Source organism: Carcharhinus amblyrhynchos, chromosome 6 (genome assembly GCF_965287045.1).
Source record: "Carcharhinus amblyrhynchos chromosome 6, sCarAmb.v2.hapA, whole genome shotgun sequence".
In the NCBI taxonomy this organism is placed as follows: Eukaryota; Metazoa; Chordata; class Chondrichthyes; order Carcharhiniformes; family Carcharhinidae; genus Carcharhinus; species Carcharhinus amblyrhynchos.
This window is the reverse complement of record NC_137329.1, coordinates 49046405-49288551: the sequence shown is the minus strand read 5'-3', so window position 1 is coordinate 49288551 and position 242147 is coordinate 49046405. Positions and strand designations below refer to the sequence as shown.

Below are 242147 nucleotides of genomic sequence, written 5' to 3'. Positions count from 1 at the left end.
GCAAGATGGCAGGGGCTAAGCCGAAGCGTGGGCAGGCAGGCCCAATGCCATTTCATGCTCTGAGTGTTGACTGGCAGAAGGCAGGGCTTTCACCCATCACCAAGTGAAAGTCTGCCTTGGATCTCTCTTGTCATTCCAGGAATAGTGCTGTAGTGGCCAGAAGAGACACTGCAGTTAGTTGCTGGAACAAAGTGCTGGGCACCAGAGAACAGGTAAGTGCCAGAGGTTGGGGTTGGGGGATATCGGGGAAGTCGTGAGGGGGGAGGTTGAGATCTCGGGTGATGGTTCAGATAGAGATCCAGGCCCTCCTGCTCTCGACAAAATCGCAACCAGCTCGGGGTGGGTGGGATCCTGGAGGAAGTCCCATCCAAACTCTCCTTACTCTTCCTCACTCTCCAACAGTCACAGTTTTAACTAGAAAATGTAATATTTTAAAATAAACACTGTGCATTTAGGTGTCCTTCGTAAAGCACCTCAGAACCACTGACTGCTTCTGAAGTGTTGTTATATGGCAAGATATATATTATACGTCCATCTGGATGCTCGAACTCCCTGATCTTTATCAAATTGCACCATAAGTTCTTCTTCATCACCTGAACAGGCAAATGGGGCCTCACTTTACCACTTCCCCTAATAAGCAGAACCTCAGAAAATGCAGCACTTCTTCTGGACAGCATTGAAATATGAGCTGCATATGTCCTTGAGTCCTTTTTAACAAAACTGTCAATGGATTGTGAATATTGCGAGTGAACAATTACTGCCCCGTTGTAACGTAGAGATTAACACTGTGTTTGATTGGGAGTTTCACAAATTCAATCTAATAACAGTGAAGAACAGCAATGCAGTTCCAGGTTAGGACGGTTTGTAACTTGGAGGGGAACTTTCATTTTCCATGCTCCTGCTACCTTTGCTCTTCTAGGTAGTAGAGGTCATAGATTTGGAAGGTGCTGTTTAAGAAGTCTTGGCGAGTTGGTGCTGTGCATCTTGTAGATGATACACATTTATTACCTCTGTGCACCAGTACTGGAGAGAGTGAGTACTTAAGGATCTTGATTGGGTTCCAATGTGTGTTATCGGAGATGCACTCATTTGGGCAAGTAGCGAATATTCCATCACACCCGACTTCCAAATGATGGACAGACTTTGAAGAGTCAGGATGTAAGTTACTCATTGCAGAATTTCCATCCTCTGACCTTTACTTGCAGCCATTGTATTTAAATGGCTGTGTCAGTTATACTTCTGGTCAATGGTGGGAGATTCAATGATGCTAATCCTATTAATTATCAAAGGGAGATGGTTTGATTCTTTCCAGTTGAAGATTTTCATTGCCTGGCACTTGTGTGATACAAATGTTACTTGCCACTTATCGGCCCAAGCCTGAACGTCATCAAGGGCAATACGGGCGTGGACTGATTCATTAACTGAGGAATTACAACAGAAGTCTGTAATCATCAGCGAACATCCCACTTCTGATGTTGTGATGGAGAAGGACATTGATGAAGCAACAGGAAATGGTAAAGCCATGCACACTGTCATTTGGAATTCCTGCAGCTGACATGATTGGCTTCTAACAAGTACAACTATCTTATTTTGTGCTAGCTATGACTCCAGTCAATGGAGAGGTTTCCCCAGTTTTCATTGACTTTGGTTTTACTATGTGATGCTATGCTCAATTGATAGCTGCCCTGGGTTCAAGGGCAGTTACTTGTATCTTACTGATGGAACTCAGCTCTTTTTGAACTAAGGCTATCATGAGATCTGGGGCTAAAGGATTCTGATAGAACCCAAACTGAGCCTCCCTGAACAGGATATTGGTGACGCCCTTTGATACCATTTTTTTTCAAATTCCTTCATTTTGGGGATGATTGCCGGTAGATTAATAGTGCAGTTTTCTCAATCATTCGACAGTTAGAATTTTTCTGAGAGAACTCTGCCTGACGTCTCACACACACGTCACTCACCCACACAAAAACTAGATATAGCTAAAGGTAAAACAATAATTATAAAAATTGAATTTAACTTGAGCTCAACTTCAGTGTTGTGTTGTAGTTGAGTTGTTGCTTTGGTTAAAGCAAAGATCTTGAAAATGCAGTGAGTTCTCAGTAGTTGCAATGGTTCCTAGAATTAAACTGTGCAAGGGCTGTGTTCACAGATAGACTTGAAGATGGAACAGATTAGAGGAGAGAGATTCGGTTCCTCTTTCAAGGTATTTGTTGCTTAACTGGATAGTGATGACTTTGCCTGTTAAACTCCTAACCGACCAACCCCACCACTCCCCTCCCCTCCGGCTCTTTCCAATGAAAGTCAAAGGGTCATTTGGACTCAAAACATCAGCTCTTCTCTCTCCTTACAGATGTTGTCAGACCTGCTGAGATATTCCAGCATTTTTCCTTTTGGTTTCAGATTCCAGTATCCGCAGTAATTTGCTTTTATCAAACAAAGTATCTTTGTCCTCTTCAGAAATAAGATTGTTTAATACACAAAATTGTCAGGTAATACTGAGGAGTTATCTTAAGTTCTAGTTTTATTTATTCTGTAGTGTTCAAAAAACATGCATTTATGCAGGTACTGTGTCATGATGCAATAAAGATCCTCTCAGATTTGCAATTAGTCTGTGTTGAGCCATCTGGTTTAACAGCAGCACACTAATAAATCTAGCATGTGGTCACTAACAATTCCACGTTAATGGAGTATTTCACTGAGCTGCACATTTTATCTAAAATTATAAAAATTCAAATTCACACAGAAATTCTAATCAACTTGAACTTTTTGATCTACCAGAAAAGTTGGACTGGATTTTTCCAAGTGATGCAAAGTTCTGACACTGGGGTCATCAGTGGGTTGTGCAGCCAAACAACAGATGTTGGATCACCCATCGTGATCTTCTACTATCAGATAATTAGCATATGAACAGCAGGGTAGCTGGCCAATAAATGATGGCGAACTGTAGATAGTGTCCACAGGTAGGTTAACAATGGGGAGGGGGGGTGCTGCGCTGATCGAATGATCGAGCAGCACAATAGGATGGGAGATGTCAGTAGAGGCCGTTTAACTGGTGCCCCACTGGTCACCAAGTCACCGCGCATCTCCAGGCCTGCATTTCCAGCATCATCAGCTCCTTGCTGGAAATTGACACGGAGCAATTTGAATAGTAAAATCTTTATTTCATTTACGGGCTCGGGACTGAAGTCTCCGGGCCTGCAAGCTTCTTCCTCCTGTGCCAGGAGTAGTTCATTCTAGCGGTTTTACAACAGTTCCCCACTAACAGGGAATTGGCTGCCCGACCCTGCTGGGGTGAAGGAAGGCTGTAGAGGCCCCCCAGGAGGTCAGAGTAAGGGGGAAGATGACACCTGGGCATTGCCAGCCTGACACCCTGGCACTGCCCAAGGGGCTCCTCAGCAGTGCCCACCAAGCATCAGGCAGTGCCAAGGGGGCATAGTCAAAAGGGGTGGGGCAAATGGGGGGCAGGTTGGGGGGTTCCGCTGCCATGCCGCAGTCGGAGTCAGTGACAGAGGGAGAGAAGGGGATGATCATGGGAGGGTGGTGGTGTTCAGGGCTTCGGGCAGGTGGGGGGTGGAGATCAGGACTTCCGGAAGATGGGTGGGGTTCAATACTGGCCTCGAGACGGCCAGCGATCGAGGGTATGGGGGATCAGAGAAGCAGACATGTGGGGTTGCTATGTTGGCCAGCAATCGAGCTGGCCAACGATCGGGAAGTCGGCAGTGTGGGGCCACTGTGCATGTACCGAGCCCCCTCTGACAGATGCTTCCAGCCTCTTCAGCAAGAATAGACCCCACCCACAGATTTTCAGCATGAACCTCCCTGCAGTACTCTACAGTGCACAGAATGTGGGAGATTCATTTTGAAAATCCTGCTAAAAAATCAGCGAGGTTTCTCCCATTTCTACACGAATTTGGCACTTACAATTTTTTTGGGAGAATCCTGGCTAACATTTCTAAAGACTGGAATGCGGTCTTCATGCTGGCTGTACACAAAAAGGCAGGGAAGTGTTGCAACATAAGCAAACCCTGCAGGTGACGAGGGAACAAAAAATTGACCTCCTGAGGTCCAGCAAGGTGAGTGGCTCGCAATGATTATAAGCGGCAGTGTTGCATGTCTTATATAGCATCTACAGGCAATGGGTGCCTAGAATATCTCAGTACCCTGAATTCCTCCTCTTCATAGCTCAGGAATCACCAATCCCATATCTAGGCATTAGCTAAACATAACTTGATACAAGTTGTTGGTATGGTATCAATATTGTGATTTTTGGAACAGCATATTCTATTTTTATCCCTTTCTCTCACTTCTCCCATCGTTTTTTGCACCTTATTTAAGTTTTTGCTTTCTGTACAGGTGCATGGGACCTTTACCTTCAGCTCCAAGTTCCATTGGTCATGTGCATGGCCCTAATCAACGTAAAAAATCTAAACTGTGCTTGTGCAGCTCTAACCTGGCCATCATATGCACAGAAGGCCTGAGGTTTGTCGGGTTTTGGAGATGCCGACCAAGGAGCTGAAAACAAAAGTTGGTTTTAATTTAATCACATGAATTTTTAATCATTTTGCAATTTTTTGTCACTTCACAGTGGGAGGCATGGTGATACAGTGGTAAACACTGCTGCCTCACAGCACGAGGGGCACAGGTTTAATTCCAGCCTTGTGTGACTGTCTGTGGAGTTTGCACATTCTCCCCATTTCTGCATCAGTTTCCTTCCACTGTCCAAAGATGTGCAACTCAGGCAGATTGGCTATGCTAAATTGCCCATTATTGATGTGTAGGTTAGATGGATTAGCCATGGTAAATGTGTGGGGTTACAGGGATAGGGTGGGGGAATGGGCCAGGATAAGATGCTTTTTCAGACAATCGGTGCAGACTTGATGGGATAAATGGCCTCCTTCTGAATTGCAGGTATTCTACAGATCTTCATGGCTCAATGGTTGGGAACCAATGCCAGAGACTATTAAGTTGCTGATGCTCCTCTACCACCCTCTCCATGTTGTTCAATCTTTTCAACACTTCTAGTCATGAAGAGACTACGCAGGGCACCCATCTACATGAAGCTTTCAGAGCATAATGGCTCTCCCAACACCACCACCCCTTACATTGCCTGAACTCCCAATGAATAACACTGGCTACTTAAAAAGTTCAATTTCAGTGCTTGCCATCAGCGTGTGTAGTCCAGATCTGGTTCCCTGACTGTCCATATGAAATTTGGCCAGCAGCAGGAAAGCTAATGGATCCATGCTGTATTTGCCCTCCATTTTCTTGCCCACCAATTCCATCGCTGCAGGACTAGTGAAGTGCCAAGCCCAAGATGGGCCTTAGCTCGTCAGCTTGGGTCTTGTTTATCTCTCTTGTGGGCACCGTGAATTAGATTAAATTGGAATTTGAATTTGGTTTTTGGAGAAAGCAAGGAATGGGTTGGCCCAATCCATTTTGAGAACTGACTTTGTAACTTGAAGAACAGAGTGAAAATATTTTTTCAAAACTAGTAAAATTCCAGCCATTCGCTGTTTTCTTTTTCTAAATAAGCAGCGCACCTGAGAATTTTCAGCACTTTTCCGTTTTTGTTTCGCTTTAAGTCCATGGTAAAGCCAGTAACTAAAATTTGTCCAAGTCAGTGTTCTCAACTGAAGACTTTCATTCCAGAACAGCGATTGCTGACCTTCTCGCTAAACCACTGCACGGCTCTAATTTGACCCCGAGCCAGCGGCATCTTTTCCCAACCATTTCCAGCCCCGGGCGCCGCACTTTTATAGCACAGGAAGCTACCGTGTTTTTTCAGTTAAACCCCAATAATTACCCGCCCGCCCCCGGCTCTTACGTGCATCTTTCAACCCAAAACGTGAAACCAAGAGCAAGCGACTCAACGGTGCGGACGATCGGCGAGTTTCTGCTATTTCTCCGGGCGAACAGATAACACAAAGTGGGAAGCGAAAAGGGCTGGGCGATGCGAGGCGAGGGGAGGGAGAGACAGGCGGTGGGCACCCGGTCCGCGGACGAGACCATCCAGTTGTGGGTGGGGCTAATCGAAGCGAGTCGGGGTGTGGGCGGAGTCTCTGCCTGGAAGGCCGAGCCGGTTGACGATGGAATTTCAGAACCAGTTTGAAAATATCCCGAGCGCGAGGAGGGGCCCAGCGAGCATTTGGTGCACGTGGGCTTTCAGCTTGAGCGGAGGTGACAATCTCCCAGAAAGAAAAAGTCACAAATTGTACTGCATTTATAGATTTACCGTGATGTGAGAAATAATTGTTCGATAGTTTTTGTAGCCTAAGCTGGAAAGCATTCTCAATATTCCTGTCCTTGTGTTCGAGGGCAATGATATAAATATTTGGTAAATTTTCAAGGAAATTTGTTGAGGGCACAAAATGGCTTGTATATTTTGGGGGGGGGGCGTTTGAAAAGGCACAATCCGCTCGTTTTTTTAGAATTTGAATTAAAATTATGCTTTTGATAATTTAAAATACTTTATGCAGCATTAATGGTTTGGCTTTGGATTTTAAGAACATAGAAATTGTATCAGGAGTTAAATATTCGACTCCTGAATGTGCTCTGCCAGTTACTACAATCATCACTAATCCAGCTCAATTCCACATTCCTGCCTGCATCCCGATGCTTTTGATTTGAAGAGCGATCAAAAATCTCAGTGGCACAGTAGTTAGCACCAGGGACAAAGGTTCAATTCCAGCTTTGGGTATCTGTGTGCAGTTTGCATGTTCTCCTCATGTGCCAGTGGGTTTCCTTCTGGTGCCCTGGTTTCATCCCACAATCAAAAAATGTGCAGTTTAGATGGATTGACCATGCTAAATTATGCCTTAGGGTCCAAAAGATGTATGGATGAGGTGGATTATCCGTGGGTGGCACGGTAACACAGTGGTTAGCACCGCTGCTTTACAGCTCCAGGGTCCTGGATTCAATTCTCAGTTCGGGTCACTGTCTGTGTGGAGTTTGCACATTCTCCTCATGTCTGTGTGGGTTTCCTCTGGGTGCTCTGGTTTCCTTTCTCAGTCCAAAGATGTGCGCGTTAGGTTAACTGGCCATGCTAAGAAATTGCCCCTTAGTGTCCAGGGTAGCTGGGATTAGTGGGTATAATATGTAGGGATATGGGGGTAGGGCCTGGGTGGGATTGTGTTCGGTGCAAACACGATGGGCCGAAGGGCCTTTTTCTGCACTGTAGAGTTCTATGATTCTACCCATGATGAATGTCTGGGGATGGAGTAAAACACTCTTGTGAGAGACTGCGTGATTTCTGCACTGTAGGGATTCTATGTCTATCATAGTCTTGAATGTATTCAACAATTGGACATCCATAACTTTATAGGGTATACAATTCAAAAGATTCACAACCCTTTAAGTGAAGAAATTCCTCCTAATCTCAGTCCTAAATGTTAGCCCCTTATCCTGAGTTTAAAGACCACGTTCTAGATTCTCCAGCCAAGGGAAACAACCTCTCAGTTTCTGAAAACAATTATATATTCCCAGGCATTTTAAAGAAATTACACATTTTCCTTTCAGTTTAACATCTCTATAGTCCCAGATAACCATAGGCTAACCTTAAAGGAGAGAGCTGACTGGTGATGGTTTACCTGAAGATCACCACACCTCAATCAAGGGGCAAGGTTGAAAAGACAGGCCATCATGAATAACGTCAGCTGCTAGAGGATTTGAACGTGTGTTGTTGGTATTGCTCTGTGTCACAAAACCGACCAGCTAACCAACTGATTGCAGAAATTGACATGGATTGGTAAAGGGCAAGTCATGCCTAAGAAATGCACCTGAATATCTGAGGAAGTAGCCGAAATAGTAAACAGGGAAAATGTATGTATGTGTTTTATATGATTTTCCAGAAGACATCCAATGAGGTTCCCCATCAGATACTTTAGTTTAATTAAAGCTCAAGGAACTGAAGGCAACTTATTAAGCTGTTTGTAGTTTGATTAGATAGTAGGAAGCAAAGCACTGGAATAATACTGATGTACAAAGCTTTAAAGAAAATGACTTGCAATATCACTTATGTTAAAAGCAATTTGATTTGAAAGCAATTGACATAGGCTGAAACAGCATGTGGAATTCAGTGATAACTTCCTTTGAGAATTTTTGTTAGGGAAGGCAGGTTTCTTTAGCTGGGTCCAGACAGATAATCTTGGCCCTTTTTGAAAATCTGAGTGTAAGGACATGTTCAAAAGGAGTATTAAAAGTATATATGTATTTGTGTGGCAGTCAACATTTGATCATTCTAGAACCAGCAAATACAGGGTGCCTACAGAATGGCCAGCAGATGTATTACTGATATAATAGATCTCCTCTCTGATTGTTAGAACTGGTACAGCTTTAAGTACTTGACAAGAAGGAGTCAAAGAAGATTAATGTATTCCTTGTACAACAATACCAAAACTACATTAGCACATTTGGCCATACTTGTCCAGCTGAAACACTTTTCAACACTCCCCCCCCCACCTCCCCCACATTATAATGAAGGGTTCTCATTTAAGGTTTACACACCTAAATGGATTCATTCATGTGTTGGAAATAGGTCATTGTCTGCTGATGCTTCATCCTGAACTATTATTTAGGCAGTTTTTAATCAGTGGATGTTTGCACTTGCTTTCCACTCTCAAGGGCATGGTGAGGAAACAGGTGCCAAGTCTCCCTTAGACAGAAAGGGAATTAAACCTGCACTACTGATGTTCCTGAATCACAATATTTGCCAACAGAGGTAACCAGTCCTCACTTACATGGATTGAATCATAGAATTCCATCCTTAGAATGATGCAAAATAAAACAAAACATCATTTTTTTGCTTTATTTGGTTATTTTAGCCCTGATTGTACATTATATACCATGTAGCATAACTGTTGCTGCTATAAATCTGCAAGTCCTCCAACACACCATGAAGGACATCACAAGTGACTTATGAGGGATTGATGAGAAAGAGCCCCTTTACTCTGTTAGTGTCTTGTTACTTTCTTCTACCCATCCTTTGTTATAAAACTGACCTTTTCTTCAAATCACCCGAAGATCCTGTCCGATTAGTACCAGACCAGAATGCAGTTCCAATGCAACAACATGTTTTATATGGCCTCTTTAATATAGTAAAATCATTTCAAGGTGCTTCAAAGGAGTTAAAATGTGACAGCGAGCCACATAAAGATAAAAAGGCCATAGAGAGAATTTAAAATAAGGATGAGAATTTTAAAGTCGAAGTTTGTTAGACAGGAAACTAATGTAAGTCAGCAATCACACTGTAGCCATATGAAAGGGACTTGAGTGAAAGTTAGTAAACAGGTAGCAGAGTTTTGGATGAAATACAATACAGAAATATGGAATGAAAAGGAGGTATAAGTAGATACACAGATATTAGAGATAGAACATTGTACTCAAACAAGGCGCAGGAGAGAGCAGTTTTCTTCTACTGAAATAGTCTTGTCTGTTTATTATAGCTACAAAGTCGACCATTTGGGGAACTTCTGAGTCACCAATGAAACAAAATGTTGGAAACTGGGTAGGTCAATGAATTCTTTATTTTTATTAAAATTCTTAAACACCTCCAACACTTTTTGTTAAAAAGTTACATTAAACCATTTGACACTGCATCATATTGAACAAAGTTCTTGGAAAGGTCAACATCCTCTTGGTCTTTTGTAAACTAAGCTTGTAAAAGTGAGACTGAGACTTTATTTCTATTAAACATTTAACATGCCATATACTAAATGCACCCCTTGGTCAAATAATTTCATGTTTTTCAGTCCAGTATAAAACATGAGATTTCAATTTGTGTAAATTTTCTGATGAATATGTCCTAGGGCATACAGGGTAGACAATGGCAGGGGCATATCAGGCACCCCATGCCACCCACCCATCCCCTGTTTATTTTTACATTTTACAGACTTTTAAGCAGTGCTGTCTTTGAATTCATAACCTTGTTTCAGGCTGTGACAGATTCCTTAAAGGAAGGTAAATCTACACTGCTGTGCAACATAATTTGGCTGCGAAGGAGCAGAAGCCCTCATTGGAAGGGCAAATGTATCCTGAAACTGTGGAACTTCTGTTAGAGAACTGCAAGCCACAAAAATATAGTTAAAGGCCCTGTAGAGGATGAGAGAGAAATTCCCATCACTGGGCCCTTTTACTCTAAAAAGAGACATCACTGGACCTTCTGCTATTGACTCAGGGATTACCAACACTTTGCAGGCGATGGGGTCAGCAGGATCAATGACATATGCCAAGAAAGCCATTTCAGTTGAATGGCTCCATCTCCCTATTATAATTTTCAAATAGTAGGGTAGTGAATGGGCAGTTGTAACTTTCCCTGCTGGAGTGGGGAGGAGAAAATTTGGGTCAGGGCACAGATGTGATGGTGTTCGGGAGAAAATCCAGTCTGGAGAATCTTGGTCTATTGCAAGTACATTGTCACCAGTATTTCTGCAAAAAGTAAATTGATATTTCCATGAAGGGGAATTATGAACTAATCATAGAATCCCTACAGTGCAGAAGGATGCCATTTCGCCCATACAGCCAGCACCGACAACAATCACACCTAGGTCCTATCTCTGCAAATCCACATATTTACTCTCCTAATTGCCCTACCTAAGGGATTGATCAAGCGCACTCTCTTCATGAACCATTCACAGCTCTAACCAAATCATGTAAAAATTATTTATTGATACAGTATTGACTACTTTATCTGAGAGTTTCTTCTATGTATCCGTTAGTCTGGAGTAAAAAACATTTTCCAAATCTCTTGCCTCATTCCAGGCTTGTTCGTGTTATACTGAGTCATCAAGTTCTGTGCTCAATGTCTAAATAATGACTTACTAAATAATTGCCTAACTGCTGGTCAGGCATCTGCTGTTTTTATCTGATGAACATACGCACTGCAGCCCCTTTCACAAGTGTTTCATGTTTTTCCAAGAACAAAGAAGACCCATAGCGGGCTGCAGATCTGCCTCCCCTGTAGGACAAGTGACTGAAAAACTGGAAATTAACCTGGTCAGACTAAATTTTCTGCTCACGAATAATCACAAACAGACCATACAAACGACAAGCAGAACACAGTAAATACAAGAATAAATATGTGACCAGAGTTCAGTAGTAACAATGCAGCTGAATAAACTATGGCAGAGTACAAAAATAATTTGCTACAATGTAAAATAGTTTCTCAAGTCTTTTTGTGAAAATTGAAATATGCAGTTTCAACAGCCTTAGAGTAAGAGTTCAAAAAGATTCAAACTCCTGAAGTGAAAATTTCAGCAAGTGAGTTCATACACAAACTGAACATCATAACAAATAGCAGGGAGGCTTAGTGATATCTAGGACTGTACAAATAAGGTTGGTCTGCTGCTACCTACTGGTAATCAGAATCTGGCTTCCCCTTCAACCCTTTCAGCAAAGGAAAAATTGGCTTGACACCAGCAACTATTCTTGTGCAAGCAAAATCGTGCATTTACCTAGTATTTTGTCACCTCCATAGGGTGTCTGAATGTACGACACAACCAATTAATATTGATCTTTAAAGTGGACTGTTTTTAAGAAAGGGCGAACACAACTGAAATTCTGTGCACAGAGAGATGCCACACAGCAAACTTGATAAATGCTTAGTTAATCTGCTTTTGTCTGAAAGAAAAATATTGGCCAGAACTTCAAGACAACTCACTACTTCTCTTTATATGGGATCTTTTTATCCATCTGAACATGAAGAGTGGCCTCAGTTTCAATTCTTCTCTAAATGACAATGGATGAAAGCCCCACCTGCTGACAAGGCTTTGCAATCCCACCAAAGTCAATGGAGTTTTGAATGTCTTGCTGTATTTTCCAGCTACACCCTAATGACATTCACACTGGTGCCTCTGCATTGCAGAGTGTGGGAGATTCTAGTCTGAACTCCCACAGAAAACACCAGCATGAATTACTCCAATTTTCCCACAAATTCGACTTAGAATTTTTTTGGGAGAACGGTCCCCTTCATCTGCAGTGTGATGACTCACGTGCAGATCAGAAAATTGTGGGTGCACAGTTTTCCAATTTATTGTTCAGGTTACTGATTTTCTGTCCACTGTTCAGTGATTTGGCTGCAGAGAACAGCTCTGCACAGCCCCAAATAGGTATCTATCCTGCTGGAGAAAAGCTGGAAATGGAGAGACTGAGCCACAGTGCAGCACAGGATTGCCTTTCTATCTCTCGGTCTGTCTTGGCTTGGGCCCTTTTGAAGCTCTGGAAATTGACTTAAATTTTTGGCCTAAATTCCAAATTCCTGCACAATCCCTCCATCCCTGTAACATCAAGGGTAGGATCTTCCGGTCGCACTCGTCCCAAAACCAGAAAATCCAGCCCAAGATCAACAGACCTTTGCATAGTTCCACCCCTCTACCCCTCCACCCCATTTCCCATGGCAGGCAGGACGGAAAAATTTCCCTGTATAATTGTGTCCTCTCTTTTCAATTCCTTCCATCCTGCTTTAAAAAAAAGTCTCAAGTGTTTTTCTTCCACTGTGTCGTTCAATTCCAAATGTACTCTTATTCTTAAGCTTTCACCTCCTGCTAGTGCGTATTGTTTTGCACTCTTCAGTATGAAGAACTTTTGAGGTTTGTGGCTCCACAAAGAGGACTTTAGGTTGCAATTGGTTGCCAGTCAATAAAACAGCGGCATAACTGTACTGTTCACCATCTATTGTTTTGCATGGCTATTATCTGTCATGTTAAACTATTTATATGTAATGCAAATTAAGTTAATGATTAAAACTAATCATTGGCATTGATGTTTGGTATATGTATATTTTATGTGTGGGGAAAGGTCATATATTGATTTGCAATTGTGGGGGACAAGCTGGATGGACCATCATGTCTTTACCTGTCGGTTATTCATATTTTTATATTGACTTAACTTCCACTATCATATTTTAAATAACTTGGATTTGGGGGTGGTTATTGCTACTCCACTATAGCTAAGTTAATTCTCCACTATAGCTAAGTTAATTCTTAATTTATTTGTGTATTAAGCTGGAACACGCAAAATAGGTTCCAACCTATCAGGAGGCAGCCAATCATGATTACAGTGTGTGTTATTTCTTTTATAATATGAGAAGTAGGATTTTTATGAAGATTTTTATATTGCATTTTCAGATGCTGTAATTTTAGCCCAGATTTTGCAGGGTTTTCAATAGGAAAATGTCAGTACTTAGTTCACAGAGTCATAGAATTGTTACAGCACAGAAGGAAGCCATTCAGCTTGTTGTTTCTGCAGCTTTTTGTAGGAGCAATTTACCTAGTGTCACTTCCCACCTTCTCCCCATAAACTGTACATTCTTTCTTTTCAGATGACAATCCAACTCCCTCCTGTGTGCGTTGATTGAATTTGCCTCCACCATACTTTCAGGCAGTGCATTCCCGATTCTAACCACTGACTGCATCCTCCTCACAGTTCACAATCCTTCTAAGCTTTGTATCATCTGCAAATTTTGAAGTTGTACCCTGTCCACCAAGATTGAGGACATTAACAAACATCAGAAAGATCAGAAGTCCCAATACCGACCTTTGGGGAGCTCCACTACAAATCTTCTTTCAGTTCAAAAAACATCCATTACCCATTACTCTCTGTTTCTCTTGCTCAGCAGATTTTCTATCTGTATTGCTGCTGTCCATTTTATTCCAGAAGCTATTACTTTGTCCACAAGTCTGTTTTGTGACACTTGATCAAATGTCTTCTGGAAGATTGTCATTGACTTCAGGAATCATAAAGAGAACATGCCGCTGCCTACATCACTGGAAAGAAGGAGAAAAGAAAGCTTCAAGTTTTTAGGAGTCCAGATCACCAATAATCTGTTGTCGTCTGCCCATGTTGATACTATAGTTAAGAAAGCCCACCAATGCCTCTACTTTCTCAGAAGACTAAGGAAAGTGGGCATGTCAGCTACGACTCTCACCAACGTTTACAGGTGCACCATAGAAAGCATTCTTTCTGGTTGTATCACAGATTGGTATGGCTCCTGCTCTGCCTAAGACTGCAAGACACTGCAAAAAGTCATGAATGTAGCCCAATCCATAACACAAACTAGCTCCAATCCATTGATTGTCTACACTTCCTGCTGCCTCGACAAAGCAGCCAGCATAATTAAGGACCCCATGCACCCTGGAAGTTCTCTCTTCCACCTTCTTCCTTCAGGAAAAAGGTACAAAAGCCTGAGGTCACATACCAACCGCCTCAAGAACAGCTTCTTCCCTGTTGCTGTCAGACTTTTGAATGAACTTACTTTGTATTAAGTTAATCTTTCTCTACGCCCTAGCTATGACTGTAACACTGCATTCTGCACTCTCTCGTTTCCTTCTCTATGAACTGTATGTTTGTCTCTATAGCGTGCAAGAAATAATACTTTTCATTGTATATTAATATATGTGACAATAATAAATCAAACCAAATCAAACATTTACACCACATCAACAACATTAGCCTCATCAGCCTTCTCTGTTAGCTCATCAAAGATCTCCAGAAAATTAGTTAAACATAATTTGCCTTTGACAAATCCATGATGGCTTTCCTTAATTACTCTGCATTTACTGGTGACTATTAATTTTGTCCCAAATTATTGTTTCTAACAACCTTCTCACCACTGTAACTGACTGGTGTACAGTTGCTAGACTTGTCTTTGAATGCTTTTTTGAACAAGAATGTAACAGGTAGAATTTTCCACCCTCTGGCCCCACCCTGAAGAGCGATTGGAAAATTATGTCCAGTGCTTCCTCAGTTTCCATTTTCACTTCCCTCAGCATCCTTAGATGCATCACATCTGACCCTGGTGCCGTCTCAACCCCAGTTATGGACAGTCTATCCAACGCCATCTCCTAATCAATTTTAAACCTTTCAAGTCTCTGCATTATCTTTCTACCTTTTTATGTTGCGTCATGACTCATACAGCATCTTCTTCTTTGGTAAAAAAAAAAGCAAGTATTTTTCTACCATACCGCTTGTCTTCATGTGTAAATCCCCTTTGTGTTCCTGAGTCAGCCCTTCTCCTCCTTTCATCACTCATCTACCATTTGCTTGTTGATCTAATGGAGACTTGATTGCATGTAAGAGCAATCCATGACCCTCTTGGACCTAAGACTGAAGCAAAGATGACAAGAATTTGTCAGGCCCCATCAGTGTCAAACTGAATAATACTTTCAGGGCTCAGCACACAAGTATTGGCGCAGAAGTCATCAGCAGATCCCTGCCAGGAATTGACATAAAAAGAATGAGGACTGTGATCGCCTAGACGGCTACAGTGTATTGAGAATTGCATTGTGCACTTTTCAATCAGATAGGAGATCTTACACTTGCATCTCTATTTGTATGGAAGCAAGTTTGGTAACAGACCACGACTAAGTTTGTTTAACAATCCATATAGCAGACCACCTACTCGAATAGACTGTTGGAAACTCCAACTACAAGAGTACAAATTCTACGTTGAGAATCAGCCAGGCAAGCTCAACCGAGCAGACAATCTTTCATGACATCTGTGGCCAACAGTCAATCTAATCATGAAGAAACAGTTGCTGAACAACATCTTAATTCAGTGTAAATGTGTTGCTGAAGTCGTTGAAACTAGCTGACATCAAAATGGCATCAAAACAAGAAGTGATATTGTAACTATTTGTGACAGCTATGGACGCACAAAACTGGAAAGATGCAATTGGAAGAGTTTCTACAAATGAAATCACTTACACACTACAAAGTCTTTATAATGTTCAAAATGAGCTCACACATTGCAACCACATTTGCGTCAGAATTCTCTGGTCTTGCATGTTCTGCTACTGCTACCAGCGGGAACAGAAATTCGGCACTCAACCAAATCTCCATTCACAGCAACGTGACTGGAGAATCCCAGCTGTGGGTGAGGTTGGAGAATTCCGACCCTGATCTTTTATTACGCAGCAACTATTGTAATTCACAAACAGTGAAAGAAAATACTGTGGATAAAGCATGTGAAAGTCATCAGGGAATTGTCAAAACCAAACAATTCCTTTGGAAAAGGTATGGTTCCCAAGATTTGACCACAAAATTGGTAGAGCACAAAATCAATTACTTTTGACTATGTCAAACAGCAATAATATCAAATCTTTGTGATCTGCCCAAGATGTCTGAACCACCTGCAGTACCACAGATTAAAGCAAATAATCCCTTTATAACGTCCAGTCATTATAGATCAATGATCACTGCTAAGTATGGTTCACAAATATTCACACAGCATGTATCATTCTTCAAAACACTGAAAACACTATTCATAAACATCAAATCCAATTCAAATATCAACATCTCAGATGAAGAGTGTTTTAGTTGAGTTATATCAGATGAAACCCGAAAACAGAAAAGGCCCATCATACAAAAGTGATAATTTTAGAAAATTGACTATTTTCAGCTGGGGAACAGATCTTTCATCTTATTATATGTGATAGAGTGCAGTCGATACAGAAGTCAGAATAGTAATAATGTTACTGGTGAAGTTCAGTGTTCAAGTGGTGTGAAGTTTATTGTTTATATTTTTGAAAACAAATTATTGAAATATGCGACGCCTCTCATTTACTCGGAAGTGAAGGGTACGTAGCATGTTGATAACAGCATTGTGCTCTTTGTCTACTTAAGGCTACCATTCATTTGTATAGGAGAGGGAGTCTGGAAAGAGAATTTTTAAAAATCCATTGTTTTAACTATCTGTGCAGTTCTACTCCTGAATGAATGTTACTGTTCCATCCCAAGAACTTTACTATAACCATGGCCAGTGTGGTCACCGACTTCTGGAAGGAGTCTGCTTTCAAAAAGCTGAAATTGTCTGCAACTGCCTGCTGAGAGCCTGTGCTTTCTGAGGACCTGCTGCTTGTAGAAGGCACAGAAGCTGATCCAAAGCCGATTGACCCTGTACTGGGGCTATCATATCCATACAAGTGCAGCTCAATCCTCATCCACTCTGATCTGTGAAGTTGCATGTGGCCATGGAGAAGGCGGCAGCCACCGCTCTTGTCACTATGACTGGAGCTAAGTTGCAGCTCTTCTTCAGAGGTCCAAGCAAGTGCAGAATGGTTTGCTCTCAGGTTGCAGGTAGTTTCCAGAGCCAGGGAGTTGAGTTTGAATTTGGTGGAATACAAAGCACTGAACAAAAACCTTTGATTCAAAACAAAATCAGTGAATTCAGGCTGAAAGATGCATTTCTGTTGTGCTAGCCTTTCACCATGGCTGACCAGACATTTTCTGATTTCAGTCTTTATACTGTTGCTATCAGGCTAGCTTCAACAATAACTTCCTGCTATGCCCCTCACAACCTGGTGAACTGCAGAAGTATTATGACTCCAGTACTCTGGCTGGAAAGTCAGAATGCAGATCTAAAAGGGTTCCTGAAAGACAGTGGAATGATGTTGGGATTCCAATACAACATCATTTTCAGGGAATGTAACTTCCTGCATTCATGCAAAGTTGTCTCTTCCTGACTAAGAACATTCTCCCATAATTTTTATACCAACTGTGTTGATTTTTAAAAGTTTGTCACATGATTTATGAAACACTGGAATTATTAATACTACTAAGAACAATTATATCACCATCAATATCATGATAGTTGAGATTACCAAACTCATTAAAGTCCAGGAACTGAAATAGGAACCTCAAGATCAATGTTAACAAATTACATTGAAGTCCAAACTGGTCTAGTGGCATTTCTCTCTGGCACATTTGAGGCATTTCTCATCCAGACTCATTAAGTATAATATCAGTAAACCTAAGCTTCTGTGACAATGACAGCCTAAACTTGAAAGAATGGTTGAGGCAAGATGGGATTGGATTTTGAGAAGCAGTTAGACAAAATGGGCACTGGAATAGAGGAAGTTGAGAAGTGATGTGCTTGCTGTTTTCTGAAAGGATTGTTTAATGTAGACCATGACAAGCAGTTACATTTTGTCTAGAACAGTGGAACAAGATGACATTTCAACACTAAAGACGGTCAGATAAAAATTAATCTGTGGAAATATTTACAATAGCAAGTTGTAAATCGATGGAAGGGCTTTCCAGGGATATATTTAACTTACACATTACCTACAAATAAAGAATGGTAGCAAAACTTATTAAACATAGACGTACTTTTGAAAAAAACAGGTGGAAGCGGAAAATCGTGACTTATTTAAAAACAATTTAAATTTAGTTTAGAAAATAATATTTAGAGATATAGCACATGAGTCATGTGTGACCTGACATTTGGTCAGTTCAGCCTGCTTGGGAGAAAGAGATAACATATGGTTCCCAAAGTTTTCTATTCCTTGTTTCATGCCTGGGCCTATTGTAGACTTATTACTGCATTGAGTGATTGAGATAAATAGCATATATACACTTAAGGGAAGCTAAATAAATATGAAGGAGAAAGGAAGAGAAGAATACGCAAATATGGTGAGATGAAAATTGGTGGGAGAAGGCTCAAGTGGAGTATAAATGTAGACAGAGACCTTTTGAACCAAATAGCCTGTCTGGGTTTTAAATTCAATATACTTGGTAATTATTGATTGGCATTATTAATGAACAATTTCTTTATTGTTGTATCATGCAATTGCCATAATAGTAGAAGGTGAAATAGGTGGGGCAGAATATTCCAAAAAATACAGTGGCTCAGGCAAGAAAACTGGTCTCAAGCTCGCAGGCTTCACAGCTGGCTTTTCTCACTTGATTGAACAACACACTGTGCATTTAAAAGTGGAAGCAAGATTTGCACCATCAACTGGTAAGACCACAAATCCTGAGATCGGGGTGTAATCTTTAAAGGATGCCCTGACCTCTGATTTAAATAAAAGGCCAGGTTTCCAGTGCCAGGGTACCATGTCCCTCAACACCTGAGGGCTGTTCGACCCTCTATGCCCTGGTCATCACAGTCAAAATTTGCATGAAGTACTGACACAGTGTGAGATTAGTTGTATCTTGTATATATATTAATCCTGAAGCACTGAAACATTTTCACACTAAACACTGGAAAACCATTGTAAAACATGGAGGATGGAGCAATCTGTGTATCTGTAGAACTCTGCATTTCTGTAGAAAATGGAATTGTCTATTTATGATCATGAATGAGACTGTTGCAATCTTGTTGTTGACATGGCCCTCCCCATGGCTAGCCCCAAAACTCTCACTTCCATGGTCAGCCCAGATACCCCCCAGTGGCTAGATGTTCCTTCCCTCACCCCATGTCCGGCCCTAATCGCACCCCCCCCCAACTAATGCAGAATGCGAAGCGAGACTCTCCACGCCAACCCCTCTACCACCACTATCAATCGGCCAGCTCAGTAGGCGCTGCCCTCTCAGGCTCCACCCCTTTAGTGCCCCATGGGCAGTGCTAGGGTGCCAGGCTGAAGGTGCAAAGCTGACACTGCCCCAGGGGCACCCCCTTGCCCCAACATCCTGGGAGGGCTCCTCAATGGCCTCTGTCCCCACCAGCAGGGTGATCAAGCCTGGTCCACATTTATGGGGTAAACAGAGTCCCACAACACCAGGTTAAAGTCCAACAGGTTTATTTGTAGCAAACATCACTAGCTTTTGGAACTGGCTATTCCTTCCTCAGGTGGGTGGCAGTTCTGATCATGAACAGGGCATATAAAGACACAAATTCAATTTACATGAATAATGATTGGAATGTGAGTCTTTGCAGCTAATCAAGCCTTAAAGGTACAGACAATGTGAGTGCAGAGAGCACTAAGCACAGGTTAAAAAGATGTGTATTGTTTCCCGACCGGAAAGTTAGTGAGATTTTGTAAGACCAGGCAAGTTGTGTGGGTTACAAATAGTGTGACATGAACCCAAGATCCCGGTTGAGGCCATCCTCATGTGTGTGGAACTTGGCTATCAGTCGCTCCTCGGGACAGCCGAGGCATGGTACATTGGGGAGACCATGCAGGTGCTACGACAACGGATGAATGAACACCATTTGACAATCACCAGGCAAAGCTGTTCTCTTCCTGTTGGGGAACACTTCAGTGGCCACGGGCATTCGGCCTCTGATCTTCGGGTAAGCATTCTCCAAGGCGGCCTTCGCGACACACGACAGCGCAGAGTTGCTGAGCAGAGACTGATAGCCAAATTCTGCACACATGAGGACGGCCTCAACCAGGGTCTTGGGTTCATGTCACATTATTGAAGATTGGAATACTATTGAACTCGTACCAAAGGACAACATCTATTAGCATGTGTAAAAACAGCCTAAAACTCCTGGGCGGAATTTTATGAAAAAAGATTCTAAGTGCCGAATGAGTGAGAAAACGGGAGGTTCAGACTCAGGAAAGTTGGCTGCTGAACTCTCGGGGCCCCATTGTACAAGCACCCTGATGTCCCAGTGTACATGAGATATGCTTCCTCAACATGGTGTCCCAGGAGAGTTTTTTAATAAAAACACATCAAACCTGGCTTGTGCCTTTGGAGTGAACCAACCTACAAATGACCTGCAACATTGCACCACCACCACCACCGCCCCCCCCCCCCCCCCCCCCGCCCCCCAACATCATCACCACCCTTCCCCCAGTTGATGAAACCCTAGTTCTCTCCTCACTCCTGGAATTCTCCTCCCTCCCAGCCCAGCAGAATTCCCCCCCTTCCTCCCTCCCTCCCTCTCACCCCAATTACCATCCCTCTGGAGCTCCTTTCTCCCCCATCTACCTCTCCCCCCCACTCAGGCCCCAACCGTCTTGGCACTGCCCTTGACTGTGCCAGGGTGCCAAGTGGGCAGTGCCAGGTGGACACCATGGGCACTGCCTAGTCCTGACCCCGACCACCTGGGAGTCTTCAACAACGTCTGATCTCTCAGGCAAAGCCATCACATCTGGTTTCTGTTGGTGGGGACCATACGTGATTCTTTTTCGGGAGAACCTTGACTGGTGAGGTGATAAAGATAACTGAGCCCAGATGATAGTGTCTGGGATTCATTAATGACATTTGAAAGAAGTCATTAATACGTAAATTGGTTTTGCGCCCAAGATTTTGCCAGCAAAATAGGTAGGGACATGTTCGGCACAACTTTGTGGACTGAAGGGCCTGTATTGTGCTGTAGCTTTTCTATGTTTCTATGTAAAATAGGGTTAGTAGAATCTGGGGGAGGCAAAAAAACAGGCACATTTCTGATTTTTTGCCTCCCGCATGATCTTACCATCTCACCTAGCCGAAAGTTGGATGGAATGAGGGTGTAAGTTCACATCTCCTGTATACTTGGTCAATGATGCATCCTAATCCCAACTTGATAAGAATGCCACCTACTGCACTAGTACAATTTTTTTTCATTTCCCTAATAAACATCCTAGAGGTGTCACCAAGTGACGTTCGTAATTTGTGCTGTGAGCATTTGCTTCTTTGCACATTTTGACTTGTTTCCTGTAAGAGCCTTGTACTTAAAAAGATTCCATCTTTTTCTTCTTTTGGCCTTGATTTGAACCTAAATCATACACGTGAAATAACAATGGGTAATACCTTTGAAATTCTATTGTAACAACTGGCTACATTATATTTCAGAATTATTACCCAAACTAATGCAGATTGCTCCAGTCATGCACCAAATCATTTGTAATATATACCAGCGTGTAACATTGTGTTTTTAAAAAATTGTTTCATTGGATGTGGGTGTCACAGGCTAGGCGAGCATTTATTGCCAATCCCCAATTGAGAAGGAGGTGGTGAGTTGCCTTGAACCGCTGGAGCCCATGCGTTGCAGGTACACCCACCCATGCTGTTAGAGAGGGAGTTCCAGGATTTTGACTAAGTGACACTTAGGAACCACGAGATATTTAATAGTCAGGATGGAGGGTGGTGTTCCAATGATAGTAGCGGTCGTGGGGTTGAAAGTTTCTGTCCAGTAGCCTTATTGAATTCCTGCAGTGCATCTTGTAGATGGTACATACTGCTGCCACTATGCATTGGTGGTGGAAGGAGTGAATGTTTGTGGGTGTGGGGCAAATCATGTAAATTGCTTTGTCCTGGATGGGTCAAGCTTTTTGAATGTTGTTGAAGTTGCATTCGTCCAGGCAAATAAAGAGTATTCCATCACACTCCTGGCTTCCCCTTTGAAGATAATGGACTGGCTTTTGGGAGATAGGAGTTAAATTACAAAGCATTGGATTCCAAGCGTCCAGTGTACCATTGTGGCCACAGTATCTGGTCAATGGTAACCCTCAGGATGTTGATATTGGTGGTTCAGCGATGGTAATGCCATTGAATATCAAGGGGTAATGGTTACATTCTCTCTTGTTGGAGATTGTCATTGCCCATCACTTATGTAGCTCACATGTTCCTTGCCACTCGTTAGCCCAAGCCTGGATATTGTCCAGGTCTTGCTGCATTTGGACATGGACTGCTTCAGTATCTGAGGCGTCACGAATACTGCTGAACATTCTGTAATCATCAGCGAACACTCCTACTTCTGACCTTATGATAGGTGGAAACAGCTTAAGGTGGGTGGACCTAGGACACTAACCTGAGGAACCTGAATGATGTTCCTGAACTGAGATGATTGACCTCCAATCACAACCATCTTTGTACTAGGTATAACTCCAAACAGCAGCGAGTTTTCCCCCGATTCCCATTGACTCCAAATGCCTTGTTCAATCAAATGCTGCCTTGATATCTGATTATTTAACTCCTTAAAACTCAGTGATGATATCACTGTTGTTAATTTCAATGTGACCCTTCATCTCTTGACACAAAGTATACTGAATCTTTAATTTGTTTTAAGAGTTTCAAGTAAGCACAAAAAGAAGGACCAGGCAGAATATCCCTTAGTCAAAATTAATTTAAGCTTCTAGCCACATACATTTATTAAATCATAGACACTCCTCCTGTTTCCAAGGTTTTAGCAAACAGAAATAGCTCAAGTTTTGTTGTCATGGATTATTATAGCCCAGCCTCCAAGAAGCAGGGACACAGTCCTATTCCCTATCAAACTGAAATATTATACGTTCCTGGTAATGGACTATAAAGACTCCCAATAACTCTGACACAGAATTACTTCTGAGGAACAAGTCTGTTTATCCCCAGGAATGATTTAGTCCTTCTTCTCCACCATAATAACACTTACCCAACATTAAAAATCAACATATCAATATCTTTGCGATATATTTTATTATTTCAATTATATTTAGCTTTTAACTTTCTAATCTTTGTCCTGTTGGAATCCTGAAACACCTGGAATAACTAGAAGCAAACACCGTTAATGACACATTTAAGAAACTTGCAGATAGGGTTTGTTCCAGCAAGTGTGTCAAGAAAACAAATCAGTTCTCTTCAGAGTTAAAATGTAGCGTGGGGGATTACAACTAGATCAGATTGACTCGGACTTGTTTTCAAATGTTGATTCTGATCTGTGTGATTCTTCCTCCACTCCAAGCTAACACATTAGGTATGAAAGTCTGGGGACGTGTGCATGGGATCAAAGCTATAATTCACCCTGTAATAATTTTTAATGCCTATCAGTTTGGTATAAAGTCATAATATCTGTGCCTGTAGAAGACGTTCATTCCACCTTCCACAAACGTTCACGTTTCCACTTGATAAATGACAGGAGAGTTATTGCAAGTTGGAATGCCATCCGAGAGCAGGTAGTTCTCAAATAACATTTGCAAAAAGCCTGGATATGTGTTCCCCAACCACTCTCTTAGCCAAAGTTATTTTGAACTCAGAGAGAAACAAAACATAACTATGTGTAACATAAATATTTAGAACATAAATGTATGTAACATGCCATTTCATCTATCTTCTGGCACACAATATATAACAAAGTGAACTAAATTAAAATAATTTTAATAATTATACTTTCAGAAAACTAAAATTATTTCCTATGCTTTGAGATTTCGGGTTCTGTTTTACCATCATAAGTGGAGCTACAATAAAGCAGGAAGGAATTTACACTTACATAGTGTCTCATCGTGATTTTGTGCCAAACGGACACAGCAATTTCCCAGAAAGAGCTATGAGTTGAAAATGCAGTTAATTGTTTTTAGTGGTGGGGGAAACATGAAATGAGAGAATTCCCTGATCTTCAGACAGTGTAATGGGAATTCAATATCCAGTTGAACATCTCACATGAAGGCAGAACATCACTGATCTTGGCAATGCCAAGTATTGGTTTAGAAGTTTGAGTGAATTACCTGCAGCTCCTGTGAAAAGTGACAGACTTATATTCAGGCATAAACACAGGTGTGCACACTTAACAATATAAATGATTGTTCAACGTTTAACTTCTCCACAATTGCATCATTTGAAAAGATCTTTAAAAATGTAAAGGCTTGGATACTAACATTCATGGTTGCATGTCCACTTCAGTGACAATGAAACATTCTGGTTGTAAACCACATACACGCATACATGAAAAATATTGGTAAAGGGTCAAGAATTTTTTTGTGTCACTTTGGTCCATGGCTGGTTCATTGGCAGGCTGTCACTCATTCCTCTGCTTGGTGGGATAGCTGTCTCTCACACAGACTCAGGGCATGATGCACAAACTGGTACTGCTCACATGTCTGGATCATTCCACCCCTAAGAAACAATACAACATACACATCACATTAGCCTCCTGTCAATGTCCACAATCCTTCCAATTTATTTGGAAAATCAAAGGAACTCAGTAACCTTGGCGAGAACTTTTCATGGAGGAGGTGGCCGTGCCCTGCCAACTAAAAGATTGGGGCGGACCAGGTTCCATAGGGCTAGGAAGCCATGACCTGATTTTATTGCCGTCAGGCTGTCAAAAGTCATGGTTCCCTCCAACGTGGTCCCCTCCACCCAACTATTTGCCAGCTAATCAGATATCTGGAGCTGTCCATTCTTAGCAGCGTGACTGGAGGCCACTGCTGCAGCAGTTCGCCACAGGACCAATACAGACTCTGGATTTAAAGGTGAGCCAGAGAGGCTTTGCTGGGACCAACTAAGTGGGCTGTAGCAAGAGGAATTGGTGGGTACAGTGAGGAGACAGCAGTTGTAGAGCCAGGAGTGGGGGAACCAGCAGGTATGATGATCACCACCAGGCCACCTTGTCTGCCAGCTAAATTCAGGGAGGTTACAAAATGTAGCATGTTGAAATTATAATCACAGGTGCAATTGATAACTCACTTCAGTTGACAAAGCAATACTTTGGGAATTCATAGACATTCTCAAAGTCGCAACTGTCTAGCATTTCCCTTTGCATTCACCGTGAGCCATCTGCAGCTATTGAATTTTCCAACCACTCCCTGATCTCAATCTTTGATACCCCTGTCCTGCAAATACCTTTACTGCAGAGTTGGGGAAATTTCTGATTTGGCAAAAACAACTTGGGAGAAAGTGACCAGGATCTTTGCATTTGTATTCCAGAGGAGACGGGTATTAACAAGAGTCAGGCTCACTGTCCTTGGAAAGATTTTGGATCCAACCGCAGGTCTACCAGATAAAAGTCTTGCCTTGGTGCTCTGGGACTTCATCCCAGCTGTAAAAAAAAAACGAAAACAGCCCTCATCACTCACATCTCAACCTCACTCATTTCCCATGCCCTATCCATGCCAGCTTATTTCATCCCGCTAACTCCTGATGGCCTCTTATACCCTCCATGTCAAACTTAGTCCCTCAACCATCCCCATGATCCTTTACAGTGCCTATGCCTACTCATGCCAAGCCATGAAACCCACTCATTCCCTTGGATCTTTAATGTCTCCATGCCAAATTAGTACAGACTCATGCCAATCCATGCCCCAACCACCCTGTTTCCTTACACCCTCTACCCCAGCTTACTCAGCATTCAGGATGAGAAGACATCAAGAACCAATCTGAGATGAAGTAAAATAAAATCCTAAGTGCCTATCACTGAATTACTTTCAATTTAAACAAATATTTTAATTGATGAAAACGCATTCTGTATATTTAAATTTCTTCAACTATCCATTCGCCTACAAAAACTCACATTTGTATCATAACCCCACGTGGAAGACATGGAGCCATCAAACTAAATTTAAGTTTATTTATTAGTGTCACAAGTAGGCTTACATTAACACTGCAATGAAGTTACTGTGAAAATCCCCTGATCACCACACTCCAGCGCCTGCTCGAATACACTGAGGGAGAATTTAGCATGACCAATGCACCTAACCAGCATGTCTTTCAGATGTGGGAGGAAACCCACACAGACAGAGAGAACATGCAGACTCCACACAGACAGTGACCCAAGCTAGGAATGGAACCCGAGTCCCTAGCGCTGTGCCACCATGCTGCCCTGTGTGAACCTACAAGCCTCCAGTGTGATAAGATCAGTCATGCAGCATTAATCTTATATTAATAACCTTTAAGCTTATGTCAACAGATAGCAAATGAAATTGCAAGCAATTTTTTTTTCAACTGCAGGGTTTTTTTTTCAAAACATTAAAGGGCTTGGGGATTTAAATACCTTGGTGCTTGATCGTTCCACTGAGTCAATTTTGTTTGCACACATTCATATCTATTGTTAACAGCGCAAAAGAGTTTCTATTCCCTTGCAAAATACACCTTATCTCCCTCTCTGGGGAACTTGACCTCTCCCAAAGCGGTGTGTGGATCTCTCCAAAAGGGTAGCTAAATAACATAGACAGTTTCAGACATTCTGCTAAAATATCTGAAGCACACAAGTAATGTTTTGGACATTACATTCATGGAAAATAAATCTGTTTGAACCCAACTTCATTTTTACATGTCCAGTGCCTCCATAAACATGGATGTGCAACCATAGGGACAGAACTTCCAGAATTGGGGTTCCAGAGTCATTTTAGCTAAGGCACAGGGCTCTTCAAACCCCATAAATATTCAGGCCTTACTCTCTCCCAATACAACAAAAAAAAGAAACATTTGTCTAGTATTAATAGCGTCACCACTGGGTAACACTGGCAATGTGTCAATATGACAAGTTTCTAGACGTTCAACTCACCAACAGTCTGTCCATGCCCATGCTATAGTTAAGAAAGCCCACTAATGCCTCTACTTCCTCAGAAAGCTGTGGATATTTGGCATGTCCACTATGACCCTCACCAATTTTTACAGATGCACCATAGAAATCATCCTATCTGGATGTATCACAGCTTGGTAGGGCTCCTGCTCTGACCAAGACTGCAATAAACTACAAAGAATTGTCAATGTAGCCCAGTCCATCACTCAAAACCAACCTCCCATCCATTGACTTTGTCTGTACTTCCCACTGCTTCGGGAAGGCAGTTAAAATAATCAAGGATCCCACGTATCCTAGACATACTCTCATCCGCCTTCTTCCATTGGGAAAGTCTAAAAACACACTCCAACAGACACAAGAACAGCATCTTCTCTGCTGTCATCAGACCTTTGAACGGTTCTAGCATATATTAAGCTGATGTTTCTCTTCACCCACTTGTAACTTCAAAACTCTATCCTCTCCTTCTCCCCAAAGTACTCTATGAACAATACGTTTGTCTGTCTCGTGCACAAGAAATAATACTTTTCACTGTATCCCAATACAATAATAAATCAAAAATAGTGAATCCATTTTGAAAGGGGTCTGAAAAGGAGTTTGTTTCAGCTGAGAAACTCCTTTTAATATGAAAATCGGGGTCCCATGACTTAAATAAGATTCCAATCACCTGTTTAGTTTGGAAGTCTTCAGGACGTGTAGGAACCAAAGTGGTCCACCCAAAGTAGATGTTGAATTATTTTAGTGGACCCCCAGGAAACTGGAAGCCAATCATGAGAATTTCAGAACTAGGTTGAGTTGGGGGAAAGAGAGATGATCAAGAGAGGAAGAAAATAATAAGGCTAAGGGCTTAACATGGGAACAGGAGGGGCTAGTGATCGAGGGAGTGATGAGGAAAATCTGTTGCGAGAGGGACAAGTAGCTATTGGATATAATGTGGAGCAATGTTTTTACAAAATGTACCTTTTTGATTGCACCCTACATTGAACCCTTCAAAGACCTTGATTGGGCTGCAGGCAGACCTAGTTTTCTGGACCATCTGCATCCAAGTCAGCTGAATTTAACAAAAGGAGCCTCAAACAACTGGTCAGCTCCCTATTTGTATATACCAAAAATCTTAAATTTGTTTCAGATGTCGTCCTTGTACACATCTTTGGTGCCAATGACAAGTGGTGCATTTCTGACTCAGAGCAGATGCAAGCATGCCCATTTTACACTTGCAAAATGAGTGCAGCATCATCCAATTTCTCAGTCAAAGTTTTGTGAAACTTAAATAATTAGTGTTTTTCATATCTACTGATGTATCTTTTTTAAGCAGTTAATGTTTTTGAAGTTTTATTATCAAGGGCGAACTCAGGAGATCTAACAGTGGACAGAATTCTCTAATCATGTTGCCCTGATCCTACTGTCAGCGGGAACTGTCAGCCAAAACTTCATTCACTACAGGGCTCTGGAGAATCCCAGCCGTGGGTGAAGTCGGAGGTTTCTGGCACATTTGTTTCTTTCTGTAACCTCTATTTGAAATAAAATACAAACAGATGATAACAGTTATCATGTGAAGCTCAATAAAAATTATTCATCTGTTTCTTTGTCAGCTACTATGGGAGTCTTTAAACTGGATTCTCTTACAAATTAAGAGGATTTGTTAATAAAGAAAAACTTTCAAGGTTAATTCTCCAGATGATTTTTAAATTATTTGGAAATATAAAGTAACAAGAAATTCTGTCACACCATGAGGAAAGGCACAGTTCTCTTAATACTGGGAAATGCTGCATGCTGAAGGACAGTTATCAACTCTGCTTGTGCCTCCAATTCCCAAATGCCGCAGTTTTAGCAGATACAGAATATGATTCTTGAAGTACAAATGTAAATAGCATGAGGCATTTATTTCAATTAAAATTGCTGTGGAGCAGAGCTTTCATGTTTGCTAAAGATGTCTGATTTACTACTGTTTAATTCCTACAAACTATTTTCCAGGCTTCAATATTTTTTCAGTGTTTTCAGTTTTCATTAAGTTATTGGCTGGAATTTTGTTGGACTAACAGGCATCATGCCCAATAGTTGGAGAACTGGTGGTGACATCCTTCACCCTTCAGTTCTATGGAGGAGGCCCAATGGAATCAAATGCCCTTTGAGCACATAACTGTCCACCAGTAGCCTTTCCCATGATTGAGGCCCCTTATAGCAGAAAAGTGACCTACCAGAGGCTGCCGGCCAATCAGATGCCAGTCGCTCCCCATGTTGCCAGTGGAAACAGTGACTGCTGACATAACTTCACCACCAGAGGCCCAGGATGATCATACAACCCCAGAAATTTAGTGAGGATAGGATGGTGGCTGCAGAGTGAGAGTCATGAGATGGAGGGTTAGAGGTAAGGGAAAGAGGCCACCTCCTCCTCACAACTGGATCCTTCATTGGGTAGAGTGTTTGACTATGAGGGACTCCCCTGGAAAACTGCTGACAAAACCCAGAGGATGCAGGAAAGTCATGTGGCTCCAGTTTAATCTCTGGATAACCGCTAAATTATGTTGGACTCAGGAATACTGAGTGTTGCTTGGTTCATTATGAGGCTAATTGAAACCCTCCATTTATTTCATTTCCCACTTAATTGGGCTGCCATCAGGAACTGATGCTGGACCTTTCCTACAATTAAATGGGGCTATCCACCACAATGGGTTGCATTGTACTCACCCCACTGGTATTAGAAGCCATTATGTCACCTTCTTCTGATCACACTGACCTGTCTATCCTTAGCTGACAGGTTGTCCTCAGTATGTCAACTACACCAGCATACTTCAGTTCTCTGTAACAGATGCTGGTGGCAATGAAGCAGCCTGTTCTTCCAATGCCAGCACTGCAATACAATAGCAAGAAAACAATGTAAACAGTTGTATGCACAGAAACTGGAAGACGGCAGACTTTGAATAATTTAAGGGACAAACAGGTGAAATTAAAACAAGAATTTGGATGAGAATCTTCTCTATTAGAGGCACCGAACTGAGTGAACCTTGAGATCTTTTGTTAGCTTGAAACAAACAAGGTGAAGGCCAAACCATAAAACATCTCCAGCAAAAACAGGAGATGAGACAAATCAGGAAGTAGTGATTAATTCACTTCACATTTCACTACTAAACGCAATGGATTTCAGAAGCAGGAGTTTCATAACTTTAAAATTAGAATATGGAATGAGTTAAAAGTTTCTAACACATCATTAAGCTGAGTTGAGAAGGGGCAGTACCTCCCTACACTTTTTCTCTCAGCCAGAACTACATAGCAGTCACACTCACTGCATATCCCAAAAGGCATCACACTGAAACAAGAACAGGAAACGGGGAGGGTATAAAAAGAGGGGGTGTTGTCCTGGCGAAGTGCCTACCGAGGCTGGTGGAGTTCCTGCTGAAGCCTGAGTCTCTGCAGAGGAATATGATTTGAGTTTATCTGAATGCCTGCCAGGGTAAATGATGTGGTGGAGTGGGCCTGGTGAGCAACCTGAGAGAAAATGGGTGGGATTTTTACAGGCTCAGTCATCCCGAAACTGTAAAATCCGACCCTAGGTCAGTGGAACTTCCCAATGTCCACCCCTTGTCCGCTCTGATTCCCGTGGCAGGCAGGGCAATAAAATTCTGGCCAATGTGTTTTGACTACCTGGTGAGCAACTTGAGAGAAAATGGGCAGAATTTTCCCGTTTCAACCGCTACAGGAATCATAGTGGGCGAAACGTATACCATGCAAAGGCCTGTTGAGCTGTGGTGGGATTTTACAGCCTTGGCGTGAGCGCAGCCAGAAAATCCCACCCAATGTGTTTGCTTACCTTGTGAGCAATTGTATTTGATTACCTGGCTTTGAACTTTGGTATGTGACTTCAAATTAGAATAGGAACTGGGACTGGTTGCGAATCCAACCTTGGTAGGACCTTAACTTTGAGAACACTAACCAAGAGACTTTTTGTCTGTTTTGGTTTGATCGCACCAGTAAATTGCTTAGTTGTCCAGTCAAATATGTAGAGAAGATAATCAATGTGAAGATAGCACTTGTTATGACGCAGAGGTTAATCCTCTTTACCTCATATAATCTGATAGAAATGTTTGGAAGGTGTTAACAGTTCTACATTAACGTTTAGAGGTTCATTAATATAGACCTGGACACCCGCTTTAAGTGAATAATTAACAAGTTATTTTATTTAACCAACCAGAACTTTAACTAAAAATGTAACATGTTATTTAAAGGAGGGTTTGACTGAAATGCTGCTCAGAGAAATACAAGGACTCTTCAGTATCAAAACAGTAAAGCAGAATTTTAGTCACTCTCAAAAAATATATATACAACCAGGTCTGATGGCTTTTGGAAGTCCTGGAGATTTTTCTGATGATTTATCTGTCTGACTTGATATTCTGTTGTTAGATAGATGGAAAATTCTCTTCAGAGATAGTTCTTTGGCTGGCACGGTGGAGAACCGCTCTGGAGATGGCCTTTTGTTCTGGCTGGCTCTCAGTTAAACTCAGCTGAACTCCATTCAGGCAACTGAGTTCCTGTTTATACTCCGGATGACCAGTCTATTCCCTATTTGTTACCAAGGCAGCCCTGATGTTTTGGTCTCTGCAACAAATGTTGCAATCTTCATACCCTGTATGCCTCTGCATTTTAAACACCTCAGCATTGAGCACCAAGTCAGCTTTTAAAGGGATCACAAACTCTTTTCCACTCTAGCAGAGTGGTTTTTACAATTCTTTTACATCCTTACAAACATTCTTTACATCTTTACAAACTCAATTTCACAACACACACAACAAAGAGCTAGGTTTTTTTGTTTGTTTTATTTATGTATGATTTTGAAGTGGCTCACTTACATGGAACATATGTTGCGATAATAAACGCAGTCATTTTGATGTTTTCCTGAACACGTGTTAAAGGGTGCTTTAATTCCCTGTCTACAAAGATCCTAATGCTGTGCAACACCCTTGATAGTGTTACAAATTGTAAACTGTATAATGAGTTTTGAGTCCTGAAATTGTTATACAAAATTGTCTTTGTTGTACCTGCAGTGGACTATCACTGGTCCACTGTTATCCTTCTTAGCTTGCTGTCTGGCATCTTCCACCTCCTGGACCAACTGTAAAAGTGGGCGAGCATTATCTGGTGTCTTTTGATCAGGCCATGATGTGTACCAGTAGTGCTTTAAATGTCGTTCCTCAGAGCCATCCTAAAACCAGAAACATATGGATTGAAACTTGATGTGCAGTTGGGTTAATGAACCCACACAGCTTAGGACATGAATGTATAAGCGATCTTCCTCCTGCAAATTCCCCTTATTCCTACCTGACGGTAGTTCTTGTGTGGCCCTCAGATTGTTGCTGAGCATGTGGCAGAGACCTGAGTTTCAAGGCCTCTTGCAATACCTGCTTTATTCACTTGTGTCAGTTCCTATATGGTGCTCTGGTGTTATGCTTCCATTGTGTTGACAACTTCTTTCTTGTTCCCAGCTGAGACTACCAATGCCTGCATTGTGCCATGCTCTACCAAGCAATACTAACATTCACAAAGCTGTCAGAGGCTTGGTAAGATCCTACAGTACTGTCCGGAGCCAGCACTGATCTTCTACTCATGACCTCACTCACCTACCTAGCATGTTGGTGAGGTCTGTGTTTTCCATGCAATTTTTGAAAAATCAGAATATATTTAATTATCTTCCTGCCATGTTAAATTTCATCTGCACTGTGTCCTTCTATTTCTGTTTTCTAGAAGTCCATATTTATCCTCTTCACAGATCACAATATTAGTAAGTTTTGTTTCAACTGTAAATTGTGAAGTTGTGCCTTATACTCAATCTATATTTATGATCCATAGGTCTTCATACCGAATCTGGGGAACCCCGCTATATACTGTGCTGAATCCATAAACAACTATTCACTACTACTCTGTTTCCTGTCACTAAGGCAACTTCGTATTAATAATGCCACTGTCCCTTCTATTCCATGGACTTTAACTTTGCTGACAAACCTGTCTTGTGGCATTTTATCAAATACCCTTTGGAATATATGTACATTTGTTTGTTAATCTTTCTTCATTACTTAACTTCTTAGATAATTGATATCCATAATCATCGTTATTGCATGATATGATGGTAGGTACCAAACAATGAATAGATATAGATAGGAAACAGTTGTTATTTCAGCAACCAAGGAGATTTGGTAGCAGCTAAAAATTTTTTTTTACCAAAACTGGTGGTCCAATAATGAAACCAGAGATTAATATGTTTCACCTTCAGGGTAATGTTTCTCAAACTGTAGTCATCTGCATGTAGAACATTGTTTACAATCACTTCGATTCCTTGGTAATTGGCTTTATCCTCAGGCCAATATACTGTACATTTCTGAAACAAGGAAATGGGAATGAGTTCTAAAAAGAGCAGTTGAGCCAGGAGGCTGTGAAAAGTTGAGAACAATGATTTGAACATATTTGTCATATATATGTTTTTCCCACAATAGGATATTTCTAATCCAGGTTGAGTGATTGGGAGGATCTATGTAAGTCACCTCTTGCATGGCTTAATTTGCAATTACAGTCATAGAGGTTTACAGCAGGGAAACAGGCCATTCAGCCAACTTGTTCATGCCGCCTTTTTTTTAAACCCCTCAGCTAATTCCAATTGCCCGCATTTGGCCTATATCCCTCTATACCCATCGTACCCATGTAACTATCTAAATGCTTTTTAAAAGACAAAATTGTGTCGCCTCTACTACTACCTCTGGCAGCTTGTTCCAGACACTCATCACCATCTGTGTGAAAAAATTGCCCCTCTGAACACTTTTGTATCTCTCCCCTGTCACCTTAAACCTGTGCCCTTTAGTTTTAGACTCCCCTATCTTTGGGAAAAGATATTGACTATCTAGCTGATCTGTATCCCTCATTGTTTTATAGACCTCTATAAGGTCATTCCTCAACCTCCTATGCTCCAGAGAAAAAAGTCCCAGTCAATTCAGCCTCTCCTTATAACTCAATCCTGGTAGCATCCTAGTAAATCTTTTCTGCACTCTTTCTAATTTAATAATATCCTTTCTATAATAGGGGACCAGAATTGCACACAGTATTTCAGTGTGGCCTTACCAATGTCTTGTACAACTTCAACAAGATGTTCCAACTCCTGTATTCAGTGTTCTGACCAATGAAACCAAGCATGCTGAATGCCTTCTCCACCACTCTGTCCACCTGCGGCACCACTTTCAAGGAGCTATGAACATGTACCCCTAAATCTTTTTATTCTGTAACTCTCTCCAGTGCCCTATCATTAACTGAGTAGTTCCTGCCCTAGTTCAATCTACCAAAATGCATCCCCACGCATTCGTATAAATTAAACTCCATCTGCTATTTGTCTGCCCACTGGCCCAGTTGATCAAGGTCCCGTTGCAATCAAAGATAACTTTCTTCACTGTTCCCTATGCCACCAATATTGGTGTCATCTGCACAACTTATAACCATGTCCCCTATATTCTCATCCAAATCATTAATATAAATAACAAATAACAGTGGGCCCAGCACTGATCTCTGAGGCACACCGCTGGTCACAGGCCTCCAATTTGGAAAACAACTCTCTACAACCACCCTTTGGCTTCTGTCAAGAAGCCAATTTTGTATCTATTTAGATACCTCACCCTGGATCCCGTGAGATTTAACTTCATGCAACAACCTACCATGTGGTACCTTGTCAAAGGCCTTGCTAAAGTTCATGTAGACAACATCAACTGTACTGCCCTCATCTACCTTCTTGGTTATCCCTTCACAAAACTCAGTTAAATTTGTGAGACTTGATTTTCCACTCACAGAGCCATGCTGATTGTCCCTAATCCGTCCTTGCATCTCTAAATGCCTGTAGACCCTGTCTCTCAAAATATCATCCAACAATTTACCCACCTTAGATGTGAGGCTCACTGGCCTGTAGTTCCCAGGCTTTTTCCTGCAGCCCTTTTTAAACAAAGGCACAACATTTGCCACTGTCCAATCTTCAGGCACCTCACCCATGGCTAACGGTGATTCAAATATCTCGATTAGGGGACCTGCAATTTCCTCCTTAGCCTCCCATAAAATCCTGGGATATACTTCATCAGGTCCCGGAGATTTATGTACCTTAATGCACGTTGAGACTTCCAGCACCTCCTTCTCTCTGATATGTAATCTCCTCAAGTCATCACTATTTATTTCCCCAAGTTCTCCATCATTCATGCTTTCCTCAACAGTAAATACCGATGAGAAATATTCATTTAGGAACCTCCCCCTCTCTTGTGGATCCCACCCATCTGCACATTGATGACCTTGTTGATCCTTAAGAGGCCCTACTCTCTCCCTTGTTAATCTTTTGTCTTTTATGTATTTGTTGAAGCTCTTTGAATTCTCCTTTGCCTTTTCTGCCAAAACAATTTTGTGTTCCCTTTTTGCCATCCTAATTTCTCTCTTAACTCTACTCCTACAACGTCTATACTCTTCAAGAGATTCACTTGATCCCAGCTGCCTATGCATGTCATGTGCCTCTTTCTTCTTCTTGACCAGGGCTTCCCTGAGTCATCCAGGGTTCCTGACTTCTACCACCCTTGCCCTTCACTCTAAGAGGAATGTGTTTACCCTGAACCCTGGTATTAGGAGACATTTAGGATTGTATCAATTCTCAGTAAGAGATTGAGGTAGCAGAGAATGTTGAATGGTGTGAAAACCAACCAGGCTTTCTACCCTGCTAATTGTTAACTGGTGACTCTTGCAAGAAAAGATACTTGTTTGGACATTAGGTAAATACAGGTTTGAACTCAGCTATGATCCCATCTCCATGGAATTTTGCTGCAATATTCACTGTTTAAGCTCACACTTGAAAAATGCCCACTCATATTGTTCTGTCATATGATAGCATAAATATAGCACTATTTCTGCTATAATCAGTGTTTCCAGAGAGTGAGGAGAAAATTGGGGAATTTTCTTTCATTACATCTGCGTGTAAACAGGTAATTCCAGCAGGCCACTGAATCATCAACAAAATACCACAGATAAGCCTATCCTCTTTTTGTTCTGTTGTATGTTCAGTAGATTTCAGACAGAGATTCTGAGCTTATATGACTGAATATTTAATGGGCGATTTTCCCATCCTGTTGCGCTAAAACATTCGAGCTGTGGACCAGGAGATTTCAGTGGGACTGAATTAACGCGATCCACAATGGGCATCCAGGTCCGAGTGCCTCTCCCAGCGCTGGATTTCCAGTGCCATCAGCTCTGCACCAGAAATAAGCATGGAACTGCATTAGAAATGCAGAAGGACAGAAGTCTCCGGGCCCACTAGCCTCTCCCACCCCACCAGGAGTATTTCACTTCAGTGGGTATGGGGCAGTGCCAAGGGGTGGGGTATATGGAGGCAGGACTTGATGGGAGCGGAGTGATCTATTGGGGTGGGGGGACCTGCTGCCAGTCTGTATCGGGATTGAGGAGGGGGGAGGCAGAGGCCAAAGATCGGGGCCAGCTATCGGAGTGGAGGGGGGGGGGCAACCTGCTAGGGGGTTCAGGGTGGGTGGGATGGGGAGGTGGGTTGGTACTGCAGTGGTGGGGGGGGAGGGGGGAGTTGGCACTGTGGGCAGGGGCGGGTGGAACCTTTTGGGGAATGGGGGGCTGGTCATGGCTGGGGGCCAGCAATCGGGCCATGAGGGGGGAAGGGGGGTTGGTGTAACACAGGTGTTGCGGGGATCATGAGGCTGGCCAGTGATTGAACTGGCCGGATGTCAAGAGGCCGGCAGACAGGGGCCACTGTGCATGCACCAATCTTGGCACTGGAGATGGGCACATGCGCATTGGTCCGCTTAGCGCTTTGCTACCAGCCTCTTTGGTGGGAATAGGTCCTGCGCCCAGCTTTTTAACATGAATCGTACTAATGCACTCTGCAGTGCACAGTCTAGGAGATTCATTTTGAAATTCCCACTCAAAAAAAAGTATGATTTACTCGTTTTCACACGAATTTGACATTTAGAAATTTTTTGGGGGAATCACCCCTTTAGTGTTTATTGATAACACATAGCACTATCCATATACACAGTGTATAGCCTAAGCTGTGAGCTAACTTGGTGCTTATTTCTACACAAATCTGTCCAGTCTACAACTGATTCTAGTTTCTTGTCATGTGTCTCTTTACAACACATTGTAGGTGGTATTGTTCCACATTAACCCTTGATGTGGCAGATACCTTTATACTACACTCCTCCTCCAAGACGACCTAACGTATTTAAATTTATGTCCTACTGTTTCTGCATGCACTCACCACCCCTACTTCAAGTCTCTAAATTTATAAATTCAGATAGTTTGGAGGTATGGCAATTCTTCCAGATCTTGTTCTGGTCACATTCTGATGAATGATAGACTCTGATGATTTGAGTGACCTTTGTTGATTCAGACTTTGAATTGTAGTCTGTGTTTCTTGCACTTAGTTACTATCTTCTTTTAAACCATGCAAATATATAGCAGGAGGTTCACTTCAAGGCATGCAGAGGAGGTTCCTCCTATTCATATGCCCTCTGTATGTTTCAATGCCCAGGTGGCCTTGGTGAGTTTTTTGAAGAATCTCCAGCCAAAGGGAGATTGGAATGACCAACTGCTCATTGTATACTAGCCGATCATCTACCACAGAAAAGTGCATCTGCTGTTGTGCATCTGCTCTTCAAAGTAAATTTTCATGACCACTGCTACCTGACCTATGGCCACTTCTGCTAATATTAACCGCATAATGGACGCACTCCTCATCTCACATTTGCTCCAGGCGGATTTGCTGAAGTTTCCCAGTTATGAGAATTGTCTCCTCACTGAGTGAGAGTATGATTACAGCTCCTCAATCAGGTTGACGTGATCAGAAGGTCCACTGTAACCCAGGATAGTATGTCTGCTGTTGTTTGGAACAGCGGAACATTTGACCCATTAAGGCTACTCTGACATTCAATTTGATCCTGGCAGATCATCTATTTCACTGCCATTTTCCCACATTACTTCCATTTCCGTTGATTTGGATTTGATTTGATTTATTATTGTCACACATATTAGCATACAGTGAAAAGTATTGTTTCTTGCATGCTATACAGACAAAGCATACTGTTCATAGAGAGGGAAAGGAGAGAGTGCAGAATATACTGTCACAGTCATAGCTAGGGTGTAGAGAAAAATCAATTAGTGTGAGGTTGGTCCATTCAGAAGTCTGATGGCAGCAGGGAAGAAGCTGTTCTTGAGTCGGTTGGTATGTGACCTCAGGCTTTTGTATGTTTTTCCCAAAGGAAGAAGGTGGAATAATGTATGTCTAGTGTGCATGGAGTCCTTGATTATGCTGGCCACTTTTCCGAGACAGCGGGAAGTTTAGACAGAGTCAATGAATGGAAGGCACCTTTGCATGATAGATTAGACTACATTCACGACCTTTTGTAGTGTCTTGCAGTCTTGGACAGATCAGGAACCATACCAAACTGTGATACAACCAGAAAGAATGCTTTCTATGATGCATCTGCAAAAGTTGGTGAGAATCAGAGCTGACATGCCAAATTTCCTCAGACTTCTGAGAAAATAGAGGCATTCGTGGGTTTTCTTAACTATAACTTTGACATGGATGGACTAGGACAGGTTGTTGGAGATTTGGACATCTAAAAACTTGAAGCTCTCGACCATTTCTACTTCGTCCCCCTTAATGTAGACAGGGGGATATACTCCACTACACTTCCTGAAATCGATGACAATATCCTTCATTTTGTTGACTTTGAGGGAGAGTTTATTGTCGTTGCACCAGTTCACCAGATTCTCTATTTCATTTGTGTACTCCGTCTTGTCATTGTTTGAGATCCAACCCATTATGGTGGTATCATCAACAAACTTGAAAATCGAGTTGGAGCAGAATTTGGCCACACACTTATAGTGTATAAGGAGTATAGTAGGGGGCTGAGGACACAGCGTTATGGGACACTGATGTTGAGGATAATTTGTGGAGGAGGTGTTGTTGCTTATCCTTACTGATTGTGGTCTGTGGGTTAGGAAGTTCAGGATCCAGTTGCAGAGGGAGGAGTCGATGCCCTGGCCACTGAGTTTGGAGATGAGTTTCATAGGTGTAATGGTGTTGAAGGCTGAGCTGTAGTCAATAAATAGGAGTCTGACATAGGTACCTTTGTTATTTAGGTGTTCCAAGGTTGAGTGCAGGCGAGGGAGATGGCGTCTGCAGTGGACGTGCTGCGCCAGTAGGCGAACTGTAGTGGATCCAGGCAACCTGGGAGATTGGAATTGTTTTGTGCCACGACTAACCTTTCAAAGCATTTTATTTGATGGATGTTAGAGCCACCGGACGATAGACATTAAGGCACGCTGCTTGGTTTTTCTTAGGTACCGGGATGATGATCGTCTTCTTGAAGCAGATAGGGACATCAGATTGTTGTAAAGAGAGGTTGAAGATGTCTGCGAGTAGCCCCACTAGCTGATCTGTGCAGGACCTGAGTGTCATTGGTCTCCAGAAATCTATCAATTTCTGTCTTAAGCATCCTCAATAAATATGATCTGATGGTGATTACAGAGACATGCCCGCAGGATGACAGAGATTGGAACTTGAATATTGAATGATATGTGACGTTAGGAAGGAAAGGAAGTTAGGAAACGGTGGAGAGGTGGCTCTGTTAATTAATAATTGTTTAGCACGTTAGAGATGGTAACTTAAAACTAAGCAAACAAGGCTGTAGAAGCAATTTGTGCTGCAATGAAAAATTGCGTAAAGAATGTTAGAGATGAATATAAAATGTGGTAAACATAAAATTATGGCTGAAGAAATAGAACTAGGATCTTGTAACTATACAACAGCAAACAGACATAGTTTAAACAACAGAGGATGGGGCAAGGATGTGGGGGAATGAATGTTATCTCATGAGAACAAACGAAGCAGGACAGAAACCTACGATTCGGCATATTGCCAACCCACATTATGGGAACAACTGTGGTTTTAATCACTAATACAGGGTATGAAAGTTGCTGAGGCTAGACAGAACTATAGTCAAAGACAGTGAAGAAACTGCCTATTGTGTAGGGATAACACCAGATGTGCAGTGTGAAGTAAGACATGTACGTCACATCTTGTAGGAATGTAAAATGTCCAGATTGTGAAACAAATGGTAAGCAAGATGTGTTGTTTCTGCAACTGAGTATATTTTCTAACTACAGGGGGATAGAGGACACTGAGATAGTAGGGACATCAGCGATTAAGTTAGCCGAAGACTGGATACAGTCGGTCTGAACTGGACTTGTTAACAGTTCTCCAGGGAACATTGATAAGACAGATGAATCTCATGAGAACTAATCAAGTAAGGATATTGAAACAACCCTACAATATGCAGTCTTGCAATAACAGGAAAATATGGTTAGAGGAGAGCAGAGGGGCTTGGGACATGAACCAACATACAGCACAACCTGTGGCTAGGGGCACCTTGAGCCAATAGGGGAATGACAACTCATAAATGGGATAGGGACCACCAATTAGGGGAGAACAATGTATTGTGTAATTGATTAACATGCCTGTAGAAATAGTATAAAAAGCCTGCTTAAACTCGATGTAAGGTGTGCCTATCTTTTGGACACCCGGTCTTGCAAGAACGTTAAGTAAAATATCTTGCTCCTTCGGAACTTGACTTGACTAAATTGTTTGACTGTGAGCTGCGTTTCTCACAAGAAGAACATGCTCCTGTTTACATCAATGGGGATGATGTAGAAAGTTTCGAGAGCTTCAAGTTTTTAGGTGTCCAGATCACCACCAACCTGTCCTGGTCCCCCATGTTGACACTATAGTTAAGAAAGCCCAACAACACCTCTACTTTCTCAGAAGATGAAGGAGATTTGGCATGTCAGCTACAACTTTCACCAACTTTTACAGATGCACCTTAGAAAGCATTCTTTCTGGTTGTATCACAGCTTGGTATGGCTCCTGCTGTGCCCAAGACTGCAAGGAACTACAAAGGTCATGAATGTAGCCCAATCCATCACGTAAACCAGTCTCCCATCCATTGACTCTGGCTACACTTCCTGATGCCTATGCAAAGCAGCCAGCATAATTAAGGATCCCAGACATTCACTCTTCCACCTTCCTCCTTCAGGAAAAAGATACAAAAGTCTGAGGACACGTATCAACCAATTCAAGAACAGCTTCTTCCCTGCTGCTGTCAGACTATTGAATGGACTTAACTTGCATTAAGTTTATCTTTCTCTATACCCTAGCTATGACTGTAATATTAAATTCTGCACTCTCTCATTTCCTTCTCTATGAATGGTATGTTTTGTCTGTATAGCGCACAAGAAACAATACTTTTCACTGTATGTTAATATATGTGACAATAATAAATCAAATTAAATCAAAATGATAGAGGCAAGATGTCACTTGTGGGAGTGGTGTACAGGTCCCCTAATTGCTACTGCATGGCAGGACAGAATATAAAGGAAGAGATCAAGAAAAGTATTCAGAAAGGTACAATGGTAATCATGTAAAGAGAGGTTGAAGATGTCTGCAAATAGCCCCACTAGCTGATCCGTGCAGGATCTGAGTGCCATTGGTCTCCAGAAATCTATCAATTTCTGTCTTAAGCATCCTCAATAAAAGTAAGGTCTGATGGTGATGAAAGTTTTAATTTTAATCTGAAAGAATCAGATGGGCAAAGGTAGTTTAGATGAGGAAATCATAGAATATTTTCGGGATAATTTCTTACAACACAATGTTCTGGAGCCAACTAGAGACCTAGCAATGACAAAGGATTAATTGACAACTTCCTAGTTAATGCACTTCTAAGTAGCAGCAATCATAATGTATTTGAATTTTACACTTAGTTTGAATAAGAACATAAGGAGTAGGAGCAGGAGTAGGCCATCTAGCCCTTCAAGCCTGCCCCGCCATTCAGAAAGATCATGGCTGATCTGAAGTGGATCAGTTCCACTTTCCCGCTTTCTCCCCATAACCCTTAATTCTCTTGTCTATCAGAAATCTATCTACCCGTGACTTAAATATATTCAACGAGGTAGCCTCCACCACTTCAATGGGTAGAGAATTCCAGAGATTCACCACCCTTTGAGTGAAGAAGTTCCTCCTCAACTCTGTTCTAAACTACCCTCCCCTTATTTTGAGACTGTGCCAGAAAGACTGGGTCTAAGACTAGTATTTTAAACTTAAATATTGGCAATTATAAGGGTATGAATGGTAAATGGTAAGAAATTAGAAAGTGTATCTATACAAAGTGACTTAGGTGTTCTTGGCTGCAAGTCACTGAAGGCTAACATGCAGGTTTAACAAACTATTAGGAAGGCTAATGGAATGTTAGCCTTTATCGCAAAAGGATTTGAGTATAAGAGGAATGACGTCTTGCTTCAATTGTATAGGAGCTTGGTTAAACTGTGCCTGAAGTACTGTGTGCAGTTTTGGTCTCCTTACCTCAGTAAGGATATTACTGCCATAGGGGGAGTGTAGTGAAGATTCATCAGACTTATTCCAGGGATGACGACACTGTCTTACGAAGAAAAATTAGGCAAACTGGCCCTGGATTCTCTAGAGTTTCCAAGAATAGGAGGTGATTGCACCTGCAAAATACTTAAAGGATTAGAAAGGATTGATGCAAATAAGATGTTTCTTGGTTAGGGAGCCTGGAACCAGGGGCACAATTTCAAAATAAGGGAGAATGCCACTTCAGACCAAGATGAAAAATAAAATTCCAAGGGGGTGAACCCACCATCCACGATTAACTATAAATTAAAAATAGTATCAAACTTTAAGAAAAAACATATAATTGCACAAAGTAGGTCAGAAGATTGGACAGAAAATTACTAAAAGATTAATAAGCAGTGAAAATATATAGTATGAGAGAAAGGTAGCTAGAAATATAAAGACAGATGGTAAGAGTTTCTTCAGATATTTAAATAAGAGTTAAATGAGTGTTGATCCTATAGCAAATGCATCTGAGGAACTAATAATGGAAATTAGGGAGATGGCAGGTGAATTGAACAGGTATTTTGCATTGGTCTTCACTGTAAAAGATACAAGTAACATCCCAAAAATAGCAATATATCAGGAAATGGAAGGGAGGCAGGGACTTAGAAAAATTATCATCACCAAGGAAGTAGTCATGAGCAAATTCTTGGGGCGATGGGCTAACAGATCCATGGGCCTAGATGGGCCTCATCCTAGGGCCTTAAGAGAAGAAATAGTTGATGTATTGATTTTAATTTTCCAAAATACCTTAGATTTTTGGAATGATCCATTAGATTGGAAAATGGCAAATGTAACACTTTTATTCAAAAAGGGAGGGAAACAGAAAGTGGGAAACTATAGACCAGTTAGCCTAACATCTGCAATAGAGAAAATGTTAACTTTTTAAAATTCTTTTATGGGATGTCGGCATCACTGGCTTGGCCAGCATTTATTGCCTATCCCTTGTTGCCTATGAGAGATGGTGGTGAGTTACCTTCAGGAATCTCTAAGGTGTAGATACACCCACTGTGCTGTTCGGGAGGGAGTTCCAGGATATTAACCCAGCAACAGTGAAGGAACAGCAATATATTTTCAAGTCAGGATGATGAGTCACTTGGAGGAGATCTTCCAAGTAGGGGTGTTCCCAGGTGTCTGCTGCCCTTGTCTTTCTAGATGGTGCTGGTGGTGGGTTTGGAAGACATTGCCTAAGGAGCCTTGGTAAGTTCTTACAGTGCATCTTGTAGATGGTACACATTACTGCCACTGTTCGTCTGTCATGGAGGGAGTGAATATTTGTGTAAGAGCTACCAATCAAGTGGACTGCTTTGTGCAAGTAGTTGGAGTAGCTCCAACTACTTCTTCAGTGTAGTTGGAGCTGCACTCATCCAGGCAAGTGGGGACGTTTCCATCATATTCCTGGCTTCTGCCTTTGAGGTTTGCAGGTTTTGGGGACCCAGGACGTGAGTGTAGGTTTCCTAACCTCTGACCTGCTCTTGGCTAGCCCAATTCAATTTCTGGTCACTGGTAACTCCAAGGCTGTTGATTGTGAGGCATTCAGCAATTGTAATGCCATTGAATGTCAAAGGGCAATGGTTAGATTCTCTCTTGTTGGAGACAGTCATTGCCTGACACCTGTGTGTTGCAAATATTAGACCAGTATGCAGGCACTTAGGTACCAGCAAGTAGTTAGGAAAGATGTTTATAGAATGCTATTGTTTATTGTGAGGCAAATAAACATTTATAAAAGTAGGGAGGTTATGCATCAGTTGTACAAGGTATTGGTGAGACCACATTTGAAGTACTGTGTATAATATTGATCTCCTCACTTAAGGAAAGATGTAAATACATTAGAATCAGAGAAGGTTTACTGGACTAATACTTGGAATAGGCGGGTTATTTAGGAGAAAAGATTGGACAAGGTAGGCTTGCATTCACTGAAGTTTAGAAGATTAAGAGACAATTTGATTGAAACCTTTGAGACCCTGAGTGATCTTGACAGGATGGATGTGGACGAGATATTTTCTCTTTTAGAACTGGGATCACTATTTAAAAATAAGGGATCGCTCATTTAAGCTGGAGACGACAAAAATGTTTTCTTTAAAGAGGTTGTAAATCTTTGGAAATATCTTCTTCAAAAGGAGGTGGAAGCAGCATCTGTGAATGTTTGAATGCAGAACTAGATAGTGTCTTAATTAATAAGGGAGTGAAAACTTTACTAGGGTAAGAGGAATGAGGTGTTGAGGTTATAATCAGATCAGTCATGATTTTACTGTTTAGGATGAGCAGACTGTAGAACTAAGCAGTCTACTCCTGCTCCTAATTCATATTTTCAATGATTGAGCTTCCACAGCCCTTTGGGATAGATGAATTCCAAAAATTCACCAGCTTCTGAGTGAAGAAATTTCTTCTCGCAAGTGCGAGGTGGTCCACTTTGGTAGGAATAATGGTAGGAAGGATTATTACTTACGTGGCGAAAAACTGCAGCAGGCAACGGTGCAGAGGGACCTCGGGGTCCTTGTGCATGAGTCACAAAAACCCAGCTTGCAGGTGCAGCAGGTGGTCAGGAAGGCGAATGGGATGCTGGCCTTCATAGCGAGGGGGATTGAATATAAAAGTAGGGAGGTCTTGCTGCAGCTGTATAGGGCATTGGTGAGGCCGCAGCTGGAGTACTGTGTGCAGTTTTGGGCGCCGTACTTACTCAAGGATATTTTGGCCTTGGAGGGAGTGCAGAGGAGGTTTACTAGGCTGATGCCGGAGTTGAGGGGGTTGAACTATGAGGAGAGGCTGAATAAACTAGGCTTGTACTCGTTAGAGTTTAGAAGAATGAGGGGAGATCTCATTGAGACATATATGATGACGAATGGGATGGATAGGATAGAGGTGGAGAGACTCTTCCCACGTAGAAAGGACAGTAGGACTAGGGGGCACAGCCTCAAGATAAAGGGGGCGCGGTTTAGAACGGAGTTGAGGAATAACTTCTTCACTCAAAGGGTGGTGAATCTCTGGAATTCTCTGCCCGTTGAAGTGGTGGAGGCTACCTCGCTAAATATTTTTAAGACGCGGGTTGATGGGTTTTTGATAAGAGAGGGGATTAAGGGTTATGGGGAGAGGGCGGGAATGTGGAACTGAGCCACAACATATCAGCCATGATCTTATTGAATGGCGGGGCAGGCTCAAAGGGCTAGATGGCCTACTCCTGCGCCTATTTCTTATGTTCTTATGTTCTCAGCTCAGTCCTAAATGGTCTAGTCCTCATCCTGAGATTACATCCCCTGCTTTTAGACTCTCCAGCCGGGAGAGTCATCTTATCTACATCCACCCTGTTATGCCATGCAAGAATTTTGGAACTTTTAATGAGATCATTCCTCATTCTTAGAAATTGGAATATAAATCCAGACTTCTCTATCCTGATAAGACAATCCTGCTATCCCAGGAATTAATCTGGTGAACTTCTGTTGCAATTTTTATGTGACATGTATATAAGAAGACCAAAACTGCACAATATTCCAAGTGAGGTCTCACGAAGGCTATATATAACTGTGGCAAGATGTCCTGTCCTGTACTCACTTGAGGTGAAGGCCATCATGCCATTTGCCTTCCTAATTGCTGGTTGCACCTGCATGCTAGCTGATAGCAACTCCTGAACAAGGACACCCAGGTCACTTTGAACACCCATGTACTTCCCAACCTCTCACCATTTAAGAAATACTCTGCCTTATTGTTTATCTACCAAAGTGAATAACTTCACAGTTGTCCACATCATATTTTATCCACCATGGTCTATCTAGCCCAGGCTTGTCCAGCGTTCAGTCCATGGGCCATATGCTCGTCCCCCCAATGTGGCTCCTAGAGGTAGTTTTCAAAATGCTGGTAAGTAGAATGGAAGATTCTTACAGAAACTGTCCCTTGAATCGCAAGCTGTTCCTCTCCTGTATTTGCTGCTGACAGAGTCACTCATGACTTTATCAGTAGAACATGTGGGAGAGAAACATTATCTGATTGGAGGAACAGCAACACTGACAGAAAACAGAGATATCGGGGAGAGAAAGAGACTGCATGTGGGGAGGGAGAGATCCATGGCTGATTGGGTTAGGGAAGGAGAGACTCATTACTGGCTTGGAAGGTGAAACTTGTGGGGAGGTTGGTAGGTGAGTGGAAGGAGAGACTTGTTCTAGGCCAGATTAGGTGCGGGAAGGAGACACTCACTCCAGGCTGGGCCAGGTGTGGGAAGGAGAGATTCGCTCTGTCGGGCTTGGGTGGGGGGGGGGGGGCTTCGAGGCTGGTCCGGACATTCTGGGGGGCCAGCGATCAGAGTGATGGGGAGGAGGGATCAGTAGGGCAGCAGTAAGAGGTTGCTGTGCTGGCCAGCAATTGGGAGGCTGGCAGTGCAGGACTACTGTACATGCACCGATCTTCGCTATGACAGGTCAGTGCATGCACAGTGGCCTGCTCAGTGCTATGCTGCCAGCCTCTCCAGTGGGAATGGGCCCTGCCCACATATTTTTAATGAGATTCACGCTAATGCACAGAGTGTGGGAGATTCATTTTGAAAATCCCACTCCAATTTTTACACAAAATCGACACTTAGAATTTTTTGGGAGAATCCCACTCTTTGTGTTTGACCTCACCCTTGGATTGGTCCAAACTGGTCTGGCAATGTTGATTTGTTGCCCACAAGTGCTGTTAAGTTCAGAGGAGTACAGCTTTACAACTGTCTAGGTTTCAAAGATGGTGCTAATGTTTACTACTTTTTAAAAGAGTCTTCCCACACCTGTCATGTTTTGGCAGGCCCCCATGATGATGCTGGTCCCGATTACTTTTTCTTTAGTTTTATATAGTGATTTAGTCAATCAACTATTCTGAGCTGTCCCTGTGATCTCAGAAGATGTTTGGCTTTTTTTCCAGCGGATTCCAGGCTTTGGCTGAGGTTTACGACCTTCCAATTTGTTTTTGCAACTTTTTCTTACGACTTGGTGGCAAAGTGGTATGGTGCTGATTCTGAACCCGAGAGTGGTGCTTTCAGAAATGACTCACCTTAGTCTTTTTTTATAACACTGAAGCTTTTAGAGTCCTAGAGGTTTGCAGTATGGAAACAGGACCTTTGGACCAACTTGTCCATGCTGCCCTTTTTTACCATTAAGCTAGTTCCAATTGCCTGGTTTTGGCCCATATCCCTCTATACCTATTTTATCATGAAACTGTTTGAATGCTTTTTAAGAGACAAAATTGTACCTGCCTCCACCACTACCTCTGGCAGCTCATTCCAGACACTCACCACCCGCTGTGTGAAAAAATTGCCCCTCTGGACCATTTTGTATCTCTTCCCTCTCACCTTAAACCTATGCCTTTTAGTTTTAGACTCCAGCCTCTCCTTATAACTCAAACCATCAAGTCCTGGTAGCATCCTAGTAAATCTTTTGTTCACTTTTTCTAGTTTAATAAAATCCTTTCTATAATAGGGTGACCAGAACTGTACGCAGTATTCCAGGTGTGGCCATAGCAATGTCTTCTATGACTTCAACATGATGTCCCAACTCCTGTATTTGATATTCTGATCAATGAGACTAAGCATGCCAAATGCCTTCTTCACCACATTGTCCATCTGTGACTGTACTTTCAAGGAGCTATGAACCTGTATCTGGCTGCACAGACTGGGACTTTTTTCCCTAGAGCACAGGAGGCTTCAGGGTGATTTTATAGAGGTCTATAAAATAATGAGGGGTATAGATAAGGTAGATGGTCAACATTTTTTCCAAAAGGTGGGGGATTCTAAAATTAGAAGGCATTGGTTTATGCAACAAACTACCATACAGTACCTTGTCAAAGGCCTTGCTAAAGTTCATGTAGACAAAGTCGATTGCGCTATCCCCATCTACCTTCTTGGTTACCCCTTCAAAAAATTAAAGACATGGCTTTCTGACCTGAATGAAAACATCTGAAGTGAAGACATACAAACAGATTACCTGAAGGAAGGTCCATTTCAGAATTGGAAATAGAAAGCCAGAGAAAAAAGAATACCCATATTCTAATCCCACGCATCCCTTATTCTCCTCCTCTTAAGCAGATTAAGTCATTTTGAAGTTTCCATGACTAAACACTTTGTGATCAAATGGGTGAAAATTTGTTCTAAGATTAAATGTTGTAGTTTTTCCCATGGGACTTATTCCTCTGCATTCACTTAATCTCCTGAGCTGGAGGAAGGAAGAACTCTTCAGATGGGGACAATTGGCAGGGGGGAGGGGAGAACTCTGCAGATGGGAGCTGTCAACATTGCGGGGGGGTTGGTGGCTGGCAATATCCATGAGTGGGCTAGACCAGCACAGAAGGCAGTCGGCATGGGGGGGAAGGGGTGTTTTTATTTCAATTGGGTTGCCTTGTTTTAATTGATTCTAATAAAACGCTTCTTCATTACTCAATCTTCTCACAAACAGGCCAGTAGTGAAATTTTGCTCAAGGTTTCTCATTTAATAAAAAGCCTTCATCTGTAGAAATCCTGGACTCAGCTACGTGCCAGGATCTTATTTTGATTATTAATAGCTTTAAAATGTGTTTTTACCACTGTTGCTATTTTGCACATTTGAGGCTTGTTTCCTCTGATGCCATCCTGTATCAACAGCATTCCATGGAGTGCCACTGGCAGTGGCTGAAGCAGCCTCAACCCCTGCCAACAGCTACACTTCAAAACCGATTCTCACCACAAATTGGAATTGTGCCTTGTACACTAAATACAGAAGATACTCCTTCATGAGCAAATGCACCAAGGCATAACAATGAGAAAGCATCAATCTGCAGTTAGTTTGGAGTTACTAATCCTGGGGAAGAGCTGAAAATATGTATCTGGGGGTTTGTTGAGGATAAGTTCAGATGTTGCAATTTTCAGATGTTGCATTTGAAATCCTTTCTGATACTCACTGTTGAAACACACAATGCATAAAACTTATAGGTAAAGTGCAGAATGATAGCCCTGTAAGAGTCAGCAGCTCCAAAATAGAATGATTGAAAATAGAAGGAAAAAATGAATTTTGGCTAGAATATGTTCAGATTCATGCTGATTGTCTCAACTAATCCCATCTCTATTCAAAAATAAATGCTTTAAGAGTCCATAGTGTTGACAGCTGTAGCAGTACCTCATTCTTCTCCTCTAGGTTTGTGATCATGACAACGATGGTTGACCGTTCTTGCCAAATCATTGTCCAAAAATCCGACACTGTGTTCACAGTTGGTCCCTGAGTAGCAATGTACACTTTTTCCTCCCCTCCATAGCCCTGTAAATACACAATATTATCAATTCAATCCTGTTGCTAAAGGAGCAGAAGCATCACAACACAGCCTGCATTAGGCTTCCTTTCGTGATACAGAGTGGAGCACAGTTGATAATCCCATTGTCACAAGGAGGGATGTGATAAAACATAGCTGCCTGAGCAGCACTCAACTATCTTTGAGTTGAAGGAAGCAGAGATTGAGGCATGGTATCCATTGCACAATTAATAAAAGATGAGTTCAGTTCTTGTATAAAAACTGTACACACCATGTAAAGGCAAACAATTTATTTGAATGGACTGTTTATGTCTCACTGTCAACTCTTGTACATGCTCCTGCTGCATGTATCAGAATTCGATAAGGTTGATATCTGGGCCCCTGCACAGAGCTGCATTATTTGATATGATCTTTCTTAATAATGAGTGGCAGCTCATCTACACAATTAACTCATGCCATAAACACATCACTCAAAATGCACAAGGAGTATCAGTGCTGGGTTTTCAACATTAACAGCCATTGGAGGTTCTCACCAAGTGATTTTTTGAGTATTTTGGCAGGGATAGGGGTGGGGCTGGGTGTGGTGACAGGGACTAGGCTGGAATAGTAACAGAGTTGGAGAGAGACACCTGGCTGAGGGACTAGGCTCTTTTAATTGATGGATCCCTTTTCAGTACCCATTCCTCATGAAAACTGGTGTGGCCTAATCTTTGAAGTTCCAATAAACCTTGCTTCTAGTCATCTTGGTGCTAGATGCCTGCCATGGGGCATGCTAGGCTTATTAGACTCTTTGTAGGCCACACAAGGCACCCAGCATCAGATTATTAGCACCTATAAATTAAACAGTATCTAACAGTCTGCTGCATAAATAGCAATTCTGAAAATTACACAGAGGAACATACTTATTCTTCATAATTTACACAGCAAATAGCCCTTTCCCAGTTTAATGGCCAATAACTCCATAACTTACGCAGGAAATAACCTGCTGAATAAATCAGAATTCCACATAGTTACATGTTAATTGGTGAAATTGTATTTTAATTGTTAAGATGTTTATTTTTAAGATCGACCTAGCTGTCCCCTTGAAGTTGAAGCTCAAAATTTGCACTTACCCTAATGTAGTTAGCATTAATGTATGAACTAAGTGGATCCTCTGGTTTGTTAATGGTAAGGCACACTCTGCTGTGAGGATCTGAAAATAAAATTGCAAAATATAAAAGATCTAAAGATATTTACATCATCTGGCATTATCACTCCAATTTACAAACAAGTGACTTTCTCAGCACTGTGGGCTGCTTCTTAATCAAGTTATGTTTTTATGAACAATTCCTGCTTATAACATTTCCTAACATGGTCAGAATCTATTACTGATATTACATAAGAACATAAGAAATAGGAGCAGGAGTAGGCCATCGAGCCTGCCCCGCCATTCAACAAGATCTTGGCTGATCTGAAATGGATCAGTTGCACTTTCCCGCTTTCTCCCCATAACCCTTAATTTCCTTGTCTATCAGAAACCTATCTACCCGTGACTTAAATATATTCAGCGAGGTAGCCTCCACCACTTCAATGGGCAGAGAATCACCACCCTTTGAGTGAAGAAGTTCCTCCTCAACTCTGTTCTAAACTGCACCCCCCCCCCCTTATTTTGAGGTTGTGCCCTCTAGTTCTGCTATTCTTTCTAAGCGGGAAGAATCTCTCTACCTCTATCCTATCTAGCCCCTTCATTATCTTATATGTGGCTATAAGATCCCCCCTCATCCTTCTAAACTCCAACGAGTACAGACCCAGTCTATTCAATCTCTCCTCATAGGCTAGCCCCCTCATCTTCGGTATCAGCCTGGTGAACCTTCTCTGCACTCTCTCCAAGGCTAATATATCTTTTCGCAAATGCGGTGACCAAAACTGCACATAGTACTCCAGTTGCGGCCTCACCAGTGCCCTGTACAGTTGCAGCAAGACCTCCTTTTATATTCTATCGCCCTCGCTATGAAGGCCAATATTCCAATCACCTTCTTGATCACCTGCTGCAGACAGGGTTTTTGCGATTCGTGCACAAGGACCCCCAGGTCCCTCTGCACCATAGCATGTTGCAGCTTTTCGCCCTTTAAATAATAATCCCTCCTACTATTATTTCTACCAAAGTGGATAACCTCACATTTGCTAACGTTATACTCCACCTGCCAGGTCCACGTCCACTCACTCAGCCTATCCAGATCTCTCTGCAGACTTTCTGCGCCTTCCAGCAATTTGCTTTTTCACTCATCTTCGTGTCATCAGCAAATTTCATTACCTACACTCAGCCCCCTCCTCCAGATCGCCTATGTAAATGGTAAACAGTTGCAGCCCCAGCACCGATCCCTGCGGCACTCCACTAGTCACCAACTGCCAACCAGAATAGCACCCATTGATTCCAACTCTCTGCTTCCTATTAGACAACCAATCCTCTATCCACGCTAACACCTTACCCCCAACTCTGTGCACCCTAAACTTTTGCAGCAACCTTTTGTGAGGCACCTTATCAAACGCCTTCTGGAAATCTAAAAACACCACATCCCCTCTGTCTACCACACTAGTCACATCCTTATAGAAATCCAATAAATTCGTCAAACACGACTTCCCTTTCACAAATCCGTGCTGCGTCTGCTTATCAAACCGTTCTTTTCTAGGTGCCTCGCTATTTCTTCTTTGATCACGGATTCTAGCATTTTTCCAATACAGACATTAAACTAACTGGCCTATAATTCTCTGCCTTTTGTCTGCTACCGTTTTTAAACAGCGGCGTAACATTAGCCGTTTTCCAGTCTTCCGGCACTTCCCCAGAGTCCAGCGAATTTTGATAAATAATTACTAAAGCATCCGCTATCACCTCTGCCATTTCTTTCAGAACCCTGGGATGCATTTCATCCGGTCCCAGGGACTTGTCTACCTTCGGTCCCGTTAGTCTATCAAGCACTACCTCTCAGTGACAGTAATCGCATTAAGGACCTCATCTCCTACCATCCTACTATCTTTAATATTCGGCAAGCTATTTGTGTCCTCCTTCGTGAAGACCGACACAAAAAACTTATTTAAAGCCTCAGCCATTTCCTCATCACCCACTGCTAAATTCCCCCTCTCGTCCTCCAAGGGTCCAACATTCACTCTAGCCAGTCTCTTCTTCTTTATATATTTGTAAAAACTTTTACTGTCATTCTTTATATTTAGAGCTAGTTTAGCTTCATACTCTTATCTTTCCTTTCTTTATCGCTTTCTTAGTCATTCTTTGTTGTTTTTTTAAATCTTTCCCAATCTTCTAATCACCCACTATTTTTAGCTGCTCTGAACACATCCGCTTTTAATTTAATACTCACCTTTATTTCCTTTGATAGCCACAGCTGATTATCTCTTCTCTTACAGTCCTTCGTTACCATTGGAATATATTTCTGCTGAGTACTGTAAAAGATCTCCTTAAAAATCCTCCACTGTTCCACAGCTGTCCTACCAACCAATCTGCGTCCCCAATCTATATTCGCCAATTCCGCCCTCATCTTATCATACTCCCCTCTGTTCAAACAGAGGACACAGGTTCGGGACCCTACTTTCTCATACTCCATCTGCATCAGAAATTCAACCATACTATGATCACTCGTCCCAAGAGGATCCCTCACAAGAAGATCCCTAATTCTACCTGCCTCGTTACACAGTACCAGATCTAAGATAGCTTGCTCCCTCGTAGGTTCACACATTACTACACAGCCTATGGAAAAATGAATTGACCAGTTAGCTTCTGTAGCGCAGTGGGCCAGGAGGCTTGAACAGAGGCCGTCTTGCGGGATTCCCACTGGGCACCATGGATTTCCGACGCTGTCTGTACCAGAAATCAGCGCAGAGCTGAATAATTTATGCAATTCTAATTTCAATACAATTTAAATTCCAATAGCAAGGATGATTCTCCAGGCCCACAAGAGTTCTTACCCCCACCCCCCCACCCCAGCCCCTCTGCCCCCTGCCCTGGCCAGGAGTGGCTCACTCCAGCAGGGTTTAGTATAGCTCCCCACTTGCAGGGTGCTGGTGGCCTGGCTGGAGTGAAAAGGGCCATTGAGGCCTATCGGAGGGTTGGGCGCCAGTGTGGGAGGTGCCCCCTGGGCAGTGCCACCTTAGCAATGCCAGCCTTGGCCCCAGCACTGCCCAATAGGCAAAGTGCCAATGCCCACAGGACACCTTGGTACTGCCCACTGGGCATTGGACAATGCCTAATGGGTCTCCGGCATGGGTGGGGGGTTCTATTGCCATTCTGCATTTGGACTGCATGACAGAGGGAGGGAGGGAGGCCAGCAACCGGGGCTGGCCATTGGGGTTGTGGGGGAGAGGTGCACAGCCTGCTGGGAGAGTCGTGGCTGCCAGGGGTTGGTGGGGTGGGGACAGTGGGGAAGGTTGGCGGGGGGTGGGGGGGGTGGTTGGTGTCAAGGCTGGCCCTGACATGTTCAGGGGACCTGCAGTCGGGCCTTGGAGGGGGGTTAGCGGGCTAGCAATGGGGGGGGTTCGTGGCCCTGGCCAGCGATCGGGAGGCTAGTAGTGCTGTGCATGCACCGATCTCCGCTATGACAGATCGGTACATGTGCAGTGCTATGCCAGCAGCCTTTCCAGCTGGAATAGATCCTGCCCCATGATTTTCAACAGGATTCATGTTAGTACACTCTGCAGTACACAGAATGTGAGGGATTCACTTATGCAAATTCAGAATGTTTTTGGGAGAATTGCTGCCAGCATGTCTAACGTCTAAAACTTGATTAACAGAAATTTCCTTCATTTTATTAGGAAGAGCAAAATCCTTCAGATTCTGAATGATCATATGATCAAATATGCAAAATCATACTGAAGGTACTATATTAGATACAAGCAGTTGTCAAAGGGGCTGGGGCTCTTAGTGCCAGAAAGCAGTGAGTCAAATTAGCATGTTCTATTGAGAAGAAATTAGTTCAAGCGACAGTTGAGGCTGCAAGTAAAATCATGACAATGACAATGCTGCTGTTCTGACAATGAACTCAATGCTACTGCTTTGCAATTTACTTACTTGGGAGGATTGTCTTATAACGATTCTTCAGTCCAAAGCCTGGAATATCAAATTCCTTTGGATCAACAAAATTCATTGGTATTTCCTGCCATAACAAGGATGGAAGTATGAAGGACAAGGTTATATTAACAACATATTAAACATTATAATGCCAACATACTAAAAATTTCTGTTTTTATGGCCAATTTCTCAGCCCAGTAAAGGGGTTTGTTTTGCATCAGAAAGATGAATCAGGTAGTTTCCTGCTTATTTAGTTTTTTTAATTTCTCAAGTATATTTATTCCCAGCTCTGTATAAACTGGATGTAGATGCATAAATGTAGTACATTTCTACCATTTTCAGTAAAAATGTAACTATTATGTATAATTATTGTATTAAAAATATAAAAGGGATACAGACTTCATCAATCGTTTTTCTAAAAGACGTACAAGTACAAGTAGTTTCAAAAATATGAGGAAATGACTCATTAATCATACATTTTGCACTTAACATCAGAGATTTTGCAGCAATGAAAACTACATTGGAAAAGTTAAAAGCAGATGCTATACAAGAATTGGCGAGATAGTTAATCAAAAACATGTTTTTACTTAGTATTATTTATTTCCTGTTGAAGAACGATATAACACAGTAGGATTAATTCGATTAATTGTGGAGTGCCAGCCAGCTCTTTCAAAGAGCCTATCTATTTAACCCCATCATCTTGTTATTCCTCCAAAGCTTGGCAAATTATTCCCCTTGATGTTATCTAATTCCAATTTGAAAGTTATTATTTAATCTGCTGCCACCATACTTCCAGACAGTGCATTCTAGATCACGGCACCTAATCTTGGAAATATTACGCCTTGGTTATTTTGCCTATCACCTTAAATCTATGTCCTTCAGTTACTAACTGTTTGGCTGCTGGAAACAGTTTCTCATTATTTGTCAAAATTCTTCATGATTTTGAACTCTGCTACTAAATTTCCTTTAACTTAATCTAAATTGAGCTTTTTTTTTCCACACAGAGAAACAGTTAAAAATTAAATCAATGGGAAAATACTGTGCTGATGCATTGACGATAACTTAAGTACTGAGTAGGTGACTGGGTATTGATTGTAGGCCAGGTGCCAAAACTAGCTGGCCAATGAGTGCTGAACAAGAATAGATTGACTAAATTCACTTCCAGGGAGAATGGCTATACGCATCAAAGGTTCCTTTGCATTTTACTCCTGATTGCACATTTCTTTGTATTACTTACAAGGAACTCTCTCTGGAGTGAGAAGGAATCCATGGCCCGTTCATGCAGTATCTGTGAAGTGAGTAGGTTAGATGCTGTTTGCAAGTATTCCCATGCTGACTGCTCCCTGGGCGACAGCACTTGCCCATCAGCTTCTTCACTTCCTGGCGTACACATATCCAAGGTCAGGGATACATTAGAGCCTCTCCTTTAAGGTAAAGAGAGATCAGATTTCACAAAAGCCATTTGACCACTGTTGCATAAATACATTTTACTGTGAAATGTATATTTGTCAAGTGTGTCCTGCTCTCTGGGATCGTTTGGAGCACTTACTCCTATGTAGCTGATTGTGAATACATATAGTGCTAACTCACTGCACCACATCACAGTTTTTCTCTGCCTGTCCATGCCAAGCTCTATTGACTCCAGACTCCAGAGGCAGCCAGTGTGGGTACAGTAAGCAAGAACAGACTTCTCTCCTTGTGTAGCTAGTGATCTCAGCAACATTGGCCTGTGTCCAAAATGTCTGTTGTGGTATATGTTCCAAGTATATCATGTGAACTGTGGCTTCATTTTATTGATAATGTTGTAGTGCAAATTTCTTAGGCATTTACTAGCACAGGTATCTAATTTATTTCAGTAAATAAAACCATCGCAACTTTCATATATTTACCTCTCCTGAAGTCCTACTGGTTTAACTGCAAGTGTTGACTGATCCACTAATTCTGATGCTGAATCTGTGCAGCTCTCTAGGACCGGAATTTGATTCTCTACCTGTTCCTGGCCCTCAGACTGCAAAAAGACTTGGCCATCAATATCCTCTTGGTCAAGATCTTTAGGCATTGATTCAGTGGTTTCATCTATTTTTTCTTCAGGCCATTCCAAGTAGGTGAAGGAGGGCTGTCGACTCATTGACTGACGTCTTGCCTCTGATGAAAATTGGCGGACGACTGTTTTCAGACAGTAGAGGATCTGAGAAAGAAAAACAATTTCTTAATGAATTTATAACTCGTTTGTTTTAAAAGCAAAGGTATGGCCTTCAGTTTATTTTCTTGGTGTTCATGTAAACTAAAATGAGGAAATATCATGCTATTAGTTATCTATTAAAGCATATGTCATAGCATGGTGGCACAGTAATTATTACTGCTGCCTCACAGCGCCAGGGACCCAGATTCAATTCCCGGCTTGAGTCACTGTCCGTGTGGAGTCTGCATGTTGTCCCAGTGTCTGTGTGGGTTTCCTCTGGGTGTTCCGGTTTCCTCCCACAGTCTAAAGATGTGCGGGTTAGGTGGATTGACCATACTGAATTGCCCCTTAAGTGACAGGCAGACTAACAGGGTAAATACGTGGGGTTAAAGGGATAGGGCCTGTGTGGAATTGTGATAGGTTCTGACTTGATGGGCCTCTTTCGGCCCTGTAGGGATTCTATGACATTGCTGAAGCACCATACAACGACAAAGACTTTCTGGTTTCATCCTTGCTTTGTGGAGTTCTGAATAAAACTACCTACTTGTGTTAATGTTGATTTTGCTAAACTCATGTCTATCAGAAACTGAAATTCTACAGAGTGCCTTGTTAGTGAGAAATACTCATTTCTGTCTGGGCAGAATTTAAACCACATTCCAGAGGCGAACAGCTAGTGTATCCAATTTATGCCGACATGACCTGAAAGTGCTTAATACCAACATCATGCTGGATTAGCAATAATTTTAATTTTCACATTTACAAGTGAATACACAGTATCCATCTACATCCATTTGCCATCAGGGGTCTGAATTAAAAAATGTTCACCTTGACAAGCGCAATATCAATATTATTCTCATTTTGTGCTATAGTAAAGTATAAGAAGTTCCCTGTTTCTACCATTCAACTTCAAGGTTTGTTTGACTGTGCATTTAAAATTAGTTTGAATGGCTGTCAATAAATAACAGCTTTCACAGGGTTCTCCTGACCCCCAAGTGTAACTTTAGTTGAAGAATGAACAAATCTTCGAGAAGTATTATAATTGATTGTTTTTAGCTGTTTATTTGGGGGTTCCATAGATCTTCTACCAAAATTATGGCAGCAAATCAAGTGATGCCCTGAGTGAATTTCAGCTGGAGCCTTTCAAACTTGAATGTCTTTCCTCCAATGTTATTGACAGGACTGAACAACTAGAAAAACAGTGCAACCAGAGATAGAATAATACTTGAGAAAACACCTACAAAAACCTTCAATATTTCCTCTAATATAGAAAAATATCACAAAGTGCTTCATTCAGGTCTAGTCAGAAGTAAATGGGTGCTATTGCATCTCACCCTGTTACTTACTGTTAACCCAGGTCTTATGTCTGTGATTAGCAGCAGGAGGTAGAATCATGGGATAATTTTCTGCTTTGCAGCTGGGCATCAAGCCCAAATCTCCGACACTGTCAGTGTCGGAAACATCCTCAGAGTGGCCAGACATCATACTTTAGTCAATCGGAAGTTTAAACTTCCCAGATAAGTACCATGCATTTGCATGGATTGGGACTTTCTCAGCATCCTGATACACAACAACAAAAACAAATGACTCAATATTCGCCACTGTTGCCGTTGGGAGACCTGGGCAAATGTTTTTATGTCTTTAGCTGGTCTGTTCTCATATTGTCTTTTCTCCTTCTTAGCCAACCTTTGCTGAGTTTTGGGTCGACCCAACCCTTGTGTTTACTATTCTTTTTGGCAACATTATAAGCCTCTTCCTTTGATTTAATGCTTTCTTTAATCCTCTTGTTACAGCCACAGTTGGACTATTTTCTTCTATGGGGTTTTCATGCTTTAAAAGGATATATGTATTTGTTACAAATTATGTATTAATTCTTTAAATGCAAGCAATGCTCATCTACCATTATATCTTCTCACATGGTTTCCCAATTTACCTTAGTCACCTTGCCCTCGTACGTACTGTTGTAACATCCCACCTCTGAGACCATGTTGTATGTTGGTTATGACTGGTTATATGTTTGAACAGTAACTAGATTATTAGATTAGTGTAATCCTGCATGCATTTTTCAGTCACCCCAGTCTTGTGAAGAGTTTTGGGAACTCACATTTGTACTTGGAGCCAGGACCTTGCAGGTTAAGTTTAATACAGGCTTTATGGCTTAATGAACAGTGCCAATTGTGGATCACAAGGTGAGCCTCATGGATTGTTTCATTCTTCTGTCTTAGTGTCATGGCACGTGCCTTTCATCGGGAGCTTTAAGCCTCCTGTGTAGGGGTGTTATGGGTAGCATCAGTCATCTGGTCACGAGCCATGGCTCTTTGTTTGGCAGGACTATTCTGCTGGCCCTGTGTCTAATTTAAAATTTGTTAAATAACCATTGACTAAAAACGTCTGCATTCTAAAATGGGAAACCAAGATCTTTGACCTCGCCCAAGAGGCATGGTTGTTCCAGGCTTGTAGTCTTGACCACTTTGACAATCTTTGGGCCTTATGTATGTTTCAGAGCTTCTTCCCTGCACATTTTTTTGTACAGTTGCAATGGAAGCACTGGGCCTAAAAATGCAGGACATTGATCTCGCTTGTGAGGATGAAGCACCCTCGTATGGCCGTTCTGCTGAACTTATCAGGTATTGTTTTCCCTGAGTTACAGTGTCTTTGTGGCTTAACTAGCTGGACTGCAGGTTGGCATCTGCACCATGTTTTATTTTTTTCTCTTAAAATGGCCTGTGCTGCTCATGGAGTTCTGAATTTCTAACTGACTGGATGGCCTCTACCATTCAAAGTCCAATTGCCAACCAATCAACACAGTCTTCTCTTCCAGAATAAAGTTGCTTCCCCTAACATTGGTATTCTTGTGATTGCCCTGATGAGTGCAAGATGAAAAGTTTTGACAAAATGTCTTTTTTCAGCAATACCCAAGTTATGTACCACCAAATAACTATTCATTTTAATCGAAGAAGCAATAAAATACACAAGCTAAATCCAACAAGAGAATCCAACAGCTGGAAAATCCTTTTCCAGAGTTAGATCTTTCTTTGTTTGCAGGAGGTCAGAGAGCGCATCATCTGCTTTTCCTGCCCTGCCAGATGATTTCAGATTTTAAATCTCCATATTAACAACCTTTTACACACTGTACAGAACAATGATGAATGAATTGACTAGGTCCCCCACCCTGTGGAGCCCTGTAAGAATTTTGCAAGTTTGAATGAGATCACCTCTCATTCTTCTAAATGCCACAGAATCAAGGCCCAATCTGTTTTGTCTTTTCTCATAGGACAATCGTAAGAACAGGAGTAGGCCTGTTGTGCCATTCAGTGGCATCACGGCTGATCTGTGGCCAAACTCCACATACCTGCCATTGGCCCATATCGTTTAATATCTTTGCTTAACAAAAAATTACCTATTTCGGATTTAAAATGAGCAACTCATCTAGCATCACCTGCTTTTTGCGGAAGAGCAATCCAGTCCTCTACCACCCTTTGTATGTAGAAGTGTTTCCTAACATCGCTCCTGAATGGTCTGACCCTAATTATTAGACTATGCCCCTAGTTCTAGAATCTCCAAGCAGTGAAATAGTTTATCTTTTTCTACCCTGTCTTTTCCTGTTAATATCTTGAAAACTTTGATCAGACCATCTTTCAACCTTCTAAATTCTAGAGAAAGCATGTCTAATTTGTATTATCTGTCCTCATAACTTAACTCCTGCAGTCCAGGTATCATGCCTGTAAACTATGTTGTTCTACTTTTAAGTCCACCTATATCCTTCCTAAGGTGTGGTATCCAGATCTGCTCATAATACTCCAAGTGGGGTATAACCAGTGTTTTGTATCGCTGCAGGATAACTTTTGCATTGTTATACTCCAGTCCTCTAGATATAAAGGCTAGCATTCCATTAGCCTTCTTGATAATCTTATGCACCTGTTTGTGGCATTTTAAAGATCAATGCATCTGAACCCCCAAGTCTCTTTGGGTGTCCATTACATTTAACTTAATACCATCTAGAAAGCACGCTGACCTATATACTTTTCTGGTCCAAAATAGATAACCTTACACTTGTTGACATTGAAATCCATCTGCCACAGTTTTGCCCATTCACCTAGTTTATCAATATCCCTTTGTAATTTTATGCTATCATCTGCACTGTCTATAACGCCATCTAACGTGTCCTGAACAAATTTGGATATTTGACTTTCTGTGCCATTATCCATGTCATTAATAAATAATGTGAATAATTGAGGTCCTAACATAAATCCTTGTGGGACACTAGTCACATCTTGCCAATTTGAATACCTACCCATTACCAGATTATTTCTGTCATCTGCGACTCAACAATTTCAGTAATTTGCCCTCAGTTCTGTGGGCTTCCTCCTTAGGTAATAATCTCCTATGTGGGACTTTATCAGATGTCTTCTGGAAGTCCATTAAACAACATCCATAGACATTGCCATGTCTGCTACCTCAGTCATCTCTTCAAAAGCTTCAATGAGGTTTTTTAGGCATGGCCTATCTATCTTGCTGGCTCTTCAAAAACCTTCAGAGCTGCTATAGGAGGTTGATACACAACACTTATCTTCGATTATAGACTTCAATAATTTCCCACCACAGATGTTAGGCTAACTGGCCTGTAATTCCCTGGTTTTCCTCTTTCACCCTTCTTGAAGAGCGGAATGACATGAGCAATTTTCCAAACCAGAGGAACGACTCCTTAATTTGAGGAACTTTGAAAGATTATAGTTAGGGATCTACAATTGCTCCCCTACTTCCTTTAACACCCTCTGATGAAAACCATCAGGTCCTGGGGATTTGTTATTCTTTAGCTCCATTAATTTCTTCATTAGCAATGATTTACATATGGTAATTTTATTGAGAACCTGTCCCCGATCCACTATTAATTTTCTTGGGACTTCTGGCAAGCAATCGTCTTTTTCTAATGTAAGTACTGAGGTATGATAGCACAGTGGTTAGTACTGCTACTTCACAGGTTAGGCTTATTGGCTAAGCTAAATTGCCCCTTAGTGTCAGGTGACAAGTAGGTTGAATACGTGGGGTTACGGGAATAGAGCCTGGGTGGGATTGGTGTCGATGCAGACTCCTCCTGCACTGTAAGGATTTTTGTTTCAATGCTTCTATGATTCAAGATGTTTGCCATTTCTTCATAGTCATTGACAATATTCCGACTTTGGGACTTTAGTGAGCCAACATTGCTCCTGACTACCCACTTTCCCTTTATTAATCTAAATTTTTTTCTGATTGATATTGATATCACTTGCAAGTTTCCTCTCATAACCCCTTTTCATAGCTTTATAAGCTGTTCTGTGGCCCTTTGCTGGTCTTTGTATCTTTCCCATTCAACAGGATCTGTGCTGTTTTTTGCATTTTCCTAAGCCCTTTCCTTTAGCTTTATATTGTCCCTTATCTCTTTGGTTGTCCATGGTTATTTTATTTGTGAAGTAGAACTTTTCCTTCTCAGGGATATAAACTTGCTCTGTATTGCATTAAACGTTTTTTTAAACATCCTCCACTCTTCTTCAGTTGTTTTGCCCATTAGCAGGTTTACCCAATTTACTGTGGATAGCCTCTGTAACGTTTCATTAAAGTTGGCCTTACCTAAATCTAAAATTCTAGTAGCTGATTTGTGCTTTTCATTTTCAAATGGTACATGGAAATTGATCATGTTATGATCACTGATAATATATGATAAATGATCACACACAATTAGGTTACTAATTAAATCTGGCTCATTACTAATTACTAAATCCAATATTCGTTGTCCCCTCATTGCACCCAGAACATATTTCTGTAGGAAACCATCCCAGACGTACTCCAGAAATTCACTCTAGAATTTCTGATATGGTGAAAGAGGCAAGCAAACACCTATGTTAAAGTCCCCCATTAATACTATTCTGCTTTGCTACACATTTGCCTAATTCCTGCATTTATACAATCTAACCCTTCAGAGCTGCTACCAGGGGGTCGATACACAACATTTATTACAGTTTTAAATCCTTCACTGTTCCTTAGTTTCACCCATAATGTCTCCTTTGGATGCTTTCCCCTCAGTGGTCACCATTGAAGTGATTTTGTTTCTAATCACGAAGGGTACTCCACCACTTCTGCCATTTTCCTTATCCATCCTGAAAACCTTATAATCTGGTTGATTTTGTTCCCAATCCCAACCATCCTACAGCCATGTCTCAGTAATGGCAATAAATCATAATCTCCAATTTTAACTTTTATTTGCAGCTCATTTAATTTGTTCCTCACACTCTATGCAATTGTGTATAGAGTTCTTATTTGGGCCATACATTCTAACCTGTCCCTCAGCTTTATTCAGCTGTTTATTATTTCTCTCTTCTGGTTTAATCAATATACTTCCAATAATTTTGCCATTCCCTACCATATTTGATATAGGATTCCTGACTATTTCTTTACTCTCTGTCCTGTTACTTGTTTTTGAAACTGTATTGACTTCCTCTGAGGCCTCTCCTCCATTTAATAGTTTAAAGTCCTTGTGATCACCCTATTTATCCTTTCTGCTAGAACATTGGTCCCAGATTGGTTCAGGTGGAGCCCGTTCCAATGGGACAGTTCTTTCCTATCTCAATGATGATGCCAGTTCCCCACAAAAATGAAACTCCTCTCCTGAAGAGTGGAACGTGATGTTTCTGCACCTTTGTGATTTGAACCTTGCAACCTAAATGGTTTTTAATTAACTAATATTCCACTCCTTTAGCTACGCGTTTACTTCCCTAATTTTGCTTTATGTCTATTTGCACATGGTTAGGTAAAATAATCCAGAGATTATAACGCGTGATGTCCTGTTCTTTGATTTTCGTCCTAATTCCTTATATTCCCCAAACAAGATCTCTTGCCTATTTCATTGGTCCCAACATGGACCACAACAATTGGATCTTCCCCCTCTGTCTTCAATATCCTTTCAAGCTGGTTTGAGCTGTCCCTCACCTTGGCACCAGGTAGGTAACACACCTTGATCCTACTTACAAAGGATGTTGTCTATACCTCTGATTATAAAATCCCCTACCCACTACCACTTTTCTTTTTTCTCCCCCCACTTGAATGGTTTCTTGTACCACAGTGTAGTCATTTGTTTGCCCATCCTCCCCACAGTTTTTTTCCTCATCCACACAGGGAGCAAATAACTTGGAGAAGGTAAAGAACTGAGGCTCCTCCAATGCTACATTCATAATCCCGCTACCTGCATTGCTCATAGTCACACCGTCCTGTCCCTGATCACTGACCAAATTTGAAGTACTTAACCTATAGGGTGTGACTGCCTGAAACACAGCATCAAGGTAATTCTCCCCCTCCCTGATATGTCGCGGTGTCCAGAGCTTGATTCCAGCTCATCAATCTGAACCAAAGTTCCTCAGCTGCAACACTTCCTGCAGACGTGGTCGCTGTAGTTCGCAATAGGATCAACCAGGACCCAAAAACCACAGCTACAACACATTGCCTGCCCTGCCATTTCTAATTTAGCTAATTAGTTAATCCCTTCATCCCAACACTTAACATAATGAACTTTATGGCAAGTATATCATTCCTTAGGTAAAGAGACCGAACTTCACATAATACTCCAGATACAGTCTCACCAAGGCTCAACTAATCGCTGTAAGACATCTTTGCTCCGACACTCAAATCCTCTGTCATCAAAGAAAGTATATCATTTGCCTACTTAATTACTCACTGTACCTGCATGTTTGTTTCTAAGTTACTCATGAACAAGGACACTTCAGTCCTTTCGAAGTTCGACACTTCAGTCCTTTCGAAATTCAACACTTCCCACTGCCTCAGAGGGACCTGGGTTCAATTCCCGGCTTGGGTGATTGAGTGGAGTCTGCACGTACTTCTCGTGTCTGTGTGGGTTTCTCCTGGCTACTCCTGTTTCCTCCCATAGTCCAAAAGACATGTTGGTTAGGTGGATTGACCAAGCTAAATTCACTGTCAGTACCTGAACAGGCACTGGAGCACGGCACTAGAGGATTTTCACAGTAACTTCATTGCAGTGTTAATGTAAGCTTACTTGTGACACTAATAAATAAACTTAAAATTAAACTCTCACCATGTAAAAAAAATCAATAGGCAGAATTTTCCCAAAATTCACTAGAGCATCAGGTTCATTCTGAAAACTGGCATGTGTCTCTCTGGATACATAGGTGAGTTTTCACTCCAGATTTTCTGGCACTCTGTGTGCAGAGAATCTGGGGGTGTGGTTTAAGCCATCACTCTGGTGGGGTGGGGCCTGATAGAGTCAACAAGGCTAGCTCCACAGAGATTGGGGCGCTCTCTTTAAAGGGCACCCAATCTGCGCTGAGAATAAAATTCCCCCTACAAGCATCAGAGCATCCCCCCACAATACACAAGCATTGGGACACCGGCCCTCTACCATCACCACCACCATCACCACCACACAAACATCAGGGTGATGTACCTCCACAGGTATTAGGGCACTCCCCCTTCACAGGCATCACTCCATCCCACAAGATCGTGGTGTGATTCCAGGGATCAGCTTGCTCTCAGGCATCAGGGCATGCCACCCCTCACCCCACCACCAAACATAATTGGAACCCTTCTAATAGGGCTCCCAAGCAAGCCACCTGCTAGATTGGCAGTGCCAGAAGGCATTTGGCATGTCCCTCACCATCTGGGGTCTATACTTAACCACGATTACTAATTGTGATTCAGATCAGCATGACAATGATCAGCTAATGATGTTAAAATATGTTATAACAAATCAGCATGACCTTGGGTGTGAACCTGATTGCCCCATTGGAGGAAGGACTGGGAAGATCGAGTTTGGAAATCTAACCAGTGCAAATCCCATTTGTAGCCTGTCAATATTTAGAGGCCATTAAATTGCAGCTTGTGCTTCTGTTTTTCCAACCAAAATCAATAACCCCATATTTCTCCACATTATATTCCAACTGCAAATTTTTTGCCCGCTCATTTAGCCTCTCCAAATCCCTTGAAGTGTCTTTGCACTCTTCTCACAGCTCACACTTTCATCTAGTTTTATGTCATCTTCAGCTGACGAGACCAATGGAAGGTCCAACGGTCAAGAAGGCGGTCTCTGCAAGCGCCATGGAATGCGAAGAGCAGGACAAGATACAGAAGACGTCCTGGTCATCCACTGCACCTAGTCCCATCTCCAGCCATCTTGACTCTTGTCTTGCTAAGATCCAGATTGGAATTGGGAAGAGAGAGTGAGGCTGACGTGGTGCAACTCTCCCTCACTTTAATCCAAATCAAGCGCTAGTTTCGACACCATCATCATCATCATCCTATTCAACCTTTGAAGTCCTGTGGCAATGCGCGAGCAATGAAGCAGCAGGTGCAGAAACACTGGGAGCTGTAGTCACGGACCTTCATGTAGGCGGCTCAGGTCTGACGGCTGTTTTCCGCTGACTGAAGCAGCAATGAAACTTGGCGCCTACGAGGCGACTGAGCAGTCCTCTTCAGGAATGCACTGCTCACCTCTGTAGAATGAGGAAGGGGCTAGAAAAGGTGCCCTAAACATTGCCCGCTTCACTACACCCTGGCCAGTTTACCGCGGCTGGCGGGGATCCCATTTTGCGGTCTAACAAACAAAATAAAATACAAGGTGACACCGCTCACCATTGGCACTTGGAATGTGCGCATGCTTTTGGACAACCCTACAGCAGACAGACCAGAGAGAAGAACAGCCTTAGTTGCCAGAGAGCTTGCAAGATACAACATTAACATTGCAGCCCTGAGTGAAACTTGTCTTGCCAATGTAGGTCAGTTGACTGAAACTGGAGGTGGATATACTTTTCTCTGGAGCGGTCGCGGCAGTGACAAGCGTTGTGATGCTGGAGTTGCATTCACCATCAAGAGTCACCTTGTTCGGAAACTTGCTAGTCTACCCAAGGGTGTGAACGATCGGCTTATGACATTACATCTTCTGCTACAGAACAGAAGTCAAGCCACCCTGATCAGCGTCTATGCCCCCACAATGAACAACCCAGATGAGATGAAAGCCAAGTTCTACGAAGAATTCGACGCCCTACTATCAGCAATGAGCAGTACCGACAAGTGATCTTGCTTGGCGATTTCAATGCAAGAGTAGGATGTGACTCTGCAATCTGGCAGGGAGTCACTGGGAGGCATGGAGTGGGCAAGTGTAACAGTAACAGCCTACTCTTAATGAAGACCTGTGCAGCACATGATCTCACCAACATAATCTTCCGTCTGCCTATCCGTAACAAGACCTCCTGGATGCATCCCCGCTCTAAGCACTGGCACCTTATCGACTGCGTCATTGTCAGGAGAAAAGGATGTCAGAGTGACCAAGGCCATGTGTGGTGCTGACTGCTGGACAGATCACAGGCTCATTGCCTCCAAAATGAGGCTTTGCATCAGACCCAAGAGGTGACCACAAGGAAGCAAGGTCATGAGAAGAATCAATGCAGCCAAGGTAAAGAACCCCAGCATAGCTTCAGCACTGGCTGAAGACTTAGAAATCAAGCTTGCTGACCTTCACCTCGCAGGCAGCGCTGAGGACGACTGGGAACGCTTTAGGGATGCTGTCCATTCATCTGCACTGAAGATGCTCGGGCCCTCCACCCGCAAGCAGCATGACTGGTTTGATGACAATGATGAGGAGGTGCAGGCTCTACTTGTTGAAAAGCGCCATCTTCATCGGGCCTGTCAGATCGACCCATCATCAGCTGACAAGAAAAATGCTTTTGCCAGTGCTTGCAGGACAGTCCAGAATAAACTGCGTTAAATGCTGAGCGCCAAGGCAGATGAAATACAGGGATACACTGACAGAAACGACTTGAAACGGTTCTATGAAGCCCTCAGCACTCTCTAAGGACCTCAATCTCTTGGGAGCTCCCCCCTCCTGAGTACAGATGGTACAACTCTCATTACAGAGAGGGCTCAGATCCTGCAGAGATGGGCTGAACACTTTGAAGCCGTCCTCAACCGACCTTCATCTATTAATGATGAGACAATAAACAGGATTCCCCAGGTCGATATCAACAGCGCCATGGATGAGCCACCAGTAGTACCCGAAGTTGTCAGCCAGCTATCCAGTGGCAAAGCCCCAGGGGCAGATGCCATACCTGCAGAGATCTACAAAGCTGCTGGGCCTGTACTTATCGAGAAGCTCACCGAGTTGTTCCATTCCTTTTGGAAGCAAGGATCCATTCCTCAGGAACTTAAAGATGCTTCCATCATACACCTCTACAAGAGGAAGGGCAATCAGCAAGTATGCGACAACCACTGAGGAATCTCGCTGCTCTCCATCACAGGAAAAACCCTCGCAAGAGTCCTGCTAAATCGTCTGGTTACTCAACTGGAGCTGGGCCTGCTTCCAGAGTCACAGTGTGGCTTCCGCAAAGGTTGTGGGGTTATTGACATGATTTTTGCTGCGTGCCAACTTCAGGAGGAGTGTCAGGAGCAGAATCGCAAGCTCAACACAACTTTTGTTGACCTTGCAAAAGCCTTCGACACTGTCAATCAACAAGGCCTGTGGAGGATTATGTCAAAGTTTGGCTGCCCCCCCCCAGATTCATTCAGATGGTACGCCAGTTCCATGATGGCATGATGGCCAGAGTACTGGATGGCGGAGAATCCTCTGAGGCATTCCTAGTCACCAATGGCGTCAAACAGGGCTGTGTACTCACTCACATGGTTCAGCATGATGTTTATTGCCATGCTGAATGATGCCTTCCAGGACAGTGTTGCTGGAATCAGCTTCAAGTACAGAGTGGATGGGAAGCTCCAACCTGAGGAGACTTCAGTTACCAAAGTGAAAGAGACTGTTTTGAGAGATTTCCTCTTTGCCGATGACCGTGGCTTGTACACTGGCCCAGAAAAAAGTCTGACAACACCAGGTTTTAGTCCAACCGATTTATTTGATAGTAAACTCACAAGCTTTCGAGGTTTCCCTCTTCGTCAGGTGAATGGAGAGCTCTGGCCTCGGACAGAGCATATAAAGCACAGACAGTTTAGAGATTACTGATTAGAATGCGAATCTTTACACCTAACCTGCTGTTCAAGTCCTAAAGTGGCTGACAATGTGTGTGGAAGGAGCACTGATCACAGGTTAAAGAGATGTGTATTGTCTCCAGACAGCACAGTGAGTGAGGTTTTGCAAACCCAGGCAAGTCACGGGGGTTACAGATAGTGCGACATGAACCCAAGATCCCTGTTGAGACCATCCTTGTGTGTGTGGAACTTGGCTATCAGTCTCTGCTCAGCGACTCTGCGCTGTCGTGTGTCGTGAAGGCCGCCTTGGAGAACGCTTACCCGAAGGTCAGAGGCTGAATGCCCGTGACCACTGAAGTGTTCGCCAACAGGAAGGGAACAGTCTTGCCTGGTGATTGTCGAGCGATGTTCATTCATTCGTTGTCGTAGCGTCTGCATGGTCTCCCCAATGTACCATGCTTCGGGACATCCTTTCTTGCAACGTATCAGGTAGACAATGTTGGCCGAGTTGCAAGAGTATTTACCGTGTACCTGGTGGATGGTATTCTCACGTGTGATGATGGTATCTGTGATACCATCACGGATGTCGTAGCTTCTCCGGAGTCTTCAACATATCATTGATGAAGACGAACATCTCTCCAGGGCCCTCCCCACACCCCCACTTCTTGCCTTCAGACAACCACACAACCTCAAACAGACCATTGTTCGCAGCAAACTACCCAGTCTTCAGGAGAACAGGGACCACAACACCACACAACCTTGCCACAGCAACCTCTGCAAGACATGCCGGAACATTGACACGGATACCATCATCACACGTGAGAATACCATCCGCCAGGTACACGGTAAATACTCTTGCAACTCGGCCAACATTGTCTACCTGATACATTGCAAGAAAGGATGTCCCGAAGCATGGTACATTGGGGAGACCATGCAGACGCTACGACAACAGATGAATGAACATCGCTCGACAATCACCAGGCAAGACTGTTCCCTTCCTGTTGGCGAACACTTCAGTGGTCACGGGCATTCAGCCTCTGACCTTCGGGTAAGCGTTCTCCAAGGCGGCCTTCACGACACACGACAGCGCAGAGTCGCTGAGCAGAGACTGATAGCCAAGTTCCACACGCATGAGGACAGTCTGAACAGGGATCTTGGGTTCATGTCGCACTATCTGTAACCCCTGTGACTTGCCTGGGTTTGCAAAACCTCACTCACTGTGCTGTCTGGAGACAATACACATCTCTTTAACCTGTGATCAGTGCTCCTTCCACACACATTGTCAGCTACTTTAGGACTTGAACAGCAGGTTAGGTGTAAAGATTCGCATTCTAATCAGTAATCTCTAAACTGTCTGTGCTTTATATGCTCTGCCCGAGGCCAGAACTCTCCATTCACCTGACGAAGAGGGAAACCTCAAAAGCTTGTGAGTTTACTATCAAATAAATCGGTTGGACTAAAACCTGGTGTTGTCAGACTTTTTACTGTGTTTACCCCAGTACAACGCCGGCACATCCACATCACTGGCTCAGAGCCAGAGATGCAAGTCAGTATGGACAAATTTTCCACAGCTTGTGACAACTTTGGACTCACCATCAACATTAAAAAAACTGAAGTCAGTTAATGTCAAACATTAGGTGCATAAATGAATATTGCACTCACCCCAGAGCCTGTCAGCACAGTTCCCAGTATAGCTGTTGCCAATAGAGGGCAGCAGCTCTCTGTTTCCCAAAAGCCTTGCTGCAGAGGCACAAGATCCTGTGAGAGAAAGAGGACATTGAGCATAAAAACTCTTAGTGAAAAATAATGATTTTCATATAGTTTTGTTCACTTTCTTACTTGAAGCTTCTTATGAACCTTCTGATGAAAAGATCACACCTAGAAAGATTGTTGTGTAATTATTTGACTATGTTAGGGAAAGAAAATACATTAATCACAAAGCAGGCACATTCTTCATGAAAAAGAATTCAATTTCATAAGGGTCATGATGTGAGATTATTAAAAACTGTTCGTAAGTGTAACAAGGCCCAGTGCTCACTTCAGTCACTTGACATGCATAGGCAGCTGGGATCAAATGAATCCCTTGAAGAGTATAAGGGTGTAGGAGCAGAGTTAAGAGAGAAATCAGGCAGGCAAAAAGGGGACACGAGATTGTTTTGCCACATAAGGCAAAGGAGAATCCAAGGAGCTTCTACACATACATAAAGGACAACAGAGTAACAAGGGAGAAAGTAGGGCCTCTTAAGGATCAACAAAGTCATCAATGTGTGGATTCAGAAGAGATGGGCGAGATTCTAAATGAATATTTCTCATCGGTATTTACTGTTGAGGAAAGCATGGATGATAGGGAACTTGGGGAAATAAATAGTGATGTCTTGAGGAGTGTACATATTAGAGAGAAGGAGGTACTGGAAGTCTCAAAGCGCATCAACATAAGAACATAAGAAATAGGAGCAGGAGTAGGCCATCCAGCCCTTCGAGCCTGCCCCGCCATTCAGTAAGATCATGGCTGATCTGTCGTGTCTCAGTTCCACATTCCCGCCCTCTCCCCATAACCCTTAATCCCCTCGCTTATCAAAAACCCATCAACCCGCGTCTTAAAAATATTTAGCGAGGCAGCCTCCACCACCTCAACGGGCAGAGAATTCCAGAGATTCACCACCCTTTGAGTGAAGAAGTTCCTCCTCAACTCCGTTCTAAACCGCCCCCCCCCCTTTATCTTGAGGCTGTGCCCCCTAGTCCTACGGTCCTTTCTGAGCGGGAAGAGCCTGTCCACCTCTATCCTATCCATCCCATTCATCATCTTATACGTCTCAATGAGATCTCCCTTCATTCTTCTAAACTCTAACGAGTACAAGCCTAGTTTATTCAGCCTCTCCTCATAGCTCAACCCCCTCAACTCCGGTATCAGCCTAGTAAACCTCCTCTGCACTCCCTCCAAGGCCAAAATATCCCTGCGTAAGTACGGCGACCAAAACTGCACACAGTACTCCAGTTGCGGCCTCACCAATGCCCTATACAGCTGCAGCAAGACCTCCCTACTTTTATATTCAATCCCCCTCGCTATGAAGGCCAGCATCCCATTATCCCCGGGACCTGATGAAGTATACCCCAGGACTTTGTGGGAGGCTAGGGAGGAAATTGCGGGTCCCCTAGCCGAGATATTTGAATCATCGTTAGCCACAGGTGAAGTGCCTGAAGATTGGACAGTGGCAAATGTTGTGCCTTTGTTTAAAAAGATCTGCAGGGAAAAGCCTGGGAACTACAGGCCAGTGAGCCTCACATCTAAGGTGGGTAAGTTGTTGGAAGGTATTTTGAGAGACAGGATCTACAGGCATTTAGAGGTTCAAGGACAGATTAGGAACAGTCAGCATGGCTTTGTGAGTGGAAAATCATGTCTCACAAATTTGATTGAGTTTTTTGAAGGGTAATCAAGAAAGTAGATGAGGGCAGTGCAGTTGATGTTGTCTACATGGACTTTAGCAAGGCCCTTGACAAGGTACCGCATGGTAGGTTGTTGCATAAGGTTGAATCTCATAGGATCCAGAATGAGGTGGCCAAATGGATACAAAATTGGCTTCTTGACAGAAGCCAGAGGGTGGCTGCAGAGAGCTGTTTTTCAAACTGGAGGCCTGTGACCAGTGGTGTGCCTCAGGGATCAGTGCTGGGTCCATTGTTATGTGTCATTTATATTAATGATTTGGATGAGAATATGGGAGGCATGGTTAGTAAGTTTGCAAATGACACCAAGATTCGTGGCATAGTGGACAGTGAAGAAAGTTATCTTCAATTGCAACGGGATCTTGATCAATTGGGCCAGTGGGCTGATGAATAGCAGATGGAGTTTAATTTAGACAAATGTGAGGTGATGCATTTTGGTAGATTGAACCAGGTCAGGACTTACTCAGTTAATGGTAGGGCGTTGGGGTGAGTTACTGTACGAAGAGATCTAGGGGTATATGTTCATACCTCTTTGAGAGTGGAGTCACAGGTAGACAGAATGGTGAAGAAGATACTCAGCATACTTGGTTTCATTAGTCAGAACACTGAATACAGGAATTGGGACTTCTTGTTAAAGTTGTACAAGACATTGATAAGGCCACTCTTGGAATACAGTATCAGTTCTGGTCACCCTATTATAGAAAGGATATTAATAAACTGGAAAGAGTGCAGAAAAGATTTACTAGGATGCTACCATGTCATGATGGTTTGGGTTATAAGGAGAGGCTGGATAGACAAGGACTTTTCTCTCTGGAGTGTGGGAGGCTGAGGGGTAATCTTGTAGAGGTCTATAAAATAATGAGGGACATAGACAAGATAGATAGTCAATATTTTTTCCCAAGAGTAGGGGAGTCTAAAACTAGAGGGCACAGGTTTAAGGTGAGAAGGGAGAGATACAAAAGGGCCCAGAGGGGCAATTTTTTCACACAGACAGTGGTGTCTGGAACAAGGTGCCAGAGGCAGTAGTAGAGGCGGGTACAATACTGCCTTTTTAAAAGCATTTAGGTAGTTATATGGGTAAGATGGGTATAGAGGGATATGGGCCAAATGCAGGCAATTGGGATTAGCTTAGGGGTTTGAAAAAAAGGGCAGCATGGATGAATTGGGCCGAAGGGCCTGTTTCCATGCTGTAAACCTCTATGACTCTAAGAACATAAGAGATAGGCACAGGCATAGCTTAGAAACTTCAAGCCTGCTATGTCTTTCAACAAGATCAATTCTCGACTCCACCTTTCTGCAGCATCCCCATATTCCTTTATAATCAGAAATCTATCAACCACTGTCTGAATATATTCAATGATGGAGCAACCACAGCTTTCTGGGATAGAGAATTCCAAAGATACACAGCCCTTTGAGTCAAGATATTTCTCCAAATCTTTGTCCTGCATAGCCGATCCCTTATTTTGACACTGCGATCCCATGCTCTAGATTCCCCAGTCAGGAGCAACAGTTTCTTAATATTTACCCTATCAAGTTCCTTAAGATCTTTATATTAGGTCATCTCTTACTTTTCTAAATTTAAGGGAATATAGGCCTAATCAACTCAATCTCTCCTCATAGGACAGTCCCTCATCTCAAGAACCTGTGTAGTGATTTTTTTTGCACCCCCTCTCTGATTGCCAAACCTCCCTGTGGCTCTCTTCATTTTATAAACTTCTATCAGGTCTCCCCTCAGCCTCCGGTGTTCCAGAGGAAACAACCTTAGTTTGTCCAGCCTCTCCTTATACCTAATACTCTCTAATCTAGGCAACATCCTATTAAAACTCTTCTGCACCCTTTTCAAATTGTCCACATCATTCCTGTTATGTAGTGACCAGAATTAAGCGCAGTACTCTAAATTGCAGCCTAACCAAAGTTTTATAAAGCTGCAACATGGCATCCTGACTCTTGTACGCAATCCCCCAACCAATAAAGACAAGCATGCCATATGCCTCCTTTACCACCTATCTACTTGTGCAGCCATGTTGAGGGAGCTTTGGACTTAAACCCTAAGATCCCTCTGCATATTAATGCTGTTCAGAGTCCTGCCATTAACTATATACTTACCCTTAACATTTGATCTCCCAAACTGCAGCACCTCAAACTAACCCAGATTAAACTCCATCTGCCATTTCTTTGCCCATATCTGCAGCTGATCTATATCCCATTCTGTCCTTTGACAGCCTTCTACAATGTCTACAAGTCCCATCCATCTATGTTTTCATCAAAGTGTTTCATATATGTCACAAACAGCAGAGCTCATAGTACAGATCCCTGCAGAACATCACTCGATACAAACCTCCAGCCATACCAGCATCCCAGCCATCCCTTCACAACTTTGCACCTGCCACCTGGGCAGGATTTTCAAGCTTCGCAGCCACGTGTTTCTCAGCGGCACAAGGTAGTGCGCCATTCATTGGTGGCAGGACTCTCTGGTCCCACTGCTGTCATTGGCATTTCCTCTTGATGTAGCCTCACAACGCCAAGAAACCTGTGGATGGGTGTGTGCTGCTGGCAGGACCAGAGAATCATGCCAGCATGAATAGCTGGAGAACTCCAGCCATTATATACTTCTATTTTGCCCACCAAAATGGCTAACTTCACACTTTGTCACACTCTATTTCATCTGCTATGGTCTTGCCCACTCATACAAACTGCATGTATATCTCTACAGTCTCTTTGTGTCCTCCTCAATTCTTATTTTCCCACCTAATTTTTTTCATCAGCAATCATGGATATGTTATATTCAGTCCCTTATCTAACTCAAGAACGTAGCTGTGACTCAAGTACTGATCGTTGATGTACATGGCTAGTTACAGCCTATCATCCCAAAATGGCTGGTTTATTCATATTTTTTCTGTCTATTAGCCAATCCTCAATCAATGCTTATAGATTATCTCCAATCTCATGAGCCCCAAATGTATAACAATCTCTTGTGTGATACCTTATTGAATGCATTTGGAAAATCCAAATAACAACAATGTGGGTAACTTCACACATTGTCATATTGCATTTCATTTTACTGCATCAGCTGGTTTTAGTTATTGTCCTTTAAGAACTATGAAGGACGAAAGACCCCAGAGGTAAGGCACGGAAAGACACTGAAGAACCAAATGAAGGACAAGAGACAATTGTAGAATGGAATCAGGTCAACACTTTGTTGGAGATGGACCTAACCAACAATGAAGCCAAAAAGGGGTTTAGCTGAAGTTAAGACAAGTAGAAATAAAGATAAATTTGTCAAATATATATGTTCAGTAAGAACATGATAGATTCACTTTGGAAGAAACGCAGAAATTAAAGACTTCAAAAGAAATCAGGAACTATTGAATATGAAGAGAAGACAGCAAAAAGAATTAAAGCTCGAGTGGAGAGATTATAACAAGATGAAATGATTGCCAGCAAACTTTCAAAAAAAGGTGCAAAAATTGACAAAATGAGGTTAAACGGAAGGAACATTTAATAAGACAATGAAGAATAAGCTGAACTCCATGAAAAATCAACAAGGGTAAGAACAAGTCTAATGAAGAATTGAATCAGGAGGTTAGGAGCTTGAAGAAGGAAGACTGACAATGAGAAATTAACTGAAGAGGTACAACCATTGAACGTGACAGCAGAGTCAACAATTCAGACAGAGAAAGAAACTGAGATTACATGCCGGAAAAGACTGCTGAAATTGTCATACTAAAATAAAGGCACAAGAGCCAATACGATAAAATGGTTGATGAAAAAGATGCCAAATTGAAATGCTGGAAAGAGAAGAAACTTAATTACACAACCTAAATACCAGTAATAGAGTACCACGATCATTCCATCACGCATGACAGACTGAGAATGCAAAATCACTGTCAAGACATATGATTTTATTACATTGTGATGATACAAGCCTGCATGTAATGTAAGGTACTCGCAGTGCCAGGGTCAATATGCAACTGGAAAGTGGCATTGCCTACAGAGTGAAGCATGTTGCCACATGGTCAAAGAACTGCCTAGGACAGATCTCAGTAAGCAGCAAATCTGTTTGAAAGAGTTCCATGTGTGATCATATTTGGAACTGTTAACATAGTTGAAATCTATTAATAAAAGTGTTTGATGTTGTGTCATAATATGAAACTTTAGAAGTGGATCAAGTAGATCCCTGAAATTATTGTCTCTCTGACTGGACTTCTGTTTTACCTAGTAGACATTGACAGATGGATTGGTCATAAAATGTGGATCACTGGAAGGGAGATGCTCCAGCAGTCAATGTTGCCATCGAGGAATGTTTTCAAAACTATATGCACCAATGTACCCGAGTACCTGACTGATGTGCTATAGACATTACTGTTGACTGTGGAAGCAAGTTGTAATTGAACTGCCTGTGGCAGATGAAGTATCCATTATTTGCAGTTTGTGTTAATGTCAATCTAGTAGCAGCATCTCAGACTACAGATTTACACCTCTCTGCAAGAAACAGGAAAACCCCTCAAAGACTCAATTTATAATTGTCAGTTCATGTATGTAATGTTTAGTTAGAGTTTAAGGACTGAGTAACTTAGTTATTGAAGATTGTATACAGAAGTTAAAGGGGAAAGAATGTGGCAATTGGGGCGATTGTCCCTTTATGGGCAACACAGCAGAAGAGGGTCACCTGACTTAAGGGACCAATTGGGACTGAAAATGGATCATCGCCCCAGGGGATGGAGTCCTAACTTAGGCAGAAGACTTATAAAAGACATGTAGAAGACACAAAGGGACTGGGACAGCCAATGGCTGTTCTAGAACAGCCGGGGGGTTGCTAGTTTTGTACAGATTTTCTTTATTAGAAAATATCTTTTGTGTCCCTGACAAAGTTTGTAAGCATGCATCATAATACTGATCTGCCCTTATCCAGCTAACAGCCTAGCTGCAGCCTCAAAAAGCTGTAACAGATTTGGCAAAATTATGTTCCTTTCATTATTTTACATTGACTTAATTTAATCAGATTTTCTAAGTGCTGTGTTGGCATGTGTCTAATAGTAGATTCTAGGATTTTGGCTAATGCCGATGTTTTAAGCTAATTGGCCTATTCTCCATTTCCTCCCTTCCTTGTATCTTAAATAGCAGGATTATGTTGGTATTTTTCAATCCATGGGAGCTGTTCTAGAATCAATGGAATTCCAGAAGATCAAACACAATGGGCCCTATTTTACCATTTTTCATTGCAAATGTTGTGCTTGGCGGACTTGAAACGGCGAGTGTTTCAGATTCGACTTTTAGGCCTGTTCTGAGGCGCCCCCATATGGACTCTGCCTGAAAAAATATCAGCGATTCTGAATTGGGCTGCAGAAGCCTGTGGGCTGGTCTTAACGTGTCCAAAACTCTGCAGCTCCAATCAAAGTCTCCAGCAGCACATGTACAGAAAAGAATGATAGAGTGCTGCTCCCCTGCCAGACCTCTCGGGCCAGATGATGCTTCCCCCTGGCCTCCATGGGCATTGCTGCACCCCCCAACGTTATTGACCCCTTTATCTTCCCACCCCTCCCCGCCACTCAGACCAGTCGCAGTCCTCTACCCCGCTTTCCCCCACCAATCTCAAACAGAGGGGCAGTGGACTCCATCTTCCCCCTCACTGATCTCAGGCAGAGTGGCAGTGGACCCCCATTTAACCCCCCCCCACTGATCTCAGGCAATGGAACCCCCTTTAGCCCCCCCACTGATCTCAGGCAGAGTGGCAGCAGGCCCCCTTCCCCCCCCTGATCTCAGGCAGAGTGGCAGCGGATCCCCTTTCCCCCCCCACCAATCTCAGGCAGAGTGAACCCCTCTTCCCCCCACCCTGGAGTCTCCTACTCAAGGCCCCATCTCCTTCTGACACCTAAGTCTCTCTCTCTCTACCTCTGTCCCCAATCATACAGGCACTGATTCACATTCTGTCCCATCAGCACACCTGCAAATGCTCACGTGTGTTTCCCTCAGTGCAAACAAGAAAACTTGCTGGAGTGCTCTGCCCTAACAAGGGGCAGCACCATAAAAACCCGAAGGATGGACAGGCAGGCAGGCAATGCGGCAAAAGAAATAAGCAGACGACCAGCCCTTAGATTCACTAGGGAAGCAGCTGGATGTGGCAGAGGTGAGGCAGGACACCCTCTTCTCCCCAGCAGGATGTAGACCCAGGGGAGCTGATGATAGTGCAACCTGGGAGGCAGTCGCCACTTCCGTCAGTACCAGGGCACTGGCCCACAGAACGGCAAAGCAGTGCCGCAAGAAGATCAATGATCTCATCCGGGCAGCAAGGGTGAGTGCTTAACCCCATCTAGACAGTGAGACCTCTGGGTCCTCAATCCGTTCACTGGAGCTGTCATACTGTCAGCGACAGCATGATTGGGCTGGAGTCAAGATGTGAGCACCTGTCAATCTCTATTCAATTCGACGCAACTTCTGTGGGGCTTGGGTTTTGGGTGCAAGAGGCAAGGTTTAAAAGAGATGTACAAGGCATGCTTATTTGCACAGAGAGGGTGTGGGTGACTGGAACTTGCTGCCAGGGGAGCTTGCAGAGGCAGATACGAGGGGCATTTTTACAACTACATGAATGGGATGGGAATAGAGCCACATGGTCCCTGGAAGGGTGGAGAGTTACAATTCAGATGGGCAGCCTGGTTGCTGTAGGCTTGGAGGGCCAAAGGGCATATTCCTGTGATGTAATCTTCTTTGTGCTTTGTTCTATGCTCAACGGAGAGGTATGAATCAAGTTTTTTGTATCCCGGATTCCTCTCCCTCCCTTGCATCTAACCTTGTGTCTTGTGTTGCAGGAACAGATTCTCGTGGCCCCACTGTGGTTCCTGCTCATCCTGCTCCAGACAGCTCAGACGAGTCCTCGGAGGATATGGCTGAAGGGACCTCCAAGGATGGCACTGTTTTGACGTCAGCTTCCGCCTCACAGTTCATCATCCCAGATACTGACATATCGATGGGTCCAGTTAGTGGTGAGGCTTCTGGGTCACTCTCTGGTGAGCACGACACATCTGATGATGTACATCGGGTGGAGGAGTGAACGTCCGAGGCCTGTGGCGTATGGAGGCCTGCCAGAGGCGAGGACTCAGCTGGCTGCAGGCTACATCTGGGCCTCTGAGATCATTTCTCCCTCAGCTGCTGGAGATGCAACAACAGAGCCAGGGAATGCAGGAGGGGCTGAGGGCCACACTGGACTGACTGCAAGGCTGTTGGGAGGAGTCCCAAAGCTTTCAGGCAGACCAGCTGTTGCCTGTATTGTGTGGTTCCCAGGCAAACACTGCAAAGATAGCATCCACGGTGGAATGCCTGGGGTAGGGAATCCTTACCATGAGTGGCTGGTTCCAAGTGATGACCGAGTCACAGTGGGCCACAGCTGAGGGACTTAACGGGACTCTCAAGGTTCTGCGACCTATTGCTGAGAGGCTCAAGGGTTGCAGGAGACCCAGCGGGACAGCGCTGAGACACAGCGGCCTATGGATGCAGCCCTTGAGAATGTGGCCCCTTCACAAAGGGCCGCAGTAAGCGCCCAGTCTTGAGGGGACTTACTGTGGCCATTGATAGATGGCCCTTGACTCATATGGCCATTGCTGAGGGCTTGACCACCATGACAAGGATGCAGATAGTCCTTCAGGACTAGTTTGCACCAGGGCATCATCACAATGGTGCTTATTGAGTCATCATCACCCTCCTGCCTGCTAGCCTTCTTGCCAGGAGACTGGGGCTGTGGCTAAACCCTTTGACTCCCCCCTTCCTGACACCAGGGCATCTCAGGGGCAGCAGGATGAAGCGGGTGTCATGGAAACATCCCAGACACCTGGAAGCTGGCCAGGGCCTTCAAGTCCGTGGCCTCCAGAGATGCCCGCCAAGCACATCACAGGTAATAGGGCAAGGTAGCAGTTGGCCCCCTCCACCTCCGATGTACATTCTGGGAAGATACTGAGACGTAGTGGTAGACCACGTAAAGTTAGGAAGCTACAGTTGCACTAAGATGGCAAGAGTGAATAGCTGCACCAGTTAGCTCATTAAGCACCTTAACATTTTCCGTTTTATATTAGAACTTATAATTTAAGTACTTTTATTGTCATAATTAAAAGTTTTTCCAATATCCACCTATGACTGACTTACCTTGAACAGAAATCCTCTTCCATTGACAATCACCAGAGGGATGCTTCATGTTGATGGCAGTTGGGGAGGGCACTTAATGCTGTGTTACTGAGAAAATGAAGCCATTCATTCCCCAGAACCCACGAGTGATTCCCTTCCTTCCCTCACCCCACCCATTCTGGGGCTCTGTATAGGGGTTTCAGATCCCTTAACAAATATATAAACTTGGGCCCAGGTGCCAGCGTGCACGCAGAGGTAAGGTAGGAGTCAGACTAGTTTGCACCAGGGCATCAACATAATGGTGCTTAGTGAGTCGTCATCACACTTTTGTCTGCCAAAGTCAGACAGAAGTGTGATGACGACTCACTAACACAGAGTACCCAGGCCCAGCACTGTGATGTGACGATGTTGCAGGAGATAGAAGGACTTTGGGAGTGGGGGTGGGGAGGGGGGTGGGCGGCGGGGAGGGTGTGTTGGAATGAAACCCACATGCACAGACACAACCCCCTAGTGAGTGAACCGCCTGGTGATCAGGGCCTCCCTAGCTGCTCTTGCATACCTCATTCGAGGTGCCAGCCCTCCAGCGCCTGGGTGGTGTTGCTTGGCGTGCTCCTCCTCTTCTTCCTCCTCTTCTTCCTGCTGCTGCTGGTCAGCCTCCAGGTCCTCTTCCTCCTTCAATAGGTCACCTCTCTGCTGTGCCAGGATGTGCAGGGCACAGCACATCACCACAGTGTGGGAAGAGATCAATGGCCTGCATAGTAAGGCCCTGCTAGAGCAATCCGGACACCGGAATCGCATTTTGAGGAGCCCTATGCACTGTCAAGCGGGTGGCTACATGGGTCTTATTACAGCGGGTCTCCACTCCAGTCACAGGCTTCCGCATAGGCATCATCGGCCATGTCCGAAGCGAGTAACCCATATCCACAAGCCACCTCTGCAGCCTGGGCTCCTTCTGAAATGCCTCTGGTATGTCAGAGCTCCTAGAATGAAGTTGTCATGCACACTGCCAGGGTGACTCGTGCAGATGTGCATAATGTTTATAATGTGATCGCACATTAGTTGGACTTTCAGGAAGTGGAACCCCTTTCTGTTGATGGATCTTTGTGGATTCTGAGGTGGGGCCTTGAAAGCGATTGTGCAGTCAATTGCCCTCTGTACATTAGGCATCCCCACAATGGCCGTGAATCCTGCAGCCCGGGTTTCCTGATAGGCCTGGTCCAGGTCCAGGCATACAAGGCTTCCGTGACTTGCTTGACACAGGTATGCACAGTTGACTGGTAAATGCCACATTTATTTCTGCTAGGGGTCTGGAAGGAGCCAGTTGCATAAAAGTTCAGAGTGGCTGTCAATTTGATAGCCTCCAAGGGAGGTTCCCCCCTGCAACCAGGGCCATCCTGCAAGAGGTGGCAAAGGTGTTGCACTGTCTCCTTTTGGAGGCAGAGCTGTCTACGGCACACGGTGCCCGACATCTGTTCAAATGACACTCACGCACGGAACTGCCGGGGTCTCTGCTCCCTCCTTCTCCTGCCAAACGCCCCACCCACCCACCCACCCCCACCCCCACCCCCATCTCCAACATCCCACACCAGCAAATGGTGGCCACCTCTTGCCTCTGGTGGTTGCCTCCCTTTACTCCTGCAATTGGTAAGGCTTGGGCCTCTTGTTCCCGCAAATCTTCCACCTACTTTTCCTCCTCACCTCCAGCAGCAATCAAAAGAACAGCAACATCAATCAGTTGCATCGCAAAAGCCATCTTGTCACTCTGGAGGGGGTGTGGGGGTGTGGTGGTTGGAGATGGATAGGAACACATGTAGAGGGAACGCTGCTTGCCCCTAGCCCAGCAACACACACTGTCCATATTGCCCATTCCTCCACCCACATTTTCCCCAGAATCACAGCCCCTCAAAAAGTTCAGAGGCTGCAGCAGTTTGCAGGGGCTTTGTGCACATCCTGGAAGAGTGTTGAGTGCACTAGGATGTAGCAGCATCCACAATACTGAGGTCAGTGCTGAGACCTGGACATGGACATGAATCAGACATGGGACATCCTGCTGAACAACAGCCCCCTCCCCCCGACACACTTGCAGAGCCCTCCCCCAACCCCCCACCAACCCAAGAAACAAAATTGTCACAACGAAAAAACCACTGTAAGCAGCACAAAGCCGTTGGATGCTTGGCACTTACCTCCTCACTAACCTTCACTAATGCAGCGCCCAAATCTGACTTTAATGGAGCATGTCTGTTTCACGCCGATTCCAGATTGGTGAATGTGGTAAAGGGGGAAGTGCCAGTAAAGTTGGGCGTGCAGCCCGTTAAGTGGATTGAAATGCATGCAAATAAATTTAAATGGCCATCGTGGGCGTTTCGTGTTTGGTCCCGATCATAGCCATTTTCGGGCCTTGGTGTAAAGGGGAACTGACACAGAGGCAGGCACGGATCGCCCTACTCGTTTCATGCCTGACGTTACCAAGTTTTCGCATCTGAAAACGGGCACAACATGATGGTAAAGTGGGGCCCAATGTATCCATTACCTCGGCAGCAATCTTTTCAATACTTAAGGATACAGGTTATCAGGCCCAGGGGATTTGTCATAACTGACTCCTATTAATTACTGTTTCTTCCCTTATACTGATTTCTTTAAGTTCTCACTGCACACATGGTTCATCAATATTTCAGAACTTATTTTGTGTCATCTACTATGAGGATAATTACAAAGGCTGATCTTACCAAAAACGTTCGAAGTGTCAAAGGAGCATGAAAACAGGAGAGAGTTATGCACATTTTTTTGGCAAGTTCTCAGACATGATCTTATGCAGCTTAGTGCAAAGAAGAGACAGAGTGTGATTCACGTCAGTGGGAGAAGTAGATGGAAGCCTGTTCTTGCCAGGAAGCTGGCTGCTGACAGCTAAAGGGTGCCATTGCGCATCCTCTGATCTCCTCAGAGTACACAGTTAACACAGTGGGAGATATTTTACTCACTCATACCCCCCAGGTATCACTACCCCATGCCTCCAATCATGTCACCTGCCTGATTACCACCCTGATCATGTCTGTCCCCTGCAGGCGATTGCCGCCCCAATCCCCTCCCCTCCTGCCTGGCTGATTGCCGCCCTGGCTAATCCCCTGCAGAGTGTATAGCCTCCTGTCTCCCCTTAGGTCCTGCCCCTATCAGACCCTGCCCCTTCCCATCAAGCTCCATCCCTTCCCTTAATAATTGGCTTTGCCCAGTGCCAGGCTGATACTGCTCAAGGGGCCCTGCTCCGATCACCTAGAGGGCTTCGACGCCCTCTGATTCCGTCGGCGAAACTATCACATCTGATCCCCTTTGCTGGGAATATATGTGATTCTCCCCAGTGAGAATGTTCTCCAGCAAGGCCGTAAAGACAAATGGGCCCAGACGATTCCGTCCTGGACTCACCAGTAATGTCTAAATATTATTTGGATTTAAATGTTATCAGCAGTGTGTCCTTCCCATGCACGAGATTGATCACCCTGGCTTCACTGTGTCGGTCATATTGTGAGAGGTGAGAAACCGGGTATAATCCCAGTTTATGACTTCGCTTGTGATCTTACTGGCTAGCCACGCCGATTGACTAGTGAAATGAGCCAGTCTGATTACAGTATTTATTTAATGTCACCATTATTTCCTTATTCCCTATTACAATTTCAGCTGATTCTGCCTCCAATGGGTTCACGGCTACTTTCACGCATATTTTCCAATTTATAATGTCAGCTTTAGCTCACTGGCTACTCCACAGCATCTACTTAATTATAAGTTTGGGCCTGTCTCACTGTGGGCTCAACCTGATGTTTACAAGTAGTATTCCACAGCGATATGTGCTGGGACCTCTGCTGTTTGTGATATAAATAAATGATTTGGATGAAAACGTAGATGAGTGGGTTAGTAAGTTTGCAGATGACACAAAGATAGGTGGAATTGTGAATAGCATAGAAAATTGTCAAAGGATATTGTATAATATAAATGCAGTTATGGGTGGAGAAGTAGCAGACGGAGTTTAATCTGGGCAAATGTGAGGTGCTACACTTTAGGAGATCAAATGTTAAGGGTAAGTATACAGTTAATGATAGGACCCTGAACAGCATTGATGTACAGAGGGATCTTGGGGTTCAAGTCCATAGCTCCCTAAAGTGACCACACAACTGGATAAATGGTAAAGAAGGTGTATGGCACGCTTGCCTTCATTGGTCGGGACACTGACTACAAGAGTCAGGATGTCATGTTGCAGCTTTATAAAACATTGGTTAGGCCGCACTTTTAGAGTATTGCATTCAATTCTGGTTGCCACATTACAAGAGGGATGTTGACGATTTGGAGAGGGTGCAGAAGAGGTTTACCTGGATGCTGCTTGGATTAGAGGGTATGAGCTATAAGCAGAGGCTAGACAAACTGGGCTTGTTTTCTCTGGAATGCGGAGACTGAAGGAAGACCAGATAGAAGTCTATAAAATTAAGAGAGCCATAGATAGGGTTGATAGTTAGAATCTTTTTCTCAGAGTTGAAATGTCACATACCAGAGGCATGTACTTAAGCTGAGAAGTGAAAAGTTCAAAGGAGATGTGAGGGGCAAGATCTTTACATAGAGAATGGTAGGTGTCTAGAAAGCACTGCCGGGGTGGTGGTTCAAGCAGATACGATAGGAGCATTTTAAGGGGCTTTTTGATAGGCACATTAATAATTAAGGAATAGAAGGATATGGACCAAAGGCAGGCAGAGGAGATCAGTTTAATCTGACATCATGTTCGGCACAACATTGTGGGCCGAAGAGCCTGTTCCTGTGCTGTACTGTTCTATATTGTATATACTTGTAGAAACGTTTGCAATCTTTTTTTTGTCTGTTGCTAGCCTACTTTCATATTCTACTTTAACCTTCTTGGTTCTCCTTTGCTAAATTCTAAAATCCTCCCAATCCTAAGGCAAGAAGGGATGAGATATAAAAGGGCAGATGTTACATCTCCTGTGCTTACATATGAATATACATACATATGAACATACAAACTAGGAGTAGGAATAGGCCTTTTGGCCCCTCAGGCTTATTCCACCATACGGCAGTATCATGGATGATCTGACTGTGGCCTGATCTCCACTTTCCTATCTACCCCTCCCCCTCACTAACTCCTTTGTTAATCCAGGACATGTATAGCTGTACTTTAAAAATATTCAATGACCCTCCCTCCATTGTTCTCTTGAGAAGAGAATTCCACAGATTTATGACCCTCAAAGAAAACATTTCTCCTCATCTACTTCTTAAATGGGAGACCCCTTATTTTTAAACTGTACCCCTTATTGATGTCTCCAGTGAGGGGAAACATCCTGTCAAGAACCCTCAGGATCGCAGATTTCCAATAAGATTGTCTCTCCAAGCTCCAATAGATACAGGCCCAACCTTTCCTTAGAAGACAACAGCCCCATCCCAGGAATCAGTCAAATGAACCTTCTTTAATTGCTTTTAATGAAATTATGTTTTTTCTAAAACAAGGAGACTGAAACTGTACACACTACTCCAGATGTATCCTCATTAGTGGTCTGTACAAATTTAACAACACTTGCTTACTTTTAGATTCAAATCCCTTCCTAATCAGTTGTACTTGCATACTGACTTTTTGTAATCCATATACCAGGAGACCCAAATCCCTCTGTACTTCAGAATTCTGAAACCTCTTTTTGTTACAGACCTGGAAGAAGTAAATTGTATTTGTATTGTGGGTCTTAGGAATAAGGTGCAGCTTTAAGTTTAAGTTTCATTTATTTTTGCGTTAAAAGGTGAAATCTGGATCGGGTTTCATTTTAGAGTGGAGACAGCAGGTGGCATTTTACAGCCTTGCTCATCCCAAAACCAGAAAATCCCCCTGTAGGGCAATGGACCTTCCTTTTGTCTGCCCCTTGCCTGCTCTGATTCCTGTGGTGGGCGGGGCGGGGTGGTAAAATTCCGGCCAGCACGCCCATAGCTGTTTGTATGCCAGTCTTGAAGCAGTTAAGGAAGGGTTGCCCAGCAACAGAAAGCTCACAGATACAAGGAGGAACAGAAAAGTAGGGGGCAATCTTGAACACGCGTTCACCATCTATACGAATACTGGCAGGGCCTCAAGATCTTGAAGTTGCAGTTCTAGAGGAAGATTAAAGAAAGAAATCTCAAAGTAGTGTTTCACAGCTAGAGGTAGTAAGACTTCAGCTGCAAATGAACCAGCTTGATATAGAAAGAAATAAAGGCAAAGAACTGAAATAGAACAATAAGAAAAGAGAAATTAAAAACTTGAATTAGAAACAAGAAGAATCGATTGAAAGAAATAGAAATGAAAAAGCTTCAATGGGAAAAAGACGAGCAGGAAAAATATAAGAGATTGCGATAGAAGTATGAAAGCATCAATTTGAACTTCAAACAAAGAAGTAAGCTTTGAAGAAAGGAAAAATGCTAGAGTTTTCAGATAGAGAAAACAGTGAGTATGAACTGTTGGAAGTAAAATATAAAGGAAAGAAGGAGAGATAGTGATTCAGATGGTGACTTTGATTCCTTTGAGGAATTTGATTTAACTAAGAATCTTCTGTCAGTGCCTAAATTCATCTCATTTAAAAAGATAGCTGTGAAATTGACTTAGCCAGGAGAAGCTTGGGCTACAATGTTAGAATGTTCTGTCAGGTAGCCATGAATATGCATGCCAGTTTATTACAGGAGCAACTTGTAGACTATTAAGTTATTAAAAAGACAATACTAAATATTTAGCTTGTTCCTGATACTTACCAGAAGAATTTTAGTGCTGTAAGAAAGAAATCTAATCAGATATTTGTTGAGTTTGTCTGAGAAAAAAAAGGTTGCTGGGATCAATGATTTAGGGCAATGAGGTTAGATTTAAGAACATAAGAACATAAGAAATAGGAGCAGGAGTAGGCCATCTAGCCCTTCGAGCCTGCCCCGCCATTCAATAAGATCATGGCTGATCTGTCGTTGCTCAGTTCCACTTTCCTGCTTTCTCCCCATAACCCTTAATCCCCTCTCTTATCAAAAACCCATCAACCCGCGTCTTAAAAATATTTAGCGAGGCAGCCTCCACCACTTCAACGGGCAGAGAATTCCAGAGATTCACCACCCTTTGAGTGAAGAAGTTCCTCCTCAACTCCGTTCTAAACCGCCCCCCTTTTATCTTGAGGCTGTGCCCCCTAGTCCTACTGTCTTTTTTGAGCGGGAAGAGTCTCTCCACCTCTATCCTATCCATCCCATTCATCATCTTATACGTCTCAATGAGATCTCCCCTCATTCTTCTAAACTCTAACGAGTACAAGCCCAGTTTATTCAGCCTCTCCTCATAGCTCAACCCCCTCAACTCCGGTATCAGCCTAGTAAACCTCCTCTGCACTCCCTCCAAGGCCAAAATATCCCTGCGTAAGTACGGCGCCCAAAACTGCACACAGTACTCCAGCTGCGGCCTCACCAATGCCCTATACAGCTGCAGCAAGACCTCCCTACTTTTATATTCAATCCCCCTCGCTATGAAGGCCAGCATCCCATTTGCCTTCCTGACCACCTGCTGCACCTGCAAGCTGGGTTTTTGCGACTCTTTGATTTGATTTATTATTGTCACATGTATTAGTATATAGTGAAAAGTATTGTTTCTTGTTAGCTATAGAGACAAAGCATACTGTTCATAGAGAAGGTAACGAGAGTCATAACTAGGGTGTAGAGAAAGATCAACTTAATGCAAGGTAGGTCCATTTAGAAGTCTGATAGCAGCAGGGAAGAAGCTGTTCTTGAGCCAGTTGGTATATGACCTCAGATTTTTGTATCCTTTCCCAATGAAAGAAGATGGAAGAGAGTATATCTGGAATGCATTAGACAAAAACTTTGAGAATGTGACAGAAATTATGGTTATGGAAGAATTCCAAAATAGTATGCCAGTAACCATTAAAAATTACTTAGATGAGCATCAAGTACCAAAGATATGAGAAGCAGCAACTTTGGCTGATACCTAAGATATAGCACACAAACTGTTACATAGGAGGAAATGGTCATAAGATGATTGGAGGAATAGAGAATATGGTGATAGAAAAGATAATAATTCTAGACAGCAAACAGAAGAATGCCAAAATAATAAAGCACATAGGCTAGAACCTAAAAGTAATGTAAAGAAAACGGTATGCTTCTATTGTAATAAACATAAGAACATAAGAAATAGGAGCAGGAGTAGGCCATCTAGCCCTTCGAGCCTGCCCCACCATTCAATAAGATCATGGCTGATCTGATGTGGCTCAGTTCCACTTTCCTGCCTTCTCCCCATAACCCTTAATCCCCTTGCCTATCAAAAACCTATCTACCCACGTCTTAAATATATTTAGCGAGGCAGCCTCCACCACTTCAATGGGCAGAGAATTCCAGAGATTCACCGCCCTTTCAGTGAAGAAGTTCCTCCTCAACTCTGTTCTAAACTGCCCCCCCCCTTATCTTGAGGCTGTGCCCTCTAGTCCTACTGACCTTTCTGAGCGGGAAGAGCCTCTCCACCTCTATCCTATCCATCCCATTCATCATCTTGGACATATTAACATGGACATAAAACATGGACATATTAAATCTAATTTCTGGAAATGAAATGGGAGCTCATTGCAACAATAGAAACACTTAAAGAATGTTCAGGAAAGGTTGCACCAAAAAAGGAAATGGTTGTTAAAACTATAGTTGTGGTACAGGTGAAATGTGTTCTTTTAGAGTCTATGAGAGAGGAGGATATGGCCCAGGGTAGCCCATAAAACACTTTGATTACTGCCAAAGAGGTTCTGGATGTTTTGTCTCAAAGTGAAGTTTGTTCCCATACTTTGCCAACAAAATAAGTAAACAAATCAAACTTTATCAGCAAAACTGAAGCAGATGGTTGACACAATTTGTGTTCCAGATAGTTTTATGAAGGAAAAAGTATTAATAAACAATATTAATGGAATTTATGAACTTGAATTGTCATGTAAAGTCAAGTTAAGAAGTAACTTTGTAAATGGAATTGTTACAGTTGGAATTATTACCAAATCAAAAGAGGTCAATTTTGTTCTGGGTCATGATTGGGTTAGTGGAGCCAGTACTGTGAAACCAACTGTATTGTAGCAAGAGTTGAGCATGTTGAATTTAACCAACTCCTGAAAACTACTGTGGCCAAAAATGAGATGCCTATTGCTAATAGCAAGCAATTGAAGATAATCCCGATTATCATAGAAAATCAACTTTCATTTATGAATCAGGAGTTTGCTGGTGAAAAAGGTATTCGGTGAGAACAATTGAGAATCAGCCACAGAATTGAGGACTTGAACTGTCTAAATAATAAACTTCTGGAAATAAACTTAACTAAGATTGAGCTTTTTGCATAGCTGTATTTTTAATGAAGTTTAATGACACTGAGGTTGTTAGGGAAGTTAAATAAAAGTAGAAAAACTGTGCTGTTGCCTTGCAACATGAGGTCCACAAACATAGGGAGGAAGAGAAGAGCAGTTTTAGTTCAGTTGAAAGTAGCATTGCACAGAAAAGCCAGGGCATGATAGGGATGGTCTGTAAGTCCCAAACTAAAGAATAAAATTCCAAAAATGAAACAGGGACAGGAGCAAGTCAGGTCAACAAACAAGGATACAGATCATGAACAGATTCTGTTCAGTGAAGTGAAGTTAAGGTGAGGGGCAGAGGAAGGCTCCAACATTAAAGTGAGAAAGCTATAAGAAGCAGAATTAAAACAAAATAGGCCAGTGATGTTCTGTTGGTACGGCTGAATACTTCAGTATATAGAAGATGAAGCTTGAAGTTTGAATGCACATGGAAATCCAGGGAGAGGAACATAGGAAGCAGAGATCAAAACCCTGGAGATGGACCCTTGAAGAAGGTATCTGAGAGAAAGAGTTGTTTGAGAGAAGGTTCCAAATCAAATACTTTGGGCATTGAGATTGAAACCCTTGTGTAAAAGACAGAGTTCTAGTGAGACCAGTTGGCTCAAAATGTGACAAGTGTCTGGTGGGGATTGATGAGAGATCCACTACATCTGTCAGTTGCTTTCAGAGTGTGATATGTCTGACCACAGGCTGCTTATTTGTTTACTGGATTGTGTTTTTATTTGAGTATAAGATTTTGTAACTTGTGTTATCCTAATAAATCTGTATATATATCTGTAAAGGTATTGTTGAGGGTGAAGGACTAGTGTAATGTAATTAATCTTTTCTTGTTTAATATATGTGTATTCTTTTGTTAAAAGTTCATCAGCAGACTCTGTGGCCAAAATTTTCTGCCTGTTCCCGTTGGCAGGATTTTCTGTTCTGATGTCAACAACTCCCTGTTGCGGATTCCCCTATAAATGCTCTGCTATAATCTCCTTCATAATAGATTTCAACATTTTCCCTATGACAGATGTTAAGTTAACTGTTCTGTAACTTTCCTACTTATGATCTGCTTTCCTGAATGAAGAAGATTTGCCATTTTTCAAACTGATGGGATCTTTCCAAATTCTAGGGAATTTTTGGAAATTACAACCAATGTATTCATTATCTTAGCAACATTTTCTTAAAGAGCTGAGGACCTAGGGGCTTGTCAAACTTCAGTTCCAATAATTTTCTCAGTATCTTTTCCCCGATGATTGGAATTGTTTGAAATTCTTTCTTCTCCTTTCACTTCTGGATTCATAATTGATGTTATTTAGTATCCTTTACAGCGGAGACAGATGCAAAATATCTCTTCAATTAGTTATGGAGGTCATAGAGGTTGACAGCGTAGAAACAGGCCCTTTGGCCCAACTTGTCCATGCTGTCCTTTTTTTAAAATCCCTAAGCTAGTCCTAATTGCCCACATTTAGCCCATATCCCTCTATAGCCATCTTACCCATGTAACTGTCCGAATGCTTTTTAAAAGACAAAATTATAATCCCCTCTATTACAACTCTGGCAGCTTGTTCCTGACACTCACCACCCTCTGTGTGAAAAAAGTTGCCTCTCTGAACCATTTTGTATTCCTCCCCTCTCACCTTAAACCTATGCCCTCTAGTTTTAGACTCCCCTACCTTTGGGAAAAGATACAGACTATCTAGCTGCTCTATGCCCCTCATTATTTTATAGAGCTCTATAAGATCGCCCCTCAGCCCCCTACGCTCCAGAGAAAAGAGTCTCAGTCTGTCCAGCCTCTCCTTATAACAATCAAGTCCCGGTAGTATCCTAGTAAATCGTTTCTGCACTCTTTCTAGTTTAATAATATCCTTTCTATAATAGGGTGACCAGAGTGAAGAATCTGCCTTGGACATCCTTCCTATATCTCCTACCATGAACTTTATAGTTTTGCCAATATGTTAATATATGTTAATGTTCCTAAGGGTTCTGCCATTTACAATACACTTCACACCTAAATTTGATCCTCCAAAATGCATCACCTTGCATTTGTCTGGATTAAACTCTATTTCATCCAGTCTTCTAACCTGCCACTGATTTTCGTGGAATTGTATGTAAATGTGACGCCACTGTTTAAAAAAGGAGGTAGACAAAAAGCAGGTAACTACAGGCTGGTTAGCTTAACTTCTGTAGTAGGGAAAATGCTTGACTTGATCATCAAGGAAGTAATAGTGAGACATCTGGATAGAAATTGTCCCATGGGGCAGGTGCAGCATGGGTTCATGAAAGGCAGGTCATGTTTAACTAATTTACTGGAATTCTTTGAGGACATTACAAGCGCAGTGGACAACAGGGAACTGGTGGGTGTGGCATATTTGGATTTCCAGAGGGCATTTGACAAAGTGCTACACGAAAGACAGCTGCATAAGATAAAAGTACACAGCGTTCTGAGTAATGCATTAGCATGGCTAGAGAATTGGTTAACTAACAGAGAGCAAGAGTTGGGTAAAAGGGTGTTTTTCTGATTGGTGATCAGCGACCAATGGTGTGTCTCAGGAATCAGTGTTGGGACTGCAATTGTTTACAATTTACATAGATGATTTGGAGCTGGGGACCAAGTGCAGTGTGTCAATGTTCACAGATGACACGAAGATGAGTGGTAGAGCAAAGTGTGCAAAGGGCACTGAAAGTCTGCAGAGGGATATAGGTACTTGTGGATGGGCAAGGGCCTGGCAGATGTAGTTTAATGTTGGAAAATGTAAGGTCATCCATTTTGGTAGGATTAACAGCAAAATGGACTATTATTTAAATGGTAAAAAAATTGCAGCAGGCTGCAATCTCACCAGCAAGGCCACAGAAACAAGTGAGCTTGGACAATTGCAAACCAGACTCATTGTAATATTTAAGTTCTATTTTGAATAGGCGTGAGGCTGATCTCGCTGAATATCCGGTCCGGGAAGATCGAGAGAGGCGCTGAATAGGTTGTGAACCCAATTTCTTGGCTCTCACGATCTTACCAGCTTGCCCTACCCATCGGCCAGCTAGGCGAAATGATAAGGTTGCAGCCTTTGAGTTTTTCTTTCTCACTGGAAAGGATCTTTGCTGAATGCCATGAAATATCTCCTTAGATGTCTGTGACAGCTCCTCTATCCTTTAACCTAATATCCCAATTCCCTTTAACCAGCTCTGTCTTCATATCCTGGAGGTGGTCCCAATTTAAGTTTAAAATATTCATCTTAGATTCACTCTGCCTTTCCATAAATGAATGCATAATTGAAGCATGTTATGATCATTGCTTTACTATGAGGTCATTAATTAACCCAATTGCAATGCACATCACCAGATCTAGAGAGCCTGTTCTCTGGTCGGTTATACACGCTATTGTTCTGAAAATATTCTGTGTACTCGTTTTCCATGCTACGTTTGCTAATTTAATTTGTCTAATATTAATGTAGATTAAAATCACCCATGATTATTGCTCATACCTTGCTCATAAGACTCCCATTATTTCTTCCAGTATATCAAGTCTTACTGGAAAAAGCTATTACAAGGCCTACAAACTACTCCAACAAGTGACTTCCTAACTTACTCTTCCTTATCTGTAGCCAAATCGATTATACATCTTGATTTTTAGAACTGCATTCATCTTCCTCTAATGCACAAATATTCTTAATTAGCAGAAGTACTTGTCCATCTTTTCCTGTGCTTCCAAAATATTACATGTCCTTGAATATTCAGGTCCAAGTATTTGTCATCTGACAGCATTGATTCTGTGATGGCTTTCAGATCATGCATTTTTATTTCTATTTGAGTTGTCAGTTCATCTGTTGTGAATGCTACGTGCATTCAGATATAAAGCCTTTAGATTTTTTTAAAACTATTTTTGCACACTCTTGTTGGCACATTCTTAAGTTTGTATGCTCTGTCACTTCCTGATTATTGTTTCCCTTACAGCGACCCTGTTCTCTGGCCTTGTCCTCTCTCTTTAATTTGCAAAGAAAGGTGCTGTGATAGGCAAGATGGTGTGGAGAGGATGATAGAGAAGCGGACCGGAATCATGGAGGCCCCTTCAGAATGCTGTAAGGGAAGGAAAGGTGAAGATGTGCTTGGTGGTGGAATCACTCTGGAGGAAATGATGGAAGATGATCAGTTGGACAGAGCGGATGGTAGTGAGGAAGGTGAGATCAATGAAACCTGACTGAAGTTCTTGTAGGGAGAAAAATAGTGAGAGCAGAAGTTTAGGAAATAAAATGGACATGGTCAAGGGTCCTATCGACCATCATGGGAGGAATGTTCAGTTGAGAAATAAGGCAGATATATCTGAAGTACTAACATGAAGGCTACATCATCAGAACAGATGGAACAATGAAACTGGTGGAATCGAACAGAAGGCAGAATTTTCCATTTTGCTTTGGTGGGAGAGAGAAACAGCATCTTTTCCACTGGCCGCAATGCTGAGTTTTTGCACCATATGGTACATTGCCAAGCTTATTATTTATGCACAATAATAAGCTCGGAAACATATAAGAAATGTGCCACATCACCCACCATGTCTTGACTTCATCATTGCCGCTCCTTGGGTGCCATATTTAAAGCACATCCATACACACCAAGACTGCTGCACCACAAAGAGGTGGCCCCAAAACCAAGGAGAACTACTGCATCCAACTACTGCAGATCTTTCTGGACTGTCCGCTGAAAGTTGTTGAAGTGCACCGTGACGTCTTCTGCACCGGCTCTGGTTGCAACTCCACCAAACTCACCACTCCACCTTGGGAGGCGGTGTCAACTGAAATGAGTGCCAACTTACCATACAAGAGGTCTACCACCCAGTGCAGAAAGAGAATGAATACTCCATCAGTGTAAATCCATCATGTCATTACTTACTCTCACACATTGCTACCTCAGGGGACATTACCACTCATTCTTGCATACACCTTCACATCTCCATCAGTTTATATCTCTCCAGCTTAAGTCCTCATGCTGTTGATGGATCCACTCATCACACATGAATATGCCAGGCATCCTTACCATCTGCCTTAGCTGGTGTCCTGCTCAGACTCTCTACATCTGTCTTTATGCAGGAAAAGCTCTCACATAACAACAGTAAGAGGTTCCAGATGGAGGGAGCAAAGCCGACACCAAGATCCTCTTTCCCTTTGAGGAGTATATCATTATAATAGAGAAGCAGATAGAGCACACCCATGTGAGGATCCTGAACCAGCTCATCCCACAGACAACGACACTGAGTGCTTTGTCCTCTTTCAAGCCCTCTGTCATGCATTAATTTTTTTCTACTCTCATAGTGCACCTGGTAAACGCCTCAGGAAAGCTCAAGTCTGCTCCTCATCTCCAGATCTAAGAGCACCTTAGCCTTGAAGATCTGTCGCACTCTTTCACATCTGCCATCAGTGCAGATACAGCTTGGTGGGACCTAGATCTAGAGCAGGCTCATGGTCACAATCTGGAAAGCACAGTATACAGTCTGGTCTGCAGCAGGCAGAGGCAGGGACATCAGAGGTCACTGGCATTTGGAGGGCTATGGAAGCCCACAATTCTGCTGAGTCCAAATAAATGAAGAGACTCTGGACTCTGTCCAAAATTAGTTCCTGGAAAACTGTCAAGAGAATATCAGAAAGGGATGTCAGCTGCTCTTCTCAAATTGCAGCAAATGATGGAGGAGTCTGTTGGCAATCAATCCGCAGTGTAACACCAGTGTACCAATAAACCTCAGACAGAGCATATAACAGCACAGATGTTTACAGAATACTGATTAGAATGCTCTGTAAACTGCGTGTGCTGTTATATGCTCTGTCTGAAGCCAGAACTCTTCATTCACCTGACGAAGGGGCAAACCCCAAAAGCTTGTGAGTTTACTATCAAATAAATCGGTTGGACTTTAACCTGGTGTTGTGAGTCTACTTGAAAAAAGTGGCCAAAGATATTGATTGTAATCTGCCCTGGATTCTGGGAGGCCCTAGTGGATTGAAAAATCACAAATGTAACAAGAAAGAGGAAAATCATTTAGCCTAACATCTATTATCGGGAAAAGGGAATAATAGATGAATATTAAAAAATCAAAATACAGTCAGGAACAGTCAAAATGGTTTTGTATGGGGTGAATTGTGCTTGACTAACTTATTAGAATTATTTGAAGAAATAGCAAATATGATGAATAATGGTAAATGTGCTATATTTGGATTTCCAAAAGGCATTTGATAAAGTGCCAAATAAAAGGTTACTTCACAAGATCTGAGCTCATGGTGTTAGGATTAACATGTTAGTATGAATAGAGGATTGGTTAGTTAACAGGAAGCAGATAATCAAATTAAATGGGGTCATTTTGGGTTGGCAATGCCACAGGAATCAGTGTTGGAGTCACACCTATTTATAGTCTACACTAATGACTTGAATGAAGAGACCAAGTGTATGGTTGTTATATTTGCTGATGACACAAAGTAGTGAATAGGACACAAAGTAGTGAATAGTTGTGAATAGGACACAAAGACTATGCAAAGGGATATAGATAGGTTCAGTGAGTGGACAAATATTTGACAGATGGGACGGGACTTTATGGCCTCACTCATCACAAACTCGTAAGATCCTGCCCAAGGTCAAAGGACCTTCCCATTGTTCGCTCCTTGCCTCCCCGATTCCCATGGTAGGCAGGGCAATAAAATTCTGGCCATGGAGTATAATGTAGCAAAATTTGAGGTTGTCCATTTTGGCAGGAAGGATAAAAAAGCAGAATATTATCTAAGGAGAGAGATATTACAGAAATTCGAGGGACAGAGGGATTGGGATATCCCCTGGTCCATGAATTACAAACAACATCCAGGAACTGCCATTGATTAGGAAGGCAAATGGAATATTTGCCTTTATTGCAAGGGGAATGGAATATTAAAGTAGATTAGTGTTGCTACAGTGCCTTAATGAGAGTGTACCTGGATACTAAGTAGTTTTGGCCACTTTACTTGAGGTATATATTTACATTAGAAGTGGTTCAGAGAACATTCACTTAGCTATTTCCTGGGATGAAGAAGTTGCTTTGTGAGGAAAGGTTGAGCAAGTTATTCATTGGAGTTCAGAAGAATAGAGGTGGTATTAAACATTATAATATTCTGAGGGAATTTGACAGGTTAGATGCTGAAAGGATGTTTCCCCTTGTGGAGAAGTTTAGAACTAGGGGAGCAGTTTAAAATTAAGGGGTCTCCCATTAAAAAGGAAGCTGGTGAGGAATATTTTCTCTTAAATGGTCATTAGACTTTTGAATTCTCTTCCACAGAGAGTAATGGAGACTTGATTATTGAATGTATTCAAGGCTGAGGTAGACAGTTTTTGATCTAGATGGGAGTTAAGGGTTATGGGGATAGACAAGAAAATGGAGTTATGGCCCACAGTCAGATCACCAGTGATCTTATTGACTGGCAGAGCAGGCTCGAAGAGCCAAATGTCCTTTTTCTTATGATATTATGATCCTATTCTTGGTGAAATAATAGTGTAGTATAGCTTGCTAAATCTGTGTTTTTAACTTCTCTTCACACAACTGACTTTAATTCATGATGTTATGATTGGGAGCAGTTTACACTAAAGTAAATGAAGCCAGTATCCTTTGTATCAACTGACATCATGAACGCAAGTAGATAAATCATATGACCCTTCAAGTCTGCTCTGGCATGCAATGAGATCATAGCAAAATCTGTATATTAGCTTTACTTTCCTGTCAAATTTCCAAATCCCATAATTGTCCTAATTTCTAAAAATCTATCCAATTCAGTCTTGAATAAACTCAGCCACTGAGCAACCAAAGCCCTCAATTCCAAAGTTTCACAAACCTCTGTGTGAAGAAATTGCCCATTTCAGTGCTAAATGGCTGCTACTCATATTGAGATTGTGATCACTAGTTCTAGTCTTTCTAACCAGGGAAACAAGGCCCGCATGTTTCAATTAATTCACTTCTCATTTTGCTCAAGCTTCAAATTGTTACACATATAGTAACAAACTATTACAAAAATACCAGAAAGTTTTGAAGACCCTAAACATCTAGTACATGTAAGAGAGAGAGCATTGTATCCAATGTATTTTGGTGTAGTGGGTGTAATCCCTAAAAACACTGGATAAAAAGACTCAGAGCATAACACAATGTTATTTAGATAGCCTTCACAGTTCTATCAATACCAAAGATTCTGTTTGCCACAATGACATTTATCTTACCTCTGTATCTGTTGAAGTGACTGGGAAAACAATTGTAGGCATCAGTAAGTATTGCAACAGGCTGAGAACTTTCTGTCCAGCTGCAACCACTCCATAACCCTGGCATAGATAGCCAACCCAGAGGACCTAAAGCACAATCAAAAAAAAAAATCACAGGTTAGCCATGTAGGGTAATGGTGGTCATGTATTGCACAGAACCAAACCATACAAATCATTAAACAGAATAATGACAACAGAAACCACAGAGGAAAATTAAAATCAACTTATTTAGATAGCACTATTAATATAATGAAATGTTCCAAGGCCCTTTAACTTGATGTGTTTGCGCAGAATAACCCATAATTTTAAAATTTTCTTATAAACGCACATTGATTGGTATCAGATTGGTATTAAATATACCCGATGTGGAAAAAGGAAAAATGTCTCACAGGTAGAGCAGAGGTTTGGACATATTTTTCTAGGTAAAGAGAGCTTCACTGTATCTCATCAATCACAATGAACAACATGGGGCAGGAACAACATGAATTAGATCCAGATGTAGGAACTTTCTATACTTCTCCATTAAGCATTTCTAAGACCAGTGGAGCACTAGTTAGATCAGTTTGAAAGGACATAAATCCACATCTAATATGTATTATTATGAGGCTGTGCCTCTTTATTTTTGAAAATGTGATTTTTCAACTTTCAACTGACTGAAAGTTTTGCAATTTGAACGGAGACAGAGCAAAAATGCAAGTCCACATTCTAAGGTGAAGGTGCGATAGCAACAAAGCATCCAAAGGAACATGAAGAGAGAAATTTCCTGTAGTCCAGAAATTCATCAAAACTTGTAATTAAGGAAGAGACATTAAAAATGCAAAGCACTGGATACTGAAACAATGGCTACCACAGATAGTCCCACCCAAAACATCTTGCAGGTACACAACGCGTGAAGTATTTCAAAACAAGACTCAGCAATGACAGCGAGATTGCATGTGACAGTCAGTCTCCAGAAAGGAGGAAATCAGCAGAGGAAAAAGTGAGGACTTCTCATTCTCTCCCTCTCACACTTCAGTAATAAGCATGTTGCTAACTCTACCAAAAACCTACTAGTGAACCAAGATGTCATAATAATATGTTGTCTTCTATATCTGACAGCATTCAAGAAATCAGCTAACCTAAATCAGCCACAACATTTAAGATCTATGCTTTAAGGACAGCTGAAGGATACTTAACTATAATCTTTTACCATTTTTTATTGGGCTCTAACTCACATTATTGCTTGTACTTGTGTGTTGCATTTCTTTTCTTTTTCTCTGATTAAATGGTTAATAAATTTGCTCTATTTTGCTCAAGAAAACATTGTTTGACTTCCACTTTATTGCTTACAATTTAAATTGTTATATACATTCTGATATAGTAAAGACCTGAAAGGGTTAAAAATCACACAAGTTTACAAATCACATAAGATGCAAGCTGAACCTCAATCACATAGGGAAAGCTATGTGCAAATGACAGGTTTTGACTAAATTAAGCCTAGATAAGGCTCAAGGATGATCTAATCGAATAACGATCTAATAAAGATGTGCAGGTTAGGTTGATTGGCTGTGCTAAGAAATTGCCCCTTAGTGTCCAGGGATGTGTAAATTAGAGGGATTAGTGGGTATAATATGTAGGGATATGGGGGTAGGGCCTGGATGGGATGGTGTTCGGTGCAGACTCGATGGGCCAAAGGGCCTCTTTCTGCACTGTAAGGTTCTATGGTTCTAACGGACAGCTGCAGTTCATGTCTGCCCATGAGAACAAGGAACAATGGAAAGGGAGGTTGAGATACCATTGGTCAGAGATATAGCTATCATTTCTTGATGATATATGCACAAGGTTTAATTGGACATGTAACCATAACTATGATTGGCTAGAGATAACTCCTATTCTTTTGTTGGTATACTGTTGTGAAGTTGAGTTTGTAAGGATATAAAGAATACTTGTAAAGATGTAAAAGAATTGTAAAAACTGCTAGAAGGGAAAACAGTGCATGGTCCATTTAAAAGCTGGTTTGATGCTCAATGCTGAGATGTTTAAAATGCAGAGACACATAGGGTACAAAGATCGCAACATTTGTTGTAGAGACCAAAACATCAGGGTTGTCTAGATAACAAACTTTGCAGGTTTTTTTGCATTCTGATAGCATATGAGTTTAAAGAATACACTCAGCTAACAGGAAGCTATCAAATTTGAATATGCTGTTGTTGTCAACCTCAGACCAGTCCAAGTACAAGGAATGGATAGGTCATCAGGATGATAAACAGGAACTCAACTGCCTGACGAGTTCAGTTGAGTTCAACTGAGAGTCAGCCAGAACTTAGAACTGTTCTCCACCTTGCCAGCTAAAGAACTATCTCTGAAGAGAATTCTCCATCTCTCTAACACTAGGATAGCAAATCAGAAAGACCCTGCAGACAGAGAAATCACCAGAAAAATCTCCAAAAGCTTCCAAAAGCCATCAGACCTGTTGTATATGTTTTTTGAGAATGACTAGCATTCTGTTTTTACTGTTTTGGTACTGAATGGTCCTTGTATTTATTTGAGCAGCATTTCAGTCAAACTTTTCTTTAATTAATATGTTACTTAAGTTACAGTTCTGGTTGGTTAAATAAAATAACTTGTTAACTGTTCACTGAAAGCAAGTGTCAGATCTTTATATTAATGAACCTCTAAACATTAATGTAGAACAGTTAACACCTTCCCAAACACTTCTACCAGATTAGAAAATGAGGTAAAGAGGATTAACCTCTACATCGTAACAATATGCTAATTACTTGTAAACGATGCTGAGACTTTAATTACCTTTGTATTTCTGAATTTTTCTCTCTGAATGCTCTGAATAGACATTTAGGGCCCTGTAGCTAGCTATAATAAAGTTAACCTTGAAACCACTTTGTTACTTTGTTTGGCCACTTGAGGAGAATGATAGTTTTTAAATACAACTAGAAAACCATCATAACAGCTCCTAACAGATTTGGCAATAGGATGAGATTTCACTCAGGCCGGCTGTGGATAGCAGTGTGTATGAATCATCTGATTAATACTCTGAGCTGAGCTATTGTACACCCAACAAAAGTAGCTGATTTAATGAGTGAAATCAGAACACAAAGTAGAACAAACAAAGGAATGAAAACACGAGGGACCCCGAAGGTTATAAAAAACAGTGTGATCACGCGGTGGTCAACCAGACCACAAATGCCAAAAAGGTGGCAGCCAAAAAGGCAGAAGTTGAATTTATTACTGAACAGGGAGGTGATGTAATAAAAATATTTGAAACATTTTCTTTAAAAACAAATCTGTGAGAGCCAAGCTCCCTCTTAAATCAGGTACCAATTACTAAATGTCTAGAGGAAGGGTTGAAGTACTGTAAGACCAGTAAGATATAGGTGCAGAATTAGGCCACTTGACCCATCGAGTTGCTCCATCATTCAATCATGACTGATTTTTTTCTCATCCCCATTCTCCTGCCTTTTCCCCATAACCTCGACCCCCTTATTAATCAAGAATCTATCTCTGTCTTAAAAACACTTAATGACCTGGCCTCCGCAGTCTTCTGTGGCAAAGAGTTCCACGATTCACCACTCCCTGGCCGAAGAAATTCCTCCTCATCTCTGTTTTAAAGGATCGTCCCATTAGCCTGAAGTTGTGCCCTTTGATTCTAGTTTTTCCTACTAGTGGAAGCATCCTCTCCACGTCCATTCTATCCAGGTCTCGCAGTATGCTGTAAATTTCAGAAGATCCCCCTCATCCTTCTAAACTCCAACGAGTGCAGACCCAGAATCCTCAACTCTTCCTCATATGACAAGCTCTTTATTCCAGAGATCATTCATGTGAACCTCCTCTGGACCTTTTCCAAGGCCAGCACATCCTGCCTTAGATACGGGCTCAAAACTGTTCACAATAATCCAAGTGGGGTCTGACCAGAGCCTTATACAATCTCAAAAGTACATCCTTGCTGTTATATCCTAGCCCTCATGACAGGAATGCTAACATTGTATTTGCCTTCCTAACTGCCGATTAAACCTGTACGTTAATATTAAGAGAATCTTGAACAATGACTCCCAAATCCCTTTGTGTTTCTGATTTCCTAAGTATTTTCCCCTTTAGAAAATAGTCTATGCCTCCATTCCTCCTTTCAAAGTGCATAACCTCACACTTTTCCACGTTGTATTCCATCTGCCACTTCTTTGCCCACTCTCCTAACTTGTCCAAGTCCTTCTGCAGCCCCCCTCCTTCCTCAATACTACCTGTTCCTCTACATATCTTTGTATCATCTGCAAACTTAGCAACAGTGCCTTCAGTTCCTTCCTCCAAATCGTTAATGTATATTGTTAAAAGTTGTGGTCCCAACACTGACTCCTGAGTCACACCACTAGTCACCGGCTACCATCCTGAGAAAAACCCCTTTATCCCCACTCTCTGCCTTCTGCCAGTCAGCCAATCTTCTATCCATGTCAGGATCTTATCCTTAACACCATGGACACTTAATTTATTTAACAGTCTGCTATGTGGCACCTTGTCAAAGGCCTTCTGGAAATCTAAGTAAATCACGTCCACTAGTCGTTCTTTATCTAACCTCCTTGTTACCTCCTCAAAGAACTCTAACAGATTCATCAAACATGACCTCCGATTGACAAAGCCGTGCTGACTCAGTCCTACTTTATCACGCACTTCCAAGTACTCTGCAATCTCATCTTTAATAATGGACTGTAAAATCTACTCAATGACCTAAGTCAGGCTAACTGGCCTATAATTTCCCATTTGCTGCCTCCTTCCCTTCTTAACCAGCGGTGTTACATTAGCTACTTTCCAGTCCTCTGGTACCCTCCCTGCCTCCAGTGATTCCTGAAAGATCACTACCAATAAATCCACAATTTCCTCAGCTATTCTTTTAGAACTCTGGGCTGTACTCCATCCGGTCCAGGTGATTTATCCCCCTTCAGACCTTTCAGTTTCCCCAGAACTTTCTCCTCAGTGATGGCCACTAGACTCATCTGTTACCCCTAATTCTCCTGGAGCTCTGGCATCCCACTGGTGTCTTCCACCATGAAGACTGATGCAAAGTAATTACTCAATTCCTCTGCCATTGCTTTGTTTCCTATTATTACTTCTCTGGCCTCATTTTCCAGTGGCCCAATGGCTATTTTTGCCTTTGTCTTACCTTTTATATATTGAAAAAAACCTCTCCCTAGGTTCTTTTATATTACCAGCTAGCTTACACTCATATTTCATCTTCTCCTCCCTTATTGCTTTTTTAGTTGTCCTCTGCTTACTTTTAAAGGCTTCCCAATCCTCTGGCTTCCCACTAATCCTTGCCACTTTGTATGCTTTTTCTTTTACTTTTATGCTGTCCTTGACTTTCCTTGTAAGCCATGGATGCCTCGTCCTCCCCTAAGCATGTTTACTTTTCCTTGGGATGAATTTTTGTTGTGTCTTCCAAACGACTCTCAAAAACTTCTGCCATTGCTGTTCTACTATTTTGCTGCTAGGCTCCCTTTCCAATCAACTCCTCCCTCATGTCTTTGTAGTTACTTTTATTTAATTGTAATACTGTGACATCCAACTCCAGCTTCTCCCTCTCAAACTGCAGGGTAAATTGTGCCATATTGTGGTCACTGCTCCCTAAGGGTTCCTTCACCTTAGTTCCCTAATCAAGTCTGCCTCATTACGCATCACCAAATCCAGAATTGCCTGTAGCCATTAGGGTCTGTCACAAGTTGCTCCAAAAAACCATCTCTCAGATATTCCACTACCTACTCGATTTTCCTAGTCCACCTGCATATTGAAGTCCCCCATGATTATTGTAATATTGTCCTTTCTATATGCTTTTTCTATCTCCTGATTTATTTTCTGCCCCACATCCTGACCACTGTTGGGGGCCTGTTCATAATTCTTATCAGTCTTTTTACCTTTGCGATTCCTCAAGTTTACCCTCAGAGATTCTATGCTTTCTTATCCTGTATCACTTCTTGCTATCGATTTGCCCATCTGCCTATCCTTCCGATAGGACGCTATCCTTGGACATTTAGATCCCAGCCCTGATCCCCTTGCAGCCATGTCTCTGTGATGCCCACAACATCGTATCAGCCAATTTCAATGTGCACAACAGTCTCATTTACCTTGTTCTGTATACTGTGCACATTTAGGTGCAACACCCTCAGTCCTGCATTAATCTTCTTCTCTTAGTTGTCATCTTTTTTGCTCTGCCTGACCTTAGATTCTTGCCACTCTGTTTTCTATTACGTGGTCTGGAAACTTTACTAATCTCTCCTGAGCCCTCAGTTCCATTAACCTGCGCTTCTACCCTCTCTAATTTTGATTTTTGAATTCTCCATACAACTGAACCCCCTCCCACTAAAAAACAGAGGAAGAGTAATTGATGCAAGTTTCTTTTCATAGATTATGAACCTGGAGTCATATTTCAATGGCCATAAGCATGATTCCAGGATATTTTGAGAAACATGTGGAATTTTAAACCAAATACAAATTCACACGTAAGAGTGAGATAATTTTAATTGTAATGGTTGTTTGAAATTTGGGATACTTGATTCTAGGCAGTAACCTATTTTGATCGCTTGTTTTTTGTCTTAAATAGCATCATTTTCAAGGTAGCTTGCTAACCACACATTTTCCTAAGCCAGAATTGTCCTAAATTCAAAAAACAGTATTGTCGGCATGATACCCTCAAAAGCATATCGTTCATAGAGAAGAAAAGGAGAGAGTGCAGAATTTAGTGTTACAGTCATAGCTAGGATGCAGAGAAAGATCAACTTAATGCAAGTTAGGTCCATTCAAATGTCTAATAGCAACAGAGAAGAAGCTGTTCTTGAATCAACTAGTATATGTCCTCAGACTTTTGTATCTTTTTCCTTCTAAAGTTACACACGTGACCTGTAGCACACCCTTCCAAAGTTACACACATGATCTGTAGCACATCTTCTAATCGGCAGGACATGAATGCATAAAGGAAATCACAAATGCCCTGGTCAAGACAGTATACTATTATGTCCAATTTTGCATGAATGCCAAAAGCCAGACTGCCAGAGTGGTGGGATTTTCAGCGATATCTTACTTTATGCTAGTGCAGCATGCACTTGAGTACACACATGTGGCCTTGAAATCTCCTATGGTCTCTCTGGCAATATTCTGTGTGATTCATCATGTGAAAAGGATTTCACTCTTTTAAATGTTCAAAAGATTTTTAATCACAGAAAACAACTCTTATATGTTTGTGCTGAGTATCTAAGGGGTTCTCACAACTCTTATGTGTTGAACCATTCCTAGATGCCACAGATTTTTGAAATAAGTTAATGGTTACAAGGCTGGGTCTTTGGGGACAAGAGATACCCCAGATGGTGTAGCTGATGATGCCAGTTCTGCACCCACAGATTGCTGCTGAAGAGAAATATAGTGCTGTCCATGCTTCCACCAGGCCCATGATAGAGCAGACAATAGTTTTCATGAAGATAAGGTTCAGGTATTTGAACCACTTCAGCAAGGCTCTCCAATATTTACCCAGAGAAAGTCCCAGATCATTGTTGTCTGCTGATACGGTCAGATTCCAAGAAGCTTAAATTGCCCACACATTTCTGAACCAGTTGGTTTGATTGCCTTTTTTGGCTGGAAGGACCTGGCACCTTTTAGCTCATGTTATTTCTCTTCAAAGTTCCATGGATTTGGAGAACTTCATTAAATAGCAGTACTGATCATTTGCCCTAATATTGGTTTGACCATTTGAATGCGCGAAACAATGCAGAGCCCAAGTGATAAATGGCCACTATAGAATCTGAATAGCACTCCTTTCTTCCATGACCTGAGGCAGCTTTAACTAGAATAGTGCTTTTTTTTGGATTCATTTATGGGGTTGGGTGTCACAGGCTAGGCATTTATTGCCCATCTCGAATTGTCTTTGCAATTAGTAAGCTGCCTTCTTGCACCGCTGCAGTCCATGTGATGTAGATACATCCACGGTGGTGTTAGGCAGGGAATTCCCAGTGACAATTAAAGGATAGCGATATATTTCTAAGACAGAATGGTGTTTGGCTTGAGGGGTATTATATATTTAAAATTTATTCATTAGTCACAAGTAAGGTTTACATTAATGTTGCAATTAAGTTACTGTGAAATTCCCCTTTAAATTTAAATGGTTGATTGATAGAGGGGATATTGCAGGTAGTGGTGTTCCCATATATCGGCTACCCTTGTCCTTCTGGATGGTAGCAGTTGTTGGGTTTGGAAGGTGTCATCTGAGGAGTCTTGAGGAGTTCCTGCATGGCATATTGTAGATGGTACACACTGCTGCCACTATTATTCAATTGTGGAGATTTGTGGTTGAGGTGCCAATCAAATGGCCTGTTTTGTTTTGAATGGTGTGAAGCTTACTTGGGTATTATTGCATCAGAACTCATGTAGGCAAGTGGAGTATTCCAAACACTCCTGACTTGTGCCATGTGGATTGTGCACAGGCTTTTGGAAGTCAGGAGATAAGTTATTCACCCAATATTCCTAGCCTCTGACCTGTTCTTGTAACCACAGAACTTATATGTTTATGCCACTTTAGTTTCTGGCCAATTTTAACCCCATGTATGTTGATAATGGAGGATTCAGCGATGGTAATGCCAATGAATGTCAAGGGGCAATGGTTAGATTCTCTCTTGTTGGAAATAGTCGTTAGCTGGTACGTGTATTGTATGAATGCAATCTGCCACTTGTCAGCCTAAGCCTGGATATTGCCCAAGTCTTTCTGCATTTGAACCTGAACTCCTTCAGTATCCATTAAGTCATGAATGGTGCTGAACATTGTGCAATCAGCAGTGAACATCCCCACTTCTTAACTGATGATGGAAGGAAGGGTATTGATGAAGCAGCTGAAGATGGTTGAGTCCACCTTGAGGAATTTTTGCAGTGATGTCCCGGAACTGAGATGACTGACCTCCAACAACCACAACCATATTCCTTTGTACTACGTGTGAGTCTAATCAGTGGAGTGTTTCTCCCCCCATCCCCCTGATTCCTATTTTTCTCCAGTTTTGCTAGGGCTTTAAATACCATACTCAGTCAAATTCTGGGTGGGGAGGGGTGCATTCAATGAGAAGCCCCATTGACAACAGTGGGAACAGAAGATCCTGCCATGGACCAATAGCAGGCTGCCGCCCACAGCCATGAAACACACAGCTGGTTACATGGTATATTCCGGCCGTGTATGGCAGTCTGTAAGCAGTTGGATATCATGATTCACCAGGCATGATCTCCTGTCAGTCTGGCATCTGTCCCCAAAGAGGGGTTGAGGGCGTGAACATGAAGAACCAGATAGATGGGTGTATAGGGAGAAGCACTATCTATCCAATCGAGATTGCTGCTCAATGCAGAATGAGATAGGGTAATTGTGCCCCTGCTCCCTAATTGGCACTCATACATCATAAACTTATTACCCTTGGCATCTCCCACGGCAAGAAGTTTTGATGTTTCTTTGTCAGATAATTACTAAGGGTGCCTCACCAATGGATTGCTGAGGTGCAACCACTTGAGACCTGCAAACATCGAGACCCCTAAAATCCTCTTTCCTAGATGGCCTTAGCATTAGTGGAAGACCATGAACCACGTTACCAGCCAAGATAGAAATGGAACCTGTAGAGGCCCAATAGAATCATAGACTCATGTAATTTGTATAGTGCAGCAGGAGGCTATTCAGCCCATCAAATCTGCATCAACTCGCCTCCAGATCAACCCACTCAAGATCTATCCCCATATTTACCCTGCTAATTCTTTAAGCCTGCACACTAAGTGATACTTTATCATGGCCAATCCATTAACCTGCATGTCTTTGGACTGTGGGAGGAAACTGAGCACCTGGGGAAAACCCACACAGACATTTGGAGAATGTGGAAACTCCACACAGTCAGCCAAGCCTGGAATTGAATCCATGGCTCTGGTACTGTGAGACAACAGTACTAACCACTGATTAGGCATGCACCGTATTGAAAGCATCACAGACCTCAAGATGGTCCAACACAGAAGTCTGTTCCACAGTCTCTCTCCAAATTCACAAAAGGTCCTGTCATTCAATGAGTTCCAGATCAATGTGAGTGCAAGATTTTTATCCAAAGTCTTGTGAAAGCCTTGATAAGGAGGCTAGCAGGACAAACAACTCTCCATGTGAGCACCAAAAAAGCTCAATCAGATGTGCGCACACCTCTTAATCCTACATTCAAATCCCTTGTGCAGTCATTGAGTCATAGTTTTAGAGGTTTACAGCATGAAAACAGGCCCTTTGGCCCAACTTGTCCATGCCACTAATCCCAATTGCCTGCATTTGACCCATATCCCTCTATACCCATCTTACCCATGTAACTATCTAAATGCTTTTTAAAAGACAAAATTGTACTTGCCTCTACTACTACCACCTCTGGCAGCTTGTTCCAGACACTCACCACCCTCTGTGTGAAAAAATTGCCCCTCTAGACACTTTTGTAGCTCTTCCCTCTCACCTTAAACCTATGCCCTCTAGTTTTAGACTCCCCTACTCTTGGGAAAAGATATTGACTAACTAGCTGATCTGTGTCCCTCATTATTTTATAGACCTCTATAAAATCACCCCGCAGCCTCCTACGATCCAGAGAAAAAAGTCCCAGCCTATCCAGTCTCTCCTTATAACTCAATCCATCAAGTCCTGGTAGCATCCTGGTAAATCTTTTCTGCACTCTTTCTAGTTTAATAATGTCCTTTCTATAATAGGGTGACTAGAACTGTACACAGTATTCCAAGTGTGGCTTTACCAATATCTTGTACAACTTCAACAAGACATTCCTACTCCTGTATTCAGTGTTCTGACCGATGAAACCAAGCATGCCGAATGCCTTCTTCACCACTCTGTCCACCTGTGACTCCACTTTCAAAGAGCTATGAACATGTACCCCTAGATCTCTTTGTTCTCTAACTCCCCCCATCACCCTACCATTAACTGAATAAGTCCTGTCTTGGTTCAATCTACCAAAATGCATCACCTTTCATTAAAGGACAGCACAGTAGCGCATTGGTTAGCACTGCTGCTTCACAGCTCCAGGGACCTGGGTTCAATTCCCGGCTTGGGTCACTGTCTGTGTGGAGTTTGCACATTCTCTTCGTGTCTGAGTGGGTTTCCTCTGGGTGCTCCAGTTTCCTCCCACGGTCTAGAGATGTGCAGGTAGGTTGATTGGCCATGTTAAAGTTGCCCCACAGTATCCTGAGATGTGTAGGTTAGATGGATTAGTGGGTAAATATGTAGGGATATGGGGGTAGGGCTTGGGTGTGATTGTGGTCAGTGCAGACATGATGGGCAAAATGGCCTCTTTCTGCACTGTAGAATTTCTATGATTTATCTAAATTAAACTCCATCTGCCATTTGTCAGCCCACTGGCCCAACTGATCAGGATTCCGTTGGAGGTAACTTTCTTCACTGTCCACTATGCCACCAATCTTAGTGTCATCTGCAAACTTACTAACCATGCTTCCTATATTCTCATCCAAATCATTAATATAAATGACATATAACAGTGGCCCCAGCACTAATCCCTGAGGCACACCGCTGGTCACAGTCCTCCAGTTTGAAAAACAACTCTCTACAACCAATCTCTGGCTTCTGTCAAGAAGATCACTCAAGGCTAATATGGCCATTGCCATTTTACTTAATTGAGCTGCATGTCACCATTTCTTCCTCAAACAGTTAAGGTAGCCTCTGCTTTTCAAATCTTACGAGGACAATGTCCAACTACAGTTTCTCACCTCTGAGACGGTGTTCACAATTAACCTTGCTATCCAAATAGCTGAATTTAGTTCCCACAAGTAGTTGTACCATCCCCAACTGACATTGAGGCAACAGCTGTAGGGGATGTAATGATTTTGATGAACAAATTTTCCAAGGTCAGAACGTGGTGAGCTGCAAAAAAATGGCTGACATAGGGATGGCCAAACAGCAAACAGACAACTGAAGGCCAGTGCTTAATTTTACATGTGGGATTGTAGATAATGGTAATAATGTGGGAAAACTGAATCAATAGAAGTTATCCCTCATCAGATTCTGATGGAGCCAAAATTGTAGAGCCTCAGTTACCCATAGACATTGCAGCAATTATTAGCATGACGAAATCCATTAGAATTGCAAACAGTTGAATTGAATATATATTTTTACAAGGGTCCAAATGATATATAAATGTACACCAGTGTGCCTTTAATACTTCTTGATTTTTCTTACCCTATTGTTCTGCCTTGATGCAGCCCCAACATCCATATCTAAGGTGGAGGCAGCCTGCTAACTGCTGTTCTCTGTTGACTGTGATGACTTTGGTGGATCTTCTCGATTGGTCTCGGGCCTTGAGGGCCCTAGTCTGCTAAATGGCCCCTGTTTAGGTTCATGTGTACCTTCCTCGACCTGCCCTGTTGAAGATGGTTGATATGATGTGGAGATGCCGGCATTGAACTGGGGTAAACACAGTAAGAAGTCTCACAATGCCAGGTTAAAGTCCAACAGGTTTATTTGGTAGTAAATGCCACAAGCTTTCGGGTTTGCCCCTTCACCAGGTGAGTGGGAGTTCTGATCACAAACACAGCATATAAAGGCACACACGGTTTACAGACTACTGATTAGAATGTGAGTTTTTACAACTAATCAAGTCTTAAAGGTGCAGACAATGTGAGTGGAGATAGCATTAAGCATAGGTCAGAGATGTGTATTGTCATATGTCATGAAGGCCACCTTGGTTGCTGAGCAGAAACTGATAGCCAAGTTCTGCACACATGAGTACAGCCTCAACCGGAATCTTGGGTTCATGTCACACTATTTGTAACTCCCATGACTTGCCTGGGCTTGCACCATCTCACTTACTGTCCTGTCTGGAGACAATACACATGTCTAACCTGTGCTTAATGCTATCTCCACTCACATTGCTTGCACCTTTAAGACTTGATTAGCTGTAAAGGCTCGCATTCTAATCAGTATTCTGTAAACTGTGTGTGCCTTTATATGCTCTGTTTGTGATCAGAACTCCCACTCACCTGACAAAGGGGCAAACCTCTAAAGCTAGTGGCATTTACTATCAGATAAACCTGTTGGACTTTAACCTGGTGTTATGAGACTTCTTACTGAAGATGGTTGAGCCATTGGCCAAGGGGAGGTGGAGTAGCAGGGCACCCTGGGGAGTGTTCTGAGACAATTCCTTTGAGGTGCCTGGATAGTGCGCCTGCATCCTGTGGGTGGTTGATTGAATCTCACTGATTCTCTTAAGTACCCCATTCCCCTCTTCTAGCCACTACTGCACTGCACCCTGTGTGGTGCGATGGAGTGCAGGTCCAGGCACACATCAGCAGAATTTGCTTGTTCTATTGTTCCTGGGTCTCAAAGGTGGGCACTACTCTTTTCATGGAGGTAGCCAAGCATTTGCATGCTTGAGCCATGCCAGCAAAAAAAATGTGCATGGACTCCTCCAGCCTTCAGTCCAGTCTATGGCCAACATCTGGCAACTCTGCCTGTTGTTCTCCTGCCTGTTTCTGCAATGCCAACAGGAGAGAGAGAGAGAGTGAAATAAATCAACATTCATTCTAACATTGATTTAATTGTATTATATCAGTCTTGAAAGCAATAGCATTCAATTGGTCTCATAATCTCTGGACTAAGATATGATCGAGAAGCAAGCGCCAGAGTAAACCGAAAGTAGAAACTGGCAGTCCGTAATCATCTAGTAACAGGAGTGCAGATCAACACTGCAGCTGTCAGCTTCCTTTGCTTTTCCAGCACTTTTTATTAGCCCCTTTTTCTGAAATCTGCAAATCATGTACAATATCATATTCATAGCAACTGATTACTGCCTTATTCCAGATGATTATAGAGCTGGTCTGCCTTTATTCTCAGCTTTCCCTTCCTTATTAGTTATTACACCATTATTTCTGCCTTATTGCCTGTAACTCTGCAGCTTTTGCTATCTTAATGATGTCAGAGCTATTGCTGCCTTGCTACCGGTGATTACAGTAATCTCACTGCTATTTCTGCTAACAATTCCAATATTTACTAAAATTTTCAAACATCATTCCCAATATATACATATACACACATCATTCCCATGTCTATTGAACTATTCCTGTGGTAATAGCATTATTTCCCTTTGTTTATTGTTATTCTTATCAAATAATGAGAGCAACGTTCTGGCCTTAAAGTTGCTTGTATCTAATTGGTTTTCATATAGGTCGCCAGGCAACAACAGCATACTGGGGACTGTACTCCATATGAAAGTGAAAGCTTTCAATTGAATGTGGCCAGTATCAACTCTGAACTAGATATAAATCCTCGCCTTTGCATAGTGGACTGTATAATGAGTATGTTATTAAGACTATATAATTTATGCCAACCAAAAAACAGCAGTGCTACTTTGACGATGGTATCATGTGTCATGACAAAAAATCTTTGATTTGCATTTCTACCCAAAGACTTACCAGGATCTGGGTCAGGACACAGAAGAGAACACTGTAGCTTGCTCTCAGACAGACTCGTTTCATCCAGCCCCATCGATTCTCCTGGCTAAGCTGCAAAGAATTCTGGGATTTTTCTGGATTGGCCTCCTCTTCCCCCTGGGGACTGCATTGAGTCAGTACCCCCATTATTCCGCTCTCCTACCAGTGCCTCAAAATGATCTGCAAAAAAAGAAACAAGAGCAGGATAAAAGAGTGTTAAATCAGGGTATGTCCAGAGTGACCATCCAATCTTCAGACTAGATGTAATGGTTAATTCTTTATGGTTGTTCGTGATGTCTCAATCCCAAGTTGCAAAAGCAGGGCCGCATTGAACTGTGATGGTTTATTCATTATGTGTTGCTGCTGCTTCTTTTGGAGAAAAAAAAGCTAACCCACACATGAGTGGGAGGACGAATCACTGTACGCAGTTGAGGAGTAATGGAAAATTTTGCACAAAGATAAAGGCAGGCAGCCAATGACAGGCAGAATTGACAGTGATTGCAGAGAAAGAGATGGGAAAGAGAAAGAGCAAGAGAAACAGAGACCAGGAGAGAGAGCAAAACAGAAACAGATGTTAACAGATCGACTCAGGGAAAGCAAGAACTGTACAAATGCAGAGAATCAAGAAAATAAAAAAACAAAACTAGAGGAAAGGGGAACAGAGAAAAGAAAGAAAAGGAGAGAACCATAGAGATCAAGAGCAAAGGATGGAAATATAATCATAAGCTTGGACTTTATTGACAGTGAAAATTTAGAATTAACTGGGTGATGTGAGTATGTTCAATGATGCATTTGCATTGTCATTTACTCAAAACATTTGGATTTGTATATATTATTTATTCTATACAAGACTTTATAACAGATTGAAGAAGTATTCAGACAAGGATTCACAATTAATGTTAATTTAAAGAGCTCCAACAGCAATTTAAATGTCAGCATTTTCACTTGCAACACAACGGGAAGTAGTGTCTGGATCACATATTGCCAGATTGACTGAGCTCATATGATACAAAGTGAAGGAAAGATGTATACTCTTCACAGAAAAGATTTATACAGCAAGCCTCACAGCAGCTGGATAATAATGGTGAACAACTCACAAGTGACAAATCTTAAAGGGACTTCAACAGCAAATCCTCCATCATAGTTTTCCTGCATGATGAATGGTCATTTACTAACACTCAGGAGAAACATTTGTATTTCCCTGCAAGATCCCTTAAAACTTGCAGCATCTCAAAACTACTTCTCTTCACGTTCTTCTCAAGATGGTACTTAGTAAAACAGAGTGGGCCCTAATTGCAGAAAGGTCCATGAACTCCAATTAATTCCTTTCAGGAGATTATTATTCTTATGATTTGCCATGATGGCATTGACAGAGTATGATAAGGGTGAATCTAAGCTCAGGGTTATGATTAATCCTCTTTTCACATTTTTCCTCCAACTTACTCACTTTTGGTATATACCACAAAACCACCATATACAATATATTGCAAGACTCTTGCTGACAGAGTGAACTATAATCATATTTAAAATGCAATGTTGAGTGGTGAGAAAGTCAATGAGCTAAAGAGCTCTCAATTCTCTGGTCCTTGCAAGAAAAATTCTAGCAGTGTCATCATCTTTACCAGCAGAAATTTTGAGACAGAGAGGGACCAACAGAAAGAAAAAAACCATGGAAACCAAAGACCAGTAGACAAATGAGATAGAATGAGAGACAATGAAAAATAAGAAATAGGAGCAGAATTTGGCCTTACTGACGCTCAAGCTTGCTTTGCCAGTCAATAAATTCATTGTTGATCTTCAACTTTAACTCAACTTCCTTGCCACACCAAATAGCTCTTGATTTCCTTGTAGCCCACAAATCAAGCATTCTCAGCCTTCAATATATCTCAATGGCTCTGCATTCACAGAAAATCCTAAAGTTTCACAACTCTCTGAATGAAGATTTCCTCTGATAGCAGTCGTAAATGACCAAGACTTTTTTAAATTCTGAAACTATGCTCCCTATTTATACGTTCTCCAACTAGAGAAAATAACCCTACTCTCTTAAACCCTCGCAGAATCTTTTATGTTTCCATGAAATTGCCTCCATTCTGTTAAACTTAACAATTACAACAAATATAGATGTACATATAACCTTTATCATAATGAAACATTCACAAGGTGATTCGCAGAAGCATTACATGATGTTAGAAGCATTACATCATATTACACTAAGCCATATAAGGAGACATTAAATCAGATGACCTGAAGCTTGGTAAAAGGGATAGGCTTTAATAAGTGTTTTAAAGGAAGAAAGCAAGATGAGAGATGGAGAGATGTCGGGAAAGAATTCCAGAGCTCCGGCTTGGACAACTGAAGACATGACCACCAGTAGTGGAGCAATTAAGATAGGGAATGCGCATGAAGCCAAAATTGGAGAAGCACAGATATATTGGAATGTTGTGGAGTTAGAAGCGATGACAGAGATAGGGAGGGGCATGGAGGGATTTGAAAGCAGTGGTGAGAATTTTAAAATTAAGATGTTGTTTGACTAGGAGTCACTGTAGATCAGCAAGCATAAGGTGTTAGGGTAACTGTTGAGTTAGGCAAGTTAAGATGCAGGTATTCCAATCAATCTCTCCGAATTGGTAAACTTTTTTATCCCAGGAATCAACCTAATGAAACTTGCTTGCTCTCCCACAAGACAAGTGCATCATTCCTTGGGTAAGGGGACCAAAGTGATGCACAGTGCTCCAAATGTGGTCTCACCGAAACCCTTGCCAATTCCCAAAAGTCCTTCCTACTTTTGTACTTTAACCCTTATGTAATAAAAGCGAACATACCATTTGTCTTCCTAATTACTTGCTGTACTCCTCCCTCCCTCGTAAGGTCAGAAATGGCGATGTTCGCCAATGATTGTACAATGTTCAGTAGCATTCACAACTCCTCAGATACTGAAGCAATAAGACCTGGACAGTATCCAGGCTTGGGCTGACAAATGGCAAGTAACATTCACGCCACACAAATGCCAGGCAATGACTCTCACCAATAAGAGATACTCTAACCAGCCCCCCCTTGACATTCAGTGGTGATACCACCACTGAATTCCCCACTGTCTACATTTTTGGGGTTACCATTGATCAGAAAGTCAACTGGAATCACCACAAACTACAAGAGCAGGTCAGAGGCTAGGAATACTGCGGCAAGTAACGCACCTCCTGATTCCCCAAAGCATGTCCACCATCTAGCAGGCACAAGTCAGGAGTGTGATGGAATACTCTCTGCTTGCCTGGATGGGTGCATCTCCAACAACACACAAAGCTTGACACCATCCAAGACAAAGCAGTCCACTTGATTGGCACCACATCCACAACACCTACTCCCTCTACCACTGACGCTCAGTAGCAACAGTTGAACTATCTAAAAGATGCACTGCAGTAATTCACCAAAGATCCTTAGACAACACCTTCCAAACACATGACGCCTTCTGTCTTGAAGGACAAGGGCAGAAGATACATGGAAACACCACCACCTGCAAGTTCCCCTCCAAGATACTCACTATATTAATTTGGAAGTATATTGCTATTCCTTCACTGTCTCTGGGTCAAAATCTTAGAGTTCTGTCCTTAATGGCATTGTGGGTCAACCCACAACACGTAGACTGCAATGATTCAAAAAGGCAGCTCACCACCAGCTTCTCAAGGGCAACTAGGGATGGGTAATAAATGCTGGCCAGCCAGCACTGCCCATGTCCCACAAATGAATGAATGAATGAATAAAGAACCCATATGTTAACTTTATGTTTTGGACACAAGTACATCCAAATTCATTTGAACACTAACATTTAAAAATTTCTACCAGAGCACATATTTAAGGCTTTGGCTAAACATGCAGGGCGAATGCAAGGTGAAATGTTTTTATGTAAGAATTGGTAATTACCTGGAACATTCTGCCCGTGAGGGTGGTGGTGGTGAAAATAGTCAATGATTTCAAAAGGAAATTGAATTTGCACTTGAAAATAAACCTGCAGGGTTACAAGGATCAAGTTGGGAATGGATTGCTCTGTGGAGAACCAGCGAGGGCTTGATGGACTGAATGTCTGCCTATTGTGTTGTAAATAACTTTGACTGTCACCATGTATGAAATTTTTATTTTTCTATTCTTGCTGGCAAAGTAAATAAACTCATATTAGCTACCTTACACTTAACATGTCTGTGCAGGTCCTTTGGACCAGATTCACACAATGGAGGCAGGTAACTTAAGCTGTGAAATTTCCCAGCTCAACACACCCACTCAGGGAAAAGTATCCCAAATAGCATGATTTTTATTTCAGAAAGGAGATGGTAGTGGTGCAGGTGCAGGATAGAGGCATGTCCACCACTTCCAGATGTAGCTATCTGTTTAAAACACCTGCTTTGGTTCTCTGGGACTTTGTTACAGTTGCTTTTGTTAAATATTAAAGCCCCTGGCCTTCATCTTTCACGCCGTCCCACTCACCACACCCATCCATTCCTAATGACCCCTAATACCCTCCCTACCAAACCATCTTCAATAGCCCCTCATATCCTCCTGCCCCCCACTAGTCCCCAGGGCCCTTTATAGCTCCTACGCCAATTTAGTGCCAGCTCATGCCAGCCCATATCTGCCACCATTTGTCATTGTACCCTTCATACCAACTCATTAAATATCCACCAAAGCAAACCTCAGGTGACATTCTAAGATGAAATTAAATAAAGTTCTGAGTATCTATTATGGATTTCACTTGATAAAAGTACTCTTTCATTCATGAAAACCCATTCATACAGTTAAATTCCCTCAAGTACTTAGTTCCTTATAAAAGCAAACATTTGTATTTATAACCCCACATCAATGACAGCTAATCCTTTAATAACCACTCTGAGATGTCAATCAGACTATAAACTCATAGACCACCCCTCCCCCCACTGTGATAATAATAGAATATGGAAGCAGTCAAGTATTATAATGCCATAGTGATAGTCTTAGGGGTTTTGTCAACCAATATCTATTGAAATGGATAGAACAGATTTTCTTAAGATAAAATCAAATTATCTGTTGATGTTGGAACCTGGAATGAAAACAGGAAATGCTGGAAAATCTCAGCATTTTTGGAGAGAGAGTAGAGCTAATGTTTCAAGTCTAGAAAACCTCCACCAGAGCTGAAGACAATAGAAATAGGACAAGATTTATACTATTAAGGTAAGGGGATTGATAAAGATACCGTGGACAAAAAGACAAAGGGAATGTAAATGGTGGTGATCGTAGCTAAGAACGCTGATAGCAGCCATTACAAGTGGCCTCTTAATGGCTGCTATCAGTACCATTCTACACTGTGATCACCACATTTACATTTCCTTTGTCTCTTTGTCTATGACATCTTTGTCAATTCCCCCTCCCCTCAGACTAACAGTATAAATCTCGTCTTATTTTATATTGTCTTCAACAGATTTTCTGAACTGTCACAGACATAGGCAGGCAGTTATTTTTAAATTCTAAAGGGTTGATAAGGGGATTTAAATAACTTGACAGCCTGACAGTTTACACATCTTATCTGCCCTTAAAGAAAATGTATGTCTCCACCAGAAAGTCATGGAACACACACTGTGGGTTGACATCATTCCTGGAAAAGAAATTGGATTTGCTTGTCCTGTGAACCGAGTTTAAGTTGCCTAGCCAATTTGAAATTTGTGCCTGCATATCTTATGTCTCTGCCTTGCCGCCACCCCACCCATTTTCTCTTCAGACCAAAGTGGGATTTACCAAAAATGGGAGAGACTTCCAGATCCAGATCCTGTCCATTATTTGTAAACGTCCACAGTCTCCGTGGCTCAGCAGAAACCAGGCTCTTTGCTTATTCCTCACACATTACTTTCCCACAGAGATTTGTATCATCAGCAAACTTGGATTCATTACGCTCTGCATATTCATGTAAGTTGTAAATGTAGATAGTAAATAGCTGAACCCTGAGAACTAATACATGAGTCACCTATTAATAATAGTGGCCTGAATTCCCTGGCTATTCATGCATTGCCACTGTTGCCAGAGAGAATGGAGAATTTGGTGCTTGACTAAATCTGTTCACTACAGCGGGATGGGAGAATCCCGCTGGCGTGAACGACTGGAGAATCCTGCTCCATGTATCAATTGAAAATGCTTGTTTGCTCTCTGCTTTTTCTCTTTTAACCAGTCCTCAAAGATTAAAAGAGGACAGTTTGTGTTCCATGACTTTCTTATGGTGGAGACAAAAATGCTTTTTAAGGGCTGATAAGGTATGTAAAACTGTCAAGTTATGAGGCTTTGTGGTGCTTCTGAGCCAGAAGCTCTGGGTTTGAGTACCACCTCTGGACCTGATCGTCAGGAATTTCAATGTCAACCTGCAAAATGCTCCCAACAGACCAACGGCACACGGTAAAATTGGGAGAGATTCCTGGCCAGCCATGTTTGATACCGAGTAGTGTCCCTCAAGCTATAAGCTCTGGTGACAGGCTAGAGACCTGTTTCAAGAAGAAACCTCACTATGGGAACAGATGAAATTCTGCCTTCTACACCACCAGGTACAGGAAGAGAAGCAACAACACAAAGAGAGACAGAAAACTATAGATACGGACTGAGGCATAAACAGGAAGATAGAAACCTGGAAAAAGAGACTCAGAGACAAGCAAGCTTACAAATAATAAAGACAAATAATAAACAGAAAGGGAAAGCATAGAACTTCCATTAGAGAGATCTATGCAGACATGTATGCTTGTTAGGCGAGTACCTGAGATGATCCAGCCTAGTTTCCAACTATAGTTTGGACTTCCTAATATTTTTGTCATGACTATAAAATAGGAAAGATTATTTCAAACTTTTGTCACATATTTTGAACTTACTTTACACTAACCTATGTTTGTATTCCTCTGGTCTCTTTAGCCACTCTTCAACTTTTCATGAGAAACAGCTGGTGCTCACTATCTGTATTTCTCACTCACTGGAACCTTCCTCCTTCTGAACTTTCAGCATTCCATTCTCTCATGTCCAAGATTGACGTTGTCAATTAAGCTCCTGTCAAGAACAGCATTGTTGTGGAGGTTGTATGCCAGCTCTTCGCCACATCCTTCTAGTTCCCCAGACAATTAAGCCCAGACTGCCACTGGCTTTTCTGCCCAGGAGATCGCCCCCTCTACAGCCCTTACCTAATGGTCTCCATCTCATAGTCCATAAACACAGCCTGCTTCTGCTTTCTTCCCAGGTTTCGTAAACAGGACTTCCTTGGTAGACTGATCATTTAAATGTGTTATTGTCACTCCATGTGACTTAATTCTTCCCTAGTCAACTCAATTTCTTTCTACTCTTGTTGAATTTCTTCCAACTAACATAAATGTCTCTTGCAACACCCTCCACCTCTTTCCTTGCCTTGCCACTGTTGTTTTCAGAATGATATTGATCAGGATAATCAAAGTTATAGCTAAGCAAGAGGCTTAATGCAGGGGAGAGTTGTCCTCACTCCTCAGCATGTTTTCATTAATGCCATGATGTTGATGTAAGCATCCACAATAAATTCATGGATTGCAAGGGCCTTGTTCATAAGTAAAGAGACATTCTGGTCAGAGATGTAATGAAACCAGAGACCACAGGGTCAGGAGTGGGATGAAAGAGTTGGACAGGAAGCATATTGGCAAGATCAGCCAATGGGCACACTGGGTGTAAGGTTGACAAAAAATGGGATGGGGAAATTGGGTTTGCTGCTCCTAATGAGAGATACACTGAGTGTCTCAATGAGTCCAATGAAGGATGCTGAGAGAGACCAAGAGAAAACCTATATTCTTATCAAAGAGGGAATCAGCATGTACTTATTAAGGTATCCCCAAATTGAACTTCCTCAATCTTTTATGCAATCTGTTAAAAAGTTCATGAAATGCTCTTTCACTTGTTTCCCAAAATCTATCAAATTCAATAGACATTTAACAGATCATCTTTCCGATAAAAGTTTCATTCAGGAACCCTGATAGAAGGTCTAAACATTAATATCTTTCCAATGGTTTGTTCGTCCTCCACCAGATCTGGCTGGATCATATACGAACTAAAGAGTCCTGTAAGTCATTCACCTCCAACGCCTCTTCACTGTTGTCCAGCTGGAAATGACTGCTGTCACCTGGTTCCATTCTTATCTAGCTAATCATGGCCAGCAGGAATCACTTGCAAAGGCTTCTCCTGCTCCCATGCTGTTACATCTCGTACCCTTGGTGCCTCCAGCTGCCTAGACCCTTATTCTGGAGTTTTCTCTCTACACCTCCACCTTTCTTTGCTTCATTAAAACACTCCTTAAAACCAAAGGTGATATTTTCCCAGAATATAGCAAAGGCCAATGGCAGGTAAGAAAAGTGGCATTGAGACAACTGACAGTGATGCTGGCTTTTCCTGCCATATAGTGTGGAACTTAGTGCCAAAGTTTTTAATCCGCATGTTCTACGCCATATCGCTGGCTAGGTGGCTGCTAATTAGCTGGCCCTGCCATCACCTCAATCACCTGCAATCACCAGGGTGCCTGATATAAAAGCTGCGCTGTGCACACTAGCCATACTTTGTAGGTTGACAGGTCGTGATGGCTGCCAAGAAGAACCCAGGATTTTGGACACCAGCCTGGAGAGACTCTTGGATGCAGTTGAGGTCTGGTGTAATGTTGTCTACCCATGCACAGGAAGAAGATAGCAAGATCACCAACCCAGAATGAGAGTTGGTGGCAGCTGTGGTCAGTAGTAATGCCTGACAGAAGACAACAGCCATCCAGTACAGGATAAGGATGAGTTCTGCCAGAATAAGTCACTCTTTTCATCATTCTTAACTCACATACTCTCACACCCATCACATATCCACAGGGATCTCATTCAGTGCCAACTCAAAGGATACCACCACTTGCTCTCTCACACAACTTCATCTCCCCTGTGCGTCATGTCCTCATCACATCGCTGATCCCACTCACCATCCCCACATGCCAGGTATCCTTATCATCTGCCTTGGCTCATGTCCTGCTTACACTCCTCCATTTGTCTTCATGCAGGAAATGTTGACTCACAACAAAATGTAGAGATTACACAAGGGCAGAGAGATGCTGGAGCTGGGGAGAACATCATCCATTCGAGTGCTGATGGTGAAGTTAGCAGCGATAAATCAAGTGAGTATCAAGCACTGCATCATCCATCAGACATTAATGCTGTGAGTCATGTTTCCTGTTTCTAAAGGCTCTTGCCTTGCACTAATGACCTCTTTTTTCTGTCAAAGACACATTTGGCATGCAGACGAGGGAATCCATCCGCTAGGTCCTCGACTCCAGCCCTGAGAGTAGTGCAGAAGTGGAATTCACAGACTCTAACATTGAAGAACTGTCACAGCGCTCACCCACACCCTCCACCAGTGCAGAAATGCACACCAAAATGGGACCTTTAACAAACTTTTAACAATCTGGCATCACATTTCCAGTCCCATAGCTGGTGGAGACAGGGCCAGCACTTGGAGGATTACTGGAGACCAGGAATCTGCTGAGTCCCAATTAGATGATGTGCCTCTGAGCTCAGTCATGCCTCTGTTGGAGCTGGAGCTCAAAAGGCAAACTTGGGAAAATCAGGAGGGGATGTCTGGTACACCACTTGGATTGAAAGGCTGCAAGGAGGAGCCCACCTGCTTTATGTTTAAGGTGATTGTTCTGATACTCCAACACAACATGGTAACCACTGCAAGGATGGTAGCTGTTGTGGTTACCTTGGTGGAAGACTTTTACCCTGCACTGCTGCAGAACATGCACTCCATGATGCAGGCACTTGCTGGGATCCATCAATCCCAAAACCAGAGTATGGTGAAGATCCTCATGCTTGCTTCAGTTGTCTCTCTATCCCAAGGAGGAAGCCAGAGACCCTGGGGCACCATAAAGAAGAAGATTAGCTGGTGCACATCCAAGGGCCATCAACCCAGGTGACTCCGGGAGAACCATACACATCCAAAAGCCCCTTCCTCTAAATGTTTCAGTTCCAGCACCACAGGTTGAGGAGGGTGGCACTACCACATAGCAAGCCCAAAAAGCAGGCTCCAAGTCTCAGCCCCCCAGAGGACATCTGGTCATCACAAAGAGCAGGGTGTGGCAGACAGCAGGCTGCCTGCACCTCCGCTGTGGATGTTGGCAACACACCAAGACATCGTGGCAGGGTTAGAAAGGTTGAGAAGCTCTAGTCGGACAATATGGACACAGGTGTTAAGCACCTACACATAGCATTTACCTCTAAACAAACTCTCACTAATTACACCCTTTCTATAATCACCTTGTTCTGATGAGCTGTGTTCCCATACTCCCGACCTGAAAACTGGATTCATGCACCAGGAGAAGTCAGTGTGCTCAGTTTAGGGCTTCCTCCATATGCTTTGTGCAAGGATCCTAGCATATTAGTGGTGTCCCTTCACAGTGACTGAACACAATCATACCTATTTCTCGCATGGAAAGAAAATGTCTCCCACGATGTAAAGGGCTAACATCTCACATTCCAGTCATTGTCCATGTGTGCTTTCTGCAACTGTGAGCTGCGGCTGGCCGCCCTCTCCCTTATGCTTCACCTTTCAGTGACACTGAACCTCAAAGGTACAGCTTACAAAGGGTAATCTTAGATCAAAAGAGATGAAACTTTCACCTCTGCATCACTATGATATGACCCTAGTGATTGAGAGCAAGCGAGTTGTCATAAAACAGACAGAGTATGACATTCACTGATGATTTGTAGGCTATTTGTACTGTCCCCAAAGCAAGTCATCATCATCCTGCTGCAATGTAGGGACCAAGGGCAACTGCTGTGTCTCCATGACAGGAGCTTTATATAAGTTAGATGGGAGAGAAGTGCTCACAGATGGCATGCGAAGATAGTGGGATGCCCTCACTGGATGTCCTCATCACACGCTACCGGCAGTGACAGTGACCCAACTCATCTACTTCATCTGGATATCACCATTGTGTCATGGCCAACATCCTCTTCCTTGAGCACCTCCTCAATTCATCCCCTTCGACATTCCCCTCATTGGTGGAAATGTGCTACTCCACTATTCCCTTCTCAGTCGGTTCCTCCGCCCATTGCCGGTTTTGCAAGATACAATAAGCGATCATGGTGCATGACACCCTCTGCAGATTGTATTACAGGGCTCCACCAGAAAGATCCTGACACTAGAACCTCACCTTCAGCATCCCTATGGTTTGCACCCTCAAAATGCAAGTTGCAGGATGTTACTTTATGACCCTTGTTGCACTCTGTGGTCTCCGCACAGAAGTCATCATCCATTTCTTCACTGGGTAGCCCTAGTCTTCAAGGAGATAACCCTCAGCCTCTGTGCACCCTGAAACACCTCAGGGATCTGCGAGCGGCTCACAACATAGGAGTCAAGCACACTCACTAGGAGTCAAGCACATCTGGAGGATGCATTTGGTGTGGTCACAAACTGACTGAACATTCGGTTTACATATTTCACTGCTTGATGCCCCAGAGATCTGAGTGCCACATGAGTGCAGTTGATGACATCCTGCACCTGTAAAAAGCCAAAGATTTGCACAAATTCCATCACTCTTGCATCCTGGCTTGCCTGATGCTGGTCAAAATGGACGAAGTTGTGTGCTATCATGAAGATTGCATCCATCACCTCTTTGTGTGGAAGCTTGTAAATTCCCACAGAGATCACTTGTAGAACCCTGGAAGGAGTCAGTTACGTAAAAATTGAATGCTGCTGTAAATTTCAGCAATACTGGCAAGCTTACCCTCCAAATCCCCATGGCGTCAAATCCTGCAATCACGTCAACTTCCAGTCTCCAATGAGTCAACTCCTGTCTAGAACACACAATACCCTATAATCTTCCTCCTGATCTCCACTGACTAGGCCCCACTAGAACCCTGTAGTCTTCCCTTTGGTCTCTACCAAATAGGCCTCCGGTACTCTGGAGTTCTCCCCCTGGTATCCTGTAGACTTACCCCCAATCTCCCCCAACTAGGCCTCAGTACCCTGGAGTCTTCCCTCAGTACCTTGAAGCTGTTGCCCCAGTCTCTCCCAACTAGACTCCTAGTACCATGGAGTCATCTGTCCCATTATCCTGGAGTCAACCTTCCAGTCTTCCAAATCTAGGCCCCCCGGTACACTTACAGTTGCCCTGGTCTCCTCTGGTGTCATCTGACAGTGTTACCCCATCTTGCTCCAGTGTTAGACTGGCCTCCCTCAAGTTAAGCCTGGGTCACCGAGTCAAAAGTAGGTTCAACTCCACCACGCCCCCCCGCCCCCCCCTCGCCCCCCCCCCCCCCCCCCCCTCGCCACCCCCCCCCCCCCCCCCCCAAGGCAGAGCCGGTACCTTTGAGTCAAAGAGCAGTTGCCCTAGTCGGAGTCTGGTCACATCAGCTCAAAGTCTGGTTGGACCAAGTCAATGTTTTTTTTTAATTCATTCTTGGGATGTGGCTGTTGCAGGCTGGACCAACTATTATTGCCAATCCCTAATTGCTGTTGAACTGAGATGACTTGCTAGGCCATTTAAGAGTTAAACACAATTTTGTGGGTCTAGAGTCACATGTGAGCCAGACAAATAAGGACAGCAGATTTCCTTCCCCAAAAATGTTAGTGAACCAGATGAGTTTCCACAACAACCAATAATGGTCTCATGGTTACCATTAGACTTTTAATTCCAGCCTTTTTATTGAAATCAGATTTCACCATCCCACCTTTTTTCATCGGGAAAAAGATGCAAAAGTCTAAGATCATATACCAATCAACTTAAGAACAGCTTCTTCCCTGCTGATGTCAGACTTTTGAATGGACTTATCTTGAATTAAGTTGATCTTTCTCTACACCCTAGCTATGACTAACACCACAGTTTGCACTTTCCTTTCTATGAATGGTATGCTTTGCCTGTATATCACGCATAAAACAATATTTTTCATTGTATGTTAATACGTGTGACAATAATAAACCAAATCAAATCAAATAATAAATGTTGATCTGGCCAGTGATACCCACATCCCATAAATGAATAATAAAAAAAACTACTCAATGGCTTGCGTGAAATCGATGGAAGTGAAATGCAGCAGTTGACAGGAGAAGATGGAAGAGAAAATGTCCGGGATGTGTTGTGTCCTTAATTATACAGGCTGCTTTGCTGAGGCAGCAGGAAATGTAGGCACAGTTGATGGATGGGAGGCCAGTTTGCGTGATAGATTGGCTACACTCATGACCTTTTGTAGTTCCTTGCAGACTTGGGCAGAGCAGGAGCCCTCTCAAGCTGTGATACAACCAGAAAGAATGCTTTCTATGGTACATCTGTAAAAGTCGGTGAGTTGTTGCTGACATACCAAATTTCTTTAGTCTTCTGAGAAAGTGCATTGGCAGGTTTTCTTAACTATAATGTTGGTGTGGGTGGGGTGTGGGGGGTTGGGGGGGCGGGGGGAGCCAAGACAAGTTGTTGGTGATCTGAACACCTAAAAACTTGAAGCTCTCAACCCTTTCTACTTCATTCCTGTTGATGTAGACAGAGACATGTTTTCCTTTACGCTTCCTGAAGTCGATGGCAATCTCCTTCATTTTGTTGACATTGAGGGATAGATTATTGTTGCCGCGTCAGCCCACCAGATGCCCAAGATTGCAGCATGCCACTATCCCTCTGCATAGTGGCATGCTGCAATTTTTTACCATTTAAATAATAGTCCATTTTGCTGTTCCTACCAAAATGGATGACCTCATTTATCAAACCCTCGCCCACTCACTTAGACGATCTATATCCCTTTGCAGATTTTCAGTGTCCTCTGCACTCTTTGCACTGCCACTCATCTTAATATCTTCTGCGAATTTTGACACACTACACTTGGTCCCCAACTCCAAATCATCTATGTAAATCATAAACAATTGCGGTCCCAACACAGATCCCTGAGGCAAACCACTAGTCACTGATAGCCAACCCCAATGTTTACTTTAGCCACTCTTTTTCATTTTATATATTTGTGGAAACTTTTGCTATCTGTTTTTATATTCTGAGCTAGTTTACTCTCATAATCCACCTTACTTTTCTTTATAGCTTTTTTCATGGCTTTCTGTTGACCTTTAAAGCTTTCCCAATCTTCTAGTTCCCACTAATTTTTGCCACTTTGTATGTATTTTCTTTCAATTTGATACTCTCCTTTATTTCCTTAGATATCCATGGCTGATTATCTCTTTTCCTACAGTCCGTCCTTTTCACTAGTATATACTTTTGCTGAACACTCAAAAATCACTTTGAAAGTCCTCCACTGTTCCTCAATTGTCCCACCATAAAGTTTTTGCTCCCAGTCTACCTTAGCCAATGCCTCCCTCATCTCTTTGTAGTCTCCTTTGTTTAAGCACAAGACATTGGTATTGGATTTTACCTTCTCACACTCTGTCTGTATTTTAAATTCAACCATACTCTGATCGCTTCTTCTGAGAGGATCCCTAACTTTAAGACCATTAATTATTCCTGTCTCATTACACAGGACAATTCTAGGATAGCTTGCTCCCTGATAGGTTACATTACATACTGTTCAAGGAAGCTATCGCAGATATATTCTATGAACTCTTCCTCAAGGCTGCCTTGACCGAGCTGGTTTGACCAATTGATATGTAAATTAAAATCCCCCATGATAGTTGCTGTACCATTTTTATATGCATCAGTTATTTCTTCATTTATTTCTCGCCCACCGTGATGTTGTTATTTGGTGGGTTATCAGTGACTTTTTCTCCATGCTATTTCTAATTTCCATCCAAATGGATTCAACCTTTTTTTCCATAGAACCTATATCATCTCTCACTACTGTCCTGATGTCATCCTTAAATATCAGAGCTACACCACCTCCCTTAACTTCCTGTTGGTCCCTCCAAACAGTCTGATACCCCTGGATATTTAACTCCCAGTCATGACCATCCTGCAACCATGTCTCTGTAATGGCCACCAAATCGTATTCATTCACAATGATTTGTGTCACTCATTTACCTTGTTCCGAATGCTATGAGCAATCAGATAAAGTACTCTTATGCTAGTTTTTGTACCTTTTTGAATTCTAACACTTCCATTAACAACAACTTCTTAGTTTTCCTTCCTTTTAACTTTTTTCCTGATTTTTGATGTAGTTGGAACCTTCTCCCCACATGTTGTCCCTGCATCCTCCTTCTTAGATTCCTTACATAGGTTCCCATCCCCCGGCATATTAGTTTAAACCCTCCCCAACTGCTCTAGCAAACACTCCTTCAGTCCCAGTCCTGCCTTTTTGTATACTATCCAATTTGTACAGGTCCCACTTCCCCTAGAACCGGTCCCAATGCCCCAGGAATCTGAAACCCTCCCTCTGACACCATCTCTTCCACCACATATTTATCCAATCTATCCTGCCATTTCTACTCTGATTAGCACGTGGCACTGGTAGTAATCCTGAGATCACTACCTTTGAGGTCCAATTTCTTAACTTTCTTCCTAGCTCCCTGTATTCTGCTTTTTGGACTTCATCCCTTTTTTTTATACCTATGTCGTTTGTTCCAACGTGTACTAGGACCAGTGGCTGTTCGTTCACTTATTTAGCTCATCCTGAAAGCAAGTTTAATGACTACTTACCTCCTTATAACTTAACACTCCCTGCTTTCACCCAACTCCAAAAGCACTCTTCTCAGTCAGGCAGCACTCACCTAGAGTCAGAACATCACTTTGAGGCCTCTGTTTTTATAGGCACACCTTACAAAGCCCCGGAACTGGTTTTAACTAGTTGTACAAACAACCAGTCAAGTTCAGTTGAGAGCTGGCTCAGCTGATTCCTGTTGCAGGAATGCACTAAACTGCAGCTTTTAACTTCCCAAATAAGAACTAATATAGCTCACTTTGAAAGCAAGTTTAATGACTACTTACCTCCTTATAACTTACCACTTCCTGTTTTTGCCCAACTCCAAAAGCATTCCTCTCAGCCAGGCAGTACTCACTGCGCAGTCCAATCCATGCTATTCCAGTACACTCCTGACTTGTGTCTTGTAGCTGGTGGACAGGTTTTGTGGGGTCAGAAGGTGAGTTGTTTGTCGCAAAATTCCTAGCCTTTGGCCTGCTCTGGTAGCCACATTATTTGTATGGCTAGTCGAGATCAGTTTCTGGTCAATGGTCATCCCTAGGATGTTGATTGTGGGGGATTCAGTAATGGTAGTGCCACTGAATGTCAAGGGGCAATGGTTAGATGTTCTCTTGTTGGAGATAGTCACTGGTACTTGTGGTGTAAATGTTCCTTGCCATTTATTAGTCGAAGCCTGGATATTGTCCACATTTTGCTGCATTTAGACATGAACTGCTTCAGTATCTGAGGAATTGCAAATGGTGCTGGACATTGCACAGTCATCTGCAAAGAATCCCACTTCTTACCTTATGATGGAAGGAAGGTCATTGATGAAACAGCAGAAGATGGTTGTGCCTAGGACACTACCCTGAGGATCTCCTGCAGTGATGGCCTGGCGTAGACATGATTGACCTCCAACCACCCAACAACCATCTCCTTTGTGCTGGGTATAACTCCAATGAGCGGGGTGTTTTCTCCCTGATTTCCACTGACTCCAGTTTTGCTAGGGCTGCTTGCTGTCCTACTCAGTCAAAGGCTATCATGATGTCAAGGGCAGTCACTCTCTCAGTTAGAACCATAGAACTAGTCATAGCCATAGAACCGTAGAATCCATACAATACAAAAGGAGGCCATTTGATCCATTGTGTCTGCACTGACTCTCCAAAAGAACATCTAATTCCCTCACAAGCATTGTGATATTTGAATAATGCTCTATATGCAATAATTCCTTCTAACTATCCTTTGCACTTTTGTAAGTAATACAAATCATTCAAAACAAGAAGCAAGGTAGACCATTCAGCCCCTCGAACCTGCTCTGCCATTTAATAAGATCATGGCTGATCTGACAGCAACATCAGATCTGCATTCCACCTTCTCCCAGTAGCCTTTCACCCTCTTTCTTACCAGGGATTTATCCACCTCTGACTTCAAAATATTCAAAGACTTTGCATCCACAATTTTTTCATGAAGAAAGTCCCAAGGACTCACAACCCTCTGAGTTAAAAAAAATCACTTCATCTCTGTTTTAAAGGATGACCCCTTATTTTTAAACAGTGATCCCTGGTTCAGATCTTTCCATAAGACAAAACATCCTCTCCACATCCACCATTTCAAGACCCCTCAGGATCTCATGTGTTTCAATCAACTTATTCTTCTAAACTCCAGCGGATACAAGCCTACTCTTTCTAAGCTATTTTTATTAACCTACCCATTCCAGGTATTATGTCATTAATTTTGTGCTTATGGCCCCTCATATTTGATGCACTGGTTGAAGCAGGTAAAGTGTTGCTATCCATTCCCTTGAACTCTTACATAATTTTCAATGTATATTCGAATGTCACTTAAATTTCTCTGTGCCACTGAATTTAGTCCAAGTTTATCATAGAATTTCATACATCTCGCATCATAACAACTTCTTGGAATTCTTGTTGTGATCTTTATTTGACTTTCTCTATTGTTCCCACATCCTACTGATAAAACAATATTCAAAAGATAGTATTTCAACTGCAGCTTAATCAATATCTTGAACAGACTTATTGTCAGTTCCATGATTATTTATTCCATGTGTAATGTCAACAAGAGAAAGGTTAACAAATATGATACTCATATTCAATATACAAATATTAAACATTGGGCTAGAAATCAGTCACTGCAGTGGTCTTATTTTAAGATGCATCTTAAACTACTACGGTCCCAAGATATCAAGCAAAAAAAAAATGCATTTTCCAACACCCAGTTGAAAGGATGAGAACAAAAAAAAGATAGTATTTATGTCTTATAAGGATTGTGTCCTTTGTATACAGAAAAAAAAAGCTTAAATTCATTTTGAGGCTTCCTTTTGAAGGTTGTTTTACACTGAGGCAGAAATAAACTCGGCTATAGGATCTTTGGTTAAGAAAAAAGAAGTTTAACTAAATGTGAAACTTTCAAGGAACAAGAGCTTTCATCCTGACTTCATGTGAAAGGAAGTAATTGCCATCTCCCTTATAGTGCCCAATTTCCTGTTTCTGACCCATGATCTTTCAGTCCTGATTCCCAAGCTCCCTCATCCTATCAGAAACTCCGGTCCTGATTCGGGCCCAGCCTCAATTCTGAACTCTGTTCCCTAACACCATCTGTCCCCATTTCTGGTCCACCCCCTCACAATTCCTGATCTCAAACCTATGCAATCTCTGTATGCAGTTACCTGAAGGCCACCATTAGTAGTGGCCTGATCTTTCAGTAGTTTCCAATGGTGTACTCTGGTGCTTTGAAGGCTCCATTATAATGAAATCAGAGGCACAATATCTGTGGAGCTTCAGGACTCACCATTTAGGCTCAGACATTATACCTTACATATGTCCATTTGTTCTGATTTCTGAGTCTTATTGTCCAATAAAACTTTGACAGATGTTCTGTTTTGTAACTTGTGATGTAGAACATCCAAGCTTCCTTAATTTGTCCATATGTTCCCTGATCAATATTGATTCCTAAACCACCAATGCCTCAATTTTACAATTCAGATCTTTGTGTTGAAATCTCAATGCGTCTACACCCCTCCCTACCTCTGTAACCGCTTCCAGCCCTATTAACTTGAGATATCTACATTGCTCCCATTTTGTCTCTGGGGCTTCTCTGATTTTCATCATTCCACCTTTGGCAGGTATGCCTTCAACTACCCAGGCCCACAGCTCTGGAGTTTCCTCCCTCAACCTCTCTAGCAATGTCATGTCCTTCAAATCTATCTCTTTCACTAAGTTTTGGGCCACCTGACCTAATGTCTCTTTTTTTATTTTCATTGACGAGATGTAGGCATCACTGGTGAGACTAGCATTTAAGCTTATTCCTAATTGTCCTTGAGACAACTGAGTCACTTAATAGGCCATTTTAGAGAGTAGTTAACAGTCAACTACATTGCTATGGATCTGATCTCTCATATGGACCAGAATTACTCAGGAAAACACAGTCCTTTCCCTAAATAGTGAACCAGACAGATTTTACAATAATCTGACAGATTTATGGTCACCATTACCAATAATAACTTTTATTCCTGATTGATTTAATTCCTGAATTTAAATTTTCCAATTGCTGTGAGACAGCATACAGAATCTCCACAGGCAGTGAACTATCCAAAAGGAATGTTGTCCAGAGTCCCTGCAGACAGTGCACTGACCAGGTGGGGCAACGTCCAGAAACAAGCAGTGCACAGAGCAGAAGATGCAACAAATTGTGTTCAGACTCCCTGCAGAACATACTGACTAAAAGGAGCAATGCCTAGAAGCTGCAGAATCTAGAATCCCAGTAAGTAGTGCAAAGTCTAAAAAGAGTAGCGTACTGACCAGAAGGAGCAGTGTCCAAAACAAGCATGTCCAGAAGGAACAATGTCCAGAGCCCCACAGACCAGAGAACAGCACCCAAAGTTGCTGTAAGCAATGCAGCATTCAGGAGGAGCTGTGTCCAGAATTCCAGCTGACAGTGTTCTGATCAGGAATTGTTTTTTTATCTGCACAAGTATCTGTAGCCGTTTGAGCACTAATGTCAGTTACACACAGCAATGAGCTGCCTGCCCTCTTCACCAGACTCCTAAATAATGGGCTAGAAAAGTGTAAACAGGAGAAAATATACAGATATTTGCAAATATATATAGGTATTTGCAAATATATAGATATTTGGGGGAAGTTGGTGCTGGGTGGGGTGATGGGGGAATGCAAATGCAGTTACAAACTGCAGTAAAATAAAATTTTATTGATTTATAATGAGTAGTGAGAACAAGCATTAAACAACCACACATATTACAAATCATTTTTTTCTTTGTGACATGTGATTAATTGAAGTTCTGCATATTATTTTAACTTTTATATCTTGAGAGTAAAAATGTCATAGCTCCAGTCACGTACGAATGCGTCTGCTTTCCAAAACCTGAAGAGCTGAGACCCTAGGGATAAATTGGACAGGCCCCAAAATCAAGTGTAGAGATTGCAATACTGATTGTCACTGTTCAAAGCAATATAGGCAGCATGTAGACTTCAGTTCTGTAGAAGGTATGGACTCTGTCAACTCTGGCCAGAATTCTCCAACCTCGCCCATGCTGAAATTCTCTGGTCCCACTGCATGGATGGAGTTTTGACTGAGTGCCTAATTCTCTGTTCTTGCTATCAGTGTTGGCGGGGCAAACAAGATTGGAGAATCCTGGCCTCTTTCTTTCTTCACTGCTGCTGCCAAATCTGATGAGTTTATCCAGCATTTTCTGTTTTTATTTCAGATTTCGAGCTGCTACTGCATATTCCAATGTGAAAGGGTCAGGTCACAACATAATTATAGGGAGGCAATGGCCTAGTGGTATTATTGCCAGCCTGTTAATCCAGAAACTCAGCTAAAGTTCTGGGGATCCGTGTTCGAATACCACCATGGCAGATGGTGGCGTTTGAATTCAATAAAAAATGTCTGAAATTAAGAATCTACTGATGACCATGAAACAGATTTCCTTCCCTCAAGGACATTAGTGAACCAGATGGGTTTCTGGTTCACTAATGTCCTTGAGGGAAGGAAATCTGTTGTCCTTACCTGGTCTGGCCTACATATGACTCCGGAGCCACTGCAATATGGTTGATGCTCAACTGCCCTTGGGCAATGAGGGATGGACAATAAATACTGGCCAGCCAGTGACACCCCTGTCCCATTTTTTAAAAATTGAGTGTTATGGTCACCTTCACAGCCAAGGAAAGTGCCACCTTCACACTGCTCTGAGGCTGCAGATCTGGTTCCAAAAGCTGACAGATTGCATATGCCAAACACACTGCTCTTGGCTTAGCTGGAAGTAGGGTCAACATAATCCTTAGTGGATAAGGCATCCTCCCCCTTCCTAATCCTTCTGTAAATAGCTTGTCTTCTGTAGATAGGTTAATTGAGTGATAAAAAATTGGCAGGTAGAATATAATGTGGAAAAACATGACATTGTTCATTTTGGCAGAAACAATATAAAACAAAAAAAAAGTAGAACTTCTGATTTCTCTGCTGGAGAGCGATATAAGTGTCCTTGTACATAAATGACAAAAAGTCAGCGTGCAGGTACATCAAATAATTAAGAATAGAAATAGAATATTGGCATTTATTGCAGAGACAATAGAACTTAAAGGTAGAGAGGTCTGTACAAGGCATCGGTGAGACAACACCAAGAGTACTGTGTACAGATTTGGTTGCCTCATGAAGGGATACATTTGCTTTGGAAGTTCAGAGAAGTTAACTAGGTTGATTCCCAGGATGAAAGGTTGTGTAATGAGGAATGGTTGAGCAGGTTTGGCCTATACTCATTGGTGTTTAGAAGAACAAGAAGTGATTTTATTGAAATATAAAGGATTCTGACCAAGTTTAACAGGGCAGAATCTGAGAGAATATTTCCCCTCATGGGGAAATATAGAACTTGGGGCCACGGTTTCAAAACTGAGGCTTCTCCTATTTAAAATAGAGATGAGGGGGATTTGCTCTCAATGAGTCATTAACATTTGAAATTCTTTTCCACAGAGAGCAACGGAGGATGTGTCCTTGAGTATATTCAAGGCTGAAGTAGAAGAGGGTCTGATGGACAACAGGGTCAAAGAGTATTGGGGACAAGCAGGAAAGCCACATGCATGTCAGCCATTAGTTCACTGAATGGCAGAGCAGGCGTGATGGGCTGAATGGATTATTCCTACCTCTATTTGTTATCTCCATCATTTCACGGCCCAAAGGCTCTGCTGCTATAGCTCCATGACTGAGTGCAAGTGGTGTTTTCAAAGCTCTTCAGTCACAAGCAATAACTTTTTCATGTGCAACAACTGTGCCACCAGACTTTAACTTATCTGAGCATTCAGCACTTCCACAAATTTACCAAGATGGCATTTGGAGTAGGCCATCTTGTGGAAGAAATGGCGAGAACACTATTTTGCTACTAAGCCAGCAGCTGTAGCACCCACACTACGAATGCTATGGATACAAATTGTGAGGCCTTTGAATGTAACTACATGTGGTGCGTTGTCTAGTTAGTGTTTTTCTTTGTTTTTGCTTAATTTTAAATAGAAGTTTAAATATCCTATACAAGATGTGGTTTGGATCTTCAATAAATTTTACTGTAGTAACTTGAAAATAAATGAAATATCTGATTTGATACCACAGTAGCTCTTGAAAAGGGTCAAAATATTTTGACATGTTAATACATTGATTGAAAAGTTGCCAGGAGATGGTGTTTGATAAGAGCACTTCCTATTATTCAATCCAGACATGTTCCTGATTTAAATCAGCTAAGTGACCAGGTATGATTAAAATGTACAGAGCATCTATTAGTGAAATAAAAGCAAAATCTTCTGGAAATCTAAAATAAAAACAGGAAGTGCTCTTTCAGAAAGTTAAATTTTACTCGAATTAACTCTCTCCACAGATGCTGCCACACCTGCTGAGTAATTCCAGCACTTTCTGCTTTTATCTATTAATAAAATGTACATAATGTTTATTGTGGCTTGAAATTGTGTTAATATCCTCAAGCCAAGAATCTGTCTCCTCCCATTGGTCAACCTTGTATATTTTTGTACATAGGTAATAAAGAATGATGAAACGATCATCATCTTTATCAGATTATGGAGCTTTCAAAGGAAAGAATCATGAGTGTAAAGAAAAAACTCATCTTTGGCGCATTATTCATATTGGCAGCACTAGTTGTTTATCTACTAAGAGTGCCATTTCCAAAATAATATCTGTACAGCAATGCACACTTTGAGTGAGTTGTGTCAAATTGCATATTGATGAGGCCATCAGCACATGTTCAGTGAACAACTGTCAGAAGTATGTAGAGCAGGTAGAGAGACTGTTTGCGATATGTTTCAACACCAGCAATGCAATTTGCAACCTCAAAATTCCAGCAAATGAACTTTCTTAATCTTGCACAGCTGAATGTGCTTTCAGCAGCAGAAAGAATCCTCCCCACCAGTGCTATTTAAATGGATCATCGCCTCCTTACAGCTCGATTTCTTCTAACTGCTTCTTTGATTATACAACTATTTGAAGCTATCAAGGACTGCAGGGAGTGCAATGGTTTATCAGACGCTGGTAGAGCTTTTTGCCGATTTAGCACTTCCATATAAACAAATTACTCTGAGACATGGGTGCATAGTAGGCATTCCCCTTGGAATACAGCATGAATACAGAATGAAGAGGTCACAGAGAACAAGATAAACTGCTAGAAAAGGGAAGTGGGGTAGGTTCTTTGCAGGAGCCTATGTTCGCTCAGTGCTCAGGGAATAATTTTCTCATCTGAACCTTAGTCAGGAACAATGCATGAGATGTCTGCACTTCAGTCAGAATGTCCTCCATGAAATCAAGTAGAACTGCAGTCTTTGAACTGAGCAAGCAGTGGCTGTGAAGGGACAATGACAATTTTTTTTATGCATCAGGCTATTTCCAGGTCTGAGTTGGAGATATTTGCAACGTCTCTATGTCCACCATTATAGAGATCGCTGACTCTTTCTAGTCATTGAGAGCCAAATATACTTAGTTCATTATTATCAGAAGGAAGCAGGTGGAGTGAGCACGGGCTCCTTAGATTTCCAGGTTTCCCATTGCCAGTCTCTGTATGCACATTGCCTTGTGGTTGCTGCATATCAACTATGCCTACGACTATGCACAATGAATTATGCAGGTCAATGTTCTGTAACCCGGCAAAGTCTCGCGATGCCTTCATTCTGCAGAATGTGCTGTATCAGCCTCATTTGAACCACCTCGCCAAAACAAAGTGTGGCTAGTGGGTAACAAGGGCTATCCATTGACCACAGGATGATGACTCGTGATTTCTACATTAGTGATTAGACTTCAAAAGAACTTAAAAGGCTGTAAAGTGCAATGAGATGTCTGATGATTGTGGCAAGGGCTGCCTACTCATGGTGCTGAGGCTGTGCAGCAGACCATGATACATCTTGATACTTACTCTGCAGAGTACTACTCCTCGAAAATGGTTCAGGCAACAGATTTGTTACTTTAATATGTCAATATTCTGCTCTATCACATTTTGAGTGGCATGAAGAAATCTGAAAATGGCCTTGGCAGATTATCTTGAGAAGCTCTAAGATTAGAAAGTCCCTCTGTGGCCTGCAACATCTCAGCATCAGTGAAACAGTGTGGCCTGACTGGCTGATCAGAAGATCAGTAGCAGTGGTGAGGGGGATAAATGCTGTCTTCCTGAGAAAGGACAGCAGTTTCCTGCTTCATGGAGACATTGCCACTCTCCTAAAATAAGGCCTTAGCAAATCCAGTCATTTGTTGCTGTGACATCCTAATTGCCCCTTTGCACATAGCCATGATGTCAGCAGTCTGACTTTGCATGACAACATGCCAGCTTTCCATGAGAGCAGCCTGAATTTCCATAGCTGTATTAGGACTTTCTGGACGTTGCTTGTGCTGCAATAGAAGCTAAGACATTGACCATCAAACGCCATATCATGGTTGAGTCCATAAGGTGGACTTAGCCACATTTCTGTGAAACAAGGATAGACTCTAAGCCCTGCTGACAGCCCTGTGCCAATTTGGCATTGGACTCCTTCATGCTTCCTTGACATTGACCACAGGCTTTCTGCAGTGTTCTCAGCGTACCAGGCATTTTGCTCTCATCAGCCTTCTATGCTGCCCCATTGAAGTACTAATTTGAACCCTCTGCTGAATTTACATGCAACCTCACCCAGTAGAAAATGCGCAACTGAATTATTCTTCTTCCTGCCCAGGTCACAGGCCAGTTGTGCCTGGTGTCTCATCACATATAGATCCAAACTCTATGTTACTCTCTAAATTATGAACTGTGTTAATTTCTGAATTGGTGGCTGTGCTTGTTAAATCAAGTGATGGTGCTCTGTATTCAACATCTCTATCTTCTTTCTGTGCCTCTGATGCATGGCCACGTTGCACCTTTTTGGGTGTCTGAAAGAAGAAAGGCACATGGGTAAAGGCACATGGGTAACTTTATGGTGCTGGGAGGTGGGAAAAATAAGGGGTGCATGCTTACACTATCTGCAACTTGTAAATCAGAACATGTTGGATGAGGGAGAAATGGGGTGCTACAAGAATTGCTACCTTTTCCTACAAAAGTGAGTCAGTGACTGTGTTGCAATCTGATAGGACATAGAACACTACAGCACAAACAGGCCCTTCGGCCCACGAGCTGCGCCGATCACATCAACACCTACCAATCCATAGACCTATCTATAACCCCCAATCCCACTAAATCCCATATACTCATCCAGAAGTCTTTTAAAAGACCCCAGCGAGTTCGCCACCACCACCACTGACGGCAGCCGATTCCATTCACTCACCACCCTCTGAGTGAAAAACTTACCCCTAACATCACTTCTGTACTTGCCTCCCTGCACCACTGATGTGGCTATTACGGTTGAACTGCTGTGTGTGCAAGCTGTGATACACGGGTGGGAGACTTGTAGCAGTGCTACGTGTCTGAGTGTGCAGTTTAGCATTTGAATGTTAGGGATGCGCTCTGATTGGCAGCATTTGAGGCTAGATTCACTGACCTTGACCACTCGTTCATATCACATGTTGGCAACCTCAGGCAACAACAACAGATTGCCTTCTCTAAAGGATATTAGGACATTAATCTGGTAGTTTCATGGCTACTATTACTGAAACCATAATTTTAAAAAATTTCAGTTTTACCTAATTGATTAAAATTAAATTCCCCAGCTGTGTTGGTGCATTTTGAGCTCATATCTATGGATCATTAATCCAGGTCACTGGATTATTGGCCTATAACATTATTACTATCATTTGTGGAATCATTGCCAATAGTGACGCAAAGAATGTGAGGAGTACACAGTACACCAGTAGGAATCAAGGAGGCGATTTTAGTGGCTCATCACGTCGATTTGGCATGGTAAGCTGGTAGGATCAGGCAAGAAATTGGGATTGGGACCGGTTTCCTTGCCTCTTGTGATGTTACTTGTTCCTTACTGCTGGTGAAAATTGGCTTTGTGCCCTGAATGGGCACCATACTGATCTCAATATTTATCAGCTTATTTAAATATCATTATATCATTTAAATATTATTAAATATCAGTCCCGGATGCGATCATTAGATTCACTTGTCCTTATCTGCTCGTCAGCCAAGGTCCTTACCAGTGAGGATCAGATGCGATGGTCTTGTGGTGGGATCAGACATCATTGAAACCTGCCAGATGGTTGGGGCAGGGCCAGGCAGTACCTCTTGGGCAATGCTAACCTGGCACTGGTAGCTTGGTACCTTGACCACCAGCCATGGGTGCAAGGCAAAGTTCCGTAGAGGGGAGAAGAATAGGCCATGCCAGCAATGTCGGGGAGAGTGAGTGTGGGGTTACAGAACCCCTAGTGCACTGAAAGATTGGGATGGCAATGCAATGGCACCTGATAGCCCAGCAGCCAGCTTCCTGGCATGAATAGGCTCTGCCCTCTCTTCCTGCAACTAAAAATCATAGTTGGACTTCTTTTTTCTACATATTGTACTGGAAGCTCACCCAAAAAATGGGCATGATTCTGTCTTGTTTTCACACTCATTTGGTGCTCAGAATTTTTTTGGTAAGATCGTCTCCAGAGATTTTGGGATAAAGGACGTTGGTATAGGATTGAGAAGGTGCCGAAGATAGGGAGAAGTGAGGCTAGGAAGGAATTAAAGTACAAGGATGAGAATTATTACTGAACTGCTGTGGCATAGAAGGAGGCTACTTGGCCAATTGTGTCTGCACCAGCTTTCCAAAGGAGCATCATGAATTAATATCTTTTCATCTCATGCCGTTTTGAATGGCTCAATTTAATCTGCCTCCACCACATTTCCAGATAATGCAGACCCAAACCACATTTACTTCTTCTGTAAATCATTTAAAATCTGTGCTCTCTTGTTCCTTTTATAAATGGGAGCAGTTTCTCCCTATGCACTCTGTCCAGCATCTTCATGATTTTGAACACTTGCATCATATCTCCTGTTAGCCTTCTTTTCTCCAAGGAGAACAGTCCCAAAAATCCAATCCATCCTCATAACTGAAATAACTCATCCCGGAGCCATGCACTCTCTCTTATGTTTTCACATCTTTAATTTAATGTGGTACTCAGAACTGTGAACGATATTTCAGTTGAGATCTAACTGGTATTTTGGATGGCATGATGGTTAGTAGTGCTGTCTCACAGCACCATGGACCCAGGTTTAATTCCAGCTTTGGATAGCTGTCTGTGTGGAATTTGTACGTTCTCCCCACGTCTGCCTGGATTTCCTCCGCGTGCTCCGGTTTCCTCCCACAGTCCAAAGATGTGCAGGCTAGATTGATTAGCTACGGTAAATGTGCAGAGTTATGGGGATACAGTGGGGTCAGTGAGCCAGGGTTAGACGTTCTGAGAGTCAGTTTTCACTGACTCTCAGAACATCTGATGGGCCGAGTGGTCACCTTCTGCACTGTAGGGATTCTTTGGTTTATAAGTTCAGCATTCCCTCCTGCACTCTATGCCCTCTATTGACAAAACGAGAAAATTATATGCTTTATTAACTGCTCTTTCCACTAGTCCTGACACCTTTAATGATTTATGTACATATACAGAAGCAGGGATGTAATGACAGAACTGTATTAAATGCTGGTTAGGCCACAGCTGGAATTTTCTGTGCAGTTCTGGTCACTACATTATGGAAAGAACATATGTCTCTGGAGAGCATGCAGATGAGATTTACATGAGTGTTGTCAGGGCTTGGTAATTGCAGCCAAGAGAAGAGATTGGATAAGCAAGAATTGTTTTCCTTAGAACAGGATGATCTAATTGAGATTTACAAAACTATGAAGGGCCTCGAGAAGGAAAACAGCAAAAAAACTTGAAAATAATCTTTCTAGCCCACAGCACCTGTCGATCAGCGCAGCAAGCCAGGAAGATAATGCACAAGGCTTTCTTGCTGGATGCAAATTGGTATCGCGCCAAAAGCTATCTTCCCCTGTCCTGTTTTGCCAGTGCAATTGGCCTGATTTAAATATTAATGACATGCTTTCTTTCATTAACATATCCAGCACAACCGTTTCCAGACGACTGGAAGTTTCCTCCATCATTCATGATTCCCACCAACTGCAACCAGATGTGATAGCCATGCCAAGGCGACCAGAGGCCATTGTAGCCCCTGGTTGATAAATGCTCATCAGGCAACCTGACAGTGCCCACCAGGTATCATAATTATGGTAGTGAGTGAGCTGCCACTGGAAAGGTGATGGGTGAGAGAATGGGTGTGCGGCAACACATGAGAAGGCTGACATATCCTGATGGCAAAGAGGTCATTCACTTTTTCCAGCACCTGATTGCTATGTGCCTACGCGGTGAGCTGGAGCTCACTAGTCATGCCACTGAGTCCCATGCATGGTTGGTAGCCTTGTTGGCAGGGCTTCTGTCCATTTGCGAATAGAAAACATCATCCTCTGTTCCATCCCATTAAACATCCTGGCTAGGGCTCCCTCCAAGAACTTCAGGGCTGTCTTCCTGGCAGCCATCCCCTTAATTGGATTTGGAACAAATGCCGGGGAGGCTTTTAAATGATGAGGCCACTCTCTGACTGATGAGCTCATGTGATGCCGGTCAAGCAAATCAGAGGCAGACTGCCATGGGCATAGTATGAAGCTCGTGCAATTTTAGAAATTGTGTCTAAAGATACAGTGCAATTTGTCATGATGACACTGGTAATACACTTTGATTTTCTCACTGAAACCAATCTTTGCCAAAATGTTAGAAGATACCACACCACACAGCAGATCAATTCAGAAACTATTCGTATCACCTCAGTTTACAACTTTATGTTCTAACAAAATCGTCAGTATCAAAAAGAGCTGTAACATTACACTGCAGGAAAATGCAAGTCCATCAACTGATCTGGTACATTTTGCACAATGCAAATGTCAACAGCTATAACGAAGAAACAACAGAAGATTCCACCCTACAGGAGCTGTGGAAAACCATCAGTGAAGAATGTGCTGATTCAACTCAGCATGTCCACAAGGCCATCTTACTGGAATCCTTGTGATCTGCTATTCTTCAACAACTTCATCAGTCAAACATGGGGATTAATCAGACCAGAACACTCACAAGAGATGGTCCTTTGGCCAGACATGATCAATTACACTGAAATTGTAATCAGGAAGTGTGAGGTATATCAAAAGCATATATCAAATCAGCTCAAAAAACCATTGATTCCACATGTAATTCCTAACCATCCTCATGTTCATGGCACTGATTTCATTGTCATCATCAACTATCTCACCAAATACCCCATTGTTCAACAATTCTGCTCTTAAGTGCTATTCAAATTATTTGGTGTGGTTTGACAGATCATTACAGATAACGGTCTGCCATTTATTGGTAAGCTATTTCAGGATATGTGTGAGAAGTGGAATATTGATGACACTACTCCTTCTTCTTAATATCCCATATCTAACAGCCCAGCTGAGCAGATGATTTGCAAAATAAAATCCCTCATTCATTCTTAAATGTAGACAAACCATGCAAGATTGCCATGCTGCAATGTTACATCTGACAGCAACACCTTTGAGTGCAACTATGTCATCAGTAGCAAAGCTCATGTTTGGCAAACCAGTGCAAACCAATTTGCAACTCTTACCCACTCTACTCTCTCAAACTAGAATGCAACTTTTAAAACTACAGGAGAAGATGACCGAGATATACAATAAAAATGCAGACACAGAATTACCAATTTTACAGTGTGGAAAAGAAATTTGCATCCAGGATCCCATAGAAGGTATGTGGCAACTATCCAAGGTAACAAGGATTTCTTTAGAACCAAGGTCCTATGAAGCCATTACACAAAAAGGCACAATTATGAGGCATAAGGAGACATCAGATCCATTCCAACTTCTGAACCACCATGTAGTACTACTGCATCCAGGATAAGATCCAAAATGCAACCAGGAACAGCAGCCAAGAATGACAATCCCACAGATCACTATGACGAATTAAAGAAACCGCCAGAGAAGGTTACCATTACAAGGCCTGGACCTACCAGCAGGTTACCTCAACACTTTTGAGATTCATAAATTCTATACACTTGTGTCTTGGTAACTAACCATGAACATGTACTATAAATAGTTGTACCCATTTGGAAGGGGACAATATCTTTAAAAAGAAAGGGAGATTTTCTAATATGACTTTAAAAGACAGCAGCATACCATCACTTGAGGGAACATATGTCCTATGATCCACTCTCAGTTTCACTTTAGTCTGGAGTAGAAAACAGCAGACACAGCACTGCTGATAACGTTTTCAAGCTTTCCATCCAAGTACATATATTCTCAAATGCCGAGTTTAAATAAATGAACCCAAATGTTTACAGCATCTTTTAAAGTGATTGGTGCCTTAGTATCATAAAAACACAAAAACCCTTCTGTTTTCAGAAGTTAAAATGATCACCATTGCATATATCCTATTATCATTTCAAAGAACCTGATCAAAATTATGCTTCTAAAGTAAAGGAAAAACAAAACAAATCTATGAAATTTGATCTGAAGTTCCTCACCAAGTCATTGGAAGTTTCCTTTCAAGTCTCTCTGATCCATCCTGACTTAGAAATTGCTGTTCCTTCACTGTTGTTAGATCAAAATCCTGGAAATCCCTTCCGAACAGCACTGAAGTGTTCCTACACCATGGGGAGCGCTGTGGTTTAAGAAGGCAGTTCACCATTACCTTCTCAAAAGCAATTAGGGCTGAACAATAAATGCTGGCCTAACCAGCAATGCCCACATCTCATAAATTAATTTATAATAGGAGTTTAATCTTTAAGCTATGACTTGGTATATTTCTGGTTAATCTGCACTTTCCTTTATAGTACTATCCTGAAATGTGGAGCTCAAAACTGAAATTAGTGGTCTTGGATAAGATTTAGAGCTCAAGACTGAAATCAGTGTTCTGGACGGGGTCTAACTAAAATGCAATGCAGTACAACTGAAACATCACTTCTTAACTCTTAAGTTCCAGTTCTTTCAAGTTAAAGGCCAATAGTCGCCCTTTTATTTATGTTTCTTACCTGACTTTTTTTGTGATTTGTGCAAACAGGCACCCAAATTCCATTAGTCCTTCATAGCTCCTTGCCCTTCGCCATTAAAAACTTTCTAAATTTCCTTCCTCAGACCCAATGGATGAGTTCACATGGGGCCTCCTCTACATTTTGTTCAATTTATATTGCATCAGTAAACAAGTTGTCCTTTATCTGTATCTATAGTACATGCATAGCAGCAGACGTAGAATCACACTTTAACCATATAGTATCAGATCTAAATATGTATGGGAATTAACACTGAAATCCACTTATACAATACCAGAGTGTTTTATTTCCTGTTACCTGATGTATACTGCAACTGGTATAGAAACTATCACTGGACTGAACATTATCAAAAAGGGATGCACGGTCCTCTTTTACCTTGTGTGTATTGTAGATGTTCAGGAGCTGAGACATGGGCTGCAGTGTAACATATTCTGGCATTATGTAAATCCACCGTGATATGGCTGCAAAAATTCCACTTTACAAACTTACAGTTGTAACCCACCCCCAATATTATAAATTTCCCTCAGTATTACAAATGCAGACATTAAAAATCTTTTTCACAATGCCTGCCTCACTGTAAATCAATGATATTACAGAGTGAGAGAGAGAGAGAGGTGGCAATGCATATGTAGTTCAGGAGATAGAAATAGGGATTGAGAGAGAAAATGAGTCAGGTAGGGAAAGGAATTGACAGAGAGAGAAAAACGTGTGAGACATTGGAAAATTAGAATGACAAAATATTTAAAAAATGGAGAAGTCGTGGATGAAATAAAGAGAAATAAGAAAAATGAGCTAAATGAGTAAAAACAGAGGTAGACCAAGGGAGATAGGGGAGAGTTATTGAAAAAAAGAGAAAAAATAGCATAAAAGAGATAAATAATAGGATAGGCAGAAATAAATAGAGGGTGCTTCTTTGTATGTGCATTATGGTTTATCCATTCACCTCTGGGATATTGTGCAGATGACCTGTGGTATTAGTGCTTACCATATGGATGTCTTGATCCTGAATAGGTTTGAGCTGAAGCAGCTGGAATTCATCCTCACACTCTGACCCACATCTTAGCAAAGGAGCAACCTTCGGCACACTGGCGCCAATCACCTTCTATAGCAGGGCCATGTGATATCGATGAATATCCAGTCAATGAGAACGTCAGCTGTGATTAATTCTTTTTTCACAGTGCGAGCGCAGCATCTAGCTCACTGAGCTCCACTCCTGTATGTAGTCATATTAATACTGGCTTGTAATAGGATTAACTATAGATGAGAAGCACAAATAATATGAAGCTTGTGAATAATAAATCATATTTTCTAACCACATGAAGCATTCCCTTCTGAATCTTAACATTTATTGTGTGCGAAAATACCTGATTAAATGACATTTGCAATATAATGCACAGGATCCAAGGCAAGTGCTGAGAATTCACTTATTTAAAAACGGCAAAACAAAACTCGTCTATCGTTCCTCCCATAAATCTCCCTTTCATATTAGGAACCCTTCAAAAGCAAATTCAGTAATTTTGACTTTGACTGATAAGGTAAGAAGGGTTGTAGTGATTTTGTCACCTGTTATGCATTTAATGGAAGTAAAAATCAGGAAAGATATGAAATAGATGCCAGAATCAGCAAAAGCTATTTTTGCATCAGCAACCAAAATCAGATCTTTACCTCCAAACTGTTTCAGAAAAATACTGACCTCTCCTGTTCTGAAAGTGCCAAATCTTGCTGAGGTACTGTTCCCCTGATGTATCAAATCAAACCCAAAATCCTCTGACACTTGAGTTGAAGCAACTGAAATTCATCCTCACACTCTGACCCTTGAACAACCTTCTGCACACCAGCCAAAATGGATATTTTAATCTAAATTATTGTCTGCAAGCTGTTTAACTGCAGGGGCATCACTCTGGGCCTATTAGTTTTTCAGCTGATGTCCACATATTCACTCCTGCCAACAGTCACATGGAAAGTAATCAGGAATAGAAACCCTGGCTGATTTTTCTTTCACTAACCCAGATGTGGTGCATCAACCATTTCTCTAGTTTGGATCAGATTAAACAGCATGGCTGAAAACTTTCCTGTTCTGCATCGTTCCATGACACACCAAAAATGCATTTATTCCATGACACAGTGGGGAAGCATCCCTCATCTTTTAAGGCCATTTTCCCTCTCTTGATCTCTGGTATCTTTCCATCTATATTTCATGTCATCACTGACGTATACAGCTGACAGAACTACAGCTCTGGTGTCTTGCATAAATTTCATGCTAAAATAATACTTCAGTGTAAGCTAGCATCTGCCCTCAGTTCAATATATTTTCAAGATTTTGCACATGACATTGGTAAATTAACCTGTGTACAATCATAGGTATTACATCAGCTGTCTGTTCTGCAAAACAGCCAACTGACTGACTCTGCACCACATACGGCACTAATGTTTGCCTGTGAGGACCATGTTGCATAAAAAATGAGACACATGGTGGCTTACTGACCAATTACAGTCATTTTTTTTCATTTATAGGCAAGACCAGCATTTATTGCACTTCTCTAGTTGCTCTTGAGAAGGTAAGTCACTGTGAACTGCTGCAGTCTAATTTTTGAAGGTACTCATATAATGGTGAAAACAAGAACTGACCTCCCTCTCCCAGTCAGTTGTTCGCAAGATCCTGGAGCAGCATTTTACCAGTGGTCGACTAATGGATCACCAAAAAGAACAGCAGCCCACATCCCACAGTGCCAGTCCAATCAGAGGCCCAGCAACATCAGCAGCACCATCTCTAGCAGTGGCCACTCCTGAGGCTGAAGGACAAGGAAGTCTCAGTGATGAAGCACCCTCAAAGAGAAGATAAATATCTTTGAAGAAGCTGCGTTGTGGCAGGCAAGTCTTGGCAATTAGTGGAGGATGTCATATTCTGGCACCTTAGCCAGTCATTGCTGCTGGGGGCTCCTCCATAGCCTATTAAGCAGCCACTAAAGAGAGGCCCAATCTTAGGAACCAGTTGGGAAGCCACCTGGGTGTACCTGGCAGTCTCCCCATGCAGTAGTGGGGCTTCCTATGATCAGCAAAATACCAGTAAGGATAGGAAATGTCCCTACTGGACAGGAAGACTTGACCCTCTTGTCCTGTTCCTTGTCTTGCCATACATCAACCCTCCCACTTCCTAGCCCATTCCCAATTCATCCAGAAGATCCTTCTTTTCCCCCATATGTGAATGTAGCTTGACTATCCCAAATCATTGGGCTTACCTGGGCCTGGATCTATTCTCAACCCACTGAAATTAACCACCCCCATCAATTAATTATTTTTTACTTTGGGTTGCTTTGTGTTCCTTTCCACAGCTAACCTGAACCTTATGATCTTATGACCACTGTCCAATGCTGGTGAGCAGTAAGTCTAATACTCAGTAAAGACAGAATATTGTAAGGTTTGAGCCAATTCTGTAGCAGAGCACCAGTTAGCAACTTCTACTGTAACACCTGAGAGTTGGTATGCATCAAATACAAAGTGGAAGCATTGGAAAACGGTGTGATTTCATTCAATCAATAATGCTCATATTAATGAGCTCAAGAAACATAATTGATAATTTCAATTCCATAGCAACAAGCCACTTCCTTCTTCAGTAATCACCCTGAAAGCATGAGAGATTAAACATATGCTATTTACATCCCTGATATCACTGATGGTATCAATGGCCTTGTCCTTACCTATCATTGTAGCTTCTTCCAGCCCCTAAAAAGTTTAAGGATCCTTTAATTCAGGTCTCTTGAAAAAATCCGATTTTCATTATTCCAGCTGCCATACCTTCAGCTGCATAAGCCCTATGTAGAAGAATTCCCTCTCTAAATCTCTCCAGATCTTTACCTCTGCCTTTTTTAAGATTCCTCTTATAATCTATTTCTTTGACCAAACTTTTGGTTACCTATCCTAATATGTCTGTGTATAGCTTGGTGTCAGTTTCGTTTGTTAATGCTCCTTTAGAGCGCTTTGGGATATTTTACTACATTAAAGACATTACATAAAAGCAAGGTGGTCTTGACCCGAACACATTAACAATATGTGTTCATTGTATTTACAGCTGTAGTTTCTATAGCTAATGTAGGGAGAAAGAAGAGCTTGTAGAACACCAAAGGTTCCCTTATTCCCCGCCACACCTTGTGGTTTAATAATCTTAGGGTGCTTACTACTGAGTTTATCATTTAATATAAACTCACTTTAATTGCAAATGCAGTGGCAGGATCCATTTACCTATACTGTTTGATACATCAAGTGGAGTTCTATTACTGAGCTCCACGTTTAATAATGAGCTCACTGTTTAAATGGAACTTAACGGTTGAATCTCTATACTTGTACTGTTTAGCGCCAAGTTCACTATTTAATATTGAGATTACTGTTTAATACAAATTTAATTCACTGCTTATTACTGAGTTACTTTAATACTGAACATCTTGCTTAATGTAGGACACAAATTTACAGAGTTCAGCAACCAGGTGCCTTTATCTACTTTGTTTAGTATTGAGCTCATTGTTTAAAACAGAGCAGATTGTTTAATACAGAACCTCTCTTTTAATACTGAACTTAACGGAGGGAATTTTCCCACCCCGCCAGCCACAGGAATTGTAGCGGGGGTGGGGTGCATGGAGCAGGCCATACGAAGGTCCATTGGGCAGGATTTTCTGGTTTTGGGGCAAGTGGGCTGGAAATCCCACCCATTATCTATTATCAAGCTAATTTTATAACTGTGTACTCAAAACACAGATATCTGTACAGGTACTGCTTAATACAGGTGTCAATACTTAATACAGAGATCACTGTTTAATACTGAACCCACTGTTTATTACAGAGCACAGTGGTTAGCTCTGCTGCCTCACAGTGTCAGGGAGCCAGGTTCAATTCCTGGCTTGGGTCACTGTCTGTGTGGAATCTGTATGTTCTACCCATGTCTGCATGGGTTTCTTCCAGATGCTCCGGTTTCCTCCCACATTCTGCAAGATGGGCTGGTTAGGTGCATTGGCCATGCTAAATTCTTTCTTAGTGTACCTGGACAGGCGCTGGAGTGCGGTGACTAGGGGATTTTTACAGTAACTCCGCTGCAGTGTTAATGTAAGCCCACTTGTAACACTTATAAATAAACTTAAACTGTACCTGTACTTTGAAGGCTGAGCTTTTGTTACTGAGATCACTACTTCATTCTGAATTCCTCATTTAACGCAGAGCTCACCATTTAGTACTGGGCTCACTGTTCAGTATTGAACTCATTTTTTATTACTGACCTCACTGCTTAAACCTTATGACCTAATTTAATACTGAAATCACAATTTGATGCTGAGATCACCATTCAATACTGAGCTGAACAGCTGATCCCTGTGTCTTTACTGAATTTGATGCCCTCCACTGATTAACGCCACTTTGAGCTTCAACCTGCCCTTGCTGGTATTAATCCAGAACAGTAAGAAGTCTCACAACACCAGGTTAAAGTCCAACAGGTTTATTTGGCAGCACAAGCCTTTGGAGTCTCAGGCTCTTTCTTCAGGTGAGTGAGTGTTCACAAACAGGGCATATACAGACACAAACTTAATTTACAAGATAATGGTTGGAATGAAGTCCTTACAGGTAATCAAGCCTTAGAGGTACTGACAATGTGAGTGGAGAGAGGGCCAAGCACAGATTAAAGAGATGTATATTGTCTCCAGCCAGGACAGTTAGTGAGATTTTGCAAGCCCAGGCAAGTTGTAGGGGTTACAGATACTGTGACATGGACCCGAGAAACCAGTTGAGGCCGTCCTCACATGTGCAGAACTTGGCTATCAGTTTCTGCTCAATGATTCTGCGTTGTGTGTTGTGAAGGCCGCCTTCAGACTGCTTACCTGAAGATCAGACACTGAATACCCGTGACTGCTGAAGTGTTCCCCAACAGGAAGTGAACTATCCTGCCTGGTGATTGTTGAGCAATGTTCATTCATCCATTGTCGTAGCGCCTGCATGGTCTCGCCAATGTACCATGCCTCAGGACATCCTTTCCTGCAGTGTATCAGGTAGACAACGTTGGCTGAATCGCAGGAGTATGTATTGTGTACTTGATGGATGGTGTTCTCACATGAGATGATGGCATCTGTGTCAATGATCCAGTACGTATTGCAGAGATTGCTGTGACAGGGTTGTGTGGTGCCATGGTCACTGTTCTCCTGAAAGCTGGATAGTTGGCTGCGGACAATGGTCTGTTTGAAGTTGTGCGGTTGTTTGAAGGCAAGAAGTGGGAATGTGGGGGTGGCCTTGGCGAGATGTTCATCTTCATCGATGACATGTTGAAAGCTCTTGAGAAGATGTCTTAGCTTCTCCGCTCTGGGGAAGTATTGGACAATGAAGGGTACTCTGTTCGCTATATTCCGTGTTCGTCTTCTGAGGAGGTTAGTGCGGTTTTTTGCTGTGGCACGTCAGAAATGTCGATCGATGAGTTGAGCACTATATCCTGTTCTTATGAGGGTGTCTTTCAGTGTCTGTAGATGTCTGTTGCAATCTTCCTCATCTGAGCAGAACATTAACCCAGAAGCCAAGTGGGTGGGGAAGAGGGTGTGGGATGAAGGGTGGCTTACCGTACAGGGAATATGACAAACAAACCCAAGTGATGTTTTCTGTGAGCTTCCAGGATTGGGGCTTGGGAAAATATCCCTCATTCTAAGGCCTAATTGAGGGACTCAACACTGGGATGGTGGGTGGAAATTCCATTGAGATACCCTCTGACCTTGCTTCTGACCCCCCTCTGCCTCCATGTTCCTTACCTGAAGCAACCCCTCCCAATATCATTTACCCATAGCTTGGAATCTAGCAGTACTCAGCCTCAAGGGAATGTTGTAATGTCAGCAGCCACCTGGTGCTCCCTGGTGGCACAGGCTGCTCAATACAGCTGCCAGCCTATGATTGGCCGGCAGCTCTTGGCTGAGGGCACATGGTGTAGCTGGCCTTGTCAAAAAGAGGTGAGTTGGGGTTCTTGCTGACTTCTAGCCAATGGACGAAACCCCTTTGCCTCCGTTAGGTGCCACTAGTTGTTTCAGATCTGTGACAGCTAGAAATGTAATAGATTTTGAGCGAGTGAAGTGCCACAAGATAGGAAAAAGAACAGGAAGTGCTGTGATAAAGTGGAGGACAGGAGAGAAACTTGAACTGGGAGGGGGAGAATTCAATAGTCATGGGCCATGTAGGAACCAATAATATAGGCAGGACAAGGAAGGAGGTTCTGCACAATCCGTATGAGGAGTTAGGCACCAAATTAAGAAGCAGAATCTCAAAGGTAATAATTTCTGGGTTATTACCTGAAACCATGTAAAATAAGATCAGAGAAATGAATGCATGGTTCAAAGACTGGTGTGGGAAAGGTGGGATCTGGTTTGTGGGGAACTGGCACCAGTACTGGGGAAAGTGATACCCGTACCATTGCGATTGCTACACCTGAACTGTGCTTGGGCTGCTGTTCTAGTGAGCCACATAACTAGGGATGTAGAGGGAGTTTTAAACTGAATACTGACATCAAGCAATCAAATTTGGGAAGTTGTGGTATACGAAAGAGCATAGACAAGAAAGGTACTAATATGGGAAATGATAAACTGACTGTGACATGGAAGGACAGAGAATGCAAACCTAAGAGTAAATTGGTAGATAAGTCAAGATGCTACAAAAATAAAAAAGGACAATACTAAAGGCTCTGTATCTAAACACAGAGCATTTGAAACAAAACAAATGAACTGAGTGCAAGTTAAAATTAATAAATATGATGTGACAGCCATTTCAGAGATATGGGGGTGCAATCTTATGAAAAAATCTCTAAGTCCAGAACGACTGTGAAAACCAGAGAGTTTTAGATCTGTTTTTTCAGCAGGTACAAATGTCAAATCTTATGTACTTTGTGTATGAAATGTCCTGAAATCTTTTTCCTATCAGTAGGTGGAGTTGATGGGGCCTAAACTAACAGATAGTAGCAGAGGGTGCCGTTGTGCACGTGCAGGTGATTGCTTTGCGAGCAGCAAAAACCTGTCACAAAACCCCTGATGCGTATAGCCGACCACCATGGCCGAAACCTAGCACCCCACCCCCCCACCCCGGCATGTTACCATGGAATCCCACAGCCATTTACAAACCCTCCCCCCGCCAGCCAGACCGATCGACTGAGAGAACCTTACCCGGTGAGGACACACAGACAAGTGAACCAATTAAGTCCTGGGCTCACTAATTCCATTCAAATACACATTAAATTTGAATAACTTATTCAGCCTCATGCTGGAAATGGGCACAAGGCTGATTGCACTGGACCCAATGCTGGTAAGATCACCAGAGGCAAGAAATTGGGCACGAAGCTGATTTCTGGACTCCCTTGCAATCTTATCAGCTCGCCCCACCCATCAGCTGTTGGGACGCTATGGTAAGATTGCACCCATGGTTACAGGATGACAGGTTGGGACCTAAATATTAAAGGAAGGACAGGGAGAAGAAAGACAAGGAATTAAGAAAAGGTGGATGATGATGGTATTAGCATATTAGAGAGGAACGCCCTAATTTCAAGAAATTAGGATGTAGAAGCAGTTTTTGTTGAGATGAGAGATGATAAAGGCAAGAAGTCACTTGTGAAAGTGGTGTACAGACCACCTAGTAGGACAAAGTAGATGAAGAAGAAATAATGTGAGCTTGTCAGAAAGGTACAGCACTAATCATGTAGGATCTTAAGCTACATATAGATTAGAAAAATCAAATGGGCAAGGATGGCGTAGATGAGGAGTTAATAGAATGTTAGGTTATAGTAGACCTGGTATTGTACAATGAGACAAAAGTAATTGGTAACCTCATAGTGATGGCACTTCTAGATGCCAGCCTTCATAATATGTTTGAATTCTACATGCAGTTTGAGGGAGAGAAGATTGTATCTAAAACTAGTATTTTAAACTAAAGGGTAATAAGTGCGTGGAAGCAGAGCTAGCTAAAGTGAACTGTGCCTAAAAGTGCTTAAGAAATAGACAACTGAAATAACTCTTCAGCAGCTGGCGTCCCTTCATCAGATTCCTCATTGTTTCCAGAGGAGCAGCTGGAGTGGAGACTCAGTACAGAGAGCTTGAAGGTAAGAGAGATTTTACCTTACTTTTTTCAGAGTTTTTTTTCTAAACTGGGAGTATAAAACCGGAAGTAGGCCCCAGTGACCCCTGGGAAGGTTTTTTCCCCAATAAATTTGAATGGAGAGGAAACTCGAGACTCCAGACTTCTAGAATCCCCCCTCCTCTAACCTGAAAAAAAAGGCTTGGCATGAGAGCAGGTAAGCTTTTTGCTTTTTTTCACTTATTCCTCTTATCTAAGGGGGTGAGGAAAATCAGGCAAGATCTTTCTTTCTTTTTATCTAGAAGGAATGGTAGTGAAAGCAGTGCAATGTTCCTCCTGCAGGACGTTTAAGGCGAGGGATGCCGTTAGTGTCCCTGCTGAATTCACCTGTGGGAAGTGCACCCATCTCCAGCTCCTTAAAAACCATGTTAGGGAACTAGAGCTGGAGCTGGATGAGTTTTGCTTCATTCGAGAGGCAGAGGTGATCATAGATAAGAGCTTCAGGGATTTGGAGACTCCAAAAAATGAAAGTAGATGGGTGACAGTGAGAGCAGCTGGGAGGAAGCAGCCAGTGCAGGGATCTCCTATGGTTGTTCCCCTCAGCAACAAGTATTCTGTGTTGGATTCTGTTGAGGGGGATGACCTACCAGTGGTAAGCTAGAGGGGCCGGACTTCGAGCACTGAGTCTGTCCCTGTGCCTCAGAGGGGAAGGGAGGAGAGCAGGAGAGCAATAGTAATTGGGGACATGATGGTTAGAGGGAGAGATAGGAGGTTGTGCGGCAGCAAAAGAGACTCACGGAGAGTCCGTGATCTCTCAGACCGTGTTTTCATGATCCTTAAAGGGGAGGAGCATCAGTCGCAGGTTGAGGTGCACGTTGGTACCAATGATGTAGGTAGAAAGAAGGATGGGGATTTAAAACAGGAATTTAGGGAGCTAGGCTGGAAGCTGAAAGCTAGGACAAAGCATGTTGTCATCTCTGGTTTGTTGCCAGTGCCACATGCTAGTGAGTTGAGGAACAGGGAGAGAGTGCAGATTAACATGTGGCTGCAGGGATGGTGTAGGAGAGAGGGTTTCATTTACTTGGATAATTGGAGCACATTCTGGGGAAGATGGGACCTGTACATCCAGGACGGTTAAGAACAAAAAAAAGAGAAGAAAAAAACAAATAAAAAAATTCTTTGAGGAGGTAACTAAGTGTGTGGACGAAGGTAGAGCTGTTGATGTTGTATACATGGATTTTAGTAAGGTGTTTGATAAGGTTCCCCATGGTAGGCTCATGAAGAAGATAAGGAGATCTGGGATAGAAGGAAATTTGGCCGATTGGATAAGTAACTGGCTGTATCATAGAAGACAGAGGGTGGTGATGGAGGGAAAATTTTCAGACTGGAGGCCAGTTACCAGCGGTGTACCACAGGCATCAGTGCTGGGTCCTCTGCTTTTTGTGATTTTTATCAATGACTTGGAAGAAGGGGCTGAAGGGTGGGTTAGTAAATTTGCTGACAACACCAAGATTGGTGGAGTAGTGGATGAGGTGGTGGCCCTTGCAGGCTGCAAAGAGACATTGATAGGATGCAGAGCTGGGCTGAAAAGTGGCAGATGGAGTTTAACCCTGATAAGTGTGAGGTGATTCATTTTGGTAGGACAAGCCTGATTACAGGGTCCACGCAGGGTTCTAAGGAATGTGGAGGAACAGACAGATCTTGGGGTTCATATCCATAGATCTCTGAAGGTTGCCACTCAAGTGGATAGAGCCGTGAAGAAGACTTATAGTGTGTTAACATTTATTAACAGGGGGTTAGAGTTTAAGAGCCGTGGGGTTATGCCGCAACTACACCAGATGTTAGTGAGACCACATTTGGATTATTGTATTCAGTTCTGATCACCTCATTATAAGAAGGATGTGGAAGCATTGGAGAGTGCAGAGGAGATTTACCAGGATGCTGCCTGGTTTGGAGGGTAGGTCTTATGAGGAAAGGTTGAGGGAGCTGGGGCTTTTCTCTTTGGAGCGGAGGAGGATAAGAGGCGACTTAATTGAGGTTTCTAAGATGGTGAGAGGGATTGATAGAGTGGACGTGCAGAGACTATTTCCTCAGGTGGATGTAGCTGTTACTAGGGGGCATACCTATGAGGTTCCTGGTGGGAGATATAGGAGGGACGTCCGAGCTAGATTCTTTACTCAGAGAGTGGTTGAGGTGTGGAATAGACTGCCTGCTGTGATAGTGGAATCGGACACTTAAGGAACTTTCAAGCGGTTATTGGACAGGCACATGGAGCATACCAGAATTATAGGGAGGGGATAGCTTGATCCTGGGATTGGACATGGCTCGGCACAATATTGAGGGCTGAAGGGCCTGTACTGTGCTGTAATGTTTTATGTTTCTATGTTTCTATTCCCTTTATTTACCAACTCAATTAAGTGCTTCAGGTACAAAGTTAGACCTGACACTCCTCAATATATAAACAGATGGGACTCCCTGGGCAGACAAAAATATTCCTAGAGGCCAATATCATAAGCCTTGTTGAGGAGATTACACCCCTCCCTCCTCAGTCCAAGGAACCTTGGTAGTTCGCGTACCTCAGCATTGGGTCAGATTCCTCCAACTTGGTGTTCGACATGGGTGGGGTATATCATCTCTTATGATTTGAACACCGGAGTTCTAGTTCGCTTCATTCTTTTCAAGGCAAAGGAGCAGCCATAGCTTTGCCACAGTGTCCATTTTGGACTCCCTAGTCCTAACTATGAATGATGGAGAGCTGGGTGGTTTGGGAGGACTTGGTTTGATTCTCAGCTTGTTGGACATAATTGGCTCCTGAACGAATTGTGATTTCAAGACCTGTACTTGGCCCGGATGTTTTTTTCTGGATGGCCTCACCCACATGTACTTTGTAGGATAATGTCTTGTCCTAGAGTCACTGTTCGTGGTAGCCATATGGGACCCTTAGTGTAATTCACCAGTATCTTTTCACCAGCTGCCAATTGTCTCTCCTGGCCACTGTTGCTGTCTCTGCATTGGGCTTCTTGCTGCCATTCCAGCTTATGCTCCCCAGGCTTGGAAAGATCAACCTCAATCTAGTGCAGAATCAAGTACCCATGAGCAATTCTGGGTGCTATTTCCATAGTGGCGGTGGGGGGCGGGGGGTGCTTCTCCTATAATCAAATAACCAAATGGAGAGCTTGGTGTCCATTGAGATTGCCTGCTGTTTTTTTAAACCAGCTTTTAAACTTTGTCCTACTCTGTCTGCAAGGCCATTTGAGGATGGGATGCTATACTGCTGTCCTGATGTGTTGAATCCCATTTGACTTCATGAACTTGGTGAACTCCTGGTTGGCAAAAAACAGTCCATTATCAGAGATCAGCACCTCTGGAATCCCATGTGTGGAAAACAAGGTGTGAATTTTCTGTTATTGTTGTGGTTGCTGAATACATGCAATGGACGTCCATCCACATAGAGTGGGCATCTGCTATGACTAGAAACATCAAGCCCATGAATGGGCCTGCATAATCCATGTGCAGCCTAGTCCTTTGTCTACCTAGCCGTTCCCACGGGTGTAGGGGGGCTGCTGGTGGCAACCTTTGTCCTTGCTGGCACTGGCCCACAAGTGCCACTATGTCTGCGCCCATTCCGGGCCACCAAACATAGCAATCTGCTGTCTTCTACTCCAATACAGATTGAATTGGGGAAGTATTGATCTTTCTGCTTCTCCCGTCAGCACTAATCGTTTAACTTCTGCGAGGACCGGGTCCTTTTGCATCTAAAGCCGTATATTATGTGCAGCTACTAGAAGGATATCCAGAAAATTTATAGTCATAGCTGTCTCTTCTATTTGTGGTAAAATCAATAGGGGTCTGCTAAAGGCAGCCTACTCAAGGTATCTGCATTTGCCACATGGCTTCCCATCTAGTGTTCCAACTGATAGTTGTGGACAACCAATAATAATGTTCACCACTGGATACAGGCCGATGCTATTTGTCCTCTTAGTAGTCCCAGTAGCAGCTTGTGATTGGTGACAATCACAAATTTCCACGCATAAAAATATTGTTAGAATTTTTCCACTCTCAAATATTACCACCAATCTTTCTTTTTCAATGTGGGCTACTTTCTCTGCTATGGCCAAAGGCCTGGAGGCATATGGTATTGGGCGTTCCTCTCCATTTGGCCATCTCCATTCAGGGCCAAAACTGCCCTGATGCCACACAAAGAAACATGGCAGGTTAGCACCAACTTTTCTGGGATCATAATGAGCTAAGATATTCAATAATGACAGCTGTTGCTTTATTTTCTTAAATTTCAAGTTTTGATGGGCAGACAATCCCTGACTTTTTTTTTGTAGTTGATGTAGCAGAATGAAGATGGAGGCCTTTTTTAAATAATTTTTCCATAGTACGTCACCAGCCCTAGAAACAATCGAAACTTCTGGACGGATTTGGGAGCCAGGACATCTTTAATCACTTGAATCCAGTCCTCCAAAGGATATAGACCCGACTTGTCCACTTTGTAGCGCAACTGAACCACTTGAGATACCAGGAAGACAAATTTCTCCCTTCTTAGGCGCACGCCAGCCCTTGAACAACCACTAAGGACTTCCTCAAGGTTCTCTAGGTGTTCTGCCTTTGTTTTACTTATAATGGGAATGTCATCCAACTAAATGGCCATCTGGGTGTTCTCCATTGTTCTCTGGAAGATGGAATAGGCTGAAAATATACCAACAGATAACCTTGTGTATTATTAGAGGCCCTTTAGAGTACTGATCATGGAATATCTCTCATCTTCAACCAGCTGCAACTGCAAATAAATACGATTCATATTAATTACAAGAATAAGAGTCCCCCTGCTAATTTCACATATAAATTCCCAATCCAGGGAATTGGGTATTTGTCCAGCTGTGAATAATGGTTTATCATTTGTTTAAAGTCCACAATGATGGACTGAACTATCTGGCTTCAAAATTAGCACAACAGGTGCAGATTTTATGATATCTTCAGTTCCAACCTTCTATTTTCTGTTTCCACTTATTCCCTTAAAGCAAACAGTACTAGGCAAACCTTGCAAAATCATAGGACTGCATCCTGATCAATATGTAAGGCCGCCTTGGCCCCTTTTATGGTTCCTAGCTCTTCTTGGAAAACATCCGAATATTTGAGCAGGACTTCAATCGAGCAACCAGTTTCTAACTGGAAAAAGTTTATCCAATTCAGATGGATTTCTCTCAACAAGTTTAGCCCCATCAGGCACCAGCCCTCCAATACCATTAGTAGTAATCAAACCAGTTGCCTTTTGTAAGCAACAGGAACAAAGATTATATTCACAATTCTTAATGTGGTCCCCCTATAGGTTTTCAATCTTGCCTAAATCTTGATTTAAGTTAAAGATTGGAGTTCAGTGTGAATTTTACTGAACACTGATTCTCCAACCACCATCAACTTCCAAGAATATAGACGTCCATTTAATCTTAGAATCATAGAAGAATCCTTACAGTGCAGAAGGAGGCCATTCAGCCCATTGAGCCTGCACTGACAACAATTCCTATCCCCATAACCCCTCATATTTACCATACTAATTCCCCTGAAATTAAGGGGCCATTTAGCATGGCCAATCAACCTAACCTGCTTGTCTTTGGACTGTGGGAGGAAACCAGAGCACCCGGAGGAAACCCACACATACACGGGGAGAACATGTAAACTCCACATAAACAGTCACCTGAGGCCGGAATCAAACCTGGGTCCCTGGCGTTGTGAGGCAGCAGTGCTAACCACTGTGCCACTCTGCTGCCCCCATAATCTTGGTTATCTTAGTTGGATCCGATCATTTCTATGCAGTTTAGTCATTCCACATCGGATGTAGGTGGACCTTCCAGGGTATGCCTACGTGTCGTTTTCCAAAATCTAAGTCTTGTAGGCTTACTTTCATGCTCTAACTCCACATATTGGCAACAATTACAATGCCTTGCCAGACTAGATTCTGAAGGGACTGTTGACTTTCTAGCCAAAGTTTGGCTTTGTTTTGAGGCTGTACTCTGGGCATTTACTTATATCCAGATACTTCCTGAGGGAGGCTATGTAATTGTCTACATTCAAGTGCTGATCCTCAAACTCAGTTAAACTGGTTTGGGTGTCCACTTTCATCAGAATACTTTGCAATACGTATGCCCCACTTGCAGTATTTTCCAATTATAAGGCTACATGCAGCACCTTTTTGAAGTCCAGTTGGGCTTCGACTAGCAGACATTTTTGGATAGTTACATTCTTTTGCCTGGACACCAAGCAGTCTCTAAGCCTCTCATTAAGTTTCAACCCAAATTCACATACTTCCATCAATTGTATCAACCTTGTTCAGAAACCTGTAACAGACTGCCCCATCTCCTGGAGGACTAAGTAAAACCATTATCTTCTCAGGGTCAGCGGTGGTTTAGGGTCATAATATTCCCTCACTAGATCCACCAATTCCTGGAAAGTTTTGGTATCTGGTGACTCTGGGAAAGTTGTGAATAACAGCAAATGCTTACCCCAACTGAAGTCAGCCGTTGGTGAGCAAGTTCCTTAAGGTCATTCTTTTTCCTCATCACCACTGAAATAACTCCTCAGAGGCTGGTGTCGAATCACCAGATTCCCTTTATTTACAAACTCAATTCCACTCCTAAGAGTGCCTCAGGTACAAAGTCAGAATCCAAAGGGACAATAGCCCTGGCACTCCTCAAAATATATCTACATATATATACACAGATGAGACTTCTGATTGGGCAGGGAATCATCACTGCTCTTTTTGGCCAACCAAATAAACTAAATCAAATTAACAAAGGGGTAAATTAAAATGGACAGCTGCCAAAAGGAGAGAAGCATCTGAAACAAAGGACAGCAGGCAATCATCACCTTAATCAGGGAGCTCATACCACAAGTGGTCAACCTCATGGGCCTCATTATGGTCATTACATCAACAGTAGTTCAGTGGCAGATACATTAAAGGATATTTCAGAAAACATTGAATGGACACATTCCAATGAAAAAGAAAAATTCCAAGGGGAGGGCCCATCACCTGTAATTAATCCATGGCTAGTGTCATCCGTGGTTGACTAAAAAAGTGAAAGGAGTAAATAGGAGTAAACCGAAAGATATAGCAAAGACAAGTGGCAGGTCAGAAGATTGGAAAGAATATAAGGAACGTCAAAGAATGACAATTAATAAGGAGGGAGAAACCAGACTCCAAAAGAAAGCTAGCTAGTTATATACAGACGGATAGTAAGGATTTCTACTAATATTTTAAAAAGAAAAGAGTTAACAAAGTGAGCGTTGGTCCGACAGGAAGTGTGACTGGGGAATTGACAATAGAAAATAGGGTAATGATAGATGAACTAAACAGGTATTTTGCATCAATCATCATTATAGAGGGCACAAGTAACTGTAATAGCTGTAAATCAGGAAATAGAATGGAAGGAGGAACTCAGCATAATTACAATCACCAGGGAAATGGTATTGAGTGAATTGTCGGGTCTACAGAGTGATAAATCCCTGGTCTGATGGACTTCATCTGAGGTTCTTGATGGAAATGGCGAATGAGATAGATAATGCATTGGTTTTAATTTTCTAAAATTCTCTAGATTAGGAGAAGGTTCCATTGGATTGGATGACAGTGAATGTAGCTCCTTTATTCAAAAAAGGAGGGAGTCAGAAAGCAGGAAACTATAAGCCAGTTGGTCTAACATCTGTCGTAGGGAAAATTTAGAATTCATTACTAAAGATGTTGTATGTAGCAGAACACTTGAAAATATTTGAGGCAATCAGAGTCAGCATGGCTTTGTGAAAGAGAGATCATGTTTAACCAATTTACTAGAGCTCTTTGATTGTTGTGAATGTACTGTACTTAGGTTAGGTATTTGATAAGATGCCACATCCAAGGTTCATGAAGAAATAAAAGTACATGGTGTAGGGGGTAAGATATTGGCAGGAAATGAAGATTAGCTAGCTAACAGGAATCAGAAAGTTGCCATAAATGGGTTTTTACTGGTTGGCAAGATGTGATGAATGGTGTGCTGGGATCTCAACTTCAACAATTCATATTGTGGGCACCATGGTCTCTGCAATTCTCCGAGCACCGGATTTCCGGCACTGTCAGCTTCTGCCAGAAATCAGTGCGGAGCGGAATCATTTATTTAGAGTTTAAATATGATTTAAATGCCATTAGCAGGCCTGGAACTGAAATCTGGGGGTGGGATCGAGGCTGGCCTGGGCATGTTTGGGGGGGCCAGCAATCGGGCCATGAGGGGGTTGCATGACCAGCAATGCAGAAGTCATGGGGCTAGCCAATGATCGAGATGGCCAGTGATCAGGCCACTGTGCATGCACCAATCTTGGTGCTAACGGATTGGTGCATGCACACAGGCGCACTCAGCGTTACACGGCTGGTCTCTCCAGTGGGCATAGGCAATGTCCCCTGATTTTTGGATTGATTTACACTAGTGCATTCTGCAGTGCACAGAATATGGGAGGTTCATTTTGAAACTCCCGCTGAAAAAAACCAGCATGATCTACTCCAGTTTTTATGCGAATTCAAATTTTTTGGGAGAATCGCCCCCAAGATGTCACTCGTTTAAGATGGAAACAAAGATAATTTTCTTCTCTCAGGATTGTAAGCCTCTTTGAATATTTTTAAGCCAGAACTGGATACTTCCTTGATTGAGAAGGAGGTGAAAAGTTATTGGGGGTAGACAGGAATGTGGGGTTGAAATTACAATGAGATCAGTTATGACTTATTGAATGGCAGAGCAGGCTCCAGGGGTCAGTGGCCTACTCCTGTTCCTAAATCATATGTTCAGACAGAAAAGGTTAAAAACATTAATGGTGTCAATGCAAAAGAACAAAGAAAAGTACAGCACAGCAACAGACTCTTCGGCCCTCCAAGCCTGTGCCAATCATGAAGCCCTAACTAAACTAAAAAAAAGCTTTCTGCCCTAACTCAGTTTGTATCTCTCTATTCCCTCCCTATTCATGTACCCATCCAGATGCCTCTTAAATGTTGCTTAAATGTGCCTGCTTCCACTGCCTTCCGCCATGCCATTCCAGGCACCCACCACTCTCTCATGAACTTAGTCTCCCTTAAACTTTCTCCCCTCCCATATTGAACCTCTTGCAATTGACACTTCCACCCTTGGAAAAGCCTCTGAATATCCACCCTGCCTATGCGTCTCATAATTTTGTAGACTTCTATTGGTCTAATGGGACAAATAAATAATTGAAGTGTTTTGAGATGTACATGGCAGGATCCTGAATAGCTGTTTTCAAAAAGCAAATAAAAAGAAATAAATGAGAACAGAGAGAAAAAAATAAACCAAGCAATGAAAAAGAAAACAAAATGGGGGAAGAGATTACGATCTAAAATATTTCAATTCAAAGTTGAATCCTGGAGGCTGTAAAAAAGATAAGTGAAAAGAAGAGGTACTGCTTTTCGAATTGGCATTGAACTTCAATCATATACTGCATGATGCTAAGACCAGAAAGGGAGCAAGATGGAGAATTAGAATGACAGAGAACCAGAAGTGTTGGGTCATACTTTCAAAATGAAGAGTGGTGTTCTACAAAGTGTTGCTGGAAGGCTGTTGGGGTGACTGAAGAAGGGAACAGGGCATCAAAGAGGACAAGGGAACCCTCTTATGATTTTTGGAGTGAGTGAATAGAAAGAGCAGAAGTGTGTGAAATATAACAGACATTTTTGAAGTATCTGCTAACCATGTTGGCAGGGAGTTGAGGGAGGAAGAATCCTCAGTTGTAGAAAAAGGAAGCCATATTAGGAGCACGAGTGTGGAAGATTGCATCATCAGAACAGATATGACAATTTCTCTCTCCACAGCTGCTGGCAAACATGCTGAGTATTTCTGACATTACTGTTTATTTTTCAGATATTCAGCATCTACAGCATTTTGCTTTTGCATTAGACCTTAATTTTCTTTCAGGAATGCCAAACTTGAAGAATTTCTGCCTTTCTTTCTTTCTGTTGGGAGTTCCATTTGTCTCTTCAACTCTGTTCATCTTCAATGCCTTCTATTTCCTTCCTCCTGTTCGATCAGATATGTTTGAAAAATTACTTTTACAGCCATATTTTCTTCCTGAGTCCCTTCTCTGTCATATTTGTTCTGATGATTCAACCTTCCACAGTAATGCTTCCTGGTGAAACAGTGATTTATTTATACTTCTTTCAATGTAGTATACTTTATTCTCTGCTCATAACCTAGTTTCCTTTATAGTGGGGAGACCAAATGCAGACTTAGGCTGGAATTTTACTGGCACGCCCACCCCAATTCCAGGGACGGGGGAGGCTCGAAGGACGGCATTCTCCATTGGCCTCTGGCGAGATCATATGAGCCTCAGGCACATGTGCCGGTAAAATTCTGCCCTAAGATCCTGACTTCATGGTACTGCTCCATTCAATCAGTAAGTGTGACCCCAAGCTACTAGTTACCTCTCATTCTAATTGTCTACCTTGCTCTCAATCTGACCTTTTTCTATTTGGCCTCCTACCATACCCTCCTACCATAATCCTGTGAAACTCTTTTCAACCTTCTGGGCTCAACACTGAGTTCCACAATTTTACATCATACCTTCTGCTTCCATTTTGTTTCATTTTCTTAACTGGATTGTTTTTTTCTCTCTTGTTTCTCTATTTATTTTTCTTTGATTTCTGATTCAAGATCCAGCCAATAAATCATTGTCAAGGTACATCTTTTATTTCTTTACTTGTCCCAGTATCACACCCTTTGGCTTTATATCATTAACTGTTTTGTCAGTCTCTCCTACTCTCCATCATATCAGAGCCACTTTCCTTTGTTTCCCCCTCTCCCAATTTGTCACTTGCTCAAAACCTATTGGGCAAAATCTTACCGAAAAATAGCAGTGTTGCTTCCAGTGAGAAAACGGATGCGTTTCTCACCAGAGAAACAGGGAAGTTTTCTCTCCAGATCTTATAACATTATATTAAAAAAAATCAAGGTGGCATGTTTCACTCCATCATGCGGGATGAGGGGGGTGGCTCAACATGTCAACAAATCCTGGCTGCACTGAGATCAGGGCGCCCAAATCAGAATAGCAGTAAATCTCCCCCCGGTCCACCACAGAGATCTAAGTGCTCCCTTCCATTCAGCCTCACCTCCCATCCCCAACCTCCCCGCGCGCACCCCCCCCCCCCCCCCCCCACACCCCCCCCCGCCCACCCGCCTCACCGCACTCGACATTCAACTCCAACCCCCTGTCCTGCAATCATCGGCCCCTTCCCCCCATCCCGTGATCACCAGCCCCCCCACCTTGCGATCATCACCCACTTCCCCCCGCCCCCCCCCGTTAATCATTGGCCCCTTTTTTTTTATAGTCAAAGCCGGCAACTACCTCTCCCCTGCCCCCCCACCCCACCCCAAACAGCCATCAACGGCATCTCTAACTACCCCACTGCACTCACCTGGTGCCTCATTCCTGTGGACTGTGAAGATGGTAGTGCTATGTCCCTTCCACCCTCTTGTGTACAGAAACAGAAAATGGAAGCAGGAGTAGGACATTTGGCCCTTCAAGCCTGTTCTGTCATTCATTTTGATCATGGCTGACCATCAAAATCAATATCCTGATCTCACCTTCCCCCCATATACCTTGATCCCTTTAGCCCCAAGAATTATATCTAATTTCTTCTTGAAATCACACAATGTATTGGCCTGAACTACTTTCTATGGAAATGAATTCCACACATTCACCACTCTCTGGATAAAGAAATTTCTCCTCAGCTTCTATACTCAAACCATGATCCCTAGTTGTGGGACTCTCCCCCCACCTTCAGGTACATTCTTTCTGAATCTACCTTGTTCAGTCCTATTAGAATTTTTTAAGTTTCTATGAGATCCACTCTCACTCTTCTAAACTCTAACAATTATAATCTGAACCAATTTCGTCTCTCCTCAAAAGACAGACCTGCTATCCCAAGAATCAGCCTGGTAAACCTTTGCTGCACTCCCTCTATAGCAAGGACATCTTTCCTCAGATAAGGACACCAACACCCTGTATAATTGCTGTAAAACATCTCAATTCCTGTACTCAAACCATTTTACTATGAACGCCAGCCCTAAGGGCATTCCCTCTGCTGCAATATGGACAGGATCTCAGGAAGGAGGGCAATAGAAGCATTGCCTGCATACCAGACATCACAGCCCCTTTAAAGCTATGGCTGCCCCACATGAAGGGGCGGTAAGGCCTGCAAGTGACCCTTCCCAACCTCTTTCCTTGAAGTGGTGATTCTGGGACCCATTGTCCCAGCCCCAAGTTGAACTTATCTGTGCCCCTGAGTCCTTTGTGATGTCCTCTGAGCAGTGCACACCATGGAAGGTGCTGGTTGCCTGACCACTTACCTCAGAAATCTCCCTCAGATGTGAAGTGGCCAGGTTCATACTTACGTTGACCTGTTGTAAATGGCGCCAGCATGACGTCAAGCTGACACCCACTGAATTACCGCTGAAGGGGAAGTACTGGAGAGAGTGCTCACTAAGGACATGCTAATATATTAAAGTGAGCTTTCTGTGGAGTCACGGTATGCTTTACGCCATTTGGTGAGGGGCCAATGGATTAGAACTCGGAAACTTGCCAGCACACATCACGCTGTCTGAATTTTGAGCACATGGTGCCATTCCCACAGATGGGGAGTGCAAGCTCAAAATCACCCCTTCTATCACACCAAAAAAGCCTGAAGGACCAGAAAATAACTGCTTAAAAATTCAGTTTTCTGTTTTTTTAAGTTAGAGCAGTGGATGGGTTTGGTGATATTGTTGACTTCAGCACCCAAGCTGCTTGATGCTTCTAAGCCATATTAAAAAGTGTTGCTGTGTAGGGAACAAAATTGAATTCCCTTTTCCATGTCAATTAACCTTACAACATTCCTCATCAAGGCACACTCATGAAGAACACCTATTCAGGTGAGGTGTTGGAGGCAGGGACGCCAAGAAACTCACCATGCTATGGCAAGTGGTTCCAAAATGATCAGTGAGTGCTGAACAGTTGGAAGTGGCATTTTTCAGCTGAGACGTTAAATTGTCTGACTGGCTGCATACAAAAAATTTCCCGGCAGTCACCATTCTCAAGAGACTAAAACAAACCAATACCTGATTTCTGCGCTTGATGTTGTGAAACAAACGAGAGGGAGACGAAGATTGGGCATTGGTGAGCGAGCGGTGAGGAGTACGATTCAGGATCAGCAGCTTCAGCATTCTCAAAGCAATGTGGATGGATAGCTGAGATGGGATACACTCTCCAATGATGTCCTTGTAAAAACATCACCTCCTGTGGCTTTTAGATTTGCCCTTCTGTGCTTGCTGGGTTATAGTATGCGGGTTACTTTCGCCAAAGTGCTGCAGGTTTCAGTCATGCAAGATGAGTACAACAAATGCAACACAGTTCCAGCGGGAGGAATAGTGACACGGTTCTAGTCTCAGAGTCACCAGATTTCATTGCTGGTAGTTAGTTTTCAACATTGGTTATAAAGTGAGAGGGGCGGGGAGGGAGAAACAATCTAGATGCATGTTCATTTTAATGCACAATAACCCTTCTCTTTGTCGGCAGTAAAAGATTTCAAAAACCAACTGAGTTGAACTGAACAATGACAGGGAGGATAGGGGATGGAACATGAAGCAATGAGGATGCCTTCTCATTGCGGTGCTACTCATTCAGAGGGAACTGGGTAGTAAAGAGGGTGGTTTTGATATTTTCTTGAAGCTACAAACCTTCTTGTATGTGTTTACAGAGTTTGGGGCTGGCACTGTTTTCCAGAAAAATATGGGAATTTACCCTGCAGTCCTGCTATTCATTAACCAGCATCACAAAAACAGGTTATCCAGTAAAGGTCATGTTTGTTTGTGGAAGCTTCCTACATGCAACAGTGACTGCATCTCAACAGTACTTTATTAGCTGTATTGTCATTATTGACCATCAGATGTCTCAGCATTTAGTACATTTTCAATCTTATTTTTAAAATCTCCGGCATGGAGACAGAAGAGAGATCGAAGATCAAAGTCACAGATTAAATTAGCCTGGAGACCGCTAGTTGTGAAACTTCATGATGACCCTTCCCCCCTCACCCATACCACCTAACATACTTCAAGAATTTTATTGCCTACTTCATATGTTGATGCATTTGAAAGGACAATAAATAAGTTGGAGGTGAATTCAGGTGTAAATGAACTTTTTTATAGGATTGAGCTTAATCATGGACTTCAATCTCTATCCTGAATGTTTCATCTATTCAGAACAAGTTATATTAACAATACACATCGGATGGTTAAGACTATAGTAATTATTGCTGTGACTTTTTCCAATCTGAGAAACTGGTAACAAATTGAACAACATGAAACAAGCTAAAGAGTCAATACTGAGATGAAACACAGTGCAGGATCAGTGGTATCAGAAGGGTCATTGTCTTCTTTTTTCTCTCCACAAAAGCTGTTTCATCTGCTGAGTATTTGCAGCATTTATGCTGATACTTAAAACATTTAAACAGGACAGATCCATACTCAATCTACAAAAATAGGTTCTGTCCAATTAAATTATTTTGTTGGTTGTGATTGCTCTGTGTCCCATCCCACAGTCAAAAGATCATCGCCGAAAATCTTTGACCTCATCTGTGGCTGGGATCCTCTGGTGCCGTAGCAGTGAGTGGAGTTTTGACTGAGCACCAAATTCTCCGTTCCTGCTGGCAGCAGGGTAGGACACATGAGACTGGAGAATCCTGTCCCATGTTTTTCACAAAATGAGCTGCTCAACAGAAGTTCCTCTAACTTTGACTTGAAATCAAAATCTTGGCATTGCAAATCCTGCCATGAATCCATGGAACCCTACATTGCAGAAAGAGGCCCTTTGCCCCATCGAGTCTGCACCAAACACAATCCCACCCAGGCCCTACCCCCAAATCATACCCACTAATCCCTCTAACCTATGCATCCCTGGACACTAAGGGGCAATTTCTTAACATGGCCAATCAACCTAACCCGCACATCTTTGGACTGTGGGAGGAAACCGGAGCACCCGGAGGAAACCCACGCAGACACGAGGAGAATGTGCAAACTCCACACACACAGTGACCCGAGCCAGGAATCGAATCCAGGACCCTGGAGCTGTGAAGAAGCTGTGCTAACCAGTGTGCTACCGTGCTGCCCATTAATGTACCATGTGCTAACCAAAGCAGTGCTCATTTGCATGCACGTGTTTAAGTTGGATCATCTTATCAGAGGCACTGATGGGATTTTCTAACCATTCCATCTGCATAATCATCTGGTTCAACCGATGTCGAGCCCCCGACACAGATTCCACAGCGGTGGAGGGTGCGAACAACAGGAAACAAAGTTGTCAGCAGTGAGACCAGAAGATCTCACTGGTGTGCCTCTTCTGCCGCCGCAAAGGTGTGCCTCAAAGGTGTGCCTCTTCTGCCGCTGCAAAACACCCTGCAAGGAAGGTGGGGGCAGAAAATCCCACCCACTAAGTTTTTTCGATTGAATGGAGAGAACTGAGGTTTTATGATAATGTATATAAGTAATTACATGACTGTGAAAAAGCCGATGAAATAACCAGTGATTGGTTGTTTTGGCTTGTGTCTGGGGTAAGGCAAAAGTGAAGTTGAGCACAGGCCTCACTAATTGTAAATCAACCACAGACTGAAGGGCAACTCGCACCCATAATTCATACCTCAACAGGATTCAGCTTTTTCAGGATGATGAGTGGACAAAACCGACAAACAAAATGCTCATCTGAGCATTGATCCAGTTGCAGGGTTTGTGTAGAGGCCAGTTAGCAGCTGTTGGCCACCTTTCACATTTCCCTCACTCCTTAAAAAGAAGATGCAAATTAAATTAATGGAAGCCAATCCATGAAGAAGAATTTGCATAAATATGAGTGATTCTAATCTAAGATGTAGCTCGCAGACCTAGGCCGAACAAAGCCTCTCCTTCATTGTTAGCTCCCACTGAACGCCCACGCTTCTTTTCTTCATTCTGTGCTTTTTTTTCTAATTCAGTGTTCGAATGAAACGCTCCTGGGACTGAAAGCCTGTTAATTGTGTGAAGAGAGACAATCCTTTTTACAATTCTCAATTCCTGGCAGCCTGCCGCATATAACAAATCATAAAGCAAATAGACCTAATTAAAACAAAGGCTTTAATAGAGCAAAGCCACTTATTTTCTTCCTTCATCCACATTTTATTAACAATAGTTATTGCCCGTGGCCAGTTTATTTGCACACTTTTCCAATACCCCCCATGTTCTAGTTGTACAAGATTAATGCACATGAAAATATAGGATGCATTATAAGTTCTCAAACAGGACAGCTCATATAATTACAAATACTTACAGTAACCAACGGATCAGGTATCAAGTTGGTTGGACAGCCCAAAATATTGGACAGCCCAAAATATTGAAACTATGGCCAAATGAAGGCACAAAGATCCTATCACCAGGGATGAATGTAGAGGAGGAGAGGTGCCCCCAAATTAATAGGTGGTGGGACCCAATACCACATTTTAAAACAGCTGCTAACTGGCCACTACACAAACCCTGCAACTGGATCAATGCTCAGATGAGCATTTCTTCTTGAGAAGGTGAGAGGGCATGGGATCCAAGGGGCTTTGGCCTTGTGGATCCAGAACTGGCTTGCCTGCAGAAGGCAGAGAGTGGTTGTGGATGGGTCTTTCTCTGCATGGAGGTCAGTCGCCAGTGGAGTGCCCCAGGGATCTGTTCTAGGATCCTTGCTGTTTGTCATTTTCATAAATGACCTAGATGAGGAAGTGGAGGGATGGGTTAGTAAGTTCGCCGATGACACGAAGGCCGGTGGTGTTGTGGATGGTCTGGAAGGATGTCTGAAGTTGCAGCAGGGCATAAATAGGATGCAAGACTGGGCAGAGAAGTGGCAGATGGACTTCAACGCGGATAAATGTGTAGTGGTCCATTTTGGCAGGACCAATGGGATGAACGAGGACACTATCAAGGGCAGGAGTCTTAGCAGTGTTGAAGAGCAGAAGGATCTTGGGGTCCGGGTCCACAGGACTCTTAAATCGGCCTCGCAGGTGGAGGATGTGGTCAAGAAGGCGTATGGTTTACTGGCCTTCATTAATTGAGGGATTGAGTTTAGGAGTCGGGAGGTAATGCTGCAACTTTATAAGTCCTTTGTCAGGCCCCACTTGGAGTACTGTGCACAGTTCTGGTCAACTCACTATAGGAAGGACGTAGAAGCTATTGAAAGGGTACAGAGGAGATTTACAAGGATGTCGCCTGGATTGGGAGGCATGCCTTATGAAGATAGGTTGAGGGAGCTGGGACTCTTCTCCCTGGAGAGACGAAGGTTGAGAGGCGACCTGATAGAGGTTTATAAAATGTTGAGAGGAATAGATAGGGTGGATTCTCAGAGGCTATTTCCCCGGGTTGAAATGGTCGCTACGAGAGGACACAGATTTAAGGTGCAGGGAAGCAAGTACAGAGGTGATGTTAGGGGTAAGTTTTTCACTCAGAGGGTGGTGAGTGAATGGAATTGGCTGCCATCAGTGGTGGTGGAGGCGAACTCGCTGGGGTCTTTTAAAAGACTCCTGGATGAGTATATGGGATTTAATGGGATTGGGGGTTATAGATAGGTCTATGGATTGGTAGGTATTGATGTGATCGGCGCAACTTGTGGGCCGAAGGGCCTGTTTGTGCTGTAGTGTTCTATGTTCTAAGTTCTATGTTCAATCAATTAAATGGTTGCTGACAGAGCTGACAGAAAGGCTAGTCAGGCAGGACGCAATGAAGGCTGTGCTGGGGGAAGAAAATCACTGAGGTCAAGTAGCATGGGTGGCCATTGTCACGGGAGAGCCATTCGTGGGCCAGCATACCCAAAGAGGAGGGTCCACCTCTCACTGGCAAAATAAGGGCAAAAGCAGTAAGAGACCCTTAATTGGTCATCTGCCATTTGTCCCACCACTGACAGAATGACATGCCGAGGGAAGGTATTGCGCATGGCAGCCAGTGCCTTCCCATGCTATTTTGCCAGCCTTTCTACCTCCAACCTGCCCTCAAGGGGCCCAGAAATCCCAGCCCATGAAATTTTACTAGCTCAAATCAGAATTTGAAGGGAAGGAAACCTTGGGACCCTGAGATGCCACTTAATTTTCTTTGAAGACTCTATACATCCAATGCACCCTCATCTTCCAGGCGCAGCCCCAGAAGTGGTCACTGCTGCTGGTAATGGTGCTAAGCTGCTGACCTTCTGATTTAGCTGGCACAATCACTACAATACCACTATCCAGCCCTTGATCCATCAGAAGGTTCACTAGGCTGATACCGGAGTTGAGGGGGTTGGCCTTTGAGGAGAGATTGAATAGACTGGGTCTGTATTCGCTGGAGTTTAGAAGGCTGAGGGGCGATCTTATAGAGACATATAAGATAATGAAGGGGATAGATAGGGTAGAGATAGAGAGATTCTTCCCGCTTAGAAAGGATAGCAGAACTAGAGGGCACAGCCTCAAAATAAGGGGGGGGGGGGGTGGGGGTCAGTTTAGAACAGAGTTGAGGAGGAACTTCTTCACTCAAAGGGTAGTGAGTCTCTGGAATTCTCTGCCCATGGAACTGGTGGAGGCTATCTGGCTGAATATATTTAAGTCACGGGTAGATAGGTTTCTGATAGACAAGGGAATTAAGAGTTATGGGGAGAAAGCGAGAAAGTGGAACTGACCCACTTCAGATCAGCCATGATCTTGTTGAATGGCGGGGCAGGGTCGAAGGACTAGATGGCCTACTCCTGCTCCTATTTCTTATGTTCTTATATTCTGCTCCTCAAAACCTTCATTGATAAACATAAGAGTACTTATGGTACCAGGTGCCTCATTTACTTTTAACAGCTGCTCAGAGTCTGAATGAAACTTAATAGTTCGATTGCTATATACAGTAAGTATTGTCTTACCATCATAACCTTACTAGGGCCTTTCCATTCCCAATGACTCTCCCTTTAGCAATTAATTAAATCTACTGAATTAAATTCTGTCCCCAGTTATCTGATAAGATGCTTCAGTGCCCTCTGAATCATTTCCAACACCTCAGTTTTGATGAAAGCCTGTCTCTCTGCATGTAAAGCACTCAAACTTACGCAAAAAATAATGCAATTGTGATATCTTCTAGAGCAAGAGGCTATCACACAATACAGATGGCAATATGAGATTTTGCCTGCAGGCTAATTCATAGGAACTATACCCTCCAACCATCTGGAGTGATTTTTTCCATGACAACTTGTAATTGATCAACTTGATCAGTTAAAGCTTTTTGTATGTACATGATTCCTTTTATAGAATCAATTGCGAAGACGATTTTCAGTTCCACTATTCGTGACCATGACGTTTATGGTTTCATGATGTTAAATGACAAATATTTATGATTGCTCTCCATCACCATAATCAGAAACTTGGCTGGTCCAAAGCCTGGACCCTAGCCATTTTTCCATGACATTGTTTATAAGAACACGTTTCTTCTTTCAATGCATTATGGTCAAAAGACTAAGTATGTTCACCAGAAATACAAAATGTAGAATTTTGTAGATTTCTACCTTTATCCCATACCTTTACATTCTTGCAACTAACTTGTTAAAGTCACATGGTCAGTGTTGGTTACAGCTCAGTGGGCATGAAGAAATCATAGTCACACAAAGAACAAAGAAAATTACAGTACAGGAATAGGCCCTTTAGCCCTCCAAGACTGAATCAACCGTGCTTTCTGATTGAACTAAAATCCCCTACTCCTCTGAGGACCATATCCCTGTATTCCCATCCTATTCATGTGTTTGTCAAGACATCCCTTAAAAGTCATATGTTGGTTAACTCTAAGGGAGTGACCTTACCCCCAGGCCCTGCCAGCCGATGTGTGGGGCGAGCTGGTAAGATCATGACAGAGCAGAGAAGTCAGGTTTGCGGTGGGGGCGGGGGGAGGTGGGGATGGGGAATCAATCCAGGCGAGAGGAGTGCTGATTGACTGTGGAGCCCTGCGATAGCAGGAGGGAAGTGGTGGGCCACGAAGGCCACCTATAGTTGGGGGAGACAGTGACAGGTTTACTGTGCAATGGTGTCCTTTGCTGCTATCAGCCAGCTTTCAAGTGATTTAGGCCCCACTGACTCCCCCTGTTGACAGAATCGAAATTTAGCAAGATTTTTTTGACAAAGTCAGGTAAAATTTGATTTTTAAACCACCCAAAAAAAGGCACGAATTTCTCCCGTTTTCATGCTCATTCGAGAATTAGAATTTGTTTGCTAAGTTCACGCTCATTCGGGACTAAGAATTTGTTTGTTAAGACTGCCCCCTAAGTCTTTATTGACGTTTATAACTATTTACAAATTGTAATAAAAGAGTACAAGCTAGAAGGTTGCTGGTACACACAGCTCTGTCCAACACAAGACTGACCCTGGGTGCAAGTCGTGTAAAAGTAATGTCTTTTACATCACTGGTGTGAGCGGTTTTTCAACCAGTCCCATGTTAACTTCATATAAGAACATAAGAACATAAGAACATAAGAAATAGGAGCAGGAGTAGGCCATCTGGCCCTTCGAGCCTGCCCCGCCATTCAATAAGATCATGGCTGATCTGTCGTGGCTCAGTTCCACTTTCCCGCCCTCTCCCCATAACCCTTAATCCCCTCTCTTATCAAAAACCCATCAACCCGCTTCTTAAAAATATTTAGCGAGGCAGCCTCCACCACTTCAACGGGCAGAGAATTCCAGAGATTCACCACCCTTTGAGTGAAGAAGTTCCTCCTCAACTCCGTTCTGAACCGCCCCCCCTTTATCTTGAGGCTGTGCCCCCTAGTCCTACTGTCTTTTTTGAGCGGGAAGAGTCTTTCCACCTCTATCCTATCCATCCCATTCATCATCTTATACGTCTCAATGAGATCTCCCCTCATTCTTCTAAACTCTAACGAGTACAAGCCTAGTTTATTCAGCCTCTCCTCATAGCTCAACCCCCTCAACTCCGGTATCAGCCTAGTAAACCTCCTCTGCACTCCCTCCAAGGCCAAAATATCCTTGCGCAGGTGCGGCGCCCAAAACTGCACACAGTACTCCAGCTGCGGCCTCACCAATGCCCTATACAGCTGCAGCAAGACCTCCCTACTTTTATATTCAATCCCCCTCGCTATGAAGGCCAGCATCCCATTCGCCTTCCTGACCACCTGCTGCACCTGCAGGCTGGGTTTTTGCGACTCATGCACAAGGACCCCGAGGTCCCTCTGCACCGTCGCCTGCTGCAGTTTTTCGCCCCGTAAGTAATAGTCCTTCCTACCATTCTTCCTACCAAAGTGGACCACCTCACACTTGCCAACATTAAATTCCATTTGCCATTTCCTGGCCCATTCGCCCAGCCTATCTAGATCCTTCTGCAGACTCTCCACACCCTCCGCACAATTTGCCTTTCCCCCAATCTTGGTGTCATCAGCAAATTTCGACACCCTACACTCGGTTCCCTCCTCCAGATCATCTATATAAATGGTAAATAGCTGAGGCCCCAGCACCGACCCCTGGGGCACCCCACTAGTCACCAACCGCCAATCCGAATAGCACCCATTGACCCCCACTCTCTGCCTCCTATTTGACAACCAATCCTCTATCCACGCTAACACCCTACCCCCAACTCCATGTCCTCTGACCTTCTGCAGTAACCTCTTGTGAGGTACCTTGTCAAACGCCTTCTGAAAATCCAGAAAGACCACATCCACCGGCTCTCCTCTATCCACCGCCCTAGACACATCCTCATAGAACTCCAGTAAATTTGTCAGACACGACTTCCCTTTAATGAAACCGTGTTGCGTCTGCCCTATCAAGCAATTCCCTTCAAGATGCCTCGCAATTTCCTCCTTAATGACGGATTCTAACATTTTACCTACCACAGACGTTAAACTAACCGGCCTGTAATTCCCCGCCTTTTGCCTGGCACCCTTCTTAAACAACGGCGTAACATTAGCCGTTTTCCAATCCTCCGGCACTTCCCCGGAATCCAGCGACGTCTGGAAAATAACCACCAAGGCATCCACTATCACCTCCGCCATTTCTTTCAGAACCCTCGGATGCATTCCATCCGGTCCTGGGGACTTGTCCACAATCAGCCCCTCCAGTCTGTCGCGCACCACCTCTCTAGTAACAGTAATGTCATTAAGACCCTCCAGTCCTACCACCTTTCCATCGCTAACACCCGGCAAATTATTCACGTCATCCTCCGTGAAGACAGAAACAAAAAAGTTATTCAAGACCTTAGCCATATCCCCATCCCCTACCACTAGCTCCCCTTTCTCATCCGCTAAGGGACCAACGTTCACCCTAGCCAGCCTCTTCCTTTTTATATATTTATAAAAACTCTTGCTATCCTTTTTTATATTAAGCGCTAGCCCAGCTTCATAGCTTCTTCTACCCTCCTTTATCAACTTTTTTGTCAATCTTTGTTGACATTTAAACCTTTCCCAATCCTCTTCTCGCCCACTGCTCTTAGCTACTCTAAATTCCTCCGCTTTTAATTTAACACTTTCCTTCACCTCCTTCGTTATCCACGGCTTATTACCTCTCTTCCTACTGTCCTTTTTAACCATCGGAATAAATTTCTGCTGAGCACCAAGAAAGATCTCCTTAAAGATCCTCCACTGCTCCTCAGCAGACCTACCTTCCAACGCGCTCCCCCAGTCCACATTCGCCAATTCTTCTCTCATCCTACCATACTCCCCTCTGTTCAAACAAAGGACACGTGTCCGGGAACCCACTTTCTCCTCCTCCATCTGCAACAGAAACTCCACCATACAATGATCACTCTCTCCAAGAGGATCCTTCACCTCAAGGTCCCTAATTCTACCCGCCTCATTACATAGCACCAGATCCAAGATAGCTCGCTCCCTCGTCGGCTCCAACACACACTGTTCCAGGAAACTATCCTGTCAGACCCTTATACTACACCTCCCCCGAGTCTTTTTCAAATGTATTTTAAGTGATTATGGCTTACATTGTTATTACTATCATACATTTGCACCATCACTACAACATTCGAGGGCGGCACGGTAGCACAGTGGCTAGCACTGCTGCTTCACAGCTCCAGGGATCTGGGTTCAATTCCCAGCTTGGGTCATTGTCTGTGTGGAGTTTGCACATTCTCTTTGTGTACGCGTGGGTTTCCTCCAGGTGCTCTGGTTTTCTCCCGTAATCCAAAGATGTGCAGGTTAGGTTGATTGGCCAGGCTAAAATTGCCCCTTAGTGTCCTGAGATGCATAGGTTAGAGGGATTAGTAGGTAAATATATAGGGATATGGGGGTAGGGTCTGGATGGGATTGTGGTCGGTGCAGACTCAAGGGCCAAATGGCCTCTTTCTGCATTGTAGGTTTTCTTTCTATAAATTATCATTATTCCATCACTCCCTTCAAGTTTTTAAAAAATTCCTTTATGGGACATGGGCATTGCTGGCTATCCAGCATTTCCTGCCCATCCCTCATTGCCCAAAGGCAGTTGAGAGTCAACCACATTGCTGTGTGTCTGGAGTCACATGTAGGTCAGACCAGGTAAGGATGACAAATTTCCTTCCCCAAAGGACATTAGTGAACCAGATGGGTTTTTCCTGATAATCAACAATGGTTTTATGGTCATCAGTAGATTCTTAATTCCAGATATTCTTCATTGAATTCAAATTCCACCATCTGCTGTGGCAGGAATCGAATACACATCTCTTTAAACTGTGATCAGTGCTCCTTCCACTCACATTATCAGCCACTTCAGGTCTTGAACAGCAGGTTAGGTGTAAAGATTCGCATTCTAATCAGGAATCTCTAAACTGTCTGTGCTTTATATGCTCTGTCTGAGGCCAGAACTCTCCATTCACCTGACGAAGAGGGTGTCCCTCGAAAGCTTGTGAGTATATTATCAAATAAATAGGTTGGACTAAAACCTGGTGTTGTCAGACTTTTTACTGCAGGAATCGAACCCAGGTCCTCAGAACATTCGCTGAGTTTCTGGATTAATAACCTAGCGATAATACCACTAGGCCATTGCCTCCCCTTGAAGTCCTTGAATTCAAAGTCCAAGTAGTGTGGAGGAGTTGGAAATGTTCCATATCTTATTCATTGTACTGTTGGAGGAATTCTAGACTCTGTCATTGCTGGTTCCTTCTGTAGGATTGGAGATTGTTCTGGCATTTGGGTATGTTTTCATTCTTTTCTTCCATTCCTTTGTGTTGAACTGTTCTTGGTCAGTGTAGTTTTTGCATTAATTGATGGTTGCTACTCTAACTAATTTCTTGCAGGGTGGACAAACATTGTACTCACCTCCTTGTCACTTTTTTCATTGTCTTGTGAGCTGTTGCGACAAATGTGGAGTTTACATTTCAAAAATCGAGCTCTTGTTCCCACTTGTTTCACAATTTTGTCCAAATGTTTGAATTCTTTCTTCTTTTCCATTTGTTTTTTGAATTTATGAATCTTTTCGTTCAGCTCGGCAACTACTCCAGTAGGTTAGATTGTCTTTGTTTTAAAGTTATCAGTGGAATTCTTATATAAGTTTGATAAATTCACCTGGGCATTCAGTTCTGTTTGGAATCTTTCTTCCATCGTCACCAACTCTCCTTAGACATTTTCAATTCACTTATTAGATCGTCAATCTGTTTCATAGATTTTCTTTTAGCCACTTTCGATGTCTGGATTTGCTCTTCCACAATAGGTGTGGAGAGTCTGCAGAAGGATCTAGATAGGCTGGGCGAATGGGCCAGGAAATGGCAAATGGAATTTAATGTTGGCAAGTGCGAGGTGGTCCACTTTGGTAGGAAGAATGGTAGGAAGGATTATTACTTACGGGGCGAAAAACTGCAGCAGGCGACGGTGCAGAGGGACCTCGGGGTCCTTGTGCATGAGTCGCAAAAACCCAGCTTGCAGGTGCAGCAGGTGGTCAGGAAGGCGAATGGGATGCTGGCCTTCATAGCGAGGGGGATTGAATATAAAAGTAGGGAGGTCTTGCTGCAGCTGTATAGGGCATTGCTGAGGCCGCAGCTGGAGTACTGTGTGCAGTTTTGGGCGCCGCACCTGCGCAAAGATATTTTGGCCTTGGAGGGAGTGCAGAGGAGGTTTACTAGGCTGACACCGGAGTTGAGGGGGTTGAGCTATGAGGAGAGGCTGAATAAACTAGGCTTGTACTCGTTAGAGTTTAGAAGAATGAGGGGAGATCTCATTGAGACGTATAAGATGATGAATGGGATGGATAGGATAGAGGTGGAGAGACTCTTCCCGCTCAAAAAAGACAGTAGGACTAGGGGGAACAGCCTCAAGATAAAAGGGGGGCGGTTTAGAACGGAGTTGAGGAGGAACTTCTTCACTCAAAGGGTGGTGAATCTCTGGAATTCTCTGCCCATTGAAGTGGTGGAGGCTGCCTCGCTCAATATTTTTAAGACGCGGGCTGATGGGTTTTTGATAAGAGAGGGGATTAAGGGTTATGGGGAGAGGGCGGGAAAGTGGAACTGAGCAGCGACAGATCAGCCATGATCTTATTGAATGGCGGGGCAGGCTCGAAGGGCTAGATGGCCTACTCCTGCTCCTATTTCTTATGTTCTTATGTTCTTATTGTTTAGATTGGATTGAAGTTCAAAACAGTTAATCTGTTTTGGTTGTTGAAGCAACCATTCTGGTATGTCAATAATTCCAGACATTTTGCACGATGCTTACAAGAGACTTCTGATGCTTTAAGTTCATCAAGTTTTGATTAAATATCTACCTTTGTTAAATGTGCTTCTACAAGTTCATCATTGAAGCATTTCAAATCTTCTTTCAAGGGTTCTACTTCCTGTGAGCGACATTCCAGTGTTCTCATCAATTCTCATTCCTCCTTTACAAACTTATCTTACGTACATTGAAATTGAATCTCTACTCTGATAATTTTTTCTAGAGCAGAGCAGAATTCCTCTGTGCTGTCCATTAAGCTCCCATTCTGTAATTTCACTTCTGCCTATTATTTCTGAGATTCTTCACATTCTTTTGTCAGAAGTTCCACTTGATTTTTCCTTTCTCAGTTCTTAATTTTCATCTCATCTTGTATATCTTTGGAAACGTTTTCCCAAGTTTTCTTCCAAATGACCAACCACCTTCTTTAGCTCTGTAGTCGCTTTCTTGTACCCCTTGGCTTCCTCCTGGAATATAGAACATTCCTGAGCCATCTTTGTCCACTTGTTGTTTAGCTATTTCAAAGCTGCACTTTCTTTTGAGCATATTTTCTGCTTGTTGTTGTGACTAGTTGTATTTCTGGTTGAGTTTTCCCAACTGGCACTTTGATTTACTAACAACAAATTCAAGATTGTTATTTCCTGGTACCTTTGTGACATCTCAAAAAATTTGTTTGTTCAGATCACAAACAGTTTGATTTATTGAAGACTTTGGTTTATTGCATTTTCAAAGATACATACTTAGCTTGAATTATGTATTTCAAATCATTCACCTTTGATATGAACATTTTCCAACCTTATTTCATTTTCCTCTTGGGGGAGTTTGTGTATTTTGACTTCATCAGATAGATTTCCTTAATTCACAGTCAACTGCTTGCTCTGCGCTGCCACCTGGTAATGCAATCTGGGTAATGTTTCTAAAAAGATACATTTTTGGGATTTCTGGAAAGTTTGTTATCTCTCATGTGCCCTTGTGTAGTTTATCTCTCTTTTATGAGCTCTGTGCACTCCACAACTTGAAGATTAAAATAGTTGTCAAATGCTCTTCGTACTTAATTGAAGCTGGTTGAAGATTTATCAATGCCTTGTGTTAGGATTACAACTTCTGCAAGTTTATGGGCAGGCTCGAAGGGCTAGATGGCCTACTCCTGCTCCTATTTCTTATGTTCTTATTAAGTATAAAAACATATTGAACTTTACTTTTTCTGACTTTCTCATAGACCTGATGTACTCCAGTAGTGTAGAAATTCTCTTCTCAGGAATGCCAAATTTCCAGTTATTTTTGCCCCTTGGTCTTTACCAAGGAGGTAGATGCTACCCAGGATATGATTTCAGATGAGAAAACTCTGACCCTAGCAGGGTTCAACATTGCTAAAGAGGAAGTGCTGACTAGACTGCCAGTACTGAAAGTTGACAAGTCAGCAGAACCAAATGAGATGCATTCAAGGATATTGAAGAAAGTGAGAATTGAAATTGCAGGGGTGCTGGCCAGTCTTCTTCAGAGTCGGAGGTGCCAGAGGACTGGAGAATTGCAAATGTTATACTCTGCTTCAAAAAATGTTGCGAGGGTAGCCCCAGCAATTACATATCAGTCAGTTTAACATCAGTTGTGGGTAAGCTTCTAGAAACAATTATCACAACAGAATTATTCATCACATGGAAAATGTGAGTTGATTAGGGGGAGCCAGCATAGATTTCTAAAGGTTTAATTAACTTAGAATAGAATCAGAGAATCTCTAAAGCGCAGAAGGAGGCCATTCGGCCCATCGAGCCTGCACCAATCACAATCCCACCCAGGCTGTATCCCTAAAACCCCATGCATTTACCCTGCTAATCCCCCTGACACTAAGGGGCAACTTAGCATGGCCTATCAACCTAATTCGCACATCTTTTGAATGTGGGAGGAAACCAGAGCACCCAGAAGAAACCCACACAGTCACAGGGAGAACGTGCAAACTCCACAAAGACAATCACCCGAGATCAGAATCTGCCAGATTTTTTTGAGGAGGTAATAGAAAGGGTTGATTAGGATAATACTGTTGATCTGGTGTAGAAATACTTTCAGAAGGCATTTGATACAATGGACTTGTGAGAAAAGTTATAGCTCATGAAACGAAAGAGACAGGAGCAACATGGATATAAAAATTGGCTGAATAATAAAGAACACCGAGTGATGGTCAAAGACATATTTTGAGCTAGAGGAAGGTCTGTAGGGAAGTTCCTCAGAGGTCAGTATTGGGAACCTTGGTTTTCCTGATATATGTGTTAATGATCTAGATCTTTGTGCGTAGTTTGGGGACAGTTTGAAACTTTGCAGATGACACAAAACTTGGAAGCAGTGTACACTGTGAGGAGCACAGTATAAAACTTCAAAAGAATATACGCAAGTTGATGGAGTGGTCAGATAGATTCAGTGCAGAGAAGTATGAAGTGATGCATTTTAGCAGGAAGAACATGGAGAGACAATACAAAATAAGGGATAAAATTCTTAACAGGGTGCAGGAGCATAGAGATACGGGTTCTTTTGTGCATGGCTCATTGAAGGTGGAAGGAGAGGAGACAGCAGTTAATAAAGCATCTTGTATTCTAGGATTTATTAATAGAGGCATTGAGTATAAGATCCAGGAAGTATGTTAAACTTATACAAGACACTATGTAGACCTCAGCTGGAATATTGTGTACAGTTTTAAGCAGTGGCAGACGTACACTTTGTGGAGCCCTGCACTCACCTAAATTTCTGGGCTGTGCAAAGATGTCATGTTCCTCCTCCATAACATCACACCGCTCCCCTAATGACATTACGCCCCTCCCGACTCCACCCATCTTCACCCCATAGAATGTACAGGTGCAAGCCACAAAAATACACAAACTGACCTCTGCTTAACTGCTTTAGTGCTTTTTAACTTGTAAAAACATACCTGCATCAATAATTGCTGAATCGAAATCCAAGCTTATCTCTTGTCAGAATGATGGTAAAAATGGCCAATGTTGTGATTTATGAGTATTGAGGCGAGCAAACATGGAACTTGCTGATAACAATGAGATGGAAATATCAGCTGATAACATCACTGCAGTGCAGACCAGTGCAGGATAAAATGAGCCAGTCCACTGCAGGAGCAAATACTCCAATTAACAAGATATATATTTCAGAGTCTCATTCAGTTTCAAAAATAAAAGTTAACTTCCTTACATAAAAGTTAGATCTTCCTTACGTATAATCTCACAAAATCAAAGAAGTTATTGCCGTAAATTCACATCAGTGGAATGTCCAGTGAGACCAAGTCTAATATCAGTGGCAGGGTTTCATTCTTTGTCTTAGAAGAGACTTTTTCAAAGCCAGTCCTCAGAGTGATGGTGGTTAGAACCACCAGCGTGTGACCAGCTGCAAACATTACATCAGACAAGCAATAGTCCATTTTGAAAAACAGAATTTAAAGGAAATAGCGAAGGGGGACAGATTTTTAAGATTTTCTTGCTTCATCTCTTGTTGGCATAGCAATTTAGATAGCTTTTCTTCTACACTTCTTCACAAAATCATTAACTATACCATCTTAGGTAATTGTCTTATGTTCCTCACTCATGTACTTTGCAAATAATTTTAACTTCTTTCAATACAAAATAGGAATATTCACCAGAAGCATTGTGACAGGTATTATTAAATTATTTAAAATATTTTCAGAATGGTTTCCACACTTGGAAAGATTGCCTGCAAACCATCATGTACAAGTCTGTACAAATCAGCTGGTGATCTCAAAGCCAAAGCTGATCATTATTGATGAAATGAATGGATTGTTTCATTTCATCTTCAAAAGAATTTGTGCCTATGTTCTCCCAGTAGAATTTCTTACTGCAGTGGTTTTTTAGCATTCTTATGCTAACTTCTTTCTAAAAGCATGCAAAATAAATCAACAGTTTTCTTCAGAGATTCACTTCTACTTTGCAATTGCACCATTATTGTGTTACAAATTACACTGACAGTCTCAACGATGATTTTCTCTTTCCCATTTAAAGTGACTTAATTGTCTCTAGTTTTATCAAAGAATATCTTCCTGCATCTGGTAAGATTCTCATCATCAGAGGGACCTGTATGTTTTGCAAATGTTAGTGCCTCTGCTTCTATTGAGCTATAGTCATTTTGAAGTTCCATGACAAAACTTTAAATTGAAGCTAGCAATTGTGCAACATTCAATAAAGTCGTATCAACATTTTACAGCAATTTGCTGATGACATTAATTCTTTGAAGTAAATGATTCCACAAAACAGTAACAACAGCAATATTGTACTTTTCAAACTTCTCTGATAAGGATTTTGCTTCAATGTTCACAGTTTTTCTGAATTTGATGGGGCTATGTCTGATAAGGTTTCTTTATATTAACAAAATTCATTTTCGAAGCCATATCTCCCAATATTTCTCCAGTTAGTATACCCATCAACAATGCTTGTTTCCCTTTTCTAAGGTCAGGGAACAATTTGCAAACGTAACATAAGACTGCCTTAGAATTTTCCAAACAAAATCGACCAATTTCTAATTTCTGTCATACTATTTCTCTTCACCTCAAAACATAGGACTTATTAAGACTTCTAACTTGCTTTTGATCTCCAATCTCAAACTCTTTTCTCAATTTTTCCATATTAACTATGTTTTCTGGTTGATTTACTGCAAAATATTCTATCATACCCAATGGAAGAGATTTTGGCCATATCCAATGTCATCAGCCTAAAGAGAAAATTCTGGAAAATTTCAGCAGGTTTGGCAGCATCTGTAACGAGAAAAAAGAGATGACTTTTCAAGTCCAGATGACCCTTAAAGGGGTAATTTTCTCTTTTGGTTTCAGATTCCAGCATCCGCAGTAGTTTGCTATTACCCAATGTCTTCAGGGTAGATTTTTTCCCTCACTTCAACAGAACAAAATATCTTCCATTGTCATCTCAGATTACATTTATTGTTTTACTTTTTGGGCAATGCAGATTCCCTGGACATCTAAGTCATCAGATAATTCACCCATACTTTCGATGGATGAGGATTAATGTGCATTTTGTACACTGTTCAATACTTTGAACTTTTTAAAGTAAAATGTCGAGGTGTCTTTTTGCCTAGTTTTGTCTTCTTGTCTCACCTTCAATTTTCTGTATTTTTGACTGCCAGATTGATAATGTTGCTTCATATAGACTGATCTTGCTTGATTTTACACTCTCCCCTTAGGCCCTGCCTCCATCATGGCTCCAAATCCACCCTTTGACACTGCCTGGTGACTGGTGGGCAGTGCCAGACTACCCGATGGGCAGTGCCAGACTGGCTGTGCCCAGGTCCCAGGTTGGCAGTGCCAGGCAGGCACTGCCCAAGGGGCACTGCCCCTCCTGCCCCTGACCACCTGGCTTCTCAATGCCCATCATGTCAGGTCCCATTGGTGGGGACTTTATGCAATCCTCACCAGTGAAGATCCTTACTGGCAAGGCCATTAAGGGAGGTGAAACTGGATTACTATCAATACTTAAAAACAGATTTAAATATTTAAATCAGCTTTGCACCTTTCCCGTGTGCAAGGCTGATCACGCCAGCAATCTAGGGGCAGTAAGATCACGAGCGGCAAGAAACTGGGCACAAACCTAGTTTTTTGCTTCTCTCACAATCTTACCGGCTCGTCACATCAACCAGCATGACGAGCCAGTAAAGTAGCCCCCAAATATTCATTTAGAACTGTACCTGCATCCGCAGGCTCCACACACAAATTATCAATGTGGTCATTAATGGGCCCTACCCTTTCTCTAGTTATCATATTATCTTTAATATATTTGCAAAGCATCTTAAGATTTTTCTTTATTTTACCTGCCAATATCCTTTCATGTCTCCTTTTTGCCCTCCTAATTTATTTTTTAAATATTCCTTTGCATATTCTATATTCAAGGACTTTTGCTGTTTTGACCCTCAACATCTGCCATATGCCTCAATTATTCTCGTATATCTCTCGATATCCAGGGTGACTGGATTTATTTGTCTGGCCTTTTTTTTAATGGAACATGTTGGCACTGTTCTCTCCCTATTTCTTCCTTGAATGTGCCCCACTGTTTTGTCACAGATTTACCTAAGAGTGTCTGCTTCCAGTTCACTGGCCAAATCATATCTGATCTCATTAAAATCAGCCTTCCCCTAGATTAGAACTTTAATTTCAGGCCCATCCTTGTCCTCTTCCAAAACAATCTTCTATCAATGCTATTATAAGGCATTTCGGATTAGTTGCTGATTGATTTCCACGTGTTGCTATAATTGTGCAAGTCTCTAGTGCTTTCTAGAGTTCCTTGAAGTTGTTAAAATATACAGGGTGTGGTGTGGCAGAAATGAAGGATTTGGTCCTACTTATAAGGCTGTTGCACAACCCAGTTGGTCTGAGAAATGAGGGCCTTAGTTGGAACATAGCATGTAATGGAGAATGAGCAGTGAGAAAGCAGAACAGGGCAAGTTACGAGCAGATGTGACAATTAACTTTTATGCCACCCTCCTTCCAGATTGGACTCAGAAATATTTGTGACATCAGACAGTTTGCCTTCTGCTGTTGTGTAAGAGAGGTTACTGTTATTCTCTATTTAAAGGGAGCTGCTTTGCCTGCTACTCTCTTGTCAGAGCTTCATGAAAATTACAACCTTCCCCATGGTGCAAAATTCCATTTGCTGCTATTCACAGTACTTCGTGACCAGTGAATGTCAGCTCTGAGATGTTCCACAATCAAAGGGATTCCATTCCCTCTTTGCTCAGCTGGTATTCAAACATCCATAGCAAATCATGTATGCCAATGCTCAAAACCCTGGCATCAGTCATGATGCCTTCATTCTTCAGCAAATGCTACATTATCTGCATTTGAGTGATCAAAAGGCAAAACCAGAGGTTGGCTTATAGATAACAGGAACTATCCATTCATCACATGGTTGATGATTCTGGTTGCAATGTACATACAAGTATGCAGCATGCACACAACGAAAGGCATGATGCTCGATGAAATAAGATTGAGCAGACCATTGGCATTCTGATACAACACGTCCACTGCTTGGACTGCTACAAAAGACACGTGCAATACTTGGCAAAACAGCTTTCAAGATTCATGGTGGTCTGCTTTATGCTGCACAGAATTTGCTATTAACTATACGATGAGCTGATAAGGAGGAGGAGCAAGAGAACGAGCTGACATAGATTGCTGTTTTCTGGCTGGGATGTCCATGAAAAGCTTATCTGGCTGCAGTCTTTATCTCAGTCCTCTGCAGGATCTTTGCCTTGTACTGAACTTGCACCTTGCTCCATATATTATACCCATTCTATGATCATGTGACAGTTTTAAATTTGAGGTGTTGAGAAGCCAACACAAGTCAGCAAGGAAGCGGTGATTGCCGAGCAGTGCTTGTTACAGGACAGGAAATTGGTAACAAGAGTTTTGAATGAAGCAGCTTATCTGAACTTTGGAAATGCTCAGTAGGTTTGATGACACAGTGCTGAGAGAAACAGAATTCATGTCCAAGACTTTTTATTTGAACGTTCTGAAGCAGATTCATCAACTTGAAATGTTAATTCTGTTCTTCTCCTTACTGGTCTGGTGTCACCAAATTTGCTGAGTACTTTCTGACTTTTGAATGGTCTAGTTTATGGATGATAGGGGCTGGAAAACCAAACAGAACAGCACTAGAATAGTCAAGTCTGGAGGTTGCAAAAGTACACATACCAGCTTCAGAAGTAAGGGAGCCAAGAAAGTGGCAGTGGCAGCTGATGTTCCAGATGTTATAGGTAGTTTTTGTGATGGGAAGGCTATGGACCTGGAAATGGATGTAAGGCTGCACTCCCTGAACCTGAATGATGAAGCTTAGAGATATCCCTTATATTGGGTCTGATCTAATTTCCAGTAAATGTACAAGCTGCAGAACATTATAGACAACTTGCCTGGCAAAGCATTGCTCATGATCAAATTGCTGCAAGGCTAACCACAGCCCCTCAAGTAGATGAGTAGGTTGTGGAGAAGGCAGATAATTGGTGTTGAGGTTGAGAAGATTAGGGGTTGGTGAGGGACGAGCCTTTTACTTCTGCTTTCAACTAAGTATAGGTGCCTTCCTGCCACATAGAACCATGTGCACTGTGCAAGGTCAGCAAGGAGAGTGAAGATTGTGAAGGGACATACAAAAATCACAGGAGATTCTGAGTTATCTGGCAGGCTTAAAAGTAGATTAATCACCAGGGCAGGTTGAAATGTATCACAAGCTATTTAGTGAGCCAAGGAAGGAAATAACAGGAGTGCTGGCAATAATTTTCAATTCCTCTCTGGCCACAGAAGAGGTGCCAGAGGACTGGAGGACAGCCAATGTGGTACAATTATTCAAGAAGGGAGGAAAGAATAAACCAAAAAACTACAGGCCAGTCAGTCTAACCTCATTGATGGGGAAGTTATTGGAAACAATTCTGAAAAACAGAATAAATCTGCATTTGGAGATGCAGGGATTAATCTAGAACATTCAGTATGGTAAGGGTAAATTATGTCTGACCAACTTGATTGAATTTTTTGAAGAGGTGTGACCAAGTATGTAGATGAGGGGAATGCATTTCATGTAGTCTTCTTGGACTTCAACAAGGCTTTTAACAATGTCAAATATTGGAGCTGATTGTGAAAGTAAGAGCCCATCAAACCCAAGGAAGTTTGGCAAATTGAATTCTGAATTGGCTGAGTGGCAGGAAGCAGAGGGTGATGGTTGAGGTTGTTTTTCAGACTGGAAGTCTGTCCAATCGGGTCCTGCAGCGATCAGTGTTGGGGACCTTGCTATTTGCGTTAATATAAATGGTTTAGACTTGAATGTAGGAGAGTTGATCAGTAAGTTTGTAGATTGTACAAAAATTAGTAGGGTTGCAATTAATGAGGAGAGAAACCTTAGATTACAGGAGGATATAGGTAGGCTGGTCAGATGAGCTGACCACTGGCAAATGGAATTCAAACTAGATAAGCGTGGGCTGATGCACTTAAGCAGCACAAACAAGGCAAGGGAATGCATGATAAACGACAAGCCCTTTTGAAGCACCAAGGATGAGAGGGATACTGGTGCACATGTACACCGGTCCCTTAAGGACAGATGGATAAAGTCGTTAAGAAGGCATATGGTATATTTGCCTTTATTAGCCAAGGCACTGAGTTCAAGACTATGCAGAAACTATATAAAACATTGGTTAGGCCAAAGCTAGAGTATTGTATGCAGTTCTGGAATTCACATTATAGGAGGGATATGATAGCACTGGAACAAAGAACAGTACAGCACAGGAACAGGTCTTTCAGCCCACTAAGTCTGTGCCAACACAAATCATCTCTAATCTAATATTTTCTTGCCTCTGCATGGTCCATATCTCTCTATTCCCTGTCTCCTTATGTATCTATAGAGATGCATCTTGAGCATTGTTACAGAATCTGCTCCCTGCATCTCCTGTGGCATTTACTATCCTGTGTGAAAAACTTGCCGTTACATCTCTTTTAAACTTTCCCCCTCTCACTTTCAACCTATGCTCCTGAGTAAATGACTCTTTGATTCTGGGAAGAAGACTCTGTCTATCCATTCTATCTAAGGGTGTTATAATTTTGTAGACCTTTATTAGGTCCCCTTTCATCCTTTCAATGAAAACAATCTAAGTTTGTTCAATTTTTCTTCGTATTATATATCCTCCAAACCAGGCAACATCCTAGTAAATCTCTTCTGCACCAATTCCAATTTCCAATGCATCAACATCCTTCCTGTGGTGTGGCAACCAGAACCGTACACAATACTCCAAATGTGGCCTAACCAAAGTCTTATACAGCTGCAACATGATTTTCCAATTCCTATACTTAACATGCCGAGCAATGAAGGCCAGCTTGCCTTCTGTGGATTGCATGCCTGGGTTCCTCTGTATGCTAATATTTCTAAGGGCTCTACCATTTATTGTGTACTTTCCTTCTGCAGTAGGCCTTCCAAATTGCACTAACCCCATGTTTGTCCAAGTAAATTCCATTTGCCACCTTTTGGCCCAGTTTTCCAGCCGATTTATATCCTACTGTATCCTCTGATAATCCTCACTATCTGCTACTTCCCCAATTTTTTTTATCATCTGCAAATTTACTCATTTGAAAGGATTTACTAATTGGAAAGGAGACAGAGGAGATTTCCTAGGATGTTCCCTGGGCTGGAAAGTTTTAGTTATGGGGAGAGATCGGATAGACTGGGATTGTTTATCTTGAAGTAGAAGTGACTGAGGGGGGACATGACTGAGATGTATAAAATGATGAGAGACATAAATAGAGCAGACAAGAAGAGACTATTTCTCTTAGTGGAGGGATCAATGACAAGGGAGCATGGATTTAAGGTAAGGGCAGGAGGTTGAAAGAGGATGTGAGGAAAATCTTTTTCACCCAAAGGATGGTGGGAATTTTGAACTTACTGCCTGAAAGTGATAGAGATTCTCATAACTTTTAAGAAGTATTTAGATGTGCACTTGTAATGTCAGGGCACATGAGGCTTTGGATCATGTGTCAAAAAATGGGATTGAATAATTGGGTAGTTTGTCTTTGACTGGCGCGGATTCGATGGATCCAATAGCCTTTTTCTGTGATGTAGACTTTTATGCTTCAATGTCTTGAATTTATATAAATTATTATTAACATTTCATGTTGCCAGTATGAACTTCCACTGTCAGTGAAATTTATTTTTCCTGTATGACAAGTGATGTACTTTCACACATTCATGCGTTTCCTGGGCAGAATTTTTCCTTCCTGACCATAGCGAACAGGACATGGACAGGCAAAGGCCCATTGACCTCGGGAGGGATTTTCCAGCCTTGGAAATAGAAAATCCTATCTCCAGTTTGCCACATTGGAAGCTTTGCAAGCTGCTTCACTTCAGAATAATGGACATTGAGCAGCTGAATATATAAATCAAGTTATTGGAAGTTCATTCTGGCATCAAATAGCAGATGGAAGCTTCAAACAATCTGGTTCATCCAAGCATGCTGGCTGGGTCAGGGGTTGAAATCAGTAGCAAGAGTACAGAGCTTGAGGTGGGGCTTAATTCAATCCAGTGTTCAGGTGGATGACATGGTGGCTTACCCAAGATTCGGATGGCAATTCTCCCATTCCGCTGCACTAAAAAATTAGCACATCAGACTGGGAGAGTCCTATGGTGGACAACACACAGGTTTCATGCTTGCATTTCTGCCACGATAGCGTCTCATCAGCTCTGGATTTCTGACGGCGTCTGGGTGGGGAGAAGGGCTAAGAATTTAAATCTTAATTTTAACGTAATTTAAATGCAATTAGTGGGCCTAGGAATGAAGTCTCTGGGCCCATTAGTGCCCCCCCTCCCCCACCGCTCTGCCAGAGTATTTCATTCCAGCGTGGTTTAAAATAGCTCCCCACTTTTGAGGAACTAACAACCTGACCTTGATGGAGTCAAAGGGGAATTATCAGGGTCTCCCAGGGGTTCAGGTAGCAGGTGTGTGGTGCCTCCTGAGCATTGGCACCTGGGCAGTGCTGACATGTGCTAATGCCCAGGGGCACCTTGGCACTACCCACTGGGTATAGAGTAGTGCCAAAAGGTGGAGCATATGGGGGCAAGGCCTGTTTGGGGCTTGGCCTGATGGCCCAATTGGTGAGGGTGGGAGTCCTGCTCCCACTCTGCATAGGCATTGATGGTGAAGGAGGAAGACCAGCAGTCAGGGCAGGCTGGGGGTGTCAGCCTACTGTGGGGGGAGGGGCCAGGACTGTGGGAAGGGTTTACTGTCGGGTGGGCATTTGGTCATTTGGTTGGGGGGGATCTAGAGATTGAGGCAGGCCAGGGTGGGGCTTGAGGCTGGCCTGGGAATGATTGGGAGGCTAGCAATCGGACTGTAGGGGGGATGGGGTGAGGGTGGGGCGGAGAGTTGGTTTGCAAGAATCGGGGGGCCATTAGTGCAGGGCCACTGTACATCCGCCAACCTCGGCACTGACAGACCGGCACATGCACCGTGGCCCACTGAGCACACTGATTTCAATGGGAATAGGCCGTGCCCCTGAAATTTAATGACATTCATGCTGGTGGCCTTTGCATTACATAGAGTGTGGGAGACTTTTCTCTGAACTCCGACTGAAAAAAAGCGTGAATTAATCCAATTTTCAAGCCAATTTGACACTTAGAATTTTTGAGGGAAAATTCCTGCCCAATGTTTACAAATATTCAGGCAACAGAGAGCAAGTGGAAGGATCAGACAGGCTGTGAGCTGAATGCCATCAGCATACATATCAATTTTGATTTGATTTATTACTGTCACATGTACTGGATACAATGAAAAATACTGTTCCTTGCGCATGATACAGGCAAAATATGCTGTTCATAAAGTACATAGGGAAGAAGGAAAGGATAGGGTGCAGAATATAGTGTTGCAATTACAGGTAAAGTGAAGAGAAATCTCAGCTTAATATATGGTAAGATCAATCAAAAGTCTGAAAACAGCAGGAAAGAAGCTGCTCTTCAGTCTTGGTATATGTTTTTAGACTTTTGTATCTTTTTACGTTGGAAGAAGGTGGAAGGAAGTGTATCCAGGTTGTGTGAGGTCCTTGTATATGCTGGCTGCTTTCCCAAGCAGCAGGTAGTGTAGATTGAGTCAATGGATGAGAGGCTGGTTTGCATGATGGACTGGGCTACAAGAGTGGGGGGGGCATATATATGAAGAACAGATCCTTGTGGAACTCTGGATGTAATAACGTATGATAAAAGAGAAGCCATTCCTGAAAATGTTATGGCTATAATTGGATATTTAAAATTGGACTCATATGAGTGGCTGTCCCATCAAACTGGACAACAAAGAAGAGGTGTTGAAGGAGGTGGTCTGATCAACTGCAAGAAAAGATTAAAAAACATGAGGAGGTTCGTGCACCAGGGAGATAATCACAGAAAATGTCATTCATGACCTTGGTTAGCCATTTTACCATTGCAAGTTTGGAAAATTGATTGCAGATTCATGATCAAGTAATATATTCATTTACCTCTTTAATTAAAAAAAATTAATAAAGAAATGCTTATATTTCATTTTGGTTTACGATCTAATAATTTAACTGCAGGACACACAGCCACGAAAATGCCATTTTATATGAAAGAATGGAAGATCAGTAGCCAATTGCAACCTATCTGCCACTAAGACCTTTCATTGTCAGAATTGTCAAAACGTTCATTAATCCAATTGTGAAATGTACAATTTTTGAGGAAAAGGTAATTTAGACCAAATGGATTTACTCACAAGATGCTTCACCTGATTTTAACCTTGGCCATAAAGAAATTAAAGCTGTTTTTCGCAAACGGAATCTGACATACAAGTTTGCTAAAGGGCATTATAAGTGTTATCTGCTTAGAACACTTGGCAGGAAGTCCAGAAGAAGTTGCCAGACTTCAAGAAAATCATAACAATAAGGTATGAGTATTACAGAAAAAGTAGCAGCTCAGCGCATACATCGAAAAGTATTAAATGTGAAAGACATGCACCTAACTGCAGTGACACAGAGAAATGTTAGCAAAGATGAACCAAGTAAGTTGACTGTGCTTTGTGGTTTCTGGATGTTGTTCACAAACTCCCAGGAGAGTCAATGTCCTCAAAGGGATGGGCCAAAGAGAGGGCTACAAAAGAGTAGTTGCTGTTCTTTGACCTGTATTCTGCACTGAGAATGAAAGGTCACAAAAATACCTTTTTTTAGTTTGAGTGAAAAAGTCAGGTGAAATTAGCTACAACCAAAAAGAAAATTAAATCAAATAGAAAAGAAAATGTTCTTAATCATGTAACTTAAGATTTGCTATGAAATCTCTGTTGAAACAGTGGATAAGCAAATTATATTTGAATATGTTGATATATGCTAATAGTCAATTTTTTTAAATTTTCAAAGTCTTAAGATTTAAACAGCACACAATTTTGGAAGGAACAAATAATATAATACTATTAGTGACATGTTTACAACAATCTTCACAAATAATAAGTCTGCATTTGACATGCATCATCAGTTAGACTCTCACTGCCTTCCCTTGGAATTTCATCCCATAAGAGCAAATTAGCAGACAATTTAGAGAACAATTTATGGGTAGTAACAGTGGGGGATTTTTGTCCTTGAATGGCTTTAAAAAGGCTGTATAAAACTCTGGATTTGAAACGTCAGCTCATTTTTCTCCTTACAGACCTGCTGAGATTTTCCAGCACTTTCTCTTCTGGCTTCAAAAAGGATGTGTTGGGAACCCACGGATTTTTTCTTAGAGAGAAGGTCAGGCTGATACCAAATATTCTACTCAAGCTGAGAGCTAGCTCTGTACACATTGGGTGGAATTTTATGAGAAATATTCTAAGTGTCCAGCCAGCATGAAAATGGGAGAGTTCCTGGTCTGCTTTTTGGGTGGGTTTTCATGCCCAATCTTATGTACATAATACATGGAAAAATGGTCTAGACCATTTCTAGCTGCTGCAGGCAGTAAGCTGGGCTTAATTCGTCAGCCAACCTGCAGAGGGAGCTATTGCGCATGTGCAGACCTCTGATTCTGCACATGCTCAATAGCAACAGCAGAGGTCTGACATAGCGAGAGCTGTCATGCCCCTGCTGTTGCAGCCAGCCTGAACAAATTCCCTCCCCCACCCATAATCACATGAATCCCATACCACCCAAAATACAGCACCTGGTGTCCACACCACCACCCAGACTAATTGCACCTCCCCCCCTACAATGATCACGATGCAGAGCGGTCCCCCTCTCCCCCAATCCAATCACAGGCAGAGTGCACAGCGCCCCCGCCAATCCAATCATAGGCAGAATGCACAGCAGCCCGCCCCCCTCCCTCCCATTCGGGCCAGCCCTTCAAGTCCTGCCTGCATAGGCTTTTCCCCCATATGCCCCACCCCACAGGTTCCACCCCTGGCATTGCCCACCACGCAGTGCCAACCTGCCTGGTGGGCATTACTGAGGTGCTAGGCTGGCAGTGTGAAGATGCCAGGCTGGCACTGCTCAAGGCACATCCCCCTTGCCTCAATGCCTCCAGTTCTACAGGGGAGGCCAACACAACTGTTCCCTTTCGTGGGATGCAGGTGTTTGCCTCGCCAGACAGACCCTCTCCAGCGAGGTCATAAAGGCAAGCGAGCCTAGACGATTGAGCGTTGGGCTTGTTAATACAATGGAAATTAGCATTTATCATATATGTAAATAATTTATTCATCCTCTTGCCCATATCCGGTGAAAGACTGACCTCGCTGGAAATCCAGCTCTCATAATATCACAAGAGCCGAGAAATTGGGCATGATCCTGATTTCTCAGCTCTCGTGCAATTTTACTGGCTTGCTCCACCCATTGATGGGCAGGGCAAGCCAGTAAAATCCCAGCCAAAATGTGTTTTCTGCGTATTCATTGCCACATTTCAACTTAGATATCTCTGAAGTTAGTATGTTAGAAACCTAGAAATTAGGAGCAGGAGGGGGCCATTCAGCCATTTGGGCCTGCTCTACCATTCATTATGATCATGACTGATCATCAAACTCAATATCCTGTTCCCATTTTTTTCCCCATCCCTTTAGCTCCTTTCTCTAACTCCTTCTTGAAATATTTACAATGTTTTTGCCTCAACTGCTTACTGTGAATTCCACTGTCCTACTTTACATATTATACTGTCCTACTTGACAAATATCTTATAATCTTAAAATTCCCCTTGAAAATTTCCCGATGTCCTTGGTTTTCTGGACAGCTCCAGTTACATTAATGTCAGAATCCAGTTGACATAGGACACTGATATTCATAAATTCATGGTGTTCCCATGTGCTTTTGGAATGCATCCCATCTGCCTGCAGACGCCAACAGTTTCATTTTGGAGACGATGGGAAAGGATTAATTTCAGTGTTGGTAAGTGGCTCAGGCAGTCACCCTGTTTCTGCTAGCCCTTCCATTTGCCTATGCAGTCCCACTCAATGTGCATGTTGTCTGCAGCTCACATTCCCCATACACAATGCATCTCACTTATAAAAGCACTCAAAAGGGCTGGCAGTGAATCTCAACAGAGCTTTACATCAGAACTGCAGCTCTTCACATCATAATTTGCACAACATAACCTTTAAAATGGGGCACAGGCTTTTGAACAAAAAGTGTTATTCAAATTCAGATTTGCTCTGCTAATCACACTGCAAGCTTTACCAGACCGTGCTGCACCACACACAGCTCAACAAAACATGAGGGTTTGTTTGGATAAACACAAGGGTCGCATGCAACATTTTGCCAAATGAGGAGAAAGCAGGAATACCATTATCAACTGATATTTAATTATCTTGCCCTAATTCAAGGCATAGCAAGCAAAATCAAGTATATATTTTAAGAATTTTGACCAATCTTAGCAGCTGGAGAAATAAATTTCCTTTGTGTGCAGCACAATTTAATATCTTAAGCGTCTATTATTTTCCCAACATTACCTCTACCACCTCCACCCCACATCCAATTATATTTTATTTGGTAAAGGTAGTGTGTAGCTGAACAATAAAGGCCTGAATGCTTAATATCCAGTTTGTGATCATCTCAGCTGGAGCAGTGTTAGATGTGCAATTGCCCACAGTAGTGTCAGCAATTGCACAAAAATCTGAGCTATGGCTAGATTTCTCACAATTGTTGGTAACCATAAACCAACAACATCACACGTGCATGGTGTTTTTAATATAGTAAAATATCCCTCAACAGTTAACAAAGCAAATTTGATATTGAGCCACGTAAGAAGACAAATAGCTTTTAAAATATCTCTTAAAGGAGGAGCTAGAGAGGCAGCAAGGTTTAAAGTCTAAAGTCCAGACCTTCAAACCTAAACCGTTGAAGACACTAATGGTGGAATGATTAAAATCAGGGATACACAAGAGGCCAGAATTGTAGAATTTCCTTTCCTCTTCAAAGTCCTAGAAATCCCTCCTTGAACCTCTCTGTCTCTCTTTCTTTCATATGACACACCACAAAACTTATCTTTTGGACCAAGCTTTTGGTAACCTGCCCTAATATCTCTGTAATTAGCTTTGGGTCAAACTTTTCTTTATAGTGTTCCTTTGAAACACTTTGGGACGTTGTATTACATTGAAGAGAACATAAGAGCATAAGAAATAGGAGCAGGAGTAGGCCATCTAGCCCCTCGAGCCTGCCCCGCCATTCAATAAGATCATGGCTCAGTTCCACTTTCCCGCTTTCTCCCCATTACCCTTAATTCCCTTGCCTACCAAAAACCTATCAACCCGCGTCTTAAATATATTTAGCGAGGCAGCCTCCACCACTTCAACGGGCAGAGAATTCCAGAGATTCACCAGCCTTTGAGTGAAGAAGTTCCTCCTCAACTCTGTTCTAAACTGCCCCCCCTTGAGGCTGTGCCCTCTAGTCTTGTTGTCCCTTCTCTACCTCTACCCTATCCATCCCCTTCATCATCTTATATGCCTCAATAAGATCCCCCCTCATCCTTCTAAACTCCAATGAGTACAAGCCCAGTCTATTCAGCCTCTCTTCATAGCTCAACCCCCTCAACTCCGGTATCAGCCTAGTATACCTCCTCTGCACTCCCTCCAAGGCCAAAATATCCTTGCGCAAGTGCGGCGACCAAAACTGCACACAGTACTCCAGCTGCGGCCTCACCAGTGCCCTGTACAGTTACAGCAAGACCTCCCTACTTTAATATTCAATCCCCCTCGCTATGAAGGCCAGCATCCCATTTGCCTTCCTGACCACCTGCTGCACCTGTAGGCTGAGTTTTTGTGACTCATGCACAAGGACTCCCAGGTCCCTCTGCACCGTAGCATGCTGCAGCTTTTCGCCCTTTAAGTAGTAGTCCTTCCTACTATTATTCCTGCCAAAGTGGATAACCTCGCACTTGCCAACATTGTATTCCATCTGCCATCTGCTATATAATTCAAGTTACTGCTGTTGTAGTTAGTTGTGATGGAGAATACAGAGATGAGGAGGGTCAAGGCCATGGTGATTTAAAAATAGGGACAAGGATTTTAAAATTGAGGCATTACCAGTTTGAGAACCACTGTAAGTCTGCAGTCACAAGGATAATGATGATAAATGGGACTTAGTATGAGTTAAGATACAAGCAACATTTGTGATTATCAGGCAAGACAGGGATTGTTTGTGATGCTCTCTGCAGTCACCTTGTTAACAGTTATTGTACAGGCTAAAATATGTATATGTATTCATGTGACTTGGGTGAGGTACAAAATCTCCTAAAAGTAATTATTGCAACGCTCCTACAATCTGTGAATGGGTCAAATTGAGCATTACTTCTAAAAAAAAATAAACAAATCTGTATATGTGACTATCATATTCAAGACATTGTAATACATCCTGATGCTGCAATATTACACAGATATTTGGCCTGTTCCTGAGGCTCCAACCATCCTGCCAATTCAGTTCACTTCACAGTGGTGAGAACACTGGGTTCAGCAATGGTCCTAAGTCCTAACAGTATCTTGATTGCAACACTGAATGTCTCAAAGTCATTTACCAAATCAGGCAGTAGAAGACATGTTTTGATTCACAATACTATAGTTCCGTGCAAATAGCAGTTTCCACTATTCCCTTCTGGATCCTCTCCCTGTCCAGAAGCAACCCCCTACTGGTGAAAAACCCAGCTTTTAATTACAGGCTTCAATGTGCGTCACTCTCAGCTCATGCTGAAGTTTATACTGGTTTCCTCTTAAAGGGACTTGCATTTCTAACATTGTTATTCAAGGCCTGCACATCAGTAGCTGCAATTGCGCAACATTGAGAAGCTACTTTGGCTCTGATTTTAATTCCCCCAGTCTTATAAAAACTGAGCAGGGGTCTATTAAAATTAGGGAAATGATTTAACTGCTCTGATCCCGTTGCCTTCCTGGGGGGTTTGAATATGAACCTCATTTAGGCAGGCAAGCTGGATACATAACCCACTGCAAAGGTCCTTTTTACATATGCAAATCAGGGCACAATGCAATTTTAGCCTAAGGCCTGACTGGAGGACCAGATCAGGATGTGCTTCTCAGTTGTGATGTGGAGATGCTGGGATAAAGACAGTAAGAAGTCTCACAACATCAGGTTAAAGTCCAACAGGTTTATTTGGTAGCAAAAGCACTAGCTTTCAGAGCGCTGCTCCTTCGTCAGATAAGCAGGAGTTCTGTTCATAAACAGGCCATATAAAGACACAAACTCAATTTACAAAATAATGGTTGGAATGTAATTCTTTACAGGTAATCAAGGTCTTAAAGGTACAGGCAATGTGAGTGAAGAGAACGTTAAGCACAGGTTAAAGAGATGTGTATTGTGGCCAGCCAAGAAAGTTAGTGACATTTTGCAAGCCCACGCAAGTTGTGGGGGTTACGGATAGTGTGACATGAACCCAAAATCCTGGTTGAGGTCGTCCTCATGTGTGCCGAACTTGGCTATCAGTCTCTGCTCAGCGATTCAGTATTGTCATGTGTTGTGAAGGCCGCTTTAGAGAACGCTTACCAAAAGATCAGAAGCCGAATGCCTTCGTCGTCCAGAATGTCCCTGGAGCAGAAAAGCTTCATCTTCTCCAAGCCTTCAACATATCATTGATGAAGGTGAACATCTCGCCAAGGCTATCCCCACACCCCTACTTCTTGCCTTCAAACAACCGCACAACCTCAAACAGACCATTGTCCGCAGCAAACTACTCAGCCTTCAGAAGAACAGTGACCACAACACAACATAACCCTGCCGCAGAAATCTCTGCAAGACATGCCGGATTATCGACAGGGATACCATCATCTCACGTGAGAACACCATCTACCGAGTACACAGTACATACTCTTGCATCTTGGCCAATGTTGTCTACCTGATATGTTGCAGGAAAGGATTTCCTGAGGCATGGTATATTGGGGAGATCATGCAGACGCTACGACTATGGATGAATGAACACCGCTTGACAATCACCAGTGTTCTCTTCCTGTTGGGGAACACTTCAGCAGTCACGGGCATTCGGCCTCTGATCTTTGGGTAAGCATTCTCCAAGGCAGCCTTCACGACACACAACAACACAGAATCGCTGAGCAGAGATTAATAGCCAGGCTCCGTACACATGAGGATGGCCTCAACCGGGATCTTGGGTTCATCTCACACTATCTGTAAGCCCCACGACTTGCCTGGGCTTGCAAAATCTTACTAACTTCCTGGCTGGTGACAATATACATCTCTTTAACCTGTGCTTAACCCTCTCTCCACTCACATTGCTGTACCTTTAAGACTTGATTACCTGTAAAGACTTGCGTTTCAACTATCATTTTGTAAATTGAGTTTGTGTCTTTATATGCCCTGTTTCTGAACAGAACTCCCACTTAACTGACGAAGGAGCAGCGCTCTGAAAGCTAGTGGCTTTTGCTGCCAAATAAACCTGTTGGACTTTAACCTAGTGCTGTGAAACTTCTTACTTCTCAGTTGTGTCAGAAAGGAGTTCTTAGTCTAGGGAGGGCAGAGGCAGGTATTTATTAATTTTACTTTGATATTATGCTCCTCTGGGCCTCCTTTGCTCCAGGCCTCCTCCCCTTTCCTCAGTTACTTTTGCTCTCCCTCCATAGTATCATTTACCTGAATGCCCAGGATGTATCCTGTGGGTTCTCAGCTGCAGTCTCCTGCCTGCAATCTTTTGTGTCCATTGGGCAACATGGTTGTGCATGTGGACGAGTTTGAGAAGGGCTTTGATGAAAGTTATGACAATTTAGGACCAGCTGTGTCTCCATATCTCTGGGTTCCCTAGGGGTGCCAGTCTCTCCAGGGCTTGCATGCACCATACCTGCTCTCTTTAAATTTGGGGCCAATAATGCTGGCATCTACCTAACAATATAAAAAGTTGTCAGGTGTCCTCAAAACAAAACTGGATAAATCCAGCCAAATCAATATTTGGTGGACTAAATTATCAGCATATCAATGGAAGTAGTCATCAATAGTGCCTGTTGGATTGCACCCAGTGCGCTCTCAAGGAATGAAATGGACTGTCCAAAGGGGTATCCACTTCTCACCATTTTAAAAATTATTTTCATAGATCACTGGCAATGACAGCATTTGTTTCTCATTTTAATTGCGCCGAAGAAGCAACAGAAGTCCCTCTGCTGCAGGTACACCTCTAGTACTTTTAAAAAGGGAGTTACAGCTACAATGAAAGAATGGTGACGTTGTTCCAATCAGAATGGTATGTGATGTGAAAGGGAACTTCCTTGGGTGTACGTGGGAATCAACAATAGCAATCAAGATTGCAGATTTCCCACTTCACTCAAAATGATCAAAAATGGAGTCATCACAAGTGGGCAAAATACACAATGTTCAGTCAGATAAGTTGCTGTAACTTAAATTGCAGCAAGTCACCTTTGAAAGGAAAAGCTTGCATTTACATAGACTCAATATACTTCATGGCCAAGTATCCTCATTGTAACAGGGAAATGTGGCAACCACATGGAGAACCTTTAAAATTCAAATTGAATGTGGTTGTCTTAAATGGGGAAAAAGCTCAAAAATTTGCCTCCCCAGCAAATTTTGAAACATGAGGCTCAGTTTAGTCCTATCACAATAGTTCATTAACAACTCTGCTGGCGGGATTCCCATTGTTGCATGTGAAATAGTCTAGTAGCCAAGAAGTAATTCCGAGATTCTGATTTCCAGGCTTCCCCCTGACTGTTTCTTCAGGCGAGATTTAAAAGTTTGGATGGTTCATTCAGCTAATCCATTAGATGCTGGGAAGTAAGTCTCAGTTCTAATATCCTTTATACCATTGAGCGTGATGATGTTTCGAAACTCAGCACTTGTGAATACTGTTCCATTATCAGACACTGGGCGATCTCACCAAAAAAATTATAAGTTCCAAACAAGTGTAAAAACGCTAGAAAATCATGCAAGATCTGTATCCCAACAGCCCAGGAGGGTGTGGGACTGTGCTTGCTGAAAGCTGGCAGATAGCAGCAGAGGGTGTCTGTCACTGCTTCCTCCAGCTCTAGCTCCACGCTGGAAATTGGTGCAATGCTGATTGCCATTGGGGAATTATGATTTACATTTTATTAATAGGCCCAGGACTGAATTCTCTGAGCCTGCTAGCATCCCTCGCCCTACCTGGAGTGGTTCAGTCCAGTTTACAACTGCTCCCCATGAATGGCTCACCCTGCTGGAGGGAACAGAGGCTCTTGAGGCACCCCCAGTAGGTCAGGGCTTAGTGGGGTGCTCACCGGGATGCGCCCCCCATCCCACTATTGTTGCCCTCCCTGGCTGATTCTGTGTCGCCCCATCCCCCGCATCATCTATCACACACACAACCCCAAATTGGCCGTCTGATCCAGCCATCCTTGCACACTCCTGCAAGGGCTGTCTGATTCCCCCCACCCCCACATGCCCCTCCACCCCTCCGCTATCATGGGTTCTGCAGCCAATTTCCCCCACCAGACCTCCCCCCCACCTCCCTCCCCCCCCCCCCCCCCCCCCCCAACCTCATGCATTGACCAGCCGATGCCAGCTGGGAGTGCGCAGCTTCCCCCTCCTCCCTCACCCCTGATCATGGTTGCAGAGCTCTTAACATTCCTCTTTCCCACCACAGTTGCATCCCCCTGATTGCAATTGGAGACCCTGCAGTGTTTACCACCCCCATTCTTTCAGTCCCTGTCCCAGGCCAACCCCCCTCCCAGTTGGCCTCACCCCCTTGGAAGTACCTAATGCCCAGTGGGCACTGCCAATGTGCCAGGGTGCTAGGTTGGCAATGCCCCCTACCTCCTGGGGCTGCCTCAATTCCCTCCGATCCTACGGGCAAGGCCATCACAACAGGTCCCCATTGATGGGAACCATATATGATCCTTGCCGATGAGGCAAGTGAGACCAGCCAATAGCATACTCCCGAGCTCAGTTGTAATATTTAAATTCTATTTAGCATTGATTCTATTTAAGATAGATAAGGCTCGTACCCTTTTTGGGCGTGCAACCTATCTCACCAGATAGTAAGATCACGAGAGGCACAAAATCCGATTTCTCATCTCTCTCACAATCTTACCGGTTCAACCCACCCATCGGCCAGTGGGGCAAAATGGTAAGATAGCAGCCAACGACTTCAGGTATACTGAGGGTGGAGAAAACATTAGTGTAACCTTTCTGTGGTAGTGTGCAGTGTAGAAGACTTCACTTCAAAAACATCCATCCACTGAGAGTGGACATCAACAATGAGCAGAAACATTGTGCCCATGAATAGACCAACATAATTAATATAGACTTGTATCCATGGCTTGAGCAGCGTAGTGGATCAGGAGCGGAGGCTGTTTCATGGGCTTCCCTCTGGCTGTCATGACCTCCATGCGTCTCTGTCGCAAAGATTTCCAGAGTAATCAGCTCCACGCTGGAAATTGGTGCAATACTGATTGCCATTGGGGAATTATGATTTACATTTTATTAATAGGCCCAGGACTGAATTCTCTGAGCCTGCTAGCATCCCTCGCCCTACCTGGAGAGGTTCAGTCTAGTTTACAACTGCTCCCCATGAATGGCTCACCTTGCTAGAGGGAACAGAGGCTCTTGAGGCACCCCCAGGAGGTCAGGGATTAGTGGGGTGCTCACCGGGCATCAAGCAGTACCAAAGGAGCAGAGCCAGAGATGATGGGGCTGTTGGGGGGGTAGGGTCAATTGGGGTGGCAAACATTGGGGGTGGGGGGTCCCACTACCACTCTGCACTGGGATTACAGGTAGAGGGGGAGAGGATGATGATCAGAGTTGGCTATCTGGGTTGCAGGGTGGGTGTTGGGACTGATCATTGGGGTGGTGGGGGTCAGGACTATGGGATGCCATGGTGGCACAGTAGTTACCACTGCCTCACAGCCCCAGGGACCCGGGTTCAATTCTGGCCTCAGGTCACTGTCTGTATGGAGTTTGTACTTTCTCCCTGTGTCTGCGTGGGTTTCCCCCGGATGCTCCGATTTCCTCCCACAATCCAAAGAAGTGCAGTTTAGGTTGATTGGCCATGCTAAATTGACCTAGTGTCTGGGGGCATAGCGGACTGCAGATATTCTCCTCTGAAAGGCATTGTTCCTTTGATGAACCACAAAAGATGTTTTCCCAGACCTGGTGGCTGGGATTCTCCCAAAAAAATTCCAAGTGTCAAATTTGCAGGAAAATGGGAGTAAATCCCACTAGTTTTCTATTGAGATTCCCAGAATGAATCTCCAACACTAAGAATCACAAAATTTCCTGGCAGGATAATCAGGGGTGGGGTCTATTCCTGCCTGAAAGGTTGACTGAGTGGGCCACTGCACCGATCTGACATGAGTGGGGTATGGGAATAGGGCTTGGGTGGGATGTGGTCAGTACAGACTCGATGGGCTGAATGGCCTCCTTCTGTACTGTAGGGTTTCTATGGATTGTATGACTGTCGGAGGGGTGGTATCTGGGAGATTGGGACTGCCAAAGGAGAATCAGGAGATTAGGGTCGGCCTGGGGCTGAAGCGGGGAACATTGAGGCTTACCCGGGAAGTTATGGGAGAACAGCCATCAGAGAGTGGGGCGGCCGGAAGGGCAGTGATGGCACGGGTTGCAGGGCTGGCCAACGATCGGGAGGTTGGCAATGCGGCGCCACTGCACATGCGCTGATCTCCGCTCTGTCAGATCGGCGCAGTGACCCACTCAGTGCTATGCTGTCAGCCTCTCAGGTGGGAATAGGCCCCACCCATGATTATCCTGCTGGGGAATTCTGTGATACATAGTGTTGGAGATTCATTCTGGGAATCTCACTAGAAAACTACTGGGATTTACTCCCATTTTCCTGCAAATTGGACACTTGGAATTTTTTTGGGAGAATCCCAGCCACTAGGTCTGGGAAAACATCTTTTGTAGTTCATCAAAGGAACTGTGCCTTTTCGAGGAGAATACCTGCAGTCTGCCTTGGCTCTAAATATTAGATGGAATAGCTCTTAAATGGATCTGACCTCTCTGAAGATTGGTCTGTCTGGCTTTTGGATGTAAAACTAGTTTGCCTCCCCAATGAAAATTCCAGCAGTTATACTGTTCAGCCACTTTGATATTACACCTATGGTTTTGGCTATCTCCCAAATTCCTTGCCGTTGTATACCCCCACTGTCACTGGTAAGCAATATTTCTGGTATGGCAATTTGCACCTCTATTTCACTAGACATCTGCTAATCTTGTTACTGGGCAAATTGCATCTCAATATTCCTTTAGATACCTGCTAATATTTTACTTGTCTGTTATTTTTGTTTTGATCTCAAGTTCACTGTTAACCTTGTTAACTTCCAAATTCCCAACATTTTGCATATAGGCCTTCAACCTTCAGGATTGAATATTTATACAACTGGGCAGCCTGATGAATTGTTAATTTGTAATCACCACAAATGTACACAGTCTTGTCTGGTTTCAATATTGGGACTATGGGTGCTGCCCATTCTGAGAATTAAACAGCAGCGGACAGCAGAGTGGTGACGCTGATTGGCTGTTGTGGGGGAGATTTGCATTAGATGGTCAGGGCTTTAAAAAAACGGACCTCAACAAGACACCCTCCAAGTTGGAGTGAAGGAAAGTGTCCAGTGGAGAGACAACGCTGACAGGCTATAGTGGGAAAGATGCGCATTGAGAAGTCAGTGCTTTAAGATGGTGGTTTGTGGAAGAGCTGTTATCAAGGGACAGTTAAACCCCTGTGAGGACCACAAGCAAGAGAAAGAAAAAGGGAGGGAGAGTGAGAGGCATGCTATTAGAAAATTTGCAGTAGAGTGGTGAGGCTTTGGCTCATAGAATTCCTACAGTACAGAAGGAGTTCATTCAGCCCATCAAGTCTGTACTGACCACAATTCAACCCAGGCCCTCTTCTAGTAACCCCACACATTTATGCTGCTAACCCCCATGATACTAAGCTCAATTTAGCATTGGCAATCAACCTAACCCGCACATCTTTGAGCTGTGGGAGGAAAGCGGAGTACCCAGAGAAAACCCACACAGACATGGGGAGAAAGTGCAAACTCTACACAAACAGTGACCCGAGGCTGGAATTGAACCTGGGTCCCTGGTGCTGTGAGGCATCATTGCTAATCACTATGCCACTGCTCAAGAGGCTTCGGTATGTGGCGTCTCAGCAGAGTACAGGTAATCTCAGGCAATGTCCTCTTAACTTTCCTCTTTAGTCTTTGTGCAGTTGGGATGGAAATGAAGGCAGTGATATGCTCCTGCAGGATGCGGGAGTTCAGGGGGGATTCCATTGTCCCTGATGACTATACCTGTGAAAAGTGCACTCCTGGGAGACCAAGTTAGGGAGCTGGAGTTGGATACACTCAGGATCATCCGGGATGCTGAGCACTTTATAGATGAGAGTTTTCGTAAGGCGGCCACACGTAACATGTAAGGTGCAGGTAGACAATACTAGGTGACCACTAGAAAAGGCAAAGGTAGCAGGCAGAGAGTGCAGGAGCCCCCTTTAGCCACACCACTCACAAACAAGAATACCATTTTGGATACAGATAGATGGGGAGGGACCATTCAAAGCAACAGCTAGATCTGTGGCATTACTACTGGCTCTGCTGCACAGCGGGAATAGGTAAAGTCAACAAAACCATAGTGATAGGAGACTGAATAGTTAGGGGGACAGATAGGAGAGTCTGCAGCCTCAAACAGGAGTCCAGGATGGTGTGTTGCCTCCCAGATGCCAGGGTAAAGGATAGCTCTGAGCAACTGCAAAATATTCTCAAGGGGGACGTGAGCAGCCAGAAGCTGTTGTGCACGTTGGCACAAATGACGTACATAGGGATGAGGTCCTGAGCGTTGATTATAGAGAACTAAGGAAAAGGTTAAAAACCAGGACCTGAAGGGTGATGATCTCTGGATTACTTCCAGTATCACATGCTAGTGAGGGTAAGAACAGAAGAATATGGCAGATGAATGCATGGCTAAAAAATTGGTTCTGGGGGCAGGGATTCAAATTCTTAGGTCATTGGGATCTTTTCTGGGGGAGAGGTGACCTATTTAAAAGGGTTGTGTTGCCTCTGAACTGGAGGGGGCAATATCCTGTGGGGCAGGTTTGCTAGTGACACAAGGGAGGGTTCAAACTAGATTGGCAGGAGGGTGGAATCCTCAGCAACAGGGAAGCAAATGAAGGGCTGAAGGATGCAGTACTCAGCAATGGCAAGCTGAATAGACATGGTAGACGAGAGCATGGCAGGGAGCAGGGAAAACCTGTTGGATTAAATTGCATCTATTTCAGTGCAAGAGGGCTGATTAATGAACACAAAGCATGGACAGGTATGTGGGACTAGGATATTATAACCATAACTGAAACATAGCTAAAGGAAGGACAGGAGTGGCAGCTTACTGTTCCAGGATACAGGTGCTTTAGGTGAGACAGAGCTGGAGGAAAGAGAGGGGGAGGAGTTGCATTTTGATTAAGGGGAGTATCACGGCAGTAGTCAGAGATGAAATAACTGAGGGATCATCCAGCAAGGCTTTGTGGGTAGAACTAAGAAATAAGAAGGGGATGGTGACCTTATTGGGGTTGTACTATAGGCTCCCAAAAAGTTAACGAGAATTGGAAGAACAAATATGCAGAGATTGGGGTGACTTGCAGGAGTAATAGAATTGTCTTGGTAGGGGATTTTAATTTTCATAACATAGACTGGGACTGCCATGAAGTTAAGAGCTTAAATGGGGTGGAATTTGTTAAGTGCATTCAGGAAAGTTTCCTCACGCAGTATGTGGACAGTTGTACTCAGGAAAGGGCAAAACTTGACCTACTGTTGGGACATAGGGCAGGGCAAGTGACTGAGGTAATGGTGGGAGATCACTCTGGGACCAATAACCATAGTTCTATTAATTTTAAAATGGTTATGGGAAGGGACAAAACTGGTCCACAAGTGTAAGTTCGAATCTGGGGCAAGGCGAATTTTGATGGAATTAGACAGGAGCTTGCAAGGATTGATTGGAGTACCTCATTTGAGGACAAAGGGACCCCCGCTCAGTGCCAGGCCTTTAAAAATGAAATAGTTAGAGCTCAGGGTCTGAATGTTCCTGTTAGGGTGAAGGACAAGGCTGGCAGGAATAGGAAACCCTGGATGACAAAACATATTGAGGTTTTGGCCAGGAAAAAGAAGGAGGCATGGCTCAGGTACGAGTAGCTGGAATCAAGGGATTCCCTGGAGGTGTACAGAGGATACAGGAGTATACTCAAGATGGAAATTAGGAGGGCAAAAAGGGGGCATGAGGTGGCTTTGGCTGAGAAGATTAAGGCGAATCCAAAAGGATTCTTTGGAAGAACATTAAAGGAAAAATAATAACTGGAGAGAAAATAGGACTCCTCAGAGTGGACACATGTGGATGGTTGAAGTTCTCAATGAATATTTCTCCTTTGTGTTTACTGTAGAGAAAGACATGAAGACTTGGGAACCTGGGAAAGTTAGTGGCAAGATATTGGAGACAATTTGCGTTACAGTAGAGAAGGTGATGGACTTATTAAAATGTATGAAGGTGGATTAATGTGGCCCTGACCAGGTACTGTATATCCAAGAACACTGTGTGAGGCTAGAGAAGAAATTGCAGGCTGAGATATTTGCATTATTGTTAGCCATGGATGAGGTACCAGAAGACTGGAAGCTAACAAATATTGTGCCCTTATTTAAGAAGGGCAGCAAAAAAAAATCCTGGGAATTATAATCCGGTGTGCCTAACATCTGCGGTAGGTAAGTTACTAGAGAGGATTCTGAGGGATAAGTTATACAGGCATTTGGAAAGATATGGTTTGATTTAGAGCAGTCAGCACAGCTTTGTGCATGGGAGACCATGCCTTAGAGTATTTATGTTAGAGTACTTTGATGAAATGACCAGGAAGGTTGATAAGGGCAGGGTAGTAGTCATAGTCTATATGGACTTCAGTATGGCCTTTAATGTAGTTCCATATGGTAGGCTGTTCTGGGAGGTTAGATCACATGGAATTCAGGGACAGCTGGGAATTGGATTTACAAATGGCTTGCTGCTAGGAAGCAATGGATAATGGTGAAAGGATGCTTGTCAGACTGGCAGGCTGTGACTAATGGTGTGTCTCAGGGTCAGTGCTAGGCCCATTGCTGCTTATTATTTGTATCAACAATTTGGATGAGAATATGCAAGGCATTATCAATAAGTTTGCAGATTACACTAAGATAGACAGTGAGGAAGGTTATCAAAAATTGCTGCAGGATCTTGATCAGCTGAGGAAGTGGGCCGTGAAATGGCAAATAGAGTTCAATACAGGTAAGTGTGAGGTGTTGCATTTTGGAAAGTCAGTGTACTCCATGTGATACCAAGAAATGGCTGAAAACACTGGATACTTCAAAGGCTAATTTGACAATTTTCTGCAATAATACTGAAGATGATGTGACATTAGTATACCTTTAAGAAAGTTGTTTTTAAAAAAAGATTTCTTAGCTTACAGCTTCAGTAGTTTCTTAGCTCATAGCTTCAGTGATGTCATTGTTGCCAGCTTGACTGGAAATATCCTTTTATTGTTACTTAAGTGGCTTAATTGGGTTTGTTTGTGTTTACTCTGGGGTTAGTTTTACATCCTGCATTGTTAGGAGGACGGTCATGTATTTTTGGATAGTTTTTTTCTCATTTTCAGTTTGGAGCTGCAGGTTTGAGTTTTAGTTTTAGAAGGGACATCAAGCTAAAAAGAAGTATCTTCCCTCTCTCTCTGTTGTTTTGAAAATTCTAGCTGAAAACAAGATTTTGTTTTCCTGAAAGATGAAAATCTACTGATGTTAATGTCTTGACCAGAGTCTTTCTGGTGTTTTGGGAAGCTGTCTTATCTTCAAATTGTTTGGAATGAATCCAGAGAACTGCAGACTTCAACCAAAGGATTCAATTTCTATTATCGCGTGAGCAGTAGGGTTTTGTCTATGGCAAGGGTTTTGGTTCGATTGGAACATATTAGATATTGTTGTTAAGGGTTGTACATTATAATGGTTGTTTTGTTTCTTGTTTGTAATCGATAAAAATTCTTGCTAATTTTCTTACTATATATTGACTATAGTCGTAAATAAAACTTGTTTGATTGGAAGATTTGTTTGTATTGGAGGATGCTAGAGTCCATGCTAGGTTCACTGCTGTTTTGATATGACTTGGATGTTAGTCATTAAATCAGCAAATTTCATGATTTACTAATTACTCCAAACTAAGTGTTGTAGTAGATAGTGAGGATGATAGCAATGTTCTGTAACAGGCCATTGATAGCAGAATGGACAAGCAAGTGACAGATAGAATTTAATATAGAAAAGTGTGAGATCCAGCATTTTAACAGAAAGGCAAGGGAGGACAATATAAACTGAATGGCACAGTTCTAAAGTGTGTTCATTGACAGAAGATTCTGGAGTTCATACAGATAGATCTTTGTTGGTGTTAGGACATACTGAGAGATTAATTGGCATTCAGGGTCTTGGGCTTCGTAAATAGAGAAATTGGATGGGATTCTCAGACCTCACCCAAGGGTGGGATTCTCTGGTCCCAGTGAACAGAGATTTGGCTGAGTGCCAAATTTTCCATTCTCACCGGCAATGTACAACATCAGAAAATTCCGGCTGGGAAGTACAAAAGCAGGACATTTATATTGAACCTTTGTAATTCTCTAGTTAGGCCACAACTAAAGTACTACATCCAGTTCTTGCAACGCCGCTTAAGGAAGAATATGAGGGCCCTGAAAGAATCCAGAGGAGATTTACCATAAGTGAACCAGGGATGAAGAATTAGCTATAAACTTAGGTTGGGGAATGTGGGGTTATTCTCTTTGGAGTAGCAATTGAGTAGAACTTTGATAAAAGTGTCGAAGATTATGACGTGTTTAAGTGTTAAACAAAGAAAAACTATTCAATCGAGGAATTGAGTTTAGGAGTCGGGAGATAATGCTGCTGCTTTATAAGACTCTGGTCAGACCCCACTTGGAGTACTTTGCTCTGTTCTGGCCGCCTTATTACAGGGAGGATATGTAAGCCATTGAAAGGGTGCAGAGGAGATTTACAAGGATGTTGCCTGGATTGGGTGACTGCCTTATGAGGATAGGTTGAGAGAGCTCAGTCTTTTCTCCTTGGAGAGACGAAGAATGAGAAGTGGCCTGATAGATGTGTATAAGATGTTGAGAGGTATTGATCAGCTGGATTCTCAGAGGCTTTTTCCCAGGGCTGAAATGGCTGCCACAAGAGGACACAGGTTTAGGGTGCTGGGGAGTAGGTACGGAGGAGATGTCAGGGGTAAGTTTTTCACTCAGAGGGTGGTGGGTGCGTGGAATCGACTGCCGTCGGTGGTGGTGGAGGCAAATTCAATGAGGTCTTTTAAAAGACTTCTGGATGAGTACATGGGACTTAATAGGATTGAGGGTAATAGGTAAGCCTAGTAGGTAGAGGTATGATCGGTGCAACTTGTGGGCTGAAGGGCCTGTTTGTGCTGTAGTTTTTCTATGCTCTATGTTCTATTCCCATTTACAGATTGGACAAGGACTAGAGGATACAGATTTAAGGTTTTTGACAAGAGATTCAGGAGAGAAGTGAGGAAGAACTTTCTTTACGTAGTGAATGGTAACTCCCTGCCTAAAAGTGTGGTGGAAGCAGAGATGATCAGAGATTTCAAAAGGAAATTAGGTGGGCACTTGAGGGGAATAAGCTTTCAGGGTTATGGAGATAGAGCAGTGGAATGAGACTGATTGGATTACTCTAGGGAGAGTCTGCATGGACTTGCTGGGGAAAATGACTTCCATCTCTACCGTAATGACTCAAGGTGCTTTACCCAATTGTATTGGTGGACTCAGGTCCTAAATATGGCCCTCATGTGCCCCTGTGCAGCAGTATTGTGATAGGCCTCCTCTCCCAAGAATCTATATTGAAGTTTGTTTTGCATTACCAATTCTTTTTGGGCCACCATTTCTACCAACCATTTCAACACATCTTCAACTAGGCATACAAATTCTCATTAATTATCATATATCTCATGTTATCAGTTCAGTCAGTTCACCATATCCTGGTCGAGGAGGTTGAATTTTCACAGGATTCTTCTATTCTTTCCTGTAACTACAGCAGAAGGCTCACAAGGACCACCAAGAAACAACATAAATGCTGTTCACACCATTTCTCTGCAACTTCCACAAATCTGCCACTGAAATTGCAATGAATGATGCAGGAATTTGGCTGTCCAATTTCCTCTCTCTATCTGGGTTTTCATTTCCTTTTCTTTCTTTTAAAATATTATTTTTCTTCTACATTTTCATCATCTAGTGATGGGCTTGCACATAAAATACAACTTGTCTGTTCTGTCTACCTATGTTGCCTGACTAGTTGAGTGATTCCAACACTTTTTGCTTCCAATTTCCAGTGTCTGCAGTTTTTCTGTACTTCTTTATGATGTCACATTCTTGCTGTCTTTAGGCCCATCCTATTTCCCTCCAGAAATGACAATGTATTGATGTCATTTTAATGACAAAATTATGTCATCCTACATAAATATTAAGTTCAAAGTTTATTTATTAGTGTCACAAGTAGGCTTACATTAAAACTGCAATGAAGTTACTACGAAAATCCCCTAGTTGCCACACTCCAGCACCTGTGCGGGTACACTGAGAAACAATGTAGCATGGCTAATGAACCTAACCAGCACATCTTTCAGACTGTGGGAGGAAACTGGAGCATTGGAAGGAAACCCATACAGACACAAGGAGAATGTGCAAACTCTGCACAGACAACAACCCAAGCTGGGAATCGAACCCTGGCACTGTGAGGCAGGAGTGCTAACCACTGTGCCACCATGCTGCCTACAAAGCAAGACATGTGTCATTTACTTGTTGATCTGATACTTACTTAACCACATAGTTCCACCAATTTGAATAAATGACTCACTGTTTTATTGCCAGGACAATTATATGGTGTTGTACATCCAAAAATCAAACCATTGCGGATATAAACCTATCCTCAGTCTTTGTGATTCACTCTGTAGCCTGAGGGTGACTGGAGGGTAATTCAGGTTCCTTCACATTCTAAAACAAATCCAATAATGAGTTGTAGCCTGAATCCTTTTATTGTGTAAGGCAATGCTTGGTATCAATGTCTTTATCCTTGCATTATCTCCATTTGAGAATACCTACAGCATGACATAGCAATTTTTATAGGATCGTGTTACTGTGCTGATTAGCAAAAAATAAGTTTTTAGATTACATTCTGTGTTATTAATGTACCTTGGTTTATTTTAGATATATTATTGCTTCCAGTAAATGGCAAACATAGGAACTTTGCACAGATGCATGAAGCCATCACAGACTAATAATAATCAGCATAATTTCTTAATATTATTAAAATGATAAATCCATGCTCAATTCAGATAATTAATTCTTCAATAAAAGGTCCAAATGCCTGATTAAATGTGTGTTCATCTCCTTATATAATAAATGGGTCACTACCTTTCGCCAAGTCCAAAATCAGCAAAGGCACAATCAAGATTAGGCTATGGGGGTGGGACTGTTGCTGAGGATGATCCATTGAAAACCTCACTACCAAATCAATGCCTCCATGTCATAAAACACAGAGGAAAGTGGAAGACTGAATGTCTTTTTTAGAAAACAGACTTTTGATGTCCAGTTCACCTATTGAAAATTTTTCAGACAGCCAACAAAAAAACCAGACAGAACGTGGTTTATTCAGTAACTGTCATTAAGCCAGTATGTCTGACATTCACCAACTGATAAATAAAATATAAACCCTACCATCACAAAATTACATCAGTGTTGAATTGTTATGACTGTACCTTTGGAATTCTCTAACTCAGGATTTGACTAACTGAACCACAGGTATATCATAGCTCTTTCTTTACTATAACGAGACTGGAAAACAAGTCATTATGTCCAATTAAAAAGGCTGAGGTTTATACATAGCTGTCCATGTTATACCTAAGAAACAACAAAATATGGACATATTAAAGGCTTTACATGGCTCTTGGTTTTAAGGGTTAAGCATACACTGTGTGACTGCTTCTAGAAGATGCTTCTTGCATGCATCTGTAAGCTTCTCTGCAACTGCGGTAACACATTGGAAAAATAGATCAAAGAAATAGATATTTACCATTCGACGAAGTTGGTCAGCCGACCTGCTGTTTACATCACATTCACCAAGATTAATCACGAGCAACACAAGTCCTCTGCCAAACTGAGGACTTGTCTACCTTCCTTTTAGCACCTGTAGCTTAAAGTGCAGAATATCTGTTGGCAAGTGGTGGTCTTGGATCTTGGGGGGAGGGGAGGATGGGGTACGTCAGAAGTAAACCTTGCACTTCTCTCTATATAAACCCGAACCAGAGAAGACAAAGGATCTTGTTTCTGCTTGGTGAGCTAAGATGTTAATCAAGGTTGGTGGAAGAATGCTCCGGATATCACGATTCATCGACAAGTGTCTCGGAGCAGCTGCTGTCTTCACGCCCACATCCCTGATTAAATTGTGAAGGCTTTTTTTCTCTCTTACTCCCACCACCCCCCCCTCCCTCAACAACGTTTCAAGCTCTCTCCCTTTCTCTCTTGTCAGCTCAGTGGTTTGATGAACAGGATACTTTCAAAGCCCACCCACACACATGCATACATATAAAGCACATGCTCCCTTAAATTAAGCAGAAACATGAATGGAAAAAGCAGAAGGCAAAAGAAAAAGCAAACAATGCCAGAAAGAGTGTGCCGATTACAAACTGCTCCTAGGTGCTTCAGTAAGCTCTGACAGCATCAGTATAATTCCAGTGAATTCAGACCGCATCTCTGCCGCACACAGAATCTCATTATTATTGCAAGAGAATTGTACACAACCTGAATTTAAAATAAATAAAATGGATTCATTCCTTACACACATTAAAGAGTCCACTCAGCAGCTGCCACCTTAAAACTACGAATTGGATTTGCAATGAAATCTATTTCCTGTATTCCAAGAAAGGATCAAAGATCACCACAAGATTGCTGTAGTTAGATTAAGGTGAGATAAACTTTAGGGTCAGAGAGAATGTGACACAGGTGGTGTGAGAGATAGAGAATGTTTCTTCTTCATGTTAATTAATGTTCGTTCAATTTGCTCCGACAAAGTTGAATTTTGAAGCAAGCTAATTATCTTGCTGATATTTTGTTGACAGTTAGAAATGGTAATTCTTCCACCTGTGAAACATTTGAATTGCTAACACTAATGAAACAGAAGGTTAGAAACAGGTAAAGTGATGGAAAATGTCCTTTATCATTCTACATTGATTTGTGTTTTATGTTGAATTTTGAAAGCAGCCAAATATGCTGAAGGGATTGGGAGGTGTTCCATCATTTACCCTAAGTTAGTGTCAAGTGGATGAAACATAGAATATGTGACGCATGAAAGCCATGCAAGAGAGGAGGATAAAGAGGAAGTAAGTCAAAAGGAAAAAAGATGAAGACAGCAATGGGAGTGAGGGGCATTTGGGAAGGGGAGGAGACATCAGAATGGTAAAGAATTAAGAGATGTAATGGGATTGAGACAAGTGGAAAATACCAAGCAATTGGAAAGGAGATGGAGAGGAAGATGTTGAGGACTAAATGTTCCATAGATCTCACCCCAAATGTTCCCTTGAACCATTGATGATTTATTTCCCTGCCATGAACAGTCAACCCGCCCATCACTTTGCATCTGAAATGAAAGAAGGAAGAAAACAAAAGAAGCAAAAGAAGACGAAGTAAACAGCTGATAGAATGGTTAGGAACAAAATAAATAGAAAAGAAAAGCGAGTGATAATTAATCACAATAAAAATAGAGATAACTAATAGAGGAATGTAAGTCTGGATGTGAAGTTCTTGTTATTTTAGGGGAGGGTTCCAATACTGTGTTGGAAACCCAGAGGTTTCACCAGCATATTTATCAGTGAACTATTAACCCTGCCACTACATTGATATATTATTTCTTAGTTTCCTGGCAAATTAGCTTGAGCATCTGTGATGACAACCCATATGCATTGTTTTCAATGGCAGTACTTAAAGGGATATTTGATGGACTCTGGAGTTGGGGCAAATGCAAGGAACTGAAAGATTATGGTGCCATGCACAGTCTGAATAGCTGCACTTCACTTTAATGATGCGTTACTAGATATGATACTGAGGCCTGTAAGGGCCAACAGAGAGAAACTGTTCCTTACTGACAGGAGAAAGAATCCAAATAATGGAGGTGAAACCAAAAATGCATGCCCAGAAATCACCAGTAGGAGAATGATGGGGAAGATCATTATGCACCTCCTTCTGGAATGTGTTTTACAAAAAAGGTCTGAAAAGAGATATTGTGTTTTTTGTCAAGGTTCGTCCCAAGTAGCTCCAATGGTACAGGACTCTATGCATCATGGGCTGTTCCCAGGCATGCACACTGAAATCAATATCAACTGTGGCTAGAGCACAAGCAACTTGATGAAAGGCACTCTCAGTCTGCCCAAAATTTGTTGGTTCATCAGAGCCTTTGATGAAGGGTCATCTAAACATTGACTCTATTCTCGCCCCACAGATGCTGTCAAACCTGCTGAGATTTTCCAGCATTTTCTGTTTTTGTTTCAGATTCCAGCACCCACAGTATTTTGCTTTTATGTTATGTTGTCTCTCTGGTCAATTATGTCACTGAGCAGCCAGTGACATAAGGGGAGGGTACGCAGCCAGAAGCTGTGGTCCTTATCAGTACAACGTAGGTATAAAGAGGGATGAGATCCTACAGACAAATTTTAGGGAGCTAGGATGGAGACTAACAAGCAGCACTCAAAAGTAGTAATCTCCAGATTATTCCCTGTGCCAACTGCGGAAGAGTTTAGAAATAGGAGGACAACAAAGATGAATACATAGCTGAAGAGGTGGTACAAAAAGCAAGACTTTAGATTCCTGGGACATCATGATTGTTTAAATGGGATGTGGAATCTGTACAGACCAACAGGCACAGAGCCAAGACCAATATCCTTGAGGAGGGGTTTGCTGGTATTGTTGAGGAGGGTTTAAACTTATGTGGTTGTGGGATAGGCACTTGGATTCAGCATTAGAAAGGAGAAACAAGGTGCAGAAAGGATTGGGAGAGACAGGTGACATCAGAGTAAGAAATAGTAATGTAATAAGTGGGGTCAAATTGAGAAGGAATGCAGCAAGGTCTAAGTTAAGTATGTATATAAGTGCATAAGGCATGGTAAATAAAGTTGGTGAGCTGCAGGTGCAGAGGTTTGGCTCAAAAGGGATTGGGCTGGGTTCTAAATATTCCTGGAAACAAATTACTGAGGAAAGGTAAGGAAGGAAAGGAAAGAGGAGGAGTGATAGTATTGTGATTGAGGAGAATATTGCAGTGCTAGAAAAAGGAATTTAGAGAAAGAATTTACAGAGAAGTGCAAAAACTATGGAATAACGATAATGGGAGACTTCAATTAGCCTGATATTGACTGGGATAATGATAGTGAAAAGGGAAAAGTAGGGGCAGGGGGGAATTATAAAGTGTGTTCAAAAGAATTGAGGAAGGAAGCATTGCTGGATCTGGTTCTGAGGAATAAGGATTGAAGTGGGTCAAGTGGCAGAAGGGACAATTTAGGGCACATTTACCGTTTAGGGTGGTTCTGGAAAAGGACAAGGAGTAATTGAGAGTTGAAATACTTATCTGGAGGAGCGTCAATTTCAATTGTGTGAGAACAGATCTATCCCAGGTAAATTGGCATCAAAGATTAGCAGGCAAAAATATAATGGAATAATCGGATATCTTTAAAGAGGAGATGGCTCGGGTATAGTCAAGATACGTTCAAAAGAGGGAGAAAGATAGGACAACTGAAGCCAGAGCTCCCTAATGAAAGAAATAGAGTAGGATGAAGCAGTTAAAGAGTGCATCGGATGGATGTCAAGTTGATAATAAAAGAATGAATCTGGCTGAATATAGGAAGTTCATAGACAAAAGGCAAATGATAGAGAAAGGCAGCTCACATGAAAGGGAATCCAAATGTTTCTTATCATATATAAATGGTAAAAAGGTTTGTAAGAGGAAGGTGGTACTGATTCGTGACTTAAAGGGGATCTAAAGAGGCTGGGGGCATGGCTGAGATACTAAATGAGTACTTTGCATCTGACTTTACCAAGGAAAGATTTGCTGCCCGTGTCATAGTGAAAAAGGAAGTAGTTGAGAAATTGGATGGAATAAAAATTGATAAAAAGGCATTATTAGAAAGGTTGGGTGTGTTTTAAGTTGTTAATTCACCTGGATCAAATTAAATGCATCCAATAATGCTGAGGAAATTAAGGGTGGGAAGTTGCAGAAATACTGCCCATTTTATTCTAATCCTCTCTAGATACAGAGATTGTATGAAAGGACTGGATAACTGTTACATTTTTAGTCAAAAAACTCAGCAAATGCAGCCCAGTTAGTTTAACCTTAGCAATGGGAAAGATTTTGGAAGAGATCACCCAAAATAAAATTAACACTCACTTTGACAAATGCAGATCAATTAAGGAAAGCCAGCATCGATTTGTCAAAGGCAAATGTGCTTAACGAACTGGAATTAGTTTTTTGATGAAATAAGAAAAAGGTGAATGAGGGCAATGATGTTTATGTGGTGCAAATAGACTTCAAAAAAGGTATTTGTTGAAGTGCCACAAAACAAATTTGCCAACAACGTTTAAGTCCACAAAATGAAAGGGTCAGTGTGTACCAAGCTGGCTGAATGACAGTAAACAGAGTGTAGTGCTAAACTGTTGAAGAACTGTTGAATTGAACAGACTGGAGGAAGTTATACAGATCCCTCAGGGGTCAGTACTACTTAAAATTGTGATGTGTGAATTGGGGATCCACATCTCTAAATAACCCAGTATCATCTGTTGGAATCCTTCGTGGCTGAGGTAGTCCTTATACTCCTTTGTCACAAACTGTGGCCCGTTGTCACTCACTACTTGATCAGGGCTTCTAAGTCGAGTTGATTTAAAGTCGCCTCTGCGGATACTAACTTCATAATTGCTACTTCTGGCCATTTTGAGTGGGCATTGACCACCATCAATAGCATTTTTCCTTCCACTGGACCTGTGAAGTCTACATAGATCCTTTGCCAAGGAGCTTCAGGCCATTCCCATAGGTGCAGGGGCAACAACAGCGGTGGAAAGTGGGGGGGATGGGGATGTGGAGCCTCAACCCACCAGGGACGTCAGCTGCTGAGCTCTAGAGCTGCCATTGCGCGGGCATCCCAATCTCCCAGTGTACTGGGAGATATCCTGCCACCCCCTCACCCTCCCCCACAGATATCAGGACTCCACCCATAGTAATCAGGACAACCCCATGGACATCACTACCAGTTTTCCAGTCCCATGATTATTTCCCATATAGCAATGACTTCAATATTGTAGCTAAATTAGGAACAAATTTGCCGTAATAATTTACAATCCTGGAAAAGACCACCATCGCATCATATTCATTGGATGTGATGCTTAGGTGCTTTATGTCGGCCTTTACTATCAATAATATGATCTAAATACTGGATTGACATTTGGAAAAATTCACAGTTTTCTTTCTTGATGCACAGACCATCTGCTAGAAAATATTGAAATGTTACTTTTCAATTATTCAAATGCTCTTGTTCACTGAACCTTGTAATTAAAATAGCATTCAGATAACATTGTACACCAGAGAGACCACTTAAAATCTGATCCATTGATCTTTGGAATAGCGCTGGTGTGGATTTTATTCCAAAAGGCAATCTTTTATAATCAAAAATGATGGTAAGCAATGGTTGTGACTCAGTAATTACATTCATCTGTAAATATAGTTGTGAAACATAAATTTTGCTGAATTTCTGCCCACCTGATAACTAGCAAACAAATCTTCAATTAAAGGAAACAGATATTGATTAGCGCAGAACAGTAAATTTATGATTGTTTGAAAACCACCAGAAATACAAACTGAACCAATTAGTTTCATGACAGGTATGATCAGAGTAGCCAGTCACTCATTATAACTGGTTCTGACACACCAGTGTAACAAATCATTCTAATTCTTCTTCAACCTTGTGCTGAATTAGTTATGGCATCACTCTCGCATTGAACTTTTTGGTTGACTATTTGCCTTTATCTTCAGTTGCACTTGAACTCCATTCATTGAACCAAATGCCCCTTTGATGTAGTCTGTTTTGGCTTTGATTAACCTGTTGACAGCACTCCAGTTAAGCCTCACCTTTTCCAAATATGATCTCCCAAATAGAGCTGGAAAATTATCATGGACCACATGGAGAGGCAACTCCACTGTTTGTCCACTCAACTTTATGTTGACCATGATGTAACCTTTTAATGGTTTGATCTCTTCCATGTATATTCTTAAAATCAGCTGGTTTTAAAGGAAGATGTTTTAGCTTTTGCTAATATGTGGTCTCAGAAATTAAAGATATAGCAGCACCAGTATGTACTTCCATCTTCCTAACTTTGGAATCACCCAGAATCTATATGGTTTGCCCTGTCTAGATAAGGCATTCGGTTGGAGCCCTTTATCATATTTCTGGACATTCTCTTCTTCATGGTCATAATTCCCTCTTTACATGTTGTAAATTCTTTTTGTAGAATACAACTTGTTCTTCTTCTTGAAGATACTCAGATTCTTCTTGTGGATATTCTTCTCAAGGGAAGTTGGTCTAGCCCAACACTCTTTTCCAATGTGATCTATTTCTCACAATTCTTGCATTGCCAATCCTTGTTCCAGATTTCACTCATTGAATGGCATATCTGTAACATGCTTGTTGCTGCTTTGACTTCCTATGGGCATGTCCCAATTTGTGGATCTTCATTCCTCACCCAAGTTGTGAAGCCTCTTTAGCAGCCATACCATTGATATTGCAATTTCAACTGCTGTCTTTAAAGTCAAAGCATGGTCAATTAGCAATCTTCATTTTGGAGATCTCAAACTAGACGTTTGCAAAGCGAATCTACAAATGATTTGCCAAACTCACAATGTTGTGCCAGCCTTTTTAAGGTTGTCACAAACTGAGCAATACCTTCCACATGATTCCTTCGCTGAAACCTGAATTGTTCTTTGGAGAGTAATGCTCTTCAAGGATGTTTGTCAAGTGATCATACAATTTGGTTCCTGACTTTGCTGGAAGAACCAAGTTCCAGGGCAAAATGTAGGTTTTATTTTCTGTTGGACTGAGAAAACTAGTTCGAACAACTCATTTTCAATTTTATTCACTTGTAAAAAGCACTGAAAATGCTCTACATAGGAACTCCATTATTCCATAGACCTCTATCCTGCCTTGCACCTCCAGCATTTAGGTCTCCAGTCTGGCATCAGAGAACTTTGAGGCATGCCATTTGACCTGGTGCACCACTTTTGTAGGCTTTTTCTGGTCTTTGGTTCCACTTCCAGCTGGAGTACACTTTTGTCATTAAGAGGCGCAGTCTGGCTTTAAATGGCGCCTGCTAACTTTATCTGGTGCTAACCTCACATGAACTTGGGCCTCCTGTTGAGAGATGTAGCCTCAATAGCTCGTTTGTTGCATTCAACAATCACATTGAACAATTGCACTCACATAGAACAACCAAATCTTGAACAGCCATAACTTTCTGTTGTTATAATAATTTTCATTATATTCTTTGATTGCTACTTGAACTTTCTGTAACTTTCTAATGCATTATATTTCTGCATTGAATCACAGCATTCCCAAACAACTATTAATGTTTTTTACAACTACAGTAAATAGCACAGTTTGAATTACATCGAGTAAAGTAATTATTTAGATGAAAAGCTGACTAATCCAGACACTTATGACAGGGGACATTTAACTCATTCAAAGAACAGTTAAGATATAAATTCTGAATTTGCCTCATTTTTTTTGTTTGCATTCTTTATGTCTTACATATTTTATGCTGTTTGATTCTAGCTGTGTATGTATAATTTTTTTTACTGGTTCTGAAAATGGGTCAGATGCCTGGTGTGCTGGTATGCTGTGAATAGGAGAAAATGACAATCCATACGGGGGAGTCAGCTTTGATTAAATAACAACATACCAACCACCTCTTAACAAGTTGCAGAGCATTCTCCAAGCATATATTTCTAAACTGTCAATGACAGAGACATGCAACATTAAGCTATCAAGAGCTGCATGCATCAGTAAAGTTTAAGCTATTGTGAATAATAATGGTGGGAAGCTTGGAACGAAAGAAACACAATATGTGAAATTGCATGACGTAGTGTAGAACAATGCAGAAATTATAAAATAACTGCACTCGACTTAACTTTTGAAAAATATCTTCACTCTTCCAATTCCTTCACCTGTAGGCAGTACTGGGATAATCATGGGGTATGATTCCTGAGATATCAAAATGTGGATTTTCAGTTGTCCCTGAGAATGAGTCTGATGGGCATTGAGAATAGTGTTCTCATATAGTGTCACTGGATTCGGATGCCTTCAGAACACATGATTTTTAAAGTGGACAGCTGGCAAGCTGGTTGTTTAATTTGTTATAGAAGCCATTAACAGGCTTTTGAACAAATCTTGAATTTCCAGTCAGGAGGCATAGGGAAAACAGAGGGTCTGGGATACATTAATGTGCAGCTGTCAGTAGGGATGAGCTAATAGATCAACTGGTGAACTAATATAAGAAATGGAGAGATAAACTCACCTACTCAATCAGTGATACATGCTGAAGTATGTTTGTGAACATAACTTAAAGGTGACTCATTGTGACTTCAAGTTAAGAAGGCTTTATTACCAATAATATAAATATGTATATACAAACAATACTCAGATAAACTGAGATTTCCCTGCCCCCACAGAACACGTGTCCTTGTTCCCATGCTGGCTCTCCAAAGAGTCTAGACCATCATGTGACTCTTAGGGATCACCCACCTATCACCCTCCCTTTAAAGGGCCCAGGCTATCACATACCTTTCAAAGGGGTACCAATATCCTTGGGGGGGGAATTTGTTAATGCTCTTCAGGAGGGTTTAAACTAATTCAGCAGGGGGATGGGAACCTGAATTGGAGGTCCAGTGTACAGGAGGTTGAGAGTAGTGAGGTTAATACGGTTTCAAGGTCGCAGGAGTGAACCGGCAGGCAGGAAGGTGGTTTGAAGTGTGTCTACTTCAATGCCAAGAACACCTGGAATAAGGTGGGTGAATTTGCAGCATGGGTTGGTACCTGGGACTTCGATGTTGTGGCCATTTTGGAGACATAGATAAAGCAGGGACAGGAATGGTTGTTGCAGGTTCCAGGGTTTAGATGTTTCAGTAAGATCAGGGAAGGTGGTAAAAGAGAGGGAGATGTGGCATTGTTAGTCAAGGACAGTATTACGGTGGCAGAAAGGACATTTGATGAGGATTCCTCTACTGAGGTAGTATGAGCTGAGGTTAGAAACAGGAAAGAATTTGTCACCCTGTTGGGAGTTTTCTATAGGCCTCCAAAAAGTTCCAAAGATGTAGAGGAAAGAATTGCAAAGATGATTCTGGATAGGAGCGAAAGTAACAGGGTAGTTATTATGGGGGACTTTAACTTTACAAATATTGACTGGAAAAGCTATAGTTTGAGTACTATAGATGGGTCAGTTTTTATCCAATGTGTGCAGGAGGGTTTCCTGACACAGTATGTAGATAGGCCAACAAGAGGTGAGGCCACATTGGATTTGGTACTGGGTAATGAACCAGGCCAGGTGTTAGGTTTGGAGGTAGGTGAGCACTTTGGTGATAGTGACCACAATTCGGTTACCTTTACTTTAGCGATGGAAAGGGATAGGTATATACCGCATGGCAAGAGTTATAGCTGGGGGAAAGGAAATTATGATGTGATTAGGTGAGATTTAGGATGCATAGTATGTGGAAGGGAACTGCAGGGGATGGGCACAACTGAAATATGGAGCTTGTTCAAGGAACAGCTACTGCGTGTCCTTGATAAGTATGTACCTGTCAGGCAGGGAGGAAATGGTGAGTGGGGGAACCGTGGTTTACTAAAGAAGTTGGCTCTCTTGTGAAGAGGAAGAAGGAGACTTATGTAAAGATGAGACAGGAAGGCTCAGTTAGGGCGCTTGAGAGTTACAAGTTAGCCAAGAAGGACCTAAACAGAGAGCTAAGAAGAGCCAGGAGGGGACATGAGAAGTCTTTGGCAGGTAGGATCAAGGAAAACCCTAAAGCCTTCTATAGGTATGTCAGGAATAAAAGAATGACTAAGATAAGATTAGGGCCATTAAAGGACAGTAGTGGGAAGTTGTGCGTGGTGTCTGAACAGATAGGAGAGGCGCTAAATGAATATTTTTCATCAATATTCACACAGGAAAAAGACAATGTTGTCAAGGAGAATACTGAGATACAGGCTATTAGACTAGACAGGATTGAGGCTCATAAGGAGGAGGTGTTAGCAATTCTGGAAAGTATGAAAATAGATAATTCCCCTGGGCTGGATGGGATTTATCATAGGATTCTCTGGGAAACTAGGGAGGAGATTGCAGAGCCTTTGACTATGATCTTTAGGTCATCATTGTCTACAGGAATAGTGCCAGAAGACTGGAGGATAGCAAATGTTGTCGCCTTGTTCAAGAAGGGGAGTAGAGACAACCCTGGTAATTGTAGACCAGTGAGCCTTCTGTTGTAGGCAAAGTTTTGGAAAGGATTATAACAGATTGGATTTATAATCATTTAGAAAGGAATAATTCGATTAGGAATAGTCAACACGGTTTTGTGAAGGGTAGGTCGTGCCTCACAAACCTTATTGAGTTCTTTAAGAAGGTGACCAAAGAGGTGGTTGAGGGTAAAGCAGTTGACATGGTCTATATGGATTTCAGTAAAGCATTTGATAAGGTTCCCCACGATAAGCTATTGCAGAAAATATGGAGGCATGGGATTGAGGATGATTTAGCAGTTTGGATCAGAAATTCACTAGCTGTAAGAAGACAGAGGATGGTGGTTGATGGGAAATGTTCATCCTGGAGTTCAGTTACTAGTGGTGTATCGCAAGGATCTGTTTTGGGGCCACTACTGTTTGTCATTTTTATAAATGACCTGCATGAGGGCATAGAAGGATGGCTTAGTAAATTTGCGGATGACACTAAAGTTGATGGAGTTGTGGACAGTGTGGAAGGATGTTGTAGGTTACAAAGGGACATAGATAAGCTGCAGAGCTGGGCTGAGAGTTGGCAAATGGAGTTTAATGTGGAAAAGTGTGAGGTGATTCACTTTGGAAGGAGTAACAGGAATACAGAGTACTGGGCCAACGGTAAGCTATTTGGTAGTATGGATGAGCAGAGAGATCTCGGTGTACATGTGCATAGATCCCTGAAAGTTGGCAGCCAGGTTGATAAGGTTGTTAAGTAGGTGTACAGTGTGTTAGCTTTTATTGGTAGAGGGATTGAGTTTCGGAGACATGAGGTCATGTTGAAGCTGTACAAAACTCTGGTGCGTCTGCACTTGGAGTATTGTGTACAGTTCTGGTCGCCGCATTATAGGAAGGATGTGGAAGCATTGGAAAGGGTGCAGAGGAGATTTATCAGGATGTTGCCTGGTATAGTGGGAGGGTCTTATGAGGAAAGGCTGACGGAATTGAGGCTGTTTTATTAGAGAGAAGGTTAAGAGGTGACTTATTAGAGGCAAACAAGATGATCAGAGGATTAGATAGAGACTAAATAGACTGGGTCTATACTTGGAGTTTAGAAGGATGAGGGGGCATCTTATAGAGACATATAAGATAATGAAAGGGATGGATAGGGTAGAGGTAGAGAGATTCTTCCCGCTTAGAAAGGATAGCAGGACTAGAGGGCACAGCCTCAAGATAAGGGGAGGGCAGTTTAGATCGGAGTTGAGGAAGAACTTCTTCACTCAAAGGGTGGTGAATCTCTGGAATTCTCTGCCCGTTGAAGTGGTGGAGGCTACCTCACTAAATATATTTAAGTCACGGGTAGATAGGTTTTTGACAGACAAGGGAATTAAGGGTTATGGGGAGAAAGCGGGAAAGTGGAACTGATCCACTTCAGATCAGCCATGATCTTATTGAATGGCGGGGCAGGCTCGAAGGGCGAGATGGCCTACTCCTGCTCCTATTTCTTATGTTCTTATGTTCTTATGGACAGTGAGAGCCTTTTTCCTCGGATAGTGATGGCTAACACAAGGGGACATAGCTTTAAATTGAGGGGTAATAGATATAGGACAGATATCAGGGGTAGGTTCTTTACTCAGAGAGTAGTAAGGGCGTAGAATGCTTTGCCTGCAATAGCAGTGGACTCGACAATGTTAAGGGCATTTAAATGGTCATTGGACAAACATATGGATGATATTGGAATAGTGTAGATTAGATGGGCTTTAGATTGGTTTTCACAGGATGGCGCAACATTGAGGGCCTAAGGGTCAGTACTGCACTGTAATGTTCTATGCTCTATGTTTGAAGTTTACCTACAAACAAATCAGAAAGAACATCATTAAGCATCGGCAAACACAAGACAAAAGTGAGCACCATCAGGAAAAACTCATCACAAGTTCAATCTGCTTCAATCTTCAATCTGGAGCTTTCCTGACTCTGGAATAACTGACTTTCAGTGAGTAAGGCCATCTGGGCAAGATGTTGCAAAAGGTAAACTCATCAGTCTGGGGTTGAGCCCTTCTTCAGTAGCTGCTGTCTCCTAATTTTAAGTAAACACTGAATGCCCCAGCTCCATACTTATCACAGGGCGCTCTGTATCAGCAACTGATGAACTTGATTCCTCCACAGGAGGTGCCTGTTGATCCTCAGAATCAACCCCAACACTCTTCCTCAAATGATCAACATTTTTTAATACACATTGACCTTGCATTTCTACAACATAGGAGACCGGTCCAGGTCTTAATACAGTTTTTTCAGCTATTCGTGTTGGTCCTGCTGCAAAGTTCCTGGCCAGGACTGGATCATCAACTTGGAAAATTATCCTTCTTCCTCAAACCATGGTTTTGCTTCTGGGAGGCCTGTCCAGCCTCCACCCTCCTGCCAAATCCAGAAATGCTAAATTGAATGGATTCCACAGGCAAAGTCCCATCAGTAATTCAGCTGATGTGACCTCTGTGGTTCTATTTGGCACAGTCTGACCATTATTTTGATTTCTTTATGGATGTCTGGCCACCAAACATAATTTTGGGCGAGTGCTTTCATCCTATTGTCCAATGTGCATCATGCAATCCTTGTAATAAAAACTGCTGTCCTAGGATGGCACTCTAACATTCACCCTCCCCCTGCACCCTCCCCAACCTACAATAAAACACCATCCTCACATGTTATCTCCATTCTACATTGCTGTATTTGTTTAAGTTGCTCTGACTTATGCATTATTATCCTCTTAAACTTAGACAATACTGAGTGTCTTTCAGTCCGTGTCTTTTTGGGATTTGCTGATTCTGGCAAAATCTCTATCAAGCGTAAGGCCAACATATTCCTTGTGGCACTGGTGGTATGGGGACTATTTGAGAAGATGTAACCAGCTCAGTGCATCCCCATTTGCTATCTGAGTACTTGGACAATGCTGAAAAGTTTAACTGTATGCAGCTAGCAATGGAGCCCATCTCTACAACCTCACAGAGACAAATGATGGGGTGGGCTTACCCTCTCGGGATAACCTTAACAAAGTCTATGGTGAAGTGCCTACTATATATATGTGAAACTTCTTCATCGCATAAATTACTGCAAGACTTTCCTTGTCTATCTGAGACTACTTTTTTTCCGAGTTGATAATGTCCTACAGACAAATGCAATTGGCCTTCCCAGTACATCTGGCATCATGTGGGAGAAAACTGTTCCCACTCCATAAGGTGAGGGATTACGTGTAACTACCAATGGTTTGTTTGGATCGTGATGTACAAGCAGTTCCAATGAGTGTAAAGTCTGCTTTACTTTTCTAAACATTTCCATCTGGGCTTCCCCCCATTTCCAACGCTGATGCTTCTTCAAATGCTGCTGTAGTGGGGCTAAGATTGTAGATAGATTTTTCAGGAATCTGCCATAATATTTTATCATTCCCAGGGATGATTTTAATTCAGACACATTTTTAAATTGAAGTACTTCCTTTATAGCTTTAAATTTATCCTCCGAAGGATGTAAACATTTACCTTCTAATCTGAAACCCAAGTATGTAACTTCAACTATCTGAAAAGTGCATTTCTTTTGTTTCACACAAACTTCTACCTCCTTAAATCTTCTTAAAACTTCCTCTTAAGTTTGACCTGTGCTCCTCAGGTGAGGGTCCCTTCTAGATATGCCACTACATTAGAGATTCCATGTAGCAAACTTTCCATCATATGTTGGAAAATGGCACAAGTTGAGGAAGCTCCAAAAGGTGCATGTTGATAGAATTCTTTGTGTGTGTTAATAGTAATCATCACTGAAGAATCCTCATCCAATTCCAGCTGCTGGTAGGCATGACTGAGGTCTAATTTAGTGTACTTCAGGCCCCCTGCCAATTTAGTGAAAAGATCCTCAATGATAGCAATAGAGTATCTATTTCCCTGAGCTCCTCGATTAATAGTTGGTTTATAATTCCCACATATTCTTAGAATACAATCCAGTTTGAGGATAGGAACTATTGGTGCAGCCCATTCCAGAATTGAACAGGTTTTGTAACACCTAATTCTTCTAGTCTCCCATGTTCTACTTCAACATGCGATGCAGTGCATATGATACTGGATAAGCCTGAAAAAATGTTGGTGTTATCCCAGGTCATAAATAAATCTTGGCTATGACTCCTTTCATTTGTCCCAGTTCCTTCTGAAAGACCGCCAAGTATTTACACATTAACTCTTGTAAACCTCCATCCCATAAGTTTAATATTTTCAACCAATCTAATTTTATCTGTTTCAACCAAGCCCAACCTATTAGGCATGTTCTCTGACCCTCAATTAGAGTACAGAATTGAACTTTTTGGTTCCTGTAGGATTCAATAACTACTGTAAACCTTACTGCCTTCAGTGTTTCTCCTGTATAGGTAGACAAAATGGCTCCTGACTCACTCAACCTCAATGGTTGAAGACTTTTTGTGGGTAACAAAATGCCTGCTGCCCTCTAATGATAGCTGAGGCTCCTGCATCAATCTCCATTTTAAGGGATTTTCCATTTATCATCAGAGATATCGACATATGAGGTACTTTGTCGAGCTGGACCTAGTTTAAGGTACACAGCTTGGATCCTTTGTCAGGTTCCTCATTCAGATTTTTTAAGAGTTGCACTAACTATTTTTTTTTGCATGTTCTGAACTGACTGCATCACCATACTTGTAAATTACCCTTCCAATTACATCAGAAACACACATAATTCCTCCACTGGCAAGTTTCTGGGGTGTGCTCTCCCCCACATCAGAAACAAACTTCCACCCCCATTGCTCACCTCCTTAGAAATTGCTGCACCCTCCTGTGGGCTGTTCTTTGCAGTATCTGTTTCCTGCCGCAAATGGTTCACTTTGTTGTGCATGCCTTGTAACTTGTTTATGCCCTGCCCAGTGTATTGAGTCACCTGGGCCATCTCCACAACTTTTTCTAAAGAGATTTTGATCTCAGCCATGTACCTCTTCTTTATTATGAGGCTGTTTACTCTACAGGCCAAATGGTTCCTTAACACGTTTCCTAAAGCTGAGATGAATTTGCAGTTCTCTGTTAATCCTCTCAATATGGCCACAAAACTAGAGACTAATTCCTATGGCTCCCAGACTGCAGAATTAAATTGATACCACACCATAACTATTGAGGGTTGGGTTCAAAATGATTTTTGATCAATTTGACCAACTGGTCAAAAGACTTTGGTGGGAATCTTACCACTGTTCACATCAGCAGGGTTTTCCCATCATGCAGCGGGGAATGGAGATTTGACTGGCTGCCAAATTCATCAACATCACTGAAGTGGGAGCATGACTTCATCATGGCAGGTAAGATCATACTCTTTATGTCTAGAGCATCTGGTGATGTTAAACTCCTCACTCGGCTATGAATTTGCAGGCCACAGACTATTAGAAAATCATCTTCCATTTCTCTTTTATTATCTCATTTGCTATGAAGAAGTCATGCAGCCTTTGAATATACTGCCCCCAGTTTTCCAACTCTGGGTCAAATGACTCAATTTTTATAATTAAAGTCATTTGATACGTTTTTGTATCTTCCTTCTTTGTAGCTTTGTACTTCATCTTCTCTCCCTCCAGCTGCACATTGCGAACTCCCAATATCAAGCAAAAAAAAAATTCCCATCACCCGTGTAATAACTTGGGAGCTTCTCGTTGTGACTTTAAGTTACGAAGGGTTTATTACCAACAATATAAATATGTATATACAAACAATGGTCAGACAGAACTAAAGACACTCTCTAGTCTCTGGCTCCAACTAAGGTTGCTCCCTGGCTCCAGATGTATGCCCTTATTTCTGCTTGGCTCGGCTTCCCACGCTGGCTCCCCATAGAATCGGGCCCAATCACATGGCCCAATCCCAGGGATCATAGTCCTTAAAGGGGCCATGCTCCCATAGTGAACAGTGAGTAGTTGGCCTTGGCTGTAGATGTGACGCCATGGTATCACTGTGCCATCCGAGTTTGGTAGATGACACACTAGTGAATGAATGAGGAGCAGATGAGGGTATGGAGATGAAGCTACACTGAAAAAAGTAGCAAAGTGGAACTTCATTAGAGGAAACCAGAAGGGCATAGAGTGGGACTGCAAAGAGAAACTGAGATATCAGGTCCTAAGAGTCAGATACCTGCAAATGACAGAATGCCAATAGCATTGGGGACTGTGCCTTTCCAGGCAGATGGTCTTAGATATTTTCATTCTGGTCTACAATGACATGAGGCCCCACAGTCCACATGGCAGTCCCCTACTGCAGCAATCAAGGTTACTGTTGCCCTGAATGTCAATGGATCTGCGTCATTTGAAGAATGAACTGCAGACCTGGGTTGCATCTTGTAGATGGCAGCTCATTAGTCAAACAGGTCAAGGATACCCTCATCCAGAGGGCAGGGAACTAGTTCTATTTTGAGACAAATGGGCCATTGGAGGCACTGAGGGCATTAGGGTTTGCTGCCATCATTGGATTCTCTTAGATCTAGGGGATCATCAATTGTGCTAACTGTCATTAAGATACCAATAAACTTGGCAGCCAGATTCCTGAACAAAAATTGTTGCCACTCACTCAATGTCCAGCTGGTATGTGATATTGAGAGGAAACACATCTTGCAGATCTGTGCTTGGTTCCTGGGCAGTTGTCAGAATGCCTTCATCATTCAAGAGTTCCAAGTGCCGCATTTTTTCAAGGCAACATCCAGTCTCCATGCATGGCAGCTGAGGGATAGGGGTTATCCTCAGAAGATGTGGCTCCTGATACCCAATCACAGTTGGGGAGAAATAGCTGGGGCCTTAATTGATATCTTCACATCCACTTTGACCATAAGTGAGATTCCAGAGGACTGGAGAATAGCCGATATTAATAAATGAAGCAGGATAATCCAGGAAATTATAGCCTGGCAGACCTGGTGTCAGTGGTGGAGAAGCTCCTGAAGGAGAGGATATATGCACATTTGGAAGAAAATGGACCAGTTCGTGACAGGCAGCATAGTTTTATCAGGGTAATGTCATGTCCCACCAATTTGATTGAGTTTTTTGAAGAGGTGACAAAGATAATTGATGAGGAAAGGACTGCGGATGTAGTTTATATGGACATTAGTAAGGTAATTGACAAGGTCCCACATGGCAGACTGGACAAAAACTAAAGTCACATAGAATTCTGGGTGAGTTGACCAGATGGATACAGAGCTGACCTGGTCATAGAACAGTAAGAAGTTTCACAACACCAAGTTAAAGTCCAACAGGCTTATTTGGCAGCACCAGCTTTAGGAGTCTCAGGCTCCTTCTTCAAGTGAGTCCAGTGTTGGACTTTAACCTGTTGTTGTGAAACTTCTTACAGTGCTTAGCCCAGTCCAATACCGACATTTCCACATCCTGGTCATAGAAGACAGAGAGTCATGGTGGAACGGTGTTTTTCAGAATGGGGATCTGATGGAGCTAGTGGTGTTCTACAGGGATGAGTGCTGTGACCTCTGTTGTTTGTAGTACATATAAATGATCTGGAGGAAAATGTGGATGGTCTGATTAGTAAGTTTGCAGATGACATGAAGAATGGTGGAGTTACTGATAGTGCCGGGTGTTGTCAGAGGATACAATGGGATAGCTAAAGATTGAAGACTTGGGTACAGAAATGACAGATGGAGTGTAATCCGGATAATTCAGACAAATGCGAGGTGATGCATTTTGGAGGATCAAATTTAGGTGTGAACTATACTGTAAATGGCAGAATCCTTAGGAACATTAACATACAGAGGGATCTGAGCATGCAGGTCCACAGTTCTTTAAAAGTGGCAACACAGGTGGCCAAGGTGATTGAGAAGGCATATGGCACACTTGCCTACATCGGCCGGTGCACTGAGGTTGAATAACTAAGATTGTTTTCACTGGAAAGATGGAGGCTGAGGGGAGACCTGATAGAGGTCTATAAAATTATGAGAGGCTTAGTCAGGGTGGAGGTCAGGTCTTTATCCAGGATGGAAGTGTCTATTACAAGGGGGCAAAGTTTAAGGGAGAAATTTTATATAGTTATAGAAGCTTTTGGTACAGTGTTTATGTTTTTGCTGGTTTCCTTCCATAGTTTATCTTAGCTCTTTTAATTTATTTTAAGGAGCTTTTGCTGAACCTTAAAGTTCTCCCAGTCTTCCAGTTTAGCACGAGCTTTTGCAGTTTGGTATCCTCTAGAGCTTGTCTTTATATCCTCTTTGATTTCCTTGTCTAGCCGTGGAATATTTTTCTTCCTTTTACAGTTCCACTTCCTCTCAGGAATATACTTTAATTGAGAGGTCTTTGATACCTCCCTGATCATCTGCCATTGTTCCTCAACTGTCCTGCCCTCAATTATGGGTGCCCAATCGACTTGGGCCAACTCTTTCCTGAGGCCTGTATAATTGCCTTTGCCCAATGCTAAAACTCTAGCATGGCACTCTCTTCTCTTGCTCAATCTGAATCTGAAATTCTAGCATGTTGTGATCACTCTTTCCAAGAGGATCCTTAATGACAAAGCTATTTATCAACCCTTCGTCATTACATTATACCAAATCTAAAATAGCCTGCTCCCTGGTTAGTTCCATAACATATTGCAATAAGAAACAATACACTCATATACTCTATGAAATCTCTCTCAAGGTTACCCTTGCCAATTTGATTAATCCAGTCAATATGCATATTAAAATCACCCATGACTACCATTGTTCCTTTCTGACAAGCTCATTATTTCTTGGTTTATACTATCCCCTACTTTTGAAGCGTTGTTTGCGGCCTGTAAATTACTCCTACCAAGAATTTTCCTCCTTTTTTCTAATTTCCATCCAGATCGATTCAACATGTTGGTCCTTAGTGCCAATATAATTTTTTAATACAGTCTTCATGTCATCTTTGCGCAAATAAAGCAACTCCCCTCCTGTTCCATCCTGTCTATCCTTTTGGAATATTAAGTAACCTTGGACATTCAATTCTCAGTCCCAGTCCTTTCGTAACTATGTTCCAGTAATCCCCACAAAATCATACCCATTTGTCTCCATTTGTGCCCTCAGCTCATTGACCTTATCCTGAATACTGTGTGCTTGAAGTATAGGGTTTTTAACTATATCCTACTGATTTGTCTTTCCCTTGTAGGATTTTCTTGTACACTATGTTTTTCACACATTTTGACCTCCTTTGTTAATCTCTGATAGTTGTTAAACTGGCCCTGTTTGTTCATCCTATTTACCTCTATCTTCTCCTCACATGCTAAACTGCTGCTTAGGTTCCCATTAACCATTATATTATGGTTTTTCCCTTCCCTTCCCCCCATTTGCTAGTTTAAAATCCTCGTGAACACCCTATTTATCCTTTCAGCTAGAACACTGGTCCCAGATCAGTTCAGGTGGAGTTTGTCCCAATGGTACAGATCTCTGCAGTTCTAATATTGATGCCAGTGCCCCATGAAATGGAACCCCTCTTTCCCACACCATTTCTTTAGCCACGAGTTTACTTCCTTAATTTTCTTATCCCTAAGCCAGGTTAGGTGGATTAGCCATGCTAAACTGCTCCTTGATGTCTCAGGATGTGTGTTAGGGGAATTAGTAGGGTAAATACTGGGCGTTACAGTGATAAGGCCTGGGTAGGATGCTCTGTCGAAGAGTTGGTGCAGATTTGATGGGATTCTATGAGGAGGATGAAGGTGGTGTTTTAAAGGAGCCAACATCCAGACATGGGAGGAAAACAATCAAGGCCATCTAGGCCTCATCATGATTGGCAGGCTGGTATGGCCACAAAGAACAAGCTAATTCAACAACTCTTCACTTGTGCAGCTCTATCAATTATATAAATTTCACTAGAAATCAAGCATCCAGTGAATACACACGTCTGAAAAATGCCATTGCCACCCAATTATATTGAGATTGGAGACTCCGTTACCAACAGTGTGTCTCACAGCACAGAATATGATACCACAAAAATCCCAGCCCCTCCACCTCCTACCACTCAATCTGCACCACCCCCTGCAGCCCTTAATTCTATTTAAATCATGCAATAATAACACACATGTCTGATTATAGGCATAAGCAATTATTATGAAATGATAGGTTAATGACTATAAACTGTGAAAACATCACCCCAGGTAACCCATTAAGCATCTAATGATACGGAGCCTTGCATTCCTATCAATTTCCACGTGGTGCCTCTCCTGTAAATGAGGATAGAGTGGAGGCAGCCTACTCCATTGTTTCTGCTTGTGGCTGAAATGCTTCTCGTTTCCGTGTTCATCATGGAAGTGGCCTTGGGGCCTCCACAGGCTGTTTTATCTGTATGCACTATTACAGGGGTAACTTCTGTCACAGGGCCTTGTGGTTTCTCAGTAAGAGAACATAAGAACATAAAACATAAGAAATAGGAGCAGGGGTATACCATGCAGCCCCTCGAGCCTGCTCGATTAGTAACTAAGATAATGGCTGATGTAATTGTGCCTTTAACCACTTTCCTGATGGCATGCCCATAAATGTTGATTCCCTTACCAATCAGAAATCCTTCTAACTCAGCCTTCAATATATTCACTAATCCAGCCTCCACTGCTCTCTTAGGTAGATAACTCCAAACGCTTACGACCTTCTGAGAGACGCAATTCCTCCTCATCTTAAATGGGAGATCCTTCTTTTGAACCTGTGTCCCTTAGTTCTGGAGTCCCCCATAAGGGGAAACATCCTCACAGCATCTACAATAGCAAACCCCCTCAGAATTTTACATGTTTCAATTAAATCACCTATCATTCTTCAAAACTCCAATGAATATAGATCTAAAGTACTCAACCTTTTCTCATTAGACAACCCTTCATCCCATGAATCATCTTAGTGAATCTTCTCTGAAGTGCCTCCAATGCAAAGATGAGGTGATTAAGGTGACCAGAACTGCACATTGTATTCTGGGTATGGTCTCACCAATGTCCTGTACAATTGTAGCAAGACTTCCCTTTGTTTATACTCCATTCCCTTGAAATAAAGCCAAAATTCTGTTTGTGTTCTTACTTACTTGCTGGACGTTCATGCTGACTTTATGTAGAAAGGCACCCAGATCCCTCTATACTGTAGCATTCTGTGATCTATTCCCATTTAAATAATACTGTTTCTCTATTCTTCCCACCAAAGTTGACAAGCACACATTTTCCCACATTATACTGCTATGAATAGGGAGAGACGCAAACCTGTCTGTAAGCAGAGGTGTTTTAATTTTTGAAATAGGCTATGGCATGTTTTACCAAACCCTTGATTTGTGAGGTCAGTTTTTAAGGAGACGCAGCAAACTCTCCTTAGGGTTTTTTGGGGATTTCATAGAAACTTATAACATTCTAACAGGGTTCAACAGGATAGACTCAGAAAGAATGTTCCCAATGGTGGGGTCATAGGTTGAGGATAAGGGGTAAACTCTTTAAACTGAAGTGAGGAAAAAATTCTTCATCCAGAGGGCGATGAATGAGTGGAATTCAGTACCACAGAATGTAGTTGAGGCCAAAACATTGTCTGATTTCAAGATTTTAGCTCTTGGGGCTAAAGGGATGAAGGGATATAGGAGGAAGGGAGGATCAGGATATTGAATTCGATGATAAGCCATCATCAGCCATGAATGGAGGAGCAGGCTCAAGGGCCAAATGGCCTACTCCTGTTTCTAGTTTTGAAATCAGAAGTATGATTCATTCATACATTCAAACCTGGGCAGTGATCACTATTTTATACACATACACTAGTACACAATAAGAAGAAAGGAAAGAAGACTTTTTCGAACTATGAATAACTTCAAAGAAGAAGAACCACAGATATAGATATTGGTTCATGTGATTGCCAGAGTCCAGAATATCAGAGTCCACCAAGGGTTCAGTTGTGAATAAGTTGTATTTCAGGCAAGTTCAGCTAGCTGAAGCATGAGTTGCAAAATTGTGTTGAAGTTGATGGTGACACAGCAAGATGGGAGTGGTATGCAGAGATTTAGCTAGTTCTTTGTAAATGGATCACATAATAGCCTGGTCCCTGGTAGTTTCCAGTACATTTATTTTAAAAAAACTATTCAGAATACATTCAGTGAACTCATCCTCCAGGCCACCATTGCCAACCTGATCTATTCAATTGATGTGAAGATTAAAGTCTCCCATGATTATTACAGCACCTTTCTTGCAAGGTCCAATTATTTCTTATACTCTGCCCTGCTATGTAGTTGCTGTTAGGGGCTTTTAAACTACTCCCTCCAGTGATTTCATTTCTTTGCTATTTCTTATCTCCACCCAAACTAATTCTCTATCTTGATCTTCTGAACCAAGATAATTTCTCTCTGATCTCATCCTTTTATTAGCAGCGTTACTCCACCTTCTTTTCCTTCCCTCCTCCTCTGCCACAATGTCGATTATATGAATATTCAAGTCATAGCTTTAGCCATGTAACCATGTCTTCATAATGGCTTTTATATCATACTCATTTCTTTATATTTTTTCAGTTCACCCACTTTTCTACAAATACTGAGAGTATTCAGACAAAGAATCTTTAAATTCTGTCTTTTTACCATTTTTGCTTACTCCAACTTGATTTGCTGGTGCACAATTATACCAGGGGCAAGGACATTTGGGACAGTGCTCATGCCCCCTGAGGGGTGGCCCCTCATCAGTCTCTTCGACTGCCTCAGCCATTGCATAGTGTCCATGCATGCTAAATTAAGCCACCAAATAGGACTCTCAACTCCTTGTATCTCTGCCTCATCAATGACACTGGGTTGTCTATGCTCACCTGTCTGTGCCAATGACGGCTCTCTGAGGTCCCTGCTGCTCTACTGCTTCAGTGAATGGCAAGCATAGTCATGGCCAGTGTTTGCCTTTTCAAACAGCCCTCCATTTCCAGTTTCCACCTTCAATCCATTCTTGGCATTGCTAATTGGGTTTCAAACTTATACCTGAGCCACAGACACTTTGCAATTCAAAAGGATATTATGTAATGTAACGTGAATTCATGACCCAGAAATAATCCAGGCATCATTTTCCAACCCTGCATTGAAAATCCAGCTCCAGGTAACAATCAGTGCATCACGATCCTTTATGCATGAATCAGCAGTTGTGTTTGCAGACTACTTGATAATGAAGATTATGCCCAAGTTTGAGTTTGTACCATATAAAACCAGAAAATTCTGGAAATATTCAGAAGGTTAAACAGCATCTTTGGAAAAAGAAACAAGAGTTTCAGGTTAATGACTTTTTATCAGAACTGGGAAAAGTTAGTGTAATGCAGGAAAAAGCTCACCAAATGCATAATTCCCATTCAGTGACATTTTATTCCACTGACACCAAAAAGATGAGGTGGAGATCTGGCATTGGACTGGGGTGGGCACAGTAAGAAGCCTCACAACACCAGGTTAATGTCCAACAGGTTCATGAAGAAGCAGTACTCCAAAAGCTCATGACTCCAAGTAAACCTATTGGACTTTAACCAGGTGTTGTGAGATTTCTTACTGGACCAAAAAGATGAGTACATAAATAGAAAAGCTCGCCTTCAAGAAACAAATGCCTTACAATGGATGACTGTTGCTGAACACTCCAAATCACAAAACCTTTACAAGCTCAACTCCTTACTTTGAAACAGCAGTGTTGCAGATCTATTGGCTAAACAATGGAAGCAAAAATGCTTCCTTTTAGCAAGGGTGAAGGCCAGTGATTCTGAAGCTTTGGTGTGATGCACTTTACCTGATCTGCTGGAAATTTTGTGACTGAACTTGCCTTCTTACTATGACTCTTCCATCACAAATCACATAAAACAAGCAGCTGCCGGCTGTACTCCTCATGGATGCTGACCCATTCTGACTTAAGTAAATGACTCGCTGTCTCCACGTCTTTTAAAATGCAGCATGCTACAACCTTCAGCCCAGTAAGTCCAAACTACCTTGGTGCTACTCTAAAGCTACCCCATTTAATGCCTAGCCATGTTCAGGGGCTCCTTCTTCTCCTCCCATGTCATAGTCCTGTGCTCATGGCCTCTGGCTCCACCCCACTGAAGATCCACCGAACAAACCATTCATTCATCCTAAAGGAACCCTGCACTGACCACAGCCAACCATCGGTGGGCACAGCATGATCTTATCCCTTACATTAAAGATGTAATAAGTTTTGAACAAGGGATGGGTGGGACAAGGACAAAAGTAAGGTCTATGGAGAGATTGAATAGCGGATGAGTTAATCTATGAGGACCAAAAGCAACGGTGACGGGGCAAGAAAAGAAACAAAGGAAGTGTCACGTGCTGGCATGCTACTCTGTGAAAGTGAAAAAAAAAGAAAAACTAAAACATGCAAAAAAGAAACAAAATGGTCATAGTCAGAAATTATTGAATGCCTAATCAAGAGATTGAGCTCAACATAAATTCATTATGGTAAAGCTTATGGGAACCATATGCATCTCGACATCTTTTTCATTGCATCTGTAGAAAGCTGTGTTGCCCTTAAAGGGACAATCACCAGAAATTACTGCAACCCCTCTGCCTGTAATGATGGTTAACCACAGTTCCCCTTACCAAAACAAACTTGTACACAGGATATAGATATGGCAGTACTCATTCAAAACACAAGAGTAGGTGAAGACTAACAGGATGCACACAGATTTGGAACTGGAATCCAACATCAAAGATCTCAGCCTCATTTTCAAGACCTGGTCACCCAGTCAGAAAATTAAGTCTGAACACATGTAATCACTTCGTAGATAAGAATAGCAGAGACTAAGGGGGTGATTTTACCATTTTGATTCTAAGTGCTGAATGTGGGCACAATTCAGATCTGACTTGGAAACCTGTTCTCAGGCACCCCCATACACACTCAGCTGAAAAAGAAGTTGTGAGTCTGAATCGCACTAGGGGCAGGGCTTATTGTGCCCAAAACACTGCTGCGTTGATCGGAGCTTTGAACTGCGCATGCACAGTAAAAAACATTTGAAAAATGCTTCCCTGTTACATTGCTCCCAGGCCGCAAAAAGCGGATAAAGCAGCCCAAGAGTGATGGTCCTCACAGATATCACCCCACCCCCACAACATAACTGTCCCTCTTATCCACCCATTCTCCCCACTTACAGACCGATTGCGACCCCCTGACCCACTTCCCCCCACAATGATCGCCCGCAGAGTGGCAGCAGAACCCCCTGCCTCCCCACCAGAGATCCATCTGGCCCTCCTCCTCTCCAACTGCACCGCGCTCCCCCCCCCAGAGAGTGATCTGGCCTCCTTCCCCCACCCCACCAGAAAACCATCAGGCCTCCCTCCGCCCCACCAGTGAATGATCTGGCCCTTCCTCCCCTTTCCCCCTCCAGAGAACCATCTGGCCTCCCTCTCCCACCACCTCCCCCTCACCAGAAAATAATTGGGTCTCACTGCTCTCTGCCCTTCCCCCCCAAACCAGAATTGCTTCTGACCTGCCTCCTCCTCCCTCCCTCCAACCAGAGAATGACCTGGCCCGACTCCTGCCCCTGATCTGAGTTAGAGAGTGGCTGGAAGCTCTGAATGTACCTCTTCAGAAGCTGGACGTCCCAAAACAGACCTTTGCCGAGCATGTCTGTTTCATATCGAATCTGGACAAACGCGATGGTAAAGGGGGAAATGCAGGTAAGATTGGGTGTCCATCTTATTAGTCAATTTAAATGCATGCAAATGCTTATAAATTGACATCGTGCCTGTTTCGGGCACGGTTCGAATCGCGGCCATTTTCAGGCCTTGGTAGAATGGGCATCTGCGCGGACATGGGCACAGATCGCACTAATCGCCTCATGCCAGACTTCACTAAGTTTTCACAATCAAAAATGAGCGTGACGCAATGGTAAAATCGGGCCCTAAATCTCTGAAGTCATTTAAATGTCTGTTCAATGCTGTGGAAAGAGAAGAAATCACAAAAACCTTCAGGAAGCTAAACTGGATGATCGGATTTTCTACTTTTAATTGTCTTTGTGAAGGTAAACAAAAAGGGTTGTATACATGTTACAGATTGAAATTCACCTCTCAGTTCCTCATATTAGTTCAATTTGTTAAATAAATTCATGTCTCAATGTGCTGAATGTCAAAATGTTTTTTATGTTTTAATCTCATTCTCTCCAAGGATTGAAGAGAAACTATTGGAGAATGCAATGTAGAGGGATCTAAGCGTTCTTGTACATTCTTTATTCATTTATGGGTCACTGGCGTTGCTGGCTGATCAGCGTTTAATGCCCATTCCTAGTTGCCCAAGGGCAGTTGAGAGTCAACCGTATTGAATCCTAAAATGTTGACAGGCACATACAGCAAGTTGGCGGCAGTGGCTATCCCTCCATTGAGTCAAGGGTGATGTCTACTCAGGGTCATAAGTTTCTGTCATGGGTCTTCATGTGGCTGAACAGGCTGATTTTTGACCTGCATATCTTTGAGCACTTGGCACCAGAAGTCCTACAAGGTAATGAGACCTGGCGTGCAGCTTCCTTTTCTGTCCTTTCTTGCTGCCCCTTTACCTCAGCATTAAGGTGTTAGGACTTGATGCTTGATGCTGTTTGATGGATAGGTTATTGCCATTTTGAATAATTGGTAGCAAGCTCCTCCCAATCTTTAATAGCTATGCTGTTATGCTTCAAGGAAAACTTCTTTGTCTTTGAAGCATTTTCTTTATACTCCCTATTGGCCATTTGAGAGTTGAGGAACCAAGATCTGGCAGGAAAGATGCTTTTCAGCCATCCAGAAATAAGGGCAATCTTACCATAAAAATTCTAAGTCCTGGACGGGTGAGAAAACGGCAGAATTTCCCATCCCATGGATCCCAACCCTTGGCACCCCACCTCCCGGCACCCTATCTTCACACACTCTCTATCTCATTCCCCCTCCCCCAGTCGCAGACTGTCCCACACACCATGTCCACAATGGCAGAATGTCTTTCAACGCCCACCCCCCATGTCCTCGATCACAGACTATCCCTCAGACCCTCACCCCCCACCATGTCCTTGATGACATTGCAACTCCTCCTCTCACTCCCTCATTTGCAGAGTCTCCCTGTCACCACACCCCCAACACCACAGTAGCACAGTCCTCCCCCCTCACTCACTCCCCCATCATCACCCCTGCAAAGGTTGCCTTCGCTTCCCTCTCAGTACAACAAATCAAAGTGCATGTAATCTTGCTGGAATCGCCTAACGGGCACGTGACTCCTCAAACTGTTTGCAGCTGAACTGTCTTAACAAGGGAGAGCTGTTATGTAAGATCCAAGAATGGACAGATAGGCAGGCAGGGCTGGAGGACGGGTGCCAGAAAAACTGCACCGCAATTTACAGAGGAAGAGCTGGCAAACTGCTGGGAGTGGTAGAGGAGTGGACAGACACCTCTCCGCTGACTCCGACTCCACTCACCCTGCACCCCCCCCCCACCCCCCCGCTGCCCCCGCAAAAGCCCACTGCCGTCAAGCCGTATGGAGTGCAAGGCAGAGCAGCCTGAGTAGTAGTGGCAGTCAGTGCATGGTTCGGTCACTGGCACAGAAAATAGGCCGCCAGTGCTGAAAAAAGTCATAAGGGCAGCAAGGGTGAGTGCACATCCTGCTCTGGCATTGTTACCCAATGTGACCCCTGCTGTGTGCATCCCTCTCCCTCCCACTCAACAATACTCTGAATACTTCCAGCTGACCTCCGGCACTTGCCTTCACCTCCCACCCCACCCCTGAGTTGCCACACAATCCCTGACACCCTGCTTGCTTCCAGCCATCTGTCTTCACATGCTTCATTCTGTCCCCACAGGAAAAGAATGATCAGGAGTGGCAGAAGAGAATGGGTAGTGTGCCCGATCTAAGAGTTTGATCTGGTTTCAAGGAGCGGGCACTGGATCTGGCAGGGGAGGATGATGACCGCCCCATCAGTGACAACCAGGTTGGGCTGTAACACAGATTGAGCACCTGCCAATCCTCCAAATGTTTGAGATATCTCAAGTAAGTTGCATACAGCCCAGAATTCTGTTCCTCCAATGCACTCAACCTTCTGTTCTGCATTGCAGGAAATGACCAAGACTGGGCCCCGTCTGGCATCACTGCTCACCTTCCTCCCCCACACACCCCTCCCCCACAAACCCCCACCCCCCACCCAGCCACTCCCACTGAAACTCCACAGGACAGCTTGGAAGACTCCTTGGAGGAAAGGGAGGAGGAAAACTCCGAGGTTGGCACCAGCTTTGCAACAGCTTCCATATCATGGTTCACCATCCCAGAGACCTTGGTGGATCAAGTTAGAGGCATCTGGGTCACTCTGTGGTGTGTACAATACACCTCTTGATGTACAGTGGGTGAAGGTGGGAATGTCAGAGGCCTCTGACACGCGGAGGGCTGCCAGAGGCGAGGATTCAACTGGCCCCATGCTAGATGTTGCATCTCTGTGGTTAGTTCTCTCTCAGATGCTGGAGATGCAGCAACGGAGCCCAGCAATGCAGGAGGGGGTGTCGGATGCACTACAGCAACTGCGAGGCTGTTGGGAGGAGTCCCAGAGCTTTCAGGTGAAGCATTCATTGACGGTATTGCGCAGTATCCAGGCCAACACTACAAGGGGGGCATCCACAGTGAAAGGCCTGGAGCAGGAAATCATCATGGCCCATGGCCAAGAGGCTCGACAGGTTGTAGGAGTCCCAGTAGAACAGTGCTGAGATAAAGTGGGCTATGGCCGCAGCCTTCAAAGCATATCTCACTCAGAGCAGGACATGTTAAGGCGCTGCAGAGCATGGCCCACTCTCAGAGGACACTTGTTGCTGCCATTGACAGGTGGCTCCAGACTCATGGGCCATCAGAGAGGGTTTACCCACCATGGCAAGAATGCAGGCGGCATCCAGGACTGGCAGGGTCAGGTGATGCTGGAGTTCTGCAGCTCAGTTCAGAAGATCTGCCATCCCACGGAATGACCCAGGGGCCCATTGGCACCCCAAGAGTGCAACCCATGCCGAGGCTTTCACTAAGGAGATTGCAGCTGTGTACAGTTTTGGTCTCCTTACTTAAGAAAGGATATACTGGCACTGAAGGGGGTGCAGAGGAGATTCACTAGGTTGATTCTGGAGTTGAGAGGGTTGGCTTATGGGGAGATACTGAGAAGACTGGGGCTATATTCATTGGAATTCAGAAGAATGAGCGGACACTTTATAGAAACGCATAAGATTATGAAGGGAATAGATAAGATGGGAGCAGGAAAGTTGTTTCCACAGGTGGGTGAAACTAGAACTAGGTCCATAGCCTCAAAATAAGGGGAAGCAAATTTAGGACTGAGTTGAGAAGGAACTTCTTCACACAACGGGTTGTGAATCTGTGGAATTCCCTGCCCAGTGAAG

The 242147-nt window shown here is 42.6% G+C and overlaps 1 protein-coding gene across 1 annotated transcript; it reads right to left on the bottom strand.

The window, feature by feature from the left end:
• Positions 1-20677: 20677 nt before the first annotated feature.
• ptpn5 (protein tyrosine phosphatase non-receptor type 5) lies at positions 20678-144683 on the bottom strand. The gene is made up of 13 exons (XM_080190431.1): positions 144584-144683; positions 112453-112650; positions 97969-98094; positions 70517-70612; positions 56592-56890; positions 55940-56126; positions 54703-54787; positions 50759-50838; positions 49517-49654; positions 33174-33284; positions 31951-32114; positions 29655-29768; positions 20678-24513 (listed from the first exon to the last, which is right to left on the bottom strand). The coding sequence occupies exons 2-13, from the start codon at positions 112615-112617 to the stop codon at positions 24420-24422; spliced, it is 1659 nt and encodes a 552-aa protein (XP_080046557.1). The 5' UTR covers positions 112618-112650; positions 144584-144683; the 3' UTR covers positions 20678-24419.
• Between the last annotated feature and the right edge of the window lie 97464 nt (positions 144684-242147).

Excerpts from the sequence above, each read along its gene's own strand:
- ptpn5 (XM_080190431.1), bottom strand. The coding sequence starts at position 112,617 with ATGGGGGTACTGACTCAATGCAGTCCCCAGGGGGAAGAGGAGGCCAAT. Across the intron at positions 50,839-54,702 it reads TTATAAGACAATCCTCCCAA|ATCCTCACAGCAGAGTGTGC; the intron begins GTAAGTAAATTG and ends TTTTATTTTCAG. Across the intron at positions 29,769-31,950 it reads CCAGTGATAGTCCACTGCAG|TGCTGGCATTGGAAGAACAG; the intron begins GTACAACAAAGA and ends ATTGTATTGCAG.